The 288358-nt window shown below is 41.3% G+C and overlaps 2 long non-coding RNA genes across 16 annotated transcripts; both read right to left on the reverse strand.

Moving 5' to 3' along the window:
- Window positions 1-21237: 21237 nt before the first annotated feature.
- LOC147363008 (uncharacterized) lies at window positions 21238-26579 on the reverse strand. Of its 7 annotated transcripts, none has more exons than XR_015136689.1 (3): window positions 26429-26579; window positions 25543-25734; window positions 21238-22401 (listed from the first exon to the last, which is right to left on the reverse strand). It is a non-coding gene; the product is annotated as an uncharacterized LOC147363008 (long non-coding RNA). The 7 variants fall into 7 exon arrangements; XR_015136691.1 differs by having other exon boundaries at window positions 25543-25730; window positions 26429-26525; XR_015136692.1 differs by having other exon boundaries at window positions 26425-26523.
- Window positions 26580-89494: 62915 nt separating this feature from the next.
- On the reverse strand, window positions 89495-206941 carry LOC147363009 (uncharacterized). Of its 9 annotated transcripts, none has more exons than XR_015136698.1 (6): window positions 206481-206941; window positions 205557-205660; window positions 204893-205000; window positions 102225-102344; window positions 92883-93028; window positions 89495-90013 (listed from the first exon to the last, which is right to left on the reverse strand). It is a non-coding gene; the product is annotated as an uncharacterized LOC147363009 (long non-coding RNA). The 9 variants fall into 9 exon arrangements; XR_015136702.1 differs by lacking the exon at window positions 206481-206941 and adding an exon at window positions 95942-96076 and having other exon boundaries at window positions 205557-205892; XR_015136704.1 differs by lacking the exons at window positions 204893-205000; window positions 205557-205660; window positions 206481-206941 and adding exons at window positions 95942-96076; window positions 153243-153463; window positions 163585-163744.
- Window positions 206942-288358: the final 81417 nt, after the last annotated feature.

Genomic DNA, 288358 nt, shown 5'->3' on the forward strand with positions numbered 1-288358 from the left:
AAGTAGGTTGAAGAAATTTAATTGAAAATTAAATAATAGTATTTGTTTAAACGAAAACAAAAATGTGAAACAGGAACAGGCAGAAATAATATAAGAACATGTGGGTCTGAAAAAGAACCAATTAGAAATCTTGGAAGTAAAATATATAAATCATTAATATTATTGAAGAAACTCATATAGACAAGTTAAAATCTAGACTGGACCCAATCAAGAACAGAATTCTGAAATTAGAAGATATTATAGAGGACTTTATCTATATCAAAGCACAGAGAAACCAAAGTGACCAGAAAGAACAGCTATGAGATATGGATTCTAGACTGATATGCTCTAAACCAGGAGTCAGCAAACTATGACCCAGAGGCCAAATCCAGCCTTCTGGCTATGAGTCAAAAGTGATTTTTACAGTTCTCAATGATTATGAAAAATCAAAAGAAAACTAATATTTTGTGATTCATGAAAACTGTGAAAATTCAATTCAGGATCCATAAATAAAGCTTTACTGTAATACAGCTATATGTATCTATTTACCTATTGTTTAGGCTTTCAGGCTACAATAGAACTGAATAATTTCTACAATAGAATTGAATAGTTTCAACAAGAGCAGAATGGCCCACATAGCTGATTTATATTTACTAACTCTACAGAAAAGTTTGCATACCCTGGCTCTATCATCTCGGTTTAAGAGGAAAAAAAAGGAGGAAATGGCATAGATGGTATATTCATAGAGGCAATAAGTGAGAATTTTCCAAAAAGAATGACTTGGTAATGAACTAGATGTAATACTCTTCTTAACTGTTCCTTATTTTAAGAATATTGAGGGGCATTTACTAGACCATTACTGAGTATTACTGTCTAAGGTTTACAGCCAATTATACTATTTCATTGAACTGACCAATTAACTCATCAATCCAGTCAACCATCTGTTGTTAGTTCACTGAAATGATTGTTAAGTTCTGCCCAATGAAATCTGGATTATCTAATCCTATAACTCACTAAAATTTCTCAAAAATTTCTGCCAATCCACCTCACCAAATTTCTGTCCTCTCCTGAGACATTATCCCATGAGTTAACTCCCTAAACTCAATTCCTTCCAAGGTGTGTCCTTCCCATAGGTCTTCCTGTTGCTGTCTTTCAAGTTGCAATTCTTTAACATTGAGCTACATGATCTTGTTTATTCAGTATTAGTTCTGTAAATATTTACTGGGTGTCTGCCATGTAGCAGGTGCTCTTCTAGGTGATAAGGAGACAAAGATAAATAAGCAATAACCCCCACCTTCAAGGATCTTACTGTATTTAACAAATTGGCAATTAAAATACACAATAATAATTGTGAAAATCAGGAGCAGAAGAACAGATGAAGAGCACTTAACATTTGAGGACTTGATCTCATGACTTAGCAACTAAATGACAACAATACAGCTATCTACCAGAACCCTCCAAATCCTCAGCAATTTCTGTCACAAAATGTTTCAGTCCACAAAGAATTAATTCCTTTGGTAGTCAGTGTAAGAAAGAATTAATGATAGTAAGTATTATAATAGTATTGATAGTACAAGTAACAATTATTACTATATCATCCCTATATTGCTATTTATAGCTCCTCTGTCCTCTGCCAGGCTTTACCTATACAGTCTAATACAAAAACCTATAGGATATCTAGCATTATTCCCATTTTAAAAGGACAAAACTGAGAATCAGAGGGACTAATTAACTTGCCAAAGGTCACAGAGCAAGAAAGAGACACATTCCAACTCCAAACTCAAGCGTATCTACAGCCAAAGTCTGAATTCTTTTCCCAATCTCTTCTGCCTCACAAATCATCCCAAAGCAACCCCTGAATGCTACCTTGCCTAATTTTCATCTTAAATGTTCCCAAACTCTGAAAGAGAGAAAGAATTTTGGAAGTTTTGTGATATGAATGGTGAGAGTCACCATAATTATTGATTATTCATATTATTCATTATTGTTTGGGGGATAAATAAGATGAACAGAAAACAGGAAGAAGAGATATTCATTCATTTGTTCTGTCTTTCACTATTTAGTGATTTTTTACCATGTGCTGCTGGTCCCCATTCTAAGCATTAAGGATAAAGAAGGGAATGAAACAGATGAAATCTTGATCCTCATGGATCATCTATTCCAGAAAGCGGTCCTTTCGTGGTCCCTGAAGGGAAATCTTCCATCCAAATGGAGACATTCCCATCTCTACAAATGATGCCCATGCTCTCAGGCCCCAGGTCCAGAGAAGAGGCAAGTCACCGTGTAATCAGAACCCACACAAAGATGTCCAGGGACTGGACTTTTATCAGGCCTAGAAAATTATACCCAGGTGGCCCCCTGAGAGAATCTGTAGCCACCATTTCTTTAGTCAGAGGGGTGTGCATATAAGTGAAAAAAGCAGATGGTGAGCAAGCCTCAAAATGCTGAGGCTGAAACACATGTGCTCAAAAGATCCACTGATCTCCTGACCTCAGCTTCAAGTTTACTGTGTGCTGAATGAACAGTTATGTTGAGATGGTGCCTCTCAACCTCACTCATCAGAAAGGGTTGTGTTTCCTTTTAAAAGGCTTTTGTAAGGCTGCCCACTCCTCCTCCCACAAGGGCAGTCGTCCTTACTGCCAAGCCTATTTTTATGGTTCATCTCCAAAACAAGTGCAAAATAGTGTTGGCCTCAGATGAGCCCTCCCTCTCGCTGGCCACTGGGACACCATCTGCAAGTTGAGTGGGAACAGTAAACACTGCAGGTTAAGTAACTCATTACTAATATTTTCCTTGAGCTCTGAAACTTTTTAAACAAACAACAACAACAATTGTATCATAATAACCTTCCAGAGGTTAACAGCCGGCAGGTGGTCCAGCTCAGCCCAAATGAAAACCAGACAGCTGTTTGATTATAAACTGTTGATTCTTACCAAGATCTGGGGAAATTTTCTTGCTGAAAAAGGGTCTTCTCTTAAAAATCCCTAATGAAACAACACATAAATGTCAAAATGACAAAAATAAGGAAGTGTGTCATAGACTAAGCATTTTAATGTCCTTTCTGGCTTCCTCCAGAGTGTACTCTGGATCTAGCCACATTTAATGGCACAGATTCTTAAAGAGGTGGTGTACAGCATGAATTTTTATGACCCAAATAAAGCTTGGAGAGGGTCACTTTCTCTGCCATAGTCAGTGTCCTCAGCAGATGTGCGGTAGGCTCACGTTTCAAATCAGCAACCGTACCAGCATTTTACCTGGACCCAGAGGCTATAGAGAGTGCACGTGTGACGATGTAAGGAAACCCTGAGGTGTGGAGCATTATCCTGTCTGTCTCCAAGCCATTAAGACATTGCAGGGATTCCCCTGGGAACCCTTGGCAAAACTAGAGAAAATTCCAAGGGCTGATAAAATGGTTGGAGAATGGGGGATGAAAAGTTTCTAATCAAAACCTAACATTAGCACCATAAGGCCCCAAGATTGATGACTATAACAGTTTTCTTCCCTTGATGATGAAATGGGACACAAGAAAATTACTCCCTAAATCAGTATTTAATTACTGCTCTATTATATTACAATCAGAAACATTTCAGAAAGCTCAGAAAACAAAGTTGAACCTTTTTATACTGAAATCTGCAGCTAGTGGTGAAATGCAAAAAACCGTAGGAATATAAGGGGAAAAAAGCTATGCAATGACAATCACCTATTTTTTAACAAAAGAAAAGGAACAAAAATGAAAAGTGTAGGAGAGAACTTCACAGCTTCTAGTTTAGTTGCAATAAATTAATAGAAAGGTGACAATCACAGAGTATTAAAAAAAAAAAGAAAAGAAAAGCAGCTTTTTGTTTGACCGGTTTGGTGGGTTTTTTTTTGACATGACCATATAAATAAGGGGTGTCAGTGAGCCAAATCCCCAGAGATAAGAAGGGTAACAAAAGAAAGAAAGACAAGCAGCACCCAAGATGCTGAGCAGGCCCTCAATAACTTTTTGCTAGTTTGTAGAAAGAGTAATATGAGGGTGTCAGTGCTTCACTCTGAGAAAATAGAGTAAAAAGCCTTTCGAGGGCTTTTCATATCATATAAGAACCAGACTGTGGCTGCTTCTCAACTACTGGAGGCTCTGCAAGTGAAAACAAAATGTCACTTAGTAAATATTTATTACAACACCCTCTGCTAGGCAATGTGGAGATACAAAAATTAAGACAGTTCTGACCTCGAAGTGTTTTCAATCCTCAAGCAGAAATAAATAAATAAATAAATAAATGACAACTAACTAGAAGATAAAATATAAAGGTATGAAGACCTTGAGATGTATAAAATTTCATTAGAGAGTTTTAGGGTGCTTTTAAGAATGCTACTTGTGGAAAAAAGACTTTGAGCTTGACCTGAAAGTTTGAGAAAATTTTCCAGTTATGAAGGTTAATTCCAGAGTAATCTAAGAAGCATAAGGTAAGTACAAATAGTGAAAACTAGTACCAAATTTACCTAGTTATCACACATTTCTTCCTATGTTGCTCATATTCTTTTTAAAGCTCTAAATTAAAGGAGTGCCTATAAACATATTTTTTTAAAGAGGTTTTTAAAAAAATATTTAAGTATATTGATCCAGTTTTTGCCCTGAAATATTGTTCTAGAAGAAAGATACTGCAGATGTCTATTAGCTGGCTGGACTACTGAAAGCATAGCCGTAATCCTACCTCATGTGGTTATGTCCAGCCATTCACACCCCACACACGCAGTATCAGTGCGCAGTCCAAGCCTTCAAACCGCGCTGATCTACAAAGGTGATGTTTGCATATTTTGCATTCTCTTTCAGTCCCTTTCTCACAGGATCTAGTGAGCACCAAGGTTCCATTCCACCATGCTCCTTTTTGTTTGTTTTGCTTTTCTTTCCTACCCCCACTTCCTTCTAGCTCCTCCCAGCACAGAGCTTACCTCCTATTCCATCAGGGCCATGATCTCATTAAGAATCATTTTTTTTTTTTAAACTTTACATAATTGTATTAGTTTTGCCAAATATCAAAATGAATCTGCCACAGAATCTTAATGTTTGAGATTGGAAGTTTGCATTCTTTTTCTATGGCTATCATACAAAGAACCAGAGTGGATAGCTTCAACCAGAGATTTACTTTCTCACAACTCTGTAAGCTACAGGTCCAAGATCAAGGTGTTAGCAGGACTGATTTCTTCCCTCCTTGAGAGAAGATAGCTATCTTCTTTGTCTTCATGTGGTCTTCCCTCTATATATGTCTGTATCCTAATCTCCTCTTCTTAAAAAGATGTCAGTCATCTTGGATTACCTCTTGCCTTATCACCAAATATAGCCACATTCTGAGACTAGAGGTTAAGACTTCAATATATGAATTTGGGGAGTGGGGTACACAATTCAACCGATAGTAGTATCAGTTCAGTTCAGTCATTCAGTCGTGTCCGACTCTTTGTGACCCCATGAACTGCAGCACGCCAGGCCTCCCTGTCCATCACCAACTCCCAGAGTCCACCCAAACCCATGTCCATTGTGTCGGTGATGCCATCCAATCATCTCATCCTCTGTCGTCCCCTTCTCCTCCTGCCCTCAGTCTTTACCAGCATCAGGGTCTTTTCAAATGAGTCAGCTCTCCATATCAGGTGGCCAAAGTATTGGAGTTTCAGCATCAACATCAGTCCCATACAATTCACTAAAATTCTCTGATCATCCATTTCCATCTCTGTGGAAAGAGAATCATAAGAGGATGTCCTAATATTTTCCAGTTCTACAAGAACACGACTAGAGATCACTGGATTCCTACAGCCTGCCCCCTGACTACTTCCTATGGACATTATCAGACTGTCTCAGGGCCAGATGTCACGGCCAAAGTAAGGCATGTAAATCCCCATTTGATCCTCATGAGGAAGTTGAGATTCAGAATGGCTAGGTGATCTGACCAAAATCTTGTCAGTCAGTCACAAGAGGAATGGCTCTTCTGACTTCAAATGCTGCATCGTATATAAAGAGTGAAAACAAGCTAACATGTTAACTTAAGGTGTTAAAAAATGAATTTTAACATTAACTTTCTAGATATAATTAATCCCCAAAGAATAACACTAAGGGTGATCATTTAGGACTGGTCTTGCTGAGTAGGTGTTTATCTTCATGGTATTTTCAAGATGGCTAGGAAGGTTCTGCTGCTCAAGAATTTCACTCCCCTACTTGCTACAAAATGTCTGGAATTTTACCCTTTAGATACAAGTTCTATAAACCAAGATTTTGTTTTGTTTAATTTTATTAGTTTCAATGATGGAAATTCTCAAAGAAATACAACTGTAGAAAGGTTAATGAATATGAATAATGAACCACTATATACTCATGATATATACTCATATATGATTTCCTAAAGGAAATCATTCCTGAATATTCATTGGAAGGACTGATGCTGAAGCTGAAGCTCCAATACTTCGGCCACCTGATGTGAAGAACTGACTCATTTGAAAAGACCCTGATGCTGGCAAGACAGAAGGTGGGAGGAGAAGGGGATGACAGAGGATGAGATGGTTGCATGGCATCACCGACTAAATGGACATGAGTTTGAGCAGGCTCTGGGAGTTGGTGATGGACAGGGAGGCCTGGCATGCTGCAGTCCATGGGGTCACAAAGAGTTGGACATCACTGAGCAACTGAACTGAATTGAACTGATGTACTCATCATCTAGTCTCAAAAATGATCAATATCACCTTATTTCATTTCTATCTGATCAACTCTTTCCTTCACAGATAATTCTGAAGCAACTCCCAGATATTGTATGTGTAAATATTTCAATGTGTATCTTTTTAAGATATAACCACAATACCATATCACACCTTAAAAAACTAATGATAATTTTATATAAATTAAATGTGAAGCTTTTAAAGTTTTCTCTGTTTTGAAATGAAGCATATTGACAGGTAACATTGTTTTAGTCTCAGGTATGCAATATGATGATTTGATATTTGCTATACACTGCAAAGTGATCACCACAATAAGTAACTACCATCTGTCACTGTGCAAAGGTACGAAACATCCTCAGATTTCTAACAATAATTCTTTAATAACATCAAATATTCATTCAGTGTTCATATTTCCCTCATTATTTCATAATTTTTTAATAATCTGTTTGAATTGTTTCTAAGTATTAATAAGTTCCAATGTATCCGTTATCTGTTGCTGCATAACAAAGCATATCAAGTCTTGGTGGCTTAAGACAATGATTTATTGGACTTCCCTGGTGGTACAGTGGGTAAGAATCCACCTGCCAATGCAGGAGACATGGGTTTGATTCCTGGTCCGGGAAGATTCCACGTCACAGAGCAGCTAAGCAACATGTGCCACAACTACCGAGCCTGCACTCTAGAGCCCCCGAGTCACAACTACTGAAGCCTGTGTGCCTAGAGCCTGTGCCTGACAATGAGCAAAACCATCACAATGAGGAGATCACAAACCGCAACTAGAGGGTTGCCCCCACTCTCTACACTAGTTGCTCGTTGTTCAGTCTCTGAGTCTTGCCTGACTCTTTGAGACCCCATGGACTATAACCCACCAGGCTCCTCTGTCCATGGGATTCTCCAGGCAAGAATACTGGAGTGGGTTGCCATTTCCTTCTCTAGGGGATTTTCCCGACCCAGGGATCAAACCCACACTGCCTCTACAGGCAGGTGGGTTCTTTACCACTGAGTCACCAGGGAAGCCCATGTGTAGGTATGAGCATAGTACAGTCCAGAACTTAATTCCAGAACTACTGAAATTAAATTGCAGGCCGATATGGGATACATCTTGATCTTATACCAATCTTCCTCTTCTTTTATTATTTCAGGCTCCAATCCTGTTTTGTGTCCTTGTTTACATTGATCCAAGACAGGTCTGGTGAAGAACCTGCCAGGGTGAAGAGTGAGTGTTCCAGCCAGCAGGTGAAGGTGCGCAGTGGTGAGCAGTCGCTGGTGTGTGAGAAGGGTTTGCACAGCAATTCATGCTTTATTTGCACTGAAAATGGCTAGAGGGCCAGGATTCTCTCCTTCCCACTTAATCCAAGTGTTTCTACCAGGAAATACATCCTTATATCATGGCTGAGAGACATGGATTTGATCCCTGGGTTGGGAAGATCCACTGGAGGGGGGCATGGCAACCCACTCCAGTATTCTTGCCTAGACAATTCCATGGACAGTGGTGCCTGGCAGGTTACAGCCCACGGGATCACAAAGAGTCAAACATGACTGAAGTGACTTAGCACACATGATGCGTTCCAAGATGGCAAAAGCAGGTGATGCAAGGGGCCTCAGGCTCAGGCCCAGAACAGTGTCATTTCCATCATATGCTATTGGTCTAAGTAAGTTAGGGTCAACCCACATTCAAAAGGACAGGAAAACAGATCCCATCTCTTGAAAGGAGAAGGCCACAACTGTACAGAGATGGGAGGAATTATTGCTGACTACTGGTGTTGAGGTTGTTTGCCAGGAAACAATCACATGCATTCATTGAAATTGTCTGATGTGTTTTTTAAGTCATTTTTAATCTACAGGTAACTCCTTCCCATTATTTTTCCTCTTGCAATGTTTTTGTTTGTTTAAAAATCAGTTGTTTGTTCTCTAGAGTTTCCCAGAGTCTAGATCTGTCTGATTGCCTCTCCCTGAGTTTTCTAAATTACTATGTTCTTTTTATTCTCTGGAAATTGGTCATTAAGTCTAGAGGCTTGGTCAGATTCCAGCTTGATTTGCTGTGTTTTCAAGATGGAGTTGTTTACCTCCATTGCTGCTGCTGCTAAGTCACTTTAGTCGTGTCCAACTCTGTGCGACCCCATAGACAGCAGCCCACCAGGCTCCACCGTCCCTGGGATTCTCCAGGCAAGAACACTGGAGTGGGTTGCCATTTCCTTCTCCAATGCATGAAAGTGAAAAGTGAAAGTGAAGTCGCTGAGTCGTGTCCGACTCTTCTAAACCCCATGGACTGCAGCCTACCAGGCTCCTCCATCCATGGGATTTTCCAGGCAAGAGTACTGGAGTGGGCTGCCATTGCCTTCTCTGTTACCTCCATTAGGAGGCCATAATTTGGTTGTTTCTTTTATAATAATGCTATTAAACACTGATGATTGTTGTCTATCACTTGATCTGATTGTCTTCAAACTACAGGCTATAAGCAAAATCTAGCCAGTGTACCCTGTTTTTATAAGTAGTTTTACTGGAACACAATTATGTCCATCTGTTCACATATAGCCCATGATGGCTTTCATATTCCAACTACAAACTTGAGTAGATGCAACAAACTCTACATGGCCCACAAAGCCTAAGATGTTTGCTATTTGACTGTTTACAGAAGTTTGTTGACTATTGATCTAGGTTAACTGAGATGCCAAACTCATGATTTTTCCTAATTCTATCATTTTCTTTTAGTAACTGAAATATTCCCATAAAAAGAAACTTCTCATTAACTATGTGGTAATCTAAGGTACAGATCATATTGGAAAAGCAGGATACATGCTGGAGTCTTTCCCTCTACTTACCTGTTTTTAATAGGAGGTAGCTCCCTACTCTTCTCCAAAGGTGACCAATGATATATTTAAGATTTTTTGGTGTTTTTGTTTGTTTTGCCTTAAAGTACCACTATGAACTCATTCCCGGTGATTAAATACATTGCATTCAACTTAAATTGCCCCACCTTCTATGAGTAAAGGTTTATTTAAATTATCTTCTGAGTCTTTTTAAAATAAGCCCCATATTATTGAGACCCTTGTTACTACCTAGTCTAACAAAGTGTTCCCCACTAATCTTGCACATTTCCTTTCCCATACGTGGCATTACCCATTTCTCCAAAGAGATGTGATCCTTTGGTGAGAAATGGTATCAAGTAGACAGCACTCAGATGCACTGGGTACACATTAATACTGGAGTGGTTATTATTTCTAAGTTTTTTTAGACTGGAGCTTGAAAATATGTCTTTTTTTAAAGAAAGAATATTATGAATTTACAATGATCCTTCTGATTGCAATTCTGGACTATGTGATTTTCACTTTATCTCATTGGTCCTACATCTTTATTTCCTTAAACCACTCTGAAAATCTCAATTTTAAACAAAGCAAAATAAATATCCATTTGAATTATCCCATATACACACACAACAACAACTTCAGGATGGCAAGGTCAGTGCTATAATCAATAATATGATTCCCCAAACATTTAAGACGTTTTTATAGTTCTTTTTCTCCGAGAATATATTCCACTGGGGTTATCCAATCAAGTCACCCTGTTAAAAAGTTAAGCTAATGTTTTTGATGAAACAGGACATTTTAACATAACCATTTCAAAACAACTCAAATTGTTGAAGCATTGTTTTTATTGCCAAGTAACATGTGCAATAGTAACCATGGATCACCACCCAATTTCTGAACCACACTCTAGAAAGGATTAGGGGTGGGGTGAGGTGGGGTCAGGCTCAGCAATGAGGTATGTTCACTGTATACATGACAAACAAAAACAAGGAGAAAACTATTTCTTAGGAGGAAATATTTTCTTTCATTTTACTTCCTTTTCAAAGTGCAAATTCCCCTAGGAGAAATAATAAACCAAGCCATCACTAGTAATTTTGTGCTAATGGGCTCTGAAAGAAATAGGGGAAGAAGTTTGAAGTCATTACCTAAGGCAGGGGAGTCAAAGAAGAATGTGAAGGAAAGAGGGTTGAGCATGAAGATCCTCAAATTGCAGCTCAAAAATGTTTCCCCTCATCCTACTTTTCCCCAGGGTCATCCTTTACAGGGCAACTAGATAGAGAAGTAAGAGAGATTTCATGGTAGTCAACATCCTTAAGCCTACTTTAAATCACCAGATTGCTTTTGAGAGGCATGGCTTCCCCCCTTATAAGTACATTTCTGTTTCCTTTCCTTGTTCTCATTCTCTTCTCCCTCCTCTTGCTCTTATGCCTTAAGCCAGACGTTAGCAACCCAACTCAACTGACACCATTTTTTATAAGTCGAGTTTCATTGGAACACAACCAGGTGCATCTGTTTCTGTGTTGTCTGTGGTGGCTTTCACACTCTGATGGCAAAACTGAAGAGTTGAGAAAGAGACCAGTTGGACCACAAAGCCTCAAATATTTATTATCTCGCTCTTTACAAGCAAAGTTTGCCAACATCTGCTCTAGACTATGGGTTGACCCTAACTTCAACCTTCTGGGGTATGGCTCAGCCTTTCTGAGCTCAAAATGTTGCTGGGATTTAACTTAAATGTGCCACTGAGAATAAGCTCATTCCCTAAATAGGACAGATTATTATGGGTTCTAGAAATTAAACTAAACTTGGGTTCAAGAGCAGTGCTTGTTGGAGGTGATCCAGTCACTTGTTCAGCTTGCAATTTCTGGAGAACTGTGAAGTAAAATAAAACTTATTTTAGCCAAAACACCAACAGAAAGCTCCAAATGTTTAAATTAATGATAATAACATCCACTATCATTGCTCACTTTTCACATGCTAGGCACCATGCTGTGCACTTCACAGGAGATGTATAACCTTCTTTCATTTTTTCATCAATCCTGGGAAGCAGATACTATGATTATCTATACTTCATAGCTGAGAAAACAGACTTAGAATAAGAAATTTACCCAGGGTTACACAGCTGGGAAACAATGGAGCTAAAATGCAAAAACTCAAGTCTTTCCAGAGTCCATGCTTTAAAACCACTAAGCAGTTACCACTTCTAAGCCAAGTTTGCCATAGTTTCAAGCCTAGAATCTGTAGGGCTCCCGACCAGAACTTCCCCGGTGGTCCAGTAGTTAAGATTCCAGGCTTCCAATACAAGGGGCACAGGTTCAGTCCCTGGCTGGGGAACTAAGATCCCACATGATGCATGCCCCCCCACCCCCCAAAAAAAACCCCAAACAACAACAAAAAGGACTGACCTTTTTGTTTGGGACTGAGGCTGCCTAGAGAAAAAGAACTGCTGTAAATGACTTAGGAAGAAGAGGAATCTGTCACCAACACTATGAGATAATTCTTTCATTAAGAGACTTCCAGTTAAATACAGCAGCCTGACCACAGACATGCAACCTTTCATCCCTCGGAGTCCTCACTAAAATGATTATAAAGGAATAAAAAGGATATACGTTCTGAAGGACAGGGAAGCAGGAGAGGAGACATCAGTAGAAGAGAAATTTAATACATTTTCAGAAGGAAACTATATCAAGGAAGACAGGTGAGCAGTCTAGCTAAGCCAGAAAAGCTAGAACCAGAAAGGGAGACATCACAATGAGAAGAGAGGGATGATCCCTTACAGAGTCCCTAAGATGACCAGGCACCAACAGTGCTGGAGAAGGCAGCAGTCAGGCTCAAGTCCAAATACAGATTTCGGGAGTTGGTGGTTAAGTCTGCATAGAAAGCAGTTGCCTGTCTAAATTCCTTTCCTCATACCACACAGTCTCCAGGCAGAAACTGTAACTGTGTATTCTTCTAAAAGGAATAAACTAAAGAGGCTCCAGATATAGCAAAGGTGATGGGATAGGATAAAGAAGTAAGAAACTGGAAGACTAAGGGAGTTTTGTGGGCTGTCAACTAGCCTCTTTTACTCGCCCTATCTGAAGAACTAGCAAAGTGTATGCCTTGCCCTCAGAGTTCCCATTGTCAGATTCTTTGCTGGAGATAGAGCGCAGTCCTAGACGTCTATACGCTGACATATGGAGCATTCACCAACGGAAATGCTATTCTCTGTGCAATGATGTTATACCAATTAATAGGCCCACAAAGCTTTCAATCAACACAACTCTCAAGTAAGAGCAGCTATTCAAAGATCACCAGACTTGAGAAAAGTCTCCAGAATGAAAGAGACAAGAACAAAATAACAGAGAAATAAGAACCAAGATGAAGCACAGATAATGTAGGAACAAAACAAAGTTTCACAAACTATAACTAATATCCTCAGAGATGTAAGAAGATATTGCATCTATAAAACAATAATTAGATGCTATAAAGGAGGAACAATCAAAGAAATAGAACAGCTTTTAGTAGCTAGTTATGATAGATAAAGCTTTCTTTAAAAATCTTTCAAAAATCAGTAGAAGAGTTGGAAGAAAAAATCATGCAATCCGAAAAGAAAATAAAAGATGATAGAGTGATGGCAGATAAGAGAAAAACAGACCTACACAAAAAGTGAAGATAAAAGCTCGAACAAAAGTAAACAAAAAACTGCTGAGATGTAAACTATCCAATATACCAGAAAATTTCTCTAAGCCAAAACTATCAATCTTTTAATGGTCCACACTCTTAGAACCCCAGGTGAGCATGGAACATCTACCAAAAAAATCATTTGCAAAACACTCAGACCATGGCACATCACTGTGAAGTCTCAAAGTAAGAGTAAAGTGAAAATTCTAAAAGATTCCACTCAAAAACTCCAGGTTGCAAGCAAAGGTTTAAGAATCGAAATGACAGGACTTCTCAACAATAATAAAGAGCTGGATAAATGGAAGAATGCCTTGAGAATTATTAGTGAGAAGTGATTGCCAAATCAGAATTCTTAACACAGCCAAATTAAAAAGTAGTTGGAGGTAAGAGCAGGGAAGACTGCTCTGAAAGACTCAGTTACAACTTCCCTGCATCTTCTGGCTCCCCGTACCCTTTCTTAGGAAGCAACTGAAAGAGTAACCTCCCTGATGAAAAGGAGTAAAATTAGATGGAGAAACAGTAAGGAGATCTCAAAGTAAGGGATCCAATCCAAAGGAAAGACAAAAGGAAGTCTCCATTACAGTAGCTCTGAAATAGTTTTCTTTAAGGAATTGATTAAATGACAAATTTAAACACTTGGGTAAAACATATAACCGAGAGATATATTATGTTAATAGATCTGACAAACCAATTGTGAAAAATTAAGAAAATATTTGGTGGCCAACTTAAATGCTTTTCACCAGATATATCTACCTCTCCACCTTTCAGACACAAGGTAGAATTTCTCTTCAAAGGCATCTTGTGATTTGTGAAGCCATGTGACTAGTTCTGGCCAAGGAATTGTAAACAAATGTGACCTGCATAATACCTGGGCCAGAGCAGTTGAAGTGGCTTGTTTGCCTCCAGAGCACTTTTCCTTCTGTGTGGAGACGGGCTGGTTCAAGACACTGGTTTCTCTGGTGGTCCAGGCCTAAGCCTCTGTCCTTCCATGCAGGAGGCATGGATTCGATCCCTGGTTAGGAAACTTAGATCCCATATGCCACCTGGCTCAGCCATAAAAGCCAAACAAAAAGACACAAGTGTAACACAACATTGTAAATCAACTTCACTAAAACATTTTTTAAAAAGATAGTAGTTGCTCTAAGGGCCTAGGACCCTTGGTGACTATAATTAGTAGAGTCCCTCTCACATCCCCTAAATCACCCATCGTGAACACACAACATGAATAAGAAAAAAACCTCTGTTGTTCTGAGACACTAAAATGGGGTTATTACTGAATGAATCAGAGATCAAATTGTCAACAGTCATTGGATTATTGAAAAAGCAAGAGAGTTCCAGAAAAACATCTATTTCTGCTTTATTGACTCTGCCAAAGTCTTTGACTGTGTGTATCACCACAAACTTTGGAAAATTCTGAAAGAGATAGGAATACCAGACCACCTGACCTGCCTCCTGAGAAATCTGTATGCAGGTCCAGAAGCAAGGGTTAGAACTGGACACGAAATAACAGACTTATTTCAAATTGGGAAAGGAGTACGTCAAGGCTATAAAGTGCCACCCTACTTATTTAACTTATATGCAGAATATATCATGAGAAATGCCAGGCTGGATGAAGCACAAGCTGGAATCAAGATTGCCGGGAGAAATATCAATAACCTCAGATATGCAGATGACACCACCCTTATGGCAGAAAGTGAAGAGGAACTAAAGAGCCTCTTGATGAAAGTGAAAGAGGGGAGTTAAAAAGTTAGCTTAAAACCCAACACTCAGAAAACTAAGATCATGGCATCTTGTCCCATCACTTCATGGCAAATAGATGGGGAAACAACAGAAGCAGTGACAGACTTTATTTTGGGGGGCTCCAAAATCACTGCAGATTGTGACTGCAGTCATGTAATTAAAAGATGCTTGCTCCTTGGAAGAAAACCTATGACCAACCTAGACAGCATGTTAAAAACCAGAAACATTACTTTACCAACAAAGGCCCAACTAGTCAAAGCTATGGTTTTTCCAGTAGTCATGTATGGATGTGAGAGTTGGACTATAAAGAAAGCTGAATGCCAAAGGATTGATGCTTTTGAACTGTTGTGTTGGAGAAGACTCTTGAGAGTCCCTTGGACTGCAAGGAGATCCAACCAGTCCATCCTAAAGAAAAGCAGTCCTGAATATTCATTGGAATGACTGATGCTGAAACTGAAACTCCAATACTTTGGCCACCTGATAAGAAGAACTGACTCACTGGAAAAGACTCTGATGCTGGGAAAGATTGAAGTTGAGAGCAGAAGGGGATGACAGAGGATGAGATGGTTGGATGGCATCACCAACGCGATGTACATAAGTTTGAGTAGGCTCCAGGAGTTGGTGATGGACAGGGAAGCCTGGCATGCTGCAGTCCACGGGGTCACAAAGAGTCAGACACGACTGAGCGACTGAACTAACTGAATGAATGAAACCTAGCCCAACCTGAAAAGTATATGGAAATCCACAATGTGTTAAAACAGGGCAATCATTAGAATCATAGCATACTACTAATTCTACAGTGACAATATTTGTATAATTGTAATAATGGAAATTCTATCAATTTAATAAGATTGTGATATAACTATATTGAGATGTGAGGAGAAGAAGAAGTTAAGGGTTTTGGTGTTTTAAGAGCTAAATTGTTATTTATCACACAAAAAAGGAGCCAATAGATGAGGTCTACATTAAACAACAGTAGTTAAGAGTGGTGTTCTTTTAGCAATATGGATATACACATCAGAAAGAAACAGTTTAGACTACTGAAATCTACTTCTCTGATAATGAAGCACATGAGAATGGGACCAAGGGGCTGCTCTCTCTGTGTTTCCCTGTACTGTTTAATTGTGTGCATGAATCACTTAGATCAAAATGAATTTTGATAATGACTCAAAGCACTATTTGACATTATCTGACATTTCTATCTCAAGAGAGTTGAGCATGAGCTTGGGTTTCTCTCCATTCTTCTGAATTCACACCTCAGAAAGCAAAGTTGTATCAGTCTTCTACCTGCCCTTGTTGAGTGCTCTCCTGGACTGCCCTGGTTCGCCAAGGCCCAGATGGCCTGAGTATCAAGCCTGAGCAAAGGTGTCTGTGCTCCCCTCGTGGGGGGCGGGGGTGACAGTGTCATGAAGTCTAACTCATTTGAAAAACCACTCACAGAAGCAAACCTGGGATGCTGCTGGGGAGAAGTTGAAGAAAGCACACACTTTTCTGGGCAGATTATAAAGCCTGGCAACACAGCAAGCACTGGTCTTCAGAAATTAACTGCTGGTCTGAGAGTTCCATCTTTGTTCATAAGTTTGTGTTAGTCGCTCAGTCATGTCTGACTCTGTGTGACCCCATGGACTAGCCCGCCAGGCTCTTCTGTCCATGGGTTTCTCCAGGCAAGAATACTGGAGTGAGTTGCCATTCCCTTCTTCAGGAGATCTTCCTGACCCAGGGGTCAAACGTGGGTCTCCCACATTGCAGGTAGATTCTTTACCGTCTGAGCCACCAGGGAAGCCCATTCATAAGTTTATCCATAAGTAAATATAAGGACAGTCAAGGTAAGGTTAGAGTCCCAGAAAGGCCCAACCTTTCGGTCCAAATGGCTTAAGGTTGCAAGACCTTCCCAAGCTACTCCCTGGGCTGGGTTAAGTCTCTAGAAGAGAAGAGTACTTGACCACGTGAGTGGAAATAGAAAGGCTTAACAAGCCATCCAAATAAATGGCTAAAAACACTCCAGGAAGTATACAGATGGTCAGGATAGGTGTTATTCTTTCTTCAATAATGACTGAAAAAAAGAAACAGTCCTGCTATGTGCTAGGCTTTTTGTATAATCTAATGTTGCTATTATCATGATCGTTTTACAAATAAGAAAACTGAGACACAGAGAGATTAAATATTTTGCCCAAGGTTGCAGAAGTAGTAACTAGCAGAGGTGTAATTCAAATTTGGCTACCTCACTGGACCCAGGATCTAATGTGAATCACTTGTAATATTTAAAGGAAAAAAAATCATTTTCCAAAATTCCACGTCAAAGTTCTGCACCACACAGAGTGGGGGCTGCTTTTTAAAGATGCTATTGCTATTCGTAATTCCACAAAGCACGGATGTATGTGAAACAATCGTTCCCCCGACTGCATAGGTCTACTATTTATATGAAGCTATTTAACTTAATTACAAATAATTTAGGCTACAGATGGGAGCAAAGCGACATTAAGGATCTTGATTTTGAAATCGTTCTAAAATAGCTTTTAAAATCTAGGAGGCAAATTGTCTTTCCAAATGGAAATGAATGTGTGATGCAGTGAAGTCTTAAAGTTATTAGCATCTTTGGCTGAGCCCCCATCTATTTCCTTTGTCATTTACACGATGTACAGTCTTTAATTTCAGCTCCATGATCAAAGGCATGAAACTGGAGAAGCTCACTATTAAAATCAATGGCTGTACTAGGAGAAAGGAACAGTGGAGACGTGATGGCTGCTTCTCACCTACGACAAGGGGAGACCAGACTCCCTTAGAGATTTTAGGCAGATACTCCTGTCCAAGCTCTAAACACATATACATAGACATGCATGTGCACGCATGCACGTACACACACACACACACAGTTCAAGGAGACTCAGCCTTGCCCATCCCATTCCACCGTACCTATGAGAGCTCCATTGCTGAATGCAGTGCCAGGAAATATGTTTTTAGGAATTCAAAGTATCACGTTTCATAATTTGATTTAAATCAATTATCCCATCCCTCCCTGGAACAGGCACAAGCTACAAAAATACAAAATGTAAATGGAACCAGCTGCAGCAAAAGCTTTTTGCCAGGATGGATTTCAGTCAATGTAATCAGCCTCCTCTTCGAAGTATGTTCCTGTTGAGACCCAGAGATTGCATGAACTGCTTCCAGTGTCTTGGGAAGGACCAGGAGGGTAACCAATTATTGGAAGGGAGAAATAGAAGGAGGTAATCTTCTCTGTCCTGGCTTGCCTTTACCCCAAACTCTTAGGAAGAATTAATTTTCTCCTCTGGGGGATACTGGGAAACTGAGGTTGTTACTGGCAGCCTTCAAACACTATCCTTAATTTATGGATATTTACTAAACCACATAATCACCCTGAGTTATCCCATTACAGGGTCCAGCAGAGCCAAGGTCTGCAGCTCTGGGTGTGAAGATCAGTTGGGAGAGGTTTTATGAGTGTGTGTGAGTGTTTATTAAGGAAGGCATGAGTGTACCCCACAGTTACTTATGTTCCCAACATGCCGCCCAACAAATGGATCCCATGCGTACACTTTGGCATCTTTCCATTGAAATCCTTTCCTGTAACTGATTTAAAATGATAATTCAATTAAAATAATTATTCTAATCAAACTTCATATCTTCTTGGCAGGTTCTATGGCAGCCTCTGTCCTCAATGTTATTTTAGCATTTTCTTTATTTGTTTTCTCACTGGGCTGACTTTGGCTCTTTGAATCTTTGGAAAAGTTTACGTCATTGGGTAACCATTGCACCTTTCTGGAGCTTTCCATTCACGACAAGGGATGTGGGAAACAAAACGTCTTAGAGAGACACTGTACTTAGAATTTTGACCAAATGGGGGGCCAAGAAATGACTGAGAATGATAGATGGGTGTCTAACTAGACTGTTCATCTAAAATGCAGATCTCATAGTGGCCAGCCAGTCTGTTAAAGCTGCAAGGGGAAGATGAATGGGAGTCCCATTCTTCTTACTCTTATAGTTTTTCGATTTCCTCATTTTTCTTTCAAGGGGTTTTGCATTCTTGAAATGTATCACAGTTGTACCAGATCTCAGGAATTCTCCTATCAGCTCAGTTCAGCTGCTCAGTCGTGTCCTATGCTTTGCGACCCCATGGACTGCAGCAAGCCAAGCTTTCCTGTCCATCACCAACTCCTGGAGCCTACTCAAACTCATGTCCATTGCATCGCTGATGCCATCCAACCACCTCATCCTCTGTCATCCCCTTCTTCTCCTGCCTTCAATCTTTCCCAGCATTAAGGTCTTTTCCAATGAGTCAGTTCTTCCCATCAGGTGGCCAAAGTATTGGAGCTTCAGCTTCAGCATCAGTCCTTCCAATGAATATTCAGGACTGATTTCCTTGAGGATTGACTGGTTGGATCTCCTTGCAGTCCAAGGGACTCTCAAGAGTCTTCTCCAACACCACAGTTTGAAAGCATCAATTCTTTGGTGCTCAGCTTTCTTTATAGTCCAACTTTCACATCCACACATGACCACTGGAAAAACCACAGCTTTGACTAGAGTTCTCCTATAGCTCTTCTAATTTTTGAAATATTATTATAACACATGTCATTCCTTCTATACAACTATGTTGGAAGGTAGGCAGGACAGATCCTGTCAGTCCCGTTTAAAGATGAAAAAAAAGCAACACAGAGACTGCACGCAGCTGTACCAATACCACACAGCTAATATTCTAAGGGCTGACTGCCACTTTCCAAGTAGAGAAACACAGTAATATAAGTAAAAACAAACTACTTCTATGTTTTAATGTTTTAGTAATAATAAAACATGCAAGGACACTGGCCAGTATGATTTTTATCATGACCAACTTTTGCTTTAAGAAAAAATATTCCAGGTGCACTTTGCCTGAGGGATGTCATCCTCTTGATCCAAATCACTGATGCCTAGGAGTCCAGCTGTGGTCTCTTCAACTTTTCAGCCATGCTACTGAGTGTAAAAGAAAAAAAAAAGGCCTGCAATTGAAGAGTTGGGCCCCTTGGTGCTATTTTAAGTTAAATATTGGACCAGGAGTCCGAGACTTCATCCAACAGCTCTGCCACTGTGGTATGTGACTTTGGAAAATCATTTTTATCTCTCTGGGCTTCAGGTACCCTCTAGGCCTTCAGATTCTAGCATCTACTTTAAGCCAAAAGAGCCTTGAAATTCCAATATTTTTTTTATTTTATTTTATTTTTAAACTTTACATAATTGTATTAGTTTTGCCAAATATCAAAATGAATCCATCACAGGTATATTTGAAAACTATCTCTAAGAGAAAAATTGGGCTTCAACCAGGCAGCAGGCCAGTCTTGATTAGTAACTTCCTGGCAGAAATTTAAACCTCTTGATCCAAGGGAACTCCTGCTTATCACATATTAAAGTATACCTTTAAAAAATAACTTCACTATACGTTTGATGATCCTTTGATGGAATATAAATTTAGCTATTTTACAGATGGAAAAATATAGACCCGCAGAGATGTCTTGAACATCTCATCATGGACCTAAAGGCAAGGCAAGGCCTGAAAATGAGGAAGAGGAAGGAGTCATGGGCCACACAGCCTGAGTGGAAAAGCCACTAAGAAGTTTTCCAAGGGCTGGGAAAAATCAGAGGGAGAAAATGGGGCTGTGGGAAAGAGCATTAAAACATCATTCAAAAATAAACAAGGTGAGACAGAAAGTTTCTCCCAAACCTCATTCTTTTCCAAACTATTTCTACGCAGGACTACCCGTTTTAGGTGAACCAGCTTCCAGATGAGACCTCTTTACACATACACACTTTGTTCATCACTGCTGTATGTGGCTAACAGATTGAAAACAAATTCTATTTACATGTATACAAGAACAAAGTTTATGCACATATATTATATATGACCCAGTCCAAATTGCAAGCTCAAGAAACTCATATTTTATGTATTCTTCTCTTTTATTGCTTTTAAATGTAATTTTAAATGTCCCAAAAGATGAAAAGTGACAAACAGAAATAAAGACCCCCCCCCCAAGAAAGTAACCAAGGTAATGGAAGTAAATCATCTCCTAAGACTGTTTTTATGCACAAAGCCTATTCAATAAGTGGTTTATACTGTAGGAAATCGCTTGACCAGCTGGTCCATTAAATTCCTGGCTGTGAGTATCACCTGGGGAATGTGCGGAACATGCAGAGTCCTGAGCTAGCCAGCAGGTATTCTTATCCAACAGTTCTGAGTAGAAGCCCAGGGATATGCATTTATAAAAAGAACTCAAGCTGATCCTGATGGCACATGACCTACAGCCTGGTTTTCAGAACCACTGCCCTGGACCGTTTCCTCTGATGGCTGTAACTTCTTGGTGATCAACAAGCTTACTTGTGACTGCTCTCATTTACCAGGACTCCTTAGACTAGTTTCTAATAAAATATGGGTTTAGAGGAACAAGCAGGGAACTAAGAACCAGGAGGTGTGGATTATAGTCTCAGTCCTGTAGCAGATTATAGTCTCAGTCTCTGGCCCTGTACCAGAATTGGATGGCTTCGTTTCTCCTACAGTAAAATGAATGACTACATATAGTAGTTATTACAGGGGGTGATCAGCATAGCAGCAGCAAAATCGAAATTTCTCTTTTCTAAATAATAAAAATAAGCAGCAGGCATTACAATAACCCTGGTATAGTGCTTTCTGGGCCTTGTATTGGTTCACCTGCTAGGTCTTGAGTGGAAATACTCAGATTCATTAGTATTTCTCAAATACTCATTCAGAACTAAGCCAAAACAATGAGCCAGAAATGAAAGATTTGAGACATCGGCTATCACCTCTCCTGGAGAGCTGGTGTGTCACCTCACAGAACTCATTCTATACTAGAATTCACTAGGAGTCATTCCATAGCAGAGACGTGTACAATGCATCCAGATGGACTGAGACTCCGCACAGACAGACATTTGGCATGGGAAGGAGTAAGTCTGGTGCTCTTTGTGGAGATCTGTGGAGAAAGTAAGTTTTAGGTAAGGTCTTGACAAGACATAATCTTTGAGTTCTTGGGAAGGAACAGAGTCTTGAATTTTGGTTATTGTTTAACTTCGTCAGAGACCAATTCTCCCTCCTTTTCTGGAGAGGCTGGTTTTCTCTCCTAGTGTGTATTTCAAAACTAGGCTGATGTCCAGTGTAAACATCCATCCACTCACCCATCCATCCATTGAACACTCTTCCTATCAACCATTGTGCTTCTCACTGGGGATGCATATAGGTTGACGTCTTGGCGCTGTTCTCCAATTTTACAAGAGAATCACAGAGTGCATCAGGAGGAGATTCTCAGTGGCCACAGGGACATCCCAGTGAGCTCATACTGAGGAATCTGGGAGCATTCTCTCACTTCTCTTTTTCTAGAGTAACTCATTCTGCCCAGGGGGAGAGTGACTGAAGAGAGAGCACGGGATTATGACTCAGGTGGGGATTCTAGAGCCCATCCTGACTCTAAGTAACTCAAATAACTGCCAGCAGTGTGATCCTGGGAAATTTACAGAACTTCTCCAGGCCGCAGTTCCTCATCTGTAAAATGGAGACAATACGTTAATGTATGTAAAGCATGGAGAAGAGTGACTATGAGCTCCACTTGGGCCCTAAGTAACTGTTCACTATTAAGATGCTGTCTCATCCCACTCTAGTTACCATCAGCTGCTCAAGAGCAGGAAATCTGTAGCCCCCCAACTCCATCACAGATGGGCACCCCCTACAAGAGTATATACTATATACTAAACACTCAACATGTGCAGGCCTTTCTGGCAGCTCCTGTTTTAAACAAATCAACATTTCCTTCTGGCCAGAGGTCCATCATCTTCCGGGAGACAGAAAATAGCTGGTGAACACTACAGTCACGGTCCTAGCGTGTCATGACCATCCTCAGGTCATTCGGCAGGCTCTTCCTTTCCAGGCTAGTCCATGCTTTAACACTGCCACACACAGATGCTCCAGCCCCAGCCTTTAATCATCTCCCTTGCAGAGCCTGCCCCAGTTCTCTGTTGTCCATGTTGCCCGGGAGAGCTCCACATAGGACAAGCACACACTGTTTTCCAAAAACATCTTCTCCAGTTTTCAGTTCTGACAAATGTCCTGATACATGAGACTGAAATACTTCTGAAAACAAGATTCTACATATTTTCTTACTATTTCCTTCACTTACCCTGATGGATTAAGAGACTCTGGATGGAAAGAAGGTGACTGTGCTCATAAGCGAGAAAAGGTATGTGAGCTGATAAACACCCTTGCCCAAGAGGACTTATATCAGAGCTAGAAAGCAGACTTCATTTCACGTGTCAACTCCAATCACTTGATGTAAGAGTTTTGTTAAGGAGGATTCTGAGTGCATGTCTCAACAAGAAGTGAGCTGTGATTAAATCATAGAGTGTGCCAAGGGCTCAGGAGTGGGGGACAGTTTGTGATATGGGCTAGACTTGCCCCAGATCCTTCTGACAGTCTATGTACTAACCTGGTAAACTAAAGCCTTAGAATATGCTCTCTATATATACTCTGACTTGAAGAATACAGTAAGCCCTTCAGGTCAAATATTTTCTCAATTATTTTGACCTTTCAATCATCACTTTTAGGATTAAAAATCTTCAACAAGGTCCAAGTTCACTTTAAAATGTGTATCTTGGAAGGAATGACCTAAGCTAGTACCAGTTTGTCACTACTTAATCTCAGAGTAACTAGCTAGTCACCTAGCAAGGATCCAAGGGAATAGTATCCAGAACAACTAAGTTTTGACATGGGGGATGGAAAAGAAAGGAATCTGAGGTACTTTCTCAAAACACACACTGACAGGTTTCCCCAGAGCCGCCTGGGCAATCACTAGGGAACACGAGGGCATGCAATACTGGGGAGAATAATGAATGGAGTGTCACAGAATGAATGGGATTTAGCAAGATGGAGATGTCTGAAAAGCATACACCATCTGTTTCACAAATCTGACCATCCCTGGGCCTAGGGGATAACCGTGCGTTTCCAAAGTACACGGAAAATAGGCAGGAGGTCAAAGGCACTCCTACTTACCAACTAGTAGAGGAAAACCTATTAAGTTCTATTCATCTACTAAAGGAAGAAACTTAAAGAAGTTTGGGCATTCAGCTCAGTGTTTCAGCAAAGGGAACTGCATGAAGGGCAGGTCATCTCTCTTCCCTTCTAGAGTCTATAGATCTTCTATTATGATATTTCACCTATTCTAAAGCTGTTCACAAAATAACTGCTCTAAAATCAAGATTCATCTTAAAATCAATGGCATTTCATACTTTAGACAACTTGTTTTTCTTTTCTTTATGGAACATAAAATAATGGCATCTATTAAATTTGACGGCAAATGTGATGAAACATACTAAATTGGAAAGGGAAATTTAATACACAGGAATATACCAGGATCCTTTGTCACGTCTTCTCTTGGGTTCAACCACAATCAGTGCAGCCCTCCACACCTCTGTCTTGAATCCATCAAGTGTTTGTGGAGTCCCCAAGACTCCCAGGCACAGTGATTTTGTTTGTGCGGCTACTTGAAAAGTCTTGTCTGAGAGGGAAAAGGCAAGGTGGCCCTATTTATTTTAACATGTCTTCAGCTATTTTAAAGAGTTTTTTCTTGTTTCCATGTTGGAGGTCTTTCTACCAGTTTGGAAAAGTGCTCCCCTCCCTCAATTCCCCAAACGCATTAGTTAAATGCTAAAGCTTAAGAATTTTCTATGTGGCCTTCTGTTTCCATTAGATCAAGAAACAGCAACCAAGAAAGGAAGGAATGCTTTCAGAGTGTCACTTACACCCCTAGAGGCTCTGTACCACCCACGGTCTTCCCTTTCTGCCTCTCAAATGGATCAGAGCAAAATTAAATATCAAAACTCACTCAGACACTCACAGTTTCTCCAGACTTTCAGACCAGCCTTTGCCACCTGGTAAGGCATACAGTTTAGCTGGGCTCTGGGTACATAAAATAAAGTTGCTATTGGTGCCCTGTCAATCAACATCCAATCCCAGGCAAAGGCAGAGCATTCAGCCATGTGCCTGCCACATGTACAATGTTACTTTGCTCAGCCACCTTGGAGGGAGCAACAACTCCTCCAGAGAAATTCTCACAGTCCAGACATCTGAATCGGGGATCCAAGTAGGGGAAGGATTTGGATTAGGAAAGAATTCAGGGCAGGTACTGATATAACTCTGATCGCTCCAGGCCTGACTATCCAACTATGCATGGGGAAGAAGAAAGAAGAAAAGAAGGCAGACAATAAAGAAAGGAAAGGAGAGAAGAGGGCAAGGATGCTCTCTTCTGGAAGCACAGCCAGAGGCCCAAAGGGACCACGTTCTCTAGAAGTGGCACTTCTCAGAAAATCCTTCAAGTACTATACCGACATCACTTATGTTAAAAAGTACGGGTGAAAAGACATCAACGGGAGAGCAAGAAGAAGCTAAGAGAAACTATGTGGGAAAACCTGGGGGCAGAAAGTACACTTTTCGCATTCCCATGAACAATGCCACACAGCAGCCATGACCCAGTTTAGAGAAACTGGCTTAGGAGCCAGGGGATGGCATACGCATGCATGCATGCCAAGTCACTTGAGTTGCGTCCAACTCTGTGTGATCCTATGGACCGTAGCCTGCCAGGCTCCTCTGTCTATGCAATTCTCCAGGCAAAAATACTGGAGTGGGTTGCCATACCTTTCCTCCAGGGGATCTTCTCAACCCAGGGACTGAACCTGGGTCTCACATCTCCTGCACGGGCAGGCAGGTTCTTTATCACTAGCACCACCTGGGAAGCCTCGAACCAAAGTTGAGAGTCATTCAGGTGGACTTTAAGAAGTTCATGTTCAGCCAAGGAGAAAAGTCAAGACTCTTAGCCACATTCGCTAGCTTACAGAAAAAAAAAAATACATTCATTAATATGTACTTGTTTTCCAGTGAATATAATCATCTCTCTGTCTCTCAATCTCTCTCTCTCAACTACTCGGCCTGAATCAATGCCTGCTGGGTAAGTCCTAGAGGATGATACCTTGCCAAACCTACCTCCCAGTGTTATTCCCCTTCAAGTTACATTTGATCATGTCTACAGAGTATTAAGACATTATTTGATTTATCAAAGGAAGTCACAGGAATGAAACAATCTTCAAACTCAGACTTTAGCAGAATTGACAGATGCAGTGGTTCCCTGTAGAACAGCTACGACACACAGAGGAACCTGAATATCATTGTCCTAAATAATCAGGAATAAATTGCCCAAATTCTCCCACTTAAGGTGTATGAACACGTCTCCTTCTCAGGAGATTGTGTGAGAAGCAAACACACCTTCACGTGTCTGATCTACTCCTCTGTGGTTTTCAGTGGGGAAGAACAAGTAACACACTCGTCGGAAAGAATATTTTTCTTCTTTAACTGAAAAAGCTTAAGAATTTCCTACATGTGTATAGAATTTTATACCACTCTAAGTGCTCTCAACTGTCATCACTTTTGACGCTCACAGGCGTTAAAGCCCACAAGTGAGACGTGTGTTTCCAGCTGCCTTAATACCACCAAGCAAACCAGGAATCTCTCTGCAAACCTTACCTACCGGTTATCATAGCCTCATATGATCTTCCTCTCCATCCACTGTCCTACCCCTTCTTCCTCCCTAAAGCTTATTTCCCCTCCTGGTTAGTTCTGCCTCTTTTATAGCCTTTACTACTGTTGTTATACCCACAGGTGTTTTCACTGCTTCTGAGGATCTTTATTGATAAGTTGATGTCTCCCTCATTTTTTCTTCTTTTCTATACCCACATCCCTGGATCAAATCATGCCCACATTTTTCACAACCTGTTTTATTTTGTTTCCCTTCACAACCCCCTTCTCTTGGCCATATCATTTGGTACTTAACAATTGTTTTCCTTGTAATTTACATACAGAGTATTTACTTGCCCTTCTTCACCCTGGTTCTATTTCTGCTGACACAAAAATAAACTGATGTTAGTCTCAAACCATCAATTTCAAAAATGGAAATTATTTATATAGAGACAGAATTCTTCCAAAAGTTTTCTTCTTACAAACTCGGCCTTTACTCTTCACCCTGCCACAGAAATGTAACAACTCTCAAAATCTAACCCAACTGTCTCATTTAGAGATGAGTAAGGACTTCCCTGGTGGTTCAGTGGTTAAGACTTTGTATTCCAGTGAAGGGGATGCAGGTTCGATTCCTGGTCAGGGAGCTAAGATCCCACATGCCCTGGAGCCAAAAAACGAAAACATGAAACAGAAGCAATGGTCCAAATTAAAAAACAAACAAACAACAACAACAAAACAAACAAACTTAAAAAAACAAAAATAGATGAGCAAATGGGGATGTGAACCCAGGTCTTATCAGCTTTGGTCTTTGCAACACTTTGATACCTGGCCCAGTTACATTGCCTATCTGAGTTTTATTCTCATAAATTATTTGAGGTTGTCACCCAGTGGCCCAAATGTATTTTGAACTTGGTCAGACTCCATTACTCAGCTCCTTGCTCTTCAAAACTCCTCTTCTTACCCCAAACCTGCTGCTCCTCCTTGGTGAATATACCACCATCTACCACGTGTTATCCTTGATTTGGGGGTTATTCTGATTCCTCTCCTCTGATTTCCTCCCATCTCTAGCTCGTCTCTTCTGCTCTCTTCTCTCGGGCCTCTCTCTCACTAGCCTAGTTCAGGCCACCAATAGCTCTTACTTAAATTACCACACAGCATCCTAAGTGGTCTCTGCTACCATTCTCATCCATGTCTGACTGTAATCACATCTCCTTGCACCAGCCAGAAGGAATTCTCCAAAATAAAAATTTGGTCATGTCACTTTGCTGATTAAAACCATCGATGAGTCTCCACTGTCATTAAGAGAAAGTCCAGTTTCTGAGAATGGTTATGGCTATCTATGTTTTGACCCTTGCTTGTGTCCAAGCTCATCTTGGGCTGCTCCCACATTACATTTCAAACCAAACTTCCTTCAGTCACTTGGATGAGTTTTGTCCTTTCCCACCTTCCAGATTGTGCAAGTTATTTGCTCTCGCTGCAAGATTTCCTGGTCCATTTTATTTGGATAACTGGCAAACTCTTCTTCACTGTTCAGGTAGCAACTGGCTTTCCCCAAGATGTCTGCACAGCTCAGGCTTACTCCTGCAGTTGCCAGCTCAGATGTCACCTTTTCAGCAAGGCCTCCCTCACCGACACCTCACCCACTCTCATGTTCCGTCCTCTGGCTGTGAATTGGGTCTCTTCATACCTCCCATCACACCTTCCTGGATTATAACTTCTGTGCGTATTGTTGTCTCTGCCTGTCTCTGTCCTTCCCCAGCTTCCCTACCCACCACCTTAGATGTTCATGAGAACAGAGACTCTGCTGAATCAGTCACTGATGAATGCTCAGTGCCTAGATTAAGCACTTAATAAATATTTGAGAAGAGAATGATCTCCATGCTTAGCGCAATACTTTGTTTATAGTAGTAGCTTAATTAATACTTGAAGGAGGGATGCAAAACAGAAAGAAGGAAAGAAAACAGGTTAAAAGCTTGGGAGCTCATAATGGCTTTCATCTTTCCTTTCTGTAACAGTTGCTACATCTTCTCCTTGTATTATGTTTGTTCTTTCTTCATAATTTTCCTATTAGCCATTTAAAACAGTTTCCAAAAAATAGATCACACAATCATCAGACTTAGCAGAGCACCCAGCAGGGCAGTGAGACCCTCTTCACGGGTGAACTTCCCAGACTCTTCCAACTCACTTCTTGAGCGTAGGTGTCCACACTGACTTGCCACCTTGTGCAACTTTGACTGAAATGCCAGAATTATTCCACAGCCTTGTCACTTCCCCTGCACTCTTCTTGAAAACAATTACCTAAAGAATCCCCATTTTATTCTATTTTTCTTATATGCCAACTCCTAGATACGCAGCTCTAAGCCCCACCTGCAAGCTGTAAGTGGGCGGCACCGTCATTATTTCTTGACCTTATCTCATCCCTCATCACCTGCACAGTATCGACAGAGATGCATCGTGTTTGTTCTCTGATTTATACTATTTTCCCCCACTTAGTTCACCTTTATTTTATAGAGAACATTTGCTTCCTATTCTGGGCTTCCTCTAAACCATTCCCTTAATGATTTGAGAATACTGCCCACTAGATGAAGTTTAAGGGACTCACCATTCTTTCCTTTCTGAAACAGGGAACTCTGTTGGCCCACATCCCATCTGGGAATCTCTCTCATCACCTGTGCCCCACCAGCTTGGTCCATGAACACTGGCAGTGATCTGCGCTCTTGGGTGCAAGAACACAGAAGGGTGTCAGCTCTAGCCAGGAAATTAGAATTCACCCAGAGTGTGGAGGTCCCCGGATCTGTTCATTCATATGGGCCTCAGTTCCTTCCTACTGAGATTTGTTCTTCCTTTTACAGCCCAGCACCATTCCTTTTGGCAGAAGAGATGAATGTAAAATAGGACTGACGGAGTTTGCACTGTTCTGATCATTCATCAACAGTACCTTGGTGCTGCCAAGCACCAGCCAAAAGGGTTTCTTTTCTTCTTATTCCGTGCTTAGCTTTAAATCCTTTTTCCTATGCTAAGCATTTTTTAAAGCCCTGGTTCACACTTTGAGCTTTAACTTTCTTTTGCTTTAAAATTTTCTTTTAATTTTTTCTTTCACTATTTTTTGTTTATGCTAGACATTATCTTTTACTCACCCCTGGTTCAGAGTTTATTCTTTTAAATTCTGTACATCTTTAAAAACCCAAGCTCATCAGAAAAGGACCTATGAAGCCAACATGGATTCTATGAATTTCTTTTCTCTTTCTCATTTAAATCCATTCCTCTAAAATCATGAAACTAGTATCAGGATGAATTGGAATAGAATCAGGACTGAACAAAGAATTATTTTTTTCATTTATTTTTAGGTACTCACTGCAACCTTGATTCATAGAACACTGTAGAAAATAGGAAAATCAAAAAGAAAAAGACTGAATGCATTCAAAATCTGGCGAACTAGGAATAATCATAACTAACATTTTGAAGTATACACATTTGCAGGTTCCCACCCTGCCCCAATGCATGAGCCACAAAAAAAAAAAAAAAAAAAGGAATCAACTGTTCCTCCCATTTTAATGCTGTCTAAATTCCCTTAATGTTTTACTTACACATTTTTCTGCATCACTGAATATTGTTCTGCAATAGCATTTTTAAAGACTAGACAGCATATACAGTATGATATAGATAAAGTATTATCAACAAATGCCTATTAAGAGGCATAGGCTGTTTCCAACAATGGGGATTAGAAACAGCTGTGTATTGAACATCATTGTAGAGCAAGCTTTGTGCTTATCAATGATTGTTCTGAGGGGGATTCATTCCTAGAAATAGAACTGCTACATCAAGGGGTATGAATCAGATCTGGGGGAATATAGATCAATATATGGACTTTTCATTCTCTGTAAATGTCTGACAATTTGGGAAGGTGATTATGAATCTACCTTGAAATGCAGGGAACAAATGTTCAAGCCCCAGCCATGGAACTAAAATCCCATATGCTGTGGAGCAACTAAGCCCATGTGCAGCAAATACTGAGCCACAACTAAAGAACCTGTGCACTGCAACAAAAGATCTCACATCACACAACAAAGATTCCGTGTTCCATGACTACTAAGACCCAATGCAGCCAAATAAATAAATAATGCTTTAAGTTTCTATTTTCTGGGGATGGGCAGGTATATACCCTACATCCAAAACAAGAGTGAGAACTACAATTTTAAAAGATCCTTATCCAATTTTATAGATGATAAATGATATTATTTGTTGCTTTCAATTGCATGCATTTAATCACTAGTACATAATCACATTTTTAATATGCTTATTAACTTTATTTTTCTGCTTTTGTGAGTATTTGTTCATATCCTTTATACATTTACTTACTAGAGGACTTGTATTTTTCTTAAGATTTATACAAGTTCTTTATAGGATATTAGTAGACCTATCCTTAGGCTTCTCGGGTGGCACTAGTGATAAAGAACCCTCCTGTCAATGTAGGAGATGTAAGAGTCACAGATTTGATCCCTGGATCAGGAAGACCCCCTGGAGGAAGCCATGGCAACCCACTCCAGTATTCTTGCCTGGACAATCCTATGGACAGAGGAGCCTGGTGGGCTATAGTCCTTACTGTCACAGAGTCGGACACGACTCAAGTGACTTAGGTGCACGCAGACATATCCTTACAAATACCTTATCCCTAGTTTTACTTATTTTTAAGTTTTCATTATTTTTATGGAGAACTAGTCTTTATTTAGCAAATTATCTTTTTCTTAAATATTATCTACCTTCTGTATTAAGACTTAAATATCTACGCCACCAAAAGATGATTTTGTAAAGCACTCATATTTACTCCTGGTTTTTATAGGTTTTTATAATCTACTTAAATATTGAATTCATACAGCACTTAATTTTTTATATGGTGTGAGGTAGAAGATCTTAATTTTTGCCCCCAGTGGTTTGCCATATGTTTCAAAAGGTTTTATTGAATAATCTTTCCTTCCCCTCTAATTTTAAGTACTATACCTTTCACATACAAATTATTACATATACTTGAGTCTATTTTTGGATATTCTATTCTGTTAATTTGAAAAGAACTGGCTTTTAAGTTTTCTTATTCAGAAATGAAGAACTTTCATATATTAATAGATTGTTTCTCAATAGAAATGTGGGTTTTTTGAAATAATTCTTCAACATTTCTTATTAAGTTTGTATAAAGACATTTTCTATTTCTGGTTGTTAGTATTAGTCAAATTGTCTTTCTCATCCTATTTTAGGGTTTATCACTCCTATATAGGACAGCAATGGCTGTTATGATCCATAGTTTAGACCCTCTATCTTGGCTTGTACACACATTTCCCTAGCTCCTGGGTCTTGATGGATGGCAATTTTAAGCTGAGTCCCTCTCTTCACTCACCCTAAGCAGGAGACAGCTGCCTTGCCTAAAGTTATACTTCCCAACCAGACAGCCCATGTCCTCTGATAGGTAGGTTAGGGATTATCAAGGTCCAGATTTCTTGCTTCAAAGCAGGGAAATTCTCAAGAACCATCCCAGCTCCAGGGCTCCTCATGGAAGTGGATGTGGTTCCTGGGGCAATTTCATCACAGTCTAACACTTCCCCCACTGCCCCTAAGGTCCTGGCCCTGAGAGCATTTACCAATGAGCTTCCTGCAAGGGAGCCTCCAATTCAGAGGGTTTTTTTTTTCCCCTTCTGGGAACCATTATTAAAATAGTTGTTAGTAGTGATCTAAGAAAGAAGGCTGAACTAATAGTCCAGTTTGGAACTGGATCACCTGCTAACCAGTTGGCAATGAAGACCTCATCCTAGAAGCTGGTACAAAACTTTATGCTTGCTGTAGCCCACTCCAGTGTTCTTGCCTGGAGAATCCCAGGGACGGCAGAGCCTGATGGGCTGCCATCTACAGGGTTACACAGAGTCAGACACAACTGAAGCGACTTAGCAGCAGCAGCAGCAGTGCAAGACTAAAATTTTATACCAGTGACAACCTGAGATAGGATACCCTTGGAAGAAAATTCACTGGCAGGTGCAGTAGCTTAAGTTTGAGAGGTTCTGAGGAAGTAGTAATTATAAGGACAATGGCTTGCTGAGTGGCACTGATGTGTTGAGGAAACACAAGAAAAGACTGAGGTAATTAATCACTAATTGAAGGCTAAGTGAAAATTGGAGGACCACGTTGGCAGCAGGTAAAGATGCTCTGATTTCTGATCCCTTGTGGGAGAAGGAGGTTAAGGATCAAGGCCAAGACTTAATTATAAGAAAAACAAAGCTCCAGAGAAAGTTGGATTTTCAGCCTGGGTAAGAGCACTTTACCTGAAGCTTCAATACTTTGGCCACCTGATGCGAAGAACTGACTCACTGGAAAAGACCCTGATGCTGGGAAAGATGGAAGGCATGAGGAGAAGGGGATGACAGAGGATGAGAAGGTTGGATGGCATCACTGACTCGATGGACATGAGTTTGAGCAAGCTCCAGAAGTTGGTGATGGATGGGGAAGCCTGGTGTGCTGCAGTCCATAGGGCTGCAAAGAGTCAGACATGACTGAGTGACTGAACTGAACTGAAGAGCACTTTGCCAAGGTTGTGGCCCGGATTGGGGAAGGTGTGAAATTGTGAGGTTTGAGATGACTCATTGTGGTCTATATACTTGAAAACATTTATACTCCAGATCCCCTGACCTCTCTGGACCTACAGAGGTGACTCACTGCTCCCTATTTATATAGAGCACCCCCTTGCTTAAAGATGATACAGAGGTCTCTGGCCTGCAAAGGAACCTGTATCCTTGAATGAATACCCTACCATTAGAGTGGGAGCTTATGGTGGCCAAGTAATAAGTGGAGTCCTGGGCCCATCTTGCTTGTAGGCCAGTGGGCCCACAAATCCATCCCTGGGATTTGAAAATGTCCTTGGATTCCAAATGTATAAATGGAACGGGCACACTTGGTAGATGACAGAATCTTTACACAGGTTCCTGACCATTGGGGTAAAAGGTGTTATAGTGGGGAAGGTCAAGTGGAAGCCTCTGGAACTTCCCCTTCCCAGTCAAAAATTATAAATAAAACGCTCTATCACATCTCTGGGAGAATAGCAGAAATTAGTAGCACCCTAAAGATGTCATCATGATCTAGGGTGCAGGGCTGGTAGTCCCCATAACACCCACTTTCCAGTGTGTTTATTAAAAACCAGACTGATCCTAGGGGATGCCAGTGGATGACATCGAACTCAGCCTAGTAGTAGCTCCAGTTACAGCTGCTGTGCCAGATGTGGTACCTTTTCTAGGGCAGGTCAACACGGCCTTAAACATATGGCATGCAGCCACTGATCCAGTGAAGCCCTATTTCCATCCCCATCAGAAAGAAAGGTCATAAATGGCTCTCCTTCATTTTGGAATAGGCAAGAGAATACATTAACCATCTTTCCCTGGGACTGTTAACTTCCCTAACTTCTGTCATACTGTAACCTTCAGAGATTGAAATCTACTGGACCTATTACAGAATGTCACACTCATCCATTATGTTGGGCAGGATGAATAAGAAGTAATGAGTAGTTTGGAGGCCTCAGTAACACACACTTCCAGAGGATGGGAGATAAATTCTATGAAGATTCAGGGACTTTTTGTATCAGTGAATTTTGTAGAGACCTGGAGATGTTGATTCATTACTTCCAAAAGTGAAAGGACAAAATTCTGCATCTCAAACCTCCTATCAATAAGGAGGTAGTACAATGCTTACTCCTTGGAAGGAAAGTTATGACCAACCTAGATAGCATATTCAAAAGCAGAGACATCACTTTGCCAACAAAGGTCCATCTAGTCAAGGCTATGGTTTTTCCAGTGGTCATGTATGGATGTGAGAGTTGGACTGTGAAGAAGGCTGAGTGCCAAAGAATTGATGCTTTTGAACTGTGGTATTGGAAAAGACTCTTGAGAGTCCCTTGGACTGCAAGGAGATCCAACCAGTCCATTCTAAAGGAGATCAGTCCTGGGTGTTTATTGGAAGGACTGATGCCAAAGTTGAAACTCCAATACTTTGGCCACCTCATGCAAAGAGTTGACTCATTGGAAAAGACTCTGATGCTGGGAGGGATTAGGGGCAGGAGGAGAAGGGGACGACAGAGGATGAGATGGCTGGATGGCATCACTGACTCGGTAGCCGTGAGTCTGAGTGAACTCCGGGAGCTGGTGATGGACAGGGAGGCCTGGCATGCTGCGATTCATGGGGTCGCAAAGAGTCGGACACGACTGAGCAACTGAACTGAACTGAACAAAGCCTGGTAATCTAGGTTCTGGAGGAAGCATTTTCCATTCTTGAAAATATTGCTCTGATTCCCCTATTGAGTTACATGATAGGCCACCAGTCTGGGGTAGATCCCAAAGCAGAAAAGGGCTTGAGAAGACAGGACCAAGCTGTGATGAAAGCAGGCCTGCCCCATGGTCAATATTACCTGGCAGACTCTATTAATTAGAGGAGTTGGTATGGGGAAAATACGTCCTGTGGAGTTTATGGGGAGCCCCAAAGGAAGAATCACAGCATAGTCTCCTCGGGTTCGGAAATAAGGTCATGCTAACCTTAGAGGTGAAAAAATGGCTCCTGTATGCTACTGGTTCCTGGTAGAGATGTATGCCTGATTGCAAGACATTAAGTGACCATGTGACCAGAACTATTCACTATGAACTAGGTTCTGGCAGACCTAACAAGTAATAAGGTCAGCCCCAGCAACAATTCCTCATAGATGAATGCTGTCCAACAAGCAGGGCCAGTGAGCACAAGCTGGGTGCCAGGGCCCATAGATCACTAGCTTCACCTACACCAACGCTTTGCCCTGAGCTCAAATCTATGACCACCAGGGCAGGTCCTTTAAGACTCTCCTGGGAGACCAAATGACAAGTGAAAAAAGGCTGAGCTTGGTTCACAGCTGTGCCTGTGCAAGATGTGGGTGTGGGGTGACAATGGACCGCTACTATACCACAGCCTCCCTCAGAGGTGGCCTAGAAAGGCAATGATTCAGAAAATCCTCCCAAAGGACAGAGCTGCAGAAGGCACAGCTGGCATTGCACTCTGCATGGAATGAGAAGCAGCTCAAGGTAAGAACACATGTTCTTATCTTAGAGGTAAGAACACTGGCTTAAGGCCAATGGAGAATGGCTCCTCTAGTGTGTTTAGGGGCCCAAAAGAGAGGGCTTAGAAGTTCCCAAACAAGAAGAGATGGGGAAGAAGCATGAAGACAAACCTCCAGAAGTAGACACAAAATGTGAAGATCTGTATCTCTAGTGTTAACTAATCCAGCATAGAAGGACTAAGTAAATAGGCAAGAGCACGCCCTGTTCAACTGATGTTAACCTGCCTCTCCATCAACCCCTACTCAGTGCTGGCAGAATGTTTGCAGGAACTGAGTGGCCATAGTAACAGGGATGAGGGCTGTGCATGGGCCAAACAGAATCAGCTTCCAGGCACCAAGACTGATGGAGCTACTGTTGGCACCAAATGTCTCACCTACCAGGGATAGAGACCAATGCCGAGTTTCTGAACAGGGACCATTGCACTCTATGCTATATCCTAGGAATGATTCATCTTGATTGGATTTGAAACATGTTCTATTCATGTGTTTGCCTTTCTTACCTGCAGGCCTCAGCCAGCATCACTAGTTTAGGGCTGAATATTTGAGCTGCTGATCCAGACCTGACAAATATCATAATGGCCTGAGGCACCCACTTTACAGCAGGGGAAGCACAACAATGGGCACATGGTTATTGGATGCACTAGTCCTAGCACATATCGCATCATCCAGAAGCTGGATAAAGCAATGGGATAGCCTTTCAACCAAAGTGCCAACTCGGAGATGATACTCTCTCTGTGAGGACGGGGCACCCACTCCAGAACATAATATACATGCTAAGTCAAGGCACACTATATGTGCTATATGGGGCTGAACCTCCACAGACAGGATATACAGTTTCAGAGGAAAAAAGGGAGTGGCCCCACTTACCATCACTCACAGTGAGGGAACTAGTGATTCCTATCCCTAAGCTCTGTAGATTTAGAGATCCTGGGTCTCAGGGAAGGAAAGCTCCCACCAGTTGACACAGCAAGAATCACATTAAACTCTAAGCTATGAATCCACCTGGTCACTTTGGGATCCTTGTGTCAAGAGACCAGCAGACACTGGTCTGCTGAATCACTAGGGTAACTACCTAACCATGAAGGAGAACGAGGGCTGCTGATATACACTGGACTAAGGAAGGATGTTTCTGAAAACCAACTGATCTGCTAACGCATCTCGTGGTAGAACCTTGTCCAACTTTGACAGTAAATGGGCAAGTGCACAGCCATGGCCCGAGAAGGGCATGACAACTACGGTTTCCAGTTACTCAAGCATGTGGGTCTCAGTCATCCCACCAGGTAGACACCTAGACCTGCAGAGGTGCTGGACAGGTGCAAGGTGATATTAGGATGAATGGTAGAGGATAAAGGCAGTGAATTCCAGCTGCAATCTTGACACCAGCTATAGAATTGAGGGTAGTAGTTCATCCTACTTAATTTCCTCTTCTGAGTTCTCTTTTCTTTTTCATTAAAATCTTTCTTTATATTTACTTATTTCTCTTTTATGCTTTTTAAGGCTACATTTTTACTTCTTGTGCTGAAAGTTTACTTACTGTAGTCTTTTCTACTTATTAATTAAAACATTTAAAATTGTACATTTTCTTTGATTATAGCTTTCACTACATTCTATCAGTTCTTGGGTGTGGTATTCTCATTTCATGTCTAAATAGTCTAGAATTATATTTTTATATTTTTATTTGAACTGAGACCTAAGAATGCTTCATTTCATTTTTAAAATTTAACTAAAAACTCGTGTTTAACAAAATTTTATAGGGTCTCTTTCTCAAATGTTTATATAAATTCAGTACTCTAGTATCCTTGATTTTCCCAACTAAAACATTCGACTTAACAGCACATTGCCATGCACAAATGATTTCTTAGGTCACATTTTGACCTAGTGGATCATCCTTATTTAGGCTATGGTTCCCTTCTCCATCCTTAAAATATCCCTTATATTAGAAGGCAATATGGTATTGGAACCATCTATAGTATTAGAAACCATCCTTCAACCAGCTACAGCCCAACTTCCCACTCCTATTGCCAAGTTGAAACCTCAAACCAAGCTGATTTACTGGAACTCTTACCACAAGCAAAATCCCTCCTAAACAAAGTCCCAGTGTTTTCTATACTTGCCCTTTCATTCATGAATAAAATGAATAGAGCCTCTGACCCTGACCTGCTCAATTAAAGCCCACCACTTTCTTCCAGTAGTTCTTTTCTGCTGGTAGAGCCGCCACACCAAATTCAATTCCTGTGCGGCTCTGAACTTCACACTGAACTCCTTGCCTGCAGAAATACACTATCCCCCCAAAAAGCATCCTTTCACTGAATTCATAATTGGGGTTTTTACACTATATTGCCTGTCTCTGAGTAGCTGCTTTTTGCCTCAAGCAGGAGACCCAAGACTCAATTCCAGTATGTGCCCCAAAATTTTTATTCTTGTTGTTTCTTCCCCTCCCTGGGGCTATACAAGTTCTCTTTTCTTCTCCTAAAAACTCAGAATGATAAGCAATGCCTCCATATTTTTCTTTCTGCCCATCTTACAGATGAAAACAGAGGCATTAAGAAATGAAGAAACTCTTCGTAAACAAATTAATGATGGGGTAGCAGCTGAGCTAGAATTTGTATCTCCTACCTTCTGCTCTAGTTATGGTTAACCTAGAATTATGCTCAAGTATATAGAATTGTGTTCCTTCTCAATGGGCAGCTTCAAATGGAAAGTGGTCAATATCTAGCCTTCAGTGTCTACGTAGTAAGATGGCACAGGCATAAACTCAATAACCATCTCAAATTCGATATACGTACTCTGTAGTCTTGTGTCCTTGGGACATTTGTATACTCCCTGCCAATCTCAGATGACTGTTCTTAGTTTTACCCTATTTTACCTTCAACCAACAGTGCACCCCAGTCCTGTAACCTGAAGCTTCTTTTGATCCTCAATTTTCCAATGTAAATGTTAAATGTGTAAAGTCTTATAAATCTTAAAGATGAGAAACAGCTATCAGAGAACTTAGGAACAGCAGCCTTGCTCAATTCTCTATGTTCAACTACACGGGCCCCTTTATTCTCTCCAATATTAATGAGGTAAGTTTCATGGTACTGTGCAATTGGTGGCAATTCAAGTACAAAGGGGAGAAATTTTCTTAAATTAAAGGTGCAAGGAGGAAGGGGAAGTCAAGCTGAGCTGTTGATTTCTCTTGTGTTTCAGCAACATTTTTGGCTGCCTATCTGGTGGCTCAGACAATAAAGAATCTGCCTGCAATGCCGGAGACCCATATTCAATCCCTGGGTTGGGGAGATCTCCTAGAGACGGGAATGGCTACCCACTCCAGTAATCTTGCCTGGAAAATCCCATGAACAGAGGAGCCTGGTGGGCTACAGCCCATGGGGTCATAGAGTTGACATGACTAAGCAAATAACATAACTACGCAGCCCAAACACTTTGGCTGCTGGTGGAATATGCTGTACCTTTCTGCATGTGGTAAGGATGTGTAGAAGTACACACTTCTTGCTACAGCAGACCATCTGAACTCATTCTACCATAGCCTAGCTTCTGGCCTTGGGTGCCCGAGTAACCTCTGATAACACACCCATAACTTTTGTTTATACTTGTCAATAAAACCCCCTTCTACCAGTCCTGAAGAGGATATAAGTATCAAGGAAGGGGGTTCCCAGCTTAGGATGTATCCCGGGAGAAACCATTCTAGAGTAGTTCACATGAGACCTTGAGCCTAAAGTCACCCACGAAGGTTCTGTGATGAAGAAACAAAGCAAGAAAGTTTTTACTCGACACTGTTCAGAAACACAATGCTGGACCTCCAGAAACCTACGAACAATATAGAAAATCAAGATACAGGCATGTGAGAAGTATGTGTCAGAAGAATCAAGATGGGAACAGTCTTTTCACTGGTACCCATGAACGCATACAAACGCAACCATGTACACAGGACTCTGGTCTTTGTCCAACACAACCCATTCTGTACACCGCTGTTTATCCATGATACTTCTCAACATCACGTTCTTCATACTACTCTATTATGGGAGGAAATTCTATTGCCTAGAGAGTAGAAGTGCAAATTCTTGGCAGGAAGAAGGCAGTGTTTTCCCAAGTCCTCCTATTTGGCCAAGGGACTCTCCTCTGTTGAATCCTACCTTAGTCGGACATTCCTAAAACACAGCGCTCCCGACAACCACTACCATTAGATCATCGCTGACAAGGGAGTAGAAATATGCTAGACATACCTGGTTTAAATTTAACTGCTCACATTTTGCTTATATTCACCCCTAAGGCTTTGTTCTCTACTTACCATTAATATATCGACTTATTCATTCATTGATTCGGCATATTGTTGACTGTGCATAGTGAGATGGGGGAACAAAACTGAAGCCAAGAAGCCTGCATTAGAGGTCATCTCAGGTGAAGGTAGGAAGGGATAGATGGGAATAATTTGAGAATGAGGATGCAGGCGGATGATCAGGTTTGGAAAGGAGAATAGATGAGTATGGCTTTGGGCATGTGTGTGTGTGGGGGGGGATTTCTTTATGATAATCAAGTAGAGATAACCACTAGGCATTTGGGTAGAAAAGAAGGCATGGGCTCAACATACAGATCAGGGAGTCATCAAAGAAATTGTGTGGGCTGAGAAAGCTGCCTAGACTAAACCTGGAAGCATACCAAGACTACCAGGCCTGAGGAAAGGTGAGAAGGACATGGAAGAAGGTAAGGGAAGGAGATGAGGATCTGAAAGAACATAGAGCCAGGGCACCTAAAGAAGCAGAAACTTTCCTTTTTAGAAGATACAAGACATAAAACGTTTTTTCTGTAATTCAAAAATTACATCAATGAAACAATCCAAAATATTCATTGAGGGTGTATGTTGAAGTAATAACGAATTTTACAAGTGATTGTCCTCACCTTTGAAGACCTTGCATCCTGGAGAGGTATGCACCTTAGCAAATACAACATAAAAGCATCTTATTTCTCACCAACAGTGAATAATACCTATGGGTTGATTACAGAAAAACTCTTTAGTTGATGGTAAAAATGAACAAAAGACTAGTGATGAATCTGCATTAGAATTTTGATCTTTTGTATATGTGGGTCTATCCCTTAGCATGGGCTTCCCTGGTGGCTCAGCAGTAAAGAATCTGCCTGCAATGCACAAGATGTGGTTCAATTCCTTGGTTGGGAAGATCTCCTGAATAAGGAAATGGCAACCCACTCCAGTATTCTTGCCTGGGAAATCCTACAGACAGAGGAGCCTGGCAGGCGACAGTCCACAGGGTTACAAGAATCAAACAGAACTTAGTGACTAAACCATCACCATCCCTTAGCATGACGTGAAGTCAGAGGGAACATTACCCCCTAGAAAGCACACACTGAAGTTTAAGTTTCCAGAACATGGCTCGGTCCAAATGGAGTGTTTACTAAAGACAGCTGAAAGCAATACAACTGGAAGGCCAGTCTGAACTGCGATCAAAGAAAGTGGGCAAAAGTCAAAACTAGAGAAGGGTATCAGACAATCAGGTCAACAGGATGAAGCCAGGCCATCAACAGATAACTGAGCCAAGGATTAGAAGTCAGAAACCAGGCCAACACTTGGGAAACAGAACAAAGACAGAACTCAACGAGGGCCAGAGAAAAGGGACAGGAAAAGGCACAACTGTCAGAGACACGGCAGATGTGGAAGCTGCCTCACGGCCCAGGAATATGCATGATGGCCTCGAGGAGTGGCAGGATTGAATTAAGGGGTTAAAATGACCTGCTTCTGCAGTTACAGGTACAGCAAAGTCTTCATGAGAGAAGATCATGCTGCATTTTGGCTGCCACCCAACTCCACCCTCCCAGGGGCCGCATCCCATTTTTCTGCTGTAGAGTCCCTCACTGGCCTGGAGTGTGTCTGCCTCTGGCCAAGGGCAGTGCTTTCACTTTGTCTCCTAGGCTGTAATCACTGTTAAAGACTAGGTGTGGATGATCTATTTGTAAATGTGTAATAGAATGTTAAGAAATAGGCATGTCTCCACATAATTACCGGAGAAGGCGATGGCACCCCACTCCAGTACTCTTGCCTGGAAAATCCCATGGGCGGAGGAGCCTGGTAGGCTGCAGTCCATGGGGTCACAAAGAGTCGGACACGACTGAGCGACTTCACTTTCGCTTTTCACTTTTATGCATTGGAGAAGGAAATGGCAACCCACTCCAGTGTTCTTGCCTGCAGAATCCCAGAGACGGGGGAGCCTGGTGGGCTGCCGTCTATGGGGTTGCACAGAGTCGGACAGGACTGAAGCGACTTAGCAGCAGCAGCAGCAGCCACATAATTACATAAGTAAATGAGTGAAATAAACCAACACTTACTGGGACTGCTGAAAACTAGAGTCATATGGAAATGTTTCATATTGTAAGGGAGGGTTATGAGAGATTCTTTGTGGTTTTTCTCTTCTACTCCTTTCATTTACCTTTATTTATTTATTTATTTTTTCCTTTCAGGTTAAAGCTGACTCCACATCCTAAGGGACCAACACGAGCCATCAAGTTAAATGATGTCCCTGATAGCCCTGTGGATCAATAGTTATATAGGCCTATTCCTCATCTGAGCTCTGTCAGGGCCCAAATTATACACTGTACATGAAAACCACCTCCTGGATTTACTGTCTTGCACGCCCACCCCACCCCCGTCCTCAGTCATAGCAGGTGGTTTATTGTCCTGCATTTCTTTCTTTTAAGCTTTAAGTAAGTCTTTGCTACTTACTGATTTCTCCACATTTCCAAAGTGCAGAGAGGCAATTAGCCAAGTTCTCTTCCCTTTCACAAAACAGCCATGATTTCTTTGAGTTCCAAAGAAACTCTTCAATGTCCTTTTTCTCTCCCAGTAGTATGAGCATCTTCCCATTACATGATATACAACTGATAAAGAGATTACAATAGTATGAGGAAGCAGACAAGAGCTTGGCCTGCGGTGTTTTTGGTCCCCCTAGGATAACCCACTAGAGTCTAGACCATCAGCATTAATGAGGGAGTGGCTGATGAGTCGAAACATCTAGTTACACTTCTGATACCCAGGCCCTGGGGTAAATCGCCTCACCTTTCTATGCCTTGGTTCTCCTCTCTCTTAAATGGGAATGATTTCACTTCCTCACATTACCTCCAAGATGATATTTACCTAAATCAAATAGAGTATATGTGAAAACACTTTATATTTTGGGGAGGGAAAGTGTCCCATATATTCTAGGTTCTATTATTTAATATTTCTATCTCAGATGGATCTGGTCTCTTGAATCACTTTCTAACAAACTGGACTTGAATTATATTGAACTGTTTTTGAGCTTTCTAATCTCCCAATTGTGTCAGATGTCTGGAATTATAGCCCTCTGAAACAGTGTGTGAAGCGTGCTTTATGATATGGAGACCGACTCTTGTCTGGTTAAAAGACAACGTCTCATGGTTTTCTAATCAGAGTCCACCAGAGGTTCACCAGAGGTCAGTCTGGGAGCCAGATTAATGAGTCATCTTACTCCCATGAACTGTAATCTTCAAATTTCTCTCAGTTTGACCCATATCTTATCCTTTTATGTATGTTCTTGGGACATTTCTGTTTAGCAAACAGCAGCAATACTCACCACTTTAATTATGTTTAAAATAAATAAACAAGACATCCTATGTTCTGTTGGTCCAAATAGATGAATATGGTTTCAGTGAACAGTTTCTCCATACCCTTGTGCTATTGTAAATACTTTTTTAAACTCAAATGCCCAGTTACCCACATGCTGACCCAGTTATAGTCTATCCTGTATAGCTTTTATTTTAACAGTAAGTGGTTTATTTTAACAATAAGAGAAAAATAATGTACTCCTCTAATTTCAAGCATAATTCACATTAGCTACTGTACTCCTGCATCCAATTATATCAACCCAATGTTTTCCATACCATCCTATTCCGAGTCACTCTAACTAACACTTCATTGTGACCTGTCATTTAGCTCATCTTAACCAACATTTAGTTAGCTAATTGAAAATATTTGAGTACCTTCTATTTCTAAATCTGACTCAGCTATAAAACTGTGGGGAAGTGGTCAGTGCTGCTTTTGTATTTCCGGGCCCAAACCACAGTTTTGTGGTCATGTGTACTGGTCAATTTCTAAATGCCTGAGTTTAATCAGCATTCAATTTTGCAATCTGTGCAGAAAATGAATTACAGATTTCACTGACTCTCCTGCTTGCAGGACATAAGGATGCTTCTCACCGCTACTCACAGAGTCAATTCGGATCATTTTCCCAGGGTTCTCTAGCACTGTTAGGGATGTCAAGGTTTAAATTGGGTCCTGTGGTCTCTGCTGTACTCCCCAGTGAGTATCATCACATACAATGGCCCATATCTTATTCCTTGTATATGTTGAGCATATTCCTCCTTTTCTTCACCCCTCTAGATTATTGTAAGACTCAAGTGAAGTAATAGAATAATAACTAACATACAGAACTTTATAGGGCTTCCCTGATGGTTCAGATGGTAAAAAATCTTCCTGCAATTATAGGAGACCCAGGTTCGATCCCTGGGTCAGGAAGATCCCCTGGAGAAGGCAGTGGCAACCCACTCCAGAATTCTTGCCTGGTGAATTCAATGGACAGAGGAGCCAATGGACAGACGACAGATGGTTCATGGGGTCCCAAAGAGTTGGACGTGACTAAAGCAACTTAGCATGCATGCACGCAGGGCTTTATAGAATTAAAAGTGTCTTTTCTTAAAAGTGGGGAGGGGAGCCTTGAAAATTTAAATCCATTAATAACAGTAATAGTAAATAAATGCTTTATTCAGTTTTCCTCTGTTTCTGGGTGATCAGCTGTTTTGAAATACTGACACATCCCCGAATGAGTTCCCCATTCATTCTCTAAGCTCAAAAGATTTCAACTTCCTGACTATGACCAAGCCATCAGGATAGAATCTCTCTTCATCATTTGGATTGACTTGCATTCACTGATACCCCACTGTAACTGTGGATCATCTCTAAGTGTCTTATTCTGTTTAATAGCTACATCATTGTGCTTTTGAGTTGGCAGAAAGCTCAAAGTTAGCCGTGCACAGCAAATGGCTTATGAAGTAATATTGACCCTGATGTCTGATCTTAAATCCCAAAGTCAGTGCTATTTAGTTTTATCATTTATGGATTCAGTCCACAATTACAGTAGACCAGGCAAGTCTCCCTGAAACAGTCCCTGCTTTAAGCGTTAGCCTTTAATTTGAAGGTATTTTCCCCAGCTGGAAGTTGTAATAATGCTCCATTCCATCTGGCAACACAACAAAGAACTGTAGGATTTATAAACTGACAGATCCTCTAATAAGTGTGAGTGAGAGATCAAATTTGCATCCTTTTATGTCACTAGGTACCACATCTCATCACCTATTCTGACTCTGGGGCCTTATTAATAGCCAATTTGCACACAAGCATTGGCATGATGACCAAAGTCAATCATAACCACAATGGAAAATGCTCCACCAGACAACTACAAAGTTCATCAGCACCCAGAATGTACAGATACAGCAAGCTGGGAAGGCCACCCACCTGAACATGCCACCTCCTAATTTCTAAAGATTGACCTGTCTGACAAACTAGAGGTTTGTGCCCTTCCTCCCTGGTCTACAAACATCCCTCATATAGCAACTTGGTCAATAAAGCAAATTACTTTCCCAAACAGAGATTGACAGGAGACAAAAATCAGGGGTGTTTCTGGTTGATTTAAAAGCATTCATGGAAAGTCCTGATGGTAAATGCATTTTGTGCCCATTAGATCATGTGTGGTATGGAGACAGGACCTACAATCCTTGTGTTGACATGTAAAGAGATGTCCATTAGAGTAATCCTCTGGTCTCATGGTCATGGGCCACCCCTTACAAATAAAATAGTTCATGGATGGAGGGTGAAAAGTATCAGTTCACACTGCTAAGTTAGGAGAAAACTATGAACCCTAAAATTTGGTCTCTTTCCTCTCCTCTTTCTTGGACCAGAGTATTGCTGCAATCCTAGATGAGTATATAAGCTGTGAAAACGTTAATTTTCCATCAAGGGGGCATTCTTAGGGTCTAGACTGGAGAGAAGGGCAGCAGAACATATTAACAAGCCCATCTGGTTGCATATTTATATAATGGCTAAAGTTAACCATTTGATTTCCATCTGACTGGCTCCTGTGTTGATCTTCAGTTGGCTTTGATTTCAGGCAAGGAAGAGAGGAGTGTTATTTATGGGCTCCTTTCAAATCCCAACAGCTTCATTATATAGCCATAGGACTTGTGGTAACATTAGTTGATAAAACAAACCAACCCCAACATTTCATAGACTTGGAACAACAAACTCATATAACAGTTCAATTTAGCAATTGAGCAGCTATCCTCCAAGTAGTGAATCAAAGCCTGCCTCCTTTCACGCTCAGGTTCTATTATCTTCAACACTCAGTTTCCAAAGCCACCAAAAAGGTCAATGTCATTCTAACAAGTCAGAGGGGAAGTGTGCTTAGAAGATACAGTAGGAGGATTTTAGGAGCCAGGCCTTCAAGTGGTACATGTCACTTCTTCTCACATTCTCTGGCTAGAACACAGTTACCTGGGCACAATAGGAAGGCTGGAAAATGTATTTGAGCCATATGCTCAGGAAAAAAAAGGAAATGGATTTGGTGAGCATCTAACAGGCTTGGCTACAATAGCCCAGTCTAGGGAAAACAAAAGGTCAGTTGATTAGGTTTCAGATCATTGTCAGAAATTCCATTTGGATGGATATGCCTCAAGAATAAATTGTATGAGAATTTTCCAAAAATCTCCTCTATGCAATGCATGCTGTTATTAGACAACCTATCAAATGTTATAGAGACGTGTTAAAGGCAAACCTTGAGACTTGCATTGTCTACCACAATTATACCCTTTGAGCCCACAATCCACCTCTGTGCCCATCACCTGCACTGAGGATGCATGAGATCCTGGCACCCCGGACTTCTTCCTAGACTCCTGGGCTTCATCCCACCTTGCACCCCATTTCCATCTTGATTGCCCAACTCTCTGCTTCTTGCTTCATCCCTGTTCATGGTGTGACCCCTAAGACTCTCCTTGGATTTGACCCTGATCTTTTCCTTTCTATCTATTGCCCTAATGATTGGTACTCAAACCTTAGACAGGTTTCTGGCCACTGACAGTGACAAATCAGCTGATTTCTGGTCTGAGTTACCAGACTGAGCCTCAGTACCAGCCCCTCAGACCTTTTACTACAGACAGAAGAAGGCATGCATGCTTTAGGAAAATACATTTTTCACGCCTTACAAAATTCCCCACCCAGCCAGATTTTTAATTTTAGCTGCTAAAAAGTATTCTGTACGTAACCCGAAACAAACTTTATAATAATCCAAAGATGCTGGTACTGATGTCATCCCCATGTTAACTATAGGAGAAAAAAAATAGACTTAGTAAAGCATGGTATTTTAGGAAAATCGCACTGAAGGGCTTCTGTTTGAACCCAGTTATTCCTGTCTCTTAAGTTTAAGCTCTAGAAAAGAGCACTGATCATGATTTAGATGTAAGCTTCCCAGATGGCACTAGTGGTAAAGACCCCTGCCTGCTAATGCAGGAGACACAGGAAGATCCCCCGGAGGAGGGCATACCAACCCACTCCAGTATTCTTGCCTGGAGAATTCCATGGACAGAGGAGCCTGGTGGGCTACAATCCATAGGATCCCAAAGAGTCAGACACGACTGAAGTGACTTAGCACGCATGCATGTGTGGCTTAGGTGAGACAGAAATACACCAGGTTAATAGCAGATTTCTGGGTGAATCTATTGATGTCGATCTGGTCCCAGGCTATACAGGTCTCTCCTCAAAGAGACAACTGCTAAAGGACAGCATTATGGGCCAGTCCATTCACATGGAAACCCAGACGCCATCATTTCTGAGTACCCACAATCACAGTGCTGGATGGTTCACTCTGATGGGCTTCACTGTCCTTGACCCTTCTGAGGATATGGCTGTTCCCTCCTTGTCCAAATCATAACACACTTTCTGTTTATCAGTCATGACTTGATTTTCCTGACAATGTGAGGAAATCTCAGCCCCAAATGTCTGCCAATGATTTGTGGATGGCAGGTAAGCATGTTAGCAGGCTATATTTAACATAATTTGAAATTTCATTGTCTTTCAGTAAAAGGCAGCTGTTTCCAGATGTCATGAATCAACCTTTATGTCTGACTGAGGTGGTGTTTGAAGGAAACATCTTGCAATACTGTCATGTGTTTGGGGGAGTTTCTTGGACTCGATTATTTGCAAGCCAGAACCTGCTGCTTTCTGGTGAATTGTTATTTGGACTGCTTCAGTAACCTCCTGTTCAGATATGACAATAGGTTGACAATTCCATGGTTCAGCTGCCCTGTTTGGTTCTCTCATAACCACAAAACTGCAGCCCATTCAGTATCAGGAACTTTGAAAACATTTGCCAACAATTCAATCACACATCTTCTTTGAGGAACACACTCAGTGAAAGCTAATTGGTGCTATTGTCAAGCCCAAGAACATTTTATTGGTTTTCCTGGAATTACTTAATTTTTCAAATCCTGAATTTGCTTCTATTTCTGTAATGTTTTGAGTACTGAGTTAATTTTTGTGTGCATTTGTCAATTATTCCCATCAACTTATCTTCACTTAAGTCACTCAATGTAAGATACTAATTAGCTGAGCAATTTTATTGTTTAGTCTGTCAGATCTCTGGTTATTTTTATACCATAGAAGTCTTCCCAGGCTTTTGGTGGCTTTGCCAAATTTCTGTCCCTTTGTTTTGCTACATTTCCCCCATTGACCCCTTTCCTACTATGACGTGGATTAATTCAAGTCATTTTTCCTATTTTTGTAACAATCTCATAGTAAATGCTTTTATGCATATTATTTTAGAACTCATGTGTCATTTGACTATTGAGGTAATGAATGCATGTGTGTGTAGCTCAGTCACTCAGTCATGTGCAACTCTTCATGACCTCATGTACTATAGCCTGCCAGGTTCCTCTGTCCTGGGATTTCCCAGGCAAGAATACTGGAGTGGGTTGCCATTTCCCCCTCCAGGGGATCTTCCCCACCCAGGAATCGAACCCAAGTCTCCAGTGTCTCCTGTACTGGCAGTCAGATTCTACCACTAAGCCGCCTGGAAGCAAGGCAATACATAATCGCCTAATATGTAAAGGAGGAAATTTGGGAAGTGTGATGTCATTCTTTAGGTCAGAATTTGAAGGAAATTCAAAGCCACAATGAACATAATTCTTGGAAACAATGCTTGAGTACCATGGTTTTCAAAAACTATCAGTTCAGCTCAGTTCAGTCACTCAGTCGTAGCCGACTCTTTGCGACCGCGTGGATTGCAACAAAGAGTCGGACACTAATGAGCAACTGAACTGAAAACTATCAGAACTCAATATAGTTCTGATACTAGAACTATAGTTCTAGTACCCTTTTTCAAGCTACAATACTCTCTATTCTTATTCAAATTTCCATTCATTGATCCCAGAGCTGAGGACTCATATCCGATGGCATATCCATTTCTGATTCAATAAGTAGGCTTCTCTTTACTACGTTTAGTTTCAGATCTACCACATATTTCTCACTTAGTCTGGCTGTCAGTTCAAGATATTTGGTAACGAAATGTGGCTACCTTGCAGGTCTGCACATTGCCACCTCAGTTCCCAATCAGAGGTCTCTGATAGCTGTGCCTTTACTGGCACTTCCTTTAATGCCCTCTCATCATTAAATGGCTCAAGTGGATGACTGACTCTGTCAGCCAGAACACTTCAGACAGTCACAGCTCACTGGCCTGAAGTGCCTTAAATCTCTGGTTCCAGAACATCAGGCCCAGCCGTTTACTTGCAACTATTTCCGGTGTGTAAGGCCATTCCTGAATGAAAGGGCCATCCATCTCCCCATGGATTCACCTCTAATCCTCCTTTCCCTGACAACTCTAGCCTCATGATGAGTTACTAAAACCTCTGTGGGATATCAGAACTGCATGAAGTGACAGTGGCACAGTTTTCTTCATGCACAAGGACACTGAGCTGGGTTTTGCGAGGTGTGTAATTAGTATAATTACTTTATTTTGATTGCTGAGGTTAACAACATGGGCAATGCCCAAGCATATTATCATCATCAATTGATGAGCTGGAGTTTTAAAAATCTGATTATATGACATGTGTTCAGCTGTATCACCCTCTGCGTTGCTGCTGGGGAATAACTATTATCTTATTTCTTAAGATGCTTAAATAATTTTGCCATGATACTGTGCCAGGTATGAGTAAACCCAAAGAAATAAGCTCCCTGAATACTCTGCTGTGTGCATGTTTGCATATGAGCCATTTTCAAACAGCATCCAAGAAAGCAGGGAGCTCACTGTCAGTTGATGAGGAGTATGCCAGCAGAGTTCAAAATACATCTCCCTGTGTTAATCCCCAGAGGGTACTGATAAACAAGTGGTTCTTGCCTGGGGCCATTTGGCCATATCAAAATTTGGCAAAATTTGATAAATGTTTCTGGTTGGGCTGGGGGTGGAGGGAGAGAAGGAGGATACTGCTAGAAGCTAATAGACAGAGGCCAGTGATTTTACTAAACTTCCTACAATGCACAGCACAGCCCCCACAACAAAGAACTGCTTGACTCTAAATGTCAACAGTGGAGATGTTGAGAAACACTGGGTTAGACCAAAGAAAATGACTTACAGCGGTTTAAGAGAAGTGCATAGAACTATACAGTAATAACAAGGTCAAACAGTTCACCCACTCAAAACTATTCAATAAGAATTACAAAAATTTCAACAGTCAGCATCATTTGTTGGAGTATCCCTAAAATGGAAAGACCTCACCTTGCCTTCAAAATTAGGTATTCTAGGAATATGGAAAACTCCCTGAAATTAGGACTTAAGATTTACATGAACAATCTGCCTTTATTTCAAAGGTTCTTTCTCTCAGAAATAAAGATAGGATAATGAATCTTTCAACGCCCATCCCAATCCTCCCACACTTATATGAGGATTCCTTCATGAAATCATGTTGTGTGTGAGATAGCCAAAAGGCACAATTTTATTTAAAAAATGATCACTACCCAGGGTTTCATGAGTCCTGACTCAGGATGATGAAAATTGAAGGGCAAGCCTTATATCACAAATAGACATACGGTTTAATTTATGTAACATAGGTTATCATTGCCTAAATTCAAACTATTCCCCAAATTTTTCCCTTCTTTGTGCACTGTGACTCAAATAAATGAAACAAAATTTAAGTTTAATTCTTGACCATTGAAAAAGCACTGCTTGCAGGGTGGACTATCAGTCCTTCAGATCTTAGCATGAGGTGGTTGTGAACATGTGCTGGATTTCTTACATCTATTTCTGATGAGTATGGAAAGCTACAGATGAGCAAGTCTCATAATCAACTGAGCTTCAGAAATTAAGGCACTTGTCCAGGAAGGTCCAGGAATCCCAGAACCCCTGTTTCAGCCACATCATCCCAGGAGTGGTCCAAAAACCTACACACATAGAGGACAACAATGAGAACTGTTGCCCTTTATTAGAGCTGGAGCTTTGATCCCAAATCCGAAGATGGATCTTGAGCCCTGCTGAGCTCTGCTGCCTGTCAGAACTCCTCTTGGCCAGACTAGAAAGGCTGAAGTAGCCTTCTTTCCCCTCAATCTTACTCCAGTTTTCACTTAGCTTTAAAGGTGGGGTGGGATGCATCTCTTTCACCATAGAAAGGGAGTACCTCTGAGGTCAGCCTCCTGAAGGGCAGACCATCTAAAGAAAGACTAGGCAATTCAGGGAGAAAGGAAGACAGACAAACACACCGTACCAGGGACCTTCCCTGCATGCCCTTAAAAGAAGACAGTCGTAAAGGGAAAGTCAGCCAAGATTCAATCAGGGCATGCAGAGTCATTGCACTCAGGCTGAAAAGAGTTAATTTTAAATGCTTTACATAAAAGAGTTTGATAAGAACAGCAGTTGGGGAAGAATTTTCCAAAGTGATTTTGCCCTTGGTATGAGGACATAAATGCAAGGCTGGCTGCTACTCAACAGGGAGGTAACTTCAGCTCTCATCATCATCCTTTTAAATTGGGGTCAGTCCTGGGGATATGTCCACAGCTCTAAAGCTATATATTTGTGGCCCCAACTCAACAGGGCAGCTTGCTGGCAGACTATGGCAGCAACTGCCCGCCCAGCAGAGGTTGTCTTTAGATTTCAGAACCTGCCTTTATCCTTCTGGTCCTCCTCCCCACTTTAATTTCTGTCTCACTCTAGTTCCCTTTCTTCTTCTTCCTTTCTCCTTTGTGTGTCCTGAGCCCTTCCCTACGGGGCTGATTTGACAACAGCAACCAAGCTTTAGCTTCTTAATTTGTTTCACTTAGAGTTTTCCATTTTAAAGCTTTCAGAAGTTTCATCTCACATTACAATTCTGATTAAGTGGCTCCTGCTTTGCCTCCCTCCTAGGCTTGTGATAAGAACAGAGGAGTGTTGAGTTCTTCATGTCTATAATGGTCCCCCAGAACTCCTGAGAGGGAGGTTTTATGTTTAGGACAACAAAAATAACTCTCATTACAATTAATAAAAGAAAAATGAGACACCCTATGTAGAATCTCAATAAGCTTCAAGTATATTAAACATTCAGGAAAGAGATCTGTTGAAGGCTCAGCCTGTTATGACCCAGAAGGGGCACCACAGTTAATGGGACTGAGAGGCAAATGACACGAGGTGATGTTTAGGGCTGCCAGTTGCCACAGCAACTTGAAATGTCTCCAGCGGCAATCTCACTCCTATGTTAAAGAACCACATTCTCAAAGAAGAGAGGTGACAGAGGTCATATCAGCTTCTCTCTGACAACCAACCTCTAACTCACTACTAGGTATAAGGCTTGGGAGGCACTTTTAATACATCCATTATGTTATTTAACCTTAAGATTGCTCCAATATGGACACTTCTTCCAAACAATAGTATAACTTTGAGATGAGGTGGACCATGATTTGAATCCAGCCTCTCTGTACTGTGCTACTTTGGTGATTCTGACCAAGCTTCTTAACTTCTTTGAACCTCAGCATCTACTCTTAGAAACTAAGATTGTATATTAGCTGCTTTTGCTGCATAACAGATATCTCAAAAATCTCACTGTCTGTAAAAAACACTGACTCCCTTGCTCACAAGTCTGCCAGTAGTTGTAGGTCTACTGGGATTGGCCTGAGTTAGCAGGGTTCAGCTCTAGGTTTTAGGTCAGGTTCACATGTTTACATTTTCTCCTCGAACCAGTGACAACCCATGGAATGTTCCTCTCACGGCAAGTCACAGGAGCACAAGGGGCAGCAAACTGCAAGCACATCTGAAGTCCCTGGTCAAGTCAGATCTGCTAAGATTTCATTGGCCAAAGCAGTTGCATAATCTAAAGTCAAGTAGGTAGAAATGTACTCTATCACCACTCCTTCCCATGAAGTCTTTGTAAACCACAGAGACAGTGAAGAATTGAGGTCCAATCTCTCACAACTGAAATAACTATCACATAAAGGTGTTGAAAACACTAAATGAGATAAAAACATGTGAAGCCCAGGACAGAGGAGGAGCTGAATAATGATAGCTATCATCATGGGTTAATAGTGTTTTTGAAAACTATGCCCATCTACACAGAAGTTCCAAAACGAGACAGACATTACTTTAATACCTTTTAATGAATTGTATCAACTGTAATTACTAAAACACAGCCCTAGATTTTTGCACCCTATCTCTATGCAACTCTGACAATGTCAGTAAGCCAGGGCAAGCTATCAAGAGGCATATACACAAACTCTGAAACTAGAGATGTTTGTCCTTAGAAACCCTGGCTTCCTGTTCTGAGCCACTTTCTCCAGTTGCTCTGGCCTCATTTAACTCAGTAAAAAAAGTGTCCAAACATTTAATCATACTGATATGTCCTTGCCTTAATTAGAAACTATTAGTACATCTGGTGGGCTTCCCCAGGTGGTTCTAGTGGTAAAGAACCCACCTGCCAATGCAGGAAATTTAAGAGATGCAGGTTCGATACCCGAGTCAGAGAAGATCCCCTGGAGGAGGGCAAGGCAACATACACCAATATTCTTGCCTGGAGAATCCCATGGACAAGAGGAGCCTGATGGGCTACAGTCCATAGGGTCACAAAGAGTCAGACATGACTAAAGCAACTTAGCATGCACACAGTACATCTGGAAAATATATGCTCCCTTTTTTATATCCACATGGGGTAATGGGAGAACAGGTATGTGGTAGGGTGGCTAATTTCTAATCTCTTCTCATACAGACCTTTTTCTTTTTCTCCACTTCTTGCAGGGAAATATCTTACAATGTGGGGGAGAGGCATGTGTTTTAACCTCTCATGATGATCTTAGGGCCCTTTTCCTGGATCCACAACCCCTCCCTCTTGCACCATTTCACACACACAGGGAACTTCAAACCAAATTACCTCCAATACAGGCAGCATTCAAGTTGACAGGGACAGAAATGTTTTAGAACATCTCATAGCACTCTAGGAGAGCTAGACTTTCCTGGGTTAAACTCTTCACTTCATCACCCCTTCAGTGGACCCAGGGGATGTTATTTGGACTCTTCAAGACTGCTTTCTAGCAATTATAATATGGGGTTAAAAACACATGCCTTGACATATTACAGATGGGATCAGAGGAGATCATTTACTACTGAGAAAACATCTATGAAGTGTTGCATGTGCCAGATCCTAAAGATGGAGACATAGCCACTGCCTCCAAAGTTTAAAGTCAGTCCCAGGCACATAGTGTGAGCTCAGTAAACCATTACTATTACTGTCATTTATATTTATCTTGAGATATTTAACAAGCAGCACAGTACATGAGTCCACCTGCAGGAATGAACAGCAGTCTTAAGAGTTGTATCAAGGTGCTAGAGGCCACCTACTATGCTAGGATCATAAGGAGTAATGACCAGGAAGGCTATGGCCACATGGCCACATAGGAAACTCAAAGTAGCGACCATTTACTCCCCAGTAAGAAAGTATTCTGACATTTTTTAAAACAAATGGTACAGTGTTATCATTTGAAAAAACATTTATTTTAAATGATAAGTACACACTTTTCATTTAAGCTCCTATCATACACTTTTGATGGTTCTGTTTCCTATCTAAATGCTACAATAAAGAGAGCTCTCTTATGTATGCTGCTTTTACTGTCCAGTGATGCACAGAAAACCTACCCTGGGTGATATTCCAGTTCCAGTTCTCAGACGAACACATTATGGCCAAAGAGGAGTCATCATGTCACAGGCACCAAAGATTCCCCTGCAGCCACTATCCATGGGTCCAAAGCAGAATAAAATGAGTCCAAAGTCAAGACTGAAGGAAGCACCTCTGTGTCATATGTCAGGGACTTCAAGCCAGTTTGACATCTCCACCCTCCCAGAGGCCTGCTGTCCCATGAGGACTCACTTCCTCAAGGACATCTAAAGTTTCCCTATGTTTTCAAGTTGATAAGGGACAAAAAGGGGCCAACGGCAGCCAGTTGCAGAAGAGAGGGAACAAGTACAAGAGCTCTTTTAAAAACCAGAGAAAGGAATGGCCATGATATTCGTTCCAACCGTGGTAAAACAAAGGCTTAAGACAACCTCAGCTTTCTGCCAGGTTCGTGTTTACTTGGTAACATTCACCTCCTCCCCCAAAGTACGAATGATTGAGGTAAATGAAGCAACTGTATTTCAGCAAATGAACACTATTCCGGTCAAGGAAAGAGTAAAGAATCAGAAAATTCCCATGCATAATGGAGAAGATTCTCATAAGAATCATGGCAAGTTATTGCACATTTTTACCTAATTCTGGCTTAGGGTCGTGGCAGTTCACAGCTTATAGAAATCATCCAGTCCATTTGATCTGGGAAACTGAAGGCCAGAGAGGTGAATTGCCCTGTACTAATAGAGGACTCTTGATCCTCAACCCAGAGCTGGTTATATCATGCTAACATTTCTTTCTCCCAAATGCAGAAAACAAGTGTGCACTTACACACACTCACAAACACACACAAAAGGAAGACACAGAGGACTAATCAACACATCACGAGACAGGTATTCTTGGAAAATATCTGTGACAAAATAGTCTCCAAAGAATATACAAACACCGACATTTAAGATTATTATTCTAGTTGCCAAGACAACAAAAGAACAGTATCAAAGAAAGAAATAACCAGGAAATCTTCCCCCAAGTTCAACACCAAACCACAAGAGACTAAGCATGAGGCACCTCTCACCTTGGGACTTTGGGTGCAAGGAAGGCACTCAGGACCAAGATATTCTTGATCCCAGAAACCCGAGCTCCTCCCAACCATGGAAGTACCACACAGCAAAAGTATTCCACGCCAGTGTGCTGCAGGCTAGAGTGATCTGAGGACTAATTCCATGCACATGTGCCTAGGAGGTTTGTTTAGGGGAAAGCTATCCAAAAGCCAACTGCAGAGTTCATTTTAATAGCACTGAGGTTGTATGCATGTCTAATCATGGGATCAGCAAATTACATGCCTGGTGCACGGACCATATGACCTTTGCGGGATTGTGGAACAATTGAGTGCATTTGGGAGAAACACTAAGAATTCACTGAGCATGAGGCCAAGCTGCGAAGCTGTTGCACAGGGAAGACAAGCAGCAAAGATGAGCAACAAACTTGTGAGAATCTCCTAAGCCTGGGGCACTAAACTAGGTACTGGAGGATGATTCACTCCACCCCAAATTTGCTGTAGAGAAAACTGCATTAACTCTTTTAATGAAAGGGCACCCCACAATGAAAGCTCTAAATGCTTGTCATCAAAGACAGACAGATCAGGATGGGAATAGGGTTGGGAAAGAAGCACTTCCATCCCTGGCTGTGCCCCCTGGGCGCTCTCAGAACTTATTGAATAAGAAGGCCTTGAGGATCTTGAACATGGAAAGGCCCTAGTAGACTAGCACAAAGTTAGTTAACAGGCGTTGCAGATGGTGAGTCAGGAAAAGAAGAGCTAACAGCATTCTACTCTCTTTTCTGCCTGACCAGGTTTGCATACCTCTCTCAGTGCATTGGAGAAGGAAATGGCACCCCACTCCAGTGTTCTTGCCTGGAGAATCTCAGGGATGGGGGAGCCTGGTGGGCTGCCGTCTATGGGGTTGCACACAGTCGGACACGACTGAAGAGACTTAGCAGCAGCAGCTCAGTACATCATCATGTTCACACAGGACCATATGTACATGCACATGTGCAAACACATACACACACACACGACACACTCACAGGAGTTACCAATCTGTGATTGTAAAAAGGCTTGAGCAATATTAAGTCCTAGACCTTTGGCGATAGGCTATCATGAGAGAGGCTGGAAACATCAGGAGAGACGAGCCTACATACAGGGTCTGAGAAGCCTCTGACTTGAATTTAGAAAAGAAAAGTTATGATCTCCTTTCCCCAAGAAAATCCTCCAGAACATAAAACCCATCCTGACATACAAATGCACGTGTGTGTGTTCAGTTGCTTAGTCTTTTTCGACTGTTTGCGACCCCACAGACTGTAGCCCTCCGGGCTCCTCTGTCCATGGATTTTCCCGGCAAGAACACTGGAATCGCTTGCCGTCGGTTCCTACTCCAGGGGATCTTCCCAACCCAGGGATAGAACCCTCGTCTCGTGCATTGGCAGGCAGATTCTTTGCCACTGGACCACCAACTAATTACAAATGGTGCTGTCAATACTGGAATCTTTCCTCCTCTTATTTAATGTTTCCCAAGGATACACTCTGTGCTGAGGACTAATTTCAAAGCACCTAAGAAGCAAGGGTTTGTGAGATTTGAGTTCCTCACAGATAAGGACATATTTCCATCATCATTGTGTGTCAGTTGTCAGCACACAATAGATCTTCCTAGATGCCTGTTGCTGTGGGAATGGCCTGCCCACACCACATGCTCACACTGCAGAGGTGTTCCCCTAGTGAACACCTCTGCCTCTTACCTGAGAGTATGCAGTATAACGTCATTAATATCATCTACACTGTCCTGGTGGCAAAGCCTGAATATGGCCCCACTTATAGGAAGGACCATGGTGGGGAGTGGATGTTGCCTACTCTGCCACTAACTCAGGGATTTCTTCTCTAGTTATTAGGTTAATCAGGACACCTTGATTGAAAGCGAAAATGACAGCTGAAACTGGGTTAAACAAAAAGGATATATGTTGGCTAAGTTCCCAAGAGGATAATCATATTTCTTTACCAGAAGAAAGGTGAATAGATACTGAGTGGCAAAAAAAAAAAAAAACACATGTCCACTAGCGTCTTCTGCTTTTACAGCATGGGTGACCCTCATCTTTCTAGCTCTTCTCCACACCACAAAAGAGTCGGTCAACAAAACTACACTCTTCCACCCACCAGCTGTCTATTCTTCCTCCCAACCAAAAGTTTGTCTCAAATTATTCGTACATATTACACATGCTAGACACTTAAATTACCCCTTCCATGCCTTAGCATTTTAAACCAATGCAGTGAGTCTTTCTGGAGACCACTGTGAAGGCTGAATGTTAAGGAAGGAACTGTGGAGAGTGTGGAGGAGTGACTGACTCCTCAAGGTTTCTTCAGGCCCCTGAAATCATACCATAGGGGCAGCCAGCCGTATTGGGTCCAAGTCCTAGGATCCCAGAAGAGAGGTTAAGTGCCAAAGTACATCCAAGGGAGAGTGCTAGGGGTCGAACTGCTAAGGAAAACCATGTCCAAGCAGTTCACAGAGGAAGAAAGCTCTGAGGTGAGCATTTACTGCTGGGGCTCAGACCCCAGGGATTAGAGACCCATAGAAGGCATAAGCAAGGAACAGTGAGAGGGGCTGAGCATGAGCTGATGTTGGGGACGGTGGGCAGTTTGAGCAGAAATGCTCGTGCTGCTTTCGGCTGGCCATAAGGTGGGCTGGCTCTTCACATGAGGGACTAGCTAAATAAAACTTGGCTTCCATCGAAGGCTATGCCCCAGGGCCCTGCTCAGCCCTTTCCTTGGGTCTGGGTTTTTCCTCCCTATCCCCATTCTAATGTTTTTCCTAGAACTAAGTCTGCACATAGTGGTTGATCTTCACAAACAGAAAATCCTCAATATTTACCAAACACCAAGCATTAGCTCATCCTTGGGCTATGTGTTGGTGATACACAGATGAGATGTTATTTTCAACCTTGGAAAAATTTGCTGAGGGTGGGTGAAGCAGTTGAGGTGTTTTTTTCTTTTTTCTTAATGATGATAAAATATTGGTTCTATGACAGAGGCTTATACAAGGTTACCATAGGAACTCTGAAGAGGAGCAATTAACCCAAGTGCTCTTAAGGTTGTGGGAGGGAACAGTAGGCAATGAAGGTAGAAGGAAAGCCGGGCTTGATCCTCCATGGAATGGCACAGGGAAAAGGAAAAGCAATAGGAATTAAGAGCTGGATCAAAAAAAACATGATGATCTGTAATTCTTCCCTAGAGCATGAGCTTCTTGGCATGGGGCCTTCTATCTATAGGGGGCTCCGTAAATGTTTGTGAATTAAACAATGAACAGAACGCCTTTGGTACAGAACGCAGACCTACAAGACCAAGGGGCATTGCTTCCTAAATATTATCACAGCCTTGAATTTCTCATTATGACTCTCTGAGTAGTTTAATTAATAATTGCTAAGGGAAGAGGAGAGCAAAGTGATAATTAATAGCTATTGGCTAGAGCCACTGCTGAATTAACAGTCCAATTACAAAATGAACAAACCACATCCAAAAAGAAGCATGAGTTCCAGGAGCAACGAAAGCTCATGGGTACCAAGGACCCTGGGGGATTTCTTCATCTGAGCAGCTACTAGGTGAAGTGCATTCCGAACAGAATGAATGAAGAAAGGGTAAATGTGAATATTTGCTGGGAAATGACTCCCTCACCATGGTTTGCACTTCCTAGAAATGCAAAATTTGCCACTGGGTTCCTTTTCCTCCCAACCAATAGCAGAGATTAAAATAAAAACAGAAGACAAGGGGCAGGTTACAGCCATCTTTTCCAGGGTGTCAAATATCCAGGATGCTTCTAGAAGTCCCAGAGCCCCACAGCACTTGAGGTCCACAAATCCCTAAGACTTGATGGCTTGTTGATTTCTCCTTCCAAAGGCAGTAGCATGTGTTCAGGAAAATGATAACTACAGGACTGTTCATACACAAAGAACATCAAAAACATCTGTGTGTAAATAGCTGGGTGGTTGACCATTCCACTGATCTCTTGGGGTTAAACCTGTGTATTTATCCCCATCGTCCCCATCAGGGATCCTCCTGTTGCTGTCTTTTCCATGCACAATGACTCTTCAGTAACAGCTCGCTTCACTCCACAATCTCTTCCCCACAAAGCAGGTCTTCAATGTTCAGTCTTTTAGAAAGTTATTATACCCAAACCATTAATATAGCTAAGTTTTTACTTTCTTTTATGAAGAGCCTTCTATGAATATGAGATCTTCAGTATTAGGTAACTTAAGGAAGGTATGGAAACAACCCAAATGTCCAACAAGAGATGAATGGATGAAGATGTGGTGTATATATATACACACAATGGAATACTACTTAGCCATAAAAAGAAGTAACTAATGTCATTTGCATTAACACTGATTGACTTGGAAGGCATTATGCCGTGTGAAATAAGTCAGAGAAAGACAAATATCATATGGTATGCTTATATGTGGAATTTTAAAAATACAATAAACTAGTGAATAAAACAAAAAAGAAGCAGATTCACAGATACAGAGAACAAATTAGTGGTGACCAGTGGGGAGATAGAAGGGGAGGGGCAACATAGGGGGAGAGGGGAAAGGGGGGTTATTATGGGATTACATGAAGTCAGGTGTGTGAAGATTTTAAAGATTAAAACAGTACAAAGAATTTAAAGAATGAATCTTTAAGCTGGTGAAATAAAACCAAAAGTTTCAGATTTTTTAAAGAAAAAGGTGTAATTTATAAAACTGTATGGGTATACTAAATAAGAAACAGAAAAGCAGTAAACACAGCAAACAATAACAATAATCTGGAAAAACTGGCAGAAGAGTAGAAAGGAGTTTTGTGTTTTTTTTAAATAACAGTGATTTCTATAACTTGGAACTGCTTTAACTGAAGCACTGACTGAAACAATTCTGTGCTTTTAAAGGTAGCTTCTTTTAAAAAATCCCTCTTTTTCCACCCCCCGCCCCCACCCAGGAAATGTTGTTATATGGAGAGAGGTACATGGTGTAAAGGTGACATTCTCTGGCTGAGCCAAGGAACTGCAATGGTTTAATCCAAGTGCCCTGGTCTTCCGCACACCGTTCCCCTGCAGAGCTCCACGAACTGGTAGGCTGTAGGCTAACAAACTATTTCTTTACATTTCATAGACTGAACTTCAACTAGGACTCAAGTGGGAGCCTATCTTAGCAGATTAAGATCTCAGAGTCAACAGCAATTACTTTCAATTCGCCCTTCATCAGAGTTTATGTAGCAGAAAGATAGGGAGGGTTGAAATTAGAAAGCTAACTTCAAGTCCCATACCTGCTCTCCCTACCTGTTCTCTTGCCCTCTCAGGGTTGCTCTTCTCTTGTTTGTAGTGTGGGTGATCATGCCTGCAGTTTCCACCACATAAAAAGGTATACATATTTGGAGAGTATGGAAGTAGACATGATACACAATAGAAATGCTGTATCAAGACAGAGTGATTTCCACGTTGCAATGAAAAAGAACTTTCTTTTAGGCAAAGACCTCAATCCACTTGCCAGGTAAACTACAAAGCACCTTCGCCTTGAACCTTTCACAGGTTTCCCCTATCTTCCTGCTCCTGTCACAGGCCGGAGTTACTGGAAATGTCTCGGTCACATCATTCCTCTACATAATGTATATTGTAAATTCAATGTCTAGCACATTTCCCAAGGTTTACTTTCTAGGATCAGTATATTAATACATTAGTGGGCATCAAGAAATGTTGGGCTGGATGAAGCACAAACTGGAATCAAGATTGCCAGGAGAAATATCAATAACTTCAGATATGCAGATGATACCACCCTTATGGCAGAAAGTGAAGAGGAACTAAAAAGCCTCTTGATGAAAGTGAAAGAGGAGAGTGAAAAAGCTGACTTAAAACTCAACATTCAAAAAAATAAGATCATGGCATCTTGTCCCATCACTTCATGGCAAACAGATGGAGAAACAATGGAATCAGTGACAGACTTTATTTTCTTGGGCTCCGAAATCACTGCAGATGGTGACTGCAGTCATGAAATTAAAAGATGTTTACTCCTTGAAAGAAAAGCTATGACCAACCTAGACAGCATATTAAAAAGCAGAGACATTACTTTGCTGACAAAGATCCATCTAGTCAAAGCTATGGTTTTTCCAGTCACTTATGGATGTGAGAGTTGAACCATCAAGAAAGCTGAGTGCCAAAGAACTGATGCCTTTGACCTGTGGTATTGGAGAACACTCTTGAGAGTCCCTTGGATTGTGAGGAGATCAAACCAGTCAATCCTAAAGGAAATCAGTCCTGAATATTCATTGGAAGGACTGATGCTGAAACTGAAGCTCCAATACTTTGGCCACGTAATGCAAAGAACTGACTCATTAGAACAGAGGATGAGATGGTTGGATGGCATCACCAACTTGATGGACATGAGTTTGAGCAGGCTCTGGGAGTTGGTGATGGACAAGAAGGCCTGGGGTGCTGCAGTCCATGGGGTCGCAAAGAGTAGGACACAACTGAGCAAATGAACTGAACTGAACTGAACTGGGCATCAAGAACAGAGCACTGAACTTGAATCCAGGGTCCTGAATTCAGCAAACTAGTTCCCCCAAAGTTTATATTCCAAGCCACAGGCCAACGTTTACATCATTTGATTCTTTTCTTTGTGGAGGCCAGGAACTAGCAAAGGCTTACTTGGCTAAGCATCTTCCAGAGTGTGGAGGCTTGCTGAATTCCCCTTCGAGTTTTATCTTGACAGGCAGAAGTTTCATTTTCCAGATGGGAGCTTAGGATTTCTCTTTTGCCCCTCTAAAGCAAAAACCAAAACCACTAATATACTGAAACTAAATAGATTAAGTCCCAACACTACCTGGCTTTGGTTCATCTTTGTATTACCACAGTTGTCCTTACTCCTTTTCTACTTTTTTTTTTCTACTTTTATTGGATTTCTGCCTTCCCATCTGTAAGAGAAGAGATAGGAAAGAGCAAAATAAGGGACGACCCAGAGGGATGGTACAGGGAGGGAGGAGGGAGGAGGGAGGAGGGAGGAGGATTCAGGATGGGGAACACGTGGATACCTGGGGCGGATTCATGTTGATATATGGCAAAACCAATACAATATTGTAAAGTTAAAAAATAAAATTAAATTTAAAAAAAAGGTAGGGACTTAATATCCAAACCTGTGATGTACTCTTGCCTTTTTCATTTCTTTTATCAAAAGAAGAACACAAAGGTCTATTTGGGGGAGTGGAGAGAGAGAAAAAGAGAGCAATGCATCAGTTATTACCTGCACTGAAGTAAAAGTAAAGTGAGAATGAGTATTTTTCTCCGACACTAAAGACATGAAGATCTAGGGTGTGGGATGGTAAGAAATGACAGACTAGGGAAAACTAGTGAGAACTGTACTCACAGTGCTCTTATCTGTGTTCACGAATACATAATTTTTGGATTTTTCAGTTGTACTGAGATAGTTTCTCCCTTTCTTCTCAAAGATGCCAAAAAGAATCCCACTCAAGGGTAAGGAAACACCTGAGAGCCAGGGGACTCTGACAGTGCCCTCTCAGAAGCCACCTTGCAGCTCTGCCCATGACTGAAGGCTTTCAGAATCTCTTCCCCTAGCACGAGCATATGTTTTTCCAAGCGAGCAGTGCTGACATCAGACTTCCTTGGTGGTTCAGTGGTAAAAAAATCAGCCTGCAATGCAGGAGACCTGGGTTTGATCCCTAAGTTGGGAAGATCCCTTGCAGAAGGAAATGGCAACCCACTCCAGTATTCTTGCCTGCACCATTCCGTGGACAGAGGAGCCTGGCGGCCTACAATCCATGGGGTCTCAAGGAGTCGGACACAACTGAGTGACTGAGAACAGTGCTGGCATCAGCTTAGAGAAGAATCAAACACAAGAGTCCAGTTAGATCCCACTTTACAGGAATTGGATATTGGAGAGAAGACTGGCTAAGGATAGGCCTGCAAGTCCTATCTCTGAGGGTGAGCATGCCCTGCACACACCAGCCCTCTAGGGAGGCTGTGTCCTTGTCTGCGGTGAAAACCAAAAGCCTAATACCTATGTACACCCTGGCAGATTCTCCTTGGTGCAACACTCAGGCCTTAAAGGGTTAAAGCACAGTGCTCTGCGAGAGAGAATAACAGAGCTTACTGTGGAGTTTAAACGCATTTGGACAGGTCATTTAGGCTTTGCAGGTCGTATGGTTTCTTTCACAATTTGTGTTGCAACTGCTGAACTCTGCTGTTGTAGGACAAAGAAGTCATGGATAACATGTAAACAAATGAGCATGTATCTCAATAAAACTTTATTAACAAAAGCAGGTAGGGGGTGAACTTAGAGGGGTTTTTTTTTGTTGTTGTTTTTAATTGAGGTTTGCTCATTTGGGGGAAAAAAAAGACATGTTAAATTAAGAGCAAGGTAAGAGATGGGGGCTTCCCTAGTGGCTCAGTGGTAAAGAATCTGCCAGCCAATGTAGGAGATGCAGATCAGTCCTTGAGTGGGGAAGATCCCTTCGAGAAGGAAATGCAACTCACTCCAGTATTCCTTTTTTTTTTTCTTTTAATATTTTTTATTATATATTTCTTTAATTGGAGGGCAATTACTTTACAATATTGTGGGGTTTTTTGCTATACATCAACATGAATCAGCCATAGGTATACATGTCCCCTCCCTCTTGAACTCCCTTCCCACCTCCCTCCCCAATTCATCCCTCTAGGTTGTCACAGAGCCTGGGAAATCCCATGGACAGAGGAAGCTGGCAGGCTACAGTCCATGTGGTCACAAAAGAGTTGGACATGACTTAGTGACTAAAACAACACTGACTTTGGTCACTGCAAGATAATTCTAGTGGGAATACTAAACACCAATTCTAATACTAATGCAAATATTCCTTGAAATACTGGAACACTGGAAACAATGTAAACAAGAAAAATGTAAATAAATAAAGTGCAGATATTAAAAAAAAAGAGTTGGACACGACTTAGCGGCTAAAACAATAAAAACAAGGCAAAAGATAGCCAATTACGACACTTGCTCATGAAATGCCATAACATCCGAGACCAGTTCTTGTTTAAAAACATAACTGTGGCCATAGAGTTCTGCAATTTGACCACAAAATGTAGATTAACACAATTATCTAAAGCCTATTTTAAATAATGCCTTTTACTTTGAAAGCTTTGCTACCATCTTATTTAAGCTTCGTGGTAAGTATTTGGAGTAGATAGCATCTATCTGTTCATGTCAAAGAGGAATTTTATGTAGAAAAGGAAAATGTTTTGCCTGAGAGCTCACAGATTCATCCTGTGTCCTTGAGTCCTACACTGGTGGATTTTCAATTAGTCACTTGCGGAATACAGAAAACTTCTGCTGCTGCTGCTAAGTCGCTTCAGTCGTGTCCAACTCTGTGTGACCCCATAGACAGCAGCCCGCCAGGCTCCCCCGTCCCTGGGATTCTCCAGGCAAGAACACTGGAGTGGGTTGCCATTTCCTTCTCCAATGCATGAAAGTGAAAAGTGAAAGTGAAGTCACTCAGTCGTGTCCGACTCTTAGTGACCCCATGGACTGCAGCCTACCAGGCTCCTCTGTCCATGGGATTTTCCAGGCAAGAGTACTGGAGTGGGGTGCCATTGCCTTCTCCGACAGAAAACTGGTTCATCTCATTTTTAAGATCACATTACATCTCCAGGACATTTTTTTTTTTTTACCATTTTATGTAAAACTTTGAAATGTTTCAGGTGCTGACCTTGCAATTTGCCACCTAAGCACCTGTTTTTCCTTTCCATTCTGTACATGAATGTGAGTCTGAACTGGTTCTACCAGCTCTAAAATATAGCAGTTGGGTCACCATGACAAGGTGCTGTCACTCATAAAAAGAACAAGATGAGTCACCCCCTGGACTTTTCACTCTTCAGGTCCCAAACCCCTCGAATCTCTCTTATTTAGGGGGAAAAGGAGAGTTAGGGGTTAAGTCTCGTGTCTCAAGGCAACACCTCAGTGAAGAAATACAAAAGAGAAATCCCAGTCAGGTAATAAGAATAAGGAGAGGCTAGGTTTCGGGGTCCCAGCCACACCTGGAGACAAGCTGAGCTGAACCTCTCCATGACTCCTTCCTGAGAAAACATAAATTGGTAGGAGGAGCCGCCTCCTGACAGCAGTCCTTGGCTGGGCCTCTGGCTCCCAAGACAGCCTTCCTAGCCAGGTGCCTTCTCCTTCTCCAGGGCTTCTCATCCTTTTGTTTACCTGTTAGTCCATTCAGCCCAATAAAGCCAGTTTTTTGCATATTAAAACTTAATTTGTTTAAGAACAAACAGTTGGAGGCCTGCTACCCAGGGGCCCAAGTGACAGATCACACAAGGGGCACATCAGCCTCGGGGACTGCCAGTTTGGCGGGTGCCTGACTTCTAGGAGAGACCAGCCCAGCCTGCGAGCTCCTCACTGTCAGGACTCCAAAAGGCATTACCGTGAGCTCCAAGGTGGAGCTGTTTGCCAATACCATGATCTCTCCCCAGATGCAGTTGCTACTGCAGCTAATTAAGAGAACAGTTAAGACTCAGGCAATCAGTCAAGTACACAGACCTCCGTCATCTTCCCAGCTCTCGGGTGCGGCACTGCCCCCAGAGGGCTGAACCATACTCAGTCATTCAGAAAATGACAGGAAGAATTTATTAAATATCTGAAAACTATAAAAACACAGTCATACTGTTCTTTAGCTGAGCCATCCACCAGAGACCCATGCCCAGCAACTTTAGAAACTTAGCAGTCCTCTCAAATTCACACACTCACAAATAAGATTAATCAAAAGCAGTTCAAATCAAAATTTAATTATAAGGTGGAAATGGAAGAGGCTGGGCTGGCCATTCTCCTGGTTTGGTTTTGTTTTGTTTGCTTTATGACTGATCAATACCCCTCGTATCATCCAAATGCATGATAAAGTCCATGGGGTGTCTTTAGAAAGGAAGTAACAGATTAAATATTGAGCTAAACAACTTAATCTTCTTCTGGAAGAATTTTCAGATATTTGTAAACGTAAATCCTATTAGAAGGGTACAGTCTCCATGTACTAGATTATACTGTCTCATTGGGAGAAGTTCATACACAGATACACAACGCACTAAAACCAAACTTCTCTTAATAGCATAACATATACAGATCAGGAAAAAATGCCCTTAAAAAGTACATATACATATATGGGTGTGTGTGTATTTTTTTTAGTAAACTTATTGCAGGGCAGACTAAGAGTTCTTTAGCCTCTAAGCAGGTATTATTCTCTTTGAGCCCTTGGTGATCTGGAGCTAAGAAATGAGGCTGACCACCTTAGAAAAAAGCACCATCATCAAAACATTTCTTATTAAACACCTACTATATGCCTTGTGAGGGATAATGAAGGAATAAATAGAAAGTGTTGCTATATTTGAGCTTGGACTTTGGGAGTCAAACTGGAGTTCAGATTCTCACTCCTCACATATGTGCCTTCCTTCTGTTTCATTATCTGTTAAGTGGAAGCTAGTATTCTTCCAGTTTTAGGGGTTGTTTGAGGTTTAAATGAAATAATACATGCAAAGCTCTTAAAACAAGTTCTGACACATGGTAAGTACTCAATAAAGCTATGACAATAATGACAATGATGATTTCTAAAAACTACAATTTGCAGATGACTTGAATAGTCACGTGGAGAAGGAAACGGTGACCCACTCCAGTGTTCTTGCCTGGAGAATCCCATGGACGGAGAAGCCTGGTAGGCTGCAGTCCATGGGGTCGCACAGAGTCGGACATGACTGAAGCGACTTAGCAGCAGCAGTATATATATATATATATATATATAAATCCCATGGACGGAGGAGCCTGTTAGGCTGCAATCCATGGGGTTGCTAAGAGTCGGACACGACTGAGCGACTTCACTTTCACTTTTCACTTTCATGCATTAGAGAAGGAAATGGCAGCCCACTCCAGTGTTCTTGCCTGGAGAATCCCAGGGACGGGGGAGCCTGGTGGGCTGCCGTCTATGTGGTCGCACAGAGTCGGACACGACTGAAGTGACTTAGCATATGAATAGTCACTGTGATTTCCAAACATGATCTTATTGAATATTCATTACAATTTTATACAATGAATATTATTACTATTATGGTCATTTTAGAGATGAAGAATCGTATCTTACAAGGCCAGGCCTCCCAAGCTAGTAAGCAGGTACCAAGTGAACCAGTCTGGCATTCACAAAAGACTTGAATTTAAGACTTTTAACTCCAAATGAGGGCATACTATCACAGACAGAAAAGAAGCCAAGATCACTGAAAGAGAAAAACTTAACCTTTTTCTCTGGTTAAAGTCCAGGAGGACACATCTTTTAATGTACTATGAATTAACATTTTTTTACTAAAATTTAAAATTATCTTATAGACAAAATCATAATACATTGTTTTATGTATTAAAATGTAGATTTGTTCCACGTGAATATTTAAAATGTACCATGATTTTTTAACCTATTCTGGCCTTTTCATCTTTTTTTGTACATCAAAAGCCTCACAAAAAAGTTGGGGGGAGAATTTCCTGGCTTCCTGGTTCACCTGATTTCACATTATTAATGGATGCCAGGGAATGCAGAGCTACAGAGAGATGCATCACAGAATACTACCAATGTTTCCACCACAGGCAGGACAGTACCAAGCATCCTCAAGAGCATGTGCCGTGCTGTGCTTAGTTGCTCAGTCATGTCCAACCCTTTGTGACTCCACAGACTATAGCCCATCAAGCTCCTCTGTCCATAGGGATTCTCCAGGCAAGAATACAAGAGTGAGTTGCCATGCCCTCCTTCAGGGGATCTGCCTAACCCAGGGATCAAACCCAGGTCTCCCACATTGTAGGTGGATTTTTTTACCAGCTGATCTACCAGGGAAGCCCCCTCAAGAGCACAGTTCAGTTCAGTTTAGTCACTCAGTCATGTCCGATGCTTTGCGACCCTATGGACTGCAGCACACCAGGCTTCCCTGTCCATCACCAACTCCCAGAGTTTACTCAAACTCATGTCCATTGAGTTGGTGATGCCATCCAACCATCTCATCCTCTGTCGTCCCCTTCTCCTGCCTTCAATCTTTCCCAGCATCAGGGTCTTATCAAATGAGTCAGCTCTTTGCATCAGGTGGCCAAAATATTGGACTTTCAGCTTCAACATCAGTCCTTCCAATGAACACCCAGGACTGATTTCCTTTAGGATGGACTGGTTGGATCTCCTTGCAGTCCAAGGGACTCTCAAGAGTCTTCTTCAACACCACAGTTCAAAAGCATCAATTCTTCGGTGCTCAGCTTTCTTTATAATCCAACTCTCACATCCATACATGACTACGGGAAAAACCATAGCCTTGACTAGACAGACCTTTGTTGGCAAAATAATGTCTCTGATTTTTAATATGGGACTAGATCTGATAGACAGAGTGCCTGAAGAACAATGGATGGAGGTTCATGTACAGTAGACAGGGATCAAGACTATCCCCAAGAAAAAGAAATGCAAAAAAGCAAAGCAGCTGTCTGAAGAGGCCTTGCAAATAGCTGTGAAAAGAAGAGAAGCAAAAAGCAAAGGAGAAAAGGAAAGATATACCCTTTTGAATGCAGAGTTCCAAAGAAGAGCAAGGAGAGATAAGAAAGCCTTCCTCAGGGATCAGTGCAAAGAAATAGAAGCAAACAATAGAATAGGAAAGACTAGAGATCTCTTCAAGAAAATTAGAGATCAAGTGAACATTTCATGCAAAGATGGGCTCAATAAAGGACAGAAATGGGATGGACCTAACAGAAGCAGAAGATATTAGGAACAGGTGGCAAGAATATACAGAAGAACCGTACAAAAAAGATCTTCATGACCCAGATAATCACGATGGTGTGATCACTGACCTAGAGCCAGACATCCTGGAATGTGAAGTCAAGTGGGCCTTAGGAAGCATCACGACGAACAAAGCTAGTGGAGGTGATGGAATTCCAGTTGAGCTATTTCAAATCCTCAAGAGCACAGGTAACAGTAAAATTGTAATAAATTAATTAGCAAGGAAAGAGCATGGAGCACTTATTACTTTTGTTTTTAACATTCTAAGTTTATACAATTTAATTTTTACTAATGTCTGTGTTTAATAACAGCTTGGAAATTTTCTGAAAATCTACAAAAGAGCTTTCATGGTAAGTAGGAGCCAGATGTAGCACATTACTGATTCCACACAAAGGAGTCCTGTGTACAAACATGGATCTTTTGGAAAGTGCACGTCTCCATATAATAATACTTTAGAGCAAGTCACTTCTGAATAGTTACATACATTTAAAAACATATGCCCAGGTGCATTTCTTTACATCTATAAAAGAATACATGCCTCACACTAGCCCAGGTGAGCTCTCCACAGACACTGCTCTCCCAGGCCCCCAAACAGTGTGTTAGTACATGTGTGCAAACACTGGCACTGCCCACTACAAAACTTTATTAGAACTGGCCGGGGATGAAAAAACCCACATCCACATGCAGCTGACGGAATAAGCTGGGCTGCGCATTGTCAGCTCTCAGCACACCTAACTTGATGTCACAGATGAGCTGGTGACCTCTGGATGACCACTGGTGGGCTACTTTTCCTCCTTATTTGATGTTACCAATCAGACCACTCTCCTAACCTTATAAAATGCTCAGAAATGGAATAATCAACATCCACTCAGATCAGAGATTTTTTTTTTACATTACTGTGTGTTCATAGGCACACATATACCTACATACATTCACTCCAAAGAAACCTCATGTTTTAAGTTAAATATTGCTCTTCTGAAATGTATAATGCTTGTAAAATTATATGCTATATTCATTTCCTGATATATAAAATGGGAGCCAAAAAATACATTCTTTTAAGAACTGAATTCTATATCCAGATATACTTCTACTATATTTTAGTACACCCATGTTACCATTAAAATTTTTTAAGCTACCACCTGAAATTTCCTTACAGCCAAACTACCACTGTTGAAAGGGAATCTGTCCAATTCTTATTGCTTCTCCTTTTATTGGAGATGGAAACCAATTGACCCAAAATCAATGGCTCAGATCTCCACCGAGGAAAAGAAAAGCAAGTTCAAAGCCTTTTCTTACTGCTCCAAATCTGAGAAATGTCCACTATGAACAAAAACCATACAAATTCAAGGGGGAAACCAGAAAACTATGATTTTCAGGCTCTGCATTTTCCCTAGGAAAATGATTTTATAATGATATAATAAATTTTTCTAGGCTATTAGCCCAAAATGTTGTCTGATATCTATGACTACTTTGAAAAGGAAAAAGAAATTGAGCAGGAAATAGCCACTGAATTTGGAAAGACAATTATGCCTTTATATAGCAGCCTTTTCATCTCTGCCTACATTATACCTAATTTTTTTTTTTTTCCAGTCAGAAGAACCACTGGTCTCTACTTGTAAGGTGTAATCTTCTTGGACAGGATTTTCATACGAAAAGTCTATCTCTTGACTCAAATAGAATCAACTCACTACCGAAGTTCTTTGTTAAGAATCTTCCTCTATCTACCATTCAAAGAAATGTAGAATAAAAAAGGAGGTGGAAAAGAAAGTCCTTTGCAACAAATGAAAATATTTCATAATAGAAAACAAAGCATTTTCCTCTCCAATGTGGCAAGGATTTAGTCACTTTATTTTTATTTATTTTTCTTTAATTTTATTTTATTTTTAAACTTTACAATATTGTATTAGTTTTGCCAAATATCGAAATGAATCCGCCACAGGTGTACCCATGTTCCCCATCCTGAACCCTCCTCCCTCCTCCCTCCCCTCCCCTCCCTCTGGGTCGTCCCAGTGCACCAGCCCCAAGCATCCAGTACCGTGCATCGAACCTGGACTGGCGACTCGTTTCATACATGATATTATATATGTTTCAATGCTATTCTCCCAAATCTCCCCACCCTCTCCCTCTCCCACAGAGTCCATAAGACTGATCTATACATCGGTGTCTATTCACTTTATTTTTAAATGGATTGTTTAGAAACTGGACAAAGGAATGTTAAGCAAACCCCAAGTGGTGAGCTTCCACAAACAACAAAATGTCCTAATAATTCGTGAATAGCAGAGAAAAGGAAGGAAATCTCCCTAAACAATTTCATTTACTCCTTTTCTGCCAAAAATACTCACACAGGAGTTCCCTGGGCAGCCATTCCTCCGAAAATTGAGTTCTTAGTCTTCACATCACTTGCAAATCAATTTAAAGGTGAAAAACATAAGTCCAGACTGTATTTAAGCAAAGGACTCATTGTTTCTTTACTAAGAAAACTGAGTTCATCCAGTTTCTCATTCAGGTTTTGAAAATATCTGCTTGTTAAACTGAATGCAATTTTTCACACTTCTTTCAACAGTTAGAAACACAAAGTGTTTAGAAGAATTATCCAAATGATTTTTGAAAACAACAACTTATTCTGAGGATTGTTGCTACTTGGATATTACTGGGGGAAAAATTATATTGATATATAGCCTGCTTTAACTGATATGAAAGGTCAGTCCAAGGAAGAAAAAAATTTCCAATAAAAAAGAAAGAAATTTCTAAGAGGAACACCTATCATTACAAACCTCTGGTTTCAGAGCTTCATGAGAAACTTGAGCAAAAACTGGGCAGCAACACAGCCAGTGTACATTTTCTGTCAGTAGTCAGGCTAATTCATTCTGTATATTTTCTGAAAATAACAAAATGAGGAGTGAAGAGTGTGTCCCCAGTCATGAACATACTATGTGAATCTCATTCCACCCCTCATTTCAAAACTCTCTCAGATTTCTGGCTTCCACTGTGGTTATAAGTGTGTTCGGGTAGGAAAAAAATCAAAGAGAAACTGGGAGAATTCAAAATCAGCACACTGATTCAAGGATGAACCAAGTACCAACCTGTTTTTTGTCCTACACCTAAACCATGATAAAGACCAACCAGAAAAAAAAGCCTGTCAAAGTCAGTGTCTTTCCCAAGAATTCATTTTTTCTCCCAACGTCCCTGTGTGTGTCAGTGTAACCATCTCTCTTCCATTTTCACAAACTAGAACCTTAAAGTCATCCCTGAAACTGTCCTCTCCTCTGCATTTTGACCTGTTTCCAAGTCTTATTATAGCCCATTTGAATTATTCCTTAGCTTCAGCCCTGTTTCACCACTTCCATGGCCATCAGCCTAGTTGTGCTTGAACAACCAAGATAACCTCCCATGTGGTTACCAGCTTCACTCTAGCCTGTGGCACACAGATCCAGAGGTCACACCACTGTTAGACAAAACCCAAAAGCCCTGTTGTCTTCAAACTGGTGTGTAGAATTAATAAAAGTCCCTAGTCTAAATTCCCCTCTTCTACAGATATGTTACTCCAGTCTTCCTATTTGTGGGACATATAAGTAGACGTCCCCTAGTATCCACTGTCATCTTCTTCCTTTAAAACTGGAATCTTGGATTATAGCTGGACACATCATACCTGAAATAAAGGCTACATTTTATGCATTCCTTTGCAAACAGGTGTGCCCCTGCAATCAAGCTCTGGCCAATACAATCAGAACAGAAGTATTACGTGTAACCTCTAGGTCATACCCTCAAAGTGAAGTAATGTGCACTGGAATTCTTGTTCTTCACATTGACTAGGATGAAGATGTGATAGCAGGATCAGAAACAGCCACTTTAAACACAGAAATGTAAGTCACACACAGGGGACAGCAGAGACACTCTTTCAGCCCTGCCAGTTGTCTGCTTTCAAATGGGTAAGTCAAAGGAAATAAATTTACATCTTACATAATCCATTTTAAGTTGTGCTTCTGTGGCAGTAACCTAACCCATACTCTAATGCATACCCCAATATATACTATATCCTCAATTGTTTGATAAAATTAAAAGTGTATATTTTCTAAGTTCACTTTTATGTATATAAAACCATGGATCTTTCATTCAAAATCATAGTCACTTTTGGCACACAGCCCAACACAAGCCAGCAATATAGCAATAGTTTCATCATTTCAAACCACTTTTTAAAATCTCCAATTGAAAATGTTTCTTTACATGCATTAGTTAAACTTTTCTGGTTGCAGTTGTCAGAAACTTAAGAGAAACAGGAAAATTTATACACACAAACACACACACACAAGCCACACAACATACACACAGAATAGTATGTAATGGTCCTAATGGCTTTCAAGGAATATCAGAAACTTCCCTCTCTCTGTTTCTCAAGTCCTTTGTTCTGTGTGTCTGTTTTATTTTCCTCTCTCACTATAAACTAGCTTCCTATGCCTCCCTATTTGAAGGTGGGATACAGCTGCCTATCAATCCTAAGTTTTACATATTATCATTCAGAAACCCAGAGAGAAACTCTTATTGCCTCTTATGAGTTTTATCATGTATCGACCTAGGCAGACCCTGAGGGCAAAGGTACATAATATAAAACTCGTTAGCCATTTTTATATAGCCTGGCAGGCTACAGTACAAGGGGTCACAAAGAGTTGGACATGACTGAGTGATTAACAAGAACACAACAATATATACTTCAGACTATGTTACAAAGCTACGATAATAAAAATAGTATGGTACTGGCACAAAAACTGACAGATAGATTAATGAAACAGAATAGACAGCCCAGAAATAAACTCATACACACTTACAGTAAAATAATCTATGATGAAGGAGGCAAGAATATACAATGGAGAAAAGACAGTCTCTTCCATATGCAGTGCTTGGGTAAATTGGACAACAACATGTAAAAGAATAAATCAGAACATTTTCTCCCACCATATGTAAAAACAAACTCAAAATGTAAGGCCAGGAACTACAAAACTTCTAGAAGAAAACACAGGCAAAACACTCTTCGACATAAATCACAACGATAGTTTTTAGATCTTATTCTTTAGGCAAAGGAAACAAAAGTAAAGTAAACAAATAAGACCTAATAAAACTTAGAGATGCTTTTGCACAGCAAAAGAAACCATCAACAAAATGAAATGACAAACTACTGAATGGGAGAAAATATTTGCAAACAATGTGAGTAACAAGGGGCTAATATCCAAAATACATACATAGCTCATAAAACTCAATGTCAAAAAAGAAAAAATGTAAAATGACTCCATTAAACAAAATGGGCAGAAGATCTAAACAGACATATTTCCAAAGAAAACAAACAGATGGTAAACAATCACATGAAAAAATGCTCAAAACTGCTAATCATCAGAGAAATGCATACAAAACAACAGTGAGATATGACCTCACTCTGTCAGAATGGCTTTCATCGAAAAGACCACAAATAACAAGTACTGGTGAGGATATGGAGAAAAGGGAACCCTTGTATGCTGTTAATGAGAATGTTGACTGATATAGCCACAGTATGTAAACAGAACTACCACATGATCCAACATGCTTATTCCTGGGTATATCTCTAAAGAAAATGAAGATATTAATTTAAAAAGATACATGCACCTCAATGTTCAAAGCAACATTATTTATAATAGCCAAGATACAGATGCTATCTAAAAGTCCATAAATGGACAAATGGATAAAGAAGATGTGGCATATATATGTATATAAATAGAAACAATGGAATATTAGCCTTAAAAATGGAATTTTGCCATTTGCAACAACATGGATGAACATGAAGGATATTATGCCACACAAAATAAGTCAGACAAAGACAAATACTGTATGATATCACTTATATGTGGAAACTAAAAAATAAAACAAACTAGTGAATATAGCAAAAAAGAAACAGACCCACAGATATAGAGAACTAATGGTTACTGATGGGATAGAAAGGAGAAAGGAACAATAAAAGGATTGTAGATTAATAGAGACAAATGATTAAGCATAAAATAAATAAGGTACAAAGATATAATACACAGCATAGGGAATACAGACAATACTTTATGATAGCTATAAATGGAATATAACATTTAAAAATTGTGATTAACCAAAACCTGTATACAGGTCTGGAAGCAACAGTAAGAACTGGACATGGAACAACAGACTGTTTCCAAATAGGAAAAGGAGTACGTCAAGGCTGTATATTGTCACCCTACTTATTTAACTTATATGCAGAGTACATCATGAGAAACACTGGGCTGGAGAAAGCACAAAATGGAATCAAGATTGCCAGGAGAAATATCAATAACCTCATGATATGCAGATGACACCACCCTTATGGCAGAAAGCGAAGAACTAAAGAGCCTCTTGATGAAAGTGAAAGAGGAGAGTGAAAAAGTTGACTTAAAGCTCAACATTCAGAAAACTAATATCATGGCATCCGGTCCCATCACTTCATGGCAAATCGATGGGGAAACAGTGGAAACATGGCTGACTTTATTTTTCTGGGCTCCAAAAACACTGCAGATGGTGATTGCAGGCATGAAATTAAAAGACGCTTACTACTTGGAAGAAAAGCTATGACCAACTTGAACAGCATATTAAAATTCAGAGACATTACTTTGCCAACAAAGGTTCGTCTAGTCAAGGCTATGGTTTTTCCCATAGTCATGTACAGATGTGAGAGTTGGACTATAAAGAAAGCTGAGCACTGAAGAATTGATGCTTTTGAAGTGTGGTGTTGGAGAATACTCTTGAGAGTCCCTTGGAGTACAAGGAGATCCAACCAGTCCATCCTAAAGGAGATCAGTCCTGGGTGTTCATTGGAGGTACTGATGTTGAAGCTGAAACTCCAATGTTTGGCCACCTCATGCGGAGAGCTGACTCATTGGAAAAGACCCTGATGCTGGGAAAGATTGAGGGCAGGAGGAGCAGGGGACAACAGAGGAAGAGATGGTTGAATGGCATCACCGACTCGATGGACATGGGTTTGGGTGGACTCCAGGAGTTGGTGATGGACAAGGAGGCCTGGCGTGGTGCAGCACATGGGGTCGTAAAGAGTTGGACACGACCGAGTGACTGAACTGAACTAATGTTGTACACCTGGAACTTACACTGTAAATAAAATATGCCTCAATTTCTAAAATTCCAAATTCTACTGACTGTGAAAAACAAAAATAATTTTGATGTAAACTACATCTCTTTCTTTTACTGTTAATACATTTTTTTATCCTCTATATGAGAAATATTTGCTTATTCTAAGATGAAAAAGATTTTCTCTTATTTTCTTCTAGAAGTTTTATGCTTTAGCTTTTTAAAATTCCATAATCTATGTGAGTTAACTTTATGTATGCTATGAGGCAATGATAAATATCCATATTTCCATATGGAAATATATTTATATAATCATAATTATTTTTTATTTAATTTATTTTATTTTTTAACTTTACAATATTGTATTGGTTTTGCCATATATCAACATGAATCCACCACAGGTATACACGTGTTCCCCATCCTGAACCCTCCTCTCTCCTCCCTCCCCATACCATCCCTCTGGGTCGTCCCAGTGCACCAGCCCCAAGCATCCAGTATCGTGCATCGAACCTGGACTGGCGACTCATTTCATATATGATACTATACATGTTTCAATGCCATTCTCCCAAATCATCCCACCCTCTCCTTCTCCCACAGAGTCCAAAAGACTGTTCTATACATCAGTGTCTCTTTTGCTATCTCGTATACAGGGTTATTGTTACCATCTTTCTAAATTCCATATATATGCGTTAGTATACTGTATTGGTGCTGCTAAGTCACTTCAGTCATGTCCAACTCTGTGTGACCCCATAGACGGCAGCCCACCAGGCTCCCCCGTTCCTGAGATTCTCCAGGCAAGAACACTGGAGTGGGTTGCCATTTCCTTCTCCAACACATGAAAGTGAAGAGTGAAAGTGAAGTCGCTCAGTCGTGTCCCACTCCTAGCGACCCCATGGACTGCAGCCTACCAGGTTCCTCCGTCCATGGGATTTTCCAGGCAAGAGTACTGGAGTGGGGTGCCATTGCCTTCTCCAGTATTGGTGTTTTTCTTTCTGGCTTACTTCACTCTGTATAACAGGCTCCAGTTTCATCCACCTCATTAGAACTGATTCAAATGTATTCTTTTTAATGGCTGAGTAATACTCCATTGTGTATATGTACCATAGCTTTCTTGTCCACTTATCTGCTGATGGACATCTAGGTTGCTTCCATGTCCTGGCTATTATAAACAGTGCTGTGATAAACCATAATTTTTAAAAAAACTATTTCTCCTTTCCCCCATTAAAATTTCTTGGCACCTTTATCAAAAATCAATTGACCATATATGTGGTGATCTATTTTTAGAATCGCTGTTGTGTTCCACCTTCTGAAAATGTCCATATGTCTGTCCTTCTACTAATATCACATTGTATTGATTACCGGATCCTTATGCTCAGTCTTGAAGTCAAGAAGTTATTCTTATGTTTCAAAGTTACTTTAGGTTTATTAGGTATTTCTCCATTTCCATATAAATCTTAGAATCAGCTTCCTACTTTCTAGTTTAAAAAAAAAACATACTGGGACTTAATTGACATTGCATTGAATCTATAGATTAATGTAGGGAAATCAACATCTTAACAATATTGGGTCTGTTAGATAAACAAGGTAGTTCTTTCAGTGTTACTTCACACTCCTTTAATTTCTTACAGCATTTCTTCAAGTATTTTGTAGTTTTTAGGGTATAGGTCTCATTCATATTTTATTAAAAATTTTACTAGTTATTTCACGGATTTTAATGCTATTCAAATGGTATCTTTAAAATTTTAATCTTAAATTGTTTGTGCTAATATATAGAAACAACTGGTGTTTGTACACTGACCTTTCATCATGTAACTTAACTAAACTAACTTATTAGTTCTAGTAATTTTCTTGTAGAATCCACTGGATTTTCAATAGATAATGATCATGACAGTTTTACTTTTACCTTTCAAATCTATATATGTTTTATTTTTTTCCTTCTGCTTTATTATAGTGCTTAGGATGTCCAGTACAATGATGAATAGAAGTGAGGAAAGTAGATATCCTTCCTTATTCCTGATTTTAGAGAGAAAGCCTCCAGTCTCTCACCATTAAATATACTACTTCAGTTCAGTTCAGTCACTCAGTCATGTACGACTCTTTGTGACCCCATTAACCGCAGCACACCAGGCCTCCCTGTCCATCACCAACTCCCGAGTTTACCCAAACTCATGTCCATTGAGTTAGGGATGCCATCTAACCATCTCATCCTCTGTCGTCCCCTTCTCCTCCTGCCTTCAATCTTTCCCAGCATTAGGGTCTTTTCAAATGAGTCAGCTCTCCGCATGAGGTGGCCAAAGCATCGGAGTTTCAGCTTCAACATCAGTCCTTCCAATGAATACCCAGGACTGATTTCCTTTAGGATGGACTGGTTGGATCTCCTTGCAGTCCAAGGGACTCTCACGAGTCTTCTCCAACACCACACTTCAAAAGCATCAATTCTTCAGTGCTCAGCTTTCTTTATAGTCCAACTCTTACATCCATACATGACTATGGGAAAAACCATAGCCTGGACTAGACAGACCTTTGCTCGCACAGTAATGTCTCTGAATTTTAATATGCTGTTCAAGTTGGTCATAGCTTTTCTTCCAAGGAGTAAGAGTCTTTTAAGTTCATGGCTGCAATCACCATCTGCAGTGATTTGGAGCCCAGAAAAATAAAGTCTGACACTGTTTTCACTGTTTCCCCATTGATTTGCCATGAAGTGATGGGACCGGATGCCATGATATTAGTTTTCTGAATGTTGAGCTTTAGGCCAACTTTTTCACTCTCCTCTTTGATTTCATCAAGAGGCTTTTTAGTTCTTCTTCACTTTCTGCCATAAGGGTGATGTCATCTGCATATCTGAGGTTATTGATATTTCTCCCGGCAATCTTGATTCCATTTTATGCTTTCTCCAGCCCAGCATTCCTCATGATGTACTCTGCATATAAGTTAAATAAGCAGGGTGACAATATACAGCCTTGACATACTCCTTTTCCTATTTGGAAACAGTCTGTTGTTCCATGTCCAGTTCTAACTATTGCTTCCTGACCTGCATACAGGTGTCTCAAGAGGGAGGTCAGGTGCTCTGGTATTCCCATCTCTTGAAGAATTTTCCACAGTTTATTGTGATCCACACAGTCAAAGGCTTTGGCATAGTCAATAAAGCAGAAATAGATGTTTTTCTGGAACTCTCTTGCTTTTTCCATGATCCAGTGTATGTTGGCAATTTGATCTCTGGTTCCTCTGTCTTTTCTAAAAGTAGCTTGAACATCTGGAAGTTCACGGTTCACGTATTGCTGAAGCCTGGCTTGGAGAATTTTGAGCATTACTTTACTAGCATGTGAGATGAGTGCAATTGTGCAGTAGCTTGAGCATTCTTTGGCATTGTCTTTCTTTGGGATTGGAATGAAAACTGACCTTTTCCAGTCCTGTGGCCACTGCTGAGCTTTCCAGATTTGCTGGCATATTGAGTGCAGTATTTTCACAGCATCATCTTTTAGTATGTGAAATGGCTCAACTGGAATTTCATCACCTGTACTAGCTTTGTTCATAGTGATACTTCCTAAGACCCACTTGACTTCACATTCCAGGATGTCTGGCTCTAGGTAAGTGATCATACCATCGTGATTATCTGGGTTGTGAAGATCTTTTTTGCACAGTTCTTCTGTATATTCTTGCCACCTCTTCTTGATATCTTCTGCTTCTGTTAGGTCCATCCCATTTCTGTCCTTTATTGAGCCCATCTTTGCATGAAATGTTCCCTTGGTATCTCTAATTTTCTTGAAGAGATCTCTAGTCTTTCCTATTCTATTGTTTTCCTCTATTTCTTTGCATTGATCACTGAGGAAGGCTTTCTTATCTCTCCTTGCTATTCTTTGGAACTCTGTATTCAAAAGGATATATCTTTCGTTTCCTCCTTTGCTTTTTGCTTCTCTTCTTTTCACAGCTATTTGTAAGACCTCCCCAGACAGCCATTTTGCTTTTTTGCATTTCTTTTTCTTGGGGATAGTCTTGATCCCTGTCTCCTGTACAATGTCATGAACCTCCGTCCATAGTTCATCAGGCACTCTGTCTATCAGATGTAGTTCCTTAAATCTATTTCTCACTTCTTCTGTATAATCATAATGGATTTTTTAGGTCATACCTGAATGGTCTAGTGGTTTTCCCCACTTTCTTCAATTTAAGTCTGAAAATTATAGTACTAGTTGTAAATTTTTCACAAATGCTCTTTTTTTCAGGTTTAGGAAGTTCCTTTTTTAAAGATTTATTTATTTTTTATTTAAGGATAATTGCGTTACAGAATTTTGCTGTTTCCTGTCAAACTCTTCAATATTAATCAGCCATATGTATACATATATCTCCTCCCTTTTGAAACTCCCTCCCATCTCCATCCCCATCCCACACCTCTAGGTTGATACAGGGCCCCTGTTTGAGTTTCCTGAGCCATACAGCAAATTCTCTTTGGCTATCTATTTTACATATGGTAATGTACGTTTCCGTGTTACTCTTTCCATACATCTCACCCTCTCCTCCCCTCTCCCCCATGTCCATAAGTCTATTCTCTATTCTGTTTCTCCATTGTTGCCCTGTAAATAAATTCTTCAGTACCATTTTTCTAGATTCCATATTTATGTATTAGAATATGGTATTTATCTTTCTCTTTCTGACTCACTTCACTTTGTATAATAGGTTTTAGGTTCATCCACCTCATTAGAACTGATTAATGCATTCCTTTTTATGGCTGAGTAATATTCCATTGTGTATATATACCACAATTTCTGTATCCATTCATCTGTCAATGGATAGCTAGGTTGCTTCCATGTTCTAGCTATTGTAAATAGTGTTGCAATGAACAATGGGATACATGTGGCTCTTCCAATTTTGGTTTCCTCAGGGTATATGCCTAGGAGTGGGATTGCTGGGTCATATGGTAGTTTTATTGCTAGTTTTTTAAGGAATCTCCATACCATCTTCCATAGTGGCTATATCAATTTACATTCCCACCAACAATGCAAGAGTGTTCCCTTTTCTCCACACCTTCTCCAGCATTTATTGTTCGTAGACTTTTTGATGAGGGCCATTCTGACCAGTGTGAGGTGATATCTCATTGTAGTTTTGAATTGCATTTCTCTAATAATGGCATATGGTCCCATCACTTCATGGCAAATAGATGGGGAAACAGTGTCAGACTTTATTTTGGGGGGCTCCAAAATCATTGCAGATGGTGATTGCAGCCATGAAATTAAAAGACACTTACTCCTTGGAAGGAAAGTTATGACCAACCTAGATAGTATATTGAAAAGCAGAGATATTACTTTGCCAAAAAATGTCCATCTAGTCAAAGCTATGGTTTTTCCAGTGGTCATGTATGGATGTGAGAGTTGGACTGTGAAGAAAGCTGAGTACCGAAGAATTAATGCTTTTGAACTGTGGTGTTAGAAAAGACTCTTGAGAGTCCCTTGGACTGCAAGGAGATCCAACCAGTCCATCCTAAAGGAAATCAGTCCTGGGTATTCAATGGAAGGACTGATGCTGAAGCTGAAACTCCAGTACTTTGGCCACCTCATGTGAAGAGTTGACTCACTGGAAAAGACCCTGATGCTGGGAGGGATTAGGGGCAGGAGGAGAAGAGGACGACAGAGGATGAGATGGCAGGATGGCATCACTGACTCGATGGACGTGAGTCTGAGTGAACTCCGGGAGTTGGTGATGGACAGGGAGGTCTAGCGTGCTGTGATTCATGGGGTCACAAAGAGTTGGACACAACTGAGCGACTGAACTGAACTGAACTGAATAATGAGTGATGTTGAGCATCTTTTCATGTGTTTGTTAGCCATCTGTATGTCTTCTTTGGAGAAACGTCTGTTTAGGTCTTTTTCCCACTTTTTGATTGGGTTGTTTGTTTTTCTGGTATTGAGTCACATGAGCTGCTTGTACATTTGGGAAACTAATCCTTTGTCAGTTGTTTCATTTGCTGGTATTTTCTCCCATCCTGAGGGTTGTCTTTTCACCTTGCTTATAGTTTCCTTTGCTGTACAAAAGCATTTAACTTTAATCAGGTCCCACTTGTCTACTTTTGTTTTTATTTCCATTACTCTAGGAGGTGGGTCAGAAAGGATCTTGCTTTGATTTATGTCATCGAGTGTTCTGCCTATATTTTCCTCCAAGAGTTTTATAGTTTTTGGTCTTACATTTAGGTCTTTAATCCATTTTGAGTTTGTCTTTGTGTGTAGTGTTAGGAAGTGTTCCAATTTCATTCTTTTACATGTAGCTGTCCAGTTTTCCTGGCACCATTTATTGAAGAGGTTGTCTTTGCCTCATTGTATATTCTTGCCTCCTTTGTCAAGAATAAGGTACCCATAGGTGCGTGGGTTTATTTCTGGGATTTTATCTTGTTCCATTGGTCTATATTTCTGTTTTTGTGCCAGTACCATACTGTCTTGATGACTGTAGCTTTGTAGTATAACCTGAAGTCAGGAAGTTTGATTCCTCTAGCTCCGTTCTTCTTTCTCAAAACTGCTTCAGCTATTCAGGGTCATTTGTGTTTCCATATGAATTGTGAAATTTTTTTGTTCTAGTTCTCTGAAAAATGCCATTGGTAATTTGATAGGGATTGCATTAAATCTGTAGATTGCATTTGATAGTATAGTTATTTTTACAATATTGTTTCTTCCTACCCAGGAATATGGAATATCTCTCCATTTGTTTATGTCATCTTTGATTTCTTTCATCAGTGTCTTTTAATTTTCTGTGTACAGTTCTTTCATCTCCTTAGGTAAGTTTATTCCTAAATATTAAATTCTTTTTGTTGCAATGGTGAATGGGATTAATTCCTTAATTGTTCTTTCTGATTCTTCATTGTTAGTATATAGAACTGCAAGTGATTTCTGTATATTGATCTTGTATCCTGCAGTTTTGCTAAACTCACTGATTAGCTCTAGTAATTTTCTGATACTATCTTTAGGGTTTTCTATGTACAGTATCTCATGGCACCTGCAAACAGTGAGAGCTTTACTTCTTCTTTTCCGATATGGATTCCTTTTATTTCTTTTTCTTCTCTGACTGCTGTAGCTAGTACTTCCAGAACTACATTGAATAATATAGTGGCAAAAGTGGACACCCTTGTCTTGTTCCTGATCTTAGGGGGATGCTTTCAGTTTTTCACCATCGAGAATGTTTGTTTCATATATCACCTTTACTATGTTGAGGTAGGTTCCTTCTATGCCCATTTTTTGAAGAGTTTTAATCATAAATAGGTGCTGAGTTTTGTCAGAGGCTTTTTCTGCATCTATTGAGATGATCATATAGTTTTTATCTTTCAGTTTGTTAATATGGTATATCCCAATTATTGATTTTCATATATTGAAGGATCCTTGCATCCCTGAAATAAACCCAATTTGATCATGGTGTATGAGCTTTTTGATGTGTTGTTGAATTCTGTTTGCTAAAACTTTGTTGAGGATTTTTGCATCTATGTTCATCAGTGATATTGGCCTGTAGCTTTCTTTTTTTGTGTTGTCTTTGTCTGGTTTTGGTATCCGGGTGATGGTGGCCTTGTAGAATGAATTTGGAAGTGTTCCTTCCTTTGCAATTTTTTGAAAGAGTTTTAGAAGGATAGGCATTAGCTCTTCTCTAAATGTTTGAAAGAATTCTCCTGTGAAGCCATCTGGTCCTGGACTTTGTTTGGGGGGAGATTTTTGAACACAGCTTCAATTTCAGTGCTTGTAATTGGGTTGTTCATAATTCCTATTTCTTCCTGGTTCCATCTTGGAAGATTGAACTTTTCTAAGAATCCGTCCCTTTCTTCCAGGTTATCTATTTTATTGCCATATGGTTATTCATAATAGTCTCTTATAATCCTTTGTATTTCTGCATTGTCTGTTGTAACCTCTATTTTTTCATTTCTAATTTTGTTGATTTGATTCTTCTCTTTTTTTCTTGATGAGTCTTGGTTAAGTGTTTATCAATTTTGTTTATCTTCTCAAACAACCAGCTTTTAGTTTTATTAATCTTTACTATTGTTTCTTTCATTTCTTTTTCATTTATTTCTGCTCAGACCTTTATGATTTCTTTCCTTCTACTAATTTTGGGGGTTTTTTTTCTTCTTTTTCCAGTTGCTTTAGGTGTAGAATTAGGTTGTCTATTCGATGTTTTTCTTATTTCTTGAGATAGGGTTGTATTACTATAAACTTCCCTCCTAGAAATGCTTTTGCTGCATCCCATAGGTTTTGAGTTGTCATGTTTTCATTGTCATTTGTTTCTAGAAATTTTTTTATTTCCTTTTTGATTTATTCAGTAACCTGTTGGTTATTTAGAAACATGCTGTTTAATCCCCATGTGTTTGTGTTTCTTACAGTCTTTTTCTTATAATTGATATCTAGTCTCATAGTCTTGTGGTCAGAGAAGCTGCTTGATACAATTTTAATTTTCTTAAATTTACTGAGGTTTGATTTGTGACCCAAGATGTGGGTCTATCCTGGAGAATGTTCCATGTGCACTTGGGAAGAAGGTGTATTCTTCTGCATTTGGATGGAACGTCCTAAAGATATCAATGAGATCCATCTCATCTAATGCATCATTTAAGACTTGTGTTTCCTTATTAATTTTCTGTTTAGGAAGTCCCTTTTTACTAGGAGTGTCCTGAGGACTATGACAGATTTTCTAATGATAAACTATTTGTATGTTCATTGGGATAAATCTTACATTTACCATACAGTTTTGTCCCACATTTTACATCTATATATGTTGTAAGCCTCATAGCTCCACATTGTTATCAGCACTTTTAAAAATTCAAACATTTTGAAGAAATTTAAATATGAGAAAGATGTGTTTTATATTCCCCATATATGCAACATTTTCAGTGCATTTTATTTCTTTGTGGACTAATAGATATATTTCCATCTAGCATCATTTTCCTTCCACCTGAATGAATTCCTCTTACATTTCTTATCATGCAAGTCCAAAGGCAACATGTTTCCTTGGTTTTTCATAGTCTGGAAACATGTTTATTTTGCCTTCAGCTTTGAAGCATATTTTTTCTGGGTAAAGAATTCTAGGTTGACAGGTTTTGCTTTTTTTTTTTTTTTCTTTCTTTTAAAACTTTAAATATGTTGCTACATTGTCTTATGTATATGTATATGATTTTTTGTCCTCTGTGTGATCTGTTTCTCTGGCTGCTTATAAGATTTACTCTTTATTACTTATTTTCTTCAGTTTGATTAAAATGTGCCTTGGTGTGGTTTTCTTCATGCTAATTAGATTTGAGATTTAATACACATCTTGGAACTGTGGATTTATAGTTTTCCTCAAGTTTGAAAATTTATTGCCATTGTTTCTCCAAATAATTTCTTCTGCATCCTCCTCTGCCACCTGCCCTTCCTGGGAGTCCAATTACACATACGATAGAAACAGTTGATATTAAACTATAAGTCACTGAAGTTCTATTCATACATTTTTCATTCTACTTCTATGTTTCATTTTGGATCATTTCTATTACTATGTCTTCAGAGAGTTACTAATCTTTTGTTATGTATATACAATCTGCTATTTAATATCACTCAGGAAAATTACTTCTATTCTTATCTCTAAAAGTTCCATCTGCTTCTTTTAAATATCTTCCATTTCTCTCCTCATGTTCATGTTTTTTTCAAGTACTTGAACTCAGTAATAATAATAATTTAGTATTCTTGTCTGCTGATTGAATAACTTCTGCTTCATTGACTGAGTTTTACTCTACTTACAATATAAGTCACAATTTCCCTTCTTTGCATGTTGAACAATTTTTTATTGAATGCTAAATATTGTATATTTTATATTTTTGAGTATCTGACCATCTTGCTTTAAATATCTTTGGGATTTACTTTGGAAGGCAACTAAATTACCTGCTAAGTTTGGTGTGATTTTTTAAGACTTTTTTTTTTCCATCTTAATAAGACAGCATTTTTTAAATTTATTTAATTAGAGGATAATTACTTTACAATATTGTGATGGTTTTTGTCATGCATCTGTATGAATTGGTCATAGGTATACATGGGTTGCCTCCATCCTGAAATCCCTTCCCACTTCCCTCCCCACCCTATCCCCACTGGCTTTGGATGCCTTGCTTCATACATCAAACTTGCACTGGTTATCTATTTTACATATGCTAATGTATCTGTTTCAATGCTATTCTCTCATTCCACCCTCTCCTTCTCCCACTTGGGTGTTTCTTAAGACTTTTTAGAGTACAGTAAGCCCCTTAACACACGAACAATCAAGTTGTGAACCTTCAAAGATGCAACTATGCCCAGAGAAAGGACAAAGTGAGACAAGAGGAAGAAGTAACTGAAAAACCAAAAAGATTCACAACACAGGAAATGGCAAGGGGATTTTCTTTATTTGGGGAGGCACTGTTAATATTCGAGGCCCAGGACCTGAATGTAGAACAGTACATGAAGGTTAGCTGTTTAGAATGAAATCCAGTGCTACCATGTCATCTGTGATGAGAAAAATAGAGCTACTACCAACACGTCACTGGATTTTTTTTTTCTTTAATGAAGGTAAATAGAATTGAATCCAGCAAGGAACCAGAACCTGTATCATCGTCAGGTGTAAATGAAATTGCAGCTTGCCTTCCATCTCCTGTTGCTGACAGTCCTTCAGCTCTATCATCTTCCACCTCTCCCTCCCTCTAGTCAGAAACTCCTCTTGTCTGTTCACTCAATACTAGCTCCTGTATTCCAGCTGCTGTACTGTACTATTGTACTTTTCAAGTTTCTATACTATAAGATTAAAAATGTTTATTTTTGTTTGCCTTTTTATGTACTATTTGTGTGGAAAGTATTACAGTTCAGTACTATATAGCCAACTGTGTTAGTTGGCTACCTAGACTAACTATGTCAGGCTTACAAAAAAATTGGACTTAGGAATGCACTCTCAGAATGGAACTTGTTCATAAGTAGGGGACTTACTATATGTCTAGTATAGACATGTATACTTTATGTCTATATATACTTTATTTTAGAGTATATTTTAATGGCTTGACCATTTGTAGTTTCCACTGAATGCCCTGCGTGGTCAACAAAGACTTTTCACTCTCTCTCAGAGCCTGAACACATCCTAGTCCTGAGTTATCCCTGGGAAACATTCAGCTCTCAGTTTATTTGCATCTCTCAGCAGCATTTCACGCTATGCATGTTGATTACAATTTTCAGCAGAGTCAAAGAGACCTTTACACATATTCCTGGAGATATATTACTGGGCAGCACCTTCCTCTCCATAATGCTAACCTTTATGTTACAGTTAACATACCCAGGTAGCTCAAACTGTAAAGAATCTGCCTGCAATGCAAGAGACTTGGGTTCAATCCCTGGGTACAGAAGATCCCCTGAAGAAGGGCATGGCAACCCACTCCAGTATTCTTGCCTGGAGAATTCCATGGACAGAGAAGCCTGATGGGCTATAGTCCATGGACTTGCAAAGAGTTGGACACAACTAAGCAACTAACACACATATGTTACAGACACTTCAGCTTCCCTGAACTAAGATCTCTGTCTCAACTCCACAGAATTGACATGCTTTACTTACCATTCATACACCAGTTCCATGATTCAGAATGTCTTTCCAGGAAGACAGCTGGGCCCATCACAGGGCTCACCTCACTTGTTACTTCTTTAAGAAATCACTTCTTTCAGAAATCCTCCCCTGCCCATTGTCAAAAATATAAGAGCAATTGTTGCACATGCTTTGTCAAGTCTTTCATTGTCCTTAGCTAAGGGGTAGTTTATTCTTCTGGTTCCATCATGGCCAGAAGTGGAAGTCTGCTATACACTTTTATTCTTATTATTTTGCTCTCAGATTCTAGCTTGGGAGAAATGTAGAGATAATGATGACCAACTTCTTTCGAGTGTCTACTAGGTTCCAAGCATTAGGCTAAAAATTTTTACATTAACCATGTCATTGAATCTTTATAATAACCTACGTACCATATAATACTCCATTTTACAGATGAGGAAAATGGGACTTACAGAAACAATTTTCCTACAGTCACATGGCTAGGAAGTAGTGGATCAGATTTTCAATCCAGCTCTGCTAGACTCTTGACTAATATACTTGGAAAACCCTTTGATTTATCCAATATATTTACCCCACATGACAGCATCTCAAGCATGTATACTATTATGTATGTATACTAACACTAAATGACATTATATATTTTCAAAATGTTTACACAGTGTCTGGAAATGAAGTGCATGGTTTTCTGCCCCCAAAGCACTATACACACACACACACACACACATGCAAAGCATTCAAAGGCAATGTGTGAAGTCAGAAGTAGGAGAATTTTGTACTTGCTTATTGATCAAGGATACTGAAATCCAAAACTTAATATCTTTGCAATTATTTAACAGTTGTAATATACTTCTTCTGTTATTAATTTCATGTAATTCTATTTTTATCTCATTTAAAAGATTGCAAAAATCTTCATGAGAATAAAATCATATCTTAGCCTTCCTCTGTATACTCTGCATTGTCTAAAACAATGCCTAGAACAATCTAGTACACACTAGATTTCTTGATAATTAGTTGATTCATCAAGAGAAACTTAATATAATTGCTTTGATTTGTACTTTACTTTTAAGTACAGATCCCAAAGGATATTACTACTATATTAGATATTTCCTGCTAATTCTTTCTAGATTATAAATTCTTCAAGGTTAAGGATATGTTTTATGTATCTGTGTCTCTGCTCAACACAGGGTGTAGACCCAGAGAAGCCTCCAATACACAACCAATTGCTGGTTTCTGGTATGGATAGGACCCGAAACTGAAGGATTACCTACTATGCCTACAGGCCCATTGACTAGCACAAACTAGACCAAGCTCAAATCACCAGAGGATTTTACACTTCAAGATTTTCTTTAAATATAAAAGTCCTAAACAGTAATAATGTAACTTCACAATAATATAACCTAATAATGCAAATGGTCCACATTTACATCACAGTTTAAAAAACACTTTCATATTACATGTTAAGTTCAGTTTAGTCGCTCAGTCGTATCCGACTCTTTGCAACCCCATGAATCGCAGCACACCAGGCCTCCCTGTCCATCACCAACTCCTGAAGTTCACCCAGACTCACGTCCATCAATTCGGTGATGCCATCCAGCCATCTCATCCTCTGTTGTCCCCTTCACCTCCTGCCCCCAATCCCTCCCAGCATCAGAGTCTTTTCCAATGAGTCAACTCTTCGCGTGAGGTGGCCAAAGTACTGGAGTTTCAGCTTTAGCATCATTCCTTCCAAAGAAATCCCAGGGCTAATCTCCTTCAGAATGGACTGGTTGGATCTCCTTGTAGTCCCAGGGACTCTCAAGAGTCTTCTCCAAAACCACAGTTCAAAAGCATGTAGTCATGATCTAGTCAGGAAAATGGAAAATTGCTCTTTCTCCTACAAACAGAGGAGAGCTAATACAAAGGAACTGATTACATTTTGGTGAGGGAAAAGTTAGGAATACAATCAGGGTCATTGAAGGAACCCTTGCGAAACTAACGCAAGGTAGGAAGCCACTGTCACCCCTATGTCTGGAGGGACAATAGGAGGAAGTGGTGAAACAGCCCAGAACTTGAGGCCATCCAGGGGCTCCCCAGCCATGAGGGAAAGGATGAGCCAAGGATGCCACAGGAAGCCAAGAGGAGAAATGCCCTGGACTCCCTCCACTCAGGCTCTCTAAATTCTGTCACTGCCTCTCATTGGACAAATCAATCTGGAAGCCAAAGGGCAGGGAAGTCAGGAAAAGAACTGTAGCTTCCTGTGTTACAGAGCAGACCAAGGCAAGGCAGAGAAAGGACCTGAGAGCAATCAGGCAGTTGATTCTACATTTTATCTCACTCTGTGAAAATGAAAATGGAGACTTGGAGAACTCTGCTACTTATTCAAGATCAAATATCAGCAAGTGATAGACCTTCTATAGACTATGATTTCCTTTCACAATAGAACAAGAAAGGAGGTGGAAAATTGTATTTGTGTGTTTGTACTATTACAACTGCCTCCTCACAGATTTTCCCACTTTCTGTCTTGTCCCCTTCTACTGTCTATTGTCACTACACATAACTGAATTTCCCCTGGAGTTTTATTTAAAGTGGTATTCACTTTAGAAGTCTCAAGCTGTAAAGAGGACTGTCCTCAGGGCCAAGACCAATGGTGTCCCCCATCCTCCCAGTCACTCCCCATTCTCCTGTGCTCCCAGGGCCCCTTGGCTTCCTTCCCTTGTTGTAGCCATGTATTCTGGGAAACAAACTCACTCAGAAGAACAATGCAGATAGTGGAGTGCAGTTCATTACACCAGTGGGCCCAAGGCAGAGTCTCCTCTTAGTCAAGGATCCCGACAAGTTTTTGTGAAAACCTTATATACCCTAAGTGTACATACTTAAACCCACCTCCCCAAATTCTCTGAAACTAGTCTGAACAAAGGAAAAGAAAGATACAAAGTTAACCCGTGATTCGTATGCCTTAAACCTAAGCAGTTAACAGCAGACAATTATTAATGGGCCTGTGGTCATACCCCAATAAGCATAATAGAATTTATGATTCTATTCAGTTACACAGATAATTAGGGTATTCTTTTAGGCGGAGAGTCTAGGTACGAGCCCTGGAGCTCTTCCATCCTGGGGGTCTGCTTTTCCAGTTGGAATGTTGTTTCCATAGATACTGGGTATATAGTTCAAAGTCCACAGTCTGGCCCAAGATGGAGTCCTGATTTCAAGTTGGAGCCTGTTCTGTCTGTTTCCTCCTTCACCCTCCCAGCACCTCCCATACTGAGCAGCAACTATCTGTTGCCTGCCTCCCTCTTAGATTATGGGAATCAATTCTCAGTCATCTTGATATCCTAGGATGATATCTCTGACCTCCTGATACAATGTTGAGCACGTTATTGATGCTCTATAAGTGCCTGAATAAATGAGTATAACTGAAGGTATCCTCCCACCATATAGCTGAAGTATTCAAAATTGAGGCTGCTTAACTGTTCTGAAGTCCCTGAAGATTAAGATGCATCAGTTCACAGAAGGTTAGACTCATTAGGATGTTTATTCCTTTAGTCCCAGTGTCTGAGCTCTAGTGCTCCAGCTTTATCATCATTCAATACAACACTGTTGGAGCCATGCCTCTTTCATTTAGTCACATGGCTGAGAAGGATTAACCCAAGTGAGTTGCTGCCTAGATTGAGAAGCCATTCAGATGCCGATATAAAAATAATTAGACAACAAAGCCCTGTTTTAGCACTTTCTCTACAGTGATACACAAGAGGCATTTGTGGGCCCACAACAATTTTGAAAGCATAGTTCCAGGGAATAGTGCTATGTAATCATAAAATTACACTCGAGATAAGATTTAATTATCATTTTCACCTTTCCAACACCTTTCACAAAGTAATACTTAAAAGCTTTGCAAGAAAGAATATTACCCTTAAAGTGATAACATATAACAACGAAAGCACAAGAATGAACAACCAACAGGCCAGGCTTTCATGGGAGCTTAGGTTCAGGATGTTATTCAAAAGTATTACAAGTGACTGCTGCCTAAGGGAGTTTATAGAGTGGCTTCAAAGGGGAAGCCATTGGGAAAAATGAATGGACTCTGTTTCCTAAAAGTGATATTTTCATTTCTCCAGACAGAAAGCTAATAAAAGCCACTGAAAAGCAGACACTGATCACAAGGCAAGATGCATGTCCTCAAAATCATTCCATTTTCACTATGAATCAAAACACACTCAACATTATCATTAATAGAGATGTGCAAGGTAAAGGTGAATGTCAGTGGAGGCCCTGACCTGTCCTCTAATGGGAACTCACAAGATGACAACAGCTTGAAGATAATTCTTACCTCTCCTGGATAGGGATATGAGATCATACTTGATATGCTAATTACATTCATAAGTTTTCAGCTAATTTTAAGAGCAAACTGTCAAGGTCATTAAGGATAACGAAAATCTGAGAAATTATCACAGATTAGAGCAACATGATTTCCTACATTGAATCCCACACCCAAGAAAGTATATTAGTGGGAAACTGGTGATATGTAAATGAAGCTCAGAGTTTAGATAATAGGACTATGTCAATGCTAATTTCTTAGTTCTGACAAAATAGCATCATTGTACAGGATATTAATGTTAGAGGAACCTGGGTGAAGGGTATGTAGGAACTCTCTGTAGTCTGTTTGCAACTTTTCTGTAAATCTAAAATCATCCTCAAATAAAAGGTTTATTTTTTAAAGAAATGATTGCTTACCAAAGTTCACTATTCTGGTGGTTCTCTCACTTGTATAAGGACAAGTAGAATACTTCTTCCCAATTTCCAACTTTCCAAAGAAGAGGATCCATCAGACCACATGGAATTATGGAAAGGGCAGGGCAGGCATTAGCTCCTGAAAGGCCCTGCAGGTCAAAAGGAAAACGTGCCACCATTCAATGTTGAGGGATGGCCTTAGTTGCTGAGGTTCCCAGAGGTATTTAGCTAGCCCATGGTTCCTAAGATGGACTTCCTCCTTTTGCTGGTCAATCAAAGGCATCAGGCATCACTTAGAAAAGACCAAAGTATTTCCTAATTCATGTGCATACATATATATATATATATATATGTAAATAATTTACAAGAATGTGTGCTCATTTTTTAACTCAGAATACTGAAGAACAAGCTACTAAGAGGTACGACCCCAAGTTCTGAGAGACTGTTCTACCTTCAAACTTAAAGGGGAAGATTGAGATTGACTTTCAAAGGCATACAAGTCCTGGGAGAAAACAAATGGCATCATCAGTCTGAGAAGGATTTAATACAGGGACTTATTCCCAAGGTATGGACAAAATTAAGAGAAATCAGCAAGGATCAGTACAGCACCTCAGGCCCAGGGATTGAGAAGAGCTGTTATGACAGCTCTTATGAAGACACGTCTACAGTGATGGGACAAACAGGAAGAAGTTACTAAAAACTGAGAGATGGAAACATCTAGATGGCCACCTATAGATCATGTACTGGACACAAGCCAGAGGAGTCAATATCCTGACATTATTCTTCTCTTGCTCTCTGATTCTCTGCTGATGCTTCCCATTGGTCAAATCCAATTACAAGCCAGAGCATGGAGGAGCCCACAGCTCCACCCCACACAAAGCTTCTGGAGGCCCAGAACAGAGTAAGGAAAGTGGTGGAGAATGGATTTGGAGGGACAATCCTATTCAGGCTATTGTGCTGCTGGCCTCATCTTGAATTTTCATTGCTATTGCTTCCATTTAATAATAACATTAATCTATTCACTGCTCAATTGCAGGATTTTTCTGAATCCAGTGCAGATAAATAACTTTGCATTTTGTAAACTCTTTGGTAAGGGTCAAGCCGTACCCTGACAAGCTGCAATCACCTCTCAAAAAAGGGGCTTTACCTGCCAAACAGCTTAGGGAAGCAGAGTACAGGGGCCTCCATATGCAGTATGTTTCCATAACTGGATGCTCTTGGAAAAGACCATACCAACTTTCCCTAAGTGGTCTCACCTTAAAATAATAGTTTTCCCTCTTTTAAGTCTGTCTTTATATTCCCTTCATTTGTGAAACCCTTTTAAAAAGCCACCAGCAAAGGCTTCTCCCTAGAGACAATAGGGAGAGTGTGGTAGAAGAACAATGAAAACACCACTGGAACACAAAAGGGGGAAATGCCAGTAACTGCATATCTGAGAAACTTCCGGCTCTCAGAGATTCACTGGGGCTTGTATTGTCTTTTCTTCATCAACTTTCAACTTCTACTTATGTGTAAGAAAAACTCCAAAATGGAAGGCATATTTATGTAAGGCAGTTAAAAGAGAGAGAAGTAGGTTTCATGAGCTGAACTTGGCAACTGAGCTAAGAGAAAGATGGCCAAGAAGGAAAAAATGGGAAGATCAAGGGAGAGAAGACAGAGGTAAGATGAAGCCTCATGTTGGATATGGAGTTATCAAGTTTTCACCTTTGATGTCAGGGAGGCACGAGAAGATATGTGTCAATGAGCTGGCAAAGTGGTAGGACTGGGGTTCCCAGAAAACATGTGTAAAAGTTAAGTCCTGCTTTAATAGTTCAGACACCAAGAAAATCACATTTCTTTGATATTCAAGTTCTAATGACTCCAAGGCTTACCTGCCTGGGTTAATAGAGCTTCTGTTTCCCAGAAGAAGCCCAAGAACACACATGTTGCTCAGTTCATAATGTCAGTCTTGTTTTTTTTTCATTTCACAGTATAATCTGTGTTCATTCCATCACTTACTCACTCATTTCATTTATCCAATAAATATTTGCTAAGCACCTCCTATATATCAGTTCAGTTCAGCCGCTCAGTTGTATCCAACTCTGCAACCCCTGCCAGGCTTCCCTGTCCATCACCAACTCTTGGAGCTTGCTCAAACTCATGTCCATTGAGTTGGTGATGCCATCCAACCATCTCATCCTCTGTCGTCCCCTTCTCCTCCCGCCTTTAGTCTTTCCCAGCATCAGGGTCTTTTCTAATGAGTCAGTTCTCAAAAGGTGGCCAAAGTACTGGAGCTTCAGCTTCAACATACATCAGGCACTGCTATAAATACTGAGGATGCAGCAGAGAAAAATGAAAACAAGATCCCTTACTCTCCTTTTTGTTGCTCTTTAGTTGCCAAGGCATATCTGACTCTTTGTGACCCCATGGACTTCAGCACACCAGGCTTCCCTGTCCTTCACAGTCTCCCGGAGTTTGCTCAAACTCATGTTCACTGAGTCAGCAATGTTATCTAACCATCTCATCCTCTGCTGCCCACTTCTTCTCCTGCCCTCAATCTTTCCCAGTTAGTCAGCTCTTCCCATCAACTGGCCAAAGTATGGGAGCTTCAGCTTCAGTATTGGTCTTTCCAGTGAATATTCAGGGCTGATTTCCTTTAGGATTGACTGGTTTGATCTTATAGTCCAAGGGACTCTCAAGAGTCTTCTCCAGCATCATAATTAGAAAGCATCAGTTCTTCAGTTCTCAGTCTTCTTTATGGTCCAACTCTCACAATTGTACATGACTACTGGAAAAGCCATATCTTTCACTAGATGGGCCTTGGTCAGCAAAGTGATGTCTCTACTTTTTAATCAGCTGTCTAGGTTTGTCACAGCTTTCCTTCCAAGGAGCAGACATCTTTTAACATCATGGTCACAGTCACTATTCACAGTGATTTCAGAGCCCAGAAAAATAAAATCTGTCACTACTTCCACTTTTTCCCTTTCTATTTGCCATGAAGTGATCGGACTGGATACCATGATCTTGATTTTTTGAATGCTGAATTTTAAGCCAGCTTTTTCACTCCCCTCTTTCACACTCACCAAAAGGCTTTTTAGTTCCTCTCTGCTTTCTGCCATTAGAGAGGTATCACCTGCACATCTGAGGTTGTTGATATTCTCCAGCAATCTTGATTCCAGCTTGTGATTCATCCAGCCTGGCATTTTGCATGATGTACTCTGCATATAAGTTAAATAAACAGGATGACAATATACAGCTTTAATGTACTCCTTTCCCAATTTTGAGCCAGTCATTGTTCCATATCCAATTCTAACTGAATCTTCTTGACCTGCATACAGGTTTCTCAGCAGACAGGTAAGGTGGCAGCAAAGAAAAATTAAAACAAGATCCCTTACTCTCCTAGTTCAAACATTTTATTGTTAAGGTAGACCAAATAAGCAGAAAATGAACAAGATACAATCAAAGATTAACACATCATTGAAGGAAATTAAGTAGAATGGACTTTTAAAGAGGATCTGCTAGTGGGAAGATTAGGTTGAGTGGTCTGACCAAAAAAAACCCCACTGAAGAGGTAGGGTTTGAGCTAATATCCTAGATGACAGAAAGAAATCAGCCAAGCAACTAAGTGGACCATGAACATTGGAGGCTCATGCCTGGAACAGCAAGTGCAAAGATCCTAAGGAGGAATGGATTTGACTGATCTTACAAAGATATCAGAGTCAGGAGGGGTCCAAACCTTGGCCACAGGCTTATGTCCAGAGTCAGCCCTTTCTAAGGACAACTTGGGCCCTGGTGTCCTAAGTCCATCAGGCATCTAGATCTTTGAGCCACCTCCTCCCCTCCAACAGCCTGTAACTCATTCCTATTAGGGCACAAATTTTAATGGAAGCATAGAGTCCTGACAAAAACTACCTGGGAGGAATGGATCGTAAAGTCCTTGGAAAGGAGTTTCCACCTCCTTCCAGCACAGTGCAGGAGAGGGGATCTGCTAAACTTCTGGATAACTAAATTTAATTTTGAAGATTTTTTCCCAAAACAAAGAAAGTTCATCAGAAAGTTAGTTGACATTTTCCAGTCCTACAAACTAGACTGCTCACAAAGCCTCTTAAAATAAAAGACTGAGGTTTAGCCCAAATAGGTTCCCTGCAAGGTGAGCCTGGCTTCTCCTCAGGAGAGGGTTATAAACTAGCTTCTGCTCCTAGATGGAGGTATCACAGTGCCATCCTCAGGACCAGTGTAAAGTAATGAGACCTCACAGCACACACAAGAAATAAACATCTCAATGTAGAGGAGGTTATAGTCAGCAACAGGATAGCTTTGAGGCATACCAACCAATTCCCTGATACTCTTATCTTCACACGATGAAGATAATTCCTGTTCACTTCTTCTATGTCTAAACCGAACTTAGTGACATAGGAACAGAATATGGTAGATGTGACACAGCATGACTCCTAGGACGAGGACATAAAGGCGAAGTGGCTCCCTCTTTGCTCTCTCTCCTTCTCCCACTCTAGGGAAACCCAGATGCCCCATCATAAGGACACTCAGGCAGTCATACAAAGAGGCCCATGTGCTAGGAAACTGAGGCCTCCTGCCAATGGTCATGTACGTGAGTAACAGTGGAAGCTGATTCTCCAGCCTCAGTCAAGCTCTCAGATGACTGCAACCCCAAGTGATACTTGGTTATGACCTCATAAGATACCAGGTCACTGAGCTAAGCCACTCTCAAATTCCTAACCCACAGAAACTATATCTTCTGAAGTAATAGATATTTGTTGTGTTTAGTCGCTAAGCTCTGCTTATGCTGATATCTGTTCTATATCAGCAAAAGCAGTGAGATCTGGAAGCATTTATATTGGGGTCTATGGCAAGGCACCAAGCCTTGAAATAAATGCAGTTTAATACCCAGATCCTATCTCCAGGCTGGTGTAGTATGCAAACAATGGGAAACATATCTGAAACACATCAAATGCATCAAAGAGAGGAAACACCATTTGTTTCCTTTTGGAATTATTAAAAATCATACTAATCTTTTATGGTTATCATGTTTTATACTGTCACACAATACTAAGAGAATGACTTAACAGTTTGCTGACAAGCACAACAAAATGCTATGACATCAAATCTGTCTCAAGACTGAAAGGGGTGAATAAAAAAATATTCACCCCAGAGTAAAGATGTCAACCCCTGTGGCAGAGAACATCAGTAGCTTTATAGCAAGCTTATTAGTCTGGGGGCAGACAGAATCTTGCCACCTCGACTGCCTGATTCACTAGGCCCCAGACAGACATCTTTCCCCAAGCCTGTGTCTCTCTGTAGGTTAAAAACTTGAACGATTGCAAACAAGCAGCATTATTTTGGAACCAAGAGATGTTATTCTCAAGCTTAAACTTTTTTACCCTCATCACATCTGCTTCCCAAAATATCAAAAATATTGAAAATCAGGAACTGTCAAAGGCCAATCAAGTCAGATGTGCCTATTCTGAGACCAGCATGTCAATAGTGTTTACACCCCTTCTTACACCACAGAGTCTAATTACCTCTGATTATATATTTAAGGAAACTTCCATGCAGTGTAAACACTGAAAAAATACATCCCTTTAGGTTTCTACATCCCCATCTGGCAAAGACAGGGAGTACCCTAGTCAGCTAAAGTCCTTGACGAGGACACTTCACCTATGGGTTAAAGGACAGGGAATTAATAATGACAACAATCCTGAGCAACATCATATCTTTCTTTTGTTGCCCATCTTGCCCATCTCATCATCCTCTAAAAACCTCAAGCCTAGGAGACAGTGTTTTATGGAAAATTAAAAATCCATGTAGCACTGGCGCTTCCAAGTACAACCCCCCACAAACTGACTTGGGGACTGATGGTGCCACAATTCTTCACCAGATTCAGGGGCAACTGCTAGAGGTGGAAAAACTATAACCAAAGAACTGAGCAGGACACTGTCCCCAGTATGGCCCTTTGGAGAAAATTATTATGGTTGGGCTTTTTTTTCCCCCTCTGTCCTTAGGTAGCTTTCCAGTGAGTCCTGGGGAATTCTTGCAACTCAGAATCTCATCTATTTTTCCCTGTGTTCCTGTCATCATAGCCTTAGAGTCAAGTGGTTTAAATTCCCAGTGGGCAGACTCCAACCGTTTCAGTTTGGGTTTTTATTCCCAGAAGAGACTAGGCTTCAAAATCACCCAGTAAACAAAGACAGCATTTTTAGAGGGCTTCTCTCATGGGAGAGTTCATGATTAGTGGAGCTACTGGGGAGAGCTGGGGATCTCAGGGAGTACAAGGATAAGGCAAATAACTTCAGAGGGGTGTTATATTTTTATACAGAGAGAGCCCTTAGAGTCTTCTCAAACAGAACAGCCAGAAAAAATGATTGTCATTTTTCTAATATTTAAAAGATGCCCATGATAAGCCCAGTAGTGAATTCAGTATTTCAAGAAGACAGTAAAAAAAAAAAAAAAAGACAACTGGCACTGGTTCCCAAGAAGCTTTTAACTTCAACTCAGTAAAAATGAATTAGCAAATCATATATCCTTATGTTTATATATTTATTCACTTATTAGGCAGCTTTTACATACTAGGAATAATGCTAAGTGTTAAGTGGGCATTGTTGAACATAGAAAAAGACATGGTTCCTGCGTTCTTAGAATTTAGTCTAGAGGGGGAGATAGAAATGAAATGGATATAGGGGATAGGGAGAAAGAGAGAAAGAATAAAAACACAGAAGTAAGTAACTGAGAGCTAGAGCCAGTTATATTAAAATGCTACAATTGATCTAGTCAGGGAGGACAGAGAAATCTGCTAGGAAGGAATGCTGATTGAACTGAGTTCTGAGAAAAGAATTTCTGGGTTATCTGGGGGCTGGGGAGTGGGGGTAACATAAGATAAAAGGAAAGCCTATGTACAAAGGTCCTGTGGCAGAAAAGGAGAAGAGCATATTTTAAAAACTGAAATAAGACCATTACAGCTGAATTGCAAAGATCAAGAAGCCCGGTGTTAGAGAAACCTATAAAGAGGAACAAGGGGCAGACCACAAAGGGCCTTCCAGATCAAGTATGCAAAGGACGAAGGGTCCCTATCCTAATGTAAATGGGAATCTATGGGAAAGGTTTAAGAAAGCAGAGACACAACTAGATTTCTCTTTTAAAGGCACCCTTCTGGCTATAGCCTAGACAGTAAATAGCAGGAAGGCCAGAGGACATTTAAGGAGACTGGAGGGTTCAAGTGAGAGACAGATGCTTGTGCCAGTGTGGTCTGTGGGCCCAGATGCCAATTACTAACCTGCCTTTCAGGCCCACACCTGCCTTTACATCCCCTGCTCTATTCTGCTTGGCTGGGGGTCTGTGAACCCTAGCTGCTGCTGTTGTTCAGTTGCTCAATCATGTCTGACTCTTTGTGACCCAATAGACTGTAGCCCACCATGTTCCTCTGTCCATGGGATTTCCCAGGCAAGAATAGTGGAGTGGGTTGCCCTTTCCTTCTCCAGGAGATCTTCCCCACCTGTGGATTGAACCCATTTCTCCTGCATTGGCAGGCAGATTCTTCTCTCCCAGTGTGTTAATTTCTTCTCAATAAATCCTCCTAAAATACTTCACGATGCTCACAACGTGGTTGGAATGGTGAAGAAAGTTTAGGGGGATCTCTCTGGACTTGAACAGACTACAACTATAATGCAGCCTCAATTTTTGAACCGGGTTTTGTCATTTTTGTTTGTTTGTTTTGGAAGTTATTGTTCTATCCTTGACTCATAATAATCAAAGAAGAGATTCTGAAAATACACTATATACCATAGGTCTTAAGGAGAATTAAAGGAGGAGAAAGAGAAGGAAAAGGAGGACAAGAAGGAAAACAGACTAGGGTGACTCCATCCTAAAGTACCTTAAGAACTAACTGGAAGAATTCTATATAAGCTCATGGTGTGATGAGAAATCCCTGCAGCTGACAAATATTGAAGGCTATAATACCATGTATTATACTGGCACTCAAGGTAGCAATGGATTCCTTAGTCTGGAGATAACTTGAGAAAACTTTGGCAAGGAATAGCCTTTGAACTTGGACTTCCCTGGTGGCTCAGTGGTAAAGAATCTGCCTACAATGCAGAAGACCCAGATTCAATCTCTGAGTCAGGAAGATCCTTGGAGGAGGGCATGGCAACCCACTCCAGTACTCCTGCCTGGAGAATCCCGTGGACAGAGGAGCCTGGCAGTCTACAGTCCATAGGGTCCCACAGCGTCAGACACGACTGAAGCAACGAAGCAGCAGCAGCAGCATTTGAACTTAGTTTTGTGGCTCAGCTGGTAAAGAATCTGCCTGCAACGCGGGAGACCCAGGGTTCGATCCCTGGGTTGGGAAGTTCCCCTGCAGAAGGGAAAGGCTACCCACTCCAGTATTCTGGCCTGGAGAATTCCATGGACTATCCAGGGGGTCGCAAAGAGTCGAACACAACTGAGTGACTTTCACTTTCAATTTTCAGGTAGAACAGAACTTGAATATGTGGGAAAGTGTAGGAAAGGTACGTCTGTCTAGGAGAATGATGTCATTCACTTACTCACTGATTTACTTTTCACATATTTATTAAGCAACTCTATATTCTTAGCTCTGTACTAAGTCCCAAGAAAATGTGGCTGGAAGAACTATTCAAAGATCCTACCATCTAACACACAAAAATGTACAGGAAGGAAACTTTGACTTTTATTGCAGGGATGAAAAGTAAGGTAGCTGGATTTTCAAGAGTGAGTTCATAAAGGAATAGAGAAAGAAAAGGGGGGATGGGGATTGTTTGGGACCACAGTGGAGAGGTATCTTTAATATCAGATCCATAAACTGGAGTTTCACCCTTTTGCTCCAGTTACAATGGCTGTGTTACAAAGTACTCCAAAATGTATTGCTGTAAAGCGACCATTTATTAGGTCCATAGCTTCTGTGGGCCAAGAATGCAGACAAAGCACAGTGGAGACAGCTTATTTCTGCTCCACAACACCTAGGGCTTACCTGGAAGACTCAAAAGCTGAGATATAAGGGCGTCCCTGGTGGCTCATTGGTAAAGATTTCGTCTCCAGTGCAGGAGACATGGGTTCCATCCCTGACCCAGAAGATCCCGCATGCCAAGGAGCAACTAAGCCTGTGTGCCACAGCTATTGAGACTGTGCCCTAGCTAGAGCCCATGCTCAACCACAAGAGAAGCCACTGCCATGAGAAGCCCACACCCTGCAACTAGAGAGTAGCCCCTACTCGCCACAACCAGGGAAAGCCTTGCACAAACAAAGACCCAGCACAGCCAAAAATAAATAAATAAACAAAGTTACATTTTTTAAAAAGCTGAAATATGGAATCCACCAACTAAAGTCTCATCCACTTACAGTCTGGAAGTTGATGCTGAGAGCTGGCTGGGGGGTCTCAGTTCCTCTTCACAAGGGCGTCTCCACATGGGCTGGCTCAGACTTTTTCAGAGCCCAGTGGCTGAGTTCCAAGGGAAAGTGCTGAAAGAGAGAGAGGAGGAAACCGTATCCTTTTCATGACCTAACACTGGAAGACAGTCGCATCACTTTTGCATACTCCTGACTGAAGGAGTTACAAGCCCCTTCCTATTTTCAAGGAGAGACCTCACCACTTGGTTACAGGAGTGTTGTCATATTGTTAGAGAACATATGAAAGGAGTCACCAGTCACTTGTAAGAAGAGGATAGGTAAGGAGGTAAGTAGATAGATAGATAGATAGGAGATTAATCTTTGGAAAATACCATCGGCCTCACCTTTAGATAACACAAAGTCCTTTGAATAGAAGAGAAATCCAACAAAATTATATTTTAGGAATATTAACCTGATAGCAAGGACAGCACACAGATGGAGCATAGAAATGATGTAACAATTACCAAAGTAGAACTAACAAAGAATTTGGCATTTTGGCTTTTTGAGTATGAAGTTTACTATTTTGAATTTTATTCCTTTTCTGCCTCACTATTCTTGATCAGAAATTTTAATGCTATACGTTCCAAAGTGTGCTCTATAGAATATCAGTCCCAGAAGATTCTCTAACAAACAAACAAAAAAAGACCCTATGTTCAAATAGAAGTAAACATAGTCTATATACTTAATCTCTCACTTGGAAATTCCCAATGTTTCTTAGCATAGCAAAACTGCTCAGAAAGTCATCAGTAAAAGAAAAAACTACCTGATTAATATTGTTTTATCCAAAGTGTTGCCAACCTTTTTGACTACCTTTTCCCTAATTAACATCCTATGGAACTAGCCCAAAGACCACAGTCCTGGCTGCTCTGGGCGGTAACAGTGAAAGGCCAGGCAACAAATCAGTCAGCAAGTACTGATCAAATGATACATATGGCCAATTCATGTTGATGTATGGCAAAAACCATCACAATATTGTAATTAGGCTCCAATTAAACTAAATTAATTAATTTTTTTAAAAAGAATAAGACTCCAAAAATAAAGGGAACATGTAATATATTGATAATAAGCTTTCAGTCAAATAAAGCAAAACAAACAAAAACATAATAAAAGCGACAGAAACTGAGCTGTTTCAAGAAAGATCTCAATGAAAGACTCTCACATGATCTCCTTGAGAACTGAGATTTAACCAAATGAGGCTGGTTCTTGAATGTGTGTCTGTATACCTCTCAAATCTTGGGTAAGGCTAAATTATTGGGATACTCTTTTACTTTCGAGTGAAAGATGAAAAAACGTTTATTTTCCAAAGGTTGCTTTGCATTAAGATGTGACCATTGTTTGCACACAAAGAGAAAGGGAACCAGAGAAGAACTCCATGCACAGGGCAGTAAACGGCCCAAGAGGGCAGGAGAGCGTCCCATAAATCACGCTGGTGTCTCGATCGGGCTCAGCTGGCAGAAGGGCGATGCTCTGGGAGGAGCAAGGCCGGCGTCATGGGCCTCTTTGTCAGTGTGATTGATCGCAGGCACCATTAGCAGCTTTCCTTTGTGAAAGCTTCCTTTCACCTTTTCCTACCGCTCTCCTTTCTCCAAGATTCCTGCTTCTGGCCTTTCCCAACCAATACTTTTGTCTGAAGAAGGCAAATTCACTCAAACAGACCTCCTGACTATCTCCTGGCCTGCCAGGTGCCAAACTAACATCTGGAACTCAGGCTGCTAGGGGAGTGTGGCAGGGAACAGGCAGTGTTGTGTATCCACTTGGGATGTGTCTTCGTGAATCTAAAGCATGGCCATGCGTTATTCTCCATACCTGCATCTCCCGCTTGTGGATGCAGGAACAAATCAATCAGGGGTCTAAATGCAAATGAAAAGCTGAGAGGTTAGAAGGTGCTGCTCACAGAATGACAGGTTTGATACATAGCTTTCAAAGGAGACAGTTCATTATTGTGTAGCAGAAGAAAGAAAGGCAGCAACCTGTCCTTGCCCAAGAGAGGAACAAGCCACCAGCTCTCCACCTGGCCACCACTGACCACCTCTCAGCACACGGCCTGTGCATTTTTATGCACAAGAGAATCTCTGCTCCTCGTTCTGCCTTGAGATAAGCCATCTCCAATGGCTGCTTCTGTTTGTCTAACTTTAAATATCTTGGTTCCCACCCAGGAAGGAAGGTAATAGGAAGAAAAGCAAATAGCACCCTCTTAGGTATCTATTAAGGCACAGGTTGCTTATCACACTCTCAAGGAAGCTTCCTCCCAACTCCTCTCTCTACTCCCTCATCAGGATTAGAGAACTTTGGTTAAACCTTAGAAAGCTTGGGGCGCTTCTATCTATGGTGTCTTGCCTCATTGCTTCAAAACATCTATGATGTTATCACAAGAAAAAATTTTGTTCTTATTTCTTTTATTTTGTACCTATATGAGATAATGGATGTTCACTAAACTCACTGTGATTATCATTTTATGATGTATGTAAATCAAATCATTATGCTGTACACCTTAAACTTACATATTACCATATGAGGATTATATCTCAATAAAATTTGGAGAAAAAATTTTAATAAATGAAGAGCAATGGGGAAAGGTACACATGTATGGGTCTATCTTCCCCACTAGACTTTGGGTCATATGAGGGCAGGACAATTTTGTTTCCTATCACAAAGCCTAGGGCTCAGCATATACTAGGTAATCATTAATTGCCACTGAATAACTGAATAAATAAGTGAATGAATTATACCAGGTAACAGCAGACTGGCACAAATGCTATAATAACACATGTTGGGCAGACTCCCAGGGCATTGCATCTCTTGTACGGACCAAGAGTCATAATGTTCTCCACTCACTTTGCCCCATAGGATCAACAATAGTAAGCACGACTAAGCATTAGAGGTGGAAGGCCCTCGGAGATAACCTGGCCAAACACAGATGTACAGGCCACCTCTAAAATATTTGGGAGTCCTCTGGCACAGACTAAACACAGTTATATCTAATGAGATGATATTTGCTCAGCTCCCAAAGGTCCCTGGGGAAAATAAACCCTAGGAAAGTTCAGAGTACAAGTCAGCTGGATGGGAGGCAACTCTGTTTCTCAACCACTTGAAGTCTGACTTATAATTGCCAACTTATTACTTCCAAAGGTGAGCATTTATTGTTGGGACTAATGGGTGCCTCCAAAAAAATATTTTTACAACTTGCTTTTGAACATTCTGAGAAGTTCCTTCTTGGAAGCTACAAATTGGGTGTTTGTGAGAGAATTTGCCTCCTGCTCAGACCACGCATGCCCAGTTAGCCAGCTCCGTGCCAACAGGGCCTTCCACCAAGGGGAACCATCTTTTTTCTGGTACTGAAATGAGTCCCTGGAAGGGCAAAGTCAGCTAGAAAACTCTTTGCTTGGACAGAGGGATACTCACACCCACTGTTTTCAGTGATCTCAGCTGCTGCTCAGGTTCTCTGGAATGAAGACGGGTGGTCACGTCAAGCCAGGTTAGCCCTCTAAGAGCTTCTCACCAACCAAAGATTCTTTCTAGACCTGTCTTCCCTACAGGGTGTCCACCCCATCATGAGGGCAGGTGAACACCTGGACCAGAAACTGGAAATGTGTGCTCTAATATCTCTCAAACCGGAGGTAGAAAGGTGAGCAAAACCTAGGGAATTTTTTTAAAAAGTGTACATGTTTATACTCCCTCCCAGAGATTCCAATAACCCTCTTCTCATGGGAAACAGTATAGCTGTTCTGTTTTATTTGCCACGCTAATACTAAGAGTAATATTTACAATGGGCACAGTAAAGGTAACTCTCAGCAGAAAATTATTCTTATCATTGGAGGTGACAAGCAAGTTGTATCCATGGGTCAACTTTAGCAGTCGGCAGTGCCTGCCATGAATTCAGAAGAGTCCTGAGGCCATATCCAGATGTAACAACAACAACAACAACAGGTTCAATTATCAATGTCTGCCATGGGTTAAGGGTGGGGCAGTGATGGCACGTGGGCCACATATTTGCCTCTGCAGCCTCAATCCTCTACAAAACCAGAAACAAGGCTCAGGGCTCCAGCCCCTTTGTCTTCTAAGTGAAATCCCTTCTGTGAAGCCAGAAACTAGCCTTGGTGATGCAGTTGCTATACAGTGCTTATTTAAAGATGCGATTTCTAGGACCAGGATGACATCTAAAAAGGAAGTCAAACCCTGTGCTTCCTGGAAACATACCCCCGATACAAAGAAAACATCCTTGCAGAGAGGAAGAAGGAGGCTTGCTAGCAGAAACACAGCTAGGATGTCTGAGAGTTAGCAAAGTGGTATCTGCCAGTTCACAGTATTTTCTTTGCATTGCTCAGAGGTAAAGTGAAAAAATAACAAGTGTTTTGAACATGTTTAGATGTTTTGTTACCAGAGGGAGCTGCAGAAAGTTTGAATTCTCTGAAATGAAAAAGAGAGAACAAAAAGGCACGGTGTGCATTTTGCTTACTGCCAGTTATTTCACAGCTTTGCTTAAACATCTGAGGCATGATTTGGAAAAGAGGGGTGGACCGGTAGATATTCTAAATGAAGATGGCTTTCATATATTTTAAAATGCCTTCAAATAAAGGTTACTGGGGACACCCCCAGGTCAGTGTCAGGTCTGACCTTAGTCCTCCTTCTGAGTTGACAGGGCCAGAGCGGGCATGGACCAGAACATCCAACTGCATTCTCCTCTCCCCAGGTGGACAGCTCTGACGACCATCCTTTCCCGCATCCCCCTCAGCATTTAGCAGCTTTCCTGGTTGAATCTACACCCTGGCCGGCATCTCTCTCAGGTGTGTTCATGCCTGTTTACTGGCAGGTCTGATATGTGCTGAGGAGTGAAGGACTCCACTTGGACTAAGGCAGTCTGAGTTCAGACCAAGCTCTGTGGATACATTGTAGTCATTTAATCACCTACAAGCAGTTTCTTCCTCTGTAAATGATAGTAACTTCTTCCCAGGGCTGTGGTGTGAGAACTGAATGACTGTTGAAGCACTCTGTGCATTAAAAAGTAAATGCAAAGCATCCAATGCCCGATTTCCTCACTGTAAATGTCATCTCCTCAGAGAGGTCTTCCCTGACCACACTGTGAAAATGATCACTTTCCTCCCCCTGCATCCCCTCTTTCCCTGCTTTCCTTTATACTGCTTACTACATCCTGACATTATCATGTATATAGTTAGCCGGTAATTTATTATCATCTGTCTCTCATAACAGAAACCCATGGATGGGGACTTCTATCTTGTTGCCCACTGTGATTCCAGGCCTCAGAACAGTACCTGATCTAAAGTGGGCCCTCAGTGAGTATTTCTTGAATAGATGAATGGCTCTTTGCATCTCATTCCACCAAGTGGATGAAGACAGAGGCAAATGACTCTTTCAGTAGACCATCTATCTCCCAGCTAACCATCAAAAACAAAAACAAAATTAAAACGTGGACAACTACTTAAAGATAAGAACAATCCCTCTGGTTAATGTATATGGGACATTTCATGTAACAAGGAAACATGATCGAAAGTTCATCTGAATAAATCCTAAAATAAATGAATTTTAGTGTCTAGGGAAGTTCTAAGTTCAAAAGCTATAAAAATCAAAGAAATTTCTCCCTAGAAGGAAAAAGGGTGGAAAAACTAAGTAGAACCCACTGTTTATAAGTCTGTTGCATAAGGAAAAAATGCACTAAGAATGAAGGAGGCCTAACTCTGATGTGGCTCAATTCGAACAATAGGTGAACTCTTTCTCACAGTGTTCAACAGAAGCTGGCCTCGAGCAGTGCCTAAAGATGTCAGTCTCACCGAAACAGCCCTCTGGGAACTAGAAAACATAACATAGAGAAGCCTGCTCACCACCTGCTGGTATCAACTATTTCATATTCATATACAGAAATAATTCAATTCACAGTGCCAAGGCCCATTAAAAGTCTTCATAATGTCCCATCAGCCATTTTAAAAGTTCATAATTAAAGAAGCCCAGCTTAGAGAGCAAATCAATTTCAGTCAGGGAACCTGGAAAGCAGTGGTAGAAATACTAATGGAAGACAGTTACATTTGAACCCACTGTGCCAATAATCACCTTCTAACTAACTAGTCTAACATTAAGTGAAAAAGGAAAAATTTAGTCCATTTTCAACAAAACTCAAAACCTATCCCCCCTGTCTGAGAGGAGTAATGGCTAACCTTCACATTTCTCATTGTAAATAAATGTTTCCGGATTCAAAAGAATCCATTTGAATTGCTCCTGAAATATGAAACAAGCTCAACCCCAATTCTTAGAGAAACCATGCACCCTTAGGTACCGACCCCAGCAGACGTAAGGACAACAGTAGAGAAGATGAAGCCCTGTCATATCTGTACTGGCTTGGAGGCAATGAGGAGGGAAAGCTCCACCTGGGACCAGCCTGAACCATGCCAATCCATCCACCGTCCTTTCACTGGATCTTCATTTCCCATGATAACCTCTCTTAGTCCACCCCTTTGCACACCCCTAATATCTCCATGTAAGATGGCACTAGAGCCCTGGCTCTGCAATTTCCATCTCCAGCCTCTCTCCCAACACACCTACTGAACAGTACATTGGGCTTCAGGTCCACACCTCCTATTTGTATCAAACTATCCTAATTCTGTTCATCACTGTCTACTGAACCCCAGGAGACCCTGCTCTGATGATGTCGACTTTTAGCTTCTGGATCTTCTCACCAAGGAGCCCAGGCTCTCATCATATAGTTTCCCCAAAATTCTAGCTGGAAAGAAAATCTATTGCATTCTTCTAGGCTCAGCTCAAATGTCATACACATCCTGAGCCCTTCCCTGATTCACCACCAAGTGTGAGTTCATCTCTTCCTGAGCAAGCAGAGTGCTCTGTTCTCTCCCTGCTCTGGGATTTATAGCTTTCTGTCTGACTTCCTGATGGTTCCTGCTCATAGACACGTCCCCCTCAGTGGGAGGCTCACCTCCCCTTTCCTGTTGAGCTCTCACACCTTCTAGGACTGTCCACTCTACATTACTGCTGCTGACTTATGCTCCTTCTTCTCCCCTCATCTTCCTCAGCTAGTTCTCTGAAGCCAAGTCTCCAGCCATCACTGCCATCATCCACCCCTTTCAATAAAGGCGTTAAGTCCCTTCTTCTCCATGCGTCTCTTAATTCTATCTATACTGACACCGAAATAAGACTGAAAGTCAAAGGTATGTGAGCTAAACCATAAACTTACATAGAGATTCTGTCTCGAAGAGCTAAAAATTATCTTACATGACAGACAAAGACAAGTACTGTATGATATCACTTATATGTGGCACTAAAATATACAACAAACTAGTGAATCTAACTATAAAGAAGTAGACCCACCGATAAAGAGAACAAACTAGGGGTTACCAGTGGGGAGAGGGAAGGAGAGAAAGGGGCAAGATAAGGGTAGGAGATTAAGAGGGGCAAACTGTTAGATATAAAGTAAACCACAAGGATATATTGCACAATATAGGGAATATAGCTAGTATTTTATAATAACTATAAATGGAACACAGGGCTTCCCTGGTAGCTCAGTGGTAAAGAATCTGCCTGCAAACACTCTCTGACATAAATCACGGCAAGATCCTCTATGATCCACCTCCCAGAGTAATGGAAATAAAAACAAAAATAAACAAATGGGACCTAATTAAAGTTAAAAGCTTTTGCACAATGAAGGAAACTATAAGCAAGGTGAAAAGACAGCCTTCACAATGGGAAAAAATAATAGAAAATGAAGCAAATGACAAAGAATTAATCTCAAAAATATACAAGCAGCTCATGCAGCTCAATACCAGAAAGATAAATGACCCAATCAAAAAATGGGCCAAAGAACTAAACAGATATTTCTCCAAAGAAGACATACAGATGGCCACCAAACACATGAAAAGATGCTCAACATCACTCATTATTAGAGAAATGCAAATCAAAACTATACTGAGGTACCATCTCACGCTGGTCAGAATGACTCCCATCAAAAAGTCTACAAACAAAAAATGCTGGAGAGGATGTGGAGAAAAGGGAACCCTCTTACACTGTTGGTGGGAATGCAAACGAGTACAGCCACTATGGAGAACAGTGTGGAGATTCCTTAAAATACTGGGAATAGAACTGCCATCTGACCCAGCAATCCCACTGCTGGGCATACACACCGAGGAAACAAGAATTGAGACAGACACGTGTACCCCAATGTTCACTGCAGCACTGTTTACAGTAGCCAGGACATGGAAGCAACCTAGATGTCCAGGCAAATGAAAGGATAAGGAAATTGTGGTACATATACACAACTGGATACTACTCAGCTATAAAAAAGAACACATTTGAGTCAGTTGTAATGAAGTGGATGAAACTAGAGCCTACTATACAGAGTGAAGTAAGCCAGAAAGAGAAACACCAATACAGTATATTAATGCATATATATGGAATTTAGAAAAATGGTAATGACAATCCTATATGCAAGACACAAAAAGAGACACAGATATAAAGAATAGACTTTTGGACTATGTGGGAGAAGGTGTGGGTGCGATGATATGAGAGAATAGCAATGAGACATGTATATTACCATATGTAAAATAGATGACCAGTGCAAGTTCCATGCATGAAGCAGGGCACTCAAAGCTGGTGCTCTGGGACAACCCAGAGGGACGGGGTAGAGAGGGTGGTGGGAGGGGGGTTCAGGATGGTGGGACACATGTACACCCATGGCTGATTCATGTCAATGTATGGCAAAAACCACCATAATACTGTAAAGTAATTAGCCTCCAATTTAAATTAATTAATTTAAAAAAACACAATGAGATATATTTTCAATAAACCTTGGACAATAACAACAAAAAAAGAATCTGCCTGCAATGCAGGAGCCACAGGAAACGTGGGTTCCATCCCTCAGTCAGGAAGATTCCCTAGAGGAAGAAATGGCAAGCCACTCCAATATTCTTGCCTGGGAAATCCCATGCACAGAGGAGCTTGACAGGCTACAGTCCATGGGGTCACAAACAGTTGGACACAGCACACACATATTGTATATTTGTAACTTACAGGTGGCGCTAGTGGTAAAGAACCTGCCTGCCAATCAAGGTTCAAGGTTCAGTTGAGACGCAGGTTCAATCCCTGAGTCGTAAAGATACCCTGGAGGAGGAAATGGCAACCCACCCCAGTATTCTTGCCTGGAGAATCTCATAGACGAAGAAGCCTGGCAGGCTATAGTCCATAGGGTCACAAAGAGTCAAACAAGACTGAAGTGACTTAGCATGCAGCATGCACCCACATAAATTATATAATATTGTACATCAACTATATGTTAATAAAAAAGAAAATAATCTTACAGAATTGTTTTTATACATAGTCTTTAATAATCTATTTCTATGATATTGTGCATCCTATCATTTTCTCTTTTCTTACTCATTTGCCTGACTTAATAGGCTGAAAAACACTAGAACATACCCAAAAAACACATATATACCCCAACACTAGAATACATACATATCCCAACACTAGAACACACACATACCCCAACGCTGGAATACACACATAACCCAAAGCTAGAACACATACATACCCCAATTCTGAACACATACATACCCCAACAGAAGAACACATACACATGCCAAAGCTAGAACACATACATAATCCAAATGCTAGAATACATACATACCTCAAGGCTAGAACATACCCCAAAACACATACCACATATCTAAGATGATTCAACCTTTTTCATGTACATTTATTTGATAGAACCTATACTTTTAATCACCATATCAACATTATCTTTCTCTTGTTTTGGTTTTTTTTTTTTTCCAATCATCAGGGAAAATTAGATACAAGATTTAAATAACTTCATATATAAATATATTGCGCAACTAAAGACTGAATCACTGCACAAACCGTTAGAAGCTGGCAGGCAACATCAAAACTTTGAAATATCCTATCAGCTACCGTAAGAAAGCTTAAATCTGCCCACAAAAGATAGTGTGGAGTATCAAAGACCATGCAAAAAGGAGGGGTGTACGCAAGTCAGGACCACTAGTACTCCTCACAACTCAGGGTCATTCCTGACACCCTGTGACCCCATGCCAGAGCCAAGTGGGCAAAGGAGACACTCAGGATCCCAAGGGTGGGGGTTCTGGTTGAAAAAGGGTGCTTAAAATTTTCAACTGCATTGTTTCAATTGCATAAGGAGTTAAAGAGGCTTTCATTGTCTTGCCTAGGATTATAATACTATTTTATAAATGATGAAGTGTTACATAGTTGCAATGTGTTAGAATCTTACTTATATGGAATTCATTCCAAATTTCCAATGACATCAAAATGCATTTTAAAATGTGTCTTGGTGTAAGCTCCTAGAAGGCAAGGTCCATTTTTTACTTCTTGTATCTTATCTTTCATAGTATTTTTAATATAAATGGACAAAAGTTCTTATCACCATAAGCATGATAAGATGAACTGACATAAAAAGAAGAAAAGTTGTAATCAACCAAAAGCTCTTTTTTTAATTGAAGTATGGTTGATTCACAGTGTTTCACATACAAAGTGATTCACTTATACATACACACACACATATATATATGTGTGTGTGTGTGTGTATGCATATATGACTGTAGCCTACCAGGCTCCTCCATCCATGGAATGTTCCAGGCAAGAACACTGGAGTGGGTTTCCATTTCCTTCTCCAGGAGATATTCCCGACCCAGGGATTGAACCCGGGTCTCCTGCATTGTAGACAGACACTTTACCATCTGAGCCATCAGGGAAGTCCATATATACAGATATATGGACTCTCTCTCTCTTTCTCTCTAGATATATATATATATATATATATATATATATATCTGTCTCTATATATATAGACAGAATGACAACCCACTCTAGTGTTCTTGCTTGGGGAATGCCATGGACAGAGGAGCCTGGCAGGCTACAGTCCATGGGGTTGCAAAGAGTCAGACACGACTGAAGGACTAACACTTTCTTTCACTATATATATGCACTATATATATATATATATATATATATATATATATGTGTGTGTGCGTGCATACACATACATATATATTATTTTTCATATTCTTTTCTAAGTTATTACAAGATAGTGAATGTAGTTTCCTGTTCTATACACACAGTAGGACATTATTGTTCACCTATTGAATATACTGTAGTGTATATCTGTCAAAACCAAATCTCTAATTTATCCCTCCCCCTTTCCCCTTGTAACTATAAGTTTGTTTTCTATGTCTGTAAGTCCATTTTGTTTTGTAAATAACTTCCTTTGTATCATTTTTTTTTCCTAATGACACAAACCAAGAAGTTTTTAAAGATGTGACCACTTGGCATCACGTAAACTCCCATAAGTTACTCTAAATGGTCGGTCATATTTAAATCAGATGCTTTCCAAATAAGAAACAGAAAGCCTACAGATAAGAAAACAATTGTGTACACTGACATCTTCATCAGATTATATTCCCTCTCATGCAAATCAGTGGAATCCACTTGCAGGGAATTTGACAGCAAGTCTTTCAGCAAAGGCAAAGGAAAATTATTCAGCTTCTTTGGCTCAAAAGTCAACGTGAGCTGTGACTAGAATGGAGAGGAAATAAAAAGCAAGAGAGGCATCCGTAGAATGTGAGGTCCTTTCACTGGAGGTTTTCATTCGCTCTCTCACAGTGGCAGCTATGAGAGCAGGAAAATGTTGAACTTCCGCCTTAAGTGTCATTGCCTATGCTGTTCAGGGAATCAGGGAGCTTGAGACCACAGTACCCTCATCGCACCATGATTGTTAACACACACACGCCACACACACCATTGAGACTGCCACTGCTTCCTCTGAATCCAGAGCTGGCTCCTCTACTGAGAATCTCTTCCCTGGGAGAGGCATCAATGGAGGAAGGAAATTGTCTCTACCACTGGGTTTGTTACCAGGGTTCCCTCTTTTCAAGGCTCGCCACAGCCGTGCTCTGAGAGACACTGCTCTGTGCTCCCCTCATTGTCCCACTGCACCAGAAACAAGCAACAGCAAAAGAACAGTCATTATTTGTATTTGACAAGAAAGGCGGCAGTAAAAACCAGGAGGCAGTGGGCATGAAAATGTCAGACTGAGGATCGGAATGAGGCTGGGACAGCAATCACAGAGGAGCAGCCTCAGTGGAGAGGAGCCTCAACTACAGGCAGACAGGTAAGTGATGGAGAAGGAAAGAAAGAGAGAGACAGCGGTGGGGAGAGTCCACAACACCCAAGAGCAAACAAACTCAGGTTCAATGCTGCTGCACTCCAGAGGTACAGAGCACAATGGCTGAGGAGCACCCAGACCCTCAAGCCGAATGTCTGAACTTCTAACTCTGGCTCTGCCACCTGCCATTTACATGATTCATACAGGTCAATTTTTTTAACCTCTTCATGCCTCTGCTTCTCATCTGTAAATAGTGATGATGATGATACATACCTAACAGAACTGTCACGAGGCTCAAATGAGCTAATGTTCAGAATGGTTAAGGTTAGAACAAGGCCTGACACACAGGATGTGTAAGTTGCTAGAATTCAGATGATGATGTGGTAGAAGTCATTTGCCTTCCTTTCCTTATGTAGGAAAAGAAGCTAAACCACTTATTTTCACCTCTAATATTCTCTCATTCTACTCATATTTTTTCCCACATGCCTTGGGGGGAACCTATGCCTAACTGCAGGTAGTAAAAGCGGCTCAGTCGTGTCCGACTCTTTGTGACCCCATGGACTATACAGTCCATGGAATTCTCCAGGCCAGAATACTGGAGTGGGTAGCCTTTCCCTTCTCCAGGGGATTTTCCCAACCCAGGGATCGAACCCAGTTCTCCCACACCGCAGGCAGATTCTTTACCACCTGAGCCACAAGGGAAGCCCAACTGCAGGCAAGCATCCTATGAACCAGGGCCCCCGGAGTCATGTGACATAAAATCCCCCTGTAGCCAGGCTACACAGCAGGCATCTCCTGAGGTGGGGCCTGGGGGCACCACTGGGCCAGATTCCTGCCTGGGGGCTGAACTCCAGTCTCTGATGGACAAAGTTCTAGTAGGAGGTATCACTCACCTGCAAGAAGTCAAAATGCTACTGAACGGGACTCTATGCCAAAATAAAGGAAGTATCAGGTGTTTTCTTCTTCCTTCACATTTGGATTCAAGACGGGTCTTTAGCCAAATCACGGAGGTAAGATAGGTCCTAAAAAAACTTTTGTCAGTTTCCGACCTCAAGTCCATCCCAAGCAGAGCTGCGTTAGACAGCAGGGCGGGGGCAGAGGGAAGTTGCACAGGGATCAATTGGAAACACCACTAGGACACAGAACATCATGAAAAATGCCATCAGATGATGAAAGATGTGTATTAAATGTGACTGGAAGACTATGTAACTCTGGATCTTATCTGGGATCATACTGTTCTGCAGGGTGTGTGGAAATGGGTGGAGAGGAGGGTTTGAGTGGCCACATGCTCCACAGGCTTGGAGAGCATCAGGTGGGGCCAGGAAAAATAATCACGAAATAGAACTTTTCTTTCCAAATGCTGTTGGCTATGTTGTTTAAAAACAGCACTAAGTGCTCCCAGAGAGCTCGCACCTTCTAAGGACCATGGTCCAGATAGCCCCTGGCTCCCCGTTCCCGCCCCTAAAGCCCAGGAAGGTGAGCATGTCCATGGTGGCAGACGCTGGACTTCCAGGTTACAGAGAAGCTAAGGCTTCCCCTGGCAGCCTCCTCCACTGACCCTCAGGGCTTGCCGCCTAGGCCCTGCATCTGGAAATCCAAGACCAAGCTCCCCAAAGACAGTGAGTTGTGACCAGCGTGCTCTAACTGTCCCCCATGTGGTTTCACATTTAATTCTTACAGCAACTCCTTGACGATGAGCTATTCACTTTCACAGAATCTCCAGGGGACAAGAAAAGGATACTAGGAGGCTGAAAGCTGGAATGTAGCCACGATTGCCCTGCAGTCCTCCTCCCAGACTGGCCCGGGGCTCCAGGTCCCACGGCACAACCACCATCTTTGCTGCACCTGGAAATCATAGGCAGCTCTGGGACTTCCCTGGTGGTCCAGCGGTTAATCCTCACACTTCCACTACAAGGGACACAGGTGGGATCCTCAGCTGGGAAACTAAGATCCCACACGCCATGTGGCACAGCCAAGAAAATTTAAAAAAAATAAAATAAAAAACAAAACATGAGAAGCTCTACAGAGACCCTGCTCCCTCATGTCACTAGCCTCCAAGCCAAGTTCCTTGTGACTGTGTCTGGTGGGCAAATCAGGGTCACATGTCTGTGCTCCAGTGCAAAGGAGTCTGAGAAAACACAGGGCGGGAGACAGTTTCTGACTCTTGACAAGACTGAGAAGCCAAATTCCTCAGTGTGAAAAGAAAGCTCAAAAGCAGGTGGTGGAAAGAAAGGGCAAGCCTGCAAATAGGGGCTTAGGGAGGAGACTTTACCTTCAGGACTTGACTGCAGTCTTCACCCAAGACTAAGGTGACACATATCCTCAGTGCCGGGACCATCTCCCTTACATCTGTCATTAATAATGGCTCCATTATTAATAACAGCCTTTTCATTTTCAAAAGTGTTTAAGTTTGGAGAATAAATCATGATACTGTCACCCTCCCTAAGCTCATGTCCTGCAATGAACCCAAACGAGACTTGCAGGACTTCTGCATATATGTACATGCACGTGTGCATATGGCTCCAGACTGACTGTCCAAATACACGTCACGGAGACTAGGTTCTGATACACAGACACTACCTCCACTTCTAAGAAATGTACCATCCAATTTGAGACTTCAACTTAAGAGCGATTCACAGGCAGGAAACACTTCCTCAATAACAGAATTACCTGGACTTGGTATATAATTTGTTGCTTTGCAATTTGAAAACCAGGAAGTGATAACTCTTGGAAAAGATTCTTTCCACTGTGTCTGTTCTGTTAAGTACATTGCTCTAACTCCATTATTTTATCTCACTTCCCTCAGGACTCTGCCCTTAGCTGCCTTCCAAGTAGCAATAAAATTCGCCATTCTGCTTCAACTTTAAAATGCCAGCATATTTTAGCCCTTTGGGGATAAGTGGCTGCAGGAGGAATGAGAAAAGAAAAAGAAAAATCCAAAAAAGAAAGGTTGAAGAATAAAGTAGAGAAAGGAAGTAAAAAGGAAGAAGGAAATTAGGAGGAAAGAAAGAAGAGAGAATCATCTTACATGATTTATTATTCAGATGTGTATTTCCTTGGACTGTAACATGTGTTGGTAAAAACTAGCAATTCATCAAGCCTGGTGGTCTCAGCCTGATTCCAACGGGTTTCTCCAGTTCTTTTAGCGAGTTCTTTTAAACTCGCTCTCAGCATCTGAGCCAGTAAGCACTCTGCCACACATCACAAGACCACAGTGTCCTTCAGAAGAGCCAGAATCCATCCAGCAGACTGCTCTATAGTGGAAGGAATGGGTACTTGGGATTATTTAGACTAACACTCCAAATTAACCCTGAACACAGTCTCCTGTTATGCTAATTCCAAGGAAAAACAACCCCAAATATTATCCATCCCTGATCTTGAGTCCTAGAAAAATAAAACTGAGGAACCCTTCCCAAGCTGTACATCAACTTTTCCTGGAAAGACCAACTTTTTGAGAAAAGCCTTGCTCATTTTGAAAAATCCTTAGGTCTATTCCATTCAACTCTTATGTTATTCCCAGTGACATTTTAAAACAATGGTACCCAAATACACATTCCTAAACTGATAGAGGGGAAACCACAGTTCATGAATTAAGACAATGCCACTTCTAAAAATAAAACACACCCTATAGCTCTGCTTCGTTACTGAGTGGCACAGCCAGCATTTTCTTTCCCTGTTTGCAGGTAATTTAGGCCCTCTGGTGTATTACGATCACTAAATATTGAAAGATTTTTAAAGCTTCTGTTTTAACCCACAACCTCATTCTGATTTGTACATGTCTACAAGGATAGAGCTGGGGAAAATATCACTTCTTCTGAATGATCCAACCTCACAATTAATAATTGAGAATCTCTTTCTCTTTCTCCCTTGCCTTTTCTCTCTCCGAACTAGAGTGCACTCTTCAGCTTGTTAAGCTCAGCTCACTCCCACTGATAATTCACTAGAGATCATAATTTATGGACAATTGAAGCTGCAGAAACATCTCTTAGAAGGAATAGAGCAGATCCATAGCAACAATTCTTCAGGGGAATATTAATCCCCGGCTTTATGTAGTGCTAAGTGTACAATAGTAATCAGAACTTGAGTAGAAGCTGCTAATCATTGAGGGAAAAGGCTGTATAAAGAATTCATAATGGAATTAGCCTGCGGCAAACAAAGAAAGACAAAATTAAATCAGCCATCAAATTGCACCAAGGAATTTTAATTTACAGGTTAATGTAGGATTATGTAACTAATCACAGCTAACATTTTCAATGAACAACCAATAAAATTCTGCTCCTTTTTTCCCTCTCTAATGTTACTAATGGTATTCCAATAACATGTTTTTATTACCTTATAATATGTTAGAAATGATTCTCAAAAATTCTAAGTCTTTCCAACTGTCAGTATCAGTGTAAAATGGTAGATCTGAAATAGTCGAAAGTGTGGGTCTAGGAAGATCCACTCCCAAGTTCAGTCGAGACCCAATACTATCTAGGTAAGTTTGCATAAAATAGATTTACATAACCATATAGCTTTAAAGTATATGCATGTTTTTCATGCAGTGCAGGGAGCTAAAATGGGACAAAAGAGACTAAATTAAATATGTGAAACTAATTTGGACCACAAAGTATATCAGCTAATTCTAAATAAAACCATTGCCATAGATTTATATGTCAATATTACAGACATATCCAATGACATACACACCAAGGACTACTCTAACGGGGTTTTCATGGTTTATAAATGTGAACATCATAAAAAGAAATAAGGTTTCTAGGATAAAAAGTTGATTATCATTTCCCATTGGAGGGAGGGGGGTGGAATCTTGTATCCACCCCAGTTATATTTTGATATCAACCAATGCATGACAAAGACAGGAGGGAAAACAGCCCTCTACACAATTTGAAAAATTGTTTGAAACCCGCTGCTTCATAAATATATAAAAAAAGACAGCATAATTCTTTGCACATTGGCAAAGGGAAACTCCAAAATTATACTGTATGCTTAAAAAGACATCAGTTTAATCAAAAAGATCTTTTTCCAACATATGGCAGAAGGAAAATTATTATAAATGGAGTAAAAAAGTATGTTCATAAGCCTTACTTCACAAGAGAAGAATGCTGGGAAGAAAAGGCGACAGCATTCTTCTTGCATATGTTTTTCTTGTCGAGAACAATGTGGGAAAGTCTCATTTTCCTTTAATCTAAATGTTCATTTTATGGAAGCAGCAACATTCGACCCAGTTATTAGCAAAGGAGTTTTGTTGCTTTATAAAGTCTAATTTTAAGATGCTCACTTCCAAAAAAACATTATGGTGTCAATTGCACTACCCTTCAGCAATCCTGTAATAACTTTATTCAACCATTTCTAATTATAATTATATTTTCAATTCCTTTTAGCTATAGAAACTCTTTATCAATCAGAGCACAAGACAGAAAATTACTTTATTACAGCTACAGCTCGTTAGGCTGAGTGCTCTTAATGAAGCAGCCTCATAATCAGATGAAAATCATGCTGGAGAAAACTTGCATCATTAGTCTGGGCCTTAATTACCAAGAAATATAGTCACTAACAATGATATTCCATTTCATGATATGGTGCATGCACCTTCTACACTAGTTGCAATTAATAATTCCACCGACTGCTACAGAATCCTTTCTATTTATTCACAACAATGGAGGGGGGAAATTCTAAATTTAATTGAGCGCTTCAGATTGAGCTCTCTTTCTCCCTCTCTCTCGCGTTCAGATTAAAATGTCACAAGGCTAATATTCTATCTTACAATAATTCATCATTTTAATTGCATATTTTATGTATGTGAAATGTCTTTTTCAGCTTTATAGTTGAGGTTGACATTTTTGGGGACGCATCTAGGAAAATGTGTGGCCTCTTGTGAAGGTGGTTCCTACCACCCGAGACCACATCAAGGAAATTTGAGGAGGGGGGAATCACAACCATCAGTCCATCAACTCCATCCATGTTGGGAAAAGCGGCCAACACGAACAGGGACATTCATTTAAATTAATATCAGCGTCTTCTGATAGGCTTGGAAGGCAGGCTGGTGATGTTCTGGGAGGAACGAGGCCCTGTGTCACAAGCGTCTTTGTTAAGCGTGATTGATCACTGACAGAATCAGCAACTTTCCTTTGTGAAAGCCTCCTTTCCTCTGCCTGTTTCTTTCACTCTTTCCTGTGTTCCTCTCTCGCCAAGATCCTAGCTCCTGACCTTCTGAGAAATACCTTTAGCCAGGGGAGATCCCCCGACCCTCCTGCTGGGTCCCCATGGCCCACCTGACTTGTCCTTTCTCCAGGCCAGGCAGGCTTAACTCTAAACTGAGGGTGCTGGTACAACTGTTGCTCTTTTTCATACACAAATTAGGCAACTGGGTGAGGTCAAAGAGCCCAGGAGAAGGGCAGAGGGCAATGGAATGGGCACAGATAAATGAGATCCCCATCTGACCTCAAGACCCAAGTGTGCCTACAGCTGAACTTCTGCCTGAAGTTTCCTTGTACAGGAATCAGTGCCAAACAGCTGATTTCATTAATCTGGTCTGTGCTTTCCCCAATCATCTGCCTTATGAGCATGGAACAGTTTGATAAATGAAATTGATAGAAGGACAGAATGGCTTGGAAAAATCCACAGGGCACAAGATGAAGAGTGGGTTACAATAAAAGACAGTGCTAATTTTTTAAACTTTAACAACCAATTTCTGTATCATGCATTTAAAGATCCCAACTTAACTTGGCTTTACGCTACTAATAATTAGTGTTGAGCCAGCAAGGGCACGGTTCCTGAGGCAGTAGCAGGAGACATGTTCTTCCCTCCCAAGTTCAGACTCCCAATAAATTATGAATGAATAAAGTAATATATGAAAAACCACCATGGAATAAAATACCAGATGGCAGTTAGCATGACAATATTGAAGAAATGACTCATGCATCTTTGCTCCTTCTGGTACTTGCTAAGGTTTGGAGGAAAGTAATGGCAAGTAGCATTGTATTTCACATGAACATTACAGGGAAAGTGGACTCAGAGGAAGAATTTGGATGATGAGAGCCAGGAGGACCAGGAGAGTCATGGGGCAGAGCAGGAAGATGTGGCTGCTCAGAGAAGAGTGCTAGGTAGACAAGACGTGGATCTGGACCAAGAAAAAAAAGATACAGGAAGCAGCAGGAAACGAAGGCTGGGGGACATTAATTAAAACCACACAGAGCACATTTCCATAAGAAAAATGTTTGGCATTCTAGACAGTCCAGTAGCTTGTGAAACAGCTTGAAATGTACAGAGATCCCCAAAGACAACTGGTTTGCAAGGCTCAGCCTGATACTCTCAGAAGCAGCCTCTAAGCAGTCTTAGAGGAGAGCCAAGAAAGAGTTAAAGGGAACTGGCTGCATTTACATGTTCTCCCATCAACGCAGTGTCAGGAGAAGACCTCTGCATTATTGTCCTTGCCTTCAATCCCTCCTTAATGTTTCCTCCTAAGGGCCTCTCATTTAAGGACATAAGTCACTGCAGGTGTTTCCATCTGACAGTACTACTCTCTTGGACATGGGAGGGTCCCCAGTGAGCTCTAGACCTTTGTCATGGGCTGTGACCCACATTCTGATGTTCCCACTCTCCGTGTCCAGGAATGTCCACCCCATACGGCATGAGATCTTCCTGGGGCCTGCTGCATACTAGCTGCAGTGTAGGGGGAGGGGGGCGCCAGGGGTGGGGCGGGAGGGATGCTTAGGGGATTGATTTGACTCCTCTGTGCCTCAGTTTTCATGTGCCCAAATAAGAGCAACAATAGCATCTGCTTCACAGTGTTGCCGCAAAGGTAACCTCAGGTGAGGCATGTAAAAGTGCTCATAATACAATCGGGCACATAATAAGTTTCAATACAATTAGCCTTTCAATACAGTTAGCTCTGATCAACACCATCACTGGCATCATTATAATCATCACCACTGACAAGAGGCAGGCATGGCTTGTACTGAAAGTTGGTTCAAAGATTTCAAACAGTGGTTTTCAAACCTGGCCATATATGGAAATCACCTGCTCTGAATTCCCCCACCCCAGACCAATTAGATCAGAAGCTTCAGTGGTATTCTTTAAAGCTCTTTGCATGACCCCAGTGTGAAACCAGAACTGAAATCCAATGATATGGAGTCGTCGGGCCCATGCATACTATTTAGAACATGATGTTGCCGGCTAAAAGGTCTGCATCTTGGAAAGTGGCAAAGCCCTCATCTCAGCCTCCCAGACAGCAACGGGAATCTTGGAGTTCCACTTTGAGATGTGATAGTTTGGAGCACTTATGACCCACGAAGGAGCAACCACAGCCTTGGCTGAAGGGATATGCCTGGTGGCTTCTCCAGCTGGCAGAATGATCCATTTACAACATACAGAATATAATGCATACAGCCAAATGTTCCCATGAGATATACCTGGGACTTGCACAGTCCTCTGTCTGGGGTCAGGACGTGTATGTTCCACAAGAGCAAAGATAACCTATGGGCACTAGAGAAAGGTCTGTCTTCCCCTGTGGTTTAGCAAGGGCATCCAAGCAGAAAGTGCTCAGAGAGAGCATACTAAGGCCTCAAGGGAGGAAATGACTACTACCCAGATCTCAAGGAGTGAAGACGAACCTGTCAGAATACACAAACTTTAGATTTGGACTAACCCTGAATTAATATGACAAACCTAACCAGTTAAATCCTTAGCTATCTTGATGACTTTGGCAGCTGTTCGACACTTGCATTTACAGGATCTAGGAAAACTGAAACTTTCAACTACTTAGACTCCTAAAACCAGAATAAATCTGCCAGATGCTCAAAAGACAATCCTCTATTTATTCATTTTTAATATTTAAGACACTTCCGCCACAGAAAGACCTCCAAGACCTAGGATGAAATGATAGAGAAACCACAATTTAAAAAAAGAAATTAAGAACAATAAGCAGCATCTAAACTCATCATTCATTCCAACTCGTGTTTTTCTTCCGGCAGGAAGGGATTAACTTAGACCGTGGTGGTTGCTGGAAACCTGAAAGGGGATCAGTTCATCCAAAGGAGTACAGGTTAGCACAACCCTCCTGTCCTCAAAGGGAGCCAGAAAGGATGGGAGGGTTCAATTTCCTTCCCAATTAGAGACATCAAACTCCCACTTTGTGTAATTATTTAGGGTTTCATGGAGTTTTTGCTTCAGTGATTTTTTTTTTAAAGGCAAAACCAAAATAAATGCAAACTATCCCTTGAAATAACAGAAGCAAATCAGAAAAGGAAGATTTAAGGCATGAGAGATTGACTGACTTAGTCAGGAGTCCCTAGGCTATCTCTGACCCTATTGGGCTGAATGACCTTAGGCAAGTTACTGCACCTCTTGGGGCCTTGGTTTTCTTGTTATTAAAACCAGGGATTCAGGAAGATCACCAAGGCCATGAAATTCTGAAGTCCACAATGCTACACTTTTTTCCCCCTTGCCTCATTCTTCAAGTCTACTGTGGTATTTATGGAAATATCAGAATCACTACAGGCAAGTATTCTCCTCCCTACTAGTTATATAAAGAAAAGAGGACAGAGTTAAGAACAGTTAGATAAAAGTAACTTCACTGTCAAATTTATAGGCAAAGAACCCACAAAACTTTGCAAACCCCAAGACTGAATACTGTTTTTGAATATTTCACTCCTTTATCAGGAAGTGTTTTGATCTGATGAAAGTAGTCTTTTCTTCATGATTGTAAATTATCTGGTTAGAAGTGGCTGGGTCTATGCCTGCCCTTGAATGAGTAGCTGAGATTGTGCTTAAGACTCGGGAGACCAGCATTGTCCAGAGTTCATGAAGGGCCAGGTCATCACTACAGCAGAATGCAGTTTCTCCCACCACTGGGATCTGTCTAAACTTTCACTCCCTCTTGGCAATCAGTGCCATGATTTCAAGGGACTAACAACCCAACCACAATCTGCACTAAGTATCTTTTTATCTGACTTTGTCTTTTCTTTCCACTTTGCCTCTGAAGTGTCTGGAAGGCAGGAATTCTGCTTTAGAACTCCTTGCCAAGGCCCCATGGCATGTAGGAGAAAGTAAGAGTTACTGTCAGCCAGCCTCTCAGGGCCACAAACCATGCAATCTGCACTCCATTCCTCAGGCCAGTGACTCTCATTAAAGGAAAATTTGTCCTCGTCCCCATTCCAGGGACATTTGGCCATATGTGGAAATATTTTTAACTGTCACAAGTGAGGACAGGGGAGCTACTGGCATCCAGCTAGTAGGAGCCAGGGATGCTGGCTAGGCATGCTACAATGCACAGGATGACCCCTACAACACAGTAGTACTCAACCCAAACAGTCAATAGTGCCAAGAAACCCTTCTTTATACCACTGAATATTTCATGGAAATTCTAGAAAATAGATTTTCTCAGCCTTATTTTTACAGTTAAAGCTCTAACATGTTAAGTAACTTCTCCAAAGTCATCTAACAAGGCAATAGAAAGGCCAGAAATGGATCTCACATCTCTAGGTCCAAAGTCTCACTGCCCCTCTTTGAATGAATGAATGAACAGAGGATAAAGAGCCTGCTGTTCTGTGTCAGGAAAGCCAAAGAAGGGCAGACTGTACTGGAGCCCTAGGCAGACTGACCTGAGACCACCTCAGTGTTGATGCCCCAAGTCAGATGCTCAGTTAATACATGCTCACAGCCTCTCCATCGCTGTTCTCTGGAACTGCCCACCCCCATGGAATGGAGAGAGTAAGGTAAACCAACAGGACCTCACGTCTTCATGACACCGCCTGGCTCCAGGGAGCTACTGGGGAGGGCATAGCCACTACTCCCCAGAGTGGCTTCTGAGAAAGCCGAGACCTGGGACTGCGGGGTTACACAGGCAGAAACCGTAGGCCACCTGGGGAGGTGGTCCAGCCCCAAGGACCCCTTAGGTCCTTTCTTTCAGGAAATGGAGATGGATGGGAGAACGAATGATTAGGAATGGTCCCCCTGGCCTTGACTTTCCCTTTGATAGACCGCCTCTCTATCAGCTAACTGCTTCCAGTTTCTTTGAAAAGTAAGCCATTTATTCAGCAGAACCACACATGAGATGATGGTGGTTTTAAAAGATAATAACTCCACTCCAGGACCTCCCCAAAAGCCTGCTTTACACTGCTACCTGAGGCTTCCACAGATTGATGACAGGCACTGGATTTCATGGTGTGGTATGGTGGAGAAGGTCAGCTTCCAAAACCTGGTCACTGGAACCCACTTGGGCAGCCCCTTCCCACCCAGTGCCTCCTGGCCCCTCACATCTCCACCAGGCCCTCGGAAACAAGGGCCCACTGTCTGAGCCACTGCAGACCAGTCAGCTGGATGGAGTAATTAAGGGCTGCTTCTGTCAACCACTTGTGCTGAAAAGTCTTAAGAATATTTAACTCCCACAGGCCCCAGGCATTAATTAAATCCTTTTTACCTGCTCTTTCAGACTTTTATGGAAGCAGAAGGCTGCTGGGAGAGAAGAGAAGTCCTACAGCATGTCACACTGTAGACGTTAAAACCCATCCATCAAGGGATTGTGCCTTCTAGGTGGCTGGGCATCTCGTTCACTCATAAGGGCCACTCTCCCAGGGACCAGACCACAGTGACAGAGATAGATGTGAGTTTGCAGCTGCTGCCCAAGGACACTACAGGGATACTGTAGTTCTAGAGTCATCTCCAAAGCACCCACAGCTGGTGGAGCTTTATATATATGAACTATTGAGCAAAAGAAACAAAACTTATTAAATAATATATGATTAGGTGTTTTGCTTTTTTTTTTTATGGACTTCCCTGGTGGTTCAGACAGTAAAGAATCCGGCCACAAAGTGGGAGACCCAGGTTTGATCTCTGGGTCGGGCAGATCCCCTAGAGATATTTTTCTTACACTATTAACTAAAAGTCAGACTTTATTTACATTTTACTAGTTCTTTATTAATGCCTCTTTTTCTGTTCCAATATCAAATTCCAAATAACTCACTGCATTTAGTCAACTTAGTCTCCTCTCACCTATGTCCGTTTCTCCGTCTTTGCAGGTTTTTCATGACCCTGACATTTCTGAGTATGGTCAGGACGTTTTGCAGAACGTCCCTCAATTTAGGTTTGTCAGTGTTTCTCATAGTTCAGCTGAGGTCCTAGGTTTGGGGGAACAATAACACAGAGGTGAAGTAGCTTCTCATCACATCCTACCAGGAGGCATGTGATAATTATACATCCACACATCCCTGGACATGTTCATCCTGATCGCCTGGTTAATGTGAGCAGGGCCGGCTCCTCCACCACAGACTTACTCCTTTCCCCTTTCTGTAGTCTATTCTTCTGAAGCAAGACACTAAGTCCAGCCCACATTCAAGGGGGAGTGAAGCATCATATCATGTGCTGCCCTAAGACAGACTTCTCAATAAGAAATAGAAATAAACATTAAAAAAAAAAAAAAGCATAATCTGGAAGCTGGGACTGCTCGGGCTCTAGTCTCAGCTGTGTGACACGTGATGCGCTACTGCTGCTCAGAACGGCTTGCACAGCCTACCCTCTGTGAGACAGGCAGGGTGGCCCTGCCTTCTCCAGAGGGTTGCTGAGGGATCAGAGGAGCAGGACATGGGAAAGGAGTTTCCGCTGCCGTACTGTACCCCATGGCCATGACAGTCGAAATGCTTCCATCTTCCTTGCTTCCCCCCTGCACCTGAAAACACCCAGCACTTGCCCATTTTTGGCCTCTGTTATCTCTGCTGGAAATGCTACCTCCCCTCAATCCCCCGCTCAAACATGATCTCCCTACCAAAGTCTTCCTTGACCTTCCTATTTAAAATAACATTCTTGTACACTCTATCCCTTCACCCTGCTGAGATGTTTTTTGTGGCTGTCAGCACTACCTTCCATTATATTCTATTTTTAATTCTATTGTTGCTCTCTGGATAAGGTTGCTTTCTTCTTGAAAAGCAAAGACTTAGCATGCTTTATTCCCCCACTGAAGCCTCAGTGCCTAGGACAGAATCTGGCCAAAGTGGGCAGGGTGTCAAGAGAGATTTTTGAATGAAGGAACACATGAAAAGTGAAAGTTAAAGTCATTCAGTCATGTCCGACTCTTTCTGACCCCATGGACTATCCAGTCCACGGAATTCTCCAGGCCAGAATACCGGAGTGGGTAGCCTTTCCCTTCTCCAGGGGACCTTCCCAAACCTGGGATCAAACCCAGGTCTTCCACATTGCAGGTGAATTGTTTACCAGCTCAGCCACTAGGGAAGCCCAAGAATACTGGAGTGGGTAACCTATCCCTTCTCCAGCAGATCTTCCCAACCCAGGAATCGAACCATGGTCTCCTGCATTGCAGGCAGATTCTTTACCAACCGAGCTAACAGGGAAGCCTGGAGTGGGTAGCCTATCCCTTCTCCGGCAGATCTTCCCAACCCAGGAATCGAACCATGGTCTCCTGCATTGCAGGCAGATTCTTTTCCAACTGAGCTATCAGGGAAGCCCTTAAGGAACACATAGAAATGATATTTCTCTGAATCTTTGCAATGCTTGGTGCCCTTGTAGATTCATGAACCCTCAGGACAACTCTACAACATCATACAACCTCCCACCAGGCTTAAAACCAGTGCCTAAACTATGAGTAACTAAGGTTATAATGTTGGATGAAGATGCCTCAGGCAGGACAAAGACTGTACCACAGGGGTAGGGAGATGGCTTTACCTGCCATGACACCTGTGGTCCGTGGGCAGTGGCTGCCTAGAAACGGTTCTAAGAAAGTTCCTGAGACCAAACCTGGATTAAGTGGGAGAATGTAATTGACTGGTTGAGCTGTAATTTTGTAACGTCTGCAGTGAGTTAAAGAACAGGAGCAGTGAGGCACATGACATTATTACATTCAGGAGCAGTGAGGTAACTGAGATTATACAGAATCTCATCCTTCCACTGTGAGTAGGTCTGGTTTTCTAATACAAAATGATTGCCATTTAACCAAACTCCTGTAAAATAATTACTTATATCAAGGGATGGTAAATTTTATATCTAAAGAGTCAGTAAATATTTTAGTATTTATATTATTTAGCATTTAGATATATAACAGTCTCTGTGGAAACCACTCATTTCTGCCACTGTAGCATAAAAGGGGCCACAGACAAAACATACATAGTGGGTATAGCTGTGTTCCAACAAAACTTTATTTATAAAAACAGGCTGCAGGCTAGTCTTGGTGGGCCACTGTTAGCCAGCCTCCGACCACCATAAACTTCTCTTCAAAGAATATATTTCACCAGTCCACTCTCCTCATCGGCTCCCCCGCCAAAAAAAAAAAAAGATCTTTAGAAAATCCAAAAATTATTACTCAGCACTGCTAGATCTTCTGACGTCTACCTACCTAGGGTCCACAGAAATTATTGACATATCAACATCTCCTAGCACCTTAAGAGTTATCCAAACTGTCACCAGCCACCAAATGTTTCATTAATGACTGCAAACATCTTTAGAAAAATGCCACAGAGGGCTTCTTTCACCAAGTGATTTATTTCAGATATAATTTCAGTTTAATTAATAGGGGATTTTGTTGTGACCTGGAGGGTGTGAGAATCAGCAGAGAGTCTGTGGTTTGGTTAGGAGAAAACTAGAAACCTGTCTGTGCCTGTAGAAGGAAAATTTAACAAAAAAGAAAGAAAGAAAGCTGGCATCTTTTTTCAGCTGTGAACATTCAGCCGATACCCTCATTAAAGACAGTGGAATATCTTAGAAAAGCAAACTAAAAGGGCATGGAGGAGGCACCAAGAGGTACAGGAGAGTGGGGAAATGGTATCTGGCTTATGCATTCCCGAAAACAAGTCTGTTCCTTAGCTGAACTGCAAACTTCATCTCTACCATACGTTCTTAAAAATCTGAAATCAGCAAAAGCAACACGTCAACAGCACGATTTATTAGACCTCGCCTGGCACCACGCAGCAAAAGTCAAGAGACATGGTCCCTGAACTTGAGGAGCCAAGTCTTCCTTAAAGTGGCTTCATTTGAACTTCCTGGCACTCTCAAAACATATGATCACTTATCTAAGCAATAAAGTTTATTTTTTGAGGGGTACATTTGGAGAAGAGAGGGTTGTTGTTTTCAATTACCAATAAGCAAAATGCCTCGTCCACATTTCCCAAAACACCAGGTTACATTAGTTTCAGTTTTAATATCCTGCCAAAGAGAGAAAAAGAGGCCCTAAATATGAAACAAATACAGCTGTCTAATATTGCTGTTCAAATGCCACTGCATTAAATAAAATTCCATGCTGTAAAATTTTGCAAGGTGATAAAACAAAAATGATATAATAAATATAAAACATCTGCGTTTTTTTTAAAGCAAGACATTTGGAAACCGATTTCATTTATATTTAAACTTGTTTTGAAGTGTTCCTCATTTTGAAAAACATCCTAGTTACAGTATATTAGAATTTTTTTTTCCCCCAAGCAAAAGATTAAAGGGCTGATGCCCAAGTGCAGGAGGACAAGAGGAGGAGAAACCACCACTGTGCTTTCCAGAATGAACTTTGAATCTTCAGCTGGCTTTCAGTCATAAAAAGGGGAGATGAGTGCCTTCCATCAGCAGGGCTGGAAAATGGATTCACACACACACACACACACACAAATGCATTAAAACAACATAAAGTTTCTGGCGACAGCTGAGGCGCATACATCCAAGAAAGAAGTTTAACAGTGTTTCTGCCTCCCTCCAGGTGCCTAGGTAGGGTAGTTTCTAAAACACTGGGAGAACAGTAAGACCACCCACCACTTTTGGTTTTAGGCAGGCTTTGACCTGAAAGGGTCGGAGAAGGCAATGGCACCCCACTCCCGTACTCTTGCCTGGAAAATCCCATGGATGGAGGAGCCTGGTGCACTGCAGTCCATGGGGTCGCTAGGAATTGGACACAACTGATCGACTTCACTTTCACTTTCATGCATTGGAGAAGGAAATGGCAACCCACTCCAGTGTTCTTGCCTGGAGAATCCTGGGGACGGGGGAGACTGGTGGGCTGCCGTCTATGCGGTCACACAGAGTCGGACACGACTGAAGTGATTTAGCAGTAGCAGCAGCAGCAGCAGACCTGAAGGGGTAGGGCTCAAATAGGGGAACACTGCCTTTACCATCAGGCTGGGAAACCCAAGGTCTGAGCATCTGGGCACTGGACTTAAAAACAGCTCAAAATGCTTCATATTTCCTTTGGTTTCCCAAGGGAGCACAAATGGCATTTGGAAAAGAGGAGACAGTGCATGCATCTGTTTGCTGCAATCTTGAGCATCTGCATTCTCCACTGCTAGAGAGAAGAATCTAGGACACCTGAATTCATAGATGGGAACTCCACCACCACTCTACCCAAATGCTATTTTATTTACAACACCTATCTTTTGACCCAAAATCCAGCTACAGAGCTGCAAAACTAGGAGTGAGCTCCTTGTTAATTTCATGGCTTCTAGCAGAATGCACAACAGGTAAATTGTGCTGGAACAATCAGGGAAGGGAAGGGAATCTGACCTGAGAATGGCTCATAAAATGAGCTTTCAATATTAATATTAGCTAACAGTCATTGAGCAGCTCTTTGTGCCAGGAACTCTACAAACACCGCCACATTTCATCTTTACGACCACCGCTGTTGCAGGTGATCGTTACCATCACTTCCAAATGAGGATGATGAACTTCAGCAGAGCCAAATGAACCACCCTGGGTCACAGTGCTGGCCTGCAGCAGAGTAGGAGCCTGAACCAAAGTCTGGATGACCACAGAATCACCACAGGTCATTCCTCAGCATCTGGTGAGTAAGGAGTAGGTTGTAGCCAAGTTTTGCATAGAAAGTTTACTCATCGTCCACTGAAGACAGGACCTCTGAATGGATCAAAAGGCTGCTTAACAGAATGTGAAGAGAAGTACAATTAATATTTTTCGGCTAAGACAGCACTTGGGACTCCATTAACCTTGTATCAAGTAGAACTAGAATACCACATCTTGATGCACAGTTAATAGTGGTTTGTGTACAACACATGTCACTTATACATAAATGCATTTTTCAAGGCCATTTGCAAAGAATTCACTCCCACAAACTCAATCTTTTCTACAATGTTATTTATTAATCTGTTTAGGAAACTTTTTTTATTGAAGTATACTTAATTTACGGGCTTCCCTTGTGGCTCAGCTAGTAAAGAATCCTGCATTGCAGGAGATCTGGGTTCACTCACTGGGTTGGGAAGATCCCCTGGAAAAGGGAAAGGCTACCCACTCCAGTATTCTGGCCTGGAGAATTCCATGGACCATTCCATGGGGTTGCAAAGAGTCAGACTCAACTGAGCAACTTTCACTTATACTTAATTTACAATGTTTGATTAGTTTCAAGTGTACAGCAAAGTGATTCAGTTATTTTATTGATATATATGTTTTTTTTTTTTTTCAGATTCTTTTCCATTCAGTTCAGTTCAGTTCAGTCGCTCACTTGTGTCCAACTCTTTGCGATTCCATGGACTGCAGCACGCCAGGCCTCCCTGTCCATCAGCAACTCCCAGAGCTTGCTCAAACTCACGCCATTGAGTCAGTGATGCCATTCAACCATCTCATCCTCTGTTGTCCCCTTCTCCTCCCACCTTCAATCTTTCCCAGCATCAGGGTCTTTTCCAATGAGTCAGCTTTTCTCATCAGGTGGCCAAAGGATTGGAGTTTCAGCTTCAACATCAGTCCTTCCAGTGAATATTCAGGACTGATTTCCTTTAGAACGGACTGGTTGGATCTCCTTGCTGTCCAAGGGACTCTCAAGAGTCTTCTCCAACACCACACTTCAAAAGCATCAATTCTTCGGCACTCAGCTTTCTTTATAGTCCAACTCTCACATCCACACATGACTACTGGAGAAACCATAGCCTTGACTAGACAGACCTTTGTTGACAAAGTACTATCTCAGCTTTTTAATATGCTGTTCAAGTTGGTCATAACTTTCCTTTCAAGGAGCAAGCGTCTTTTAATTTCATGGCTGCAATCACCATCTGCAGTGATTTTGGAGCCCCCAGAAATAAAGTCTCTCACTGTTTCCACTGTTTCCACATCTATTTGCCATGAAGTGACGAGACCAGATGCCATAATCTTAGTTTTCTGAATGTTGAGTTTTAAGCCAACTTTTTCACTCTCCTCTTTCACTTTCATCAAGAGGCTCTTTAGTTCTTCTTCACTTTCTGCCATAAGGGTGGTGTCATCTGCATAACTGAGGTTATTGATATTTCTCCCAGCAACCTTGATTCCAGCTTGTGCTTCATCCAGCCCAGCATTTCTCATGATGTACTCTGCATATAAGTTAAATAAGCAGGGAGTATATAAGTAATATATAAGTAAATATACAGCCTTGACGTACTCCATTCCCTATTTGGAACCAGTCCATTGTTCCATGTCCAGTTATAACTGTTGCCTCCTGACCTGCATACAGATTTCTCAGGAGGCAGGTCAGGTGGTCTGGTATTTCCATCTCTTTCAGAATTTCCCACAGTTTGTGGTGATGCACACAGTCAAAGGCTTTGGCATAGTCAACAAGGCAGAAATAGATGTTTTTCTGGAACTCTCTTACTTTTTTGATTATAGGTTATTAAAAGATACTGAGTATAGTTCCCTGTGCTATACAATAGGTCCCTGCTGTTTACCTGTTTTATATATAGTAGTGTATACATGTTAAAGCTTCCCTGGTGGCTCACAGGTTAAAGCATCTGCCTGAAAAGTGGGAGACATGTTAATCCCTAATTCCTAATTTCTCTCTCTCCTTCTCTGCCCTTGCTATCCCCCTCGGTAACCATAATTGTTTTCTATGCCTGTGAATCTACTTCTCTCTTATAAATAATTTCATTTGTATCATTTTTTAGATTTTATATACAAGTGATATTATGTATTTGTCTTTCTCTGATTTACTTCACTACTATGGTAATCTCTAGGCCTATCCATGCTGCTATAAATTGCATTATTTCATTATTTTTGTGGCCAGGTACTATTCCATTGTACATATAGATCACATCTTCTTTACTCATTCATGGGTAGATGGACACTTAGATTATTTCCTAGTCTTGGCTGTTATAAACAGTACTGTTATGAACATTGAGGCACATCTACACTTTTGTATTAAAGTTTTCTCCAGACATATGCCCAGGAATGGGACTGCAGGATCATATGGTATCTCTATTTTTAGTTTTTATGGAATCATCATACTGTTCTCCATAATAGCTGCACCAAGTTACATTCGCACCAACAGTGTAAGAGTGTTCTTTTTTCTCCACATCGTCCCCAGCATTATTTGTAGACTTTTTAATAATGGCCATCCTGACAAATATGAGGTGATACCTCACTGTATTTTTGATTCACATTTCTAATAATTAGTAATACTGAGCATCTTTTCATGTGCCTGTTGGCCATCTGTATGTCTTCCTTGGAAAAATGTCTGTTCAGGACTTCTTCCCATTTTATAACTGGGTTGTTAGGATTTTTTTTTATATTAAGCTGCATGAACCTCTTGTATATTTGAGGAATTAATTCCTTGTCGGTCACGCTGTTTGCAATTATTTTCTCCCAGTCTGTAGGTTGTCTTTTCATTTTGTTTATGATTTCCTTTGCTGTGCAAAAGCTTTTACGTTTAATTAAGTCCCATTTATTTTTGTTTTTATTTCCATTACTTTAGAAGATGGATCCAAAAAAATGCTGCTGCGATTTATGTCAAAGAATGTTCTGCCTATGTTTTCCTCTAGGGTTTCCATAGTATCCAGTCTTAGAGTTAGATCTTTAATCCACTTCGAGTTTATTATTGTATATCGTGTTTATTATCGCATACGGTGTTTGAGTTTATTATTATATATGGTCTAATATGGTTCTAATTTTGTCCTTTTACGTGGAGTTGTCCAGTTTTGGCAGCACCACTTGTTGAAGAAACTGTCTTTCCTCCCTTGCATATGCTTACCTTCTTTGCCGTAGATTAGTTGGCCGTAAGTGCGTGGGTTTATTTCTAGGCTTTCCATCCTGTTACGCTCACCTGTATGTCTGTTTTTGTGTGTTAGTACAATACCGTTTTGATTATTGTAGCTTTGTGTATAGTATGAAGTCAGGAAGGGTGATTCTTCTGGCTCTCTTGGGTAATACGGTCATTTTAACAATATTGATTCTTCCAATCCAAGAACATGATGTATCTCTCCATCTGTTTATGTTGCCTTCAGCTTCTTTCATCAATGTCTTATAGTTTTTAGCGTACAAGTCCTTCGCCCCCATAGGTAGGTTTATTCCTAGGTATTTTATTATTTTTGACATGATGATAAATGAGATTGTTTCTTTAATTTCTGGGAAACTTCTTCCTCATAACTGGTTTAAAAGCTATCTTCAGCCCAACCCATGTTCAATTCACACAGAAGTGCTTAGTGAACATGTTCCCTTGATACCATCCCATGAACACAACTGTCGATCAAAACTTTAACCTGCCTTCCTGACACAATATGTTTTCCCTAATTACACAAACAATTCCAGGTTTGGGGGTTCTGTTGCTTTGGGGGTTTTTTATGTGACAATGATGGCCTCTGTGATTATCTCCATAATATCTATTTTATGCCCACAATGAGCCATGAGACATGAGTCTTCCAATGAGGACTGCCCAGACCCCGGCGCCAGGATCATTTTAGCCCATCACAGTAATCGCATCTCTCTAAACCAGACAGTTCAAGGCTCAGGGATGGTCCAATCAGGGAGAAGAGCAGGATTCTTATTTGGTACTTCTGAGAGAAGACATTCCCTCTATCCCTGGATACAAATTAGGAAGCAAACAGCTCTGGTCATGGCTATCTGCTCTCTTGTGGTTAAGACAGGCATTATCCTGACAATGAACTGAGAGTGAAGTTCAACCCACACACAAAGGACAAAGCTGAGAAAATCTGAGAGAAGGAGAGTAAGAGCTCTGAATAAGCTTGACCACACACTAGCCTTCTCAGTAATGTGCAGCAATTCATCCCCTTCCCTGTTCAGGCCAATTTGAGTTGAGTTTCATTTTGCTTCTGAGTTTTATTCTGCTAAGTGGCACACAGAGTTTGTTAGAGCTCTTTGAGAATGTACTAGGCAACCTCTGGCACAAAATCATATAGCATCCACTCAATACAATGAAGTTGCATGAGTTTAGAATCTAATATCATGATGTTAAAAAAAAAAAACCCACACATTGCAAAATTCATTATGGAAAATTCCCTAAAGATGCTATACAGTAATCGTTACATAAAGTTTGAAACTCAACTATAGGAAGAAACACATAAACATGTTCTATTTGACATATTTGTATCCATGTACTAATGTTCATGGATTCAATATTTTTTTTACCTTGAAACCTACTCCATAAGGAGGCATTTATGGTCCTTCCCAATCAGACCCCACCTACTCCACTTGCCTCACCACATTTCATTCCTCCATGCTTTAGCATAAGTTGTTTCCACTAAAGTCCCTTCTATATTTTTCCTCACCTACTTATACTTACTCCTACTTCTACATCAAGGCCCAAGTCAAATACCATCACTGCCTAAAGTCTCCTGACTCTTCCTGGGAAACAATCACTATTTGCTCTGCAGTCTCACAGCACTTTGTTCAAATCTCTATTAAAGCACTTACCTTGTGGTTTGAGACTTAGTGATTTACTCATAGACTATGAGCAATTGTAGAGTGGAAGCATATCTAACTCACCCCTGTATCTCCCGTTTAGCCTAAAGGACTGGCTCAGTGTGTGCTGTCATTGTTTTTGCTGAATTAAGACATTAATTCATTTGACATGTCCTAAATGTATTTCCCTCCATCTCTATCTAATTCTCTCTTAGCTGAGTGGCAGCAAGAGCCTCTTAAATGATCTGAAACACTTTCATTCTTACTCTTTTCAATCTTTTCAGGGCAGATACACCTTTACAAGAGTTAGAAAAAGCAGCCCCCACGCCACCCCCACCGCCTTCCCCACCACCTCAAGTGGTTAAGTTAGAAAAAAGTGCCCCTTCTAGGCTGATACTGGGAAATCTGAAGAAAGAGGCCTTCTCTTTTCAACAAAGTTACCAAATTGACAGGAATGAAAATGAAACTAGCAACTCTAGGAATGAAAGCCTGCTAGTGGTCTTTGCCACTGCACTGAGGGATGCATTCTTGAGACGGAAGTCGACTAGAAGGAAGAAAGATGGAAAAGGACAGATTCCTGATTATGTTGTTGAGCACCTGAAAGAGATGTCTTTGGACTTTTCAGTCACCTGAGCCAGTTAAATTTCAAACTTTGTCCTCAAACTAGTTTTGGTTGTACTATAGACATTTACCACCTAAATGTCACCTAAGCAGTTCACAGTATATACCATTGCTACATACTAAGAGTGTAACATTACAATGTGACTCAGGCAGAGTGTTTCTGCAAGACTAGAGACCAGATTTATTGGTACCAGGATAGACCTAGACTCTTCATGATCTCTGATTTAAACCCTATTGGCAGAATCTGCTTGAATGAGGACTCTCTGCTGTAACTCTGTGCTTTGAGTTCAATATGAGTGAGCCCCAAACTGGAGTACACAAGATTCACCTTTTATGTTCAGAATGCTTTTGTCATACACATCAGAACTCAGAGGAAGTGTTCATGAGAGGTCATCACCAGCATCTCTCTACTCTACATCTTCCTTTAATCTTTCTGCCCTTAGATCACCCCCAAAACAGAGCTCCCTAACACTTTCTTCAAAAAGGAAACTGCCAGACTCTCTGAAAGAAGGAGAGTTCAGATCATTTCACATCATTTTTAAAAAATGCTCAAAGATACCAGTGCAATCCTATGAAATACTAAACAGAAATCCTTGAGAGAAAGTAAAAAAGCACCCAAAATCATTAAATAAGCATGCCCTATTGTAACTAAGGTTATAACTGTGGCTAAGAAAGTGAGAAATTATACCAATGGTTTAGTTATTTGCTTCTACAGGCACATCCCCTGCCCACTTCCCACTTAGCCACCACATCTCACACAATGCTGGATGATTCGATTTGAAAAGTTTGTGGCATGGTAGATGGATTGTGGGTTCTTTTGGTTCTGACACTTATTTTCTAGGTGACTTAGGCCAGTCAATTACTTTCTCTTGGACTCAATTTCCTCTTCGAACAAATGGGGACAGTAACAACATGGCAACTCCTTCAAGAAGTGAATGAGATTCCCAGTTCAGAGTAATTCTCCAAAACATTAGAATCACAGCAGAGCCACCAGATACATTTGCTCATTTTTTACTGAACTGACTGTCTTAAGCAAAACCAGGCAGTTATTTTGGTACTAAACAAGCTAATTTCTTGCTCAAAGCATTCCCTGGCTATTCAATCCAACCAACAATGACCCACATGCTCAGACCAAAAGCAACGTAGTATATTGATCTTGTTTCCCTCACACTCTACATCCTATCCACCAGCAAGACCAGTTGGTTACATCCCATATATACCTCAATCTGACGATCTCCCCCCTCCTCCCACTCTCCTTCCCACATCATTACCACCTCTCTGCTGGATACTGCAGCAGCCTCCTGCCTCGTGCCTCCCTACTCATCTCTCTCCAGCCTCCACATGGCAACCAGGTGACATTTTCTGAAGTGCAGATCAGATCAGATCACTGTCCTGCTGAAATCTTCTCCTACCTTGCAATAATATTTATAATACCAATAATAATATCATTAATTTACTGAGCGTTTATTGTATAAAAAGGACACAGGTCTAAGTACTTTGGGGCATATTACATTATTTAACCTACAATAACTTTTCGGTGTCTGTTGATAAATGAAGAGAAAAAGAAAATGTGGTATATGGTTTAGTCACTAGGTCATGTTCAACTCTTGCAACCCTGTGGAATGTAGCCCACCAGGCTCCTCTGTCCATGGGATTTCCCAGGCAGGAATACTGGAGTGGGTTTCCATTTCTTTCTCCAGGGGATCTTCCCAACCCAGGGATCGAACCCACATCTCTTGCATCTCTTGCTCATTACCGCTGAGCCATCAGAGAAGTCCATGTCTGTGTGTGTATGTATGTCTGTATAACAGAATAGTATTCAGCCATGAGAAAGAAGGAAATCCTGTCATTTGCCACAACATGGATGAAGCTGGAGGGCATTATGCTAAAGTGAAATAAGTCAGACCTGGAAAGACAAATACTGTATGATCACATTTACATGTGGAATACAAAAAAGTTGAACTCATAGAACCAGAATGTAGACTGGTAGTTGCCAAGGGTAGGGGTGGGGGAAATGGGAAGAGGCTGGTCAAAGCAAACAAACTTCCAGTAAGAAGATGAGTAAGTTCTGGGGACTTGATCTACATCATGGTTATTATAGTTAATATCATTGTATTATGTGCCTGAAATCAGCTATAAAAGTAGATCTTCAATGTTCTCCACACACATACACAAAACGGTAGCTAGGTGAGGTGATGGATGTGTTAATTAGCTTGACTGCAGTAATCATTTCACAATATGTATGTATATTAAATCATCATGTTGTATACCTTGAAAAACACATCGTGTTGTAAAATCTAAATATATACAATTTTCATTTGTCAATTATATCTCAATAAAGCTGGGAAAAAATAAAATAAAGCTATGCAAGATTAGTAGCATTCTATTCCCCCTTTCTTATGCATAAAGGTCATACAGTTAGTGGTGCAGGAGCCAGGAGAAGGCACAAATCCTTTCCCTCCCTGAGAGGCTCTATAAGGATGATCCTGGTGCCAACAAAGGTCCATCCAGTCAAAACTATGGTTTTTCCATTAGTCATGTATGGATGTGAGAGTTGGACTATAAAGAAAGCCAAGCATTGCAGAATTGATGCTTTTGAACTGTGGTGTTGGAGAAGACTCTTGAGAGTCCCTTGGACTGCCAGGAGATCCAACCAGTCCATCCTAAAGGAAATCAGTTCTGAATATTCATTGGAAGGACTGATATTGAAGCTGAAACTCCAATCCTTTGGCCACCTGATGCAAAGAACTGACTCATCTGAAAAGACCCTGATGCTGGGAAAGATTGAAGGTGGGAGAAGGGGACAACAGAGGATGAGATGGTTGGATGGCATCACTGACTCAATGGACATGAGTTTGAGCAAGCTCCAGGAGTTGGTGATGGACAGGGAGGCCTGGTGTGCTGCAGTCCCTGGGGTCGCAGAGAGTCAGACACAACTGAGCGACTGAACTGAACCGAACTGGTGCCATCCACCTCACCACTTCACCTTCTAACACCCACTCTCCCTATTTACTCCCTAAGCTCCTTCCATGTGGCCTTATCTGTCCCCCAAACATACCACAGCTCATTTCTTTCTCAGGTTCAGAGACTTTTCATCCAGGCTCTGCTCAAAGGTCACCATCATGATCACACTGATGGGTGAAGCACATATGAGTACTGGTTTTATCACCACCATTATAATCACTTGCAAGAGTTCAGAAGGGTGCTCCCTAAGGACCTCTTATTGTTTTTGCTGGGGTTTAAAAACATGGGGAAGAGGAGAATGAGTTTGAGTGCTATGATGTATCATTTCTATCAGGTAGTTCATAAATCCCCCTAATTTTAAGTTTGATTCTGAACAGTAAAAATGCCTATGGAGAGAGTGAAAAGTCTACAGAGTGGTTTTGGAAGCTGCTTCTTAGAACTCTGAAAAAGGTTTTGCCCCCTCAGTGAATGAACTTTACTCTCTGAGACACTCTGAAGGCTGAAAACTGACAGTACTGAAAACATTCTCTCACCAAAAAGGGCTTATTTTAACTTTTTAAAAAATATTTATGTTTCTTCAAATATGTCTATGGTTCTTTTTTTAAAAAAAGCAATTCAATTTGGGGAAAAACATTATGACAATATGCTTCTTCATGCCAAAGAAAGCTTTTCATTGGCCTCTCCCATGTTTCTGGATTTCTTTTTCCAGCTGTTATATCAGATATAATCATCCAAAACTTCAATTTGTCATCTCCATCAAATTTGATTTATAATTCTGTGTGGAACTTTATACGAAAACATTTATGGATTAAAACTCGAGAGTAAAGTGAAGATTTCACAAATTAGGGACAAAGTTAATAGTCTTCAAAAGGTTGGATTTCAAGCAGACCTGAAAAACACTGAAGTTTATCCCAGATAACAGACACATTACCGCCTGTGCTATTGAAATGTGGTAAAGCAGTCACACTGCCAAGCCAGTCTGGGAATTTGGTTCCCTCCTACAAGTAACTGAATGATCTGGAGCAGGATGGTGGATAAAAATGAGTTCTTAGACCACTGGATCTGTCAGTACAAAGAGAAGAAGTATCAAGGTGTCACATTTATGCTCCTCATGGCAGCAATATATTGAGTAATTACTATATAGCAGGCAGTGTGTTGGGGAATTGGTATGCCTTATTTTATTGAATACATGTTTGTGGCATAAGTAGAGGTTCTTTTAATATTTATCTATTTATTTTTATTTGGCTGCATCAGGCCTGAGACTGACATTTTTGCAGGTGAAAGCCGTCCAGCAGTAGCAATTTCAAGTAGTTCATTCTAGTACTGTTCTGTGCCTCCTGGCTGACCCAGCACAGTGCTTATCACACGCAGCAGAGCACAGTGAGCTCGCATTTCATTTATTCTTAGTTGTACACAGAAACAACCTCTGAGAGGAGGGACAAATAGCAGTATTTCAAGCAAGATTCAACCCAGCCATCTCGGCTGTGTTGTTCTCAGACACACAAGTTACATCTGAAGTGTCTCAGGCTACTGACTTGCCTTCGTCCCCAAGGCTCACTTAACAAAATTGTGAACCTTCCCTGTGTGCCCTGCCCAGTGTAACTGCAAGGAGCTTCGGGACACTTCTGGAAGGTATTCAGTTATAGCTCTTCCCTCCTATCCCCAGGCAACCTACTATTCCTGTCTTGAAAATCAACATCAAAGCCATTGGATGGTTAAAAAGCTGCAGAGGAGCTGAATTCAGTGCTGGTGTTAACCTTAAAAATTAAATTCTAGACTCAACATACATCTCAATTAATAACATTTATCATTCTTTAGGAGGTGAAATGAGACCACAAGAAATGAGCGACCAGAAAGAGACTGCATTCCTAATGAAACTGAGGGGCAGTGGTACAAGGATACTCAGAAACCCCAACCAAAACCCTAGAAATTTAACTAAATGTGAATAGAAAAGAAGTTGAAGCCATTCAGACAACGGAGTATGAAGTTGTTCCATTTTTAAACATTGCCTGAGGGGATGCCGGGAGGGATTGGGGGCAGGAGGAGAAGGGGACGACAGAGGATGAGATGGCTGGATGGCATCACCAACTCGATGCACATGAGTTTGGGTGAAATTCAGGAGTTGGTGATGGACAGAGAGGCCTGGCATGCTGCGATTCACGGGGTTGCAAAGAGTCAGACACGACTGAGCAACTGAACTGAACTGAGGCAATGTCTTTGCCCAGCCCCTTCTCACCCAACAAAGAAACAAAATGAAACAAACAAACAAAAAAATACACCAGAATCAAGAGGTTCCACTTTCACCAGGAGTTAAATTGAAACCAAAGAGCAATAGCTGAACAACAGAGCACATTCCCACATCTCCCATCATCCACTTGAATATTTTACAGCCCAGAATAACAGAAGATAAAGATGACTGTCCAGATCTGGTGTGTCTTGAACTAGGAATAATTCGAGGTGGGGGATGCTGAGCACATTCCAAGCCAATCTCTCTAGCCCACTCGTTACGGAGCAAACAGACAGAGGAATGCCTGTCAGCTCTGAACATGAACCAGCTGATTCATCTACAGATATGAGACATCCAACTTCCGTCCACCTGGTGTACAGGACAACTGGAGCAGGGAGGGGAAGAGAGGAGGGGGTTGGTTAGGGAAGCACTTTTTAGAACCTGAAGCCAAGAAAGTTCATGTAAGGGCTCACTCTGGCCCACATATGCTTCTATCTCTTTTCTTCCTTGCCCCATCTCACCCCTTATCCTTATGTATTAACCAATGACATTGATATCTTGTAGGTTTTTAGCTACTGGAATAACAAATAAGAGATGTGTTCAGCCCTAATGAGAACACTATGCATGACCAAAAGATCTTTTCTTAATTTTGAGAAAGGAAAAAAACATGAAGTAGTTGTGACATAAATTTAATGTGGAAATGCAATACAGGCTGAAAGTTGCCTTGTGTGCACTAAGTGGTACCCAGAGCACCCATTCTTCTCTAAGGAGAGTGGCCACTCCCAGCCCAACAGGATTCAACATAAGAAAGATTAGGATCTATCCTCCACCAATCCAGATACAGAGCTGATGCCACATGGGCAGTGACCAGGCTGGGAAAGGCTACGACCTCTTTGGCAAAGGATTCTGCCCTGTGAGCTAGAAGTGCTATAGCAGGAATCAGAATGCAGCATTCCTGCAGAGGGGTTCATTTGTAGCAGCTCCGGGGCAAAAGCCTGGCCCTATCTACCCTGATTTATAGCTTCTGTAATTCCCTGAGCCATTGGCTCTGAGAGAAGAGGAATAACTCAGGTGAGGATTACTCTAGATGAAATCTTTAAAAAGACCCTTGGGTCTTGCTCTTCTCTGCCAGCCCATCTTTATCCTGTATCCCATGCCATCCCTCAAATGGGCAAGAAGTACACACTCCATTTCAGTCTCCTCTGTTATCAAGCAAGAAACCCATGGCCCTGTCTAATAATCATCAAAGACATTGCCATTAAAAGTGTGAACTTCAGAGTTTGACAACCTGGTTTTGAACCCTGGCCCACCCCTCACCTTAGAGAATTACTTAACTTCTCACTGCCTAATTTCCTGTGTAAGATCAGGAAGATAACTGCATTTAGCTGCTAGTGTTGTTGTAAGGACCAACTGAGTCAATCTACTTAAAGGACTTAGAAAAGTCACTAGTACATAGTGAGCAGTTATCATCCTTGTTCTAGCTTCCTTTTGTCAAGAAATGAAAACTTCTGTTTCTCGTCTCCCTAGCATTGGATAAGGAAATGGCAGCCCACTCCAGTGTTCTTGGAGAATCCCAGGGATGGGGGAGCCTGGTGGGCTGCCATCTATGGGGTCGCACAGAGTCGGACACGACTGAAGTGACTTTAGCAGCAGCAGCAGCAGCAGCAGCAGTACACAGTCTCGGGTGGGGATAAAGTGGACATCCAAAACAGCACTGACTAGGTGACACAGGACATACGCTTTGTAGGAGTCAGAACGAGGAGGGAGAAACAGAGCATGAAGAGCTGGGAAAGGTGCACGGAGGAGGGAGGTGCCACGGGACCTCGTACAGAGGCAGTATATGGATGGATGCGTGCATGCATGGATGGCCTCATGGATGGGAAGACAAAAGAGGGACTGCAGAATTCAATTGCTTATAAAGGTTCTTTGTAGGATGTATGTGTGTTGCGGAGGGGGGTTCTTTCTGTTGTCTGTAAGGGACAAACACTGTTGAAAAAGCTCTTCTCTCAATGACCTCTCTGGAAAATTTTTACATTTAATATGGCCCCAACTGCAAACAACCAGAGTAAACTCCCACAGTAGCAGCCTCTTCCCCCATCCTCCATCTAGTCAACACTGTAAACAGAACTGCTGTGTTATTATTGAGAAGGGTGGCAGCTCCCATGCAAACTACATATTTGATTACAATCTGAACTCTTTGCTGAACCATGAATTCAAAATAATTTAGGTGATACATATAAATTTAATTTCTTTGTTCAAACTCCACATCTGAAATGACGCCCTGCAAATGTGGAGCTCTCACTGAGGTCTACAAAATGAGTCTCCCTCCTAACTCATCTATACTGTGTGGAAATAATCTTCAAGGAAAGGAATAAACCTACTTTAAAAACAGCTGAGTCCTTTAGATCATATACCCTAACCAATTTATGAAGATAAATGGAATTCAGTATTAAAGAAATATATTTTTTCCACTCTTCCAGAAAATGTAAATGCCAGCTACAAAATAAGAAAGAAAAAGACAAAGAAATCAAGAATAAAGCAGCAAAGAAAGAAAACCAGAAAAACCAATTCAAGGACAATTGAAGAACTCTTGACTTATTGTCCTCTTCTGCCTCATCCTCTTACCCCCATCTCCCCCACTGATCCAAAAGCACTGTATATAAGAATATCACAGAGGAGAGGAGTCCAGGGGAAACAACTGCTAAAGAAAACAGAGTCTACCATCTCATGTCTACCATCCGGAAGCAGAGAAGGCACAGTTCTCTATGGAAACAAACCCCCTCTTTCTAGTGGGGCAGTGTTCACTGCTGGCCATCTTTCCTACATAGCATACACCGTTGCAGTAACTCTCATCTCAACGCTAAGCTAATCATCAGGATGGACAAATGGAAAAATAACAGAAGGAGAAAGAGTAAGAAAGGGAAAACAAAGTAACACTGTGAGTGATTGCTTGTGTCCTATTAATATAATGAATACAAAATACTTTAAAAAATGCATTAGATATTGGCTTATGATGGGGTCAATACCACGATTTATTTAACTCTGGGGACAATAAATCTTGATATTGACTGAAAACATAAGTCAATATGTGTACTGTTGTGTGCATTCTATTACAAAAATGAGGTTTTTAACTTTAATAGCTGCTTTTGCAAAGAGGAAAAATAAAAGAACTCTCTCAAAGGTTCTCAAATCCCAATCACACCAGCCTGCTAAGAAGGGATTCACTGTCTGGCTCAGCCACTCAGCATCACTGGCTGAGGACTGGTCAGTCGGTCAGTAAACATCGTAAACTGAGCTGTTGATCCTGACTCTTCCTCCCTCCTGCATCCACAATCTTTGATGTTCATCCTCCACAAAGCAGAGGCTACTCCTCAACCTGGGGCTCAGCTGGTGCTATTTTAGCCCGTGGAATATGGACAAATTGAGTTTGTCTAATCACTAACAGGCATCCTATGTCCTGTCTGTTTTCTTGTGAGTCTGCCATCACAATAAAAAGAGCTTCTCTTCAGGTAGATCCTATCTCCTTAGCCTGAGCCCCCAGGTAAGTCTACATAAACGACCAGAGGCCATGCCACAGTGTGGGGCCAAGTGCAGCTGGACCTACAAGTGGAAGCAGTTACCCATTCAGGCTCAGCCTAGATCAGGGCCTCTCAGGTCACTCTGCAGCTATGTGAGAGATCAACGCTCACTGTGAAAGCCACTGAGACTGGGTGGCTGGTTGTTATGCTAAAGCAGGTGGCATCACTGGGTGACCATTATTCACAGATCACTATACTTACTCCCTTGTGCGACCTTCAGAGAAAGTTGGAGATACAGGTTCTGATCCTAAGTAACTCCCAGTATAATGGAAGGACACTCACATGGTGGGCTGTCTCCCCTTAGGTTATGTTGCATATAACCCAGACAACAGTCAGACATCTCCCCATTCCCTTAGCCAGGGTACTAACATCCTCAAATTCATACATGTTCAGAAGTTAGACTCAGCCCACCTTCTGGTTTCCAATAAAAATACAGTAATTCCCAGCATTAGGGATATTTGTAGTTTGGGGGGTTTTGTTTTGTTCTGAAGATCAGGAAGACTTCACTGGAATGCCAAATAAGGTTTCACACAGAATTGTAAATGTTTCATTTTCCCCAAATTCCTCCTCAGTCATAACAGGGCTCTTTTCTTTCCCCTCTTTGGTGACCCAGTGGCCAGCCTCCCCAGTTAATCTGTTCTCCTTCCAGATTACTTTCAAGAGCTCTAGGCTCCTTACTAAGCAGAAAAATTCAGCTACACCCCAGTTAATACTGCTGAACTTATAAACTCATTCGGTTTTCAGCAAATACTGAGCCTTAAACAACAGAACCACCCTTCAGAAGGCAGTTCAACTACATGAGAAGATTCTTTGGTGTCTCAAGTCCCCATTCCATGTGGTTGATCAAAGTCTTTTTTTAAAAATGTGTATAAAAACATCCAAAGTAATTCTGGTGACTGAAATTGTCGTTATATCATTATAATCATTCATTAATTTTTTTCAACATGTATTTACTGAACCAGTCACTGTTGTTGTTGTTGTTTGAGAAGCATTATTTATTTATTTTGGTCACACCCCATGGCAGGTGGGATCTTAGTGTCCTAATCAGAGATTGAACCTGTACCTCTTCCTGCATTGGAAGGCAGTCTTAAGACCAAAAGAGAAGTCTCCCAGCCACTGTTCTAAAGGCTGAGAATTCAGTTGTGAACAAAAGAGACAAACTCCTGACCTCATGGAGTGTGGCCTCAAGAGCAAAAGACAGACATTAACAGTTAAACTCAGAGATGAAAGTGGTATTGGGCAGGGGTATGTACTACCAAGAAAATCAGCCAAGGCCAAGGGTATCCACATGCTATTCTAGACAAGGTGATCAGGGAAGGCTCTCTGAGGAGGTGATTTTTGAGCAGACTTGAATTGAGCCTAAATCTCTTGAGCGCTTACTTAGTTCATCCATCCAATAAGTATTTATATCATGCACCTGCTGTTCTGAAGGGTTGATGTTCACTGAGGGGAACAGAGAAGAACCATAAGTGGATAATCTCCTCAAGGAGATTCAGTCAATAAAAGAGATAAGACATATGTTTTTAAAAAGAAAAACTATAGGTTTCCCCTGCTACTTGAAAGTAGAGTATTCCTATGAAACCTTTCGTAAGCTGAAAGGGTGTAAAGAGAAGAAACAATTACCTTAGGGCACATCTTGCTAATGAATGCACAAAATAAATGGAGACAAAGTACAGATGCTCACAGACACAGTTCAAAGCTATGATGGCTGGATGCTGAGATGCTGAGCGTGGTTCCCGGGGAAGGAGCTTGGGGTGTGCTGCCTCTACAACAGCTCCAGCAAAACCAATACTGAATGCTGTTCTCCCTTTATGCCTCTTCTCATAAAAACAAAATTCCTCTTCAGATCTCTTTCAGTTAACAAAAACAGGTACTAAAGTGGATCTTTTGTAAAAGTGAAGTGGCATAAAGCAAACTTTCAAAAAGTAGGGGATACCTGTTGACATTAAGATAGAAGATGCTATGTGCCATGTAGATAGGATACCAGGGAGATTTGAGGAGTGAGAAACCATACTGGAAGAAGTCAACGGATCCTTTTACAATGATAAATTTTAAGTAAACAATTTTCTGAAGAATCTAAAGCAATTTTATCAAAAGTGGAAGGATTGTCCCACCCCAAATTTCCAGATCCTTTGCATTCAACATATGCTATACATGATAATTTAAAGTGTAAACCAACAATCTATATTTTATGCCTAAATCTTATGACATATAAAGGAAAATTTTAATTTATTTTTACTTTCTTGTTTTCTTTCATCTTATTTACTGAGTGTAATAAGTGGCAGATAATTAAGTAAAATATCATTTTTCTACCCATTTTCAAAATTATTCTTATAACATAAATCAGTACATTTGGAAGCACAGAATAAACACTTAGATTAAGGATTCAAGCAGAGGTGGGGTCAGAGAACGTTCCTAGAGACGCTGATGGTAGCATTGGTTGTTCACCCAGCTCTATGATTGGTTGACTGATAGACAAAGAAGTTAGAGACACCACTCACAACAAGAAGAGCCACGCTGTGAACTGTCTTTCTTTCTATGAATTCCTATAGCTTTCTACTGACGTGCCATGTCTCCAGCTCAGTTGAATGGATTTGTAGTATATCGGCCATAGTGGAAGAGTAGGTTTGAAGAATGTGACAGATACTTCAAGTTAACTGTCAATATCCTTTTTAATTTAGTAAAAGAAAACTCTGTGGAGTTTTAGCTGGGTCCATGGGTGTCCAGCAAAGCAGCACATTTCCCAGACATTCTTGCAACTGAATGTGACCATGTTCTGCTCAAGTCAGGTGAGCAAAGGCAATATATTCTAAAGAGTGTGCCCTTAAGAAAAACGGACATGCAATCTTTGTGCCTTTCCTCCCTCTGCCTTTCCCATTGGTTAGAAACGGACACAGAGACAAAAATCACATCAACGATGGTAAAGATACCCTACAAAGTTCTGGATCTCTGACTTCGGTGTTAAGAGAGAAATAAATTTCTATCATGGTTAATCCTCTATACTTGAGTTTCTAGTACAGCAGCTTACTCTGTACCCTAAGCCATACAGGAGAGGCAGCAATATGAGGGCCATTAAGCTCACCAAAATTAACTAGCCCAAATGAACATGCTCATGGCTGGGTTTGTGAAAGGAGTGCTATCAACAGAAGAAAGAGTCTGCCCAAGTCAGGACTTTGCATTAATTACCTGGCTATTTTCTCCCTTGGACATGGCCGTGTACTCACAGTTTCCACACATGACTTAATGTTCACTGGTGCTACATGGTCACTAACAAAAATGCTTTCTGGACCAGAGGAACCAAGTCATTCAGCAACACTGAGTGTGAAGAGCAACCATTCCAGGAATCAGGACAAGCATTTTCCAAAACTCTAAAAAAAGTGTGAGCCTCTCTGCTGCTTTTCAGATCTAAAATTTCATGCTTCTTGAGTTTCTTAGCTGATATGTCCCTCCCATCTTATTTCCTAATAGAAACTGAAGTTATTTTCTAGGCTGTAGCTTCACAAAAAAACATTTCCCCTTTGATAACAAGCAATGCGAGAGAGAGCAACTCCAGGGAACAGGGATTTCTTTCCCCTGAATACAGCCCCTCTATGGGGGAACCTAAGAAATAAAGGACTCTCAAGATTGTTGAGGTTGACCAGATGCTTAATTTAGAACTCTAATTAATTTCAATAAATATTTACATCAGTTCAATTAAAGGTATAGGGCTGGGAATGAGCAGAAAGAGCACAAAAAGGTAAATATTATAAATATAAAGATCTCCTGAGATCCAAGGGCAGGAGAAGAGTAGAAGTGGGATGGACACGGTATGTGGCTGCAGACGCAGGGAAGTTACTGGGCTCCACCAGCAGATACCCCTGGGTCTTCATTTTACTCTTCAGATTTACCCCAATCAGCTCCTCCCACAGGAATCCACTGTGCTTTGTCCTGCTACACACCAGCTTGGGCTCGGAATATCCAAATTCCTGGTTCCTTTCAACAAAGACTAAGAGCACAGGCAGTTTCCAGAGTAAGTGGACTAAGGGTGAATCGAGAATCCCAAAACCACCCCACTACCCCAGTGGTTGGGGGACAATACAGACACCTGGAATTTTCAGGCTACATTGAGGGAGAGGGCTGAATTCTTGATGCTTTCTAGCTCTGTGACAAATACTTTTGGCCAAGGTCATCTAAGCTAAGAGATCTTAATTCATCTATTTATTTATTCATTCAAACATTCATTCAATAAACATTTATGAGCACTTGCTCTGTGCTATGGACTAGGAAAACAAAATTGAATGAAAAAAAAAAAAAAAGGATCTCATTCGTTCAGAAGCTCACAGGCAAACACATAAACAGTTACTTCCCAGAGAGCTGTGGTATCTGAGGAAGGTCACATATAACTCAAAACATGAATTTAAAAATCACTGGTTGATATATGGTTTGAAATGGTTTTAATGTAAACTGATGTTTAAACTAAATATGAATTCATTTACATAAGTAAACATATTTGCACAAAAACCATCCATACTTCTTGAAGAGGTCAGCTGACAGTAGATCAGAGCATGCCAGGATGATCGTCCTTGTGCTAGCAAGACCCTCCTTACTGCAGATGGGATCTGCCATCTACCCACTCTGCCACTGTTGCTAAGGGTCTCAAATGCCAGTTTTATGTCTCCTACTGCTGTTTAATATTGTTTAATCAGTAAACGATGAATCAAGGATACCTTCTGTTCCAAGAGCATCAAAGAAACATTTCCCTTGTCTGACACAGATTAATCCAGGTACATTCTTTTTGCTCATTGTCAGTGGATCTAAACCAGCATTGCCTTACCAAGGTTGTTATAATAGGTCATTCCCATTGTTTAAGTCAGTCTCATGGATTCACTAAGGATATATGGCAGAAAGCGAAGAAGAACTAAAGAACCTCTTGATGAAAGTGAAAGAGGAGAGTGGAAAAACTGGCTTAAAATTCAACATTCAGAAAACTAAGATCATGGCATCTGGTCCCATCACTTTATGGCAAATAGATGGGGAAACAGTGGAAACAGTGGCTGACTATTTTGGGGGCTCCAAAATCACTGCAGATGGTGACTGCAGCCATGAAATTAAAAGGCACTTACTCCTTGGAAGAAAAGTTATGACCAACCTAAACAGCATATTAAAAAGCAGAGACATTACTTTGCCGACAAAGGTCCGTCTAGTCAAGACTGTGGTTTTTCCAGTGGTCATGTATGGATGTGAGAGTTGGACTATAAAGAAAGCTGAGCACTGAAGAATTAATGCTTTTGAACTGTGGTGTTGGAGAAGATCTTGAGAGTCCCTTGGACCGCAAGGAGATCCAACCAGTCCATCCTAAAGGAAATCAGTCCTGGGTGTTCACTGGAAGGACCGATGTTGAAGCTGAAACTCCAATATTTTGGCCACCTGATGCAAAGAGCTGACTCATTTGAAAAGACCCTGATGTTGGGAAAGATTGAAGGCAGGAGGAGAAGGGTCCGACAGAGGATGAGATGGTTAGATGGCATCACCGACTCAATGGACATGAGTTTGGGTAAACTCCAGGAGTTGGTGATGGATAGGGAGGCCTGGCGTGCTGCGGTTCATGGGGTCTCAAAGAGTCAGACACGACTGAGCGACTGAACTGAACTGAACTGCCCTAGAAATTGAGGACTTCTTACGGAGAAGAGTCGGCATTAATATAGTCAGTGTAAGGGCAGACATTCTCTGTGCCACTGCTGAGAAGCAATGGGATATGTCCAGCTGTTAAGGCGTATTCCAAACAAGATATTATTTCCATAAACTTCCCCTCCAACCATTTCTCTCTCAACAATACCTAAAGGCATTATAATAGCAAAAAGGCCTTCAAAAAAACAAATGCAAAAGTCTATTTGGCCAACTAACTCTTACCTTCTTCCTATATAACAGAATGGTGTGTGGCCCATAAAAGCAGCACCTTTCAGCCTCTAATTCAACTTAGTCACACACCTTTCAAGAAAAACTTACAAGTCAAAATACTATTGGTTCCCTTTCAAGAAAAAAAAGATACAGAAAATAATCCCTTAGTATTTTTCCACCAAATAATTTAAAAAAAATAATGAAAAGAAAATAACCATTCTTCATAATACTTTTTTTTTCTCATATTTAGGCCACCATCACTGATTTTAAGTCATCTTCCACTTAAATTGCCTCACAAAGCATTTCATTTGGTGTACCTGGGAACAGATGCAATGCAAACAATAACAATGTAACAGCTTACTTATCCCCTTCCTCCTTCCCAAGACACTGCAATGACCTGGGTACAAGAGGTAGTGAAGAAAATCTCCTTTCTATTATCTTTTCTTTTCTCGCTTTCTCTTTTCCTCCCTGATACCTTTAAAGACTTCCCTTAGAACGAAAGTGGAACTCATCATTTGATGGTGAATTTGCATGTCGATCGCCAGCCAGTGTAGCAGCCCTCAGATTAGGGACATTCCGCTGCACACTAAAAGGCACAAAGAGCCAGAAGTGCATTTCCATCTGCCCTTCCTTTCCAGTCAGTGCATTCCCAGCCATGTCTATTGATGAGCACTTGGAACAATACCAAAATGCAGTGTAAGATCAATCCTGCTGTTTACTTCGCTGAGCTGAAGGAACAAAGAACAGAAGAAAGGCCTTAAACCCAGCATCGTAAAGGAGCGGGATGAAGGATGAAAAATGGGTCTGATGGGCAGCTGCACCGAGGAAACGTATTTGGAGAAGCAGCAGCTCCAGCTGAGATAAAACCAATGATGATTTGTATTTTGTACTGTATCTTCGGGGGATAAAAGCACTTCTATCAGATAGCATTGGAGGCAAACTTGAAACACTGCAGTAAAGGGTGATGTTCCCTGCCAGGGAGGGAATAAAACCTCCCATGATTGCTGAGGAGTGTTAAATATCTGATTGTGCATGCCTCTCTCCTCCCATGGTGAGGCAACTCAACCAGGTCCTCTTTTTAACTCTACCAGCCCCTGGTAACCCAACAGTTGGCTGGGCTCTGCTGTCAACAAAGCAACAGGATACTGGGTTTTACTTGAGTAAATACCAGTAATTGTAATTTGTGGGATTATTTGTCTTTAAGCCTTTTTAAAGTTATTTCCAATAGGAAGCCCAGCAACTTCACTGCTTACAAAGAGTTGCAGGGGGAGGAGAGAGCCACAGGATAAAAGGGGTGAGGCAGAGTTAGCATTCAAATGCAAATATTTTGAGAAAGAGAAAGCAGGGTTACAAGGCCGTTAAAGCAAAGGTGGGAGTTTTCTTTCTGAATAAAGAGCAGATGCAACCTATACTGCTTCACCATTTGGCAAGACCAAATGTAACAGTGGCCAGCCGCAATGCGGGGGCACACCAGGTAAGGGGTACGAGGAAGGCAAAGGCCAGAAACACACAAGCAAAACTGGGCACCTCCTCCTTGGCATGCCCTGCTCCGTTCTCCTCCCAGAGCTAGATGCAGCTCATCTCTTAGCCTTGCAACTCAAGTGCGACCCAAAGACCAGCTGCATCAGCATCACCTGCGAGCTTGCTAGAAATGCAGAATCTCATGGCCCAACCCAGACCTGCGGAATCAGAGTCTGAAGAGGTGGGACCCAATTAGAGTTCAGAACCATCGCATCAGACTACCCAAAAAAACAGCTTTTTGACTCCTTCAGCACTCAGCAAACCCTCTCTTCTCTGAATCCTCCTGCCAAGCACAAGGTTTGAACATATGCCTTTACACACAGCAGGGATCCAACAAACACAGGTTGCTTTGCCTTAGCCTTGATGTTTTCCTGAGTATTTATGTGATTTACCCATTTGATACCAAATTCTTTGAGGAAAGGAATTGTATCTTTAAACCTTCTCCATACCTGGTACACATTGGTGCTCATTAATTGTTGAAGGTTGATCTTGGCATTGGGCCTCTGTTTCTATTGGAGGATATTATTGTAAATAGTATTGAGTAGACTCTTCACTGGTAAGAAAAGGTCAGCATTTCTCTACTTTAATTATCCTGACGGAAGGACATGTCAGCCTAAACAGAGCTCCCTTGGGCTCTCTGATCATCTTCAAGTGACTCAGTTCCTCTCATCTGCAAAGAAGGCATGGAAAATCATAGATGCATAAGTAAATATTTTGTAGAGATATTAAAAATTAACGGAAAGACATTTATCCTTGGGAGGAAAAAAGTTGAGTCGATTCAATCTAGCATAATCTGTGAATTTATAAGAAGCCAATGCATCCTTTTAACTTGGCTTTTTATGCAAAAGCCCATCTCTGAGTTAAAAGCATTCTATGGAAGTGATCCATTTTAATCCCCAAACAACTAAGTGAACTGAATATAATTTATTCTAAAGTAGGGTAAGAAAACTGAGGCCCAATAAGATGAAATAATTTTCCCAAGTCCACCAAGTTACTCAGTAAAGCACATATTCTAATACTGGAAGATTCCAGAGTCCATGCTTGTTCTTACACATCCCACTGGAGGAACAAAAGATGGGGAATTAAACAATTCATCCAAATGTAACCTGAAGGTCTTTCTGTATACTCACAGGACTGGAAGTGCCTGCCAACTGGAGGGACCTAACCTTTATCCACCAGAAGACAGATATGCTCAGTGTGGCAACTTTGTAATTATATAGCACAGATAGGGGAAAGAGATAGCATAGCATAAATCTATGTCTACACAATGTCACATAGTTCAATTTTCCTCAATAAAAATAGTCCACTAATCATCAAGATATTTATAAATAGCAGTTCCCTGAATTTTTCATTTTTTCCTAAAATGTTTGGGAGACATATAGACTTAAACGTCCTAAACATCTTAAAGAGATTTACCCCCAAAAAGAACTCTGACATTGACCAAAAAAAAAAAAAAAAATCAAGGCTCTTAAGATGTTTCTTATTGTTCATATTATCTGAGCACAGAATACACATTAGACACCATACAGAACATTAAGGGGGACTCAATTTCAATCAAGAGGGCTCATAATATAAATTAGACAGACACAATCTAAATTAAATAGACACAGTCTAAATTAGATAAACAACATCATCAGAGTTCTGATTCCTTCCCAGCAGGGACTGTAGGAAAGAAAGTTTCCCTGAGTTTCTACCACACAGAAAGGTCTGAGTTTCCCAGGTCATTCTGTTAAATTATATTGTGCATCCTCTGGCTCCAAATACTGACCGTGGTGTTTTCTAACTGAGTCCAGCATGACCAAAAATAACATTGATGTCACTAGGTGGAGTGGAAGCATTAAGACGGAGAATTTTACAGTTTGAAATATGTTTCACAAGAATTGCATTTTCTTAGGAAATTTCAGCTTGACTAGAAAGGCTTAATTATCATCGTTTGCCACAAAAGGCAGAAAGAACTTCCTGTCTTGCTTGTTCTATATTCCTCCATCCAAGAGTGAGCCTGGTGCAGACGCAGAGTGCCTTCAATGTATTCTCCCAAGTATCAGGAGGGAGTGGCTGCCTGCACCTTAGACAAGCCCCAAAGTCTGGCACTTTACGCATGAAAATGAGACCATTAGCATCTGGTAACTGTACAATTTTCTAACAGTTTGCTTGGGGTTTTTTTTTCCCCTTTCTTAACTAACAAAGCCTCTGAACAGCCTCCTCCATACAGATCTAAGGTACGGAATGGTCAGATGGCATATTCAACGTCACGTGGAATTAGTGCAGAAGCAGGACCAAGACCAGCTCTCTGGACACCTGGTCCACTGTCCTTCCTTCTGCCTGGTGCCACAAGGGTACCGCCTTCTAGCAGAGCTGGTCAAGGTAAATACACTGCAAGCACAAATGTAAGCCACATATGTCTTTTTACATTTTCTAACAGTCGTGTTTTTAAAAGTAAGAAGGAAAGGTAAAACTAGTTTTCATGATAAATATTACTTAACCCAATACAACTATCTTTTCAACAAGTAGTCAATATTAAAAAATTGTTAAGGAAATATTTCACATTATTTTTTTGCATGAAGTCTTCAAAATCTTGGGTGTATTTCACACTTTCAGCATATCCCAATTTAGATGAGCTTCATTCCAATTGGTGAATGGCCACACATGACCACTTTCTTGGATAAGACAGCATTATAGTGTCTGTCTAAAATATTTGAAAAGCACAGCCCTGCCACATCCAGCCATGGATCAGACAGCTCCTTAGTGGTCAGAACCAACAGCTCCATTGAGAAGTAGGAGAGAGGTTTCCAGGCAGCCTCCAACCATAAGGAGACTCTTTTACCTAATATAAAACCCCAGAAGCCTGCTAACCCCTCCCATTCCTACACCACCAAGCAGACAGCATGCTCACCCAGCATTCTACAAGCCCTGAAGGGACACTATAGAAGAGAGCTGCATCACATGTCTTTTGTGGATTATTATTTTATTAAGAAAAATAGAGAAAACATATTTAGTATTGCCACAAATATCTACTGGGTGGCAACCTACTGTGTAGCACATGGAACTCTGTTCAGTGTTATGTGGCAGCCTGAATGGGAGGGGAGTTTGGGGCTGAATGGATGCATGTTTATGTGCAGCACCTGAGACTATTACAAAGTTGTTAATTGGCTATACCCCAATACAAAATAAAAAGTTTAACAAAAATCAGAAAGTACGCTAGGCCATTATTTTATATTATCACTTAACCTCATGATAATCTTGTAAGTCAAATCCGGTCATCTCCATTTCACACACAAAGGTCACACCACTAGTAAGCAGAATGGCCAGGGTTCAAGGCCAGAACAAACAGCACCATTCTCTTTCTATTCTATTATGACGGCATTCACTTTTATATCATGTGGATTTGTTGAGCAGCAACAAGGAACAGAAATTGCACTAACCCTGTGTGGGCTGGAAAGAGCCTCTGCTTTAAGAACTGAACTTCAAGTCATTGAAAATAATATTTCTAAAAAGCACTGAAATGCAGACGTCAAGCATCATGGTGTGGTGGATGAGGGATTATCAATGGGCTGCATCTCTTGAGGATGACTGAGAATGGTGTGCCAGTATCTTGGCTCAAGGCCAAGAAGGCCATAATCAATAAGCTATGTGTGTCATGGCTGGGGACAGGTAGAATAGACATACTTGCTGAGTATTTATCATCCCTGAGGCCATTATAAACCCTGGAACAAACCCCTGGATCCTGGACAAGAAATAGAGCTAACCTGAGACCATATTTGGTTAAATGCTGGTCAAAATCAATGAGTTTTGCTGACCCTGGTTGCAGAAATAGTTAGCATCCTGGGGCCTCATCATCAGACCCGAGACCTTCACAGGACTCAGAGCAAATCCATGGATGCTGAACTGCCTACTAGGTAGATTCAGCCCCAGACCACTCCTGGTAAACATCTTACCAAAGCTTCAGCAAGGTGGGCTTAGTAGTTGACAACAAAATTACATGGCAAATGTAACCTTTTTTTGTAATTTATTATTAAATGACTTGTGTGTAAACTGTTAAATTTACATCAAGGTGAACATTTAGTCATTTTCCACTAATAATTCTGTTGTATTTTAAGAGCCTCAGGACAACAGTACTTCTTTCAGGTTATATAAGCACAAATGGGTTTCCCCACTAGTTCAGCAGTAAAGAATTTGCATGCAATGGAGGAAACACAGGAGACATGGGTTCAGTCCCTGGGTCAGGGAGATCCCCTGGAGGAGGGCATGGCAATCCACTCCTGTATTCTTGTCTGAAGAATCCTATGGACAGAGGAACCTGGCAGGCTACAGCCCATAGGGTAGCAAAGAGTCAGACATGACTGAAGAGACTGAGCATGCGTGCACAAATCCCTGGGCAAGCAGAACCAACAGGGGTTTCCTTCTAACACCAAGGCCCCTAATGGGCAGACATCACCTTAGGTCACCAGTGTCTACATGGGATACTGAACTGGGGACAAACTAGGTTACCAGTGCCATTTCTCTCCTTAGGGACAGACTGGTACCTACATCACACGTCCCACCAAGCTGGGGAGGACTTCCAAAGACCAGCGGAATCACACATAACACAACAGCACAGCCTGTGCAGCTCAGGCTCCTTCCCCATCCTCTCTAATCCCGGAAAATGGTTATATTACCTTCCAACAGAGACCACCTCAAAATCTTCTCCTACCTCGCCAACCTAAACCCTGATATTACAGTGTTTTCCACAACAGTCAGTCACAGGGAACGTGAAAATCTCCCTCCCTTCCGATCATGGCACAGTCACAGGAGAACATAATCTTTGGATGAGCAAACTTCCTCTTCAAACAAAGGCATACTTCTCCCTGTGCGGCGGGAGACATTTAGCCCCTCTAATATCCCCTGTTGTGGAAGGTGAGCCTTCCAGGCTTCGGTGATGGGGATAATTATAAGGGGATTTGCCGTCAGGACCTGCAGGTGGGAAGGAGGGAGGGCAGGAGGAGAAAAAGCGAAAATCCAGACAGTTTTTTCATGTCAAGGAGACACCTTTGTGCTCAAAATGAGCGCAGCTTCTTGATTACTGACCTCCTCCTCACAGAAAAAGTCTCCTTGTTTGTGAAAAGGTGCTTGTAACTATGGTTCCCACAGCCTGAAATGTTGGAACGTCTTAGAGATGGTACCACTTCTCAGGCCATGCCACAGCAGTGTGATGCCAGGCAGGCATTCTCACAATCTCTGCTATCTTTTACTTCACATTGTCATGCAAACAGCCAAGGTACATGCTGACAGTCACTTTACATGTAAAGATATTTATACATGCAAAAAAAAAAAACAGAAAGCCTACTGCTTGGAGCATCTGGGCACCCACCAGTTCATCAGCTTCAACGACCGAGCCACTCAGAAGCCTGCTTTCAAGGGCAAAGTATCAGAGAAGAGGAGAGATGTAAAAGACAAGAAGGCATCTGACTGCCGTCTAAGGTGAAAGTCTCGGTGGACAGGCACATTTCCAGTTCAGTGATCTGAGCTGGAAACCAGGGCATGGGCTGTTCAAAAGAGCTTGTACAGAGCCATATGCTCCAGTGAGCAAAGGGACACCCTGCCCTTGTCTAAGCGCGTGGCGAGATTCTGTCAGCCTCTCCACCACCTGGAACTTTTGCAGCACCTGGGTAGATGGCGGGGCACCACTCCCCATGAGGAAAAGAGTGAGACTCTATTCATGGAACATAACACTAGATGCATTTCAAAATGTACTAAGTGGAAACAGTGTCAGACTTTATTTTTCTGGGCTCCAAAATCACGGCGGATGGTGACTGCAGCCATGAAATTAAAAGACACTTACTCCTTGGAAGGAAAGTTATGACCAACCTAGATAGTATGTTCAAAAGCAGAGACATTACTTTGCCAACAAAGGTTTGTCTAGTCAAGGCTATGGTTTTTCCTGTGGTCATGTATGGATGTGAGAGTTGGACTGTGAAGAAGGCTGAGCACCAAAGAATTGATGCTTTTGAACTGTGGTGTTGGAGAAGACTGTTGAGAGTCCCTTGGACTGCAAGGAGATCCAACCAGTCCATTCTGAAAGAGATCAGCCCTGGGATTTCTTTGAAAGGACTGATGCTAAAGCTGAAACTCCAGTACTTTGGCCACCTCATGCGAAGAGCTGACTCATTGGAAAAGACTCTGATGCTGGGAGGGATTGGGGGCAGGAACACAAGGGGACGACAGAGGATGAGATGGCTGGATGGCATCACTGACTCAATGGACTTGAGTCTGGGTGAACTCCCGGAGTTGGTGATGGACAGGGAGGCCTGGCGTGCTGCGATTCATGGGGTCGCAAAGAGTCGGACACGACTGAGTGACTGATCTGATCTGATCTGATCTCTATATTCCTTTATTTTGGTTGATTGGTTGGTTAATTTAACTTACCCTCTTTATATCCCCTTGTAACCAGATGTCAAGCCCCTCAGTGGGAAAAAGCAAAAAGGAAAGATGATTCTTCAAAGGATAGTAGGTTAGGGTATGTTATTTCTTAAGGAAAGCAATGTGGAATAATAACTTGCAATGGTTTTGTCTATGGTACTCAGAATAAAAATACATTTGGCCTCTGTTCTCAGAAGAACCATCTCCCTGAGCCCTGCATCTCAGGAAAGGGATTGAACTTCACACTTTTCCCTGCATGTCCAGACTACTCTGCTTCCAAGATGTTAGCTGAGCAATGAAGTGATCAGGAAGGAAGGAGAACCACTAACATCATTAAACTTTTGCTATTTTATTACATACTTTGAAATACATTCAATTTCCTGTAGTTCTGTTTTTTAAAGATTACTCACAAACGCACAGTATTTAGCAACACAAAGAATGTGAACTCGCAGTTCCCTTTCCCTTGTGTGCACAGCCTGAAGGACAGAGTGCTCCAGGGCACAGGGGACTTGGTCCCCTGAGCAGACGGGGGACTGCAGGGTGTGGAGAGACATGCCCAAAGTCAAACAGGCAGTTCTGACACTGGAGCTAAAAACCTCACCGAAATGCGTGAACTCAAAAGTAAAGGAAAAAAGAAGAAACAAAGGCAGCTTTAAAAGACAGAAAGGAGAGGATGGAGAAAAGGGGAGAAAGATCCTAGAGCCTTTGAATTTTTTCCTATTCTTGCCAGCCTTTCTCTTGCTTAAGCCGCTGGGAAAGTAAGCGGCGGTGGGGGTGCGGGGGGGCAGGTGGGGAGTGGGGAAGGACACAGGACACAGGACGGACTGACATCCTTCCCCGTCTACTATGTCACCCTCCTTGACACAAGTGTCCTTCCTGCCAAACCTTTCTTTCTTCATCTCTCCTTCCCTCCGTCTTCCTCTTCCTCTGAAAAGTTTCTTCTGTGTCTACAGTCCTCTTGTTTCTCTCCACATCTGCTCTTATCCAGTTTTCCTTCAAATTCCATTTCAAAATTAGTTGCTCTTTTCAAAACTGAACATGAGGCTAGACCCAGAATAATCTTCGGAACCATCCACTCCTCTGCACTTTTCCTCCTTTACACCCAGTGTTCCCCCACATGGGTCCCACTCCCCCACAACAAGGGCTTCTCTAGTCTCTAGATTGAAAGTCCACTGTTTGCTGGCCAAGATTTTCCAACAGGGCCCCACCACCAATTAGAATAGATGTTCCCCCCAGACAGGTATCATAAACATATGCTGGGATCAAAGACACTATTAATAATAATACCATTAAACAGGCCCTGGCAGGCTGGGGTTAATCTGGAAACATGCATGCTCATCACACATGAAGCCCATAATACACGATGAGGGAGAATCTTAATTCTCCAACTCGCTAGCCTTCATTTATATTCCAAAGTCTCCACCTCTCTCCCGACAGAATCATTCAGCACAGTAGGATTTTCTCTGCTCAAACTCACCTTCACTTTAAAAGAATAGAAAAGGCTGGGTTTAGCTCTTGTCGCGGGCATCAAGGCTTTTTCTCTTTGACAACTAGCCCGGGGATCTGCAGCTTCATCTCTTCATCTTTTTTTTTTTTTCCCCTGTACACACATATGCAAAACCCACAGCATCTTTATCAGAAGCAACATGTAAGTGATATACATAAGAGTTCACATTGACCTAGCACTGGCTAATCATGCAAGCTAGAATAAGAAGATATTAATTTTTGGCCAATATGGATTAAAATGAGCTGGCCTGCAAGTCAAAAAGAAAAAGACAAATATTGTATATTAATGTATATATATGGAATCTAGAAAAATGGTACTGATAAACCTTTTTGCAGGGCAGCAATAGAGATGCAGGTATAGAAAACAGACTTGTGGACACTGTGGCTGGGAAGGGGAGGGTGGGACAAATTGAGAGAGGAGCATTGAAAGATATACATTCCCATAGGTAAAATAGATGGCCAGTGGGAATTTGCTGTATGACACAGGAAGATGAACCCAGTGTCTGTGACAACTGAGAGAGATGGGATAGGGTAAGGAGTGGGTGGGAGGTTCAGGAGGGAGGGTTCATGTATACCGATGGCTGATTCAGTGGTTGATGTATGGCAGAAACCAATGCAACACTGTAAAACAATTATTCTCCAATTTATAAAATTAATAAACTGAAAAAAATGTTTTGCTTTTGGAAAAAAAAAAAAATACTGAGCTGGCCGCTCCCTGAGAAGAAAGACAGAGGCTGTCTGTCTCACCTCTCATTTGACTTTAATAGAATCTTCCCCACAAAGAAATCAGGCTGGTGACAAAAGCTTGGCTCCATAGCTGCCACCCCTGAAAGCAGCTGCTCTTAGCATCCCTTCCAGCCAGGAGCAGCAGGGTCTGTATGTAATGTCAGTGGGAAGCAAAAACACACCAGCCCACCAACCAACCTGGAGCTGAACCCGCGGAGTCTGCTCTGTCACCTGCAGTTAGCAAATCACACCTGGAATTTCCCTGAACCCAGGCAGGAACCATCTGGGTCAGCCAAAGGGTCCATCTGTTTTCTCTGAGAAACCATCACCTGTTTGGTTTTTTTTAAGCCTACATGGAGCGTCCTTCACCATCCCTAGATTATCTAGAAACATGCCACTCCTCACTCCATTGTCTTCTAATCCTGATTGTGCAAAACTGCAGGTGGCTCCCCTTAACTCCAAGTATGCTGAGAAATTCTTAGATTCAATTCTCAGGACAAAACTCATTCCATTCCTTTTCCTTTTTGAAAGTGCCTTAGCACTACATTTCAGAGTAAATAGAGAGTAAATTAAAGTTAAGCAAAGGACTACTAAAACTCTTGTATCCCTCAAAATAATGATACTATTAAATGTATTACATGCAGGACAAAAATATTCAAGTCATCTGATTCACTGCAGACCTTTTAACTTTAAAGAAGTACTGAATCCAGGGGTTTTTAAGCAGCTCTTTCGCTTTGTGTATAGAGGCGAACTATGATGCAAACTATATTTTCCCATCCAGCCACTCCTTCACAGATATGACCTCAGATTGGTTGTGATCTGCACCACTGCCTTCTGTTTTCCTTTCCCCAAACTAGCTTCACACGAAATACAATCATAGACATAGATTTCCTCTCACTGTATGAAACAGTGGCCATTTATATAGATGAAATATAACTTAAGGTACTGTATTCTTAGACACATCAATCTTTTTATTCATTCACTCACTCATTCATTCATTCATCATTCAACAAGTAAGAATGGAGCCTCTCTTCTCTACCAGATCCAATGTTAGGTGACTGGGATACAGAAATGAAAAAGAATTACCTATCCCTCTCCCATGAAGCTGATATTAATATGTGACTAAAATGAAATTAAAAGATGCTTGCTCCTTGGAAGAAAAGCTATGACCAACCTAGACAGCATATTAAAAAGCAGAGACATTACTTTGCCAACAAAGGTCCGTCTAGTCAAGGCTATGGTTTTTCCAGTAGTCATGTATGAATGTGAGAGTTGGACCATAAAGAAAGCTGAACGAAGAAGAATTAATGCTTTTGAACTGTGGTGTTGGAGAAGACTCTTGAGAGTCCCTCGGACTGAGAGGAGATCCAACCAGTCCATCCTAAAGGAAATCAGTCCTGAATTTTCACTGGAAGGACTGATGCTGAAGCTGAAACTCCAATACTTTGGCCACCTGATGCTGGGACAGATTGAAGGCAAGAAGAGAAAGGGGACGACAGAAGATGAGATGGTTGGATGGCATCACCGACTCAGTAGACATGAGTTTGAGCAAGCTCTGGGAGTTGATGATGGACAGGGAAGCCTGGCATGCTGCAGTCCACGGGGTTGCAAAGAGTCAGACACAACTGAGCAACTGAACTGACCTGAACTGAAAATAACTGCAGATTAGAGTAAGTGACAATGAAAAGATAAACAAGATCTAAGAGACTAACAGACTAACAGTTCAAGTAGTCTTGAACTACATTTAAGGAGGTGGCATTTAAGCAGAGACTGACTAAAAGAATGAGAAGGAACTAAATTCCAGGCTAATTCTGAGCATTGCCTTTTAATTACATTCTAGGGGAGGAGGAGCAAGCATAAAGATCCTGAGGTTGGAAAGAACTTGGTGAGTGCAGGGATTAAAAGCACCATTTGCCTGGTGCATAGTAACCAAGGGGAGAATGGTACAGAAGGAGACAATGCCCACTACTCTGATACAGCTGTGCCCAACTCTCTGCCTGCTCCCGCTTCTGAGGGAAATATGTCAGAATGCAGTCAGGAAGAAAGATGACATAGAGATGGCCTTGAATCTGCTTTAATTTGTAAAAAAAAAAAAAAAAAAAAAGGCCATCACAAACATTGAGACTTTAAACAGCATGGGTAATAATACGGTTTGTGGCATACCTCAGTCCTGAGCATATCACACCATCATCTTGGAACACCATGTTTGAAAATCTGGAGTCCCACAATCCTGGTTGCTAACCCTGGTCCACTCAGGCTCCAGCTGACACATGGTGAGATCTGCTAACAGGACTGATTAAGAAACCACACCTTCACTAAATGCTGCACTAAGTAGCAGTCCTCTGGATATTTACTTAAAGCTCATTAACTGATTGATACTTTATCTAACAAACAACTTGGGCTTAATCCACTTAGAGTCCATTTGCCCAGTAACACAAAAATGAATGTTCTATAGTAGTGCTTTTCAATAAAAAACATAATGTAAGCCACAAGTATGAGCCACCTGTATAATTTTAAATTTTCTAGAAGTCATATTAGAAAAAAAAGTTTTTAAACACAGAAATTAATTTAATAATATATTTAACCAACATATCCAATCATTATAATTTTAACATATAATGAACATTTTTTAAAGTATTAATGAGACATTTTACACTCCCTTTTTTGTACTGTCCTGGAAATTGGGTATATATTCCACTCTCACAGCACATATCAATTCAAACTAGTCACATTTCAAGTGCCTAACAGCCACATGAAGCTCTGGCTACTATAATAGATAATGCACCTCTACAGGGATAATCAAGGGCTTCCCTGGTGGCTCAGTTGTAAAGAATCCACCTGCAATGCAGGAGACTCAGGCTCAGTCCCTGGGTTGGGAAGACTCTCTATAGAGAAGGAAATGACTACCCACTCCAGTATTCTTGCCTAAGAAATCCAATGGACAGAGGAGGCTGGTGGGCTATAGTCCATGGTGTCACAAAAAGAATCAGACACAACTTAGTGACTAAACAATAACAAACAGAGATAATCAGACTTTCAGACATTTGTGCTCTATGAGTTATCTTAAATATAATTGCAAGACAGATGAATTGCAAGGTTAAGAAAAAATAAACAAGGCAGTAAAGAAAGAGCCAGTCCCATGCTTAAAAATCCATTCTGGCTTCTGAGTGTTGATGAAACTTTTAGCTTTCCTGGCTTCCTAAACTATTTTTCATGAAGAATTCATTTAATCATCTATGTATTCACTCACTCAACAAACAGTAACTAAGCACTTTCTATTATCTAAGTACCAGGTGCCAGGGATGCAGACATGAACAAACATAATTCTTGCCCACAAGATGCTCACTATGTAGGTAGGAATCTTTGAACCCAATAAGTAGTCAGCTTCTCAAGTCAATTCCTCAAGACTTCTCCCTCCCCAGCTAGAATCTTGGAGAAACCAATTCTAGTTTTGACTCTTCTACTAAGAAACTCTAAGTCCCAGAGAAAGCATTTTCCCTATCAGAGCCTTTGCTTCCTTTTCTGCAAATTGTGTGAGTTGATCTGAATAACCACTAGCGTCCTTTCAGGCTGAGATGGCAGCTTCAGCCTGAACCCCATTACCCTATTTCTTATCTTAATGATGTTTGGGAACACAGGAGAGCAAGCTGAAGAAAGCCCCTCCCCTAACCCCACCCCCAGGAGAAGACGCAGCTTTGATTTCTTCTGAATCCTTTCCCTCCTGGGCCTTCTGTGGTTGCCAGTGGTCTAGCTTTGTTTTACTTTGCTTTGTTTTAATTACACTCAAAATTAGCAAAACAATCCCCATGATCCACCTAGAAGAGTAATTGGCCCATTTGGTACATCTGACTGTGTGGCGAGACCCCCTTGTCATTATACCAGAGCCCCACATATATTCTGCTCCCAGGTAGATGATGGCTAAGTAACCCAGAGAGCTCATTCAGCCCATCATTAACCTCATTTTGAGACAGCCCCAGAGGCAGTCCTTTAGCCACCGGCACAGCCGGCTGTCAATTGTGTCAAGCCAGTAACATATTAGTTAGCAGGGGAGCAATCCAAAGAGGTAGCCTTACATCCAAATGCCTAAAAGATATTCTGGAATGCAGTAATTATGTCCTGCAGCTGCCAAGGGTGTCCTCTGTGAGTTCACAGATAGGAGTTGTACCATGGAAAGAAGAGGATGGATAACAGCAACCAAGCTGTTAATAACAAACAACAGGTCTTGGTTCGAACTCACCAAACAGTCCTCAACACTTCGGTCATGAGCCACCTTCAGGTTCACACAACTATTCCCAGGAGACTCTGGTCCCCTTAATGTGGGCACTGTGTATTCTGTCCCTGAACACAAGAGATAAGGTGCAAGGGAAAAGGAGAGTAAAGTTAAGAATAAATAATAGGAGAGTTAAGAGGAGAATATTCTTGGTGTTACCATGGATTCTATAGCTCTATTCTTATAAGTGAAATTTCCTAATTTCTAAGTTTTTTTTAAAAAAATGGGCAATTTTCATACTTTTTAATAGCTCATATGTTTGTATTACTAAGCACTATTCCATTGTACATATACCAAAATTTTTTATCCACTCACTTGTTGATAAACATCGAGTTGTTTACAGGTTTGTGCTATTACAAATACTGTGAACATTTGTGTGCAAGAGAGAATGTGGCAAATGTCAGTTAACATTTGGTGAATTTAGGTGACGGGTATGTGGGCTCACCACACTATTGTTGCAACTCCCTCTGTGTTTGAAACTGTTTCAACATAAAAACATGCAAAATGAAGTACAATTCTTACCAAACCTGATTAAAAGACACTTAAAACATTTTTAAACAATTATCATAAGGCAAAGTTGACTTTCACTGTACAGCTTAATGAATTTTAAGACACATAAAAATATGTAACCACTACCACAACTGAATATTCCCATCACTCCAAAAAGAAACCCCTCTGCTATGCCTCTATACTGACACCGTCTCCCTAAACCTAACCCCTGGCAACCACTGATCTCACACTCCAACCATTCTCTCTTCAAGAACGTCACATACATGGAATCATACTGTAGTTAATCTTTGAGACTGGCTGCAGCATGATGTCTTTAAGATGCTGCATAGCATCCACCTGTTGGACACTTGGCATAGTTCCCATTTGGGGCCATTAAGGCTAGAACTTACATAAACATTTGTATACAGGTTTTTGTGTGAGCACAAGTTTCATTTCATTTCTCTAGGAAAAATATACAGGAGCATGATTGCCAGGTCTTTAGTAAGCATATGTCTAACTTTACAAGAAATTGTCAAACTTTCTTTGAACACCTGCCAGAATGGATGTGTGTTCCCAGTTGCCCCACATCTTAATCAGCAATTTGGTGTCGTCAGGCTTTGGTGTGTACTGGTATAGGGTTGTGGTTTTTTAAAACTAAGGCATAGCTGACTTACAATATTATATTAATTTTAAATATAGTGGATAGCTATATTAGGTGTTGTTTTTGCTCTTCGGGATTTCCCTGATAGCTCAGTTGGAAAGGAATCCACCTGCAATGCAGGAGACCCCAGTTCAATTCCTGGATCAGGAAGATCTGCTGGAGAAGGGATAGGCTACCCATTCCAGTATTCTTGGGATTCGCTTGTGCCTCAGCTGGTAAAGAATCTGCCTGCAAATGTGGGAGAGCTGGGTTCAACCCCTGGGTTGGGAAGATCCCCTGGAGAAGGAAAAGGCTACCCACTCCAGTGTTCTGGCCTGGAGAATTCCATGGACTGTATAGATCATGGGGTCGCAAAGAGTTAGACATGACAGCGTCTTTCACTTTACTTTGCTCTTCAGTCTCCAAGTTTTGCCTAACTCTTTTGTGACCCTGTGGACTGTAGCCGACTAGGTTCCTCTATCCATGGGATTTCCCAGGCAAGAATACTGGAGTCAGTTTCCTTGCAGCTCATTTATTTTATACATATCACCTTGTACTTCTTAATCCCCTACCCCTATCTGAGACCCAATTCCCTTCCCTCTGCCCACTGGCAACCACTGGTTTGTTCCATGCTATGAGTTTGTTGCTTTCTCTTTTGTTGTATTCACTTTCTATTATCATTTTCTACATTCCATATATAAGTGATGGAAAGAAAGTGTTAGTCACTCAGTCATGTCTAACTCTTCTTTCTGACACCAGGGATGGTAGCCCACAAGGTTCCTCTGTCCATGGGATTTTCCAGGCAAGAATACTGGAATGTGGTGCCATTTCCTTCTTCAGGAGATCTTCCTGACCCAGGTATTGAACCTGGGTCTCCCGCATTGCACACAGATTCTTTACTGTCTGAGCCAGCAGGGAAGCCCAATATAAATGATAACAAACAGTATTTGTCTTTCTCTGACTTATTTCACTTGGCATAATACTCTCCATCTATGATGTTGCAAATGGTAAAATTCCATTCCTTTTATGACTAATATCCCATTATGTTTTTGTGTGTGTATATACATATACACATCCACATATTATATAATATATATATGTATATACATCTTTATTCATTCAGCAATTGATGGAAACAGGTTGCTTCCACATCCTGGCTATTCCATAATGCTGCTATGAACACTAGGGTGCATGTATCTTTTCAAATTAGTATTTTTCAGTTTCTTCAGATATATAACCAGGAGTGGGATTTCCAGACCATATGCTAGCTCTTAGTTTTTTGAGCAAACTCCATACCGTTTCTCATAGTGGTTCCATTCCATTCCTGTATCAACAACGTAGGAGGTTCCCTTTCCTCCACATCCTCATAAACATCTGTTGTTTGTAGTCTTTTTTGTGATAGCCCTTCTGACAGATGTACAGTGGATATCTCTTTGTGGTTTTGACTTACATTTCCCTGATGATTAGTGATGAACATATTTTCATGTGCCTATTAACCATCTGTATAACTTCTTTGGAAAAATGTCTATTCATTTCTTCTGTCCATTTTAATCAGGCTGTTTGGGGGTTCTTTTTGGTATTGAGATGTATGAGCTGTTTGTATATTTTGAATATTAACTCCTTATTGGAGTTACAAATATTTTACATTTACAAATATTTTCTCCCAGTCAGTAGGTTGTCTTTTCATTTTGTTGATGGTTTCCTTTGTAATGCAAAAGCTTTTAAGCTTAACTAGGTCTCAATTTATCTTTGCTTTTATTGTCTTCACCTTTTCTTGTTGTTGAGTCGCTAAGTCATCTTTGACTCTTTTGGGACCCCATGGGCGGTAGCCTGCCAGGATCCTCTGTCCATGGTATTTCTCAGGCAAGAATATTGGAGTGGGTTGCCATTTTCTTCTCCAGAGGATCTTCCTGACCCAGGGATCGAACCTGCATCTTCTGCATTGCAAGCGGATTCTTTTTACCACTGGGCCACCAGGGAAGCCCTATCTTTCTTTCCCTTAGGAGACAGATCTAAGAAGATATTGCTAAGACTTATGTCAAAGAATGTTCTGCCTATGTTTCTTTCTAGGAGTTTTTATGATTTCTGATCTTACATTTAGGTCTTTAAGCCATTTTTAGTTTATTTTTACATATGGTGTGAGAAAATTGTCTAATTTCATTCATAGTCATCCAGTTTTCCCAGCACCACTTATTGAAGAGACTGTCTTTTCTCCACTGTATATTCTTGCCACCTTTGTCATGGATTAACTGTCCATAAGTGTATGGACTTATTTCTGGGCTCTTTATTCTGTTTCATTGGTCTGTATATCTGTTTTTATGCCAGCATCACACTATTTTGACTGCTATAGCTTTGCAGTATACTCCGAAGTCAGAGAGTATGATGCCTCCAGCTCTATTCTTTTTCCTCAAGGCTGTTTTGGCTAGTCAGGGTCTTTTGTTCTTCTATACAAATTTTAAAATTATTTGTTCTAGTTCTGTGAAAAATGCCATTGGTATTTTGATAGAGATTGTATTGCTAGACTGCCTTGGGTGGTATGGTCATTTAACAATACTATTTCTTGCAATTCATTTATACAGTGTATCTTTCCGTCTGTTTGTGTTACCTTCAATTGCTTTCATCAGTGTCTTCTAGTTTTCTGAGTATGAGTTTTTGGGTTTTTTGGGTTTCTTTTTTTTACCTCTTTCCATCTATCCATCACATGATCAGTTGGTCTGACTCTTTGTGACCCTAAGGACTGTAGCCTGCCAGGTTCTCTGTCCATGGGACTCTCCTGGCAAGAATACTGGATTGGTTGCCATTTCCCCCTCCAGGGGATCTTGTCAACCCGGGGAATGAACCTGTGTCGCTTGCCTTGCAGGTGGATTCTTTACAGTTTGAGCCATCTGGGAAGCCTTTTTACCTCTTTAAGTAGGTTTACTCCTAGGGATTTTATTCCTTTTGATGCAATTTCAAATAAGATTATTGCTTTAATGTCTCGTTCTGATAGTTCATTGATAGTGTATAGAAAAGCAACAGATTTCTGTATATTAATTTTGTATCCTACAACTTTATACTGAATGCATTGGTGAGCTCTAGTAGTTTTTGGTGGCATCTTTAGGATTTTCTTTGAACAGTATATTGCCATCGTCAGTGACAGTTTTAATCTTTCTTTCCAATTTGGATTCCTTTTATTTATTTTCCTTGTCTGCAATGTGGCTTCCAATAATATGCTGAATAGAAACAGTGAGAGTGGGCATACTTGTCTTTTTCCTGATCTTAGAGGAAACGCTTTCAGCTTTTCACCATTGAATATGATGTTAGCTGTGGGCTTAATACATATGACCTTTATTATGTTGAGATATATTCCTCTATACACACTTTCTGCACAGCTATTTTCATAAATAAATGTTTAAATTTGTCAAAAGCTTTTTCTGCATCTATTGAGATCATCATATGATTTTTATTCTTCAGTCTGTTAATGTGGTATATCATGTTGACTGACTTGCAAATACTGAACCATCTTTCATCCATGGGATAAACATGATCGTGATGTATGATCCCTTTAATATATTGTTGAATATGGTTTGCTAATATTGGTTGAGGATTTTTGCATTTGTGTTCATCAGTGATATTGACCTGTATTTTTTTTTTGTGTGTGATAACTTTGTCTTGGTATCAGAGTGATGGTGGCCTTCTAGAATGAGTTCAGAAGCATTTCTTACTGTGTCATTTAAAGTCAGTATTTCCTTATTGATTTTCTGTCTGGACAACCTGCCCATTGATGTAAGTGTTGTGTTAAAGTTCTCAAATACTATTTTGTTACTGTCAATTTCTCCCTTTATGTCTGTTAATATTTGCTTTATGTATTTTGATGCTCCAATTTTGGGTGAATATATACTTATAATTATTATATATTCTTCTTAGATTGGTTCCTTTATCATTATGTAATGTCATTCTTTGTCTCTTATTACAGTCTTTGTTTTAACTACTGCTACCTGGCTTTGATTTTCATTTACATGGAATACCTTTTTCTATACCCTCACTTTCAGTCTCTGTGTATCTTTAGATCTGAAGTAAGTCTTTTGTATGCAGCATATATGTGGGTCTCGTGTCCATTCAGCCACTTTATATCTTTGACTAGAGTATTAACTCCATTTACATTTAAAGTAATTACTGTCATTTTGTTCATTGTTTTGGGGTTGCTTTGTGGTTATTTATTTCCTTTCTTTTATTCTTTTCCCTTGTTATTTCATGTCTATATTTAAAGTTACATTTGAATTCCTTTTTCTTTTTTGTGTATTTATGACCAGCCTAGACAGCATATTAAAAAGCAGAGACATTACTTTGCCAACAAAGGTCTGTCTAGTCAAGGCTATGGTTTTTCCAGTGGTCATGTATGGATGTGAGAGTTGGACTGTGAAGAAAGCTGAGCATGGAAGAATTGATGCTTTTGAAGTGTGGTGTTGGAGAAGACTCTTGAGAGTCCCTTGAACTGCAAGGAAATCCAACCAGTCCATCCTAAAGGAGATCAATCCTGGGTGTTCACTGGAAGGACTGATGTTGAGGCTGAAACTCCAATACTTTGGCCACCTGATATGAAGAGCTGACTCATTGGAAAAGACCCTGATGCTGGGAAAGATTGAGGGCAGGAGGAGAAGGGGATGACAGAGGATGAGATGGTTGGATGGCATCATCGACTCGATGGACATGGGTTTCAGTGGACTTCGGGAGTTGGTGATGGACAGGGAGGCCTGGTGTGCTGCGGTTTATGGGGTCACAAAGAGTCCGACACGACCGAGCGACTGAACTGAACTGAACTGATTAGAGATTTTTGGTTTGTGGTTACCATGAGATTTATATATTACAGTCAATATATATACATGACTGTTTTAAGTTGCTGATCTCTTAATGTCAAACACATTTTAACAACCCTGAGTTTGTACTCTCTTCCCCTCACCATTACTGTTTTTGACATTACATTGTACATCTAATTGTTTTATGTATCCCTTAACTGCTTATTGTGGTTATGGACGATTTTACTACTTTTGTCTTTTAACCTTCCTACTAGCTTTACATATGAATCATTTATATCTCTGCAGCATATTTGCCTTTTCCAATAAATTTTTCCTTTTGTAATTTTATTTCCAGCTGTTGCTTTTTCTTTTTCACTTAGAGAAGGCCCTTTATTTTTTATAGCACTGGCTTGGTAGTACTGAACACTTTCAGTTTTTACATATGTGTAAATCTTTTTCTCTCTCCATCAGGTCTGAATGAGAAAGAATCTTGTCAGGTAGAATATTCTTTGCTGCTGTTTAGTCTCTAGGCTGTGTCCAACTCTTCAACATCCCGTGGACTAGAGCATGCCAGGCTCTTCTGTTCTCCACTGTCTCCTGGAGTTTGATCAAATCAGTGATGCTATCCAACCATCTCACCCTCTGCCATCCCCTTTTCCTTTTGCCTTCAATCTTTCCCAGCTTCAGGGTCTTTTCCAATGAGTCAGCTCTTCACATCAAATGGCCAAAGTACTGGAGCTTCAGCATCAGTCCTTCCAACAAATATTTAGGGTTGCTTTCCTTTAGGATTGACTCTTTTGATCTTTTTGCAGTCCAAGGAACTCTCAAGAGTCTTCTTCAGTACCACAATTTGAAAGCATCAATTCTCAGCCTTTATGGTTCAACTCTCATATTTGTACATGACTACTGGAAAAGCCATAGCTTTAACTAGATGAATCTTTGTTGGCAAAGTAATGTCTCTGCTTTTTAATATGTCTTATAGGTTTATCATAGCTTTTCTTCCAAGGAGCAAGCACCTTTTAATTTCACTTATGCAGTCACTGTTCACAGTGATTTTGGAGCCCCCAAAATAAAATCTGTCACTACTTCTACTTTTTCCCCTTCTATCTGCTGTGAAACAATGGGACCAGATGCCATGACCTTAGTTTTTTGAATGTTGAGCTTCAAGCCAACTTTTTCACCGTCCTTTTTCACCCTCATCAAAAGGTTCTTTAGTTCCTCTTCACTTTCTGCCATTCAAGTGGTATCATCTGCATTTCTGAGGTTGTTGACATTTTCCCCCAGCAATCTTGTTTCCAGTTTGCGATTCAGCTAGCCTTGCATTTTGCATAATGTACACCAGGGAAGCCCAAAGTATTCTTGGTTGTAGGCTTTTCCTTTGCATCACTTTAAACATACTCCCTTCTGTCCTGCAGAGTTTCTGCTGAAAAGTTAGCTGATAGTCTTATGGGAATTCCCTTGCATATGACTTGTTGCTTTTTCCTTGCTACTTTTATTTTCTAATTAATTTACCTGGCTGCACTGGGCTTAATTTGTGGCATGCAGGATCTCTAGTTGCGGCATGCAGGCTATTAGTCACGGCATTCAGGATCTAGTTCCCCTCAGATCAGATCAGATTAGATCAGTCGCTCAGTCATGTCCGACTCTTTGCGACCCCATGAATCGCAGCACGCCAGGCCTCCCTGTCCATCACCAACTCCCAGAGTTCACCCAGACTCACGTCCATCAAGTCAGTGATGCCATCCAGCCATCTCATCCTCTGTCGTCCCCTTCTCCTCCTGCCCCCAATCCCTCCCAGCATCAAAGTCTTTTCCAATGAGTCAACTCTTCGCATGAGGTGGCCAAAGTACTGGAGTTTCAGCTTTAGCATCATTCCTTCCAAAGAAATCCCAGGGCTGATCTCCTTCAGAATGGACTGGTTGGATCTCCTTGCAGTCCAAGGGACTCTCAAGAGTCTTCTCCAACACCACAGTTCAAAAGCATCAATTCTTTGGTGCTCAGCCTTCTTCACAGTCCAACTCTCACATCCATACATGACCACTGGAAAAACCATCAAACCCAGACCCCCTGCATTGAGAGCACAGTGTCTTAACCACTGGACCACCAGGGAAGTTCCACCCATGCTGCTTTCAATATTCTCTCTTTATCTTTAATTTCTGACATTTTAATGTGAATGTGTCTTGGTGTGGTCCTCTTTGGCATTATCCTATTTGGGACCCTGTAACTCCTGAACTTGGATGTCTGTTTCCTCTCTCAGGTTAGGGAGATATTCAAATATTACATCATCAAATATGTTATTTGCTCCTTTCTCACTTCTCCATCTGGGACCCATATAATGCAAATGTTAGTGCACTTAATGTTGCCCCATATGTCTCTCAAACGGCGCCCACTTCTTTTTATTCTTTTTTCTGTCCAGAGTCCATAATTGCCACTATTCTATCTTCCAGCTTGCTGATCTGTTCCTCTATATCAGCCTATTGTTGATTGCTCCTAGTGTGCGTTTCACTTCCGTTACTGTTTTCTTCACCTCTGGTTGTTCTCTACATTTTCTAAGTTTTTGTTAAACTTCTTAACTTCTTACTCTGTTCATCCATTCTTCTCCTGAGTTCTTTGTTCATCTTACAACCATTAACTTGAACTCTTTCTCAGGTAGATTGCCTATATCCACTTCACTTGTTCTTTTTCTGGTGTTTTATCTTAGCCTTCATTTGGAACTTATTCCTCTGTCATCTCATTTTGTCTAACTTGCTGTTTTTTGTTTCTCTGTATAGGGTAGTGTGTGTTAGTTAGTTGCTCAGCCATGTCTGACTCTTTGCAAGCCCATGGACTGGTAGCCCACCAGGCTCCTCTGTCCATGGAATTCTCCAGCAAAAATAATGGAGTGGGCTGTCATTTCCTTTTCCACTGTATAGGATAGGTTGGTTACATCTCTCAACCTTGGAGAGAGATGTGGCCTTTCATAGGAGATGTCCCAGTATTCCAGCAGCACACTGCCCTTATCACCAGAGCTACATGCTCTAAGCATGATCCCTATGTGGGCTACTTGGGTCCTTCTGTTGTGGTGGGCTGACTACTGTGGGTAGTCTGGGATGTGTTACTGATCCCTGGTCTGGTTGATCACCAGGCTGCCTTCTGTAAAGGCTGCCAGCCACCAGGTGCATACAATGACTGGCTGCAGAATCCGGCAGTAGGAAGAGGATAAACTTACTGGTTGGTATAGTCAAGGTCCAGATAATCCCAGGGCTGGTTTCCTCTCACCAGTGAGTTAAGTCACCACCTGGGGCTAGAACAGGTCCACTAGCAGGCAAAGCTGGGTCCTAGAGTCTGGCTGCAGGGCCCAGGGGTCCCAGAGCTGGTGTGGAATTGCTGGTAAGCGGGGTCGGTTTCTGATATATCTGGCTATGGGCCTGGGATGTCTCAAAATTTCTGTTGGCCTGCTAGTGGGCAGGGACAGGGCCCTGTCAATCCCAGGGCTAATGCTAGCCTGGGTAAGTGGTTGGGTCCGCAGGTAAGTGGATTGGGCCTACAGGATGTGGTGCTGTGGTTGTCTTGGGGCTGATGTCCACCCACTGTTGGGTCAGGCTAGTCCCAAGGCTAGAGCACGGTTACTGGTGGGCAGGGCTAGGGGTTCTCAGGCTGGTGCCTGTGGATTCTGAGTATAACAACAAAAACTGAGAAGCTTGATCCACCCAAATTTCCAGTTATTAATGAACAACAGTGATCCTTCAATGAAACTTAGAATCAAAATATGTATTTGGAACAATCACTCCATGCAGTCCACTAAGATACACCATCAAAAAGCCAGAATAATTTTCTACCTGCAGAGCATTAAGTTGGACTTGTCCTTTTGTCTGCTCTTCTAGACATGTACCAGGTAGACAGAAAGACGGATAGAGAGAAAGAAAGAAAGAGATGCAGCCTTATAAAAATCAGTTATAACTGCCCCTTTAATGCAAGGCATTTGAAAACTAAATGGTCACTGAATCACAACTGAATATCCTGTCTTTTGGGGCTTCAGTAACTACATGACAATTTGCCAGGACCTAAGGCAAGAAAGATGCAGCTTTTACCATGCTCCTCTCTTGTTTAGCTTTTTATTAAGATTCCCACTTTTATTACATGTAATGGAGGTTGGTTTCATTACTGCCAATCTGCAAGCTACTACAGTCACTCTGGGAGACATTAGCCTGTCACCACTGAACTAGCTGGGTCACAGAATTCTGCAATACGTCTCACTTTTTAGCTTTAAGAACAACAAAAAAAAATTAACCACCGAGAGAAAACAGCATTACCTGACTTTCAACATCACCCCAGGACAACAGCAGCGAAAAATTGACGTGACCCACTGCCTGCAGAGGTGCAATACCATGACCAGAGGCCACATCCACTTGGCAGATCCAAAGAAACTTTCCAAAGAAACTACCACCACTGAACTTGAAGCTGGTCAGAAGTGCCCTCTAAGAAGACATATGTTGAACAAGACTATTATGACAAGAAAAGTCATTATTCCACCGTGGAAAAATGATGCCACTGTTGCTTAATATGAGTATAATTAGAAAGAAAGAAAGAAAAACGCCAAAATATAGATGATTATTAGCTTAGGGATACTATATTACAGTTACTTTTTCATTATTTATTTTTTGCTTGTCTGTGTTTTCTAAATTTTCTGTAATGAAAAGATTAAAACATTACTTTTATAAGGTTAAAAATTTTAATAATGATAATAGCCACTGGAACTCATTTTGGCAACAAGCTAACCAAGTCACATATAAGCCTTGAATAAATTAAAGAGGCAAGACTGTGTCTGAGCTTGTGAAAGCGTGGCTAAAAACTTCATTTTTTTGAGCTATATATATCAGGCATGTACTAAATGGCAGAAGGGTTTCCCAGGTGGCTCACTGGTAAAGAATTCTCTTGCAAAGCAGGAGATGTGGGTTCAATCCCTGGGTTAGAAAGATCCCCTGGAAAAGAAAATGCACCCCCTCCAGTATTCTTGCTTGAGAAATTCCAAGGGCAGAGAAGCCTGACAGGCTACAGTCCATGGGGTCACAAAGAGTTGGACATGACACAGTGACTCAACAACAAACGGCAGATACTGCTCCTAGTGGTGAGAAGACAGTATTAAACAAGGTAAGCAAGGTCCCTTGCGGGAGCAGAGGAAAGACAATAAAATACACTCCCTAAATGTCAGGTAGTTCTAAGTGCAATGGTAAAGACAAGGTAGGTGCTGGGATAGAGAGTGACTAGGGATGCAGTCCATGGGGTCGCTAAGAGTCGGATACGACTGAGCGACTTCACTTTCACTTTTCACTTTCATGCACTGGAGAAGGAAATGGCACCCCACTCCAGTGTTCTTGCCTGGAGAATCCCAGGGAGTGGGGAGCCTGGTGGGCTGCCATCTATGGGGTTGCACAGAGTCGGACACGACTGAAGTGACTTAGCAGCAGCAGGGGCCTCTTTATGGTGGATGGCTGGAGAAGGTAACTCTGAAGAGGGAACATCTGAGCTGAGACCTGAATGAGAAAAAAGGACTTGGCTATAAGAAAAAGCAGGAAGAGCATTTCAGGCATAGGGAACAGCCAGAGGAAAAGCCCCTCTGCAGAGACAGGCCAGATGAGTCCATGGACAGAAAGAAGGGTCAGTGTGACCAGAGCTTTCTGAACAAGGAAGTAGATGGAACAACATGAGATCAGAGAGGTAAGCAGCAGCGAGGTCACAGAAGGCCCTGTAACTGTTTCAAATATGGTGGGGAGAGAAGGTTGGATCAAAAGCTGTTGAGAGGACCAGCAAGCTGAAAACAAAATGTTGACCATAGAATTTAAAAACATAAAGGTCATCAGTGACCCTGATAGAGCAGTATCAGTAAAAAGGCAGAATTGGGAGTAGATCAGAGGAGACTGTGAAGGAAGTAGAGAGAGAAACTATAAATGACAATTACCAAGATGTTCTGCTGTGGTTAGGGGTAGAAAAATAAATGTAGTACAAGTAGCTAATGTGTGTGTTTAAAGATAGAAAATACTGGAACATGTGTAGATGTTCATGGGAGGAACCATCCTAGAGGAATGGTGAGACAAAAAACAGAGGAGAAGGCTGCAGCACAGACTTCTTGAGAAAGGATGGGACAGGATCTAGAACACAAGCAGATGGGCTGCATTTAAATAAGGACAGAACACTGTAACAAGAGGGAAGATGGAAAGTGCAAGGATGGGTACAGATTTGGGTGGTGGGAAGCATGGAGAATTCTTAGCTAATTGATTTTCTTGTCTTAATAATGCACAAAGCAAGCTGCTCAACTGGGAGTGAATTAAGAGAGAGTGTAAGACATTTTAGGAAGGAAAGTGTTAAGGAACATGGTGAGAAAGTAATTGCTTACTAGGGAATTGCAGTAGCAATGCCATGTAGATAAGACTTCATTTGAAATCTGCAGTCCAGATTTTAATATGAGATTCAGTTCAGTTACTCAGTCGTGTCTGACTCTTTGCGACCCCACCAATCACAGCATGCCAGGCCTCCCTGTCCATCACCAACTCCCAGAGTTCATTCAAACTCATGTCCATCGAGTTGGTGATGCCATCCAGCCATCTCATCTTCTGTTGTCCCCTTCTCCTCCTACCTTCAATCCCTCCCATTATCAGGGTCTTTTCCAATGAGTCAGCTCTTTGCATGAAGTAGCCAAAGTATTGGAGTTTCAGCTTAAGCATCAGTCCCTCCAATGAACACCCAGGACTGATCTCCTTTAGAATGGACTGGTTGGATCTCCTTGCAGTCCGAGGGACTCTCAAGAGTCTTCTCCAACACCACACTTCAAAAGCGTTAATTCTTTGGCACTCAGCTTTCTTCACAGTCCAACTCTCACATCCATACATGACCACAGGAAAAACCACAGCCTTGACTAGACGGACCTTTGTTGGCAAAGTAATATCTCTGCTTTTAAATATACTATCTAGGTTGGTCATAACTTTCCTTCCAAGGAGGAAGCGTCTTTTAATTTCATGGCTGCAATCACCATCTGCAGTGATTTTGGAGCCCCAAAAAATAAAGTCTGACACTGTTTCCACTGTTTCCCCATCTATCTGCCATGAAGTGATGGGACCAGGTGCCATGATCTTAGTTTTCTGAATGTTGAGTTTTAAGCCAACTTTTTCACTCTCCTCTTTCACTTTCATCAACAGGCTTTTTAGTTCCTCTTCACTTTCTGCCATAAGGGTGGTAGATTAGCTGGCCCAATTGTATGTTTTCTCCAAGAAGTTTCAGCTACTCAAGTACAGACATGGAAGAGACAGTTGGATGGTGTTTAACCAGAACTGGGTCTTATCAGGAGACCCAGAGTGGGACACAGGAGACAGGAATGATCCTAAACAGCAAGGGAATTTTATCTGGTAAGGGTGAAAAGTGTGGAGCTCAGGACAAGAAAGGATAGGAAATGGGGGAAGTACCCTAGCCAGAAACCTCAATATAGTCATAAGGTCGTGAGTGTATCAGAGGGAGTGGGCAGAGGAGTTGGGAGGAGGAGAAGATTCTGGAGGTGAAGGGAAAGGGATAGAAGAACTGAGAAGCTACAATACTCATGAATCAAATACCTGAAATATAGAGTCCCTATCACCAATAATGGAGAAAGGACTAGCAAGAGAAGAACAGCAGGGAGCTGAACACTAAATGCATCAAAGAGTTTGGTACGTAGACTAGATAGTTTCTGATTGCACCCTCACTATTTATCTCCACCCTGCACTGTATGGACATATGAACAGGTTCCCTGGCCCTGTAGCTTCCAAATGGAAAACTGGAGAGAAAGAGAAGAGTGACCTGGAAATATTTACCTCCTTTGCTTCACTGTTTTCAGGATTGCTGTAGACCAGCCTTATCTGGTTAACAGAAAGACTCCACTCCAGTTAACAGTATCCTCAAACAGCCTTCCTCACACTCACACCCACGCCCCCAACCCCTCCTTCTGTCTGGTAACAAAAGAACTCTACTGTTACTAGCCCCAGGCACACCCTGCTTGGGATTTCCCTCACCCTAACCACACTTTTGTAAACAGTCCCTTTATTAAACTCCTCTAAAATTATCCTAATTTGAGTGAGCCATCTGTTTCCTTCTGGGAGCCTATGATAAAGTAGATGACAGCAAAGTGAATACCTACCTTGTAGGGTTCTTGTAAAGATGAGAGAAAATATATGCAAGGCATCGAGCACACTGTCTGGCACATCAAACACTTAATGAATAGTGGGGGGGTGGTGGTTGAGGGTGCGGAGATAGCTGTTTAGTTATAGTTAATATAGAAGTATATACTCGGTTCCAAGCAGGTCCTGTAATTTGTAACTGGTCGTTACTTCAATCCACAATGAAGCACCTGGCTTCTGCTACTGCCAAGGTAATCTCAGGTCTAGCAGCAGCCAGCCAAGTCATTCAAAGCAATGACATGAACAAGTACATTCAAAGGGAAAGGGAGAAGATTTGAAGAAGGATTTCAACATAGCAGTTGACCTCCAGATCCCTATAGACAGGCTGCCTGGAAAGATGGTAAATACGAATCTATTCTGGGCAAGTGGGGGAAGTTGCTGGAGAATCAGAGCATGGGGACAAACCCACATCTTACACCTTGGACACACTTCCCTTCTACTACACACTCAACTGAAATCTCCTTTCAGGGCCCAAAAGAAGAATGGACATCAACACCATTTCATTACAGATTTCGTTTTTTAATCATAATACATTGTAAATGAAATTATTTATTTACAAACTAACAAAGTTTACCTAAATGTTGTTAGCATGGGGGACCTAGGCCCCAGACCAGAGCTGGACGTTTCACCAAGGTTCACAGCCAGGATTAGCTGGAGCCACAGAGGTTGTCCAGAGGCTGACTTTACAGGGGAACAGCTTCCCACTTCAAAGCCAGACCCCTTCTCTGGAATGGAAAATACAGAAACCACAGATGAAAACCCCAAATTTAGAGCCTCCTTATATTGGTGACAAATTTGGACGAGTTTGATGGGAAAAAAATATCAAGGAGGCAAGAATAAACTCAGAAAGGATTCAACTCATCTGTCCATTTTGCAATACAAAAAGGAAACACGTGTGTGCTGCCAACAATGCTCAGTGGAAACCAAATCAGATAAGACCGCTCTCTTTTGTGACCCATTGATCATGCCATATCCCCCTGCTTAAAACTCTCAGTGCTTTCCACTGCCCTCTCAGTAGAAACCAAAATCCCTCACACTGTCTCAATCTGCATGACTACTTACAACCCACCATTGACTCCATCTGGCTCTTCCGTTGCTCACTGTACTATGCTCTTCTAACATCAGAGCCCAGCAGTGAGCATGCATTCTCCCCTCTTACTGCCCTCCTCTCCTACCATACTACTCAGTACTAAGTAACTCTTATTTACACTTTAGGGCTCAATATATATTATGTCCTCCAGAAAGCATCCCACACTGTCCCAGCAGAGTTATGTCAGCCTGTATTAGCCTCATCTAGCCCTCTGTACTTAAAAAATTCAGCAGTTTTTACATTTTGATGCCTGCCTTCCTCACCAGACAATACACTCCATGAGGGTAAAAAATGTGTTTGTCCTGCCCGAAAAGACTGCCCAAGTATCTAGTACACAGCAGTTTTTCAATAACATTTATTGAATAAATAGATGGCATGCATAATACATGTAGAAAAATACCATGCAGCACTGCTAAAAACACACAAATCATATAGTTATGTTTATTACAAAAATGGTATACTGCAGTTCAGTTCAGTTCAATTCAGTTGCTCACTCATGTCTGATTCTTTGAGACCCCATGGACTGCAGCACACCAGGCCTCCAGGTCCATCACCAACTCCCAGAATTTACTCAAACTCATGTCCATTGAGCCAGTGATGCCATCCAACCATCTCATCCTCTGTTGTCCCCTTCTCCTCCCACCTTCAATCTTGCCCAGCATCAGGGTCTTTTCAAATGAGTCAGTTCTTCACATCAGGTGGCCAAAGGATTGGAGTTTCAGCTTCAGCATCAGTCCTTCCAATGAATATTCAGGACTGATTTCCTTTAGGATGGACTGGTTGGATCTCCTCACAGTCCAAGAGACTCTCAAGAGTCTTCTCCAACACCACAGCTCAAAAGCATCAAGTCTTTGGGGCTCAGCTTTCTTTATGGTCGAACTCTCATATCCATACATGACTACTGGAAAAACCACAGCCTTGACTAGATGGATCTTTGTTGGCAAAGTAATGTCTCTGCTTTTTAATATGCTGTCTAGATTGGTCATAACTTTTCTTCCAAGGAGTAAGCATCTTTTAATTTCATGGCTGAAGTCATCACCTGCAGTGATTTTGGAGCTCCAAAAAATAAAGTCTGCCACTGTTTCCACTGTTCCCCCATCTATTTGCCATGAAGTGATGGGACTGGATGCCAGGATCTTAGTTTTTTGAATGTTGAGCTTTAAGCCAACTTTTTCACTCTCTTCTTTCTCTTTCATCAAGAGGCTCTTTAGTTGTTCCTTGCTTTCCGTCATAAGGGTGGGGTTATCTGCATATCTGAGGTTATTGATATTTCTCCTGGCAATCTTGATTCTAGCTTGTGCTTCATCCAGCCCAGCATTTCCCATGGTGTCCTCTGCATAAAAGTTAAATAAGCAGGGTGACAATATACAGGCTTGACTTACACCTTTGGAACCAGTCTGTTGTTCCATGTGCAGTTCTAACTCACTTCCTGACCTGCACACAGGTTTCTCAGGAGGCAGGTCAGGTGGTCTGGTATTCCCATCTCTTTCAGAATTTTCCATAGTTTATGTGATCCACACAGTCAAAGGCTTTGGCATAGAAATAGATGTTTTTTTCTGGAACTCTCTTGGTTTTTCGATGATCCAACGGATGTTGGCAATTTGATTTCTGGTTCCTCTGCCTTTTCTAAATCCAGCTTGAACATCTGGAAGTTCATGTTCATGTATTGCTGAAACCTGGCTTGGAGAATTTAGAGCATTACTTTACTAGCGTGTGAGATGAGAGCAATTGTGTGGTAGTTTGGCATTCTTTGGAATTGCCCTTCTTTGGGACTGGAACGAAAACTGACCTTTTCCAGTCCTGTAACCACTGTTGAGTTTTCCAAATTTGCTGGCATATTGAGTGCAGCACTTCCACAGCATCATCTTTTGGGATTTGAAATAGCTCAACTGTAATTCCATGACTTCCACTAGCTTTGTTCATAGTGATGCTTGCTAAGGCCCACTTGACTTCGCATTCCAGGATGTCTGGCTCTAGATAAGTGATCACACCATTGTGATTATCTGGGTCATGAAGATCTTTTTTGTACAGTTCTTCTGTGTATTCTTGCCACCTCTTCTTAATATCTTCTGCTTCTGTTAGGTCCATACCATTTCTATCCTTTATCAAGCCCATCTTTGCATGAAATGTTCCCTTGGTATCTCTAATTTTCTTGGAGAGATCTCTAGTCTTTCCCATTCTGTTGTTTTCCTCTATTTCTTTGCATTGATCACTGAGCAAGGCTTTCTTTTCTCTCCTTGCTATTCTTTGGAACTCTGCATTCAAATGGGTGTATCTTTCCTTTTCTTCTTTGCTTTTCACTTCTCTTCTTTTCTCAGTTATTTGTAAGGCCTCCTCAGACAGCCATTTTGCTTTTTTGCATTTCTTTTGCTTGGGGATGGTCTTGATCCCTGTCTTCTGTACAATGTCACAATCCTCCATCCATAGTTCTTCAGGCACTCTGTCTATCAGATCTAATCCCTTGAATCTATTTCTCACTTACACTGTATAATTGTAAGGGATTTGATTTAGGTCATACCTAAATGGTCTGGGGGTTTTCCCTACTTTCTTCAATTTAAGTCTGAATTTAGCAATAAGGAGTTCATGATCTGAGCCACAGTCAGCTCCTGGTCTTGTTTTTGCTGACTATATAGAGCTTCTCCATCTTTGGCTGCAAAGAATATAATCAATCTGATTTCAGTATTGAACATCTGGTCATGTCCATGTGTAGGAGTCTTCTCTTGCGTTGTTGGAAGAGGGTGTATACTGCAATCTATATATAAAATAAAATATAAAAAACTAGAAATTGCTGGTTTCCAACTTAAAGAAAGTGTGAAAGTGAAAGTCGCTCAATCATGTCCGACTCTTTGCGACCCCATGGACTATACAGTCCATGGAATTCTGTAGGCCAGAATACTGGAGTGGGTAGCCTTTCCCTTCTCCAGGGATCTTCCCAACCCAGGGATCGAACCCAGATCTCCAGCACTGCGGGCGGACTCTTTACCAGCTGAGCCACAAGGGAAGCCCAAACTTAAAGTTTGTCTGTAATAATTTCATTTATAATGTGTTGCAAATAAAAAATAAAATCATTTACCAAACAATTGTAAGAGAGTCCTTAAGAAAGTGATAAATTCTGGGGGTCTAAAGGGTTTGCAACAAAGAATCATTACACATCAATCCTTTATTTTTTATGGTATGTCAGAAAAATGTTTCGGAATTCAGAAGATAGTTTATTCATTCAACACACTTACTGAGCCTTCACTGTGCATTAGAAGCTGGAAGTATGATACGGCACTGGGCAAGATTCCTGCCTTTATATAGCCCGCAAGTGCTCTCCTACATGGGGAAAAGAAGGCGGAGAGACATTACATTGAGTTGAGTCAATAATGGTTGATTTGGGAACCAGTAAGTTGTCTTGGCTCTGCCATCACAAATGAAGCTGAAGATCCAGGTGATTTGTCACATTTCTGGTAGAAGTGGCCCTGGGTTTTAAAGGGAACTGCAGTTTCAACAGCCATAAAAAGGCTGCTTATTGTTGACCTAGTAATTTGACCCCTACAATTTATACTAGGAATTTACCCTGTGAAAATAATTCAAAAGAGGAAATTATAAAAAATATGCAAAAATATCGTTGTTGCAGTATTTTTATAATGGTTAAATACAGGGGAAAGCCTGACTGTCCAACAATAGAATAATGTGTAGTATATTATGGCATAACCACAAGACAAAATACTATGCAACTGCTCTACATTTTCATTTTGAGGACTGTAGCAATCTGAAAAATACTTAAAAGTGTTATTTTAAAACCAGTCTACAAAATTTTGTTTTATGGGAGGCAAATATGCTCACACTATACCACCAACATTATACTTGTCCGTTGTATGACACAAAGTTGTATAGTTTTTTCCTGCATATGAAATAATAAAAAATAAGGAGAACATTATGATAGCATGTTAGTAAAATCATGTGGGCTTTTTTTAACTTTTGACATTTTTATTTCCAATTTTGTTAAAATAAAAGTATTTTAATTATGTTGTTAGTTGTTCAGTCATTCCATCATATCCAACCTCTGTGACCCCATGGACTGCAGCACGCCAGGCTTCCCTATCTTTCACTATCTCCCAGAATTTGCTCAAACTCATGTGCATTGAGCCGATGATGCCACGAAACCATCTCTTCCTCTGTCACTCTCTTCTCCTCCTGCCCTCCATCTTTCCCAGCATCAGCATCTTTTCCAATGAGTCAGCTCTTCACATAGGTGGCCAAAGTTTTGGAGCTTCAGCTTCAGCATCAGTCTTTCCAATGAATATTCATGTTGATTTCCTTCGGGATTGATTGGTTTGATCTCCTTGCTGTCCAAGGGACTTTCAGGAATCTTTTCCAGGACCCCACTTTGAAAGCTTAAATTCTTCAAGCACTCCTCCTTCTTTATGGTCCAATTCTCATATCCATACATAACTACTGGAAAAATCATAGATAGCTTTGACTCTACAGACATTTGTTAGCAAAGTGATATCTCTGCTTTTTAATACACTGTCTAGATTTGTCATAGCTTTCCATCCATGGAGCAAACATCTTTTAATTCCATGCCTACTGTCAACATCTGCAGTGATTTTGGAGTCCAAGAAAATAAAGTCTGTCACTGTCTCCATTTTTCCCCATCTAATTGCCATGAAGTGATGGGACCAGATGTCATGATTTTAGTTTTCTAAATGTTGAGTTTTAAGCCAGCTTTTTCACTCTCCTCTTTCACTCTCGTCAAGTGGCTCTTTACTTCTGCTTCGCTTTCTGCCATAAGGGTGGTGTCATCTGCATGTCTGAGATTACTGATATTTCTCCTGGCAATCTTGAATCCAGTTTGCGATTAATCCAGCCTGGCGTTTTGCATGATGTACTCTGTTTCCCTTGTGGCTCAGAGGAAAAGAATCTGCCTGCAGTGTGGAGACCTGGGTTCCATCTCTGGGGTGGGAAGATCCCCTGGACAGAGGAGCCTGGCAGGCTACAGTCCGTAAGGTCGCAAAGAGTCAGACATGACTAAAGTGACTGAGCATGCACATACAAGCTTTGCATATAAAGTTAAATGAGTAGGGTGAAAATATATAGCCTTGAGGTACCAATTTTGAACCAGTCCTTTGTTCCATGTTTGGTTCTAACTGTTGCTTTTTGAACTGCATACAAGTTTCTCAGGAAGCAGGTAAGGTGGTCTGGTATTCCCATCTCTTTAAGAATTTTCTATAGTTTGTTGTGATCCACACAGTCCAGAAGCATATCTTTTTCTGGAATTCTCTTGCTTTTTCTGTGATTCAACGGATGTTGGCATATTGATCTCTGGTTTCTCTGCCTTTCTAAATCCAGCTTGTACATCTGGAAGTTCTCAGTTCACGTACTGCTGAAGCCTAGCTTGGAGGATTTCGAGCATTACGTTGCTAGCATGTGAAATGAGAACAATTGTGTGGTAGTTTGGCATTCTTTGGAATTGCCCTTCTTTGGAAATGGAACGAAAACTGACCTTTTCCAGTCCTGTAACCACTGCTGATTTTTCCAAATTTGCTGGCATATTGAGTGTAGCACTTTCACAGCATCATCCTTTAGGATTTGAAACACCTCAGCTGAAATTCTATCACCTCCACTAGTTTGTTCAGAGTAATGCTTCGTTCATAGGAATGCTTTGTTTGTAGTAATTTTAATAATAAAAGCCTTAAAAATGCCATATGGCTTATCATATTTTCATTGGATACATCAGGATTCGGAAAGAAAAATTCATTTTTTAAGGCTTATTAAGGATTAAGCTCTTATTGAAGCTCAAAGCAACAGTTCTATTAAAAAATAAAAAAGCAAAAACCAGACAGGTGACTTCCTGTCATTGACATGAAAAAGACCTGGAAGCTTTCATTCCTGAAGATTTTAGGTCAGCAAACAGTGTAATATGATTGTTGCTAATAAAGCAACTTGGGAAGCATCTGTTCCTTACATTCCCTGACAATCAGACCACACTTTGGGAATATTCCAGCTCTCTGTGTCAGCCTTGCCTAGATATCTGATAAACCAGATTAAACTCCATAGAGAACTGACCAAGACAATGAGAGGTCTGAATCACCTCCATTTCAATACAAGGGACTGTTGAGGGAACAGGGGATACTAACCCAGAGAAGATGTCACATTTGTAGGATTCTCATCTTGTGGATGAAAGTTTTATTGAATGGTACTTTTTACCATGTGAAATGCCGGGATTGCTGAAGCATACGCTGGAATCAAGATTGCCAGGAGAAATACCAATAACCTTAGATATGCAGATGATACCACCCTTACTGCAGAAAGCAAAGAAGAACTAAAGAGCCTCTTGATGAAAGTGAAACAGGAGAGTGAAAAAGCTGGCTTAAAACTCAACATTCAGAAAACTAAGATCATGGCATCTGGTCCCATCACTTTATGGCAAATAGATGTGGAAACAACGGAAACGGTGAGAGACTTTATTTTCTTGGGCTCCAAAAGCACTGCAGATGGTGACTGCAGCCATGAAATTAAAAGACACTTGCTCCTTGGAAGAAAACCTATGACCAACCTAGACAGCATATTAAAAAGCAGAGACATTACTTTGCCAATAAAGGTCCATCTAGTCAAAGCTATGGTTTTTCAAGTAGTTATGTATGGATGTGAGAATTGGGCTGTAAAGAAAGCTGAGCGTGGAAGAATTGATGCTTTTGAGCTGTGGTGTTAGAGAAGACTCTTGAGAGTCCCTTGGACTGCAAGGAGATCCAACCAGTCCATCCTAAAGGAAATCAGTCCTGAATATTCATTGGAAGGACTGACGTTGAAGCTGAAACTCCAATACTTTGGCCACCTGATGTAAAGAACTGACTCACTGGAAAAGACCCTGATGCTGGACAAGATTGAAGGCAGGAGGAGAAGGGGACAACAGAGGATGAGATGGTTGGATGGCATCACCAACTCGATGGACGTGAGTTTGAGCAGGCTCCGGGAGTTGGTGATGGACAGGGATGCCTGGGTGCTACATTCCACGGGGTTGCAAAGGGTCAGACACGACTGAGTGACTTAACAGAACTTTTTTTTTCATCTAGTAACCAAAGTAACTGTGGCACATTTCCACCTCTATCACAATTCAAACTGCCTAATGCTGGACTCTGCCCTCCCTTGCCACAGGCCTCATGCACTCTCTACACTCCACACCTCATCAAGGTGCACCCACAACCTGGCCTATCCAAACCACTCACAGATCCTCAAATGCACATTATTTTTCCAGGCCTGCTTGCTCTTCCCATTCTCCAGAACTGTCCCACTGCCATGGTGATTTCGCATTCTTGACTCACTCCCTCTGACCACCCAAGAGAGGTTACCCCTTCCTTCCCTGGGCTCTATGGTATCTGGCATGGGTCTCCATTGGGAAATACATTTCACTTTACAATGGAGTGACTTATCCACATTCACCACTCACTGGGAGGTTCCTGCAGGCAGGACCTGTGGTTGCACTGTTCCATTCCAAGTGCTTGGCACACTGTCTGACACTGAATAGATGCCCTGTTAATAAATAAGTCAATAAATGAACCTCTTCTTTCTTTGCAAAATCCACTTCAGTCATTTTCCCAGTGAGCAGATGTCTCTAATTGCAGATTATCTTGGGCAAATAGTTGGAAAAGCACTGCCTTTGTTAAACAGGTACAAGATGGTTTCTTTCCACTTCCTTGTACTTCTTGAACAAGAGTCCCTCCAATGGCACAGCCCCTGAAACCACTACAAATGTGTGTAAATCCCATCAGCTTGAAACACAAAATATAGGCAAGCGCTTTAACTCACTCTATGAACTCTGCCATTGTTGGGTTGTTGGTTTAAAACAAATTCCATCTGCCATAAATCTACATTTCCCCCCAAATGAAATATAATACCCCCGCTTTCCTCTAGCAGTCAGATAATCATCTCCTTGTTTCACGGGAAATGATTTAGAAGAGAAAAGAATTGGTCTGACAGTCTCATAAGTTTCAGAAAGTGCTTACCCTGACAGTCCCTTTCTTGCTTGTCCTATTTTTTCTCATCCACACACACACATGCATGTACACACTCTCATACACATGCATGCCACACTTGCACAGGCCCATGCTGAAATCTGGGTTTCTGTGATATGAAGCCAAGACTGGTATCACGTCATTAATAGCCTTTGTTAGACTCAGGCATATTCTTCTATCTCTAAGTCACTTCATGCATATCCTTTGTCTGCTATTTTTCCAGCTCTCCATCACTGACTCAAGTCCAAGAAAATAAAGAGGACCCTCAATATTACGTAGCCCATCAACTCTGACAGGAGAAAACACTCACTTGGTACTTTCAGAATGTCTGAGGAAGAGGGGAACCCACCATCTTACTGTTTGAACCCTGCCTTCAGTGTTCCCCCTGAGGCCACAGACTCAGTCGTCCAACCGCCTTCCAGCCAGCACAGCACATCTCCAACAGGAGGCAGTCATTTCCTTAAACACTTCCCCCTGCACCCTCTTTCAGCTGATGCTTAGCAATGTTCACCTTGAGCAAGCAGAAGATGACACCATGTAGGCGAAGGGAACATGACAGAGGCCACCGCGACTCATCACTTCCCAAGATGGAAATGCCCTTGGGGTACTCAAGAGAATGAGCGACTTTTTTTCTTTACCACTGATGTTTATTGATTTGTCCAGTTCATAGGGAACATCCCTTAATGTTCTGCTTTCATGTTTCTGCTTTGTTGCATGGGTGCAGAAAAGAATATTGCAAATTGATCTGTCTCCCTGGCCTTTGCTGGGATTGGCCTCCTATTACTTTACTTTCTCAGGTCTGTCACCACATGTTCACATTCCAGGACCTATATAATCAGCCCAGCTAAACACAGAGAGTCGAGCTGATTAATTTTAACATTCTGAGCCCATTGATAGCATGCCTGTTTGATGATCTCGGCAATATGTGGCCACTTCTGATTGTTTGACCTCTGCCCTTCACCTCAGAGCTGTCTCTTCTAGCACAGCTAGAAGTTGACAGCACATACTTTGTGTCTGCATCGTGCTTGAAGAAAACCATAATGCCCTGGTGTTATGCAAGTCCAGAAGAAGGGCTTTTAAGAGAAACCCCTTTCCATTACCAGTTAAACGGCATTTGAGAACCAATCATAGATCCATTAAACAAAAAGAAAAGACATTATCCATAACCTCCATTATTATGCCTATACTTTAGAACCTACCCATTCATTCTGATTTAGCTTATGTGCTAATTATGATCAATGGATTTCCATAAGAACATAAAACCGTATCACAGCTTTTAATTTCTCATTCCACCCTTTCCCAGAATTCTGTTATTTTAATTACATTATATTCTAACTCACTTCTAATAGCTCAGAACAAAAGGGTCATCATCACCATCACCAATATATCTCTCTCTTTATATATGTGTATATATATATATATATAATTTTAGGCATGTCATCCCATTGCTAATGTAACCCTAATATGAGGTTAGATGAGTTTTATTTTTAGTTTCATTATAGAAGGGGAGCCTCTTTAACAATTTCAGAGATGTATTTCACTAATCCTAAAATACCTTTGGTTGTAAGATAGGTTGGGGTCTATTTATAGAAATAAGTTCTCAAAAATGCACATAATTTACATCCTCACTCACCAAGAACCTAGTTAGGGAGCTAATGCAGGTGCACTTGGCAGCCATTTTTTTTAGGTCACACCAATGCTCATCCACCCCACAGGAAAATGGAGAATTATGAGAACACCAAGGTCACCAAAGGACAAAACACATGTGCCTTTAGTTTAATGAATCATACATGTCCTGTATCAAGCACACACTGAACAGCAGACTGAAGTGAGGAATGACTTGAGCAGAAAGGTACATACACTGAATATTCAACACAGTACTAGAGATCAGCCTGTAGAGGTGGGCTATATAATTGTACCAAACTATGTCTCCTTTTGAAAATGGCACAGAAAAACAGCACGTGCTGTGTTAGTGAAATTACAGAAGTCAACAGCTTCAGGGGCTACAGAGACCACAGTGAATCCTCCATGGGTGGGACACAGTGGGAAGAGCGAGATGGGACCCGACTCGGCACTTTCTGACACCAGCACGGTGTTCCTGTCACTGTGCAGTGCTGTTACCTTTCACTCCCAGGCTCCCTGAGCCCCTTCTCTCTTACTCCAGCTCGCTTCATAATTCTTTTCCCATATATCAACTTGCAAATACTAAATACTGCACACGAGTTTATAATATTTTGTTTAAGTTACCTCCTTGAGAGACAACAAGAGGACATATGGCTGGCTTAGTTTCATTGAAACATATATATTTTCTTTCAGTTTGTGATCAACATGAGTAGTAAGATTCACTAATTATACTTAAAAAATTAATGACTCAAAGTAAGGAAAAATGCTGTAACAGCTCAGACTTCATTCTGTGTCATGTAAAGTCACATATGAGCTGAACATACTGTTAGTGTAGAGAACTAAACTCTAACATACCTGTTTGTGTCATTTAGACATTAGTTAGTATGGTATAAATTTTAAAATAGAGGATCTTCAAAAATAAATGTGCATGTATATATACATATTTGTGTGAATCTCAATTTTTTTCTTTTTTTTTACTTTATGAAATATTTTAAACACACAGGAAAACTCAGAGAACAATAGCATAGTTTTCATCCCTCAACTTGAACAAAGGCTTACACTTTACCATATTTGTTTCAGATTTTTTCATATAAATTCAAAGAAATAAAAAATTACAGATACACTTCAAATTGCCTGTGTACTCATATCCTAATCCAGTCCTTTCTTGCTCATCTCAGAGAAAGTCAATTTCTTGAACTTGATGTTTATCATTCTCATAAGCTTGTTTTACTCTTACTACTTATGAATGTATTCATAAATAATGTATAATATTGTTTTGCATGTTTAAAAATTTTACACAAATAGTATCTAAAATGTATGTTATCTTTAACTTGCTTTTTTTAAAGAAAGAAGAAAAAAAGTTAGTCACACAGTCATGTCTGACTCTTTGCAACCCCATGAATTGTAGCCCACCAGGCCCCTCTGTTCATGGAATTCTCAAGAGAAGAACACTGGAGTGGGTTGCCATTTCCTTCTCCAGGGGATCTTCCCAACCCAAGGATCAAACCCAGGTCCCCTGCACTGAAGGCAAATTCTTTACCATCTGAGCCATTAAACCCATCTTTAAATACTGAGACTTATCATGAGATAAATGTAGCAATACTTAAGTGAAGAATTCTGTATTTCATTTTTTATATGAATACACAACAATGTATTTATCTATTCCCATCTTAGTGGATACTTAAGTTGCTTCCAACTCTTCACTGTTACCAGCAAGACTTCAGTAAGTGTTCTTATCCACATGTCCTTGCACACATTTTCAAGGGCTTTCATATAATGCATTCAATGCAATGGAAGCGCTGGGTATTTTCAGAATAACTAAATATCACCAAATTGTTCTCTCAAAGGGTGACAGCAGTTTTGAACATTACACTCACACCAACAGTGTATGAGAGTTCACATGGTTTCACATACCTGCAATGTCAGTCTTCTGGATTTTTGTCAATCTGATGGGTATAAACTTATACATCTTTTTATATACTTTTTATATAGCTATATAAAAAGCCCTATTTACATATAATATGTATTTGCCATACAGAATTCTATTGTTATTTCATATTCATTGCTGGCTTTTCTATTAGACTATTAGTCTCACTGACTTAGAGTAATTTTATATATCCTGAATATTAGTAATAATAAGTAACATTTGGGGAGTGCTTACTAAATGTAAGACATTAGTCTTAGGTTTTTACACATATTAACTGATTAAATCCTCACAATAACCCCACAACCTGTCAGGTAGGTAAGATTGTTATATTTAAGAATGAAAAAATTGAAGTCAAAAGAGGTTAAGTAATTTGCATAAGGTCATATACAGTTAGTAAGTGCTGGAGCCAAGATTCAGGCCCAGGAATCTGTTGCAGGCTGTCATAGTCTTTTGCCTCTCTTTGTTCCAAAGGATGCAAATTCTTCATCAGCTTTCTGCATTGCAAATACCTTCCTCCAGTCTGAAGCTTGTCTTTTCAATTCATTCACTGTTGTTCAGAAGTATACACACATGCATACATAGGTATATACATGTATGTGTGTGTGTATGTCCACATATAATACATATGTTATATGTTTCAAATCATGCTTCTGTGTCCACCTTAGGAGACATTTCTAAACCTCAAAGCCACAAAGATATAGTCAAACACTTTCTTTCAAAAGTTTAGAGAATTTTCACTTTTTTGTGTACAGAATAAAATATTTAATTTTACTTTTTACAATATAGAAAACCATTCGCCCCAGGCATCATTATCTGAATATTTCCTCAATGATTTGAAATATGACATCTGTCAAATGCCAAGTAGCTATCTATGTGTCAATCTGTTCTGAGTTCTCTATTCTATTCTACTGATCTATTTGTCCCAATACCAATATCATGCTGACTTATTACTGTAGCTTATAATAATTCATGATATTTGATAGGCCAAGTGTCTCTACTTGAGGGCTTCCCTGGTGGCTCAGAGATAAAGCCTCTGCCTGCAGTGCAAGAGACCATCTACAATGCAGGAGATGCAGATTCAACTCCTGGGTTGGGAAAACTCCCCAGAGAAGGAAATGGCAACCCATTCCAGTATTCTTGCCTGGGAAATCCCATGGACAGAGGAGCCTGGCAGGCTACAGTCCATGGGATCACAAGAGTCAGACACAACTTAGTGACTAAACCATTACCATCAACACTCCACATTATTCTCTTTTTTAAATCATCTTTAACAGATGTAGGAGCACATTATCAAGTTCTATCAAAAATCCTGACAGAATTTTTACTATAATAGCTTGTAATTTATAGATTCAGAATAAGTTAAGATCTTTATTAAACCTTCCCACGTTGGAACATAGTACAATTCTATATTTATTCAAGTCTTTTAATAATGTCTGGTAAAGTCCTTCTTAAAGGCCATTTTTGTTTATTCATATATACTTACATTTATTCTTAATTCACTGATGTTGTTGCTTTTGTGTTATTATATAGGAGCTTTTTGTTATTATACTCTAATTGGTACTACTGTTTGACAACTTCTACAACAAAAGACTTCTTCTGACAGTTTGACTTTTGCTCTTTACTCCAGGACTGACTCAAAGACTTCTTCAGGTTTACAGCATATGCATTGCTTCTACAATATATTTAAAAGAATCTTTTAAACATATTTGTTTAAAATATGTATCTTTGCTCGATGAAAGTTCAAGAAAGGATGGAATTTGGGAACACTTTTGATTTTGTGTATTGATCTGTGATTCAACAACTTTAACTCTTACTATTTCTAAAAATTGTCTGTATATTGTCTTGAATTTTCAATCTATGCAATTACATGCCTGGAAATTACAGTTTTGTTTCTTCTTTTTCAGTTTTTTTTTTTTTTCTTGTTTTATTGCATTGGCTATGACTCCAAGGTTAACAGAAAAGAAAGCAGACATCACTGCCTTGCTCCTGACTCTGATGGAGATATTTCTAACGTTTTACCATTGATATTAAGTTTACTATGAGAGTTTAAAGATAGTCCTTATGAGGTTAAGGAGGATTCTCTTTTTTCCTAATTTTCTTAGAATTATCATAAATGAATATTGAATTAACTGAATAATTCTGTATCACTGTTGCTCAGTCACTCAGTCATGTCTGACTCTTTCCTACCCCATGGACTGCAGCACACCAGGCTTCCTGTCCTTCACCATCTCCTGGAGCTTGCTCAGATTCATATCAATTGAGTTGATGATGCCATCCAACCATCTCGTCCTCTGTATCTATGGGACAGACTAGATGGCATTTCTCTTTTTATCTGATAAGAGAATATGTTACATTAATAGATTCTCTGATGATTATTTTCAAGCCAAAGATAAACCTTACTTAGTTTCAATGAATAATCCTTTTTAAAGATTCTGTTAAATTTGGGGAAAAAAAAAAATTTCTATATTATTTTTTAAAAAATAGTCTATGTTCTACAATTTTCTTTTCTTGTTATGTGTTTGTCCTTTTTGGCTAACAATGAGCTCCAAATGCATTCAGTAGCATTTCCTCTTTTATTCTCCTCTGAAATATTCATATAAGATAAAAAAGATTATCCAGTCTTTAGAGTTACGCAAAAACTCACCTCTGACACTATCTGGGCCTTGTACCAGTTAAGAAGAGATATTTGTGATAGTGATCTACATGGTTTATTTTTTTCATTTACATTTTTCTAAGAAATTACTCATTTTTCTAAGTCTATAATTTACTACCATAATAAGTTGTTCACAGTAGTCTCTTACTTTAGATCTTTACTACATCTACAGTAATAATCTATTAATTATCTTACAATTTTTAATCATTTTTTTTTCCCAGAATCTTGACAAAAGTTTGTGGGTACCACTGAGCTTAAGTCTTCCCTCTGAACAATGATCTCTTATTTCCAATTAGGACTCCCCTGGTGACTCAGAGGTTAAAGCATCTGCCTGGAATGCAGGAGACCCAGGTTTGATCCCTGGGTAGGGAAGATCCCCTGGAGAAGGGAATGGCAACCCACTCCAGTACTCTTACCTGGAGAATCCCATGGAAGGAGGAGCCTGGTGGGCTACAGTCCAAGAGGTCGCAAAGAGCCGGACATGACTGAGCGACTTCACTTTCACTTTCACTTTTCACTTATTTCCAGTTACATCAATTTGCTCATACCTTTATTATATCACTAACTCTACTTTCTTTAACTTCACTCTTTTTTTTTTTTTTTAAGTTTACTCTCGTTCTTTACTGAGCTTTTAGAGTTGATCACTTTATCTTATATATTTTCAACACTCCTTGATGGCTCACATATTGAAAGCTCTAAATTTATCTCTATATACAAATATTGCTATGGCCTACAAATGTCACATATAATACTTTCCTTGTCCTTCATATACATTATTGCTGTGATTATAATTGCTGCTCTGAAACAGGAGATGTTAAGAAGGAGTTTGTTGTATATTTACTATATTTATGTGACTTCTAATTTAAAGTCAGAAAACATGATTTACATCATATTAACTCCTTGAAATTTGTTGAAGGTTTCCTTAGAAATCAATTTTTGTACATGCTTGATATGTACTTGAAAACAATGCATGTTCTCTGTTGGACATAAACAAAATTCCTTTCTATATTCATGTTAATATTATATACTCAAGAGATAAATGTATAACAAAATGTGTAAACATTTCCTACAAGATGTCAGATTTATCAAATTTATCTCATAGTTCTGTTAAATTCTGTTAAATTTTGCTTCATTAGGTAATGAATGCTTCATTACTTCATTTGCTTCATTTTTGCTTCATATTTGCTTCATCACTCTGTTAGGTAATACAAAGTCATATTTATTATGACTTCTTGGTGGATTGTTCCTTTTATTATCATGCAGTATTTATGATTATATCTATTGGTGTTTCTCAAATTTTACTTTTTATTATTATTTCTAGACAGTGTTTCTTTTGTTAGTATTTGCGTATATACTTTTTCCCATCTATTTGTGACAATTTGTATAGCTTTACTTTAGGTTTCTAACAACTGAATATTAATTTTGTTTCATTAGATTTTTATTCCAAGCTCACATATAACTATGAAAATTTCTAATGAATTTATCCTTACCAAATACATAGATCTTTGCTTGTTGAATCACCTATTGAAACAACCCTCACATTTGTTGTCTAGTGTTCTACTCTGACTTATTTTAAACATACACTTACACAAAATTAAAATTTTGATTTAACAGTTAAATATATTTACCAATATATTTTGTCAATTTCTGTGTTAATCAATGTTTTTTCTATCCTATATCTTTCCTCTGGGGCACTTTTTGTCTTACTAAAACATAGCCTCTAAAAGTTCTGTGAGAATCAAATTTTATTAGCCTTGGTATATCTGAAAATGTCCTTGTTTTATTATCACTTTGAATGATAGTTTAGCTTATATAAATTACAGATGGACAGAGATTTTCCCTGAACACTTTCAATATAACAAATGTCCTCTGGTGCCTAATTTTTCTTATAAGAAATGTCCTTTTTAGTCTAATTATCTTTCCTTCAAATTTAATATTTCCTCTATTCACTGTAGTTTCTAAAATTTTCTTTAAATTCTTGATGTTTTGTACACTTAACAGAACTGTGCCTAGATGTGAGTTAATGTTATTTATGTAGCTTCATTCCTAAAATATATTTTGACCTGAGTACTCTGGTCTTTATTCAGTAATGAAAATTATCAGCTCTTATATCTTGAAATATTGCTTGTCTACCTTTCCTTCCTCTTCTAATAATCAGATTAGATGTGTGTTAAGCTTCTCAATCCATTCTTCATGTCTCTTCTCTGCTTTGCTTTAATATTCTTAATTTTTTATTTCTCTTTCCTACACTCTGGGTGACCATCTCATTTCAGTTCAGTTCAGTTCAATTCAGTCACTCCATCGTGTCCAACTCTTTGCGACCCCATGGACTGCAGCATGCCAGGCCCCCTGTCCATCACCAACTCCTGGAGTTTACTCAAACTCATGTCCATTGAGTCAGTGATGCCATCCAACCATCTCATCCTCTGTTGTCCCCTTCTCCTCCCACCTTCAATCTTGCCCAGCATCAGGGTCTTTTTAAATGAGTCAGTTCTTCACATCTGGTGTCCAAAGTATTGGAGTTTCAGCTTCAACATCAGTCCTTCCAATGAACACTCAGGACTGATTTCCTTTAGGACAGACTGGTTGGATCTCCTTGCAGTCCAAGAGACTCTCAAGAGTCTTCTCCAACACCACAGTTCAAAAGCATCAAGTCTTCGGCACTCAGCCTTCTTTATAGTCCAACTCTCACATCCATACATGACTACTGGAAAAAACATAGCTTTGACTAGACAGACCTTTGTTGGCAAAGTAGTATCTCTTCATTTTAATATGCTGTCTAGGTTGGTCATAGCTTTTCTTCCAAGGAGCAAGTGTCTTTTAATTTTATGGCTGCAATCACCATCTGCAGTGATTTTGCAGCCCAAAAAAATAAAGTCTGACACTGTTTCCATTGTTTCCCCATCTATTTACCATGAAGTGATGGGACTGGATACCATGATCTTCGTTTTCTGAATGTTGAGCTTTAAGCCAAATTTTTCACTCTCTTCTTTCACTTTCATCAAGAGGTGTGTTAGTTCTTCTTCACTTTCTGCCATAAGGGTGGTGTCATCTGCATATCTGAGGTTATTGATATTTCTCTGAGCAATCTTGATTCCAGCTTGTGCTTCATCTAGCCCAGCATTTCTCATGATGTACACTGCATATAAGTTAAATAAGCAGGGTGACAATATACAGCCTTGACGTACTCCTTTTCCTATTTGGAAACAGTCTGTTGTTCCATGTCCAGTTCTAACTGTTGCTTCCTGACCTGCATATAGGTTTCTCAAGAGGCAGGTCAGGTGGTCTGGTATTCCCATCTCTTTCAGAATTTTCCATAGTTATTGTGATCCACACAGTCAAAGGCTTTGGCATAGTCAATAAAGCAGAAATAGATGTTTTTCTGGAACTCTCTTGCTTTTTCAATGATCCAGTGGATGTTGGCAATTTGATCTCTGGTTCCTCTGCCTTTTCTAAAACCAGGTTGAACATCTGAAAGTTCACAGTTCACATATTGTTGAAGCCTGGCTTGGAGAATTTTAAGCATAACTTTACTAGCGTGTGAGATGAGTACAATTGTGCCATAGTTTGAACATTCTTCAGCATTGCCTTTCTTTGGGATTGGAATGAAAACTGACCTTTTCCAGTCCTGTGGCTACTGCTGAGTTTTTGCTGGCATACTGAGTGCAGCACTCTCACAGCATCATCTTTTAGGATTTGAAATAGCTCAACTGGAATCCATCACCATCTCCTTTATTGAATTCCAATATAGTCAGCTTTCTCGGTGGCTCAGCAGTAAAGAATTCACCTGCAATACAGGATACTCAGGCTTGATTGGTGGGTCAGGAAGATCCCATGGAGAAGGAAATGGCAACCTGCTCTAGTATTCTTGTCTGGGAAATCCCATGGATGGAGAAGCCTGTCAGGCTACAATACATGGGATCGCAGTGTCAGGCTACAGTCCATGGGGCTTCAAAAAAGTAGGGCATCACTTAGCGACTAAACAACCAAACAACCACAATAATAATAATAACAATAACAACTAAACAGCAACAATAATAACAGTCCTCCCATCACCTGTTTTACCTAGAGTTTATCTCATCTACTGAGTGCCTTACTTTGATGATAACAGTTACACTTCTCATTTAGGAATCAATTATTTTTCACACTCAACCTTTCTTATTTTCTTTCTGCCTATTCTTGTGTAAAATCTTTTTCTTTTTATGGCTAATTATATCATCCCTAATTAGCATAAACTCTCTAAAATTATTTCTTTAAAGAGTTTTACTGGCTATAGCATAAAAATAATTTATTTGAATAAATTAATTTTCTGATTGTTGGTTTGTTTCTATCTTCCCTAGCCGTCACTTTCTTAGTGTGGTTTGAAATTTAGCTCTTGAGTTTTTAAGTGAAAGGATTCTAGCATAATTGCTTTGTCTTTACTCCCCTCCTCTGTGTTCACTGCTTTCTGTGTTATCTGCATTCTGGTTTTCTATAGCCATAGTTCAGAACCTGGTTTGACAAAATCAGTTTGAGGCTCCTACCCCTTAGTGATTTGGGGCCATTAAAAACAAAAATATCAGTCCAAAACGAGTCTGGAAAAGATTGAGGGCAGGAGGAGCAGGGGACGACAGAGGATGAGATGGTTGGATGGCATCACCGACTCAATGGACATGTTAGTGTTAGTCGCTCAGTCGTGCCCGACTCTTTGCGACCCCATGGACTGCAGCCCACCAGGCTCCTCTGTCCGTGTGATTTTTCAGGCAAGGATACTGGAGTGGGTTGCCATTTCCTTCACCAGCGGATCTTCCCAACCCAGGGATCGAACCCAGGTCTCCTGCACTGCAGGCAAGTTCTTTACCAACTAAGCTACAAAGGAAGCCCTTATGTCAATGGACATAAGTTTGAGTAAACTCTGGGAGTTGGTGATGGACAGGGAGGCCTGGCGTGCTGCAGTCCATGGGGTCTCAAATAGTCGGACACCACTGAACAACTGAACTGAACTGTAAAAGGAGTCTGATTTAGTTCAAGATCTCAAGGCTCTAGGTCCTCTATCTTTCCTAAGCTGCAGTCCTAAAGACAGCTGGAAGCATGTTTTTTTTTAGTCTTTTTTCACAAGTGGCTGTTTGAGTAAAGGGAACCACACCCTTGCCTTTGGCTTCCAGCAGTAAGCCTGGATCCACCTCCGCACACCGATGCTTCCACTGAGCACTTTAGTCCTGGTTGAAGTCAAACTCCCAGCCAACACTAGTTACTTCTCAGCCTGGAGCCCAACAGGCATGAGTTTCATTCAACTCTACACACCAATTTAGGGAGGTGTTCTACCCCTTGAGCCACAGATTGTTTTCTTGTTTTAAGATTAGTTACATCTTCTTGGTTTTGTCTTTTATAGCTTATGTATAAGGGTTAAGTGTAAAAGGATGGGCCACAGCATGACCCTACTTTGCCATCTTAGCCTGCGGTCCCAGCTTCATGTTTATAATTCACTAGGAACATGAGGGCCAGGCCCCGCGCAGGCTGATTCACTGTTGTATCCCTCATAGTAGGTGTCAATAAAGATGTGTTGAATAAAGAATAAATACAAATTTTTCAGTTTCAGTTTTCTCAGTAGAGTACAAGATCTTGAGGGTAGAACCCATGTCTGATCTATCATATTGCCTAGTTTAGTACCCTGCATACAGTGATTGGTCCATATTTCAAAGAGTCAATACATTTTTCCTATTGATTTTCCATATGGCAAGAAGGAGTGATGTCCAGATACATGCAGTGTTGCTTTAAGGATTAAAATCATCTTCTGAGTTGTTTTATAAGATGTTTACAAGACATTGGTTTTAAACTATACTTTAAAAAAATGAATGCTCCTTAATGAAAAAGGTTTCATCCGAGAGTAGAGTCACACGGAAGTGGGATATTTTCACTAGAATAATATAAAAGTGGGACATGTCTGACTTTAATTAATCAAGAAATCAAATGAAAAACCTTTTCCTGCTATCTTACAACAATATCAGGGACCAAATGCAGAGAGAATGTTAAGTGAACACAATTCCTCTAGCTGAAAAAACATTTTTCATACCATAGACCAAAGGACAAGGGAACAAAGAAAATGTCCTTGTTGATTAATTACCTTTGGAACCAGGCCCAGCACAAAGAAGAAATATAGGTTAGTGATAAAGCTACAGGTCTACTCTCTGTCCCCTCTGCCCTCCCAGGAAACAATTCTCTGGTTTTCTGAGAGGCAAAGGCACTTATGTGCTTTAAACCATGATATCCATAAAAAGACATTTCCAAATATTTTCAAAATTAATTCCAGCCTCCCAGTTGACAACCTCTTCATATCTATATATACTGAGTGCCTACTGTATGCCAAGCACTATGGAAATTCCAGAAGAATTAGAAAACAATCCACTGAGGGGAACAATACTCAGACATACCTTCCCACTCAGGTGATACTCTTTAAGTGCTGCAGGTAAGGGAGGAGCAGGTTCAGGGACAGAATAATGCCCAAGACTTCATGAGAAGGCCAGAAATTCAAAGCTCTCCAGGGTTGGGTGGGATTCCAATGGAAGACACTTAATATTTCTAGGCCTTGGTTTTCTTTAGTGAGGGATTTGGGTTAAATCATTTTATTATGGTCCTTTCCAGTTGAAACAGTAACAGGATCTCCTCTGTACTCCGGATAACAACCGACACTTTCGGGGCATTTGTAACCTAGTGAACAACCTACACGGCCTAGACACTCATTAGAACAAGTGAGAAACTTCAGAGACACTGGCCTCCGAGAAAAGAGAAACGTCTCTCCTTCTTGAGAAGGTCTCCTGCCTAGAAGCCACGAATGAAAGAAAGTAGGATTATCCAGAACTCCTTGAAGGACTAAGGATGGGACCCCAGGGGGCTGAAGAGAGAAAGTAAATCAACTCAGAGCAGCACAAAGACAAGACACACTTTCAACTGTTCAGGTTGAACACTTGCTTCAAACCTCTGGCTCTGATATGGCTGCATGGAAGGTGCCATCTGAAGAAAAATGGCATTCAAGATTGACAACTGATTAATACACAAGCTTGATTATATGCAAATCATCACTTTCCGTTGACTTAATTGTGATCTGATGTAACGTATAATTAACACACGTATTTAAAATAAATGTATATTTAATTGAGATGTGTATTTATAAAATGAATATTTACATGTATATGTTGTCTTTTTGGTGGGGGGGAGTGATTTTTTTTTCTTTACAGAAGGGAGATGTTCAAGGGCCCCATCATGAACTAAGACAGCAAACAGAAACAAAGGAATGAGAAGTTGCCTTTGATATGTATAGTAAAGAAAGCAAGGAGCTGGCAGTCAGAAAGCCTAATTCCAGGCCTGGCCCTGCCCCGTACTATGTGACATTCATCTCTGGACCTCAGTTTCTACATCTGTAAAAGAAAGGTTGAACAGGACAATTTCTATTAATAAGTCACTGTCTAATTCTACAATTCTGTTATAAGCTCACAGAACGACTCCTACCTTCAGGTTAGTTTGTCAAAATAACTGGACCACAAACACTGATGGCCCAGAGTTTCTCTGATGGAAATTAATGTGCCTAAAAACTGTGCTCAGAAGATTCCAGAAGTATTCTGGAGCCTGAGCCTGAGAGGCCCCATCCAAGCCCAGAGCACTCAGAGACCAGCAATCCTGAGAACTGTTTATAAACACACCTGTGGAACAAGAAGGGCATGAAGATTCATCATCAGAGGATGGGACCCTCAAGGAGTGGGCTCCAGGCCGGTCCATTTTTGAAGGAAGAGAAAAGAAAGAATTAGATAATATGTAGACGTTATCAGGGGTTCCCCTGATACATTAGTTGGTAAAGAATCTGCCTGCAATGCAGGAGATCTCGGTTCAATTCCTGAGCCAGAAAGACTGCTGGAGAAGGGATAGGCTACTTATTCCAGTATTCTTGGGCTTCTCTTGTGGCTCAGCTGGTAAAGAATCTGCCCACAATGTGGGAGACCTGGGTTCATTCCCTGGGTTGGGAAGATCCCCTGGAGAAGGAAAAGGCTATCCACTCCAGTATTTTGGCCTAGAGAATTCCATGGACTGTATAGACCATGGGGTCACAAAGAATCAAACACAACTGAGTGACTTGCACTTCACTTCAAACATTGTCCTAGAGACACTCTGTAAGTAGATGGGGGTTTTGAGAAGTGGCTCTATGAAGAATAGCTTAAGAAAATACAATGGACAAATATATCACCTCCAACTCCCTTTGGCAGACAAAACTACATAGAAAAAAAAATGAACTCCATGTTCATCATTAAATCTTTCTCGGTTTTTCACAGATAAAGTGACTTGTCCTAAAATATTCTATGAGCCAACCGATTAAGAAGACTGCACTATTCCCCCAAAAGCTCTCAGTATGCTATGGTTCTGGATATTTCTTTGCAGCATGGTAGAGTGAAAAGAGCCAAAAGACCTGGGTGTGCCCCTCTGTTCCATTCCCAGCTAGGCAGCAACCTTGAATAAACTGCTTTTTCCTTCCTGACCCATTTTCCCTCCTTCAACCACTTTCCTTTTTGGAAAAAGTAACTTAGCCCTCCGCAAGCAAACGAATGCAAAAACTGTCCCAAATTCAATGCAAGAATTTCAAGCCTGAATAAAACACGATATCCAAGGAGATTACAACCCAATGAAGGAGACAGTGGTAAATACAATTAAGTACAACACAAAGAGAAAACAGCCACCTTAGTAGTATGGATGAGGAAAGGGAGGAAGAAAGTTGAGTCTTTAAGAATGAATATCTTTTGAAAGATGCTAAGGGGAAAATATGTCAATATGGTACAAGAAGTAGTTATTTTTTGTTTGTTTTCTAAACATCACTTATCTGCCCACAATGCTTCTGTCCACTGATTGGCAGAAGGCAACTTCCCTCTGCTCCTGGGTGTATCTAGAAAAACTGAACTGGGCCTCTAAAGCCAACCCTCCCTGTACACCACCCCCTTGTCTAAAGGGATTCAACTTTTAGCGCAGTTCTCTCCTTGCTTGCTAAAATGCATCGGACTCACTAGGTATAGAAACTGCTTTCATAATAAATGCCTACACACAATGAAATTTATATTTTAGCCACAAAGCCAGGCAACCCTCAGGCCACTGCCCATGTTATGGAAACGGGGCTTACAAATCAAAAGAACCTTAATAACAAATTTTATTGATCAGTTGAAACCTACATAACTGGCATGGCCTCCAGAAAAGTACCACACCCAAGTTCACACACACATGTGGGCACACACAGCATTTCACTCTATGTTGCCACACATGCGTTTCATCTGGGTAACTGTCTCGTGCAAGCAGATGGGGGAGAAATACTTAAAAAGATGGACTCCTATTGTTCCACCAAACAACTTAAAACTGATCGAAGCCTCAGAGGAGAGAAAAACAAAGCCAGCTCTCTGAGGCTTTCTGTCTACCCCTTCAGAAAATCATTTGCGTCCCGGGCAACACTCAGAAAAGAATTAAAATTTGAGCAACCCTGGTTTACTTGTTTATATGCATCCCCATAGAATCCCCCACCACATCTACAGAAGCTTCAAAGGCTCCGCGACGAGACCCGTCAGGATGTGGGGAGAGCGAGAGAGAAAGACACTCTCGAGCGTTTGGAGACCCCAGCCTGGGCATGCAGGCTCTCAGGCATCTGGTTATCCCTGCCTGACACCGCGCCTGCGATTTCAGACTGTTTAATTAATTCTGATAATACCGCATCGCAGGTGCTGCAGGAAGTATGTTAATTTAAGATCACGTCTTACCAATTCCCACAGGTTTCATTTGAACCTAATAAATGAAATAATCTCCACCATGAGCGCCTTGCTTACCTAATTAGGCGTGGGGCGACGAAGCAGTCACACTTGGGGAACATCAGTGCCACTGGTCATCTTCAAAAGCATAGCTGTGACCTGCCTACAGGCTCCTTCCCTGGGTTTCTATTAGATACAGATCAAAGCCAAGCAAATAAGGAACCACACTGCTCTTTCTCTACCAGCAACCCTGTTTCCCCCCCCGCCCCCCTCTCAATTTCTTCTCTTGTCTTCTTAAACATTTCTATCTGCTGGATCCTATGAAATCTCACCATGTTTATACCAAACTTTAATTTCGTATTAATTCAGTTAACAAATGCTATAAGAGTCAGAGTATTTTTAACCAATGGGTAATTTCTAACTAGTAAGTTCTTTCCTTACTGATGAGGCATTAAAGGGAACGGTCTAATTCTACCTGAACAAGTAGCAACATAAAGGCCATTTTGCCTTCCCTTATCTCTCACTCCCCGACATAGTCATCATCAGAAACTAGCCTTCTCTGTGGGGTACAAAGCTGCCTAGAATATCCTCACCCCCACTTACTTCATGTCCATGCTCAAGAAGCACCTGATCATCAAGGCCTTTCCTGACCAGCCAAGTATTAATAAAAGAGTATTATTAATGAAAAAGAGTAGCATTAATAAAAGGGATTCCCAGGTGGCGCTAGAGGTAAAGAGCCCACCTGCCAATGCAGGAGATGTAAGAGACGTGGGTTCGATTCCTAGGTAGGGAAGATCCCCTGGGGGAGGGCACAGCAACCAATCCAGTATTCTTGCCTGGAGAATCCTGTGGACAGAGAAGCCTGGTTGGCTACAGTCCATGGGGTCGCACAGAGTCAGACACGACTGAAGCAACTTAACAGTACAGCAACCCCATCTCTACAAACTGCACCCTGGCCTCCTAACACAAAATGAAGACTTGGCTACTGCAGTATCTTGGCTGACCTAAATAGCACAGACCAAGACTTATTTATTAACCCTGCTTATGAGATTCACCTGAGGAATTCTGCAGTCAATGTCCAGCCCCCAAGATCCGAAATTCACTTGGTCCATTGTGGGCTCTGGACATCATTGTGTGTTAAATCTCCCCCAGACAAGAGTGGAATTCTCTGACACCCAGGATTAAGTGGACTTAGGCTTGAGGAGTCACTTAATAGAGGACGGTGTATTATGAGTATATACCTGGTCAAACAGATCAAGTATTTCCCTAATCCTCAGTGGACTGAAGCAAAGGTTACATTCACTTTATTTTGTTCTACATAGACTCCAGTGTCAGAGCCTCCAGGTGGAAAGGATTTAACTGAATTCCCAGGTCCTAGCTTGGCTTCCCTGTGATCAGGGAACGTCTAGCCAATGGTTATTTTCCCTCCCCTCAAAGTCAAAACTCACTCAGACGAAATAAACTTAGACAAGATATAAAAACATGACCTCTGGCCCTCAGAGGCCTTGCTGTGGAGATAAAATACAGAAAAGGAAAAGCCACACTAAAGGCTTTTTGGGTAACCTCAGGTTTTTGAGGTGCTCCTCTCTCACTACTGGGATCTGGCTCTCTCCCACCATGGCTCAAATTCAGACTCTCCCTGCTCCTCTTCCCCCAGCATACTTACAGTGGGATCTGACAGAGAAAGGCAGCCTTTACTTGATGTAGGACCCCAAAGACTGGTTTTCCACTGGGTAGAAGGTTGTGAGGGAGCCGCACTCGGCAGCATCCCTCTTGAGAGAGCTGCGTCCTCCCGGAGGGTGATGAACTGGGTCCCGTGTGGCCCCCTTCCCACTCAGCTCACAGAAACACTGCCCAGGACTGCCCAGCTCGCAAGCTTCAAGATTCAGTTGGCTTCTCCCATTTTCCATTTTCTGAGCTGAGCTTTGAACAAAAATTGAACAAATCTCCAAAACTCAGAGGGGAAACCCAGAAAACACTGCCAGGTTTTTCTAACCCCTGCTTGAAATAATCAAACCCCCAGTGTATGCCCAAACTCAGCCAATGCTGGCTCAACCACAAGCCCCAGCCTCGCTAAAAAATTCATAAACCACAGAACAGCTGGGCCACAGTCTGCTTTCAGAGCAAAGCGTCCTCTATCAGGTTTTCATCTAGGCACTGCTGAAGAACTAAGTATTTATTCCTAACAGAGACTTGAAAGGGGAACTCTTACTGGGTGTCTGCTCAGAGTCACACGAGGACAGATTTGATGGGAATCCCATGCATATTCCAACTAGATAAAAGATATTATTCATTCCTAAAATGTCTTCAGAGACACCATTAATGGAGAAATTCCAAGTGACAGAAATAACCAAAAAAAAAATTCCCCTAATATCAACACGCAACTGCACTAAGATGGATCAGGGAAAGGAATGCTTAATATTTAGGTCCTCCCTAAAATCATGTTTCTTCCCTTTTCATCACAAAATATAAGAACTGGCTAGGGGAAGTAACAGGGGGAAAAGATGCCCCCTGGAAAACATATGGGACCAGTTAAACACTTTTTTTCCCTAAAAGGAGAGATTTCATTTGGAAGTTGCCATATTTTGACAATCTCTATGGCGACTTGTCTTCCAATGAATTTCCTTGATCATGACAGGCTGTGGTAAACAGAAAGGACCTCTTGCTATTAGGCCATCAATATTCTACGTGTGGAGAAGGCAGTGGCACCCTACTCCAGTACTCCTGCCTGGAAAATCCCATGGATGGAGGAGCCTGGAAGGTTGCAGTCCATGGGGTCGCTGAGGGTTGGACACGACTGAGAGACTTCACTTTCACTTTTCGATTTCATGCATTGGAGAAGGAAATGGCAGCCCACTCCAGTGTTCTTGCCTGGAGAATCCCAGGGACAGGGGAGCCTGGTGGGCTTCCTTCCGTCTATGGGGTCACACAGAGTCAGACACGACTGAAGTGACTTAGCAGCAGCAGCATTCTATGTGTAGGTAATAAAGTTTAACAAGTCAATTTTTTAAATCTTTTAACTTCATGCTTTCTCCAAAGACTATATCTAAGGAAGACGATAGAGAAGTTAAACACCTGAAATCCTATGGGGACCCTAAATAAAACTTCTCAGATTCAGGGAAGCCATTTTTTCTGGTAAGACCTTTTTTTTTTTTTTCTTTAAACAATGAAAGCGAATTTTCTTGCCCTCAAACTGACCATTACTCTGTTAACTAGCACATCCATAAATCTATAGTATTGGGTTGGCCAAAAAGTTTGTTTGGGTTTTCTGTAATGGAAGGACCCACACAAACTTTTTGGCCAATCCTATACAATAATGACTGCTTATAATGGTACTCTTTAAGTCCTTCAAGACTCTTCATTAACTGTAACAATAAGATAATATTCTGTGTTGTGTTCTCAGTCTTCAAAGACAAATTATTTAACAATAATATACAATACATTCCTAAGCCAACTTCCTTTAGCTGCATTTTCCTTATTAAATAATGTGTCCAATGCAACAAATATTAAATGAATGGATAAATGGGTAAATGAACAGGAGGAAAGGAGAGAGGAAGGGAGTTTTCTACAACCTAGAAATACACTTCCTGCCTTAGATACACTGGCTCAGGGACAGACTGGTTAATTCATGAATCAGAGGTTCCATTCCCCGTTTTCATATTTCTAGTAACCCACATAAATTCACTGTGTATTTTCACAATCTACAGAACAGGTCTACTGCTGCTGCTGCTGCTGCTGCTGCTGTCGCTTCAGTCGAGTCTGACTCTGTGCAACCCCCATAGACGGCAGCCTCCCAGGCTCCCCCGTCCCTGGGATTCTCCAGGCAAGAACACTGGACTGGGTTGCCATTTCCTTCTCCAATGGATGAAAGTGAAAAGTGAAAGTGAAGTCTCTCAGTCATGTCCGACTCTAGCGACCCCATGGACTGCAGCCTACCAGGCCCCTCCGTCCATGGGATTTTCCAGGCAGGAGTACTGGAGTGGGGTGCCATTGCCTTCTCAGACAGAACAGGTCTAATAGAAGTTAAAGATGAACTGACCAGGGTACAGATTTAAATGAGACCAGCCGCAGAGTGAATGCCATAGATAATACTTTGCATTGTATCAGACTTTTGTGCTTGATTCAAAACGCCTTCACAAAACTCCTCTAGATCCTCACCACGGTACTGTGAGACAGATGTGGCCGGTAAATCTCTGCCATGTTCAGAAGAGGCAGCCGAGGCTGGGAGAAGTTAAACGCCTCACCAAGTACACGGCTGGTGTGGTGGGATCAGGATTGGATGCAAGAATTGTTTCAGCCCAGTAGTGTTCATCCTGAGGAAGTTTTCATGTTAATTAAAGAGTGTGTCCTGTGGCCAGGAATAAAAATAGTGGTTTTTGAGCACCAGCTGAGAAGTCTGTAGAATCCAAGGCACACAGAAAGTCAATCAATTTTCCAGAATTAGGAAAACACCCATTTCCTTGCTTTTACTCCTCCCCAAGCCATTGTTTTCATTCTTTCCGACCTGCTTCCGTCTTCCTTTATCTTTCACCATCTTCCCAAATTCTTCTATGAAGTGTTCCCAATTACTCTAATCCAGTCACTTCTTCTTCCTTCGAGCTCTTACAACTTGTACCTCTTCTGGCGCTTGTCTCACATAATTTGGTCAGGTCTTTCACCTAGCCGCCCTGAAGTTTCCTTTACACCTTGAACTGTCACTATATAATCATAGGTATGCCCACAAATAGACTGCGCTTCCCCCAGGGCAGGGAGGTCATGGAGTGGACAGATGTTTCTCCAGCCCACAACTGATGACTTCCATCTTGACTAGCCCCCAAGTCCTCTTAACCTGATAACTGCATTGCTGACAATCCTGTCTTCTCCACTCTGTCATTGTGGCTTGGGGGTGGCCAAAACCTTTATCCTGCCCCAAGGATATGTACACGATCGAACCAATCTATGGGGCTCAATTCTGAGATCTGTGATGGCAGTGGAAAGAAGAGGATGGATTGCCACTGAGATTGCCAACAAGGAAAATGATGTAAGCCTGAAGGTGCTGGGAGCACCATGTGGAGCCAGTCTGAATCCAGCATGGAGAAGGAAGAACCAAGGGATGAGGAGCTCCAGGTCCTGATGAGAACATCTGAGTCACTGGATCTAGCTAGACCTAACCCCTGACCTTCCAGGGGTAGAGAAGCCATGTGTTTCCCTTAAGTCCATTGGAATTGGATTTGTTTAGGGTCCCCTCATTTCTCTATTGGAGAATCTTTTCTGGGAAATTTGATAGGGAAAGAGACTATGGAACTTTCTGGGAACTGAACATGCATAGCAATCTTGTTTATTACAGCTCAATAAAAATAGGAATATTTTTAGGATGGTTTTAGTCACACTTTAAAAATACTGAGAAACATTCCACTGTTCACAACAAAGCCAAAAAATATAAAACATGTTAATGTTAGTCGTGAAAATCATTAGTATGACTTTCCTTCATCAATTCTTAGATGCACATTATTCTCAGACTGTAACATTCCTGAAATCAGAATGTGTCATATAATCAAAGGGGTCACACAATCCCTGGGCTTCAATTAAAGCTGAATTCTTCCACAGAAGGTACATGATTCTTTCTGTCAATGAGAGTGCAGGCTCAGTCACTCAGTCAAATCTGACTCTTTGAGACGCCAAAGACTGTAGCACGCCAGGCTTCTCTGTCCACGGGATTCTCCAGGCAAGAATACTGGAGTGGGTTGCCGTTTCCTTCTCCAGGTGATCTTGCCAACCCAGGGATAGAACCCATGTCTCTTGCATCTCCTGCACTGGCCAGCAGATTCTTTACCACTGCATCACCTGGGAAGCCCTATCTGAGCTTACTGAGAATTAATTTCTCTAATTTGAGCTACACCACCAGTACTTGTAAGTCAAATTCTCAGAGAGATTTGGGTTTTATTCCCTCTTCAGAGGCCCAAAGCTGAACATGTAGGTTTCCTTGGTGACCCTTCTAGAGAATTTTCATTTACCCTTTCACTGAGTGAGTAGCTCTTTGATATCCTGCCTTTTTGTAGGGGTCACCTGTTAAACTTCCTATCTTAGATACTTTTTCTTGATGCAAATAGTACATAAAATGATGCTATTTTTTTACAATAGATGGTGTCTTGACTTTTGTGAATTACAGCTGTATTATTAATATTAGATTTGGCTTGTGAAAGTGATGGTGATTGTGAAGTCCCTGAATTACTTCCTGGATGATCCCACTGGATGTCTTCCTCCCATTGGAAACCAGAATCTGGACAAATGAAGACTGTGTTGTAAACATCTTCCTAAACCTTTCTGAGTCTAGAATAAAGGCCAGGAACATAGAGGTTGCTTAATACGTAATTGGTTAGTTTCTGAATTAACTAAATTAATGACTGATGAAGTCAAAGAGTTGTCTGATGAGGCCTCACAAATAGCTGAGAAAAGAAGAGAAGCTAAAAGCTAAGGAGAAAAGGAAAGATATACCTGTTTGTATGCAGAGTTTCAAAGAATAGCAAGGAGAGATAAGAAAGCCTTCCTCAGTGATCAATGCAAAGAAATAGAGGAAAACAATAGAATGGGAAAGACTAGAGATTTCTTCAAGAAAATTCGAGATACCAGGGGAACATTTCATGCAAAGATGGGCTCGATAAAGGACAGAAATGGTATAGACTTAACAGAAACAGAAGATATTAAGAAGAGATGGCAAGAATACACAGACGAACTATACAGAAAAGATCTTCGTGACCCAGATAACCAAGATGGTGTGATCACTCACCTACAGCCAGACATTCTGAAATGTGAAGTCGTGTGTGCCTTTGGAAGCATCACTACGAACAAAGCCAGTGGAGATAATGAAATTCCAGTTTAATTATTTCAATCCTAAAAGATGATGATGTGAAAATGCTGCACTCGATATGTCAGCAAATCTGGAAAACTCAGCAGTGGCCACGAGACTGGAAAAGGTCACTTTTCATTCCAATCCCAAAGAAAGGCAATGCCAAAGGATGTTCAAACTACTGCACAATTGCACTCATCTCACATGCTAGCAAAGTAATGCTCAAAAGTCTCCAAGCCAGGCTTCAAGTGTACATGAACCGTGAACTTCCAAATGTTCAAGCTGGATTTAGAAAAGGCAGAGGAACCAGATATCAAATTGCCAACATCTGCTGGATCATCACAAAAGAGGGTTCCAGAAAAACATCTACTTTTGCTTTATTGACTATGCCAAAGCCTTTGACTGCGTTGCTGCTGCTGTTAAGTCACTTCAGTCGTGTCCGACTCTGTGCGACCCCATAGACAGCAGCCCACCAGGCTCCCCCGTCCCTGGGATCGTCCAGGCAAGAACACTGGAGTGGGGTGCCATTTCCTAATCCAATACATGAAAGTGAAAAGTGAAAGTGAAGTCGCTCAGTTGTGTCCAACTCTTAGCGACCCCATGGACTGCAGCCTACCAGGCTCCTCCATCCATGGGATTTTCCAGGCAAGAGTACTGGAGTGGGGTGCCATTGCCTTCTCTGTTTGACTGTATGGATCACAATAAACTGTGGAAAATTCTGAAACAGATGGAATACCAGACCACCTGACCTGCCTCCTGAGAAATTTATATGCAGGTCAAGAAGCAAAAGTTAGAACTGGACATGGAACAACAGACTGGTTCCAAATCGGGAAAGGAGTACATCAAGGCTGTATATTGTCACCCTGCTTATTTAACTTATACGCAGAGTACATCATGTGAAATGCCGGGCTGGATGAAGCACAAGGTGAAATCAAGATTGCCAGGAGAAATACCAATAACCTCAGATACGCAGATGACACCACCCTTATGGCAGAAAGATAAGAAGAACTAAAGAGCCTCTTGATGAAAGTGAAAGAGGAGAGTGAAAAATTTGGCTTAAAGCTCAACGTTCAGAAAACAAAAATCATGGCATCCAGTCCCATCCCTTCATGGCAAATATATGGGGAAACAATGGAAACAGTAAGAGACTTTATTTTGGGGGGCTCCAAAATCAGTGCAGATGGTGACTGCAGCCATGAAATCAAAGACGTTTGCTGTTTGGAAGAAAAGCTATGACCAACTTGAACAGCATATTAAAAGGCATTACTTTGCCAACAAAGGTCCATCTAGTCAAAGCTATGGTTTTTCGAGTAGTTATGTATGGATGTGAGAGTTGGACTACAAAGAAAGCTGAGTGCCAAAGAATTGATGCTTTTGAACTGTGGTGTTGGAGAAGACTCTTGAGAGTCCCTTGGACTGCAAGGAGATCCAACCAGTCCGTTCTAAAGGAAATCAGTCCTGAATATTCATTGGAAAAACTGATGCTGAAGGTGAAACTCCAATATTTTGGCCACCTGATGCAAAGAACCGACTTATTGGAAAAGACCCTGATGTTGGAAAAGATTGAAGGTGGAAGGAAAAGGGACAGAGGATGAGATGGTTGGATGGCATCACCGACTCAATTGACACGAGTTGAGTAGGCTCCAAGAATTGGTGATGGACAGGGAAGCCCGGCTTGCTGCAGTCCATGGGGTCACAAAGAGTTGGACACGACTGAGTGACTGAACTGAACTGAACTGAAGAGGCAGAAGAAAATGCACCAGGGAAGCTCTTGGACTGGAGAAGTCCTTCTAAATATGAGCTCAAGATGTGGAGCTATTAAAGGGAGGTCTCCTTTCAGAAAAGCCCAATTAAACACCCCTCCATACAATGTCACACTGCTGGGAACATGAGTACCCACATGTCTGGAGGCACTAGATGTTACAATTAAAATGGTTTTCTGCCATTTCATTTGAACTTTCCTGAATACTTGGGTGGTTTTCTAAGTACCCACTTTGGTAACAGTGATTTAAGTACCAAATGAGATTTCTTTTCATTCAATTGAGCTTCCAGAAATGCCACAAAATTACTCTCCAGCATTACAGAAAATGATTCCTGAGAAGGTTGAACAAGATGTAACCTTTCACCCTCTAACTCTATTACCACTGGGGTGAAACCTTTGTTAAATCCAGATTTATAACCCTTCTCGGTTCATATTGCCTGGTGGGTCTGCAAGCACAGAGCCTGCATTTGTTGCCAGTGAGAAAACATTTGCTCAGTGAATTCTCTTGGTCTTTATCTCCTTTCTCTTGAGGATTGCTAGAAAATATAGCATTGACTCCCGATCTCTTTCTCTCTCTTTCCCCCCTCAGAGCCTCATGCCGTGTAACAAGATTGTTAAAGACAAATTGCTAACCATCCCTCTTACACACACACCTCATTAAACTGGTTGCACAATTTTCTTTCATTCTTTCTCCAGGGTTGCTGTAGGAATATAGCCATTTATAATAACTGCCACGTTGAATGTAACTGCTGGGTTCAGGTGAGAGTATGTATACACTCTTTGTTTTGCAAAAGGCTTTCTTTTAGGTACAAATAATTTAGTTCTGTTTCCTTAGATGAATGGCTACTGTATTAGAAGACCTTAGGTCACCTTGGGTTCAGGTTGGTTTTTAATGAATTCTGTTGAAATGCCAGAAACTACATGAGAGACTTCTGAATGGGTATATCTTACAAGTGATTTGTCATCATCACCCTCATCTTCAGCATTATTGACAAACTAATGTAAAATGACATGAGTAGGCCTCCCTTACCACCTCAGCTCACCCCATGGAGAAACCAAAAAAGGGAGCACGTGTGTCAGACAGGACACGTGACCACAAGTCTTATGGTCTTTGAGCCTCAATTTCCCCATTATGAAATGAAAACAAAAATTCTCTCCAGTCTATCTAACAGGGATTTTAAAACCATTCCAAATAATAATTGGTGTGGAAGTGATTTGAAACATACAAAGCAATAAACATGTGGAAGGTATTACTGTGGTCATATTAACGGGCTCTCACACAATTAGGCCAACAGCATTTTCTCTGTGACTTGGGGCTCACTCAGGGATCAGATAAAAAATGAACAGGAAGGGAAGAGATCCAGTAGCAGTGTCCTTGCTCGGACTTTTTGGAGGCTCCAGAACCCAGTTCTGAACATCCCAGCCCATAACACTCAAGGCTCACTGCAGAGCTCAGAGCCAAGTAAAAATATCAGGTCATCAGCTAAGCCACTTGCCAGGATGGCCATAGAACCAAAAACAGTAACTGCAGTATACAAGAGTAATCTCAAAACACAAACATGGTAAATGCAGGGACCCTGACTGCATTTACACTGCAGTAACACTGCAGTAAAAAAAAAAAGGGGGGTTCAGCCCATAACTAGGACCCTTGGCCTCCCCTGGCCCTGCCCACTGGCCAGCCCTGAAGCCCTTCAATCACCCTCTCAGCTCTGCCCTGTGCTTGAGCCAGGGTCCCCATGTCCGACAGCAATGTCAGAGCCCTGTCTGACTAGTTGGTGAGGCTGCAGTTAGCTTGGCCATCCTGGACCCCCAGACAACCACATACTCACCCAACAGCAGCCCTCCCCAAATCTCAACACAGTTATCTTCCACATGTTTGTTACTGAAGCCACCCACACCATGAGCCTAACCCAACCAACATTAAGTTTGCTACATTCTCCAGACATTCCTATTAAGGCCAGCCTTAAGCTTGTTAGCCCACATGGTAGAGCTCACCTTTTCCAGGCCCGCTGCCTCTGCCTTCCTCAACTCACCAGAAAGATGGCCTTGGCTCATCACCAGCACAGTCTAGGCCTGGAAGAGCCCACAGCCACTTCTCCTGGACAATGTCATTTTATAAGCAACTGTATCCATGTGGAAAAATTCTGTTCTTAAAGTCAGAAAGCCTGGGTTCAAATTTCAAATCTCACCATTTACAAATTGGTGGGAATGTGGATGAGTGCCTCTACAAACTTCATTATCTTCCCTTGAAAAAGTAGATTAACAGAACCTTTCAACAGTCATCCTCAGGCTGAGTGAAAACACTATGTAAACTATAAGATACTTTAAAACTTAATGGTTTGTTTTGTTATTTTTTTCAATTGTCCAGAAGTAGAAGACATAGAAATCACACTATTGAAATCCAGGCTCTCAATAAAAAAACCTGCCAAATGATTACCAATGAATAAAACCTATATTTCACATTTTTTAAATAAAAGCTATAGTGTCTGTGTTAGTCGCTCAGTTGTGTCTGACTCTTTGCAACCCATGGACTGTAGCCCACCAGGCTCCTTTGTCCATGAGATTCTCCAGGCAGGAATATTGGGGTGGGTTACCATTTCCTATGCCAGGGGTTCTTCCTGACCCAGGGATCAAACTCGCATCTCCCACATTGAAGGCAGATTCTTTATTGTCTGAGCCACCAGGGAAGCCCAGGTTGTCTTTATTCAGACTTAATAATATAGTTTACTCATCTCCCTACTTGCCAGCCCTCTTGCTTCCCACTTCTTGCTATAAACAAAAGTTATAAATCAGATTAAAATACACATTAATCTTAAAAGAGATCTCTAGAAATCTAAGATCCTCAGTTCAGTTCAGTTCAGTCACTCAGTAGTGTCTGACCCTTTGCGACCCCATGGACTGCAGCAAGCCAGGCCTGTCCATCACCAACTCCCAGAGTTTACTCAAACTCATTGAGTCAGTGATGCTATCCAACCATCTCATCCTCTGTCGTCCCCTTCTCCTCCCGCCTTCAATCTTTCCCAGCATCAGGGTCTTTTCAGATGAGTCAGTTCTTCACATCAGGTGGCCAAAGGATTGGAGTTTCAGCTTCAGTATCAGTCCTTTCAATGAATATTCAGGACTGATTTCCTTTAGGATAGACTGGCTTGATCTCCTTTCAGTCCAAGGGACTCTCAAGAGTCTTCTCCAACACCACAGTTCAAAAGCATCAGTTCTTCAGCGCTCAGCTTTCTTTGTAGTCCAACTCTCACATCCATACGTGACCACTGGAAAAACCATAGCCTTGACTGGACAGACCTATGTTGGCAAAGTAATGTCTCTGCTTTTTAATATGCTATCTAGGTTGGTCATAACTTTTCTTCCAAGGAGCAAGCGTCTTTAAATTTCATGGCTGCAATGACCATCTGCAGTGATTTTGGAGCCCCCAAAAATAAAGATCCTAAGATCCTAAAATCTAAGATCTTAAGATCTAAGATCCTAAAAGTGACTTAATTTTAAGAAAAACTTTCTAAAAAAAAAAAGTCGAAAAACCTTATGTACTATCGTAACCGTCTCTTCCTCTAAAGCCCAATTGTCAACCCCTATTGTCAGCCACTGACACTCTGTGACCTATTTTTATGGCAATTCCCTCATAACTGGTCTCCATGGCTCAGGCTGGGCTGGTGAGGACGGCAGGCAGGGGAGGCCACCAGGCTGGAGAGTCATGAGTTGCAATAAACCAGAGAAGTAGATAAGTGGGAGGCAGCCACAGAAGTTGCCAGAAGAGGAATGCCAAGTCATGAGGCTAAGATCAGGCTGGGGGAGTAGAGAACCAGGAACAACCGAGCTGAGGGAGCAATCAGAGCAGGGCAGTAAATCGGGTTGCATTTGCTCAATACAGGGAACATGAGACTGAGTGGACATGGGGGCCTGAGGCAGAACATGGGGGCGGGTTCTGGGGGTGGTGAGGAATAGTGGTTTCATAGGCTCTAGTCCTGAGACCACATCACAACAGCTTCAGCTGGATGTTTTTGAAGACCTTCATGCCACCCTTCTCCAGGGCCAACACTCTCTGCCCCTTGTAGTGGATCAGCAAGCAGCTCTCTGACATCACCTATTCTCTAACTTACAGTTTTCCTACATTCAACCCACCCACCAAAGGTCTGCTTTGCTCACAACCCCCTTTTGCACCAGAGCTTTCAATGTAAGCTTCCAGCTTACTCTGGCCCCTTAAACAAATTCCACTCTCCAGACTTTAGTGCACAAGGTTTCCACATCTGGCCCCAAATGATCTACCAGCTTTTTCTCTGTCCTCCCACAATCCCATCTCTTCTTTTCCAGGCATATGTTCCCCAAATCATCTGATTCCTTCCCATTTCTGTGCTTTTCTCACTTTATTCTCCCTATCAAGAAAACTATTTCTGCTCTGTCGCTCTAGATTCTAGATTCTTCTTCAAGACTCAATGCAAAACCCTCCTCTCCCATGAATTATTCCAGGGTTGCTGCACCTACAGTTATTAGCTCCCCTCTGAATTTCTTAGCCCCAACCCTGTTAGCAGTTTGGAATAAATTCTTGCATGATGACACTGCACTGTTACATTTCATCATTTCTATTATTTATTTTTCTGCTTATATATTATTAGTGAAAATCTTGTCGTTATTTTTTGTATTCCCAATTACCTAAGAATGCTGCTTCAATTATGGGAAGCCTTTAACAAATATGTACTAATTGCTTTATTGAAACTGTTGGCTTTAAGCTTACTCTAAAGGCTTCCTTCTATCTGTCCTCAGAAAGCTAATTCTAAGACTAGCAGTCTCATTATAGTACTAACATAGGTGTTTTATAAAAGCAAAGAGGCATAAGGCAAACTTTCAAAAAGAAGGGGAGGGGGGACACCTGTAGTGATAGTTACCCTACTCTTGAGTCAGACCATCAGGATTTGAATCCTGGTGGGGCCCTTTACCAACTATGTAACTTCAGGATATTAAATAACCTCTCTATACCTAAACCTCAGTATTCTTGCCTGGAAAATCCCATGGACAGAGGAGCCTGGGCTACAATCCATGGAGTTACAAAGTGTCAGATATGACTGAGTGACTAACACACACACACACACATACACACACACCAGGGGCTCTCCAGTAAAGAATCTGCCTGCAGTTCAGGAGACGCAGACATGGGTTTGATCCTGGGGTTGGGATGATCTCCTGCAGGAGGAAATGGCAACCCACTCCAGTATTCTAGCCTGGGAACTCCCATGGACAGAGGAGCCTGGCAGGCTACAGTCCATGGGGTCACAAAAGAGTCAGACACTACTGAGCAGCTAAACAACTACTATTATTAAAGTAAAGGTCAAAAATACATTTGATGATTGTAAGTTTTATATCTTCTATTGGGCTCAAAAGCTAGGAGAACTATAAAATGTGAATAATTAAATTTAATATGTCTCCTTGAATGCCTAAGTTAACTCAAAATGTTTCCCCTGCATATGGACTGATGTTCTGTAACTTCGTGAAGGTCATTAAACATATTCTGGTTGACTCACCAGGATTTGAGTTTGCATTTTGTGGTCTTGGAGTCTTTAAAGGAACGAATAAAGCCCTCTGGTTCAACAAAAGAAGCTGAAGCAAGAGAGAGAGAGAAGAAGGAAAAACAGTCTGCCATCATACTATCCTTCAACTGTTCTCATTCCTCAAAATGGAGCTTGATTATTTTTAATAGAGAAAATGTTACCATAGACCGATTCAAAATCGATTTATTAAAATTGACAGATTATCCAATCCTTTACCATAAGAGTATGCACACACTCCCTCTGAAAGCTTTTCTCCAAGAAACCTGGGGTTGCACACGCTTTCCTAGAATGCTATCAATTTAAATGATTGAAAAAAACAACACATAATAAGTGACAGATTTTTCAAATCAGATAAAGATGGGAACCAGATTATCTGTCTGGGGGTGATAGATTGCAGCAATAATAAATTCACTTGAAGACACCGGATCAATTTTTAATCAAGCCAAGAATTATTATTGCAGAAAGATAAAATGACCCATGAGAAGATGCCTTAATTTTCCACCAATCAAATTATAGCCTTTCTAAATAAGATGTAATGAGATCCATGGACTATCCAGGTTACACATCCCACCTAATTACCCGTGTTCCCTGTCATGTAGTGATATACTAGTGGTAAACTGACCTCTGAATTTGCCCAGATGAAAAGGTAATTAGTTTTTCCACCAAGCTGTAGTGAAAATAACAGCAGTGACACATGTCATCTCCTTTCACCAAGGCACAGTCTCTGAGGTGTTTGTTCTTAAAATATACAGGATATGACCTACTGGGTAATAAACTACACAGTCATTAAGTGAAGCTTGTGTCTGACAGAAAAACAGCCGCCATCTCTAAATTGAGAAAAAAGGGCCTGAAGGTAAAGCAAATCAGTCTACACTTGACATTAAACTTCATCAGCAGGGAACAATGCCCCCTCCCCCAGGAACCACCAATCAGGAGATGGAACGTGTAATTACTGACAATTGTGAAGATGCTATAGAGAGATTGGTATGCTCCATATGCTCCACTTGGTCCCATCTCTCCTTTCAGGATTGGGGATCTCTCCCAGCTCAGGTTCCTTCCCTCATCCAAAAGCAGCAGATAAGAAAGAGTACCAGCATAAATCTAGGTGTCCCCCTGAGCTAGTCCCAGTCCACATCCCGTCATCATCATTCATTCAACAAACATCTACACACGCACACAACCCTTCCTTTCTCCAATTCTTGAAACAGATAATCCCACCTACTTGAATTAGTCTTCTTCATCAAATCTATTTGTTCTTCATCCCTATTGTTGGACACATGCCTGAGCTCCTCCAGCATCAGAATTTCCTATATTTACTGCAAGTTCATTCAATTTATCACTTCTTTCAGTCCACTCTGTATCTCCTACTAATGATTTATATGTGCTTATAAAGAAATTATTAGCAAATTAGCAACCCTAGGTCATGTTTAGGCTTCCAGTGCTAATGATTATCAGTTGTTGATTTGAAATTAAGTTTCTTTAAATTTGTCCCTGTCATTAAATTCTTTGAAGAACTGTTTACATTTTACCAAGAGTATGAGAATTGCAAAGATCTTGTATTTTCAAACAGTACTGAGCCAACCCAGAGTTTTCCATCTAATAGCTCTCAGAAAGGCAGAATCCTCTAAGCTAATGAACAGCAATCCATGATGAAGCTTACATCTGGAGCTCAATGAATGCATTTACTACAAAAGTTTTTTTCCCAACTAATGACGTTTGCACAGTTTTTCTTTTTAATCATTTCATATACATTTAATCCATTTCTGGTAATGTGTGATCCTTCCAATTATCATATTCAAGGCATGTTCACAGTAAGGGCAAAATAATGACCAAAAAACTGCCAACTACTCTAGTGTAACACCCAGATGGCATTTCATTCAGTTGCAGATTCCAACACTCATAATCCCAAAATTTATTTAATAATAACCAAAAAATATTAGCTGTTTTGTTATTTTGGAGCTCAGTCCTGGGTGTTCATTGGAAAGACTGATGCTAAAGCTGAAACTCCAGTACTTTGGCCACCTCATGTGAAGAGTTGACTCATTGGAAAAGACCCTGATGCTGGGAGGGATTGGGGGCAGGAGAAGGGGACAACGGAGGATGAGAAGGCCAGATGGCATCACCGACTCGATGGACATGAGTTTGAGTGAACTCCGGGAGTTGGTGATGGACAGGGAGGCCTGGCGTGCTGCAATTCATGGCATCGCAAAGAGTCAGACACGACTGAGCAACTGAATTGAACTGAACTGATACTTTATATATAAAGTATAAAAAAATTTTAGTATATTATATATGTAATGGACTGAATATTTATATCCCTGTGAAAATGAAGTCCTAACATGTGTGATGGTATTTGAAAATGGGACCTTTGGGAGGTTCAGAGGGGGTCATGAGGGTAGAGCACCCATGATGAAATTCCCTTATAAGAGGAAGAGACCCCAGAGCCTTCTCTTTCTATCACAGAAGGAAACAGCAAGATGGCAGCTGTCTGCAAGTCAAGAAGAGAGCCTGGGACACCTGAATTGAATTGGGACATGTTGACCTAGAATTGAATCTGGGAAATCTTGACCTTGGACTTTTCAGCCTCCAGAACTGTGAGAAATAAAGGCACTCAAAGTATGGTGGCTGAGCTAATATAGTATACAAACATATTATGTAGTAATTATTACAGTATGTATTATATTAATATATACTAATATACAATGCATGAAATAATATCAAGTAACACTCTTTCAGGCAGTCTATTAACAGTTTTACATTCACAGTCTCAACCCACCAACTCAAGAGATAACTCCTTCATTCCAGTTTTACCAATGGAAAAAAGGCTTGAAGAGGGTAGCTAACTTGCATAAGGCCCCATAATGGACGAAACCTAGGCAATTTGTCTACATATGTACCCATTAAAATACAAAGTGTGCTTTCTGGGAAATGAGTCAAATTCATTTTAATTTTCTCTTTAACTAGAATTATAATACCTAAACAATGTCCAATGCTATGATGTCCCACTAGACATTTTCCCCCATTTTTATGATATCTTGGCACTGCCTGCTCTGTGTACTCTTGGAAATAACTGGCTCATGCACAAAAAATTACCCTCAATTTAATGAATTCCAGAAATTCATTTTTGTTACTCCCTCCTTACTAATTTATTAATAACAATTACAACAAAATTGGCATGCTGTATAAATTCTTACATATTCTCTTCACCTTAATATATTGTCCTGGATAGTCTTAAAAAGGTGATGTTTTAAAATTTATGGCTTATTACCAGCAACAAAGCTATAGCCAATTGACCATAAAACCCAACCATTTCTAAGTAATTAAAGATGCCCACTGTAGTAAATGGAATATTTGCTTGAATACGTCTTTGGAATATTAGTATTTCAGATATCCCTTTGCCTTCCCACATTTGGTCAAACCAATGCCTACACATTGGCTGAATAAACGTTACTCTCTATATATGGGTTTTAATGGATGACACCAGATCATCATATAAACGCAAACAATTGTTCATAGATTTATAATACTTGTCTATATTAAATATCTGAATACTAGCTCATGGATCAGAGAAGGCAATGGCACCCCACTCCAGTACTCTTGCCTGGAAAATCCCATGGACGGAGGAGCCTGGTAGGCTGCAGACCATGGGGTCTCGAAGAGTCAGACACGACTGAGTGACTTTACTTTCACTTTTCATTTTCATGCATTGGAGAAGGAAATGGCAACCCACTCCAGTGTTCTTGCCTGGAGAATCCCAGGGACGGGGGAGCCTGGTGGGCTGCTGTCTATGGGGTCACACAGAGTCAGACACGACTGAAGCGACTTAGCAGCAGCAGCAGCTCATGGATTCAGCAATAAATATTTCACAAACCTGTATCAATGAAAACTACTGCATTAAAGATCCACTGCTTCTCCGAGTCTAAGCAAGTTAATATGAAGATAATATTGTCACTTTTATGTGTTGATATGGCCAAAAAGATCTGATGTTAACCAACAGATTTTCTACTCATCACTTTCGTTGATTTGCTTCCTGTTACTACACAGTATTGAGAACATATATCCCTTTGCAAGGTAACCAGCTACCCCAGTTTACCTGGAATTATCCTGGTTCAGTACTGAAAGTTCTGTATCCTGGGAAACTTCACAGACCTAGGTTCTTCCTGAACCCTCCTGCAGCCACCCTCCCCAGAGCTAATCCATTCTGACACCAGAAAGCCTACTCTCGAAATGTGTTGAAAGCATTGAGGATACACACTGTAAATGGCTTTTTCTAAAAATGTATGATTTTCAATATGCATAGCTCTTAAGAAATTGCTTCCAGCCCACAGACCAACACAACGGGACCTGCTAGCCAAGACTTTGGGTGTTGAATTCGTTTCACCTGAAAACAAGACAGGACGTAGCAATGGAAAGAATTCAAATTTGTTCAAATGTACTCTTCCCTCTCTTTTGCTTAAGAAAGTCCAATGAATGAAGAAGGTAGAAATAGAAACTAAAAATATAAAGATACTAAAATTTGGGGTGAGAAACAATAATTCATTTAACTTTAAGGTGAATTTGAGCTGCATTGAGGACAGTCAAACAGGCAAGTCCAGTAGATATTTAGATATAAGTACCAGAATCTGAGATAAGAGACTGAGCTGCAAAGACAGGTTTAGAAGCTATTGAGTTACATGCCGAAGTTGAAATGTATGAGATGAAGTGGGGTGGATGAGAGGACCTGCGGAGAATGAGTAAGAAAAGAGGAGGTAGGTGACAAGTATCTTGCCTGATCCCCTGAATCATACTGATTCTTAAAGTGCCCTGCTCTAGACTTCACTCATCTGATTTCCTGTGTCTTCAACTTCTGGAATTTGAACTGGCCAGTTATTCTTTTGCTGGGTGGAAATTTTCCTGAACTCCTCAAGACATCTTCTCTATAAGCAGCTCTAAGGTTTGTCCTAGGAACCCTGAGGTGGTTAAAGCTCTTATATGAGCAATTCACTTCCCTTTCTGCTTTCTCCTCACCTCCACTTCTCTCTCCTTTCTTTCTTTTGCACAAATATTTATGGAACACCAATCATGTGCTAGGCACTTCTCCAGACACTGGAAGAAATGAATGAAAATGTATAGTATTCCTATACCATATACTCAAAGGCTATATTTAAAAGAAGCTAAAAAGTTATTTTTACTGATTTTTAAAATGTTTCTCTGTTAAGAAAACAGCAGCAGAACCTTGAAGTCTCTTGAACTTGGTCTTCTAAATGGAAGCAAAAGAGTGCCATATAGTTACGGAAGTAGAGATGTTCTTTCTAAGTCACTAAGCACTAGAGCATCGGACAAACATGGAATATGTTATTAAATGGAGACACATGGACAGAGGAGCCTGGGGGACTACAGTCAATGGGGTCACAAAGAGTCGGACACCACTGAGGATACACACCAACAGAGTTTACAGCAAGGCTCAGAACTAGATATATGGACACAGCTCTCAGTCCTTACCTCTCTAATATAACCATCCACCCATTCAGCATGCCACAGAACAAGTCTATACCATCCCTTATAATATCTATTCCCCTAATTAGTGGTTTGAAATGTTATGTTTAGTGGCAATAGTGTTCCTGTGGGCTGTTGTGTCAAGGTCATTGGATGCTTCCTGAAATGCCTCTACTTATTAATGGAAAGTTTCAATGAAATAATAGAAGGCATAAGGTTAGCTCTTTTTGAGAAAACTGGGCCATTCAAATCATATACTAAAATGTCATCCTAACTTCCAAAAGGCAAGAAAAATGATTCTTAATTAAATGTTTAATGTTTATTATAGTTAGAATATTAGTTTTAGGTCAAATTTATGATGCACTAGATTTGTACTTTTTATGTTATTATATGGACTTTATAGTTCATTGAGATTTCTTATATAATCAATGCGTACAGTATATTTGAGCCCATTTATATGACAGAACATAATTTTATTCTTTAGAATTATTACAGAGGTTTATAGCTGTTGCATCTTTGCTTTTATGACATATTTTTGTCACATCTATGGTTTATTTAATGGCAGGTCCTTGGTCAGGAATGCAATGCCCCATTATGATATTGTTCTTATGGGAAAATGTGACTGCTTTATGATAGAGTTTCCTGGAATGGATTGTGCTCAAAGGCAGAGAATAATTGTGCTTTGAAAGGAACAATTCTTAAGAGTGAGTGTGTGAGTGTGTGTGTGTGTATGTGTGTGTGTGTGTGTGTGCTGGTCACATATAAGACACCTTGTCTACCCAAGACACATCACTAGGCACTCTCTTCCACCACTCAGTCTTGGAAAAGACACATGAATCCCTTTGAGAACACTTTCTAGCATGCATACAGATTTAGCGATGCAGAGGAGAAGGCTGTATGTGATTGTTCACATGTATATTACACATCAGAAGAATAAAAACCATTTGGCCTCTCAGATACATTTCCCCATTGAAGATATCAGGACTTCTCAGTAACTTCAAGCACTGCCTGACTTCTGACCATTTTATTGAATGAAGAATAAGTTCAGCTGCTTCCTCTGAGATATGTTAAGGGAAGACCAATGGGACAATATCAAGGAACCCACATGAAAAATCCACAACTCTAAAGTTTAAGTCAGGGACTTCAGTTGACTCTGGATGTCCCTTGATATGCCTCATTTCTAAAATGTCTGTATTTTTTTCACAAAGGTTTCTTATCTTCAGCACATATGTTCAATTCTCCTGAAATGATTCTCTGAAGAAAGCTATTTGATAACACCTGGAAAATTGCACAAACGGAAAATTTTGAAATGAAAAGTGCCCTTTCTGATTCACTTTTTTTTAAAGTACATCTCTTAAATATGGCAGATGAATAAGTGAAAAATTCCAGATGTCTGGAAAAGTCAGGACACCCAATAGGACAGAAGGTGTGGAGAATTTCTGATCAGTTTCCAGTAAGACAATACATTTGACAAATCAGCATATTAGTCCATCAAGCTATGTAAATTCAAAGTCCAGACTGCTAACCATGACAACAAGGGCCCATAAACTCATAACTCATCCTTCTACATGCAATGTTTAAGCAATTTTTTTTTTTTTTTTTTGGTTGCTTAAGCCAGAGAACAGACCTTGACTGGCTGTGGTCGCAGCAGAGTTCATGCCAAGGAACATGCCTAGGAATGAGGAGAGGAAAAGACCCCTGTCAGATTGGGATAACAGGTGCAGGCACTCTGGTGGGCAGACGGTTAGGCTGGCCAAAGACAATGTGTGAAAGCTGCAGAGTTACATCAGGGAGAATGGCAGGTGCCCAGTCACTATCAGTTAGGATTCAGCTGCAGCCAACAGAAACCACTCTAGCTGGTTTCAACCTAGAATGATTCATTGCCAGGCATTACGAGGCTTAAAACACCTATGCAGAACCCGATGGAGTGAACTCCAGGGCTCTGCCACAGTGAAAAGGGCCACCATCACACTCTGGTGCATGGAACACAGCAGTCTCCAGCTTTATGTGCCGCAGCAAAGTGGATGCCCATGCCCTGCCTCTCACTCTGTTTCACTCAACTCTGAAAGCTAGCCTTGCACATGGGCAGAACCAATATAGGACCCAGAAACCAAGCTCTGGGGAACTTTTCTCAAGCAGTTTTTTTTTGTTGTTGTTGTTTCCTAGTATCTGCAGCACAGAAGGTAGGAATAGACATTAAGGTCACGATGCAAAAATTGAATACTGAGAAATTAAATCAGTGACTTAACAGGATGCAAGAAAGGAAAAAAGTCTGAATTCCTATCCAAAAAAGGCAGACTAGGCCAAGAGAAAACAGTTCAAAGATGGGAACTTACCAGGAGTCAAGCCTAAGACCACACTCTTTACAGTCAACAACTTGAATTTCTCCCTAAGAGGGAAAGCTTACTAGCAGGATTTGCAGTTGAATGGTTTTTTTGTTGTTTGTTTACCTATATAGCTAAACAAGTATCTAAGAGCTTCCTGATAAGATCCTTAGGAGTCAAGGCTATAGGAGAGACTGGACAGAAAGGAATGGTCTTCCCTGAGATCCAAGTCATAGACTGGCTAAATGCAAGTCATGCAGTCTTGTTTAGACCTTCACAATCTCCCCTCCCTCTGGGGAAACCTGGGTACTCAGGAGGCAACCAGTGCTTGGCATGTAAGAGAAGTTCCCTCATAGTGGAGATGAGGACAAAGTCATTTGTTCATCCAGTGAAGCAAACAGCTTCCACTCACTACAAAGTCGATGGCAGCTGTCATTGCCTCGGGCTTCTCCCAGCAGTGTTTCACCTGCTGGACACTGAAAGGAGGTTGCCAGCCCCTCAGATGCATAGATTAGAAACAAAGTGCAGGACTTTCTCACGTGTGTATATGCTTGGCCTTTATTGGCCAACGGCTTTATGACCAATTTTAATAAAACCTCACCAATCTGAGTGTGGGGAGCAGATTTCTGACACCAGGGCCCTCCAGTGTTCTCTGAAGCCAGCTCTACTCTTGCATTCCAGGGATCTGCCCATGTGACACTGATAAACAGTGCTGCTGTTATTCAAGGCATCTTAAATGGCCCCTCATGACAATATAGGGATACAGACAGGAAAAATGTAAGGATTTCTAGTTATAAAGATGAGGAAACTGGGATTTAATATAGATGAGGAATCTGTCCGAGGCACATAATGCTGGTCCCAGGTCAGATACCAGGCCCTCAGATTATAGATCCAGGGGTGACACTTACAACTCCAAACTGCCTAGGGCTTCTTCTACTTATCAGCCAGATCCTAGGAGCAAATGCGGAGAAGGCAATGACACCCCACTCCAGTACTCTGGCCTGGAAAATCCCAAGGACGGGGGAGCCTGGTGGGCTGCAGTCCATGGGGTCGCTAAGAGTCAGACACGACTGAGCGACTTCACTTTCACTTTTCACTTTCATGCATTGGAGAAGGAAATGGCAACCCAATCCAGTGTTCTTGCCTGGAGAATCTCAAGGATGGGGGAGCCTGGTGGGCTGCCATCTATGGGGTCGCACAGAGTCGGACACAACTGAAGCGACTTAGCAGCAGCAGCAGCAGCAGGAGCAAATAGGGTGGGAGGAGTGGGATCCAGAGGCCCACCTGACAGCTGGGCCAGGTCCTCAGGAATCACGAAATATCGAAATGCTTCATTGCAAAGAAGCCTTCTAAAGGCACACCAACCTGTCCTCAGTCATACTGAGGCAAAATAATTTCACATAATTCTAAAAATAATCACAGAATTGAACTGGAAAGAATGGAATAAAGAAAGATAGGAGAAGGAAAGGGGCAAAGTCTTAGGCCAATTTCCAACTTTCTTCAGTATCCACAGCCTACTGAAGTCTGACTGACTTTAAGTGTTTCTACTACAGCTCTTTACAAAGTGCTCAATATACACCTCTTTTCATTTAATACTAATTTTACTGTCAGGCTTTCCCCCACACTCCATTAAAATAACTGAAGATACTTTAGTCAAGGCATACATGATGGGAATGAATTAAAACAGGAAACCCATTTGTCCTCAAACCCACTACTGCCATTTGTTTGTACTTCCAAGGAAAGGAGAAATACACCGAATCAAAAAATCGTAAGTAGAAACATATGATTTTGACCTTTTAGGAAAGAAATTACTTGTTTTATTCCAAGTGGGCTTAATACTTATACCTGGTAACATTTGCTGAGGGCACACTGCGTGCCAGGCACTACAGCTAAGCCCAAGATATACATTTCACTTCACAACAGCCTGGGAAATAAGTTTTATTCCCATTTTACAGATGAGGAAAATAAGGGGCAGTAAAACTCCATCAGTGCTTCTTGAATTTCATGTGCAAACAAATGACCCAAGGATCTCTTAGAATGCAAATTATGATTTGGGACTTGGTCCTAGGACTGAGACCCAGCACTTGGGAAGGGTGGACACCAGGTTCCAGGTCACTGCGTGCGCCCCCAGGCTCTGGTTCTCAAAGTGTGGCCTGTGACACCAGCAGCAGCAGCCCCTGGCAATGTGTTAGAAATGCAAATTTTAGGGCCTTGCCCCAGAAAGACTAGATCAGAAACTCGGAGAGTGGGGCCCCGGGATCTGGGTTTCAGCAAGTCCCGTAGGGGTCTGCAATGGCACTCAGCGTCTGGAGCCACCACATAACGCCATGCCTTGTTTCCCCTATCTTGGGAAGTCCGTCCTCCCAATCTGCATTTGGGTCTTGGAATGTCTTTAGGGTTTTGACATATAAACAATCCCTTTGTGCTAATTACTATCATACAAAAGGTAGTTTCTTCAGAGAAGCCTGAAAATATTTTACCTCTCACAACTAAAACTGCATTGCTTCCATCTTCTTCATATCAGAGGAGAATAGCGAAACAACTTCCATAGATGATAAGATGGAAGGCAAAGGAGGAACTAAGCTGGCTTTCCAAATCAAATTGTTGATACACTCCGGGTCATAAAGTATAACTGAGCTGCTGCAGGCATGTGCTTTATACCAAGGAGATGATCATTCTCCAAGGCCTAAGCACAGAGCAGATTTCAGTGAAGGATGAAATGTTTCCCTGGAAAATTCCCCATCCCAGCAACAACAATGCTGCAACGTTTGTGTTTCACATTCAAAACCACAGAACTTCAGTGCTCCCCCGAAGTAGGCCTCTGTGGGTCCCAGAAATATATATATATATATATATATATATATATATATATATATATAAAACCCTAAAACAGAGACTAAACGCAACTCAGAAAATGGAATAAGAGATGAGCAGAGTAACATTTTTCTATTCACCAAGCTAAAAATAACAGTACCCCATTCTGTTCAATTTACAGTCTAGTTAAGGTCTGCTTCGGTCCTTCCTTTATCTGACCCAATACATTCATCCTCACTAAAGCGCCCACCTCAGACTCACTCTGGCCAGACTCCAGTCGAGATATTTTATAAGTTAAAAGTGTGATAGGCTCTTGATGACAGCACGTATTTTCCCCCATCTGTACTAAATTCAAACCATTCTTCACAGCCCTATTAGACATGAGCAAAGTCGCTTGTAGCCAGTAGGTGTCCTTTGATTGTATTTTTAGAATAGCCCTTGAATAAAACCGAGTTGGATTATCCAAAGAAAGCTGGTAACTAAATATGACAGTTAGAATAATCAGGAGAATTCTAACATTTTATCTGGACTGTAGTCTCCCCCAGTGCCATTGGAAGTTATGTGTTAGATTCAGATTCCTGATTTCACATAACCTGAAAGAGTTGCTATAGGTGTTGAAAGCTCCTAGAAAGCAACACAAAAACACAGTAATGCTCATGGTGAAGGAGAAAGCACATATGCATGAATGTGTGTATATACACACATACACACACCACACGCAGCCAGGAGAGAAAGCTTCAGTGTAAGAAAACCAGCTTCACAATCTCTTGCCATTTAATCCTCCTCCCTAAAGTTCAGCCTTTTCTCTAAAGCCCAAATTTTCTCCACTGTTATCTTTAGATTTTTAATTAATTTGCACCCAGGCCCCCAGAACTCTGATTCGATAACTTGTCTGAGCCTGGCCCCAGAGAATCAAATACATATTCACACACTCAGAGGCTGGAGATCTTACCATATTTAACAAGAAGCATCTCTGACAGTAATTGGAGTTTCGTATCAAGGTAAATAAATGGTAAGATCATAAGAACATACTCCAGTGGCCCTGTGCATCCTGGAAATGCTAACATCAGAGAGCAGATTTAACATAAGGCCTCAGTGGAGATGAATTTTCTATAAACAAACAATGTGAAGAAAGCTTCACTTTTGTCATGTGTTATTCCCATTGAAGAAAAGATGAATATTCTGTTTCATATGTTTGTTACCAGAAGCTGCAGCTTCATTTATTTAATAGGAAGATTTTCACTTCCTCACCATGTGGACCAAGTTATCATCATATCTTGGCCAGCGGTGGACTAGCAACCTTACCCAGCAGTGCCTTTTAAAGCACATTGTGCAAATTGCTAAATGTACTGTGATGTGAACTCTTCAGGTGAGTCCATTTAAAGGTAGCTTATCTTTTACTTTTACCCATAGTGAATGAAGCACCATCTTCCAGGAGTAGGAAGCTTTCTCTAGGATAGACTTTCTCAACTTCAGCACTATTCATGTGTGGGGTTAGATAATTTTTTGTTGTAGGAGCTGTAACAAGCAGAATAATGGTCTTTTAAAGATGTTCAAGCTGGTTTTAGAAAAGGCAGAGGAACCAGAGATCAAATTGCCAACACCCGCTGGATCATGGAAAAAGCAAGAGAGTTCCAGAAAAACATTTATTTCTGCTTTATTGACTATGCCAAAGCCTTTGACTGTGTGGATCACAATAAACTGTGGAAAATTCTGAAAGAGATGGGAATACCAGACCACATGAGCTGCCTCTTGAGAAACCTATATGCAGGTCAGGAAGCAACAGTTAGAACTGGACATGGAACAACAGACTGGCTCCAAATAGGAAAAGGAGTATGTCAAGGCTGTATATTGTTACACTGCTTATTTATATGCAGAGTACATCATGAGGAACACTAGGCTGGAAGAAGCACAAGCTGGAATCAAGATTGCTGGGAGAAATATCAATAACCTCAGATATGCAGATGACACCACCCTTATGGCAGAAAGTGAAGAGGAACTAAAAAGCCTCTTGGTGAAAGTGAAAGAGGAGAGTGAAAAAGTTGGCTTAAAGCTCAACATTCAGAAAACGAAGATCATGGCATCCAGTCCCATCACTTCATGGCAAATAGATGGGGAAACAGTGGAAACAGTGGCAGACTTTATTTTTGTGGCCTCCAAAATCACTGCAGATGGTGATTGCAGCCATGAAATTAAAAGTCACTTACTCCTTGGAAGGAAAGTTATGACCAACCTAGATAGCATATTCAAAAGCAGAGACATTACTTTGCCAACAAAGGTCCATCTAGTCAAGGCTATGGTTTTCCCAGTGGTCATGTATGGATGTGAGAGTTGGACTGTGAAGAAAGCTGAGTGCCGAAGAATTGATGCTTTTGAACTGTGGTGTTGGAGAAGACTCTTGAGAGTCCCTTGGACTGCAAGGAGATCCAACTAGTCCATTCTAAAGGAGATCAGTCCTGGGTGTTCTTTGGAAGGACTGATGCTAAAGCTGAAACTCCAGTATTTTGGCCACCTGATGTGAAGAGTTGACTCTGATTAGAAAAGACTCTGATGCTGGGAGGGATTGGGGGCAGGAGAAGAAGGGGACAACAGAGGATGAGAAGGCTGGATGGCATCACCGACTCGATGGACATGAGTTTGAGTGAACTCCAGGAGTTGGCGATGGACAGGGAGACCTGCTGCTGCTGCTGCTAAGTCACTTCAGTCGTGTCCGACTCTGTGCGACCCCGCAGACAGCAGCCCACCACCTGGCGTGCTGCAATTTATGGGGTCCACAAAGAGTCGGACACGACTGAGAGACCGAACTGAACTCAACTGAAAGATGTTCATGTCCTAATCCCTGGAATCTGTGAATTGTTACATTATATGGCAAAGGGAAATTAAATTTACAGATAAAATTAAGGTTGCTAATCAGTGGAACTTAAAATGAGGAGATTACCTGCATAGGTCCACCAGGAAAGCCCCAGTGTAATCATAGGAGCCCTTAAAAGTGAAAGATGGAGGCAAAACAGTTGGTCCAAAGAGATGTGATGATGGAAGAGGCAGGAGAGATTTGAAACTTGAAAGGGACTTGACCTGCCACTGTTGGCTTTGAATACAGGGGAGGGGGCCAGAGCCAAGAAATGCAGACAACATCTAGAAGTTAAAAAAAGCAAAAGAGTGAATTCTCACCAAGATCATCCAGAAATCCTGATGACACCTTGATTTTAACCCTGGGAGCCATATGAAAGACCTCTGACCTATAGAACTATAAGTTAAATCTATGTTGTGATAATAAAGCCAGCCATGGAATTAATGGTAATCTGTTTTGTCAGCAATTGTTACAGCAGCCCTTTTATTAAATCACTAATACAGTGGTCCTAGTGGTAAAGAACCTGCCTGCCAGTGCAGGAGACATAAGAAATGTGGGTTCAATCTCTGGATGGGAAAGATCCCCTGGAGGAGGAAATGGCAACCCACTCTAGTATTCTTCCCTGGAGAATCCCATGGACAGAGAAGCCTGGAAGGCTACAGTCCAAAGGGGTTGCCGAGTTGGACACGACTGAAGTGACTTAGCGCACACACACACACACACACACACACACACAGACTGTCTTGCACGTAGAATGTTTAGCAGAATCTATGGTCCCTATCTGCTACACGCCAAAAGGAACCTCCCCAAGTTATGACGTTCAAAAATGCCTCCACACATTGCCAAATGTCTCCTGGGGGGCAAAATCACCACTGCCCTAGCACTACCAGACTGATTTATTTCTAGAATAGCAACTGTCTTCTTCTGCTGCTGCTGCTGCTGCTGCTAAGTCGCTTCAGTGATGTCCAACTCTGTGCGACCCCATAGATGGCAGCCCACCAGGTTTCCCCGTCCCTGGGATTCTCCAGGCAAGAACACTGGAGTGGGTTGCCATTTCCTTCTCCAATGCACGAAAGTGAAAAGTGAAAGTGAAGTCGCTCAGTCATGTCCGACCCTCAGCGACCCCATGGACTGCAGCCACCAGGCTCTTCCATCCATGGGATTTTCCAGACAAGAGTACTGGAGTGGGTGCCATTGCCTTCTCCAAACTGTCTTCTAATATGGCATAAATACATATTCAGCCTCAAAGTTTTGGGCTAAGCTATTTCAATATCCCAATATAGTGGGAAAAAGTTATTCTTATTTTTTAAAAAATTAATCAAACAGAAAAAATATCTCATGACTTATTATTGTAGCCTCACAGTATAGGAAGCAAATGAGAAGGTGTGAAAGATACAGGTTAATGTCAGACCCATGAAGGGAGTTGGTCCATCAACAAAAATGATTTGAAAAAATAGTTATCACAGCAGGATCCTCTATGACCCACCTCCCAGAATATTGGAAATAAAAACAAAAATAAACAAATGGGACCTAATTAAACCTAAAAGCTTCTACACATCAAAGGAAACTATTAGCAAGGTGAAAAGACAGCCTTCAGAGTGGGAGAAAATAATAGCAAATGAAGCAACTGACAAACAACTAATCTCAAAAATATACAAGCAACTCCTACAGCTCAACTCCAGAAAAATAAATGACCCAATCAAAAAATGGGCCAAAGAACTAAATAGACATTTCACCAAAGAAGACATACAGATGGCTAACAAACACATGAAAAGATGCTCAACATCACTCATTATCAGAGAAATGCAAATCAAAACCACTATGAGGTACCATTTCACACCAGTCAGAATGGCTGCGATCCAAAAGTCTACAAGTAATAAATGCTGGAGAGGGTGTGGAGAAAAGGGAACCCTCTTACACTGTTGGTGGGAATGCAAACTAGTACAGCCACTATGGAGAACAGTGTGGAGATTCCTTAAAAAACTGGAAATAGAACTGCCTTATGATCCAGCAATCCCACTGCTGGGCATACACACTGAGGAAACCAGAAGGGAAAGAGACACGTGTACCCCAATGTTCATCGCAGCACTGTTTATAATAGCCAGGACATGGAAGGAACCTAGATGTCCATCAGCAGATGAATGGATAAGAAATCTGTGGTACATATACACAATGGAGTATTACTCAGCCATTAAAAAGAATACATTTGAATCAGTTCTAATGAGGTGGATGAAACTGGAGCCTATTATAGAGAGTGAAGTATGCCAGAAGGAAAAACATCAATACAGTATACTAACGCATATATATGGAATTTAGAAAGATGGTAACAATAACCCTGTGTACGAGACAGCAAAAGAGACACTGATGTATAGAACAGTCTTATGGACTCTGTGGGAGAAGGAGAGGGTGGGAAGATTTGGGAGAATGGCATTGAAACATATAAAATATCATGTATGAAACGATTTGCCAGTCTAGGTTCAATGCACGATACTGGATGCTTGGGGCTAGTGCACTGGGACAACCCAGAGGGATGGTATGGGGAGGGAGGAGGGAGGAGGGTTCAGGATGGGGAACACATGTATACCTGTGGCGGATCCATTTTGATATTTGGCAAAACTAATACAATTTTGTAAAGTTTAAAAATAAAATAAAATTAAAAAAAAAAGAAAAAATAGTTAACAGCAATAAAAATAACAAAGGACTTTCCTAGTGGCTCAGGTGGTAAAGAATCCATCTGCAATGTGGGAGATCCAGGTTCAATCCCTGAGTTAGAAAGATCCACTGGAGAAGAGAATGGCTACCCACTCCGGTATTCTTGCCTGGAGAATTCCATGGACAGAGGAGCCTGGCAGGCTTACAGTTCATGGTGTCACAAAGAGCCAGACACAACTGAGCAACTAACACACAAGGGCTAATAGCTATTACTGCATTTACTCTCCTAAACTATTAGTATCTCCACTGTGAGCCGTAACTTGGGAGTATCGGGACATCCTTGCTGTCATCTATGAGTTACTATAGCTGACACTTCAAAGGTGGAGATGGGGTGAACTTTTATCCAGGGACAGATGAAGTGAGTAGAGGGCCTCCTGGGAAAAAAGTTCTACCCCAGCCCTGGTATGTGCCACCTGTTTTACAGATGTTTGGAGGTTTAACTGGAGCGTGGTCATGTCCACAGATAAAAGCATTAGAAAGCAGCACTTTGTCTCTGTCTATGGGGAAACAGTGGAAACAGTGTCAGACTTTATTTTGGGGGGCTCCAAAATCACTGCAGATGGTGATTGCAGCCATTAAATTAAAAGACGCTTACTCCTTGGAAGGAAAGTTATGACCAACCTAGATAGCATATTCAAAAGCAGAGACATTACTTTGCCAACAAAGGTCCATCTAGTCAAGGCTATGGTTTTTCCTGTGGTCATGTATGGATGTGAGAGTTGGACTGTGAAGAAGGCTGAGTGCCGAAGAATTGATGCTTTTGAACTGTGGTGTTGGAGAAGACTCTTGAGAGTCCCTTGGACTGCAAGGAGATCCAACCAGTCCATTCTGAAGGAGATCAGCCCTGGGATTTCTTTGGAAGGAATGATGCTAAAGCTGAAACTCCAGTACTTTGGCCACCTCATGTGAAGAGTTGACTCATTGGAAAAGACTCTGATGCTGGGAGGGATTGGGGGCAGGAGGAGAAGGGGACGACAGAGGATGAGATGGCTGGATGGCATCACTGACTCGATGGACGTGAGCCTGGGTGAACTCCGGGAGTTGGTGATGGACAGGGAGGCCTGGCATGCTGCAATTCATGGGGTCGCAAAGAGTCGGACACAACTGAGCGACTGAACTGAACTGAACTGATTCAAATCCTGAGACCTCCATCCCCCTTAACTTCATATTCACAGCCACTGCTGATGGAAATAAACACAAACACAGACTTTAGGAAAATGTTTAAATAATTAACCATTAAAATTCATAGTAATTCCTTACACAAAGTTGGGGATATCTCCCCTCTAAAACTACCTAGATCTTGGTTACTGTTTTCTCTGAATACAACCCCAGTTGTTGTTGTTGTTGTTGTTGTCATTTAGTCACTAAGTTGTGTCCAGCTCTTTTGTGACTCCATGGACTGTAGCCCACCAGGCTCCTACGTCCATGGGATTTCCTGGGCAAAAATACTGGAGTGTGCTGCCATTTCCTTCTCCAGGGATCTTACCAGATCAGGGATTGAATCTGTGTCTCCTGCATTGGCAGACGGGTTCTTTACCACTGTGCCATGAGGAAAGCCCACAACCCCAGTAGCTTTAAAAAATTCTGTGTCTCAGGGAAATACAAGCAGGATGTCTAGAGGGAACCTCCATCCCTATGTGTTCCCTGGCACTGAACAGTCCTCAGTTTCTCAGGCTATGTGTTGCTTTGGTTTTCCATTGTCATTCTTTTAATACAGAACAAATTATTTACCTCAGATCCACTTTGAAACCTGGCTGCATTCTCAGTTGCTCTGGAAGCTTCCTAAATGACAAAGCAGCCATCACTATCACCAGGCTCCACCCTCTTGCGTGGCCAAATGGCCATGCTCGTATTGGGACCAGTTCTGTCCTGGGTTCTCTAGGAACATGATCCATGTCCACAAAGCCACCTCATTAAAGCACTGGTTACTAAACAAATTGCAAATTCTAAGTCTGGCTGATACTGCCTCATAGACATGATAGTTAAGATGTTATGTTTCTTATATTTATGCAAGATTCAGAAAGGAACTGCATAGGTGCACTGGGGGAGGCAGGGAGACAAAGCAACTACAACGACAGTCAGCAACCCTTCCCACAAGAGACGATGACTCTTACTACATCCACCTTATTTATATTATCAGTATTCCCTGGTGGCTCGGTGGGTATAGAGTCTTCCTGCAATGTGAGAGCTGCGTTCAGATCCCTGGGTCAGGAAGATCCCCAGGAGAAGGAAATGGCAACCCACTCCAATATTATTGCCTGGAGAATTCCATGGAGAGAGGAACCTGATAGGCTACGGTCCATGGGGACACAAAGAGTCAGACACGAGTAACACTTTCACTTTCATTCTGCTAAGATGGAATTTCTCCTTTTCCAGCTCTGCAATATCTGGCTCACTTGACTCTCGTTGTAGTTGTTCAGTCACTCAGCCATGTCTGACTCTGGGACCTCATGAACTGAAACCCACCAGGCTTCCCTGTCCTTCACTATCTCTTGGAGATTGCTCAAACTCATGTCCATTGATTTAGTGATGCCATCCAACCATCTTATCTTCTGTTGCTCCCTTCTCCTCCAGCCCTCAATCTTTCTCAGCATCATGGTCTTTTCCAATGAGTAGGCTCTTCATAACAGGTAGCCAAGGTATTGGACCTTCAGCATCAGTCCTTCAATGAATATTCAGGGTTGATTTCCTTTAGGATTGATGGGTTTCATCTTCTTGCAGTGAAGGGACTCTTGAGAGTCTTCACTCCAGAACACAATTTGAAAGAATCAATTCTTTGGCACTCAGCTTTCTTTATGGTCCAACTCTCATATCTATATATGACTACTGGAAAAACCATAGCTTTGGCTAGATGGACCTTTATTGGCAAAGTGATGCCTCTGCTTTTTAATATGCTGTCAAGGTTTGTCATAGCTTTTCTTCCAAGGAGCAAGTGTCTTTCAATTTTGTGGCTGCAGTCACCGTCCACAGATTTTGGAGCCCAAGAAAATAAAATTTGTCACTACTTCCACTTTTTCCCCATCTATTTGCCGTGAAGTGATGAGACCAGATGCCATGATGTTAGTTTTTTGACTGTTGAGCTTTAGGACAGCTTTTTCATTCTTCTCTTTCATATTAAACATAAGAAATCAATGCTAGACCTTTTGCCTTTACAGAGTCCAATGTCAGGAATATTTCTTGCCGCTTTACCTGAATTTCCCTTCCCTCTGTTTTTAAATCTTTTCTTTCATCTTACTCCAGGTGGTAATCAGCCTCAGGGTAAGGAGACAGAAATGCAAGTTTGCATCTGAAAACACCATTTGGATCATATTTTATTAATGTTGTGCTAACAGTACCCCCCAAAATAGACAGTAGTTATTTAAATTGGTGTATGAGAGAGCTCTTATCACTATACACTGAGAAAGAAAAGAAATGGAGGGGGGGGCAAAAATTCTAACACTGAGCCAGTAATTAGGGAGAATAAATTATGATGCTTCATCTCTGAACAACAGCACCTCAACTGCTCCTGGGATGACAGGCCCCACCAGAAACCCCTTTCAGTGGCTGGGAGGCAGACTGCAACATAGTCTAGATGCTTTCTGGGTGGCACCAACCTGGAGTGACTGGCCAGCAGGAATATCTGCTTTAGGCATCAAAATGGCAGGAAGAAAATGCAGAGCAAGTGGGGCACAATACCTCGCTAAGAAGCAGAACACTGCTAAAAATGGTTTGTTCAGTAGCTTTTGCCTTTGGGAATCTTTTCAAGCTGGGCTAACTAGGCCCTGAGTGGATCCTACAGGGGAACTTGCTGTAGCTCATTTGGGGTACAGAATAAAGGAAAGGATTTAAAGCAAGTGTCCTGTCCCCATTTTAAGGGAAGAAACCCAAACCAATACCAAGGATGGATTGTTGCTTCTTTTCAATCCTTAAACAACGAAGAACTTAAGGGACTTCCCTGATGGTCCAGTGGTTAAGAATCTGCCTGCCAAGGCAGGAGACATGGGTTCAATCCCTGATCCAAGAAGACAGGCCACAGAGCTACTAAGCCTATGCACCACAACTACTGAGCCTATGCTCTGGAGCCCCCAACCACAGCTACTGAGCCCACGTACTATAACTACTGAACCCTGCGTGCCTAGAGCTGGTGCTCCGCAGCAAGAGAAGCCACTGCCAATGAGAAGCCCACGCACCGCAACTGGAGAGTAGCCCCGGCTCACCACAACCAGGGAAAAGCCCACAGACAGCAACAAAGACGCAGCACAGTCAAAAATAAGTAAGGGAGAACTTTAAAAGTTGGGTTAGTTCTTTACGGGAAATTTAGTCAACAAACATTTATTTAGTACTTCCCATGTGAAAATCGGAGAAGGCAATGGCACCCCACTCCAGTACTCTGGCCTGGAAAATCCCATGGACAGAGGGGCCTGGTGGGCTGCAGTCCATGGGGTCACTAGGAGTTGGACACAACTGAGCAACTCCACTTTATTTTTTCACTTTCATGCATTGGAGAAGGAAATGGCAACCCACTCCAGTGTTCTTGCCTGGAGAATCCCAGGGACGAGGGAGCCTGGTGGGCTGCTGTCTATGGGGTCACACAGAGTCGGACACGACTGAAGCGACTTAGTAGCAGCAGCAGCAGCATGTGAAAATAAAGTGTGTGTGCTGTCGCTCAGTCGTGTCCAACTCTTTGCAACCCCGTGGACTATATAGCCCACCAGGTTCCTCTGTCCATGGGATTTTCCAGGCAAGAATACTGGAGTGGGTTGCCATTTCCTTCTCCAGTGGATCTGCCCAACCCAGGGATCAAACCCATGTCTCTTGCATCTCCTGCTTTAGCAGTAGGGTTCTTACCAGCTGAGCCACTGGGGAAGCCCAGAAAATAATGGGCTCTGGCAAAAAAAATTTTTAAATATGTAATATGTAAGAAGTGATTCCATTTTTTAAGTATACAGATATTTATACAAGTAACGATGATACAGTCCAGAATTAAGTGCTTGCTATAGGAAAGGTACCACCACAGGTTCCCACACCACCCACAGAGTGGGAGGATCAGGGAAGGTTTCAGGAAAGCCACAGTATTTGAGCTGAGCCTTTTAGTCCGCCAATGGCAGTAACAGATGGAGAGGATATGGGAGGGCACGGCAGGCTGGGAGCACAGCTGAGAGCAAAGGCTCAGCGGCCTGGAGTGCAAAGCACATCTGGGAAGCAGCAGTGCTCCCTGTAGACTGGAAGAAAAAGCTAAAGTAGAAAATGATGTCCCTAGCCCCGATATTTATATATTTCAAACAACTAGCTTAAACTGAACCATCACACAGTGTTGGCTGGGGCCAACACACATAAAAGAGACCCTACTGTATAGTCCTCTCTCCTTGCGTTTCGATGGAACCTATGACTTGCTTCTGACCCACAGACTATGTCACAAGTGATAGGCTGTCACTTTTTTGATACATCATATGTCACAGGCTGTTTTTCCCATGGCCATGCTGTTACATATCAGACTTTATCTTAGCAGACAGCAGAGACAGAGGCTCCCTTGCTGGCTTTAAAGAAGTAAACTGTCTTATTATGAGAGGGTCATATAGTAGGCAGCCTGCAGTAGCTGAACAGTACCTCCAACCAACCGCCAACAAGAAAAGGGGAAGACAACTCATGCCAACTATCAGAGGGAATATGTAAGTACATCTTTCCCCAGTCAAGCCTCAGAATAGACATCTACATTACAGCCTAGGATGTCTTTATCATCTAAATAAGCTTTCCTTGGACTTCTAGCCCATGGAAACTGAAATAAGTGGACATCTTTTTAAAGCCACTAAGTTTATGGTAATTTGTTATCCAGCAAAGAAAACTAATATATTGACTTCAATAAATATTGAAAAGGACTGGCATTCAAGACCAGAGCAGGAAAGCCCTTGAATACCTATATTCAGTTCAGTTCAGTTCAGTCGCTCAGTTGTGTCTGACTCTTTGCGACCCCATGAACTGCAGCATGCCAGGCCTCCCTGTCCATCACCAACTCCCGGAGTCCACCCAAACACACGTCCATTGAGTCGGTGATGCCATCCAACCATCTCATCCTCTGTCGTTCCCTTCTCCTCCTGCCCTCAATCTTTCCCAGCATCAGGGTCTTTTCCAATGAGTCAGCTCTTCACATCAGGTGGCCAAAGTACTGGAGTTTCAGCTTCAACATCAGTCTTCCAATGAACACCCAGGATTGATCTCCTTTAGGATGGAATGATTGGATCTCCCTGCAGTCCAAGAGACTCTCAAGAGTCTTCCTCCAACACCACAGTTCAAAAGCATCAGTTCTTTGACCTATATTCAACATACCTGTGATTAGTCATTATTGCCCAATACCCTGTTTTGTTTCTGACAATTATAAACATCTTATTAAATGAACTAACATATGTATAGGGTGCTCAGCACAGTGCCTGGAATGTAATGAATGCTATAAGTGTTAACCATTATTAATATCATTGTTGCTATTATCATTACTATTTCTTGCTATGAATAAATTTCCTCAAGAGAAATAAGATGCTGTTAAGACAAAGTTCACCTAAGAGACGTTGTTCTCCGGGACTTCCCTGATGGTCCAGTGGTCAGGACTCTGCACTTCCACTGTGGGGAACTGAGATCCCGAAAGCCATGCAGCACTGCCAAAAATTTTTAAAAAGTAAAAGAAACACTATTCTCCTTTGGTCTTCTCCTTTGGGAGCTTCAAGGATTCAAAGAAAACAACCTATGAAAAACCACTAAGGAAAATACACATATTCACACATGCACAACCTTCTGCCTACAGTTTCAAGGGGCTCTTAGATAAGAACCAATATTCTAAAAGAACACTGGGGCACTCCAAGCCAAATGGGAGAGTCTCCTGAAGGCCCCAAGAGACAATGTTCTCGGATCCTCTGATTTCACCCTCAGCTCTGATGCCAAAACTTCGCAACTATCATCTTTGGCTAGTGCCAGTTTAAAGCGCTGCTCAAAATCAAAAAGGGTGTTTTCCCAGGATAGAAAGCATTCTCACTTCCAGCTCTCCTGAGTGGTGGGCCGAGACTTATACCTTCAGGCTGCTAAGTGAGAAGACCCTCCACACACCTGTATTACAAAACCAGCCACAGAAAGTTCTCCTTGGGCTTCCTAGACATCTTATGCACTGTACACAGAATCCAGGCAGGTGACACCAATACTCCCTTGAGCTTCACGCTTCTCATGAAGCACTGCCGCCTGTTGATTCCTGCCGTAGGGAGCACATGGGAAATGAAGGGACTATTCCAATCTCATGCGAGTCCACCATCCACAATACAAACAACTGTGGTCAGAGTTGCCCATCCTACACTGAATATTCCATGTAGCTAGTCCAGATGTAAACGCAGGCTTCAGAGGCTGCCTGATTCAATTTCTCTATTTCAAACTGACAACTGGGTGTTCTAAGGATTGCAAAACATTCAAAACCAGAATTTTAGCTTCCTGCCTGGGGAAAATTTTTTAAATGGACATGGAAATGTAATGAACAATGTGTGGACCAATGAACAAAATACAATGTGCATGGAATTGGTGAAAAGTGAATCTCATACTTACATCAACACATTCCATTGATTTATTGTGAAATGCATATCTTACAAATATATATGTGTGTGTGTGTGTGTGAGCATGTGTGTGCATGCATGTGTATATATTACATTTACACAGTGGGTTAAAATTAATAATCAAATTTGCACATCACTTTTAATTAAATCCACATCTTTCCTGTCCCCCAGCTGTTGGCCCGGTGTTTATGTGGAGTACATCTGGCAGCCCTCAGCATTCTCCACAGTCACCCATCCTCTCAGTCCCCAGATACACCTGCTTTCTGCAGCTGGTCCCCAACAGGTGCAACGGAAAGCCTGGTTGATGGGCATTATAAACACCCCTGCTGTTGAGCGTCTGGGAGGTAACAAAGGGCCGAATTCCAACTTCAGTGTTCCTTCCTCCAGCAGAAGTGAAAACACCCTGTGTGATCACAACATGCTGGAGTCCCCATCAGTCACTTTCCCACTCCAGGAAGAAACGCTTCAGGTCAACAGGGCGTTAACAGCTGTGCCACCTTCTGGGTTATTAACGAAGGTCCCCACGGGGAGCTGGGCCTTGGTCATTCTTGTTTGTTTGAGCTTCTAAGCCCACGGCCAGCAGCCTGGATGCTCTATCTCCATGTGTCCTAATGAGCAAGGCACCAATTTCCTCATGGTCCTCCAGTTTGTAACCATTAGCCACCTGGTTTTGATTGGGGAGCCCAGAGACCAATGCTTCCCACAGTACTGCCAAATGAAAAACATGTGGCAGCATCACATACTGTGAGAAATTACTATTCTGCAATTCCTTGTTGATAGAATGGTAGGTATTTCAAAGCAAGAGGAGTTCAGGATAATGTGCAGGGTCTTTTTGTTTTGTTGTGTTGTGTGTTGGTTCTTATTATCCCAAACCCTGAAATTTGGGAAAGGGTTCAAATTATTTTTCCTGTGGTGATCTGAAAAATACCTCATTCTATACTGAAAGCATCCATGCAATTAGTCCAGAGATAAATACAGGCTCTAAAACTATGCTCCATGGCACCCAGGTTAATGGACTAACGCTATAAAGTAATAGGTTACAACAAGGAATTTCAATACAATTAAAACCATAAAGCTAATGATGATCTGTTTCAAATGAAGCTCTAGATGAAAATAAAGCACTAAAAGTCACTTGTTCATTAAACAGTTTTGGTTCCACTTGCAGAAGTTCACAGGGGGCGTTAGTCATCTAATGTGTAAGATGCACTGGAAATAAAATTCATAAAAATGGCCTTCATTCCGCTATTTATTCTGACACTCTTGCCTCCAGGCCAACTCATGCCTGTAAGGCAGAGTTCAAGTACCACTTCATTTGAATCTTCCTGTAGCTTTTTATGCAATTCCAAGCTACTGTGTACAGCCCAGGAATTAAGCTGCTCACCTGAGACACATGTAAGACTGGGTCAGGATCCTAGATGACTGTAAGCTGCAGTGATGCCCCTACTTGTTTGAAAGAGTTATCATATCACACTGTGTTCCTTAAAAGACCCTAGCTATCCCCAGGTAGTTTCTGCTGCTCTGGGTGAATCTAGATCCTGCAGGCAACGACTATTTTGACTTCTTTATTCCTTATTATGTAGTTAAAGAATCCCTTGGGGCTTTCCTTGGTGGCTGAGTGGTAAAGAATGCACCTGCCAATGCCGGAGAGAAGGTTCAACCCCTGGGTCATGAAGATCCCCTAGATAAGGAAATGGCTACCCACTCCAGTATTCTTGCCTGGGAAATCCCATGGACAGAGGAGCCTGGCGGGCTACAGACCATGGGGCTGCAAAAAGTCACACAGGACTTAGCAACTGAACAGCAATGACCACAAAGACCCTCTTGGTCTTCTTCTGGCTTTCCCCCACTCAAAACCTCTAATATTGCTGAAAATAGGAGACAACCTCTGGGCATGACTATACTATCCACCAACAAACACATGAGCATTATGTCCAAAAATGCAGAAACAAGATGCTCTCAGATCTGTGTGCTGTATTCCTAAAGTCAGTGTTCCCACGGGGGAGGAAATGGTGCTCTACATTCTTAGTGCCTGCTGCTTATGTGCTGTGTGCCCAGAGGATGTGTCTCTAGGCATAAAAGGCCAAAAAGACAACCACATCCAATTGGAGCTTTCAGCAGAACACATCCATTGGCAAGTGAAAGCTCTGTATGTGGTTTTCCTTACACAAAATGACTTGTAACTTCTGTCTCTTACAGATATTATCCACCTAAAATCTTAATGCTTTGACAAGCAAGTCAAGGGTGAAAAAATGCTGCTTTGTCTCTTCTCTGTGGTCTGTGTTATGATTCTAAGACTAAGGACCTGCCAGAACCTGATTCATCCACCCAGCCAATAGGGTTGAGGGTAAGAAGACTAGAAAGAAAGAACTGCTTCTATGTTATCCATCACAGTTCTATCCCTTGGCTGGGTGTCTTCCCCTGTGACTCTTGATGTCTTTTCCACTCTTCCCTCCTCACTTCTATGTGCCAAGAGGCTGACATATATGGATGACACCAAGGGCTAACCAGTCCTCTGACTTTTAGCTGGCTTGGAGCCACAGAAACCATGAGGAGGAGGCGGAGAGTAAAAGCCAAGCATCTGTTCCTGCCGCCCCTTCCTGCAGGTGGCCCTGGTTTGGCTGAGTTCTTCTCCTGGCCTTCGGCTCCCATCAGCCAGTCCTCTCCATGGACCTGCGTCATGTCCCATAGTGCTCTTCTCTTGCCCCTTAAACCCCGGAGGTAACCAAGCTCCCCACTGTTCCTTCCCAGTGTGCCACACTCCCTCTGGCTGGCTTCTGGTATCTCAGCTTGCACCTTTGTGATCCACTTTGTAAATTCCTAGCTTGAAGTTTCCACTATTTCTTTCCAGGATTCTGACTGACATAATCAAAATCATACCTAAAAACAAATGACTAACCCAATAAAACCTGGATTTGGGGGAATCAAACATTTTCTCATCTAACAATAAGCAGTATAGAAACCAACCATAGAGTACAGATATACAAGCCACAGGAACCACTGCCCACTTACTCATTCCTTCAATAATATCCACCAAGCTTTATGTGTCAGGCACCATTCTCAGAGGAAATGATGATATCCCAGCTCTTCTGCTATGCTTAGTTGCTCAGTCGTGTCCAACTCTTTGCGATCCCATGGAGCCTGCCAGGCTCCTCTGTCCATGGGGATTCTCCAGGCAAGAATACTGGAATGGGTTGCCATGCCCTTCTCCAGGGGATCTTCCAAACCCAGGGATCAAACCCAGGTCTCCCTCATTGAAGGCAGATTCTTTACCCTCTGAGCCACCAGGGAAGCCCATCCCAGCTCTTAGGGATAATCTAGAAAATGATCTCCCTACTGCAAATGTTACATGTCTGTTTTTGGTACAATTATTCAATATAAAGCAAAAAAGTAATTCAGTAAATTAACATGTGCTGTGGAAAATGGTCAAGAACCTGGCAGGTCTAACAGTAGCATCACATTATATATCCATTGTTCTCAAATTTAGTTTTAAACGAGAATCACATGTGAGCTTTCTAAACCTACAGATGATTCATCTCCACCCTCAGAAGGTGCTATGCTATGCTATGCTAAGTCACTTCGGTCGTGTCCAACTCTGTGTGACCCCATAGACGGCAGACACCGGCTCCCCCATCCCTGGGATTCTCCAGGCAAGAACACTGGAGTGGGTTGCCATTTCCTTCTCCAATGCATGAAAGTGAAAAGTGAAAGTGAAGTCGTTCAGTCCTGTCCGACTCTTAGCGACCCCATGGACTGTAGCCTACCAGGCTCCTTCATCCATGGGATTTTCCAGGCAAGAGTACTGGAGTGGGGTGCCATTGCCTTCAGAAGGTGCTGGGGCACCTAAATGATTCTTATTCATCAATGTCTGAGTTGCTGCAATCCTGTTAGTCTTGGCACCACAAAATCTTGGTTAGGAAGGTATATTCACCATGGTGTACTTAATCAATTTCCCACCATTGAATATTTAAATTCTTTTTAATATTTGACTATTATGAATAATAGCTTCCCTGGTGGCTCACTGGTTAAGAATCTGCCTGCCAATGCAGGAGATGCGGGTTCAATCCTGGATCTGGGGAGATCCCCTGGAGAAGGAAATGGCAACCCACTCCAGAATTCTTGCCTGGGAAATCCCATGGACAGAGGAACCTTGCAAGGTTACAGTCCACAGGACGGCAAAAGAGTCAGACGCAACTTAGTGACTAAACAACAACACTATAAATAACAATGCGACAAACATCTTTGGACATATTTATTAGTACAGATTTTTTAATAACTTACTTTATAATAATATATTTATAAAAGAGAAATTACTGAGTCAAAAAGGATGTGAATTCTTTTTAATTCTTAATACATTTTGCTAAATTGATTTCTATAATGCTTATGCCAATTTACATTTCAAATAGTGATGCCTGCAAATGTATTTCGAGGCATCCTTACCAACACTGAAGAACATCTAATTCTGTCAATTGGATAAGCAGAAATGGTATCGCATTTCAATTTGCATTTCTTTTTTAGTGAAGTTGAACTTTTTATGTTATTAATCGTTTACATTTATTCTCCTATAAAGAGTCTCTGGTCTCTGTTGGACCAGTCTTAAATTACTTCCTTGTCAAATATTTAAACTTAGTCTATCATTGATTTTTCCCCCTTTTTATGAGTCTACATCTCCAGTTTTATAATTGAAGTAGTAGGGGAAAAATCAAAGCTCCTTTAAAGAAATTCAGTTTATTGCTAAGTTGTGAAAACATATTCCTGTACTAACTTCAAGGAAGTGCTTCCCTGATGCTGTAGACAGAGAGATTCGACCATAAAACTGAAACTGCATACTTTTACTTTGCTGTAACATTTTTGTGTTCCAACTTGTAGCAAGGAAAGGCAAATGCGTATTTCTTTCTTTGAGGAATGGCTGTTTGCTCGGCAGTTTTTATTAATAAACTAAAAAAAGAAGAAAGAAAGGAAAAGAAATAAAGATAAAACTCTAATCCACATTTCTCTGGACCAGAGTAAAATAACTACACAAATCACAGTGATGTCACAAACACTAATACTATGGTACCTGCTTATGAAACACTGAAGTCATGGAAATAGCTCAAAATACAGTAACAGTTTCATACTGTGAATGCAAAAGAGTGTATATGCAACATGATGCAACTGAGAAATTTAAATCTTCCAATAAGCGCACTGTGAACACTGAACTCAATACTGCAAGTTAAATCAACACGAGTTTTGTTAAGCACTTACGTGGCTCAGATGGTAAAGCATCTGTCTACAATGAGGGAGATCCGGGTTTGAGCCCTGGGTTGGGAAGATCCCCTGGAGAAGGAAATGGCAATCCACTCCAGTACTATTGCCTGGAAAATCCCATGGACAGAGGAGCCTGGTAGGCTACAGTCTATGAGGTCGCAAAGAGTCAGACACGACTGAGCGACTTCATTTTCATTTTCACTCTCATTCATATATACATATATGTACGCGTATGTGTGTATGTATATTCCTCCATATACTCCAAGAAATATATGACTTGATTCCTGATATTGGCTGGCTTAGAATCACACTACCCAAACACATACTTTTTAAGAGTAACTTTTGAGGGCAAAGCCATACACTGTCAATAAGAATGTAATTGGAATAACTTCTCATGAAAAGCAATTTTCGATATATATCAAATCCTTAAAATTGCTTATACTTTTAGATTAAATTGCCTATACTTTTAAATTATATTATTTTTAACTTCACTTCTGAGGCTTTATCCACAGAAGCCCTAAATATAGGAAGAGTTTTATGCACAAATGTGTTCACAGAGGTAACATGTATACAACGAAAGAATGTCAACTTAAATGCAGTCTATAAGCTTGTTCATTCAGAATGATCACCACTGTGTAAAGTAAAAAGATAAGTAAAGAAGACAAAAAAAGCAAAATGTTAACAGGGGTTATTTATGCCTTTTATGTATTTTTCCAAATTTCCTGTGTGAAAGCAAGAATACTGGAGTGAGTAGCCATTCCTTTCTCCAGGGGATCTTCCTGATCCAAGGATTGAACCCAGGTTTTCCGCAATGCAGGCAGATTCTTTACCATCTGAGCCACCAGGGAATGGAGTAGAGGCTTTGCTTTCAAAATGAAAAAATGTATATAATACTATGTAATACTATATAATACCAAGGCTGTCCCCACTTGTTTTGGTTTTTGCTTACCTGGGGCATTGCAGGAAATGGAAATGGGAGACTTTACTAAGGAACCCTGAGAAACCAGACTTTTCCTCTCAGTTTGAGCCCTCAGGAAGGGATGCATAATGTGTCTTCATTTGGCTCTGTGGCTCCCCACATTTTATTCACTAATTCCTCTGCCTATGTGGATTCTCAGTAAGTGCTGTCTGAAGGAAAGCAGTTAGGGTCCCCAAATCCAAAAAGCATTCACGGTGGACACTGCTATTTTGAAGGGCCTTATCACAGTGTATCAAGAGTATTCCCACCCAGCCAGCCAACCTTGCCTTGGGGCAGGAATCCCTTTAAAGGAGGAAAACATACATATCATATGTGTGTGTGTTTATCTGTATATCCTCTACATCTCGATTTCTCAACCTCTCAGTACTATGGGCCAAGTAATTCTTTGTGAGGAGGGACTGTACTGTGTACTACAAGGATGTTTAGCAGCATCCTTGGCCTCAATCCTCTAGATGCCAGTTGTGACAACCAAAAATGTCACCAAATACTGACAAACGCCCCTGGAGAGCAAAATCCCCATCTGTTTGAGAACCACTTCTGTACATCTAAGTGGCTCCAGGAATACAGTAGATACTCAATAAATATTTTCTGACTTGACTAGAAAGAAGAGAGGAGAAGAATACTGGAGGAGAGATTGGCCAGGAAATCAATGGGCAAAAGCCTGAATCCCTGTGTCTTCAGGACAGAGGAGATCTAAATCCAGTCCAGGTCAACCCCTTTACCATTTGGGAACTCAGTCTCTTTGGCTATAAATGCAGGTGGTTACACTAGAATCGTAATGTTCACTTACAGTTCGACAACTCTAACTTTGCACAAAGCCTGGAGCATAGTAGATACTCAATAAATATTTAATAACATTTACTGGACACCTACTCTGTGCCAGGCTTTGAGCTAAGTATTTTACACACATTATGTTGTTTAATAGTCACAGCATCTCTCTGAGGTAGGAACTAAAATGTTTAAGTCAACTTTACAGATGGGGATCAAAAAGCCCAGAGAAATTATATAGTAACATTGTCTGGTGATGAGATTGGAGCTGAGATATATTTAACCCTGGAGCCTGCACTCATGACCATCATACAAGACACATACACATTACCCCAGAACAGGCTGGAGGAAGAAAGATCTTAAAATAAATGAGAACTTAAGCCCTGGAAATACACATCAAGGAGGTCAAGAATCTCAGTGTTGGCAATCAAAACCTGAGCCATCTTCTTGTCTGACCTTTACCTGTGGTTTAGCAGACACTGGACAAAGTGGAGGCTTCATACTTCTCTGAAAATGCCAAATTCTTCCAGAGCAGCTTCAGATCACACCGTTAGGGCTGGTGGATTTTGTTTCTGGTGTGACATAACACTCAGATGAGTGCTAAATGTGCACCTAATTCCTTAATTCCCTACACCCCACAACAATTCATCAATAAGGCTCAATAGGCCTACCTCTCCAGTCGGGAGCTTCCTTCCCACTTCCTACTCCAGGTCGCCATCACCTCTTTCCCACATTGCCAGAACCCATGTGCTCCCTCTCACTCATCTCCCAAGCAAAAGGATCCCATCAAAAGTGACATTCAATCATGTCACTCACATGCTTTATACCCTTCAATGACCTCACCTTGTCCTTATAATAAAAGTCAAAGTCCTGGCAACAGCCTACAAGCCCCCACTATTTGGCTCCTGCTTCATCTTGTCTTCATCTTGTCTCTAGGGACTTCCCTGGTGGCTCAGATGGTAAAGCATCTGTCTACAATGTGGGAGACCTGGGTTCAATCCCTGGGTTGGGAAGATCCCCTGGAGAAGGAAATGGCAATCTACTCAAGTACTATTGCCTGGAAAATCCCATGGACAGAGGAGTCTGGTAGGCTACAGTCCATGGGGTTGCAAAGAGTCGGACACGACTGAGTGATTTCACTTTCTTTCACTTTCATCTTGTCAACTCTGCCCCTACCACACAGGACTTTTCACTGCTTCTCAAATGTGCTGCGCCTATTCTCACCTTAGGGCCTCTGCACTCAGTGTCTCCTATGATTGTAAGGCTCTGACAATTTTCCTATGTCAAGCTCCTTCTTGGTAACTCAGGTCTCAGCTAAAATGGCACCACCATGGGTAAGACCATTTCCAGATCTCACAACAGAAATTCCTATCTCTCCCCACAACCATTATTACATCACTCTGTTGTATCTTCATCATAGCATTTCACTCTACATTAAAATATTTATTTAGTTACTTTTTGATGATCTTTCTCATGTTGGAATACATGCCCTAAAAGAGTGATGCCTGACATAAAACATGTGCTCAATAATTATTTGATGAATAAATAAAAGTGGACAAAGACCTTGTTTTATTTAATGATGTATGCCCAGTGACTAGGGCAGCTCTAGCCAATAGAAATATTATATGAGCCACATATACAATTCTAAATTTTCTAGTAGTCACATTTTAAATATAAACAGGCTAAATTTATTTCAATAATTATTTTATTTTACCAAATATATTCAAAATGTCATTTCAACGTGTAATTACTATAAAAAACTATTGGATATTTTACATTTCTTTCTTCACATCAAGCCTTTTAAACATTGTGTGTATTTTATATTTACAGAGCATCTCAATTCAGACTAGCCACATTCCAAGTGTTCAACACCACAGGCAGCTTGTGGCTGCCCTACCAGAAAGCACACCTTTAGAAAAGTGTCTGGCACACAGAAAGTGGTCAATAAGTATTGGCCAAATGAATGAGTGAACTAAAGCCTGAGTTAAGAACTTCTGTTAAACCGCATTTGTACTCACTTCACTTGTTGGTTAGTTGATTGGTGGGTTAGTGTTTTGGTTTTGATCATCTAAATACAGGACTTCACCTTTATTACTATCAAGTGTTTTTTTTTTTTAATTTTTTACATTTAGCTCTGGATTTAGTCTTCCAAGATTACTGATGTACCAAATTCTATCATCTAACATATGTCTTGGTCCTCCCAGTCTCATGTCATGTTCAAACATGGTTACCATGCCATTTATACTGAGAAAAGCTTGGCCAGGCCTAGTCTAAGACAGATTTCTGCAGGATGTCTTACACTGATACATCAGCCATCCATCTTTCAAGTTCTACCCTCTATACAAGTAGCTAAACAATGCCATACCTCTGATTACCCAGTTTTCTCACAAGAACATCACTTGCGATAGAAACCAGCATGTGGCTGAATCTATAAGAACTCCAATGGAAAGTATGTTTACAAGTTTAAAGGGCATACTCACAATCTAAAAAAAAAAAAAAAAGAACATCACTTGCAGATTAGGAATCAAGCAATGCCTCAAGAAGTCCTTGGCTCAGCACAGTACCTTCTCATTTACTTGTTCTATTCTGCAAATATATTGGTATCTCTATGTAACTGGTTTTTGTTTTTTTTTTTTAAAACACTGTTTATGACTAAATAATGACACAGTCCTTAGCAACCCATGTGGTGATTCTTTTACTTGCAGGCACTAAAAGACCAGTAGATGAAAGGCAATTATTTAGCTGATGAGGAAACCTCGCTGATGCCTTAGCTTTCCCACTTTAACATTATGTTTTATTTCTCTAATCTTCAACTACAAAGGAACTCTATAATGTTAAACAATAAATCTGTGTATATTGAGAAATTATCTCAAAAAGGAAACTACAACACTGTTGATAAAGAGAAAAAGTAAAAAAAAAAAAAAGAGAGAGAGAGAGAGAGAGAGATGAATAATGTTCACTAAAAACAAACAAGCAAAGATAAAATAAATAAAAAGTGAAATACTAGGTTCAGTAATAATTGAGAGTTATACTATAGAGCATTTACTCTGTGCCAGGCATGGTTGTTTCATTCCTTCACTTCTTCTCTAAAACCCTTTTGATATAAATCTGATTGTTGTCATCCCAATTTTAATCCTAATTGGATATCCTAAATAAAATGTGAACCTCCATATACATCTTCCAAGAATACACAAACCTGGCTCCTGTTTCGTCATTTCTCACCACCAATGTGTTTCCCAAACTGTGGTCTTGCAAACCACCCCTATCAGGGTCATTGGACTGCACCTTTACAGTGGAGCATCCCAGGCCTGACAATATTCCTAGTGAATCAAACACTCTGGGGAAAAAACCTGTGAACCTTCTTACTGAACATGTTCCCCAAGTGATTCCAATGCACATTAAAGTCTATGAACCACTAGCCTAGGGTTCACATTACAAGAGACTGTAAATAAAGAGCTCTTCTAAAGTGTTATATTCCCACTTAACACAGATCGGAATCACATGAAAAACATTTTCAAAATAAAAACTCCTAGGTCACAGTCCAGGTAGTGAAAATTAGTATCTCTTGGGATTATACCTGGAAATATGTATTTTTAATACAAAAATACATATTTTTGTATTTTTAATATAAAAATTCCCCTGGCTCTTAAGAAGCAGCAGGCCAGACTGTGATCAGTTGATGAATATTTGTAAATCACCCTGACTAGTTCATGTGGTCAAACTTGTCCAAATTTTATGCTATCAGTAAATCAGAATTAGTGATTATATAATTTTACAGAAAAGAGGGAAAGAAAATATAATGGGTGGTAACTTGCTCTTGAAATGTTTATTTTCCTCTATGGGAAAAAATATTTATTCAACTCAAAACTCTGAAAAATAAATAATAATCAGCAGTTCTGGGAAGACAAGTAGGTATAAATGATATAACCTTAAGTAATCAGTTATTTGGTTAATTCCCTGGATTCCAAAGGGAGAAGGGTTTTCATAATTCAATCTCTAAATATTGTACAGGTGATGCTATTTTTGGAATTTTTATTCATGATTCCCATTCATCAAATGCGAGACATCTGCTCTCATATGAGATCTATTCCTCCTACAGTTCCTAGTGTCAATGCAATCTGCATGTGAGGTCCCATGTAATTCAACTGAACAGGATGCCCACGTGATAAAGAAAATGTGTAAACTTTGGCAATGAGAAACCAGTACTAATCAGCTGCCAACTGACTCATAAGCTAGTCCACAAAATATAAGCACCAGTGCTATTTTTGAAGAAGTCAGCAACCCAGCTGGCAGAAAGAAAGAAAGTGCCAAGGAGTCTGGATGAAGAAGAAAGTAATGCCTAAACAAGGAATTAAAGCACTCAGAAAGCCATTCTGCTCCACAGTCTATCAGTGCGACTGCAGGTCCCTCTGGAAATATCCTAGACACACCATATTCTCTCAGTATTTATTGAAAGCCTTTTATGTAGTATCCTAAGGAGAAAACCCAAAAGGAATAACAAGGTAAAATAAGGCTGCATGTGGTCATGAAATAGCAGCAGGAACTGGGCAGGCCCCAAACACAAAGACCTTACACCAGCTGCTGGGAGAAAGTAGAGTCCAGAGTTGTGGACTCTAAGAACTGGAAGTGTGGGCCCATCAGAACAAGCCCATGCTTTGTGTTTCAACAAGAAACACAACAGAGGATGCCCAGCTTCTGGAAGAAAGAGTGGTTGACATGAAGTCCTCTATACTTATGAGAGGAAGCCCTTGTGTTTTCAAAGTGTGAGGGTATCAGTTCTCCACATAGCAGAGTCAGGTCAGCTGGGAAAGTGGGAGATGTGAACAGAAATGCAGATGTGACGAAAGCAAAATATATACAAAGTAGAAGTCCTTTCAATGGAACCTCACTGAAACACCTCATCAGACTAACCAAAATCCCCTATTCTCTCTCTAAAACCCAGACATATGAAGCACATACTGAATACCTAAAGTCAGAGGCTGTTCTCCAATATTCCTGGATACCTCCACTTCTACCACCTATAACAAGAGGCCCAACCTGTCTATGGCAAATGAACCTCATACTGTAAGTATGCAATTGGGTAAATGTATAGAAATGTGATAGGAGAACTAAAACAGAGTGGTCTCCAAGAAAACGAAATTGCACTGAGAGGACATAACGAGCCACTTTTTTAATTCACTGTGGAATTGGGGGTAGGTTTAACAACTGTTAAAGATTGAGAATATTGTAAAAATTTTAAAGGACCCAAATGAAGGAAATGGAGAAAGTTTGATTTACATAAGAAAGATGTCTCGGAATTCTAGTTGTTGCTGGTGGTGGTGTTCCGTCACTAAGTCATGTCCAGGTCTTTGTGACCCCATGGACGGCAGCACACCAGGCTTCTCTGTCCTCCACTATCTCCCAGAGTTTGCTCAAATTCATGTCCATTCAGTCAGTGGTGCTATCTAACCATCTCATCCTCTGCCATTCCCTTCTTTTGCCTTCAATCTTTCCCAATATCAAGATCCAAAGAGTCGGCTATTCATATCAGGTGGCCAAAGTATTGGATCTTCACCTTCAGCATCCGTCCTTCTAGTGAATATTCAGGGTTGATTTCCTTAGGATTGACTGGTTTGATCTCTGTGCTGTCCCAGGGACTCTCAAGAGTCTTCTCCAGCACCACAGCTTGAAAACATCAATTCTTCAACAGTCAGCCTTCTCTATGGTCCAATTCTCTGGTCTGTACATGACTACTTGAAAAACCATAGCTTTGACAGTACAGACCTTTGTCGGCAAAGTGATGCCTCTGCTTTTTAATACACTGTCTAGGTTTATCATAGCTTTTCTTCCAAGGAGCAGGCATCTTTTCATTTCATGGCTGCAGTTACCATCCGCAGTAATTTTGGAGCCCAAGAAAATGAAATCCACCACTGCTTCCACTTTTTCCCCATCTATTTGCCATGAAGTGATGGGACTACATGCCATGATCTTAATTTTTTTTAATGTTGACTTTTAAGCCTGCTTTTTTCACTCTCCTCTTTCACCCTCATCAAGAGGCTCTTTTATTCCTCTTCACCTTCTGCCATTAGAGTCGTATCATCTGGATATCTGAGGTTATTGATATTTCTCCTGGCAATCTTGATTCCAGTCTGTGATTCCTCCAGCCTAGCATTTCACATGATGTACTCTGCATATAAGTTAAATTAGCAGGGTGACAATATACAGACCTGTTGCACTGCTTCCCCAATTTCGAACGAGTCAGTTGTTTCATTTCCAGTTACCCCTGTTGCCTCTTGACCTGCAATCAGGTTTTTCAGGAGGGAGGTAAGGTGATCTGATATTCATATCTCTTTAAGAATTTTCCACAGTTTGTTGTGATCCACACAGTCAAAGGCTTTAGCACAGTTAATGAAGCAGAAGTATATGCTTTTCTGGAATTCCCTTGCTTTCTCTGTGATCCAAAGAATGTTGGCAATTTGATCTCTGGTTCCCTTGCCTCTTTGAAACCCAGCTTGTACATCTGGAAGGTCTCAGCTCATGTACTACTGAAACTGAGCTTGAAGGATTTTCAGCATAACCTTGCTAACATGTGAAATGAGCACAATTTTCCAGTATTCTGAACACTCTTTGGCATTGACTTTCTTTGGGATTGGGATAAAAACTGACCTTTTCCAGTCCAGTGGCCACTGCTGAGCTTTCAAAATTTGCTGACACATTGAATGCAGCACTTTAACAGCATCATCTTTCAGGACTGAAATAGCTCAGCTGGAATTCTGTCACCTCCACTAGCTTTGTTCATAGTAATGCTTACTAAGGCCCACTTGACTTTACACTCCAGAATGTCTGGCTCTAGGTGAGTGACCACACTATCGTGGTTATCTGGGTCATTAAAACCTTTATTGTATAGTTCTTCTGGGTATTTCTGCCACCTCTTCTTAATCTATTCTGCTTCTGTTAGGTCCTTACCATTTCTATCCTTTATCATGCCCATCCCTGCATGAAATGTTCCCTTGATATCCCATTTCCTTGAAAAGATCTCTAGTCTTTCCCATTCTATTGTTTTCCTCTATTTCCTTGCATTGTTCATTTAAGAAGGTCTACTTATCTCTCCTTGCTCTTCTCTGGAACTCTGCATGAAGTTGGATATATCTTTCCCTTTCACCCTTGCCTTTCACTTCTTCTCTCTCCTCAGCTATCTGTAAAGCCTCCTTAGACAACCACTTCGCCTTCTTGCATTTCTTTTTCTTTGGGATGGTTTTGGTCACTGCATTTTTTGTACAAAGTTACAAACCTCCATCCATGGTTCTTTAGGCACTCTGTCTACCATGTCTAACCCTTCAAATCCATTCATCATTTCCACCGTATAATCATAAAGGATTTTATTTAAGTCGTACCTGAATGACCTAATTGTTTTCCCCATTTTCTTCAATTTAAGCCTGAATTTTTCAATGAGCTTATGATCTGAGCCACAGTCAGCTCCAGGTCTTGTTTTTGCTGACTGTATAGAGTTTCTCCATCTTCAGCTGCAAAGAAATAATCATTCTGATTTCAGTATTGACCATCTGGGGACGTCCATGTGTAGAGTCACCTCTTGTGTTGTTGGAAAAGGGTGTTTGCTATGACCAGTGTGTTCTCTTGACAAAACTCTGTTAGCCTTTGCCTTGCTTCATTTCTGCTCCAAGGCCAAACTCGCTTGTTAGTCCAGGTATCTCTTGACTTCCTACTTTTGCATTCCAATCCCAAATAGGAAAAGGAGTTCGTCAAGGCTGTATATTGTCACCCTGTTTATTTAACTTATATGCAGAGTACATCATGAGAAATGCTGGACTGGAAGAAACACAAGCTGGAATCAAGATTGCCAGGAGAAATATCAATAACGTCAGATATGAAGATGACACCACCCTTATGGCCGAAAGTGAAGAGGAACTAAAAAGCCTCTTGATGAAAGTCAAAAAGGAGAGTGAAAAAGTTGGCTTAAAGCTCAACATTCAGAAAACGAAGATCATGGCATCCAGTCCCATCACTTCATGGGAAATAGATGGGGAAACTGTGGAAAGAGTGTTAGACTTTATTTTTCTGGGCTCCAAAATCACTACAGATGGTGACTGCAGCCATGAAATTAAAAGACACTTACTCCTTGGAAGGAAAGTTATGACCAACCTAGATAGCATATTCAAAAACAGACATTACTTTGCCAACAAAGGTTCGTCTAGTCAAGGCTATGGTTTTTCCTGTGGTCATGTATGGATGTGAGAGTTGGACTGTGAAGAAGGCTGAGCGCTGAAGAATTGATGCTTTTGAACTGTGGTGTTGGAGAAGACTCTTGAGAGTCCCTTGGACTGCAAGGAGATCCAACCAGTCCATTCTGAAGGAGATCAGCCCTGGATTTCTTTGGAAGGAATGATGCTAAAGCTGAAAACTCCAGTACTTTGGCCACCACATGTGAAGAGTTGACTCATTGGAAAAGACTCTGATGCTGGGAGGGATTGGGGGAAAGAGGAGAAGGGGACGACAGAGGATGAGATGGCTAGATGGCATCACTGACTCGAGGGACGTGAGTCTGGGTGAACTCTGGGAGTTGGTGACGGACTCGGAGGCCTGGCGTGCTGCAATTCATGGGGTCGCAGAGTCAGACATGACTGAGCGACTGACCTGATCTGATCTGATGATGAAAGACATCTATTTTTGGTATTTTAGAAGGTGTTGTGGAGAAGGCAATGGCACCCCACTCCCATACTCTTGCCTGGAAAATCCCATGGATGGAGGAGCCTGGTAGGCTGCAGTCCATGGGGTCACTAAGAGTCAGACACGACTGAGCAACTTCACTTTCACTTTTCACTTTCATGCATTGGAGAAGGAAATGGCAACCCACTCCGGTGTTCTTGCGTGGAGAATCCCAGGAACGGGGAAGCCTGATGGGCTGCCGTCTACGGGGTCACACAGAGTCAGATACGACTGAAGCGACTTAGCAGCAGCAGAAGGTGTTGCAGGTCTTCATAGAACAGGTCAACTTCAGCTTCTTCAACAACAGTTGTTGGGGCATAGACTTGGATTAGTGTGATATCGGATGGTTTGCACTGGAAAAAAACCAAGATCATTCTGTCATTTTTGAGATTGCCCCCAAGTACTGCATTTCAGACTCTCTCTTCAGACTGAGGCTGAAGCCCTCAGCCTTCAGATGAGGGCTACTCCATTTCTTCTAAGGGATTCTTGCCCACAGTAATAGATATAATGGTCATGTGAATTAAATTACCCCATTCCCATCCACTTTAGTTCACTGATTCCTAAGATATTAATGTTCACTCTTGCCGTCTCCTGCTTGACCATGTCCTATTTACTTGATGCGTGGACCCAACATTCCAGGTTTCTATGCAATATTGTTCATTATAAAATCGGGCTTTACTTTCACCACCAGACACATCCACAATTGAGCATCATTTTCGCTTTGACCCAGCTGCTTCATTCTTTTTGGAGATATTAATAATTGTCCTCTACTCTTCCCCAGTAGCATACTGGACATCTTCTAACCTGGGGGGCTTACCTTCCAGTGTCATATCTTTTTGCCCTTTCATAATGTTCATACTGGAGTGGTTTGCCATTCCTCCTCCAGTGGACCATGTTTTGTCAGACTCTTCACTATGACCCATCCACCTTGAGCAGCCCTACACGGCGTGCTCATAGCTTCACTGAGTTACACAATGAAGTGTGTAACTTCACAATAAAGGGGAGAACTCTACTTAGCAGAACCATACTCAGAGAAAAGGTTCTAATGAAAATGCGCTGCTGCTGCTGCTAAGTCACTTCAGTCACGTCCGACTCTGTGCAACCCCATAGACGGCAGCCCACCAGGCTCCCCTGTCTCTGGGATTCTCCAGGCAAAAACACTGGAGTGGGTTGCCATTTCCTTCTCCAATGCATGGAAGTGAAAAGTGAAAGTGAAGTCGCTCAGTCGTGTTTGACTCCTAGCGACCCCATGGACTGCAGCCCACCAGGCTCCTCCGTCCATGGGATTTTCCATGCAAGAGCACTGGAGTGGGGTGCTGTTGCCTTCTCCGGAAAATGTGCTAATGGAAAAGAAAAGAAGAAATCAGTGTGCAAGGAGAAAAAAAAAATTGCCCACAATCCCATTACCCAGAGTTGTAAATTAATAGGACTTCCCTGGTAGCTCAGTTGTAAAGAATCCATCTGCCAATGCAGGAGACATGGGTTTGATCTCTGATACAGGAAGATCCCACATGAGGTGGAGCAACTAAGCCCATGCACGGCAACTACTTAGCCTGTGCTCTAGAGTCCAGGAACAACAACTGCTGAGCCTATGTGCCGCAACCACTGAAGCCCATTTGCCTTAGAGCCTGAGCTCCACAACAGGAGAAGCCACCACAGTGAGAAGCCATGCATGGCAACTAGAGAGTAGCCCCCGCTCACCACAACTAGAAAAAAGCCTACACAGCAGTGAAGACCCAGCACAGCCAAGAATAATGAATTCATTATTTTTTTAAATTTTATTTTATTTTTAAACTTTACAATATTGTATTGGTTTTGCCAAATATCGAAGTGAGTCCACCACAGGTATACATGTGTTCCGCATCCTGAACCCTCGTCCCTCCTCCCTCCCCATACCATCCCTCTGGGTCGTCCCAGTGCACCAGCCCCAAGCATCCAGTATCGTGCATCGAACCTGGACTGGCGACTCGTTCCATATATGATATTATGCGTATTTCAATGCCATTCTCCCAAATCATCCCATTATTTTTAAAAATAGATGAAATGAATTTATATATATTAAAAAGGACATGCACCTATGTGTACACACGTGTGTATACACATGCTGGTTTTTTAATTGTTAAAAACACTGCTAAATGGGACTTCCCTGGTGGTCCAGTGGTTAAGAATCCACCTTGCAATGGAGGGTATGCAGGTTCAATCCCTGGTTGGGGAACTAAGACCAAACATGCTACAGAGCAACTAAGGCTACACGCCACCACCAGAGAAGCTTACTCACTGCAATGAAGAGCTGCAGTGCCGTAACTAAGATCCGACGCAGCCAAGTAAATAGACAAATAATTTTTAAATGCTGTTATATAATTCATCTTTCTTCATTAATAAATCATGACTATCTTCTGACATCAATAAATATTTATCTATACTACCTTCTCAATGACCTTGTAGCATTCCATTTTACAGATACATACAATTGATCCAATAAATCCCCTTCTGTTGGATTTTTAAGGTGATTCCCATTTGTATCTGTTATCAGCAATGCTGCCACCATTGTGCACAGCCTTCACTATTTCCTTAGGACATATTCTGATGGTTGTAATTTAATATACCAGAGAGGAGCTACCAGCTCTGCTCTTTCACGTTCTTAAAAGGGCCACTGAGGTACAAGATGGATGTTGGGATGGAGCGCAGCAAACTCTGTGCCAGTCTTGTGCTAAGGGAAGAGGCAGATCTGTAACTTTTTCTCTAATCATCCACAAAATGGAACATGAAGACTATTATCCAAGTACTTTGAGTTCTTTGCACATCCATGTTTCTAGCAGCATTATTCACGATAGTCAAAAGGCAGAAGCAACCCAAGTTTCCATCAACAGATAAATGGATAAACAAAATGTGGTAAATATATATAATGGATTATTTTTCAACCTTAAAGAGAAAGGAAATTCTGACATGTGCTAGAAGATGAAGCTTAAGGACATTATGCTAAGTGAAAGAAGAAAGACAAATTCTGTATGATTCAACTTACAGAAGATACCTAAAGTAGTCAAATTCATAGACAAAGTAGAATGGGGATTGTCAAGGGCTGGGAGGAGAGAGGCTGGGGAGTCTTACTGAAAAGAGCTCAGGAGGTAAGTGCTGGTGATGGCCGCACAACAGTGTGCACTTATGCCTCTGAACTGTGCACTTAGAAATGGTGAAGACAGTAAATTTTGTTATGTTTTACCACAATAAAAAATCATACAGATACATACAGTAATACACACAAACATACATATACATATATAATTCTGGGTTCACAGACTAAATGAAAACAGTCCTCAGACCTGAGGACTACAGTCTACAGTTAGCTGACTCACGATCTAGTCCCGTGATTTCCAGTGTTCCAAGATGCTGTGGAAAGAAGCTGTACCCCTGGAGGTCTGTAGGGAGGGCTCCAGGCTCTCCAGCTATGCCTGCCCCAGAGCAGCTCCTCTCTTACCTGCAGTTCTACAGGCATGATTGGAAGAAAGGTCTCCACTGCTTGAAGGTTTAGTAAACCATTGTCTAAGCCACCTTCTTTGTACTACAGAAGATAAAGCAAAGGACAGAGTTGGCAAGTGAGGTGTCCAGCAGAGTCAGGATCAGAACCTAAGTCCTCAGACTGTGAGCTCGGTGCCCATCTGTTATACCACACACCTCCCCTGAGGAAGGCCACTGCCCACTAGCACAGTGGACTCTGGCTTCCAGTCAGCTGATCCCCTCGGACCAACACAGCTTTCAATAAATTTAAGTGACTTAGCACTTCCATGTGACCAGAAAACAAGAGACAAACCAAGGCAAGATTTTGCTCTGTAGTAGGCAGAATAATTGGAGAAGGCAATGGCACCCCACTCCAGTACTCTTGCCTGGAAAATCCCATGGATGGAGGAGGCTTGTAGGCTGCAGTCCATGGGATCGCTAAGAGTCAGACACTACTGAGCGACTTCACTTCCATCTTTCACTTTCATACATTGGAGAAGGAAATGGCAACCCACTCCAGTGTTCTTGCCTGGAGAATCCCAGAGACGGGGGAGCCTGGTGGGCTGCTGTCTATGTGGTCACACAGAGTTGGACACGACTAAAGTGACTAAGCAGCAGCAGCAGCAGCAGGCAGAATAATAGCCCCCCAAAGATGTCCTACTCCCAGTCCCTAGAGCCTATGATATGTTACATTACACAACAAAAGAGACTTTCCAGATGCTATGAATGTTAAAGGCCTTGACATAAGTTATTCTAGAGTTAACAGGTGGGCCCAACCTAATCAGGTAGCTTCACAATCTTTAAAAACAAAGAAATGTTCTTGGCTGTAGTCAGTCGGAGGGTGATGTTACTAAAGAAGGGTGTCAGAGATGGGATGTTGCCACCTTTGGAGATGGAGGAAGGGGGCCATGAACCAAGAAATAAGGACAATCTCGAGAAGTCAGAAAAGACAAGGTAACAGCTTCTTCCTTGGAGCCTCCAGAAAGAAGCACAGCCTTGCCAGCACCTTAATGTTAGCCCCGGGAGATCCATGTCAGACTGCTAACCTACAGCACTGTAAAATAGATCTAAGCTGTTTTAAGCCACAGAGTGTGTGGTAATTTATTAGGAGATCCCTAGGAAACTAATACGTGCTCTTGAATACACATGGAATATCTTACCTTTCCTGCAGTTTGTGGTCATAAGGCATATTTGCCTGGCCATTCCATTTTCTCCACTAATAAACAGAGTGGCCTCTGGAACACCCAGCCCTGCCCTAAAGACCTGGAAATCAAACGTGAGACAATCTGGAGATTTCCCAAGGCAAAAAGTAGTAACAGATTTTAAAAATTCAAACTATCTCCACAAATAACAGTCACAGAGCTTGATGAGTATTTCAGAAGCTGAAAGAAAAAAAATTATCAATTCAGGATTTCCGTCCCCACATTCTGGACATTTGATGGGCAAAGTCAAAGTCAAGGTCATTATAATGCTAAAAACATGGTATAAAGGAGAAAGGGGCAGGGAGGGATAAATTAGGAGTTTGAGATTAACCGATACACACTACTATATATAAAATAAACAAGGACAGGGAACTATAGTCAACACTTTGTCATAACCTATAATAGAAAAATATCTGAAAAAAAATATATATATATACACACACACACATATAATTGATTCACTTTGCTTTGCTGTACACCTGAATCTAACATAACATTGTAAATCAACTTTTTAATTGTAGTTCAATTAAAAAAAGAAAAACATGGTCTAGTCTATGTATGCAGAGTGTGTATGAATGTGTGTGTGTGTATCTGTGTATGTGTGTTAGGCAGACACAGGATAGGATAATAAGTTTAGCCAGTTATTTTACTATGTTGACTTAGTACATCTTTCCAGATCAGAGGTTAAAAAACTACCATGTTTAGGCCAAATTTGGCCAGCTGCCTGGTTTTGTAAATAAAGTTTTATTGGAACATGAGCCCATTCATTCACTTAAGTATTATATGGCTGCTTTCCCATTATAATGGCAGAGTTGAGTACTTGTGATAGACACTATAAGGCCCCAAAAGCTGAAAATATTTATTATTTGGCTGTTTACAGAAAAAGCTTTCTAACCCCTGAAGAGTGGCTGGGACATCTTTAAGTAAACAAGAGAAGAAGGATCTCTGAGGAAAAAGAGTTCACAAGTTCACAGGAGCCTCCATCGGCCCTGTGCAACCCTGGATATGAGGGGCCACGTTTGTCTTTCTTCCTGCAGTTGGTTCTGTGACTCACATCTGTTGACCCTACCCAACAAGGCTGAGAAAGGCAACCACATGCCCCAAGAAAATCCAGCTGTGGCAATCCAGCTGTATTTTCCTTTCACTCAGCCACCCAGCATGCAAGCAGTCTCATTTGATCCATTTCTTCTAATCCAGAGTCCCCAACCCTTTCTACCATATTTTTCAAATATTACACTAATGTATTTTTCATTACGTATAAATCATGTTGCCCCACAGCTCTCTACCCACCAAATCAAAGTCCTTTGTTGTTTAAGTTAAGAGGAGGCAAAACCTTGAACCAAGAAATCCTCTTTTTTTTTTTTTTGGCTGTATTTTATATTAGATTTCTTAAGAAGAGAAAGATACTATTAAAGAGAAACTACTAGAGCGAAACTACTATCTTAGAAGTCAGTTTTGTTGAAAGAGAAAAAAATATTATTTCTATTCAAAACTCATCCTTGTGTACATTAAGAACAAAGTTCAGGGGCCAGGCCTGAAGCCTGTTGCATGAGCCACAGTGTAGACAGCACACTGACAGGATGGAAAGCAATGCCTGCCAGGAAGAAGAAGTAAGCAGACTTTCCCCACAACTCCTCACCTACTGAGGGCTGGCCCTGGAAGACGTGGGAAAGTGAGACGGCAAAAATTCCAGATAGAGAGGCAAAGCCAAAAACACTTAGGAGAATATCAATAATCAATCATACCGCAAGCAATCTTCCATGAGACTCCTAAATGGTGAGCTTCAGAGTTTCCAGATTGGTGCCCACCTGGAGGATGGTGCACCAGGAGAGTCATGGAAGCGCCACACCGTTGCCCACAAACCCCGCCCTGCACACCTCTCATCTAGCTGCTCATCTGTATCCTTTACAAGAGCCTTCCTAATAAACTGGGAAATGCAAAAAAAAAAAAAGTGTAGGCTGGTGCTTTAATTTCTCCCTCCCTCCACTGCTCCCCAACCAAGTGCAGGCACATGTGTATACACACACACACACACACACACACACACACACACACAGTCCATGCAGTTCAGAAGCAAAAGAATATCATCAGCTGAGGGAAATGCCCACGTAGATGGGCTGGAGTTAACATTCTAACTTCTACACAGGCTACACCTGACATGGGATGTCTGGAAGTACCCCAGAAGCCTAGTGGTGGACATGGGAGACGGTAGCTGAGAATTAAGAAAGTGTTTGCTAAAGGGTGCCTGACATGTGGCAAGAAAATCCCAGAGCAGAAGCTGAAAACTAATCTACCTAAAGCCAGTTCTGATGGGAGCTCCTGGCTAAGCCTCGGAGGGCCTGTAGCAGTGAGAGGCCAAGTGGAAGATACTAACCCTAGGTGTACTGCCATGTCCTGCTTAGACCCAGTCACACAATCCTAAGACACACCAACCAAAGCCACCTACCACTGACAATCTGCTACAAGGCAGAAACTAACTCCCAAAGAGAGGTAAGATGAGCAGCACCTTGAAGGGAGGTCAACAGAAGCCAGCAGAGAAGGCCGACACATGTACAACAACACATCCTTCCCTCAATGATGAAAAAATGTTATATAAGCCTTTTCCAGGGAGAGGAAGAAGAGGGACTAAGAGAGGGAGGAAGCCTGAAAGAAAAAGCAGAAGCCCACAGACTTTGAGCCTACCCAGAAAATACTGTTTCAAAGTAGAAGAACCCAATTTCACATAAATGGAAAAATTTTACTTTTTTTGGTGACTCTCTATAAACATGGGCTTCAGGACAAGATAGTATCAACTACAAAAAAATTGTGATCATTTTACAATATGAACAAATATCAAATCACTATGTTATATACCTTAAACTCATGTTATATGTCAATTAAATATATTGAAATAAAAATAGTGTCCATATTTAGAGCACTACTGGGGCATGGTGGGTATGTTTCCAGAAACCCTACCATCACTTCTTACCCTATCCTCTGGCCCACGCACACACTTCACTAACACAGGAAGGAAAGCCATCTCCCCACCCCCACCAGGCAAAAAAGAGGAAGGGAAGACTGCTGTATTAACCCATCCCCACCCAGTGACTGGATCTAATACCCTGGAAGCAGGGGAGTGGGCCAAAGGCTTTCGGCAACACTCCTGCCTGCAGAAGCAGCAGCAGAGGAAGGCAGGGAGGCAGGGACGGAGGTGCTGTTTCCTCTCAGTGAGGCTCACTGCTCACAGGAGTTTTCCAAACCCAGTGGCAAATTCTATGGGTTCCGTGATTCCAGTTGGAACCAGGACTCCCCCTCTCCACAGGGCCAACTCTCAGGCCTCGTCTTTAACCACATAATGTCAGTGCTCCCTCAGAAGCCACCAGTGGAGCATTATGCCCCCCACCCTAAGAGGACACTCAGAGCAGGATAGAGGACGGAGATGTGTGGCTGCATAGTTACAGTATTTCCCTCCAAACTGGAATTCATTATCGCTACTTGCTCCTCTGTCCCTCTCAGATCTGCAAAGCGTAGGTCACAGTGACTTTGTTTTTACTGGCCTACCACATATTGAAACCATTCCCGCATATTGATACTGAATATCTCAGCCAAAACCTTGTGAAAATCACTCACTGTGCAGCACAACAGAACAACTTTCTAAAGTTAAACGTCCTGGGATATTTTATCTTTTCAAGTACATACCAAAAGCAATTAAGTTCAAACTAGGGAATACAGTCTTTGCCAGTTTCCATTCTTGACACATATGCGTCTGTGCTTATAAGTTCAAAGACCTCGCAAAGGATCAAATCTCTAGCTTTAATGTTCTCTCTGCAAGTGAAAACCAGTCCTGCATCCTTCCTTAAATCATGTGCAGGAAAGTCCGTGGCGTGAGGCCTCTACCCCAGACACCCCTGATGTGGCCCGATAGAGGGAGACAGGAACCCACCGCTGTCCTCCCTCTCCTGCAGCCCAGGGGGCACAGCACAACTGGTTGAGAAGTAAAACCTCCACAGGGCGCTACGCAGAAAAGAGGCACAGCGGCCCTGCTGCAGAGCCCTCTGTCTGAGCTTTTACTGCACTGACGAAATCACGAGGTGGTTCTACCATGCATGGTGGCCTCGTTCTTCCTGCTCCTTTTCCTCCTGTCCGTCCCAGGTCTTCATACTCAGTCGTCTTGATTCCAGGCAAGTCTCCCATTACTGTCGCGCCCCCCACTTCCTGGATTCTTCTCGGGGCCTGACACCACACTGTCATTTTCTCCTTACTTCTCTGGGGGCCACACTTTTTTGCTTCCCCTTCTTTCCCCTCCAACACGAAGGCAGGCCTTCACCAAAGGGATCTGCACATGAAGCTGCTGGGTGATAAGTCTTGAATGTGCTGGAAAATTCCTGAAAACCTGTGGCAATTCTGCACACCACCCATCACCCCAAGGTTATCTTTCAACACCAGTTTTCAAATTATAATCAATCCTTATGAAAAGATTCTATAGTTGCAAACTCACCTACTCACCAAAATTTGTTTGTAACCCTCACATCAATACTCACGCGTGGTCATTCATGAACACATGCAGAATAACAAAAAATCCAAGCCGTGCGACACACAAGTCCCAGCAGAGTTACGTAGTGTGACACTTTGCGTCCCTGTTTCAGCTCTCATACTGCAAACAAATGTCTTTCTGTAGTTTATTTTAAGTGCCATTTTTTAATATACTTTTTAGCTTTTATTGGTGATTTTCCTGCTGGAAATGGCTGCCAAGTGTAGTACCAAAGTGGTATCTCGTGTTCCTGAGCATAGAAGGCTGTGACAAGCCTTATGGAGAAAATAAACAAGTTAGAGAAGCTTCATTAAGGCGTGAACTGTGGTGCATTCAGCCCAGTGTTAACAAAGCAACAATGTATATTAAACGAGTCGTCTTTAAACAGAAATACATATAAGACAAGGTTACATATTAACGGGTTGTAACAGAGGCTCACAGGAACCTAACCCTGTGTTTTCCCTTAAGAACAGTGATTCAGGATTTGCTAATTCAGTGTTCATGGTGACTTTATGATACATAACTACCACAAAAAACAAGAGTGGACTTCAGTGGTGATCATTTTATAATGTATCAGTTCAGTTCAGTCGCTTACTAGTGTCTGATTCTTTGCAACCCCATGGACAGCCTCAGGCCAGGCCTCCCTGTCCATTACCAACTCCCGGAGTTCACCTAAACTCATGTCCATTGAGTTGGTGATGCCATCCAACCATCTCATCTTCTGTTGTCCCCTTCTCCTCCTGCCCTCAATCTTTCCCAGCATCAAGGTCTTTTCAAATGAATCGGCTCTTCACATCAGATGGCCAAAGTATTGGAGTTTCAGCCTCATCAGTCCTTCCAATGAACAACCAGGACTGATCTCCTTTAGGATGGACTTGTTGGATCTCCTTGCAGTCCAAGAGACTCTCAAGAGTATTCTCCAACACCACAGTTCAGAAGCATCAATTTTTTGGTGCTCAGCTTTCTTTACAGTCCAACTCTCACTTCCATACACGACTACTGGAAAAACCATAGCCTTGACTAGACAGACCTTTGTTGGCAAAGTAATGTCTTTGCTTTTTAATATGCTGTCTAGGTTGGTCATAACTTTCCTATCAAGGAGTAAGCATCTTTTAATTTCATGATTGTAGTCACCATCTGTTGTGATTTTGGAGCCCCAAAAAAAATAAAGTCAGCCACTGTTTCCACTGTTTCCCAATCTATTTGTCATGAAGTGATGGGACCAGATGCCATGATCTTAGTTTTCTGAATGTTGTAGAGAAATACTGAATAACTATGTTGTGTACCAGGAACTCACACAGTATTGTGGGTCAATGACACTTCAAAAACAAACAGACTCATAGAAAAAAAAAATCAGATTTGTGGTACCAAGAGGCAGGGGTTAGGGGGAGAGGAAATTGTGTCAAAAGATACAAATGTCCAGTTATATGTACATACTAGAAATGTAAGGGACATGATTAATGTAATCAAAACTGCTGTGTGTCATACATGAATACTGTTAAGAGAGAAAATCCTAAGAGTTTTCATCACAAGAATAAATTTTTTAAAATTTTTATACACATGAAATGATGGATATTCACTAAACTTATGACGGTAATCACGATATATGTAAGTCAAACCACTATGCTGTATGCTGCTACTGCTGCTGCTAAGGCGCTTCAGTCATGTCTGACTCTGTGCAACCCCATAGACAGCAGCCCACCAGGCTCCCCCATCTCTGGGATTCTCCAGGCAAGAACATTGGAGTGGGTTGCCATTTCCTTCTCCAATGTATGAAAGTGAAAGATGAAAGTGAAGTCACTCAGTCCTGTCTGACTCTTAGTAACCCCATGGACTGCAGCCTACCAGGCTCCTCCATCCATGGGATTTTCCAGGCAAGAGTACTGGAGTGGGGTGCCATTGCCTTCTCCAATTATTCTGCCTACTACAGAGCAAAATCTTGCCTTGGATTTGTTTCTTGTTTTCTGGTCACATGGAAGTGCTAAGTCACTTAAATTTATTGAAAGCTGTGTTGGTCCGAGGGGATCAGCTGACTGGAAGCCAGAGTCCACTGTGCTAGTGGGCAGTGGCCTTCCTCAGGGGAGGTGTGTGGTATAACAGATGGGCACCGAGCTCACAGTCTGAGGACTTAGGTTCTGATCCTGACTCTGCTGGACACCTCACTTGCCAACTCTGTCCTTTGCTTTATCTTCTGTAGTACAAAGAAGGTGGCTTAGACAATGGTTTACTAAACCTTCAAGCAGTGGAGACCTTTCTTCCAATCATGCCTGTAGAACTGCAGGTAAGACAGGAGCTGCTCTGGGGCAGGCATAGCTGGAGAGCCTGGAGCCCTCCCTACAGACCTCCAGGGGTACAGCTTCTTTCCACAGCATCTTGGAACACTGGAGATCACGGGACTAGATCGTGAGTCAGCTAACTGTAGACTGTAGTCCTCAGGTCTGAGGACTGTTTTCATTTAGTCTGTGAACCCAGAATTATACATGTATATGTATGTTTGTGTGTATTACTGTATGTATCTGTATAATTTTTTATTGTGGTAAAACATAACAAAATTTACTGTCTTCACCATTTTTAAGTGTACAGTTCAGAGGCATAAGCGCACATTGTTGTACAGCCATCACCAGCACTTACCTCCTGAGCTCTTTTCAGTAAGACTTCTCAGTCCCTCTCCTCCCAGCCCTTGGCAAACCCCATTCTACTTTGTCTATGAATTTGACTACTTTAGGTATCTTTTGTAAGTTGAATCATACAGAATTTGTCTTTCTTCTTTCACTTAGCATAATGTCCTTAAGCTTCATTTCTAGCACATGTCAGAATTTCCTTTCTAAGGTAGAAAAATAATCCATTATATATATTTACCACATTTTGTTTATCCATTTATCTGTTGATGGAAACTTGGGTTGCTTCTGCCTTTTGACTATCGTGAATAATGCTGCTAGAAACATGGATGTGCAAAGAACTCAAAGTACTTGGATAATAGTCTTCATGTTCCATTTTGTGGATGATTAGAGAAAAAGTTACAGATCTGCCTCTTCCCTTAGCACAAGACTGGCACAGAGTTTGCTGCGCTCCATCCCAACATCCATCTTGTACCTCAGTGGCCCTTTTAAGAACGTGAAAGAGCAGAGCTGGTAGCTCCTCTCTGGTATATTAAATTACAACCATCAGAATACGTCCTAAGGAAATAGTGAAGGCTGTGCACAATGGTGGCAGCATTGCTGATAACAGATACAAATGGGAATCACCTTAAAAATCCAACAGAAGGGGATTTATTGGATCAATTGTATGTATCTGTAAAATGGAATGCTACAAGGTCATTGAGAAGGTAGTATAGATAAATATTTATTGATGTCAGAAGATAGTCATGATTTATTAATGAAGAAAGATAAATTACATAGCAGCATTTAAACCTAGATAGCATATTCAAAAGCAGAGACATTACTTTGCCAACAAAGGTTCGTCTAGTCAAGGCTATGGTTTTTCCTGTGGTCATGTATGGATGTGAGAGTTGGACTGTGAAGAAGGCTGAGCGCCGAAGAATTGATGCTTTTGAACTGTGGTGTTGGAGAAGACTCTTGAGAATCCCTTGGACTGCAAGGAGATCCAACCAGTCCATTCTGAAGGAGATCAGCCCTGGGATTTCTTTGGAAGGAATGATGCTAAAGCTGAAACTCCAGTACTTTGGCCACCTCATGCAAAGAGTTGACTCATTGGAAAAGACTCTGATGCTGAGAGGGATTGGGGGTAGGAGGAGAAGGGGACGACAGAGGATCAGATGGCTGGATGGCATCACTGACTCAATGGACGTGAGTCTGAGTGAACTCCGGGAGTTGGTGATGGACAGGGAGGCCTGGTGTGCTGCAATTCATGGGGTTGCAAAGAGTCAGACACAACTGAGCGACTGAACTAACTAACTAACTAAAACTGAAGAGGGAAAAAAAAAAGACTTTATCTTTCAGGAAAAAAAAAAGAGTGGATGATAAATAGAACAAAGAAGTCAAACAGATTTTCAACATTATGGGCAAAAACACTCTTTTTCAGAAGTGCATTTTCAAAAATATAATTCTAAAATTTGTTTTCATCTATTGGTAGAGCAGATGCTTCTTCACTCTGACATCAGGCTCTGGAGCACCGCCACTCCAGACTGTATCCCCAGTGTTCCCTCTCCTCCCTCAACTGCTCCTGTCTGGGGAACCTTCCACATGTGCCTCAATTCCTGCAGAAAGCCTGCTCACCTCTTTCAATCCCTGTGCTATTTCCTTTACAAAACCCTGACTCTAGCCACAATGTACAATAGAACTGGAATTTATAACCATATATGTTTCTGCCACTTTTGTCTTAATGTACATTTCACCAGCCCCATCTCTTCCTTGGTGTGAGTTTGCTATTTCCTTCCAAGGTTCACAATGCATGCTAGAGGGCTTTGTATTTTTGTGGCTGTGAAATAAACTGTGTTGATTCCATGGAAATGCTCTCAGGCTCCAAACTTTCCTGTTCCTTGTGTGATGCCTTCTATTATTTCATCACACTCCAAGTGGGCTAGACCATCATCATTTGTGTGCCCTCCGTCCCTCAATCTGACTGGAAGACTCAAAGGGAAAGATACTCTTCAAGCACAGCACACGAAAATGTCATAAATCATCATATGTTTCAGGGTTCCACCATGATATAGTCAGTGGGCTTGATGCACAGTACTCAACAGTCCAAGTAGGTCATGCATTTGCAACTTGTGGATATAAACAGACCAGTCAACCTTCTTCTCCAGGGTTTTTGTACTGTCTCAAGTGCTTTGAAGTTATCCTTCCCAGCCCCTGGCCCATGTTCCTCCCCTGGCGTGTCACTTCATCTCTCTACTAACAGTGGCACCTGTTCGAATCAAATAGACTTTAAAATCTCAGTTCTTCCAGAAAACACTTGAAGAAGGATGTACTTTAGTCCATTCAAGTCACTATAACAGAATACCAAAGACTGGGTGGTTTATAAACAAATTTATTTCTCACATTTCTAGAGGCTGAAAGTCTGAGATCACAGTGCCAACATGGTCAGGTTCTGGTGAAAGCCTTCCTTCTTGGTCCACAGACAGCTGTGTCCTCACACGGTGTAAGGAAAATAAGGCAAGAGAGCTCTCTAGGGCATCTTTTGTAAGAGCACTAATCTCATTCATGAGGGCTCCACTCTCATGGCCTGATCACCTCCCAAAAGCTCCACCTCCTAAAACCATCAGATTGATGGGTTGGGATTTCAACATCTGAACTTTGAGAGGACACATTCAGTCCACAACAGTCCTACAAAATCACCACTGTTGACCTCTAGGAATGAAAGTATTCAGGCACTGAGCATCATTGGCTGCTACATCACAAACAGAAAGAGAATCTTATAGGGGAAGAGTACAAGACCCAGTTATGAAGTATTCTTACCAAAAATAAAATCACATCTGAATTGGACCAATCCTGTAAATCCAACCCCAATTACAGAAAATACAGAGCAACATGTCAAACCAACAACATGGAGATGCATCTAGCAAGATCTAGATTAGAAAAGACTCCACAGTTAAATAACTTGATTTGTTCGAGAGATCAATTGCAAAGAGAAACATAAGATGGAGGGAGAACTTAAACAAGAACTAAAACATGCTGCTGCTGCTAAGTCGCTTCAGTCATGTCCGACTCTGTGTGAGCCCATAAACAGCAGCCCACCAGTCTCCCCCGTCCCTGGGATTCTCCAGGCAAGAACACTGGAGTGGGTTGCCATTTCCTTCTCCAATGCATGAAAGTAAAAAGTAAAAGTGAAGTCGCTCAGTCATGTCTGACTCTTAGCAACCCCATGGACTGCAGCCTACCGGGTCCTCCATCCATGGATTTTCCAGGCAAGAGTACTGGAGTGGGGTGCCATTGCCTTCTCTGAATTAAAACATAACCAACTGCAATTTGTGGACCTTATTTGAATCTTTATTCAAATAAATTTTTAAGAAATCATACTATTGAGATAATTGGAAAATTAAACACTACCTGAATATTTAATGATATTAAAGAAGTATTGTTAAATATTTTAGATACAATGGTATTATAATTAATTTCAAAAGAAAACAGAACTTACATTGTGGAGATTCGTACTGAAATATTTATGGATGAAGTGATATGAATGGTGTAGAATTTATTTCAAAATAATTGATGGAGGTGAGTGGAAGATTAGCAAGAGGCTGTTTAGTTGGCTGGAGCCAAGTGCAGGCACAGGGGGCATTTGTTATGCCGTTTTGTCTACTTCTGGTCATGTTCAAAATTCTCCATAATGCAAATGATAAAATGGACACAAACAATGCCAGCTCTTGCCACTTACCAGCTGTGTAATATTGCCATGTTTCTCAACTGCTCTGAGCCTCAGTTTCCTCAGCAAAATGACCTGCTTATTATTCTGAGGGTTAAGATGGGTAAAGCACAAGACATATGTCAGATAATTAAAATCTCTACTTTTCTTCAAGTATCTTTCAAATCTTTATCTCCAGTTCTAATTACTTATCTGCAACATGAGGCTCTTATTTCCAGAAACTAAGAGATTCTTCTCCAAAGCCAGCACTTTTAAGCAGGACTGCCTACCTACTCAAGAACCATCTGAACTTTCTTCTCTGCTTTCAGCCATAATTTTGTTTCCAATGTCTCCTGCTCCCCTATTATCTTTGCTGGTGACTACGGTTGATTCAAGAGTTGGCCTCCAACCCACTTCTGGCCACTGAGACATGAGAAGTCTGCTAAGGGTTTCTGGGATTGGATTCTTCTCCCTTTAAAAAAAAAAAAAGATGTACAAGGAAGAAAGAGGTCTTCTTTCTTTACCATAAGTTACCTCTACATGTGATGCCTAGAACTGTAACAGTCATCCTGTGACCATGAGTAGAGATAGCTTAGGAGGAACTTGCTAAGGACAGCAGAATAGTAAGGCATAAAGATTCTGGGTTCTCAGTGATGTCACTGAGTCACTGAGTTGGCCAGTCCTGGATTTCTTGTCGTCCATCATAAAAAAGCATCATTACTGTTCAAGCCACTCTAGAGTACGGTATTCTGTTACTTGAAACTGAAAATCTCCTAAATGAAACAGGCTCAGCAGAATCACCTGCAGGAGGAGAGACAGCTACAGGTCTGTCTCCCCCTCACCTTCCACATCTGCCATTTCTCTACTGAGGGAACACTCCCTCTTCCACACCCCAATTCCTTTCTCTTATGTTGCTGCTGATGCTACTGCTAAGTCACTTCAGTCGTGTCCGACTCTGTGCGACCCCATAGATGGCAGACACCGGCTCCCCCGTCCCTGGGATTCTCCAGGCAAGAACACTGGAGTGGGTTGCCATTTCCATCTCCAGTGCATGAAAGTGAAAAGTGAAAGTGAAGTCGCTCAGTTATATCCGACTCTTCTCGACCCCATAGACTGCAGTCTACCAGGCTCCTCCATCCATGGGATTTTCCAGGCAAGAGTACTGGAGCGGGGTGCCATTGCCTTCTCCATCTCATATGCTACCATCCCCATTCCCACAGGTGTATGTCATGTCCCTTATGAGTACTGGGATGAAGAAAAAAAAAAAAAAGGTGAGAACCAGAGCGATGAGCTGAAGGTGGCCACAGACGTGTTTTGTTTTTCTTCTTACCCTCTCTTCCTAGGACAAAGTTAAGACTGGCAAAGTTAAGACAAATTTAAGTGTAAGGGGGAAGAATGAATCCATAAATAAATGCCTTGCCATCTCAGAACTTTCAGAATTAGACTCAACTTCCCCCAAATACTTCACAAACAACACATTTGTGCATCATCTCTTGCCTGGACTACAGTGGCTTCCAGTAAGACTCCCTGTCTCCAGCGCCCCCCAACTCCCAAAACACAGATCGTTCTCCACCTCCCTTAAAAATCTCTAGGAACTCAGAATTAGCAACAGGATCAAGTCCGAATTCCTTTCATGGAATAAGATCCTTCTTCACTTAACCACAACCTAACTTTCCTGCTAAATCACCTAATTCCTTCCTCTCTCCTCCCCCTCCAATCCATTCTAAGTTCCAGCCACACCAGTCCCAGGTAGAGTCATGAATCAGCCTCTTACTCACATCGTGCTTTTTCTTTCCACCCTACCTATCTAGCTTAATGAACTCCTGATCATCCCTTACTACTTCGCACGGATATCAAGTTGTCTCCACTTCCAGACATAGCTGGCCGCACCTCCTCAGTTTTCTCCTAGTCCTATGACCACACCTCCACAACAGCGCCTGTCAGGTCACATTAGAATTATCTGTTTAAAAGTATCTACTAAACCAAAAAGTATTCCAGAGATGGAGCCGCATCCTTACTCCCTACAGTAACTGTCACTGAATAAAAGGTGTTGAATTATGGAAAAGAAGGAAGGAAAGTACTGGCATTTTTCCCCTTGCTAAGTCTAAAAACCTGGAAGCCGTGAATTCTCAGAGCAGAAAGGAATGTTACAGATCATCACGGAAAAACCTTTAAAGATTTAAGTAAACTGACTCTTCTTTGATCCCCTTTACACAATTTGTCACCAAATCCATTTGTCACATCCTCCCTGAAAATACCCACCAGATTCCCCCCACCTCTCCATCCTGCTGACCCCACCCAGTCCATTTCACTCGTTCATGCTGGGGTTTCTGAAAGGGCCCTCAAAGAGAGTTTCCTCTCCCTTCTCCCTTCTGAGCCATCTTGTGCACAACTGACCCAAGAAACTTTCTAAACTAGTACTTTTAACATGTCACCCAACCGCCCCAAAGAAGTCTTTTCCATTTCCTAGTGGCCTTATTTTTCAAAGCCAAGCTCTCACTCCACCCTCACCGGCCTGGCCTTCTTGAGTTATCTGGATCATCCTTTTAGTCCAACTCTTCTGCACACTCCCATACCCACACGCCACACCACAAGTGTCTTGCAGTGTCAGAACATATGGAAGTGTTCACTTCTGTCTCTGGCTTAAGTCTACTTAGGTCCCAAGACACCACCTGGATGTCCTCCTGATCACCTCTGCTCATTTTAAACCTAGTCCTCCTCCCAGGTCCCCAGTAGACCTTCCCTCCTCCCTGCACAGATTAGACTAATTCATCCCTTTCCATGAACTCCCATGGCCACAACATTTACTGTTCTGTCTCCCACTTAGAACACAAGTGACTAAAGGGTGGGGAGTGTGTTGAACAGTCTGCCTCCCTACCTTTGACTATCACTACCCTACTCTTGCTTTAAGACTCAATACAAATACCACCTGCCTATGAAACTAAAAAGCCAATGCCTGTGAAATCCTATAGAACTCTGTCAATATCTTTCTTAAGGCATTTATCACATTCTCTCTATTGATGGAACTGTTTGCTGCTGTGTTTCAGTTTTCTGAACATAGGACAAACTCCTGGAAGGCAGGATTTGGTCTCCTCATCTCTGTATCACAGGCTTCCCCAGTGGCTCAGACAGTAAAGAATCTGCCTGCAATGCAGAAGACCTGGGTTTGATCCCTGGGTTGGGAAGATCCCCTGGAGAAGGGAAAGGCTACTGACTGGAGAATTCCATGGACAGTATAGTCCACAGGGTCGCAAAGAGTCAGACACGACTGAGTAACTTTCACTTTCATCTCTGGATCACATCATCCCAGGTGTCCTCAACACTCACTAGAGTGCTTTGTACAGAAGAAGTCCTTATGGTAAGATTCTTCCTTTGTGCACCTCAGTTTCTCTGTGGTTCTTAACACGGGTACTGAAGGCAGAAACAGAATCACAATTACTGTGTGTGTGTGTGTGTGTGTGTGTGTATGTGTGTGTTTCGGGGCAGAGGGGTGAGAAAGAAATACAGGCACATTTTTGCGTCCAGGTACATGTGTGTACCTGCCCCCCACATTGATATCCACGTGAAATCTTGCTGAAATTGTTCTCTGGAATAAACTTGAAGGGGGAAAAGGTTATAAAAGATAAGGCAGAGAGATGGGTCCATTCCGGTTGGTCTTGGTGATCCCCAGGGAGATTATTGGTTTTAGCACTGAAAGCCCTACACCCAATGAGACCCCTAGATCCTGGGAAACCTGGACAGTGGATTACCCTAACCCCACTTTCAGCCCCAAGTTTTAGCCACCTCCTTGTCCCCTTTTCCCAACTCTTTATGCCACTGTTCATTCACCAGCATAAGCATGGGGTAAACACATCAATTTATCATAGCCTGCTGCTGCTGCTGCTAAGTCGCTTCAGTCGTGTCTGACTCTGTGCGACCCCATAGACGGTAACCCACCAGGCTCCTCCATCCCTGGGATTCTCCAGGCAAGAATACTGGAGTGGGTTACCATTTCCTTCTCCAATGCATGAAAGTGAAAAGTGAAAGTGAAGTCGCTCAGTCGTGCCCGACTCTTAGCGACCCCATGGACTGCAGTCTACCAGGCTTCTCCATCCATGGGATTTTCCAGGCAAGAGTACTGGAGTGGGGTGCCTTTGCCTTCTCCATATCATAGCCTAGGCCACACTAAACACTGGTAATTCTTTAAATTTCCCAACACTGGATTAAGCCCTGCTCTGCAAAGTGGGTGTTTCAGATCTTCAAAGAAATTATTTCAGCAGATTAAAAATACTTTTGCTATGTGAGGTGCTTTAGCAGGTGGGAAACACATCGAGATTATGTCAATACCCTGGAGATGTTATTGAATGGCAACTTATTTTCTCAATTCACCCTTAAATCACATACAAACAGTTGAGGTAAAGAATCTTCCAGAAAAATGTGAATATTCCATATTTGGGTCTGAGAGTTCCTTTTATTTATAAAATATTTTAAAATCCTTCCATCTTCTTGATATTGTCTTATTTTGATGGTTTTAGAAGCCATATTCTGAACTGTGATATTTTCAAGTCAAATTTTTATGCAGACAAAGCAATCTAAAAACGTTCAGAAACAATGAGCTGTACATAGAGCTTCAAGCCTCCATGACAGTCTTCTTGCTGTTGGCTTGGTGTTTACAGCAATCTTCTGTGTGGGAATATGTTCTCCTACATTTCTATTAGTTCCCACAAGGGAATGACAAAGCCCTTTCAACACTTCTTAAAGCCCTCCTTTTAACCCTCCACCATGTCTAATGCCACAAAGCCAACATCTGAAATGATCATGTATGCACTGGTGTGATACCTGAGGCCCTATAAAATGTACTTAATTTGGTAAAACATTCAGTTAATATTCTGGGAGTTTCTACAAGCTTCAGCATGCAAATTGTTCTAAATGGACTCAAGTGACTGAATTTTTTGCTGGATTAACTGGAGGTTCAGACACCTTCTAAATCCACCATTGCAAGACTCAAAATATGTGCCTAACACTATCCATAACACTGATAGAATCAATTATTTTTAACAGGAAGAAAACTTTAAACTGTCCCTTCACAGTGGCTGTGGCATCAGCTGAATACGGTACATAACTTCTTGGAGAAATATGATTTGATATGACAACATCTGTAACCGTCTGGAACATATTTTTCCCAGGACTTTACTTCAAGCTCTCTACAGATATCAGATGTTCTCCACAGAATCTGTGACATGTCTTAGGATTCTTGAATAAACATCAGTTATGCCTCTGTCTTGAATAGTGTCAATCTGAATTGAAAATCTGCCAGCCTTCTTAACATCACCACCAGCAGACTTCTTAATGAATCTGCTGATACTGTGGATAGATTTCTATTAAAATCAGAGTTGTATAAGCTCATCTTCCACTTACTTTAGAAATTCACTTTAGTTTCCAAAGATCCAAGATGTGTTTGAGCAACAATCTGAGAAATACACACAAGGGTCCTATCTTACCACTTATATTTGCTAGAGCATTTTTTGTCCTGTGATAATTGATAGGGTCCTTTACCAATGTCCTTAAGTCCATTAATTAAGCAAAATAAAAATACTTCAGCACAACTGGTTCTATCTTCATGTTCTTTTGATTATCAAATGAAAGACTGGAGGTGTTATTAATAGCACTTATTAAATGGGAAGTTTCATCTCTTATACCAGTCCCTCTAACATAAATGGTCTGTGAATTACATCTGAAGAACACAATGCAAAAAAAGAACCTACTTAATTAAGCTCAGTAAAGTTGTTTCAGATATGCACAGAGGTGTATATACAAAGACATTCTTCTAAAAGATATCTAGTAATTCCAAAAATTTGGAAAAACTTGCACTATAGGGAATAGTTAATGATTTATTTTATATCCCTACAAAGAAATGTTATACTGTTATTAAAATTAATGTGGGGAAAATATTTTTACTTACATGGAAAAATAGTCCACCATTACAGTTAAGTAGGGGAAAAGAGAATTTAAAGCTAATATCAGAGAAGTCCATCAGTCGTGTCCGACTCTTTGTGACCCCATGGACTGTCGCCTACCAGGCTCCTCCATCCATGGGATTTTCCAGGCAAGAGTACTGGAGTGGGTTGCCATTTCCTTCTCCAGATGATCTTCCTGAACCAGGGATCGAGCCCAGGTCTCCCACACTGGAGGCAGACGCTTTATTGTCTGAGCCACCAGGAAAGCCTAGTATTAGAGTATAATAAATTTGTTTACATACTTTTTTCATTATATATATCCACATTGCATGGAAATAAGTCTGGAAAGATATACACTAACACAAGCAGCCATCTCTGGACAGTGAAATTATGGGCAAATGTCATGTTCCAGCTCTTCTTTCTACTACCGCTACCACTAAGCCAAGCCCAATCAGTGCCCAGGGCAGAAAGAGAGAGAACCTGAGTTACATGCAAAGGACAAAAGGTGCTCACAGATAAACTGACTCCCAGAGGCAATAGCTCAGTTGGTAAAGAATCCACCTGCAATACAGTAGACCCTAGTTCGATCCCTGAGTAGGGAAAATCCACTGCAGAAGGGATAGGCTACCCACTCCAGTATTCTTGGGCTTCCCTTGTGCCTCAGCTGGTAAAGAATATGCCTTCAATGCAGGAGACCTGGGTTCGATCTCTGGGTTTGGAAGATTCCCCTGGAGAAGGGAATGGCTATCCACTCCAGTATTCTGGCCTGGAGAATTCCATGGACTGTGTAGTCCATGGGGCCGCAAAGAGTTGGACATGACTGAGCCACTTTCACTTTCAGAGGCAGAAGGCTCTGGAGTGGGAGCTGAGAACGTACATTTCTAACTAGCTTCCAGGTAATGCTGAAGCTGCTGGTCCACTCTGAGTAGCACCTCCCTAGAGTTTTCTTTCACCCCAGCTCTCATTAACCAGCTCCCTCATGCCTATACTGCCTTCTATTGTTAATTATGTGTGTGTCTCGATTCTTCCACTAGAATCAAGTATAGGCTCGGGGAGGCCACGGCCCCTGGCCCAAATCTAGTGTCTTCCAAACAGCAAGTACCCATGCACGTTTGTTGCAGAAATTAATGAGGAGACTTTCAGGCATGGTGGGAGGGTACTTAGAAAGATCTGTGACATTTACTACTGCTCATATGGAACCATGGCATCATAAAAAGCCTCGCCTACACATGGGCCAGAATCACTGAGGGCAGGCCAAGGAATCTTCACATCACAAGCTCTCCAGGTAATTCATCCGCTCACTAAAGCTAGAGATTCTGCCCAGGAAACCAGAAGAAAGGGAGGATTCTTCACTGAGATAATGAAAGCCCCTGAAAAAAATGTGAGAATGTTTTCAGGGAACTTTATCACACTCTATCACACTTTAATCTGCTAACACTTGAGTATGAATTAGTGTCTCCAATTACCACAGAAAAGAGAAAATAGACACAAAGTTGGTATGATGTGGTAAAAGAAACTTTGCAAAGGTCCAGAGCAGAGCGGAGAATCAGCTTGAGGACCGGATGCCTGTTTCCAAGGGAGGTGGGAATGATGTGCATCACACTAGCCAGAGCTCCTCTTGCTTTCAGGCAGTACAATCCCTAAAACAAAGAGATTTTTTAAAAGAAAGAAAGACAAGAAAAATGTGTCTGTTCCTACTTCCCAAGAATCTATATGCAAGCGCCACACTCAGAGGCCAAGAGCACACTGGACTTGGAACATTTGGCGGCTCGTTCCTTCCCACGTGCTACTGTTTCCAGCTGTATCTGCTGAGAACCAAAGTGTTGGGATCTTATAAAAGGCATTTTGAGAGGCCACAACACTTCCTCTTCTTACTTCAACATGAGGCCCTCAATTAAGCCGGAACTAATTCTTATGACAAGTTACAAACCACAAGCCAAAATAATGAAAACACTGACACCACTCGCACTAGCAGAAGACTTCAGGGGGCTCCCATGACAAAGCCCGTTATTCACCCAACTCTCCCAACGGTTCCCAGTGTCGGGCATGGCAGCCTCCCTCAGCCCTGGAGAATGAGGCAGAAAGCAGAATTTCCACTGTGGCACTGATTCAAGCTTCTAGCAGATGGTTCTGCCGATTTGACCAACTTTTTCACAGAAATTTTCCTCTAAATCAGGATGAGGCAGAAGCAAGAACACTAGACTCAGAGTCAAAGGTCCTGGATTCCATATCCTGATTTATCAAAAATGGACAGCTGGAACAGGTTCGTTTATCTGAGTCCTGCAATGTATACACTTGTGTGCATGTGTGTGTGTGTGTGTATATGAGGCTTCCCTGGCAGCCCAGTAGTAAAGAATCCACCTGGAATGCAGGAGATTTAGGAGACACAAGTTCAATCCCTGGGTTGGGTGGATCCCCTGGTGAAGGAAATGGCAACCCATTCCAGTATTCTTGCCTGGGAAATTAAATGGACAGAGAAGCCTGGTAGATTACAGTCCACAGGGTCAAAAAGAGTCAGACACAACTTAGTGACAGCATGCACACAGGAGTGTGTATATATAACAGTAAACTGGTAGCTTCATAACTGAGATCTGAACACATCCAGTGTTGGGGTTGGGGGGACACCTGTCCCTCCAATTCTCTACGTGCAGGCCTTGAGGGCACGTAGGTGCTTCTTTGCTGGAAAAGGAGTTTGGGAGCATGGGTTAGATAGAGGAATGAGGGCAGTAGAGGAGGGTGATTCCACATCAGCCCTCCACTCTCCCTGGGAGAAACCCTGTCAATCTGGACGTGGCAGGAAGTGATCTACCAGCACAGTGAGGTCCTAGTGGCAGAATAAGTGAAGCCTGAGCTCAAACAAGACACCCTCAGGGGACCCCAGAAGCAACAAAACAATCTTTAGGAGAGCTCCAAGGTCCCACGGTTACGCCAAGGAGAGGCTGAATCCCTCCAGAATTGAGTTTTTCCAATTAAGAAGACATCCCTCCTACTCGCTGGGGGGCAAGGCCTGGGGACATGGAATGGGCACAAGAACGCTCCTGCCAATGCCTCAGGGCCAATATAGGAGTAGCTCACGTACAGAGGAGTAACTTGCAAACTACATCAGAGATCTAGAGACATGGGATGCTCCTTTTTCCTTTGTTTTCTCAATATGAGGCCAACACCCAAGAGATGAGAGCTCAGACACCAGTGGCAGACTGAGCTCTCAGAGGGCCCAGGAGAGCTACATCGAAAAACATCTTCAGGAAAATGGGTGAAGGCTCTCTTACTTTCCAGAGGGATCTCTGCAGATGGCAAATTCAATTTACTTTTGATACCAGATCTCTTCCCAGCTTTAGTTTCCTTGTCTACATACGGGGTAATGCCACTCAAATACTCTACAGACATTCAAATCAGCATGTTCAAAATTAAATTTATCTCCTTCTATTCATAAATATTAAGTACCATTAAATATATACATTTGTACTTCCCGCAGATTCTAAGCTCCTTGAGAACCGTGACCAGATCTTATATATCTTTGTATCCCCAATGCAAAGACAGTAGAGTCTCAATAGTAGTTCACTGCATTGAAATAAAGTGTTCAGCATTAGCTATGATAATGCTGGGTTTCCCAGATGGCTCAGTGATAAAGGATCCGCCTGCATTGCAGAAGACATAGGAAATGTAGGTTCGATTCCTGGGTCAGGAAGATCCCCTGGAGAAGGAAATGGCAACCCACTCCAGTATTCTTGCCTGGGAAATCCCATGGACAGAAGAGTTTGGCAGGCTACAGTCCATGGGATCACAAGAATCAGACATGACTGAGCAACTGAGCATATGATAAGAGTAGCTGCTAGAAGAAATGCCAAAATCTCAGGGACTAATATAATACCATTTTATTTTGTGTGCAATAAAGACCCCAAAATGGATGTTCCTAACTAGCAGATAGTTAGGAAGCCAGGGGATCTGTGATAATTCTATTGAGACCCAGGATAATTCTATTATGTGTCTCTGCCCTCCTCTAGTGTCTTAAAGTCTCTGCATTCAGCACACACATGGGTGTGTGTGTTTGAGAGAGAGAGAGAGGGAGGGAGGGTGTGTGTGATTGAGAGTTAACCTCAATCAGAGGTTAACTGATTGAAAAAGCCTCCATTTACCTGTATCATTGACATAATTTTTAACTATTAATAACATGTCTTTTCACTCTCAAAAGTGTCCAAGTTTGAAGGACAAATGATGCTGTTACTCTACTTATAAACCATCCTTAGATAATCTATGAGCCACCATAAGGCTTCTCGAGGTTTATATTTTTCACCAAGGGCAACTAAGAACCAGTCTGAAGTAAACACTGTTAACAAAGAAGAAAAGGTCAAGAGCGGCATACTCCATTGTACCTGATCACCATTTACTGTCCTGCACAGTCAGATACATTCTTCAAACATTAAAGTTCACTTCAGAGAAATCACGGCCTTCTAGAATATGCCTGACTGTGTGGTATCACAGCAGTGCCCTCAACCTGAAGAGTCTGACACTAAAAAGCCAAGTCTTCTGTTGTAGTCATCGCTGAACTGACTTTCCAGCAAAGGACTAACATTTTCAGAAAAGCCACTTTTCCCTTCCAAAAATAAACAAAAAATATCTACAATCTGATCATAAATACTTTAGTTACAGTATTCATAACATGCCCAAGAAAGAAATTAAGAAACTTCTTCCCAATGGTGAATTGCCTCCCAACTCTAAAAGTAAAAGCCTTTAATTCTGAAATTATAATTATACAGACATGGACCAGCCTAACATTTCTTTTTACTAACAGTCCTACTGCTGCTGCTGCTACATAACACAATAAGCAAAGGTGTAAAGGGAACGTTAAAGACTTAAGGGGAAAAAGTTTTCAGGAACCCAAGAGAATTTCACAAGATAGGTATAGAAATACATACCAAATACCAGAAAGGTAGAAGGAAATAACCCAAAAGTCTTCATTAGCCTTACTGGTGAAAATTTAGTTGGAACAACTTGAAATTACACAGGACTCTTTGAGAAACACTCTGCAGTTCAATTTCACCAATTCAGACTTATTTGCCATGTCAATCAGTCAGGATGAAAGAGGCTTTGCCACGCTTTCCCCATCTAACACCTTCTCTAGTTGAGCCTCGTGACGATACTGCTAAGAGGAATATCTGATCAAATGCTTAAGCATTAACCATGTGCAAGGAAAGCCATTAAATGAATGAACCTTCTGTGAATTAAATTGATTTTCTAGAAAATGAAAACAAAATTGAATCCAAGAATAAACTATCTTAAAATCGCATTAGACAAGTAAAAACATAAAGTATTTTTTCACTGGGGCTATAAAAATTAAATTAGCTAAAAGAGGAAATAAATGCTTTCGTGTTCCAAGCAGTTCCACTTATTAGGACAATAGGTAACTACGAAAGAACCAAAACTCTAAAAAAAAACTGTAATTGTTTCCAAGGATGATGCTTTGTGTAGACAAAGGAAAGTCAGCTTTTTCTCTAAGTAACTTTCCAGGAAGAGAAGAATCACATCCAGCGGCTGCTCACAATTGAAGAAGGGAAGGTTATAGAGAAACAGAAGTTTACAGAAATCCACATTTGACTCCAAACTGGCCCCTTGTTGAGGACAGGGTGGGCAGGCTGACTCCCCCCACATCATTCTCCCCTCTCCCATTCCATCCCTCCCAATCTTTCCAAGAGTTCAGCTCCTGCAGTACATTTCTGCTTTTCATATACAAACTTATTCAAAACACTATTCTGGGCTCAGGAAGTATGCCATGAGGTTTACAAGAAGATTTTTGTCATACCCAGATCCCTGTTTTATCAGCAGGTAAGTTCACCAGTCTGTTGTTCCATGTCCAGTTCTAACTGTTGCTTCCTGATCTGCATATAGGTTTCTCAAGAGGCAGGTCAGATGGTCTGGTATTCCCATCTCTTTCAGAATTTTCCACAGTTTAATGTGATCCACACAGTCAAAGGCTTTGGCATAGTCAATAAAGCAGAAATAGATGTTTTTCTGGAACTCTCTTGTTTTTTCCATGATCCAGCGCATGTTGGCAATTTGATCTCTGGTTCCTCTGCCTTTTCTAAAACCAGCTTGAACATCTGGAAGGTCACAGTTCACGTATTGCTGAAGCCTGGCTTGGAGAATTTTGAGCATTACTTTACTAGCGTGTGAGATGAGTGCAATTGTGCGTTAGTTTGAGCATTCTTTGGCATTACCTTTCTTTGGGATTGGAATGAAAACTGACCTTTTCCAGTTCTGTGGCCACTGCTGAGTTTTCCAAATTTGCTGGCATATTGGGTACAGCACTTTCACAGCATCGTCTTCAAGCATTTGAAATAGCTCAACTGGAATTCCATCACCTCCACTAGCTTTGTTTGTACTGATGCTTTCTAAGGCCCACTTGACTTCACATTCCACGATGTCTGGCTCTAGGTGACTGATCACACCATTGTGATTATCTTGGGACATGGAACAACAGACTGGTTCCAAATAGGAAAAGGAGTATGTCAAGGCTGTATATTGTTCAGTTCAGTTCAGTCGCTCAGTCGTGTCCTTTTTTGGCAGCCCCATGAATCACAGCACGCCAGGCCTCGCTGTCCATCACCAACTCCCGGACTTCACTCAGACTCACGTCTATCGAGTCAGTGATGCCATCTAGCCATCTCATCCTCTGTCGTCCCCTTCTCCTCCTGCCCCCAATCCCTCTCAGCATCAGAGTCTTTTCCAATGAGTCAACTCTTCACATGAGGTGGCCAACATACTAGAGTTTCAGCTTTAGCATCATTCCTTCCAAAGAAATCCCAGGGTTGATCTTCTTCAGAATGGACTGGTTGGATCTCCTTGCAGTCCAAGGGACTCTCAACAGTCTTCTCCAACACCACAGTTCAAAAGCATCAATTCTTCGGCACTCAGCCTTCTTCACAGTCCAACTCTCACATCCATACATGACCACAGGAAAAACCATAGCCTTGACTAGACGGACCTTTGTTGGCAAAGTAATGTCTCTGCTTTTGAATATGCTATCTAGGTTGGGCATAACTTTCCTTCCAAGGAGTAAACGTCTTTTAATTTCATGGCTGCAGTCATCATTTGCAGCAATTTTGGAGCCCCAAAAAATAAAGTCTGACACTGTTTCCACAGTTTCCCCATCTATTTCCCATGAAGTGATGGGAACAGATGCCATGATCTTCATTTTCTGAATGTTGAGCTTTAAGCCAACTTTTTCACTCTCCACTTTCACTTTCATCAAGAGGCTTTTTATATTGTTTCCCTGTTTATTTAACTTATAAGCAGAGTACATCATGAGAAACACTGGGCTGGAAGAAGCACAAGCTGGAATCAAGATTGCCAGGAGAAATATCAATAACCTCAGATATGCAGATGACACCACCCTTATGGCAGAAAGTGAAGAGGAACTAAAAAGCCTCTTGATGAAAGTGAAAGAGGAGAGTGAAAAAGTTGGCTTAAAGCTCAACACTGAGAAAACGAAGATCATGGCATTTGATGGCAAATAGATGGGGAAACAGTGGAAACAGTGTCAGACTTTATTTTGGGGGGCTCCAAAATCACTGCAGATGGTGATTGCAGCCGTGAAATTAAAAGACACTTACTCCTTGGAAGGAAAGTTATGACCAACCTAGATAGCATATTCAAAAGCAGAGACATTACTTTGCCAACAAAGGTTCGTCTAGTCAAGGCTATGGTTTTTCCTGTGGTCATGTATGGATGTGAGAGTTGGACTGTGAAGAAGGCTGAGTGCCAAAGAATTGATGCTTTTGAACTGTGGTGTTGGAGAAGACTCTTGAGAGTCCCTTGGACTACAAGGAGATCCAACCAGTCCATTCTGAAGGAGATCAGCCCTGGGAATTCTTTGGAAGGAATGATGCTAAGCTGAAACTCCAGTACTTTGGCCACCTCATGTGAAGAGTTGACTCATTGGAAAAGACTCTGAAGCTGGGAGGGATTGGGGGCAGGAGGAGAAGGGGACAACAGAGGATGAGATGGCTGGATGGCATCACCGACTCGATGGACATGAGTTTGGGTGAACTCCGGAAGTTCGTGATGGACAGGGAGGCCTGGCGTGCTGCAATTCATGGGGTCGCAAAGAGTCGGACACTACTGAGCAACTGAACTGAACTGAACTGAAGTACACCAGCTGCTATAACAAACAGGATCAGATTTGAGAAGCCAGACACAATTTCAAATGTCCAGGTCCCTCGTTTCCAAGGGATGGCTCAGGTTCTACTGATTCTACTGTCTTTCAACCAACTGGATGGGAGCAGAGAGTTGGCTCATGGAAGATGGTGCAGAACTCATTTTCAAGATTCCTTAGAGGCACAGGCTTCTGGGAAATGTTTTTCTCCTCTGGAAAAAAGAGGAAAACCACACACAGGTAAATTCTACCAATTTCTACCACTCTGGATCTACCCATTTGTTCAGAAATAACTTGTTAATCTCTTTTGCACATCAGATACTCTGTCAAGAACTAGGGTAAAGGCTGAGCAGTGTGTTGCTCTTCAGTAATCA

The sequence above is a fragment of the Bos grunniens genome, chromosome 11 (genome assembly GCF_055505025.1).
Source record: "Bos grunniens cultivar Pamir isolate PY7600 chromosome 11, Bosgru_T2T1.0, whole genome shotgun sequence".
Classification (NCBI taxonomy): Eukaryota; Metazoa; Chordata; class Mammalia; order Artiodactyla; family Bovidae; genus Bos; species Bos grunniens.